Source organism: Tauraco erythrolophus, chromosome Z (assembly GCF_009769465.1).
Source record: "Tauraco erythrolophus isolate bTauEry1 chromosome Z, bTauEry1.pri, whole genome shotgun sequence".
Classification (NCBI taxonomy): Eukaryota; Metazoa; Chordata; class Aves; order Musophagiformes; family Musophagidae; genus Tauraco; species Tauraco erythrolophus.
In genome coordinates this window covers 29317980-29520323 of record NC_141496.1, presented here as the reverse complement: position 1 = coordinate 29520323, position 202344 = coordinate 29317980, and the positions used below count along the sequence as shown (strand labels likewise).

The following is a 202344-nucleotide window of genomic DNA, read 5'->3' as shown; positions in this document are numbered from 1 at the left end:
AAATTAGACTTTCAGATAAGGTGACCATGTAGTAGGATAGACTATTTTTTTTTTAATTTTTCTCTTGTGTTTCTGTGTGAACTTAGCTTGGGTAGTAATATCTATCACTGCATTCTGTGTCAGTCATTGTATTAGTCATATTGAAAGGGTCAGTAAAAGTCCACATAAGAAGATCATTCACTAAATTTAAAGTTCACTGTTTAGTTTACTGATTCTAGAGGTTACATTTTTTGTTTATTAACAAATGCCTGTGCTGCAAATTGTAGCACCAAAATGTTGGCCCAAGATGTGGTTCGTTGCTCTTAATAAATGAGAAAAGTGGCTGAATTAAAAAAGGCATGAGTATGGAAAACCAGTGTGCATTTTTTTGATGTCGATATTTTAAATACGATATAGTAAGAAGCAAAGTTTAGGAAGTGTGTTTATTTTGCAATATAAACAGTCAAGATATTTGAGATGACATATTTTATATTTAAATCTGACCTATATATCTCTCTTTTAAATTTTTAAACTATGTTTAAAAAAAAAAGAAGAGGAAGGATTATTTTTCACCATGTTCCAGGTTAAGAACAAAATGCTGGCCTTAGTTTGCATCTGTGGTTTTTGTCCATTAGTCATAGTCTTAATATTATTTTGAGGCTGTTTTTCCAAAAGAAATATATTTGAGCCCTGCTTCTCCGTGCCATTTGTTAGTAGTATGTGTCCACCTCCTTGTACTTTCTGCACAACTTATTTTGAAATCTGAAGCCTCTGTACATGATTGGAGTAAACATCCACAGCAATGGTAAAATATTACATTGTCTTGCTATGCACTGTCCACTTAAAAGTAGTATATTCTGTCCATCTCTGTACGTAATTCTGAAGAACATCCAGATCCAACACTTCATGCCGCCTGACCAGTGTGGAGAAAATGGGCCCCAGAAAAAAAAAAAGTTCAATTTTTGAGGGCTACAGTTCAAGGCTAACACACTAAAATCTCATTATATGTAAAATTATGCTGATTTCAGTGCTAGTTTTCATCCTAAATCCTGACTACATCATGAGTACATGATTATGCCTAGATGAAGTGGAATATAACAGCAACAGAAATTAATAAAGATGAACAAAATTCCCAATTACATGGACATTGCATGGTATGGGATTAGAGTGAACATTCTAAGGTAGGAAAAGGAAAAAAGAATAATAGTGGCTAAGAAAAGGGAGAAAAAGTATATGGGAGAGATGAACAAAGAAAATAATCCATGAACATTTCCAGTATGTTAACCGAAACCTAAAGGTAGAATCCCCCTGTCTGGTGAGCCAGCTGGCTCAACAGGTATGAACAAGCCAGCATCAAAGCCGTTTGAACCATCAATTGTTCGGGCTTGAGTGCAGTGAAGTTTTGTCACATAAGGACAAAAGAAGTGAATGCAATTTCAAACTAGAAATGCTTGGTTAGATAGGTACAATCCACAGGCTTGAACAGGAATACTTAATCTATGGAGATCTGGACACAAATGTTACTATCTTATAAGCAAAAGTGATTTGGCTGGTCTTCAGTGAATCTGTCTTTTTTTCTCAGCTTCCAAAGCAATCTCTGGTAATAAATATTGGACAGTAGGTGCTGCATTTCCTTCCTGTGTCTATTCACTTACATTTCACACAAAGATTCACTTAGTGGCCTGCTTAGATCCCTGATACACCAGAGAGGACTTAACTTGATAACATTTGTGTATCAGAGCTATCAAACACATATAATCAAACCTGCTTGTTTATCTGTTTTGGTCACTGAACTAACTGACCATTGGTTGGAAACTCCTTCCAGTCTAAATTGAAGTAGGATATAAGGTCTAGTGCTCTTCTGTAAAGCTGAAAGGCTCACCCCAATGACAGCAATAACAAAAAGTACAACGCCCCCTGAAGACTGAGAAGACTGACAGCATTTAGACTGTGATGGTCAACTACAAAATTTGAAAACTGTCTTCAAAAACGACCACATGTTATACTTTTTTTTCAATTAGTTTTTTCTATTAGTTTTACTCCTTGCAGGTTGTTTGATAGTAGAGCTTGACTTCGCAGACTCTTATTTCTTGAAAGCATCTTATTCATTGTGTTTGTACATTTTAACCATATTGGCTATGTTAACGTTAGCACCCCGTCGGCTGGAAGCATGCACTACAACATTTGGTATGCAATATGTTGATTGCTGAGTATGAACTCCCAGCAAGGGAAACCAGACTAGGTGTTCATAGTTTCTGGGGTGCTGACAGAGATTGGTAATGAAGGATATATTGGGAAGCCTTCTTCCTCTATACTTGATATTAGCCAGTGCCCTTCTAGAGGTGTATACTACAAAACTTTGACACAAGTGTAAAAGTATTAGCCCTACTTTCAGATAGCTCCTGTAGTCTACTCTTTGTTCGACAGCTTAGAAAAGTGAGGCTAAGTAAGACTGCTAACTCAAGCTCTGCTCTCTTTCTCTTCATGTCATTTCATCCTTTCCATCCCAAATTGCTTTTCTTATCAGAGGGCCAATCTTAGAGAAAGTCAAAACTCACTGCTCCTGGTCTCACTTGCTTCCAATTTCATAGTAACATTCAGTAAGGTTTGCTACCTATCTTTTGCAATTTGGCCATCCCTTTTTAAACCAAGACGGAAAACAAACCGAAAAGTTCTTCAGACCATCTCACCCTGAAGGCAACCAGACTCCACATTTCCCTACATATCCAGAAAGCTGAACTAATATGAGGAGGGGGCTCCTCTCAGAGTGCCCCTTGTTGGGCTCCTTCTGCTAGGGGTGTAGATAAGAGGGAATCTTCTTATCTGTGCACCTAGCTCAGCTCCATTTGGAGGAAATGTTATTCTCTGTTCTTGTTTTCTTTTTCTAGCACTATGAAGATTTATTTCATGTAACTGCTCTTGAGTCACTATTGCTGATTTGAGTTCTTAGCAGCATAATATAGTCCTCCGCCCCTCATATAGACAGCCTATATGTGCTGGGCTTTAGCTCTCTTCCCCATGGTGTGTTTTAAAATTATTCTCATTAGTCAGAGAAAGATGTTTACATCTAGTTGCACCTCTTTACCTAAACAAGATGATATCATGCTAATACAACCTACCAGCCATGTTTCCTTTTTAATAATCTGGAAATGCAATCAAATTTTCAATCACAACGTTAAAAAATGAATCCTTGCACTCAGGGGGTCAAAGACATAAGAAGTGAAAACAGAAATGCTCCACTTCCTCTGGAGTTTTGAAATAAAACATATGTTCAGTAATCATATTCCAGAAGAAAATACGTCTGAGAGACTGCTTTTCCTCTGCATTTCCTGCCTTCTTGTTCATTAAACTCACTGTAAAATATTAGGTATTTGCCTGAATTAACACTTTCCGATGCTGCTAGTTCAGGAAACGCAGCATCAAAAGACAGACTTTTTCCTGTAGTTTGTACATAGGACATTGATCAGGCAGTGATGTGACATTACCAGAGACATGTTAGCCAGAAAATCTGGAACTTCATTCTGAACCCGAATTAGATAGAAAGCACCAATTTCTAATGGTACTTGCAGATCTCCCTTACCTTCACTTACCCTCATCCAGTCCACAATCAGTCCATATGCTGAAATCAGCCTCATTTGCTTGGTTCTAACATGGATAAATTTCAACCAAGTGATGCAAAATATTTTTTCCATTATTGTTATCTGCATTCTTTATTTTTGTGGCAGTGGTGAATACCCTACTTCTTCCTGCACAGGAAGGATCCTTCAATATCTAGTCCTACTCTAGAGGTGTAAGATTATTATATAGAACTTCTTCCACGTTCAAGACCTTTCTATGATACACTAACTTAGCATGACAGAAACAGGAAAAAGACAAAATGGGCCTGATTGATTTATTTTTCCTTTCTGATAGCAGATTGAATTATCTCCAAAGACGATGGCCTGTAATACATATCCATGCCTTCTAGCCCTTGGAGTATATCCTGTCCAGCTGAAAATGATCAAAGCATTAATTATAGGCAGTCTCCTCACAACATACATGCAAGCTCCATTTACTAGGACCAAAATACTTTGGAAAAAAGCAAGGAAAAATACAGATGTAATTGCTTTCTGGGGCAAATGATCTTCCATGCTTGACAAAGGTCTAGAACATATTGCTCACTTCTGGCCAGTACACAGTCCAATAACCAAAGATTGGTATTTCGATGTGGATAACCTGACACAAATGTATTGTCCTTTTCACCCAGGGTATTCATTACTATACATTTTAATGCCACATAACCGAGAAGTTTTGTAGAGATCTAGCCCCTACTCTGGCCATCAACACTTCTGAACTGTAGCCAGACGCATCAGTCTGCAAGTGAGAGAGAAATTACTGGCAGGCTGGCTTTCATCACTCTCTCCACAGCTAGCCACCCAACCTCATTTCTCTTGGATTCTAAGGATCTGTTTTTTCACTCAGCCTCCTACTTTCTAATTTGGACATCTACCATCTGCCACTCAGTTTTCACCAGTAGTCCTGATGAAGCAAGTTGAAGCTACTTGCTGCCAAGGGACAGTGGTCATAACTCATCACAAGCACAGTACTCTGCAGAAGTCCAATATCTTATGTGTTGTTCCAGTTTCATCTGTTGTCTAGAACTAGAGTTTTCACCTGGCATTTCTCTCTGATAATACTGCACGTTTTCTAACCTATAATGCATATCTTCTATCCTCTTAATGTCTGCCTTGTAAATATATGCCCATCCCTCATTGGCTATGTGATAAAAGTAATTTGTGAATCTCACATAGGCCTGTCTTACCCAGTTAAAAAGTGATCCTTCAAAAGAAGAGGATTGGGGAAAAATAATGAAATGGAATCAAATTAGATGCAAACCACGAAGAGTAAGACTTCAAGGCCTAGATTTCAATTACTTCTATTTTTGTCAGCTGTTTTCCTTAAATCCTAGCCTGCAGCTATATAATTCTGTATATTGTAAAGAAGAAGTACTACACAGTTAGAAATGAATACATATGCAGACACACATGTGGGTAAGTATACACACATATATACACACAGATCTCCCTATAACACAAATGTAAGACTTACAAACCATATTCTCATCTCATTCTCAATGACACTGTTACTTTCTGCTTTATGCATTACACTTTGAACACAAAAAACATTCTGCTCCATTCCTTTTTCAGAACCCTTTACTTACTCATGTGCAAAATAGTTGGGATGCTGAAATTCATCTCATCTGGCCACTAGCTTTCAATCATTGGAAGGGAACTCCTGAAATGGTCTGAGAAACGAGTTCTGATTTAGCTGTAGCCTTCCCCACCGTGCCGCACCGCACCAAACAGCAAAACAGCACATCATACACCGGCACTGGTCATGTTCCAGTGCCAAGGAGACACAGCACTCTCAGTACATACGATCTTAAAAGCTATGGATTTTGTCTTATTTAGCTAGAAGTCCTTCAATATGTTCTGTGTGAATCTCAACATGTTAGCTTCTGTGTAACGTATGAGAAAATGTCTGTGTCTTCCTGTGTTGTATGTTTTTCATTGTTTCTGCGTACAAAGCTGCTGTTGTTCTAGTAAAGTGGCTAAACAATTGTTTGCTGCTGTTCTTACCAGCAATCTTTGACCAGCCTGAAACAGAGCCATTGCCAGGGTGTCTTTCAATTATTGATTAACATCCACGGAGACCTTCTACAGTAATTAGTGCTGTATAAAGTAATTGCAGCTATAATTTGAGCAAATCTAGGGTGAAAATAGCAGCACATGCACACAGAGCAGTGAGGGTGGAGAGAGCTCTTTAAAAAGCTCTGGTATCCACTACATTTCAGCTTCCCTCTTTGTAGGACATCCACTCTTTCCAATGTGCTTTCTCTTGAGTGGGACATGCGCGCATTCTACAGAACTAAGAAATCAGCAGAAGAAAGGGCATATTCCTTCCACAGGACTTAACAATGTGTATTTGCTGTGGAAAGCGAACTCTACAAACAAATCCAAGCACCCTGCAATTCTTTGTTTTCCCTTTTGTTCTATGAGTTGATAAACTGAATACCCGTCTATACCAAACCTTTGAGAGAAGACTATGAAAGGGTAGCAATACTCACACAGTAGTACTTTTGGAAAGTAGTGAGTCTTTCCAAAAGGAAAATATATCCACAGAGTGAGACTGTACCATGTAGTTACTGATTATGATCATTAATAGGCAGTTTAAAGTAGAAAATTGCCATTCAGATTCAAAGTAGCAGTAGGTAATACTATCTTCTATTTGGAAATTTGTAAACATAGGTTAAAACAATAGTTTAGAAGGAAAAAGAGAATATTAAAATTGGGAGAGCAATCCTACAAAACACAACCTCCCATCATCTTTTTTGGACAAACTTTACAGCTCTTTCCTGTTTCTTCCTGTCATAGATCCCTTCTTATACGGTAACTGATTTCACTAGTGCTTCACTAGTGAAAAGAAAGTTTTTACCTGCATTTGCAACAAAACCAAAAACAGACATGAAACTGGAAAGGAAAACTAGCTCATTTATAAAGAGTTAAAAAAAAATGCACCAAGGTGCTAATGGCTGTATTTATTGTCTTCGTAGTCATTTAGGATCCTACAAAGTATTACATGAAACTAGTATTGTTTTGCAGAATTGGGATCTTAACTTTCTCTTTCAAAAATATTAAATACATGATTGTGCATACTGTCCTGCTGGAATTGCTATTCTGAGAGAAATGTGTTCATTTAGCCCTTATTTTTAATATGAATAATTTTGTCCTGTTTTTTTCCTATGAATGTAACATTTCCCAAACAGTAAAAGGATTTTTAATAGCATCCCATGCTGCAAGTCTAATGAATCAATGGACAGCTTATTTTAGCCATTTGCTATAGAATACAGTATTAAAAATCCCAATTAAAACTCTCAAAAAAGCTGCTGTATTATCCTCAGCCACACAACATTGTGACAACAAAATTGTATCTCATACTTGGCCTCAAAATATATGTGACAATGTAGATTTTTTTTAAGTGGGCAGTTTTCTTTGCAATGCAATGACATGTGCAGAAGTCAGACATCAAAGATGAAGTACTGAAAGCAGAGCTTTTTGCCTTCGCTGTAATTTGTTGGCATTGTCAAGTTAATGATTTTCTTAAAAACTTTTTAACATTTTCTAATGCTGAGCAGCAGAAGGAAAGCATGCATTCTTTCTTAGTTTTTCATGAGCTATTTTCTGCTCCCGTTTTCTCCTACTCAGCTTCCACTCAAATTGCCACCTGCTCTGAGCCAACTGTGAGTACAGTTTTTCAAGCCATCTTTAGTGTATAAAAGCGCAGGTGTGTTAGTGTGCATATGTTGTCAAGAAAATCATAACCATTTCTGACAGTCTCCATTTCTTAATGCGAGGAACCATGTACATATTGTATATAAGGTAACAAGCTACTTTGAAGTCAAATTCCCATTTATACATGTTTACTTCCAGATCTGCTAATCTGCAACAAGATCTTGGCAATGGTCCTGACCTCTCTGTTTCTTTCTTTGTTTGTTTTCTTTCCTGCTGTGTGTGATCTCCTGTAAAGCAGGTTACAGTCATCACTATTGTATATATGTGTTTGCATGTGTGTGCCTTGATAAATTCTCTCTTTTGGAGTTCTGAATTTTTCATTTCAAGTCCAGCTGGTACAATTGTGAACTCATCTTTCCGGTATGCTCCTTGTGTCAGATTGCCAACTTCCAAAATGTTTGACCAAGTGTTTTGATTAAGTCCTCTGGGGAAAGCTGTCTGTATACTTGTGAAAGGGCATGCTTTGTGTAGGATGACCGTGTACAGTATAAATCTATAAAACGTGGAAGTGTTTATAAATTTATCTGCCAAATATTTATCATCCATGTAACAAATGCAAAGTTATTTAGTGTACATCAGATTAATAAAGGGGCATTTTTTGCTCCACTATATTCAAATAAAGATTTGTTCTCTGCAATGAATACATATCAAGTGTGATAATAGCCAGAATATCATTCTTCACTACCCACAAAATACTGAAAACAGTTGTTTTACTTTAATCAGTTCTTTTGCAGACGTTTTCTATATAGCCCATCTTTAGTGCCTGTAATAGAGGTTGAACATGTATTAAAAGAAAACATGAAAAAAATTAATAAAGTTAAAGAAATGTAAATTACTATAAACAAAGACAGTGCAAAAGTTGCCATGGTTGCAAGAGACAAAGATCTTTAGTTACCCATCTGGGATTCATATTTTTATGGCACATAAGTGCACAAAATAGACATCTGGCCTTTCACTACGTAACTACACTGCAGAGCTATGTTATCACCCAAAGGGTCTGATCTAACTCCGTCTGAAAAGCATACAGCTGCAAGGTATGATGATCCATGTATCTGAAAGGACAATGGGAATTTATGTAACGAACTATGGTTCCATAAGAACTTGATATTCCCCCCCCAAAAAACCCCAACCAAACCCAAATCCAGAAAACTAAAGCAGTACTGCAACATTAGTTCTTCATTGCATTTGTGCACTGGGCCTCTGAAAAGCTTCAACATATCAAATGTGGTAGCTTTAAAATAACAAAAAACTGCTGAGTTATTTATATTCTGCCATCTCCATGGCTGCATCGGAAATACATTTCCAAATATAGGTTATTCCAAACAGATAATGGACTAAACAAAACACATGAGCCTCTTCAGCTGTGTCACCAACAAAGAAAATTTAAGCTACATGTGCATTGAAACGTTTTTCACCTCATGCAAGAGCACTGTCTGCAAAACACAACAAGCAAGAACACATACAATTTTGTGGCTGTCCTTTGGCAACTAGAAAGGTACAGTACGGAAAAAGAATTCTTCATTTATTAAGTGTAACCAGCAAAAGTACTAACCTATATTTTAAGTCTCCTTACATGTACACCCTCATCTACCTGCATCTGAAGGGGATTGGTAGTATAACTATGCTGCTTTCGTCCTCTGGGGGAGATGAAGCTTTTATGCTTGTGTCTCGTACTCTCATTCTGGGAAGAAATCAACCTCTTTTATACAGAAGATACCAATCCAAAAAGTAGCATGGGAGAATATTTGCACATATTCTTCATGACTACCCTTCAGAAACTTCACCTGACTGCTAGAAAACCTTCAGTAGAAGGGAATCTTGTGTAGCAGCACATTACCCTGCAAAAAGGACACTTTGGCTTGTAGGACTGAGTTTCTCTGAAGAATTTTGCAAGCCTAAGTGTATATACTCCAGGCTGACACAGTTATGCTGACAAAAAGGTGATAATTAATTCAGAGCAGTGTGTGTGTGTGTGTGCTTGTGTCTATACATTGTGTGAGATGAGACAAGTACATAGAGATTGTTGATGCAAATGTAAGAGGAGGCAGCATTTTGTGGTATCTGGCACAATACGATCATATGCATCCTCTAAATGCTTTGTTTTCCACTGGAATGCCAACTAGGCTATGATTATTATTTAATCCATCACAATTGTAAAGTTACACGCATGATGCATTAGGCTGATGTGAGATCAGTATCTAACCTGAACCTCTCCCCGTCCTATTTAGTCATCTCTGGAACTTTTTTATAGCGCTTTACATTGACAGCAGAGAAAAGAAACATTGGCTTAAAGTCCCTCATAGGCTTTCCTAAAAGTATTAAGCTGAACTGAAAATCATACAATTCTGTATGTTTACTGATGGCACCATACGTAAACTTTCACAATATACAGGTGAATCCACTCTTTCTGCAGAAAACGTATAGACGGATTTCACATCATGTTAATTTTGGCTCTCAGAGTGGACCTAACTGGTCTGATTGGGACTGCAATAATGATTTTGTATTACTATAGCAGACCAAAGTTGCATGTCCAAAAGAGTTCGGGAAGACACCAAAAGCCATATTACAGAGAGACTTCCTGGGGCAGGAGGACAGAGCTGGAAGGGCCTGACCACATCAGTTGCTGAATTATGCAAACACAAAGGTCTGTCAGCTGTGATCTGCTTACCACTATTGACTGCACTAGGGCACACTGCTGTCTTCAAAGTGCTGTACGGCTTCTGTCAGAAAGGCAAATGCTGTCCCTATGTTTAGACCTAAAGGCAGAAGCTGCAGCAGCTCCCATCAGTGGTAATGCCTGAACCAACCACATCTGGAAATGCCTACACTAATCAATCTAGGCAATGTTTCCAGCTTTGAAAATTAGAAGATAAACCAGTGTCAGCCTTATCAATCTGAGAGTAATTGGTGTTTTATCCTTCAGAAAAGCCAGACTGCGACACTTACAGTCTCAGAATGGAAAATTGTCGAAGCATTCCTCAAACACAGTGTCCAATGGTGAAAAAAAAGCAGGTACTTAAGAATCGTTACGTACAGGAATGAAGTGTGAAATGCCTACTGTAACCACTTAAAATGTTGGTTGGATATCCAGATGCTTCGGCTGAACTCTGATCAGATACAGTTTAGGCTACAGATTTAATCTCAATTCTCCCATAGGCAAATGGCACTTTAATTAAACAAAGTTTCATGATAATGCATAGAGCTGGATTATTACAGAACAAAGTGGTTTTGTCAGTGGTTACAATAGCTCTGAATTGTGCATTTTACAACAAGTTATATCATAACATATTTAATTGTGCTGCATGCCCATACAGACTGCAAACCTCTTAACCCTGGGACTCTCAGGGGGTTCATGAATTTCAATAAAAACATCCTTTACTTTGCAGTCAGACTGGACTTTAAGGAGACTGGGAATGAGAAATCAGATAAAACTAAGAGTAATCCACCTTCTCCAGCGTCCTGGAAGTGAAGTCATTCATGGACTCTAATATTTGCTACAGTATTTAACTTTGAGTGGCTGTCCTTGCACTCGCTCTCTGAAGGAGTCCCTTGCAAACTCCAGATTTTGCCTACAAACAGTGTTGCAGCATTGGTGGTAGAGCTAGACTATCTGAAAGGTAGTCCTCCTGGTATGCATGACTACATATCAGTTAGGATCTTTTTTCCCAGGTTTATTTCCCATCTAGCAGCTCTAGGCCCTTGGTGAACTCTTCTCTATGAATATGTTCACCCCTCCCTCCCCTTCTGTCCATAAGGAGTTACAGAAATGACTGTTTTGTTACTGTCCAGTAAAGCTATATGTAAAATAAGCTTGGGGTCCTTGAGAACAATCACCCCATTTCTCAATCCTCAGTATGCAGGAGGAGATTGACTAAGTCCTTTCAGTCTTTAGCTAAAACCAGAGCTTTTAAGATTTGAATAAAATGATGGATATGTTCATTAGTAAAGATGTTGGAGCAGGACCAAGGAACAGTAAGATATTGCTATACTTTTGAGCTACACTCAGCGGGTCTTTGGTAGGGCTGTCATATTGTGTTTTGTGAGCTAAAATACAAACAAAATGCATAATTCTAAGGAACCAGAACACATGGGCATACGGAGCTGTTGTGGTTTAACCCCCAGACGACAGCCAAGCCCCACACAGCCGCTCGCTCACTCCCCTGCCAGTGGGACCAGGGAGAGACTCAGAAGAGTAAAAGTGAGAAAACTCGTGGCTTGAGGCAAAGAGAGTTTAACAAGTAAAGCAAAAGCCATGCACACAAGCAAAGCAAAACAAGGAATTCATTCACCACTTCAGGTGTTCAGCTATCTCCAGAAGAGCAGGGCTCCATCATGCTTAACGGTTACTTGAGAATACCAGTGCCATCACTCTGAACATCCCCCCCCTCCTTCCTCTTCCCCCAGCTTTATATGCTAAGCATGACGCCGTACGGTATGGAATATCCCTTTGGTCAGCTGGGATCAGCTGTTCCAGCTGTGTCCCCTCCCATCTTCTTGTGCACCCCCAGTCTCCTCATTGGTGGGGTGGTTTGAGGAGCAGAAAAGGCCTTGACTCTGTGTAAGCACTGCTCAGCAATAACAATAACATCCCTGTGTTATCAACACTGTTTTCAGCACAAATTCAAAACACAGCCCCATACCAGCGGTTGTGAAGAATATTAACTCTACTCCAGCCAAAACCAGCACAGGAGCCCAATTCCCAGGGAGAAACTCTGGACTTCACCTAGAAAAGCATATCAGAACTATTGGCTGATCATAAACCAAAAGAAAAAAAGGTGGATAAGAGCATGCATCTCTTTAAGAACTCACCTGCAATTAAATATGTTACTTCGCATTATTATTGTTACATGAATGTTGAAACCCGGGAAAAATACCTGTCTGCTATGACACAGGACTCTCACTATGTGGAAATATTAATGCTGGCCATGTCAGGGGAGCATATTTTACTGCCAGTAATCTAATCACAGTGAATAAACTGGTCCATGTTGAAGCAGTGCAATTGTCAATCTGACCTACAGATGCAGTAGGAAAAATAACTGATGGAAGGGATCAGGAAAGACCTTTTTGATATAAAGCTTGCCCAGATTTTCAGCTATGATTGCCCTGCATCAGGCTGAGACCCTTCGCTTGCGGGTGAATGCACTGCCCGGGCACCACATGCCTCAGGAGATGGGTGAGCCAAGTGTCCTGAGCCAGGGACTGGCTCACCTCTGTCACACATTTTGATGAGACAAGCCTCAAGGGGAGAGCAGGTCTGGGCCTCTCCACTAGCAGTGATGCCATAACCCAACAAACCAGCATCAGGATCCTGGTGCTCCGCAACCTACACAGGCTTCTGGTTTATTTTTACATGGAATTTCACATAGAGATTTTAATGCTACAGTTGCAACTGATTTGGGATCTGGTTATCTGAAGAATAACCTTTTTCCCTTAGAAAAACAACAAAACTGCTCCCAGGAGCGTAATTCAAACCGAAGCCATTTTGATTTAAATAAGAGGAGGCTGCTGACACTGTGTTCCCTGTGAAGGGTCCTGGATGCTGGAATTAGCTCTCCTCACTGAGCCTCCCGGAGCCTGAATTTGTCAGTCTTTTAGACACGTTCTTCATTTTTTTTACACTAATGTGAATAATGAGGAGCTTTTCAAAAGGCTGGAGCCGTGCCAGTGGAAAAGTGGTGGAAACAAGAAGACCAGAATTAGTCTAGTGGAAATCCATGGGAGTTCAGCGTGTGCTTTATCCGTGGGGCAACTGTTGGCAGGCAAGAAATAGTTGTAGAGTTGCCTTAGCTGTCACTCGGTGTGCTGTAAATGTAAAGCTCCTAGTGCTCTGCCTCGAGAGTAATAAGTAAATAATACATTAATGAGTGAATAATGCATAGACTTTTAGTGGAGTGGAAACATTGCTAAGCACATGCAATCACAAAGCTCACCGATGCTATATTAGAAAACCTAAAAAAACCTCACTCCAAAGCCCCAAAAATCCTCCCAAGACAGAAACACTGCCACAAGTAGACCACTTATCCTCACTTCTGGATAGCATGTGAGGAAACAATCAAGATTTTACTTTTGCTGTATCCAACCCGATAAAGAATGCTTTTTTGCTGAATCTGCGAGCTGCAGACGGACACAGATGTTCCCTGCTTTCAAACAGTGCTGAATTCATTTTTATGTTCATTCATTATGTCTAGACAAGGAGGGTCACTCCACTCCGAAGTACTCTGTTAAATGAATAAATATTTATTCCAACAGACAAATGAAAAAAGCTCTTTTCTGGCAGAGGTCTTGCAGAAAGATTTCCACCTCTGTCTTGCTAAACTCTTGCCACTTTTTCAGGAACCAGGGCATTTGTCCAAGACATTTTGAACAAATACTTCTTTTTTTTTAAACCTGTTCAAGCAGAGAAACTGGTTTCTTAGGCACCTCGGCAGGCAAGATTTAACCAAGTCTTGCCAGGATGGAAAAGAGGAGGGACCGCTCACCTGGTAGGAAAGGAAATATAAAAGTACACCTTAGAAATGCACCTCAGGTAAGGCCAGGATGCATAACATGAAGCAATTAGAGGTAGATGCAGCAAGGTGCACCCCACCACTGCTTCTCACTTTCAGCACAAGACACATCACTCCCCCTTCTTTTATACTTCAGCAGTTCTTTGGGAGCTGAGCTGGCTTCAGAAAAAAAAATCACAACTTTTGGGCAGGGAAGAGGAACATTAAGTCAGCTCTGTCTCATGACTGAAAAAATGGTGCGACCCTACAGATAGTGCAACAGGCACCACAGCATCAGCATGAGCGGTGCTGCTCTGGTTTGTAATGTGCAATTCGGGACCCAGGAATTGTAACAGCAGAATCACAGTATTGCTGTCACCAGGGGATCGGTGCTTGAAATCAAAATCCTTGGATTCACAGCACTAACTTAGAAATCATGAGGTGTTACTGATAAAATGCTGAACGATATATGGCTTTTGATATTTTCAGGTCTGTATTTGCAGATTTTAGCTCAAAATACAAGGTCTAGAAAGGCTCTTTTCCTCAGAACCACTTAAATGCAGATGCTTAAGCACCTTCTTACTTTGGTAGCTGCAACTTTAAGGCAAACAACACAAGATTTTCAAGTGGTAGAAAGATCACAGTGCTCTGACATCAAACGAATTTCTCTAATCACGTTCTTTTACAGGTGTCAGTGCTATACAAAACAGTCTTTTATGCACTTTTTCACACACGTCTTCTGGTTTCTTTCTCTAAATTCTGACTCACATGTTTGTTTTCCCTCCATCCACTAACTACTTATTTTGCTTTTAAGAACTGGGTTTTCAATTTTAAGATCAATAAGAATATAATTACTATTTTTTTATTTAGACTGATGCCCAAGAGAGCTCAGTTAGATGCATTTCCAATTACTTTGGCTCATCCTAGAGCTGCTATAAAAGCTGAGGAGCTTGTTCCTCTAGATATTGAGTTCTGGTATTCAATGCTGCCTCTGACTGTATGCCAGGACAGTTCAGAAGTTAAAACCACTTCCTCAATGGGAAGGAACCGTTGCTGCTGAGAGAGAAAAGCGCTTCAGCACTTCCGTTCTCGGTCTTGGTTTTACGCACCTATTCAGTTTGCCACGGTATTCTGAATTTGTGAAATCTCATGATTCTTTATGATGCTTTGACTGACATTGCTCCGGTCTAGCTTGAGCTTAATGCACTTTTTCAAGTAAGATTTCTGGTGTGACCACAGGCTTTCACTCATTGGAAGGGAGGAGCTGAGAGGAGAATTGGGGAAGGGGAGTGCTGGGCTGCACCATAACCTCTTCCCTCTGGGCGCACAAGGCAGGGAGCAGAGGCAAGCAATATCCCTTTCTTGCTTTTCCAGAGCAGGGGAGTTGCAGCCTCCCTGCTGACGCTAGCTGTGTTTTTTCAGGAATCCCTGCAGCCAATTACGTGATGACATATTTGTTTACTTACCTCCCAACAATAAATAATGCATAACACAAATACCATGCTGAGGGGGAGGCTGTAACTCAGCTCGGTTCCCAGTGCCGATCCCAGCAGATGGTCCCCTTCCTCTTGGAGGCGGCCACTTGCAAGACTCACAGCAGACTGTAGAGGCAGCCGCGCTGGGGGGGTCACTTCCTCATTTTGTGTTTCCTAACGTTGCCTTGAGCGTCTCATTGACCTTTGGATTGGATTCATAAACACAGCAGTCATGTCATTTTCACTGCAATTTATGCAAAATTATTAATCTGGGTTCACCTGGTGTTTTCTTCTGAAATCCTCATCAGCGTATGGGTGGACCAGCTCTACCACCACGGCCCCTGTGAGTCACAATCCCTTTGGCCACTGCTAATGCTCAGAAGTTCTGAGGGGTCCTCCCACCATGCTGAGGTACCCAGAGTCCATCCCATCCGTCACGGAAAGGTCTGCTGGCTGCACAGGGAGCGTAAGGGCGGCCACACGTTTTCGGTTACGACATGGTGCTGTCGGGTCTGCGCAAGTGCCAGTGTGGCAAGTCCAGCTTGAGCTTCTCAGCCTTTAATTAGCTGCATGTAGAAAGCAATCGAAAAGGTTCTTGTGGTAACTGGGAGCTCGCCTGGTGCTAATCTCCTTCCGTATTGTGCTGCACAGATTCAAGCTGACCCATCCAAGGAGCAGATCACTGCTCCTGTGTACCAGGGCGATCTCTCCAGCCCAGGCTTTCTCTCCTGTGAAAACAAAAAAGATACAGTCTTCCTCTGCAATACCTAATAGAAAAAAAAAAACCACCATCTTCTAAATTAGCAAATGTAGTTTTGCTTTCCAGAGGACAAAAGCAGCCAGCCAAGACATACAATTTACCAATCAAATAAAGGTACTGTCACAGAAAAAGTGACATTAAAGCTGCTGTTTCCAACAAAAAGCCTAGTGTCTCTAATTACCTGCATGTACTTGCGTCACTGCTACATAAGCCACCCAAGAATTTCAAATATCAATATCCTTCGCTATATAAAATCCCTTTGTACACAACAGGACTGTTAGGAAACACAAAGTAGCAGAGGCCTCTGCAGTATTTTTGATCCCAGTGCAGGCAACGAGATGTAGGAAGGGCGCATTTTCAACCCTCCCTCTGCTCAGTCTTCCATCAGCTTGTTTCCCTGTTAAATATGAGCAGTCCATAGTTGCCTTTGAAAACACACTCAGTATGCTTAATTACAGCCCGTTCACCCTGAGCTTGCTCCCATGTTCTCTCCCTATGGGGACACATTGCTTCGCGCACAGGCAAGTGCGGAGGCTGGAGCTGGACTGTTAGCAAGAATGCAGCAGGAAACACGTTATTCACAGCATGATGTCCTTGATAATGCGGTGAGGGCATTGATCTTAAGCTCCATTAAAGGACCCAGAGTGCGAACAGGAAATGTTCACACTCAAACATTTACTCTAGATAACTGATTTCTTAAGCGTGTGCTTCTTAGTATCTATAAAAGCAGAGCACCTGAGTACTGACAAGGAAATGTGGTCCATAGCCTTAGGTCTGGTGTGGGGTCACTAGAAGTCTGTGGTTGATTTTACATCATTTACTGCAATCAGGTTCCCATAAGAGGGTGGGAGAACTCACAGGAGAAAGGTCTAATGCAAAAGGTTGTGAGCAGACCCACATGGCTGCTGCTTGTTACTCCAATATTCTTTTACCTGTCTCACCTCCCGCTGGCAGCATTTGGTTCCTGTTGTGCCTGTTGTTCTGCGAGCATTACGGAGGTTACCACTGCCAAAAAAACACTCTCACTTCTCCCTACCCCAGCCTTTCATTTCTGCTCATGGGCTGCCCTCTGCTCTGTGCTGGCACTCGTGTTCGAGAGGTGGCTGAGTGAAAGCGATGGAGGAACTGCTGGCCTAAGAAATAACCCTACCAAAAGAAAAAAGTTAAGTTTTCGTCTGGATCAATAAGCTGAGTCCCCACAAGGTGACAAAAACGCTGGTGCCAGCCCAGGGTAAGGGGAGCCACAGGGCAGAGAAGGGAGAGGCCTTGTCGCGGATACAGAGGCTGAGAGACAAAGGTGAACGTTTTCTCGGCAGCAGTGTCAACGTACGCGCACGTGACGCTGCGGCTGCACACACCCTCGTCTTTCCAACCACAGAGAGTCAGGGAGTAAGAAAACACACCAGAGACTGGCACCGTCCCACAGAGACCCTTCAGGGCTTCACCAGACCTTTTCTCCAGGAGAGAGCCTGCTGCCACTGCATCACACCACGTCTGCGTGCCCCACAGACGAGGCTGAGTACTTTTCAAGAGAGAAGCATTGTCCATTAAAACGTGATGCAGCTCTGCCAAAAATAAGCTTTTCAGGAGCACAAGGCCACTCAATTTTAGTCAGAAAATATATTTTAAAGAACACATCAAAGCGTCTGATTTTGACTAAAGAATAAAAGAAGTGAAGGGAGAAAGTGCTCTTCGGTATTTTCTTGACTTAGGCTAAGTATAAAAGGCAGTAAAAACGGTCAATTAGAGCAAATGTAATGCTTTCAATCAACTCAAATGCACTCTAAACTGTGCAAGCTAATTTCTTCATTTCCATGTTGGGTTTGGTCACTCACTTTATTTCTTTTATAAGGAAAGAAGCAAGTAAATGGGTGATTGTTTGAAATTCAAGAAAGCATGCAGAAAGACAAGTGCTGACTGCAGCTCTGCCAGTGCCTTCATCACACACCTTTACAGCAAGTCATTGTCCCTGGGCTCTAGGGATGGAGGAAAAGGGAGCAGAGAGAATCATAATGACCTGAAGAAAAGAAGAAGTGTTTCCTGTTGGGTGTCACTTTTCTTCCATACGCTTTCAGTCCTTTCCTTCTGAATAATCTATGTATTAATTACTATCCCGAGTGTCTTCCCCACCTCCCAGTATGTTTCCAACCCATGAACCATACGCAGCACAGCCAGAGATGGGGAATGAGCGAAATGAAGGCCTTGCAAACAACCTATAAACATCCTCAAACCTGTGAAAAATTACAGAGAAGACTCTATAGATCCAGCACAATCTTATTTTAGATCGAAATGACCGAAATCTTCCAGACAATCTGCAACACGCATCGAGAGTCACCTGGCACCTTGCTATGCATTAAACCACAAGCATGCACAGGTGCATCGTGTCCCACAGGCTCTGAGAGGCAGGTTGTGGTTGTGCATGGACATTGTTTCACTCTCCACCTTCTAGCAAACTTCATGTCAGGTGCCTAGAGACTGACACCTGGAGACTATAATACACCGACATTCGAGAAACCCTTTCCCCTGCCCATCTCCAGGAGCATTTCAGATGTCACCTGGGAGCCTGTGGCCACAAAACATGAACCTTTGACCCATGGAATTGTTGCTCTGCTGTCCAAACTCAAGCCTTCTCTGAGGATATCAGGGCAGGAAAGCCACGAACGCAGGCACATGCCCCACTTTCTTGCAAAACTATTTGGAAAGGGACACCAACATGGGATAGGCCTGTGCAGGTGCATCCCACTCCAAAGGTGCCTTGCAGATTGCGGCAGCAGCTTCCTAGCCTGGCAAAAATGCTGCCTTGTGCTCATATTCAAAAGAGCAAAATTGCAGGACAGAGTCCTGGGGCTGGTCTCTTACCCCTTTTTGCAGCCCACTCTGCCAAAACACTAGAGGGGAAGCACCTTGACTTTCACATTGTGGGACTGGGGTTTTATACTACTTTTTTTTTTTTTGCCTTTTTTTTTTCTGTTGAGAGAGTTGCTTTTTTTTTTTTTTTTAGATTTTCTTTTTTCTTTTTGCTTTTGGGGCTTTTTGGTTGAGATTTTTTGGGGATTTTTTTGTTGTTTTTTTTTTTTTTTCTCCTTTTTGGTTTTGTTTTGCTTTGGTTTGGGTTTTTTTGTTTGTTTGTTTGTTTGGTTTTTTTTTTCGTTTCCTTTCCTTTTTACTTAGGTTTTCCTTTGCTTACTCAGGGTTTTTTGGTGTTTGTTTGTTTGGGTTTTTTTTTTTTGCTTTTTGATCTGTTTTTTTTGTGTGGGTTTTTTTTTCTTTCTTTCTTTTTGCCTTTCCTTTTTTTCATTTTCCTTCCCTACCCACTCCCCGGCCCCCCCCCCCCCCCCCTCCGCCTTTTCTTTTTCTTTCTTCCTCTCCTCCTTTGTCTTTCGGCCTTTCTTTCCCGTTTTTCCTGCCCTCGCGGCTGCGCCTCGCCTCCCGCACACGCGCCTCCCCCGCCCGGCCGGCGGCGCCCCGCGGCCCCTGGCGGAGCCGCCCCGGGTGGCCTCGGCGCGGCGCGGCGCGGCGGGGCGCGGGGCGGGCGCGGCCGCGGGCGGCAGCAAATCAGCGCGGCCCGGGCCGCGCATAAGAAGGGCGGGCGGCGGCGGGCGCCGTCCCTCCTCGCTCCCGGCGGCGGCGGCAGGATGCATCATGAGGAGCTGGCGTCCCTGCAGCGGCCCCGCTACGGCTGTGAGTGGGGTCGGGGGGAGCGGAGCGGAGCGGGCGGCGCTTCAGCAGCGCCCTTTGCTTTTTGGTTTATTCTTATTATTTCTGTCCCCCTCCCTCGCCGGCTTTCTCGGTTTGATGTTGAAAGAAGGGCTCGAGGGAAAATAAAACCCGCCTGGCGGACTCCGCGGAGTTTTAGGTTAGCTCGCAGCCAGCGCCGGCTGAGTTTTGAACAGGTTTTCATGGGGCTGGGTTTTGTTCTGAAACTTTCCGAACGGAGCGTAGCTGTAATTCCGCGTTGCAGCTTGGGAGTTTTAGGTTGGAGACGGAGCTTTGGGTTTTCACTTGATAACTTGGTGCTACAGGCGTCGCTTTGGGGGTTGTAACTTTATAACTTGGGATTGTGATTCTAGCTTCGGGTTGTAACTTTGTAACCTTCGGATCATCGCGGCAGAATTTCGGATTATAAAATTAAAACTTCGCTTTCTAATTTTATAACTTTGGCTGAGAACTTTGTTAACTTTAAATAACACCTGGGGTGAGGTAAGAAGCAGTGCAGGTATCAGGCGTCTCTTTTCAGAGGAGGTGTATTTACTTCCTAAACCTGTATTTAAGAAAAGCCCTGAAGCACCTTCCCTCCTCTTGCTACACGGGCGCTCTCAGCACTGCTGTGCTGTGCTGGGATCCCGCACCGGGCTGTGCTTTCTCCCGGTTCCTGCGGGCAGAGCAGTGCAAGCCCTTGGCTTTGCCATCCCGGTAAGAAACGACTCCGATATTTCAGGCGTTGCAAAATGTGAACATGCAAATTATTTGCAGAGCTCGCAACAGCCCTGCAGCTTCCCAAGTCTGAGCAGAGCAACTTTGTTTAAAACCGGTTCTGAAACCTCTGTTTTGAAAGAAGTGCAAAAACCATGACCATGTTAGGGGTCACCTTGCTTCTACCCAGGGCATATAGAAAAGCTGGTGCTTGGCAGCGAGACCTTCAGCTTGGAGGATGCTGTGCCCTCCTGAGCATTCTCCTCAGTTTGTACCTGCCTGTAGGTTTCATTTTTCATTTACACTACCTTGTAGGTGGATGAAAGACTTTTGAAGGTGTGTTCTCAGTTGTCAGTACTGATAACAGTTTTTGGAGTGGTTACTATAGACTTAGGCTGTGTGCCCATGCTAGTGTGTTAGCAAAGGTGAATATTTGGCTTGTGAAGCCAACCTTCCAGTCATCTCAGCTTGCTGTGCTATTGCCTGTGTGGTAGGGCAGTGTGCTGTGTGGTGCGCCAGCCCCAGGCAGGTGCTTTGTCCACCTGCCTGATGTGCAGAAACTCCTCAAATGTATGTGGTGTGCTCATCAGACCCTCAGCAACAGCGGCTTTCCTGTGCCAATGGGGTCTGGCTGGTATCAGAACATGTGCGTCTGGACACGTGGCACTTGCTGGTCTGCCACAAAGTCCAATTTGGTCAAAGATGAGGTTTTGACTTAAAGCGAAGAGCTCATCCTTTGTGCCTTGGTTTCTGAATGGGTGCTGAGGATGATTCATCTTATTGCTAGAGCTGTTCTGAGTGTTTAACGTGTCCTGGGCCTTATTTATTGCGGGGAAAGAATGACCATGTTAAGGATGCTGAATACAGTTTTGAAGATACGGTCTGTCCTCTCAACATTTTTGCTTTGCTGTGACAGTTCAGGGCTTTTTGCTATGGTTACCAGGGAGAAGTTGGTGGTTTGAGTTGCAGCCCATCTCCTGGTGTTCGGTCTTCTGTCCCAGGGACAGGAGCAGATGAGAGCATCCTTCCTGGGTTTTCTGGTGCCACCTCCCCTCTGACTGTTGCTGCCTACTTGCTCAGTCTCCAGTGGCTATTCTGTCCTCTGAGAGGCTGTAGCTGCTGTACCATACGGCATCCTCTTTTTTTTTTTAGGATGGATGTTTTTGCTGCAGGAACCTTTGAGATAACATTCCTTTCAAGGAACTGGGCAAAGACTCCTCAAATATGCCAGGCTGATGCCTATGTTTTTGAAAAAAATATACCAAAGAGCTCCATAAAGAGCTCCATGCACCAAAGAGCAAACCGTAGCCTTGTCTGTAGTAATATCACAAGTAGGGGTGTGTGTTGGGTTTTTTAACATGTGTCTAGAAAACCAAGTATGCTTTATCTGTACTGTATTTGCCTGCCATTTTGGGGTAGGGAGAGAAGCAGCATCTTAAACAGCCTGAAAAAGAAAAAGCTCTCTAGCTAGAAAACTTACATCAGCATTATCTGAGCTCTTATGAAGCCCATCATAAGTTGTAGGTTCTCTGTATAAATAAAACTGGACTTTGGATCACTGGCAAACAATTCTCTGTTGAACACAACATCTATGCTGGATTTCCTAGAAGAGTTAATAAGTCGTACAAGTTAGGCTATCCAATTGCTAAGACTCCTTGCTTTAGCGAGCTAGTACTGTTTTAAACATTTAGATTAACTTGGACTTTTGACTTTGGCTTCAGGCTCCTGGCAGAGTTTGTGTGTTGCTCTGAAGAAGGTTAGCGTTCTACGATGGTAATTCTCTGCTAGGAAATATGTGAAGCAGTGTGTGGTTATCAGTAGCGTTTCATTTTGATAACTAGAGAGGAAGACATATACAAATCTTGGCTACATTTCATAACCTCATGGATACCACTGGGGAAAAAAGTGCCCCTGAGCATAAGACCTTGCAGCACAAAGTGAGTAACTTGGGAAGACATACCTTTAACTTAAAAACTCGCTTTGCATTACAAGTTTTGCTGATGTAGTAACTCAGATATGTATCTAGAAAAAAAAAATCTGAGTGCTGATCATTTTCATCTTTAAAGTCAGGAAGTAGCTGAACAAAACCAGACAAGAGGGTCCTTTTCTGGGTGGGTACTAGTTCAGGATGAACATGGTTCATGGGAGAAACAGGAGCTCAGAGCAAAGTCTTTGAGCCTTCTCGTAGCCTGTTAGGGCCAAAGCCTTGCAGCTTCCTGGGCCGCTCATTGAAAGGTGCCTACAACTCTACATGCAGTCAATACCTTAAAGATACAGAAGAGATTTCTGGTGGTCCTCCATTGAGTCTTTCAGATATTCGTATCCACCACCAACTCAAGTGAGATCATACGAGTACAAGGAAGCAGCTAATAACAGCTGAAACCATGTTAACAGGCGCACTGCAACTGAATTTACATAGCTGGTTTCCAGTCTGGGTACAGCTGTTGCCTGGTTTATTTCTCAATCCCAGCACAATCAGATGCAGAGGTTCACAATACTGCAGAGAATCGGGACTTGTAATACAACTCAAAGTACGAGCCATTTTTACAATGCTTGGTGCCACTGACTAAATGTGAAGTTTTGAATGTAGGAAGGTAGTGAATTAGGTAGTGCTGTATCTTCGACAACACCTTTTTCCTAACGCTCTTAGGTCCTTTGTAACTAGTTCTCCCTGAAACCTGTGTGCAGAAACAAATACTTAAGTTTTTAAGAAATGTCTCAATGACTTCACTGCACTTCCAGGAATGTAATAAAGCTGCAGTGAGGGAGGCCATGAGTGTCTGGATTCGAAAGGATTTCAGGCATTTCCATGCTCAGAGTGGCTGAATTAACGTACACCCCAGGTCTCTGTACACTAAGTGGGAGAGAAACTATGGGCTTCAGCATCATCAAACACACTTATTGGAGACAAGCAGCTAAAGAAGTCTTCATCTCTCCTGCTGAAGCCGGAGAGCCAGCTTCACTGGGCTTAGATGGGTAAATACAGAGGAAACTTGGCTTTGGTATCCAATGATGAAGGCGTTGCTTGTACTTCTGGTTCTGGCTCACAGAACGGCTTCTGTTTGGCACTAGGAGTTAGGAGATGAGGAAAATAAGCAGCATGAAGCTTCACGAGGGATAGCTGCCCTGCCCGTGGAGACAGGCAGGGTAAACCTAAACGGAAACATAGCCTACGCCTCTCTGTGAAACTGCGCCTAGCTTCTTTCTTCAGCAGGATATGAAAGCTTGCAAACCAGTGTTTTCTAAAAGCGTTTAACTTCAGAAAGTATAATTTGTCTGAATGTCTATCAAGTGCAGGGAAACAAATGGCTATTTTTCAATTTGAGGGGAAAAAAAAATCTTTTTGTAAAACTTCTATAGGATTTTTCTAAGTGAAAACAGATGGGTATTTTATAGCTAGAAAAAAGAGCTTAACTGCACTCTATGCATGTATGTTCTTTTGGGTGTATACTTTCTTGTAGTACTTGTGGCTTATGAGAACAATTTTTCTTCTCCTTTTTTATTGATGGGTGTAATTTGGCAACCAAACACACTGTTTATCTCTGACTCTTTTGGAGGTTGCTAATAATTAAACTGGTGAATGAGAACTTGAAAAGTTTAACTGCTTTGTTTAACTAAGTGCACGTAATTCATTTGGTAGGAGTGGTTCTCTGTGTGCTTTTTGTAACAAAGTAGGCTCATCTCCCTGAAGTCTCTAGGACTGAGCTATGTTACAGCATGCTTAAAGCTACTTGAATGCTCTTGAAACAGGAAATATTAATATTGCGCTGGAAATGGGATTTATAGCGCACGCGAGTGTGCTAGATCAAGTCCAATACTTGAGGCAAGGAATAGGAAATACGCAGATTTGCCGCTCACCTCTTCTGTTATGTGGTGTTTCAGTTAGCTAGTTGTTCTAGCTCAAGATTTGCTTGATACTGTTGCTGATTCAAGCTGACTATAATTCGGTAGGAATAATCTTACATGCAAGGTGGAAAAAAAAAATGCCTGGCAGTGACAGGCAGGACTAGTGGGTCATATTTCAGTGGGACGATAAAAGAGTGTGCTCTGCTCCTCGCAGGAAATTATTAACCTGCTGTGTTTGCTTCACTTGTTCAGGCTGTTTTGGTGGTTTTTTGGAACAGGTATCCTTGAACTGCCATGTTGTGGAATGAAAGAACAGGTGCTTTTTCAGAGAGAGGAAAAGTGATGCCCACCTTGACCTGGGGAGCATGACCAGGGAGGGCAGGGGCTGGGTACCCCAACCCTGGGGAGGGGAGGCAAGTAGGGAAGAGTGCCTGCTGTGGGCACTTGCTTTGCTGATCATCAAGGAGATGGGCTGGGATACGAGCTGGGCTCTGCATGACTCCTTCATGGGTCAGCACTTCCTGCACCTTCAGAAAACAGAGATGCCCCATACTGCCTTATCTTCACAGCTGGGAGGAGAAGGGGGCTGCTGAGCACCCAGCACAGGGGCAGGCTTGTGCGGGTGACCAACACCTTGTCCCTGGCATGGCTCTAGTTATGTTTTATCAGTTGCTGTGTTACTGGCCAAGGGTACCCTGATCTGTAGTGGTGATGGGCTGGTGGGACAGTGCCTATAGGGTACTCTGTGGTGGCTGAGGGCCTTAGTAGGGTGTCAGGATGCGCCACGTGGCAGGAGAGGGAGGGGATGGGACCGTGGTCCCCACATGGAGGTCTTTGGAGTGAAGCAAAAGGATGCTTTGATTTGGAGGTCAACTTCCCTGCTAAACATCAAGGGAGATGCTGAATCAGGTGGTGGTCATACATACAAATACCTTTTGAAATGTGCAAGCAAATAAACAGCCATTAGGAACCTGAGCTGGTGGCCGATTTCGGTGTTAAATTACTGTTTTGTTCATATGAGTATGCACCAGCAAGAAATACCTACCTGGATGAATTACGTCAGTTTTTTGTTATCGCTTACTGCCCAAGTTGAGTTCAGCCAGGTATAAATTCTTCACAGGTCTTACTCAAGGAGCACCTTAGGGATCTGACTCACAAGTGCTGGAGAACCACTGCCAGCCCCTCGAGGACCTGTCACCTCAAAGTGTGGTGCCCACCAGCCAAGACCTGAAGCTGACAGAAACAACTGTCCTCATCCCAGGTGCATCTCTTGGCTTGGGTGTATCAGGCTAAGCAGTCTGTGGCTTCAGTTAAAGCGGGTGATGAAGGATGTGGTCTCTGCCAGTTCTCCCCTGTGGACTCTGACCTGCTTCTTTCAAAGTGCAGTAAAAGCTCTCATGGCATCTAGCAAGGTACTTAAACCGATTCTTAGCAGGCTCCAAAGTCTGATGGGAAATACATAGTCATGCATGCTAGTGACCCTCTACTGCCTGTTCCTCCTGAAAATTAAGGATATCCTCCTGCATTTGGGTTTGGCTTGTAAAGCCACCCAGTACGCTGGTTGTATTCACAGGATCGGAGTCTCACAGCTTCTAGAAGCACAGCACAGATTAATCCAGTGGCAGTCGGAATGGGAAACACCCAAATTCTGCACAGAAGTGTGCTTCATTAAGGCAACCACTCTTTCGTGGGATTGTAATGCTGAACTGCTGCCCAGGGAGGTGGTTGAGTCCCCATCCCTGTATGTGTTTAAGAATAGGGTGGATGATCTACTTAGGGATATGGTTTAATGGGGATTAGGGACGGTTGGACTTGATGATCTCTAAAGTCTTTTCCAACCTAGAAATCTATGAAACTATAGGCCAGTAAATGTTTTACTTGTATCTTTAAAGGGGTGTTTCAAAGGTGTTTTGGGGAATCACAGGGAAGCAGAAGGGATAACTGTGTCCAATAGTCAAGTTGAAGTGATCAGAAATAAGGTAAAAAGCTTGAAAACTAAACAAGAGCACAGGTTTACTTTGCCAAAAACATGGCCCTGTATCTAGGGTCACCTTTCATGAGAAATGTTGCTGGTTTTTACTGGTGTTAATTACGTTGAGATCCCGGCTCCCACCTCACTACAGACAGCTGCAACCAACCGATGAGGTGTCAGCAGCCCAAACTTGCCAAGGTGCCTTCAGCTGCTCTGTTGGGTCCCTGCGGTCTTCGCCTCTCACCAGCGCTCACGCGATGGCACGGAGACCTAATCTGACAGGAAGCTAATCTCTCCTTGCAGAGCCGATTTACATTGCTGGATTTGCAGTCACCTCCGGCCTCTGCAGGTCTTGGCTGCAGATCCCACAGCTGCGTCTGCCGGGCTGCGGCTGGAGGTCCTGGGGGGACGCACGGACTTTCTGGCCAGGTGGAACTGTGTCAGCCAGAACTTAAATGTGTTTAAATTGCTCTGGAACCGCACCTCGAAGCTGTGGTTTCGCGTATGCTTTCAGTCAGCTCTGTTGATGGAAGAAGCAGCCTCGACTCCTTCTAGGGGATTATTTTTGGCTGGATTAGGTCCCCAGTCTGGCTCATGGTGCAAACCCACAGGCAGGTCTGCCAGCACGACGTAGGAGCTGGAGCAGGGTTGAGCACAAAGCGGCCAGAGGAACGTCAGGTTGAGTTGGTTTAAGCTGTGTCACTGCTGCACACAGAGATGGAGGAAGCATGGGTGCAGTGGGGCAGCACGGCACCAGGCAGCACAGGAGCGTGGATGGGGATGTGCAGGAAGAAGCAGCGTTTGTCACCGTGGTCTGCTGCTAGGCCACTATCACGCTGGTGCCCTGCCTGCCTGGCAGGGCTGGGGCTGCTCTCAGCTCTCCTGCTGCCCAGGGAGGTTTGAATTACAGAAACATTCCCCAAAGGGAACTTCATCTCCAGCTGTAGTTTCATAAATCTGTAAGCATCAGTGAAGGCATGACTGTGTTCACCAGGCAATGCCACAGTGGTACGAAAACTGTAAGAAACTGTCTAAATACTAGACTACTTAAACAAGAAAGAAAAATGAGTGGTTTTTTGCACATAACATAAGATTCAAGGTGCTTTTCCAACCCTTTTCTGCTGGTAAAATTACTCTTGACTTGCAAGGCCTCAAAACTTCAGGGATGACATGTGACTGGCGGTATGTGCTGCTTATTTCTGGGACTGTTAGTTTTTTGAGCCCAACTGATTTACCCAATTAATAGCTGGCTGGCCTCTGTTCAGTGGTAAACAAGCCTTAAATTCCATATGTTCTCAATACAGTACAGCAGAATAAATAATGCATTGAAATATCAGTACGGATATGCAGTAGTGTAACTGAAAAGGAACATGAAGGAGTCCTGGGGAGAGCAAGGATTATATTGAGATGAGTCTGGGATGGAGCTTTTACTGAGGAAAAATGGTCAGCTGTTTTTACAAAGCCAGGCATACAGTAAATGTGATTTCACTGCATCTGAGCTCAGAAGTTGTTTTGAATATACTGCTTTGCAAAGCACAGATTTCTTTGCTGTCAGTTAGTGGATGCTGGGAGATGAACCAACCTTGGTTTGCCATTTGAAGTTGCATGGCAGCTGAAGATGGGTAGACAGCTTACCTGCAAGGACTGGAGGTGACTGCTTGCAGCTTTGAATTTATATCACCCCTGACTACAGTAATGATGTTTAACAAATGGATTGAAATGCTCCAGAAAATACATAGCTTTTACGACATGTAAAGCAATGTTCCTTGCTTGTGTTGCAATTTCTATTTTCATACAGATCACGAGAAGTAAGACCACATGGCTTTGCTGAAGATTTCAATGATATGGGTTATTTTAGAACAAAATGAATCAGATTTCTGCGTATTGTGGGTAGTAACAGGCAAAACAAGGGCTGGTATTTCCTATAACACTGCACCACAGCAATAACACTCAGTAATTTCCCCTTTTTTTTTTGCCATGCTTAAAAAAAAATCAAGTAGCTCCATAAATGTTTATAGAGGCTTCTGATAAAAATAGAGGTGGATTTCTGTAACATTCTTCTGTATTCATTTTCCTAAAACTATGATGGCAAGGTGCTGACTGGTCCAGGCTGCAAATGCTGCTCAAATCGACAGGCCTATCTGGACTTCCCAAAAGGATGGAGAAATTAGCAGTTGAGATTTTTGGGTTGCTATAGCAGTAGCAGAATTGTTCTGCACTAGCTTTGCGGGCACATTTGAGATGCAAGAAAGTCTATACTTTATAACTTGAGGAAATTAAATTGAAATAATGTGATCAGATATAAATTTGCAAGTCGACCATTTTCATGAAAACTGTTATCAGTTAGGTAAAAGTATTTTACTTGTGCTCACTCTTGACAGCCTTTAGTGTGCAGGCCGGGAGAAGCTGAAATACTGCTGATGAACGAGGCTTGTTGTTACACTGGATCTCCACAGAAATAGTTCCCATACAGAACAGGAATGGCAGAGACTCACCTGGGCAAGATACGGCTGATGGAGAAGCTATTTTTTCAGACCGCTCTTCTCCCTGTAGCCTTATAAATAATGAGGCTGACCATAAATTGTGAGCTGGAAACCAGGATAAAGCTTAGAGGAAGAACCATTGCAAGTCCTAGCAAAAGTCCTCATTTTTGAAGTAGAGCTTCAACAAAGGAAACAGACTGCAGCTATGCAAAAGATTAACAAAGTTAGTGCTCAGCCTTTGAGCATGTGAATTTCCTTGTTGGGTAGAGACTTCAAAACTTGCAAACATGTTGCTTAATTTGATGTTGTTTATGCATGCTGCTTGTACTATGGTTGCTGTAACAGTGATCGAAAATGAGTTCAGCTTCCTTGATTTTAGTTGTCTTGGTATTGCTATTGCAAGCAGAATGCTTGTTTTGAGGTGTTTACACAGTGCTTCTGATATGCTCAAGATATTTTATTAGTGATTGATATTTAGCTTTGTCACTGCAGTGTTTCATTAGTGGAAATGGACTCAAGGCAGTGAGGAGGCTGTCCTCTGATCAGTACTTGCTGCATTAATCCAAACTTTACGTTTTGGAGTGGGCTATGGAGTAGACAAAAGCAAGTAATCTGAAATATTAAGTTCCTCCAGATGAGATTTGATAATGCTTTGTGTCGGTTTAGAGGAAATATGAGTTTAGTAGAACTAATACGGTTAGAAACTTGTGAGTACATGATTTGAGTGAAAACTTATCTTGTGAGTGCAGCTGCCAGTGCTTGTTCTGGAAATGGAAGTACTCAGTTTATTGATAAGTCAGGAGGAACATCTGGCTTACTCCATATCTGATATTTTTGCAGTGATATGTACAATAGTAGATGTGTCGTTGTCACTCAGAGCATTTTTGAGTCTCGATATTTAGTTACTGAATGTACTGAGTGAAAGGGTGGGGTTTTGTCTGCTCTTTCCAAACCTTGCTCAAAGGTCTGTGATTTTGTGCTTTTTTTCTCTCCTGTGGTTCTAACTTCTGATGATGAAAGAAAAAATAATTCTTATGAGTGTGGGTACGTATGTAAATGAGAAATACGGCTGGAGTTGTCCAGAAGCAGTGTGAGCAACTGCCTCACAAGCAAGGTCTGCCTGCCTGTGCAGTGTGCTCCCAAAGTGACCTAGCAGGGAGCACTGGGATGAGGTTACCCCGGAGCCAGTGGTGCCAGCTCCAGTAACTCTGCAAGCACTTGCTTGCCTGCTGCGAAGTGGAGGCAGCCAAGCAGGCTTCAAGTGATAAGTGAGGTCATTGCTGACGTAGGGCCGCCTCTGAACTGGTTACCTGCACGCATACACTGAGTTTGCCTCCTTTCTGGAAGTGTGTCATCTTACCCACGAGGCAGGAACAAAGAAGGTGTGTCTCCATCCGCTGTGCCTTTCTGCACCTGTGCGGACTAGCACAGCTGGCGAGGCCAGGAGGTTTTGGAGTGCGATCCCAGCTTGTGAGCCTGATGCCTGCAGCCCCTGCTTGTTCCGAGCCATCTCAGCTGCAGAAACAGCCAGAGTGCATAGCAGTTCTGGGAGTTGTTTCACAGGCAGCTCAGCTGCCTTCCCAGGTGGAGCTGGGAATGTTAGAGGTAGGGCAGGAACCATGATGGCTCTGTTCAGTCACTGCCTCTGGGTGCACAGGGGTCCTGTTTATCACCTAAACTTACCATACCTATATGTTGCTGTATGATGCAGAACATAATTTCTTTACATTCTTGTGAATTTAAAGCCATTTTTCATGTCAAAATTATTCAATCTCATTCTATGGTCCGTAGGTGCAAACTAAATTTTCAGATGAGTGTGCCTAATGCTTAAGGTTTTTTCTCCCCACTAAGATTAAAAAAGCCATTGTGCCTGTAAATCCAAGAATTTGAATTACAAACTTTAAAGATATTGGGACTGTAATAATTATTTCTGAACAAAAAGCAAGGCAGTCAGAGGGGAATGTGTTCTCCAAGTTTAAGGCTGCATACCTCACGGAATGCATACTTTCCTTTTTTATTCACATTTATGTCTGTACCTTGAAGGGAAAATGTGTTGCAACATCTCAGGTGTTTTCTGGAACTCCTTTCAGAGTATAGAGAGAGTGAAGCAGTTGATTGGTTCAGACCTTGGTAGAAGAAGGACCCTGTAATAGACTGGGGAAGAAGCAAGAGATGGTGAATTGTCAAAGGAAGTATTAAGACCAAGTCAGGGCCGAGGGTTTCTACACTGTAGTCTTTTTCTCATTGTGATTTCAAATTTACTCAGTGCTTAATTGATGGTCTTGCTTATGTCTTTTCTTAGACAGGTGTTTCAGTCCTCCTGAATCTTACGGTTCAGACCCTGAGGCTCATGTAGCTCTTGTCTGAGTTACTCAGTGACACTCAGACACAGCTTTCTCATTATGTTCTCTTTGTCTTTCACTCCAGTGTTCCTGCTTGTCATCCTCCTTTTCTGTTCTTTAAGCTACACCTTTCTGCATTTCTTCCAGATGGTTACTGTACTGTGAGTTTGGTAGGAAGCTTTTGATGTCAGCCTCCCAAAAATCTGAATATTGAATCCATTTGGTAACTCTCCCCTCCCAGGCAGAATACTGTGCTGGACTTCTTTCTGGAGGTGTGAGCAGCTTTTCCTTTCCCTTCCCTCCTCTCTGTCCTCCTGTCCCTGGTGTTCTTGTCTTCTGCCTTTCTCACAGTCAAGAGTAACCCCTCCCTAACCTGCCTCCAGATAGTAGCAGTTTACTGCAAGTAAGAGACTGTTCTGGTCTCAGACTGCAATGCAGATGAGCTTTTGTCACTTTCAAGATTGGAAAAGAAATTGGACAAGGTTCTGACTTCGCCAAAAATCCTATGCAGCATTTGCAGGGGTTACGGTTTTAATGGCCATCAGTCGTTTGAATTTCTACCAAAGAGTAATGACAGTGATCAAAAACCTTAGTGCCATGCTTTTCCTTGTGGACTTCAACTAGTTTGCCTTTTGTTGAAGCACCAGTAGCTCTTGTCAGACATGCTTACCTTCTTCAGTCCCTAGGGTCCCCCTTTGCCACAGTAAGCCTTGTACTTTATTCTGGTTCTGTGTGTTGGCAAAGATGTCTCAAACAACTTAATTAGGGTGATCTTAGCTGCTGTTTGCATAGCAGAGCATCTAAACTGGTGGTAGTAAGAGTGCAATAGAGCCATGGGTTGACATTAACACATGTGTAAATAGATAAGGGGAGGGCAAACCTGAATTTGAGTTTCGTGCTGCCACTGTAGTGGGTTCAGTGTGCGTCCTGCCCTTCCTTCCAATGATCTCCAGCCCCTCTTTCCTGTTCTGCCACTCTGCTTCTGCAGTGGCTTTCTGCCCCATACTTGTTTCACAAATGTTTATGGGTGGGGCCGTGGCCACAGGCAATGGTGGTGTGACTACATACAACGAAAGTTGCATTTGGGGTTCAGCAGAAGGGTGCAGGCCTGTCTCCTTTTGCTGTTAACAGGTTGTGTTTCTGCTTCCAGCTCCTTGCATAGGGATGAATGACTCTCAGATGAGCTTTTCACCCTTTTTGGGTAATCTTCAAAGTATTTTACCCTCCACAAGTCACTCCTCCTTTTATGTAGGTGTGCGTATGCATTCGACTTATTGATATACCTGCAGTTCTTTCCAGAGAAAAATGAAATACTAACTTTTTGATGCTAGAAACAAATTTGATGGCATTCATAGGCGAGAGACTTAGCATTTTTCTTCTGACTAAACCCAATTACAGGGTTGATACTGAGGCTTGCTGTAGACACTAACATTTTTCTATGTGTCTCATAGTTGAGTAGTGTATTTCACAAGCCTGGCAATATTAAACTGTCCTTTTCATTACTTCATTTACGTCCTGCTTGTGTTAAGTTGAACTGAGGTCACAGTAGGTAAAATGTAAGGAAATGGAACCCATATGGTAAAATTTTAGTTCTTTTATTGAAGATTGTTAATGTATATTGCTAATAAAAAGCAAACACGTTAAAGTAATTGCAGTGAAATGAACGGAGCAAATGGTAAATGTGTCAAAATACATGGAATTCAAATCAAAAGTTCTTTATTTAAGAAGGCAGTGAATGTATAAAGCTGACAGAGAAACCTTTCACGCTTTACTATTTGTTTCCTCGTGAATTAAACTCCGGAGAAGGAAAGCCTGCTGGAAATTCCTGCTGGAATATGAAATATTATTTTGAATGCCTTGAGCCTCTGATGCGCTAATCTGACCAACCAGCCTTTTCAAAAAATTGATTTTTTTTTTAAAGCCATATGAAAAATGTCATTCTTGCCCTAAGAATGTGGAAACTATGCAAACCTTCCAACCAGACCGACTGCTTAGCAGTGTAGCCTTTTCCAAGCTGCCTTCAAGCTTGACTGAGTTAATGGCTTTTGGACTGAGCAAATGGAGATAGGACAGCCTGGAAGAAAAAGAAATAACTTGTAATTGGTGTTCACTGCCTCTTCAGGACAGTGAAGCCTGAGTCTTCGGCCTGAGTGCTTCCTCAGGCTTGCAACTTTTTCAGGAACATAGACTGAATGTTCATTAGCAAAGAGTTTTAAGGTCAACTGAGTAACTCGTGGAAAGGGGCTAGAATTTAAGATGTTCTTTGAGCACCTGAATCTTGGGGAAACCTGTTGTGTCTTGAGGTTACCAGCTAGCAAAGTATGCAAAGACATACAGTTACAATTTTATTAAGGAGTTATGTGAAGTATTGCTTCAGTGAGACTGATAGTTAAATGCAGGTGGAAGTGGTTGAGCAACAGGCTGACAAGTTGCATTTCATGTTTGTAATTGTAGATGGCAACAATCGAGACTAACTGAAATTGTTTGGAGATGGATTTTCATATACTTCCTTCAACTCCATTACTCTGTCTCCTTGTTATTCCAAACATACAGAACAATTATACTGAAGTTAAGATAAAATGAACCATGTTATTTCTCTGTACAAGGTTAAAGGACTCTGCTAGAAAAGAGATGGCCATACTCTGATATCATTATACAAAAAGATAATGTTGGAACTACTTAATGTTTTTTAATCTATTGTCTCTACTTAAGTGTCACTTGATGGTATTGTAGAAAGCCTGAGATTTAAAAGTGAAGGATATGTATACCTGTAAGCAAAGAAATGAACTTTAAACATTCTGGAAGCACCTGTTGTTACTTGCTGAATGTCAGAGCTATCTTGTATCTGTAAAGTTTAGTAAGACATTTTCTATACTTTGTGGGAATTCAAGTATCTTGAGACACATCTGAGGAGTCCTATAGCCTTCTGCCAGCATCGGCACTTGACAAAATTTGAAAACAAGCAGTTTTGGCACTTGGCTTCAGGAGCACGGGCTGTGGTAGTTGTTGCATCTTCATCCCCTTGGTATGATAGTCCTAAGGTCCATGTATTGTAATAGTGCTCAGTGTCTGTAAATGGTTGTCGCTGGACTTGTGTTAAACACATAAGATTGAAATAACACCTTTTTCAAGGAAATGGGGAGAGGACTCAGGAGAGGGAATGCACTGGAATGAGGTTCTATGAGAAAGCTCAAGGGAAAGGCTGATTTGACAAAGATTTTCAATTTTACATCAGGATGTCTTTTCACTGGACTTCTGTTGTCAACACTCCCATGCTAATGGTGTTCGTTTGTTTTCCCTGTTTGCGCAGCATCTGGCAGTGAAATCTGTTACAGAATAGTGACCTTGTAGATCCCGTGTGATCCTCAGGAGAGTGGATAATGTCTGTCTGCTGGCCAAAAGGTGTGTGTGTATTTCTGTATGAAAATCTGAGCTTGCATGCTTCAGACAATGTAATTCATAGATTCATAGATTTCTAGGTTGGAAAAGACCTTAGAGATCATCGAGTCCAACCATCCCTAATCCCCATTATTCTTAAACACATCCAGGGATGGGGACTCAACCACCTCCCTGGGCAGCCTATTCCAGTGGCTGACAACCCTTTCAGAGAAGAAATACTTCCTAACATCCAACCTGAATCTCCCCTGACTAAGCTTATGCCCGTTTCCCCTTGTTCTATCACCCATCACTAATGTAAAGAGCCCCTCCCCCACCTCCCCACCATCTTTTCTCAAGTATTTGTAGGCCGTAATCAGGTCTCCCCTCAGCCTCCTCTTCTCCAGGCTAAACAGCCCCAACTCCCTCAGCCGCTCCTCATAAGTTTTATTTTCCAGCCCCTTGACCAGTTTAGTCGCCCTTCTTTGGGCTCGCTCCAGGAGCTCAATATCTCTCTTAAAGCGAGGGGCCCAAAACTGGACACAATATTCCAGGTGCGGCCTCACCAGTGCCGAGTACAGGGGCAGGATCACTTCCCTGTTCCTGCTGGTCACACTATTCTTGATACACGCCAGTATCCCATTGGCCTTTTTGGCCACCTGGGCACACTGCTGGCTCATATCAAGCCGGTAGTCAACCACGACCCCCGGGTCCTTCTCCGCCAGGCAGCTCTCCAGCCACTCTTCCCCGAGCCTATAGCAATGCTTGGGGTTTTTACACCCCAAGTGAAGGACTCTGCACTTGGCCTTATTAAAGCTCATGCCATTGGCCTCAGCCCAACGATCCAGTCTGTTCAAATCCCTCTGAAGGGCCTCCCTACCCTCGAGCAGATCGACACAGCCTCCCAGCTTGGTGTCGTCTGCAAATTTACTGAGGGTACATTCAATCCCCTCATCCAGGTCATTGATAAAGATGTTAAACAGAACTGGACCCAGCACTGAGCCCTGGGGAACCCCACTGGTGACCGGCCTCCAGCTGGATTTAGCCCCATTTACCACCACTCTTTGGGCCTGGCCATCCAGCCAGTTTTTAACCCAAAGGAGGGTGTGCCTATCTAGTTATCCTAATAACTAGATTAGGAGAGACATAACCTGCTTTAAGCGAGGGGAAAGTAGTTCAATGTTGGAAAGATTTGAGAAATGCCATACTGAAGAGCCTTACAATTTATTAGAGTGTATGAGTCTACTATATCAAGTGAATCTGCCCTCCAAGTTCACAGCTGCAGTAGGTTTTTGAGTGCTTGCAGTGTTTGCCTTTGTCCAGAGCCCTTTCTTGAAGCAAATGTTCATGGAATGGACTGAATTCCCTTCACTGGAGCCATAGAAAAAGGCTCAGGCCATCTGGGTTGATTGTTGTGGGACACGTACTAGCTGCTTGTGACTGCTTTTTGACAGAATTCTGTTTTGATTTGAGCCTTAAATTCTTCATACAAAGATGAATGTCTTCCAGCATAACAATAGACCTGTAGGTACTAAATACCTTTACAGAACACCTGTAATATGTGCTTGGTGCTGTAAAGCCATGTTTTCATCGTAGCCTATTGAAGGACCTCTGTTCACACAGCTAAAGTTGGCATATTCTCTTCTGCATATTTAATGACCTGTTGCATCAGACATCTGCAAATTGATATTGGGAGTAGAGGCTTGGGAAGGAACTCCTTCTGCCTCTGTAGCTTTGAACAGTGTTTTTCTGATATCTGTACATGTAATCTTCTCCATGTATTTTCCAGCTGCCTGACAGTGCCGTGAGCTCCTGCCCCAGTGAGGGCAGCTCAGGTAGCAGGGAGCCTGGCCCTGAGCATCACCGGTTCAGACCTGCTCCAGTTACGGTGCTTGGCTGGTGCTGCATTGGTGAAGTTGCAGCAACTGAATTGTCAACCTGGGAGTGACTGCAGATCTGAACTGCTCTGAGCAGGCACTCCTGGGGTGCTGGGTACCCGAAAATATAAATTCTACTAGGAATAAAAGATGCCACTGAATTGATTGGCCTCTTTCACATTTCTTATCTAAATGAAGATTTTAAGTCACCTTGAACATCTTAAAATGCAACTAGCCTTTTTGTGAACCTACAGCACTGAAGTGTGATGAATGTTTGCAGCTCATCCTCATTGTACAGGCAGATATAAATGGGATGTCGCCCAGAGCCTGTTGTACCGGGCTCAGCTTTCACTGGGACTGGCTATGGCCAGCAAAGTGTCAGTCAGGAGTTTTTCTGCAAGAGGGGGCTCAGCTTTTGTTTTTGTGATTTCAGCTGTTACAGCACTGCTCTGTTAAATGCTTTTCAATGTGCTAATACTGGGGAAGCGGGGATGGGCTCAGATGGAGGGGGAAGGAAGGTGTGAGGTGGGGGTGATGTGCAGAATTTGCTTAATTTCTCACCAGTGGACTGGAGCATTGCCTTGCCTTGCCTACTGCGTGGCCAGGACGGCACACAGCTGGCATGGCCAAATGCAGTTTAGCTAATGTTTAATTCAAATACTCTGGTGAAAAGCTTTTATTCCAGCATTTTACAGTATTCGCTCATGTATCTCTTTTGTTCTCCCTCAATCCTGACTTTACAAATTCTTTTCTGTCACCATAAGAGGATTTTGTTTTCTCCATCCTCTGTTATGCCCTGTGTATTGAGCTTCCCTGTTGTGGTGCCAAACGAGCCGCCCTCCTCCTTGCTCACGTCTCACTTTCCATGGGAAAAAGTCTCTGGTGGCAGGAAATTGAGGAGGATTGGCCCTGGGAAATAAAAGCCTCTGTTCCTTTCTTTGCCTTCCTCAGTATAAGAAGTCTTTTTGGTATGTCTGTGGCAAAGGCCTTATTAAAGGGTCTGCCTGCTAGAAGCAGCCATGTGCTGTTCTGGAGTTATTGCAGATAGTCATATGTCTGAGAGGGCAAATGAATGACCAAGAGGCCTTAAATGCTGCTGTACATTTTGCAGCATTGTTTTCCAGCCTCAATTTTTTTTAAATAACAAAAACTCTTTTGGGCATTGTTATCCCTGAATAACTGCCTTGTAAAGTGTTCCATAAATTTGCATTTGGAAATTGAAACAAAAGTTACTTTTCCTTGCATGCTATTTGGTTATGTATTGTAGAAGTTCCAAGTTTAGTTCCATTTAAAAATATAATCCATGGATCCGTGGGCTCATTTGAAAATTATTGCTAATTAGACCTGTAAAACACCTCTTCTTTAATGTCATCTCAAGTATAAACATACTAATGGGAGACATCCAGTAAGCTCAGTGTTGATGTGGATTGTCTCTGTGACCCTGAGACCTCCAAAATCCTTGCCATGGTTGTGATAAGAGGGTTAACTCTGAACTTGGGCAACATTTACACAGCCAGCACTTGTTCTTAAAATTCTTGTGTAAACTGAGCATATCTTCTGTGAACCTGAAGTTTCGAATCTCTTTCCAGACACTGCTTGTGAGGTCATGGCTCCAGTGGTTCTTGCACACCTGGGCTGATTACTAGTTTCAGTAATTATACTGCAGCTTCAGAAGTCATGGCCTTATTTCTGAAAACTTACTCAAATCCAGAAGGCTGAAATGTTTTTGTCATCTACTAATGCTGAGTCAGACTCAGTAAATGCTGCTTGTGCCATGTTGACTGTAGGCATATGGAGCATCTTGGGTTGTGCTGGAAACCCTGTGGTCAGCTGCTGATGAAGCTCCAACTGTTTGCCAACAACTGGAGTAGCTATCTTGGATCAGGGCACACCAAAAATTTTTGCAATCCGTAACCAAACCCAGGACATAGTCCTAGCTACTGCCTCGCCTGTTCTGCTTCTTCCATGATGGTGGAACACAGAAAAAATATGGATGGAAAATGCTGAAGTTTCTCAATTTATGAATGCTCTCAGACTTATTTTTGTGAGAAATATGTGGAATGAGAATATGTAGGAAGTTGCTAGTAGAATGCGACTTTATTTCCATTGAATCAATTGTGGGAAGAATTTACTTAAACGATTGTTGCATCATACTGAGTGCCAGAATAAGTCTGTTCTTGTGTTTGTTTGAAATTAGGTGTGTCAACTTAAGCTTTAGTACTGCTCTCTGCTCCACACAGTGTTTAATACACACTCTTCCTTTAGTGTTTTTCCATGAAGGAATACCTGTAATGCGGGAACTTGATGTCTTGGCACACATGCTTTGCATGTACCGATTGTTGGCTAACAGGGTGGCAACATATAAAATGAGTTAAAATGGAGAGCTTTCAAGCTAGCTATACTGGCATTTTTATTAAGTCTTGTCAGTAGTCCAGACATACTCTAACTTTCTCTTTGAGGGAATATTTGATATTTTTCCTCTTAACTCCAGATCAAAAGTAAAAAAAAATTGAGTCATAGGGTGTTATTTTAGAAGGCTTTTTAAAATTTATTTGTTTGGTTGTTTTTTTCCTGCATAGCTTCTATGTAGTGTGCTTGCGCCTTGTTCTGTGGTATTTGGATCTTTTCAGGGACTGCATTTTGTGGCTGCTGGGACCCTGTTTGGCCTTTCCAGTGGGGTGGAGGTCTTCAGGTGCAGCCCAGCCATGCTTACCCTGCCCTGTAATGTCCTTTATCGCAGCACTCTCTTCCCTTGTGAGTTGAGCACTATCAAGGAGTTACTGATACAGCAGAAATGTGTTTATTCTTTCATCAATCTTCCCCGTCTTCTGACTAATACTTGCCCTGTTAGGCACAAAGACTGAGCTTTCTGTCTTCAAACCAAGCTCGTTTATGTGTTGAACTTGGTGTGGCTGGATTGATGGATGTACTCATAGGGTGTTTGTCTGAAGTTTTGGAAAGCTACATGCAGGTCTCTAGTTAAAGACTGAAGCCTTTGCCAAAATGTATTATAGTAGAGTAGAGTTTAATGACCCATCTTCAAAGTAGTTTCTTCTGCAGCTCGGTCCTGGGGCTACCTCTATTCTGCAGGTTGTCATTGCTGTCTCTAGAAGAGTCTGTAACTGCTTATTTGATGTGATAGCGTTGTTGCTTTGAAGCCAGTATGTACTGGAGGGAGAAAGTGTGTCATCAGTCTTATCAGAAGTCAGTGTTGCAAGAGACTCCTCCCAGCACAAGCAGGGTAGGTGTTAGCACTTCCTGTGCTCTGCCTTTTCGGTGCTCAGATATTCAGCCCAGAAACAGCCTCTTTGGCCTTGGCGGGAAAGCAGCCTGGTTTCCTACCTGTGAGCTGCTGATATGATATCTCTTCTACAAAGGACACTTTTCAGTGTCTAAAAGCCTCTCGTTCTTGCCCTTTCCCCTTGTTATTGAAGGGTTTCTTAGGCAGAACACCTATTATGATCCCACGATATTTGACAGTGCCTTCATCCACCCTCTGAATCAATCTTTGCAAATGATTTTAATGAGGAATTTGAGGCTTGCCAGGGCTGCTTAATCTGGGATGGCCTTGTTGAGGATGGGAGGGACCTGTGGATGTACAGATGGATGTATAGATTACACTAGATTACAGTCTAGTACAGACTAGATTGTAAAGCATTAGCATTATTCAAGTAAATTCCTAGAGATACATTTATCAAATGGGTTATGTGGTTCTCTTACTCCTACTTTCAGACAAGCTGACTATTTTGCTACTTTGTTTATGGCTCTGATAAGCTGTGTTTGGAGATCAGGACTAAATGGCTGTTTAATGAGCTAGGAGGAGCAGGGCGTGGGAGCTGTATCGTGGGGGACGAAGGCTTGGTCCAGTGTCAGCTGTCCCATTGTGCCTGACAGGGCCATAGCCCACTCAGATCATCAGCTGTGCTCCTCTGATGGCACTTGTCTTCATCTGTGGGGCTCTAGTAGCTGAGGGAGAGCTATGATGTTGGAAAAGTGGCCCTAGAGCTCAATGTTACAAGTAATAAAGTCATACATTGAATTTCAGCATGGTGGCTCATTCAGACTTCTCCCTTGCTCTGGGGAGCCAGGACCCTTGACAGCAGAGGAGCTATGTCAGGGAGCGGGATCAGCCTGTCCTGGATGTGTTGATGGTCGTGTGGGCAAGAGCTGCCTCCATGGCCAGTTTGCCAGGCTGAGTGTTTTACCACCTGCATCCCATGTTTGTCTCCAAACTAATATCTTCGTTCATAGCAAGTGATGACCTGATTATGGTATCTGAGAGCCCATTTTAGAGTGAGTCATGCTTATTGGAGCTACTAGACTTTAAAGGGACTCAGAGCAAGACACGTATTTGTTTTACCAGTGTATGAAACTTCTGGGTAATTAGGAAGGGCGATCTTAAAAGCAAAGGAAGATGAGAGATATCAAAGCTTGTGGTGATCAAAACTGAAACTACAAAGCTTAAAGCAACTATATGATACGTTAATAAATGTGTGGGAGCATCCGTCCAAAATGTGGGTGTGTAGTGTCACTTCTTTTGTGTCCTCAGTAAACACATGTGAGATCGTTTCTGTGTTGCTTTCTTTTGAGGTACAGCCTTCAATGTACACCTGTACTTGTAAAGCCCAGCTTCTTGCTTTATTGTAGTGCCTTTTACTTGAGTTGCCTCTATCAGCTACTGGAAAGCGTTCACCCACTACTTGAGGCAGCTGCATCAGGGAAACGCTGGTAACTCGCTTGTGGCATGTGCAATCTGTGTGGCAGTGGAACTAAAAGCATCTCACAGCACGTTTGAGGAAGGGCCCATGTTTTTTTACCAAGAATGCATCTTGATGTTCTCAGCTCACTGACTCGTGGACTGCCACAGAAAGCAGCTGGCCCAGCCCTGCATTTCCGTCCCCTCCCTTGTGCCTGCACCAGAGTGCCCGCAGATGCACGGCAGCTCGGATTGGGGACCTGATCTTCCTAGAAGCGAATGTCTTCGTAGCTGTCGCTCTTCAGCCAGGGCTGTCGCTTGTTCTGGCTCACTGACACAGCCACAGGATTGCTGGCTCTGGCATGAGAGGTGACAGGAGTACGTGGCTGAGAAACATGAGGGAGGGCAGGACCAGCTCTTTTGGCAGCCACTAGCACAAATAGGGTGTAATTTTGGTAACTGGTTTATTCTGAAGGCTGTTCCCAAAAGCCTCGCATGCTGTGATTGAAATTCAGCCAGAAATCAGCACTACTGTATGGTCCTTCAGATTCATTGCTAGAAACATTTGGAGGAATTGTGGTTTTGTGCACGGAGGCCCTCTCTACCCAGTAAAGAGAGGGAGACCAGTCTTGGGGTAGTAGTTGTTAATAATCAGGGTCATTTGCAGCTGGAGATGTGTGCAGAGCCATCCTTAACAGACTGTGAGAGTGCCTTTATGGGAGGTGATGTGGTTGCAACAGTGAGTAGGGGTGTGAATACCACAGCTTGTTCGTTTGGTTATAGCCCTCATCACCCTCATCAGTAGGAGGCAGCTCAGTCTGTCTCAGTCTCACAGGATCTGTGAGACTGTAAAGCTGCAGCTGGTTCTCAAGTTGCCCTTGAGATATGTTTGCAGTGCGTTGTCTACATCTCTACTGCTAAGGCTCTGCTTAGCAAGGGGCTGCTCTCTCAGCTGCTTGCTTTGAGCTTCCACATGGGAGTCCTCAAACTCCTCTGAGGATGTGTAAGCTGAAACTCTGCTGGCTCCCAGCCTCAGCCCCACAGGTTTTAGTGCTCCATTGTGCCCTCAAACCAGGCAATGAACAAAGATCAATAGATGCTTGGGTTTGAACAAATGAAACTTGAATTCACTGTATAGAGAACAGCATCTTCTTGGTGATCTATATATCCATGTGCACCATGTTATAAAAGGCCTCTTGAGGAAGAGAGATGACTATTTTAATTTCTCCTCTGCAGTAATTTGCCTAGGTTCTCAGTAAAATTGCTCTAAGAATCACCCCTGACTCGTGTGTAACTTGATATGGGTTTCTGTTTGCAGCTATTGTGGATGATGAAAGGCTTTCAGCGGAGGAAATGGATGAGAGGAGGCGTCAGAACATTGCTTACGAGTATCTGTGCCACTTAGAAGAAGCAAAAAGGTAAGCAAATGAAAGCACACTTATACCTGCCCTTTAAATACAGAAGTTCGGGCCCATTGTGTTTCTTGAGCATTGTAACTTTTAATTCATCTTCTTGAATTACTTGGATTAGATTAATATTGGAATTTCATAGCATTCAGTACGAGAAACTAACACCCAATGTGAAAAGTTAATTCAAAGAAGGATTTAGAAATAATCAAGGCAATCTCCTCAGAGTTACTGTTGTGATCATCTTCAGAAAAAGTAGGGGCTGTGTACCAAAACCTACGGCTGTGCTTTTGTGAGAGTCTGAGTCAGGCTTATGCAACTAACTGGGGAAAGTTTTTTGTTTCCTGCTGTGTGATCTTGCTCCTTTCTTAGCGCTAGTGCCTGTGGAGTGACTCAGGTTGCTAAAATGGCAGAAAATCACCTGGGTTCTTACTGGGTTAATGATCAACATAATCTTAGTATTTCAATAGTAAGTGCAGGCAGGGCAATAAGATAACCTGGACTCTGCTCTTCCCTTAGTTCCTCTAACCCATTGGTCAGGAGTACTCATCTACTGAAGCAACAGCCTGTGATGAGGCACTGATCTGCAAGTGCACAGGGACCTTTTTCATCTTTATGAATATATACTGTTATGTACACTTCATTCTCAAAACAAATATTCAATATTTTCATAATTACTGAGCAAGGAAACAGGGTGCAATATCTTTGTGCTTTCAGAGTACCTTGAAGTGCTCCTGTTGTTGTGTGTAAAAGCACATTTTACATTCAGTCTGGTCAGAATCGTTCAAAGATTCCTGTTGCACTCAATTTATTGCTCTAGGCACCACCGGTAAGTGTCTTGCTTCCTCTCTGCATTTGTTGATGAAGATGTTTTTAGCCCTAAACTTCAGTTGGATGACTTTCTTAGGGATTTCACAGAGAAATGGAAACTTGAACTCTGGTGATCAGTAGTACAAGCTGAGAAACTTCAGTCCGATGACAAACCATCGGATTTTTAGACTGGAGTAACCCAACATAACTTCAGTCAGGAATCAACCGCGGGGCAGTGCCCTGGCCTTTGTTTCCGCACCGTTCCCCTTGCCGTCACTGTGTAGCACTGACAGTCACCCATTCAGCAGTGGTGGGGCAGCTAGCTGCCAGCGATCTTGTCCTAGGGTCGGTGTTGGAAAAATCAACCGTTCTTACTTCCTGTTCGCTACCATATCTCCTTTGCTGCAGCAGGCGTTGCCTCCTGTGCGCTTTCTTCCTTTTTCCACTGCAGAGTGGTTCCCTGTTCACATATTTAAGATGGCAAGTGTCACAGCTGCTGCCAGAGAGGCCTGTCCTGCTCTGCACACTTCTGTTGCCTCGACTGTGCAATTGCAAGAGTTTGCCCTTGGCCAGCTGAGTCAGCTCGCTGTGCTGGCAGGAAATTTGTAGTTCTCTTGCTGAGTTAGTTTTCTAGTGGTTTAGTGAGCGGACTGGTCTGACCAAGGGGTCAGAGGAGAATCGGTGTGGGCAAGAGGAAGGGGATGGGGTGCAGCTGCACGCTGGAGAGACGGAAGGGAGCAGATCTCCGTCTTGCTTGCTGAGAGTTTAGGTCAGCTCCACCATCCTGGGAAACCTCAGTGAGTCAAGCTTTGATTTTACTCAAGGTTCCTCCTTAGTTTATTGCAACTTGCCTACCTGCTGGCTTCTGGCAAGGTAGGAATAACAATTAGTCTCCAAATCTAATCTTTTCTCTTCTATTACCATTATTACTAATTTATCTTCCTGGCATTTTTCACACTCCTCCCTTCCCAGGTCTACTTGTCACTTTGAACTCAAGTCCTCTAGTTCATTTGAAACACCTCCTTGATATTTCGCCAGGAAACATGAAGTTATTTTTACAATTAGTGACTTAAATCAGCATCTGCTATGAGTAACCCCCTCCTCTTCCTTGTGTTTATTTTCATATGGGTTCATGCCACTAGCAGTTTTCTAGAAGAAACACTCCTTTAGCTCTGACAACAGGTGATGGGACTTCGCAGCCAGAGCAGTCACTCCCAGGGCTGTCTGACACCTGGAAACATTTCTGGATCTCTATTTGGAAAATTGGAATTTACTGGTAATGTTCATGGCCAATGCTTCCTACAGTATAAGTGGGGATGAGTGCTGTGGTGTAAGGAGCCTTGTGCTTCCCCTGCCAAGGGGCTCGCTTGCCATAGGGCGCTGGCTGGCTGGACAGCACACCAGAGGTGCTGGCTGATGGATCAGCTTTTGCTGCTGAACAGAGGGGTCCCAGGTGGACACTCGCCCCTGCTCCCTGGTGCTGGAGCAGTCTAGGTGGGATGCACAGGTCTCCTCCCAGCTGTGTGCTTGTGGCAGAGGGGCTGGTTAGGAGGAGGCAGGATGGTGCCTTTGGCCCCAGGTGCAGCAGGCAGTTGTGAAAGTGCCTGGAGCTATGGCTGCTGCCTGCTGTACCCCCAGCAGTGCCCTGCTGGGAGAAACCCGGGAGTGGGAACACCTCTCTGGCATATTTGATTTCTGTTTACAGTGGCAAGGTTTTTTTGCTTCTGCAAAACCTGAATGTACAGAAGGGTTTTTTTAGTATTTGGGACACTATGGATAGCAATGACAATAATAGACTGAAATGGGGTAAAGCAGGTAAGGTGAGTTTTTTCCATTCAATTTGCAGTTGCTGAAATGACAGCAAATACTGTTTCAGCTGATCAGTAGTGTGCAAACACAATGAAGAGTATTCTCATATTGAAGAGTAGTAAGTACTAAAATAGCAAAAGATTGGAGCAGAGCATGACTGGGACGGTACTATGGCAGGAGTTATGTTTCTTTCTCACCATATTTGTAATCAAAATATTATTTTATATCAGCTCTGCATTTTGAAACACCAGAGTTAATTAAACAGGTGAAGAATGTGTACTTTCAGCTGCTTTTCAGACCACTGTTTGCACACTTACTTCCTGTAGCCCAGCTTTAATAAAAACTTTCCAAGTTTAACATGGAAGAAGAACCGTGTGACTGGTAGCTGATGCTTCTGCAAATACCTTCTGTGCTAGGCACAGTATCTGATACTTGTTACACATGTCGGCATAGGAAGCTTTTTTAAACACAATGAGCAGGGCTGTAGTATCTCCAGAGGTCACTAACGTTTGAATAGGGTGTTATATTTGATATTAGAGAAAAAAACATTTTGTTAGATTGCTTGCCTGTTTCTCCCCAAAAATCACATCTGATAAATCAAGTTTTTGGTTGCTTATATATGTTGTTTGATTTATTATTTTTGTCTTTAAGGAAGGTTTATTGCATATTAAAAAAGTTGAGAAAAATGAATAATATCCAGTATCATTGAACCCCTGAGAAGAATAAAATCAAGAATAAGCAATTAAGAGTAGGGATTTTCTCACTTCCAGCAATGTAGCCATGGGTGCCTCTAACAGAAATCCTCCAGACATTACACCAATTGATTTCCAATATTGCTTGGGAAATTCTTTTTCTTAAACACAAAGGCTTAAGGTGGACATGAACGCCTGTGTCACAAGCCTTAATGTCTTGTTGGTTTAGGTTAATTTTAATAGATAAAATGTATCACAACATCCTCCTTTCCAGAGATTATTTTTGTAATACCCAGATCATCAGATTGTGCCTTGAGTTTGGCTTTTGCTGTTCCTTGTCTCTTTGCAGACGTGCAATTACTGTGCCGTAAACAATAATAGAGATTTCAGGGACTTTAAACTGTGATTGAAGCTTTGGCATATAATGCAAATCAAGTTTACAGTAAATCTGTTGTGGCTAGCTAGGGTTATAATCATCCATAATTAAGCAGACGCTATTTCTCTTGGCTTCTTGGAAATTATATCTTCTTGTGCTAAGCTTGAATTTGAACCACAGGAGGCCTCATTTTTCTAACCTTGTCTCTCTGCATGAAATGGGATACCCTTTGTTTTACAAAGTGTATGTTGCAATTTCATAACCAGAACTGCCAGCATTTGCCTTACCTCTTTTTACTCTTGTTACTCAGCCATTCAATAGAACAGGAAATTGTGTGAAACACTGAAGCTTCAGCTTCAGTGTTATGGTGATGAAGACACAGTGAAGGAAAACTATCCAGGAGATTTCCTTTGAGAAGCAGAGTTTTTTATTTTGAAAATATAAATCCTCATTCTTTTCCAGTTTCTTTACAATAGAAAATGACATCTTCCATTTAGGTTCCAAAACCTGCCTCCTTCATTGTATTGATTTTTATTAAATTGATTTGCAATGGCTAGTAGTGGTATTGGTCACTGACGAGATCACAGTTGGAAGCTGCTGTGTAAAAATGTACCTGCAGCTTAATATACTTAAAAGGTCAAATCCTGAAGTGCTTAATTGGCTTCAGTTAAAGCTAACAGTTTTTGCAGTACCATAGCACCATAGAAAGCTCAAGTTGCTCCAGTTGTCAGGACCGTGGGACCATGGAGCGTTGCTTTGGAGCCCATCCTATGGTTGAGGGGAATGTCAGGGTCCTATGAAGGCTTGGTACTATAAGTAGATTCCACCAGGTTTCGTCCTGCTGTTTCTCAATGAGCAAAGTTGTGGCAACTGTGCAGCCCTGGCAGCTGAGGAGCAAATTAATGCTACTCAAATACTCTATTTTAAGTCCCTTGCTTTCAGACTACAGGAAATCTTTAAAGCTTTGTGCTTAGAGGTAAAGACATAAAATTGTAATATAGCTGTGCAACTAGCTGAATATAAGCAGAAAATGTTAAGCTACTTCATGGTAACCAGTTTTGAATGGGTTTGTCCAAAAATCATTCTTCTGGGAGTGGTAGTCTACTGACGTGTTTCAAATAATGAATTTAGCTCATCTCCCCTCTCTGCCTGCCTTAAGCCTAATGAAGTGAATGAACATGGCTGGCAGCAGCTCTGTGAAGGCAAAATGTCTGAAATTAGGGTGCTTCATGAGATGAAATTCTTGTAAGAATCCTACTTAGCCGTGGTATACCTGTCACTGAAGTAACTCAGTCTGCACAGATGTATTGTTCAGCAAGTATTCTGCTGTTTCATGTCTTGATCCTCAAGGGTAGTAACCCAGCAGACAGGCTGCCAGCTTTTGAGTTGAACAGTTTTTTGTTCCAGTTAGTTATACAATTGTGCAGATATGCCAGAGTTTTCATATGCAAGTGTCAGTGATATCAATCAATCCAATAATTGCTTGGATAATGATATTTGCATATGAAAAGTCTTAATCGTAAGATCTGAAGGAGAGGGAAACCTTTGTGCTAGTTTCTGTACAGGATGCATTGACCTGCTCACTGGGATGTTGAAGTAATTTGTGCACGTTATGGGTCACTGCTTAGTGTGTATAGTTGCAGAATAATGCTGCTGAGTAGTGATGGATGTGACCTTTTTTTTGGAGACTAAACCATATGGCTCTTATCCCAAAGCATGCACTGAAGCTAACAGTACAGTCACTTCAGAGCTGGTTCCCTTTCCCGAAGTGTTCCACCTTTCTTTTAGGCACCACCCTCTTGTAAAAGGAATTGTGATTATTTTTACTTTGTTTTTAGTAGAAGAGTGACAAATTTGAAGTTCATGCTCTGCTGCCTTCACATTGGTGTAGTTTGTAGGATCACCTTCACCAAGACATCACATGACATTTTCACTTCTTCACTTTCCCCTTTGCAACTTGGATTATCTGTGATGCAGCTTGAAAGCCTGTTTGACTTAATACTCCACCCATAAAACTAGCTGCTTGTCAGATCAAACTGATAGCTTCATTCTGCACCCAGAGTAGCTCCTAGTTAATATTAAGTGTAACCTGAGGTGGCCTCACTAAGGTATCAGTAGCAGCTGAGTCATTACGGTACTGTATGGAGCACACCAAGGAGTAAGGAAGCAGGCTAACCAGGGGAGGCTGGCAGGGATTCCTACACATCACCAACGAAAACTTCCACATCTGGAAGGGTGGCAAAGGAAAGCTTGAGGCTGAGTTGTGCAGAGAGGAACACAGCTGTGAGTAGTAGAGGTAGCAGAGGGACTTGAGGTTTGTACCTTGCCTGAGGGATTCCTATGAAGCTGCTATTGAGAAGAACCGGTGACAGTTAACTGAAGTAGAAGGACACTGTTTTGTTCTTTGCTTAGTGTTGAAGGGCTTAAGTGCTGCTCTTAACTTTTGGGTAAGTCCTTCTTTCTGCGCTATTCGGACTCTGCTCAGTAAGTCAGGATGTAGTTTCTATTCACCTGAGAACAGCCAAGGCCTTGACTTCCCGGTGTGATAACGATGGAATAAATCACAACATGTGTGCCTGGGCACACGTGCTGTGCGTCCGTGCCACTGGCGCTGGACGGTGGGCTGTCAGGGTTGCATGCCGCGCTGCTGGTGTAGCTGACCACCAAACAATGCCTTCTGGCTGGCATGTATCCCATTGTGCTATAACATTAGCATAGCGTTCAAAAAGCTTTGTTATGTGGTCGTGTGTCTCTTTGCTTTGGACTGGAGGGGGAAATTACCTGGGTTGATGGAATCTGCTTTTGAACAGCTCCCTTGCAGGAGTGTACTTTTCACATGCTGAGATCCTCCTTTCCCAACTGCCATGTCCTGGAGAGCTGTTGATCTTTGGAAGAAGTGTTTATTCAGGCTCTTACAGAAACTGCTGTGGGGAGATGTGAATGGCTCTTCACAGATCAGAAGAGGTGAGGCAGTAACTTTACTTAGTGACCTTATAGCACTACTTTGTATAGATCACTGCTGCTGGTGAGGAGCCCACAGATACATGCTGGTGGGATCTCACTGTATAGGAAACAAGAAATGGAGTGTTCACAGGGAACATGCTCCTAGACCAGGAGGCTTTTGCTATAGCTTTGTAGATGCGAGAAATCCAGTTCTCTATGACTTGCTTAGCTGCTGCTTTGGGACTGGAGATCCTGAAATTGGTCCAGTGATTGTTGAGATCTGCAAAAGAACCAGTGTGTCCCTATACCTCCAGTTCCATATTAGACAAACAACCCAGGGAGTGGAGGGGTCAGTGCTCACTGTATGAGTGTGACCTTGCATCTGGCTTTTGCCTTCTAGCTACAGCAAGCAAGCACTTTATGGGATGAGACAGCTGCTGAGGGATATAAATTTGAGTTCCCTTAAAAATCACTTTTAGTGCAAATATTTCAACAATTCACTGACTGGAGAAGGAGCACTGTGACAGTTTGTACGTTCTATCTTTAGTTACGGAGTAATGCCAGAAAGTGCTTTGGCTGCTGGTGTGGCTCACTGCGGACCATGTGAATCCTGTGTCAGTAGATAACGCTATTGCAAAACCCGGGTGTTCCCCACCACGAGAGAGGAGTGGCAGTCGTCTGTGAGGGACTCGGTTGCTGACAATTAAGATTTGGGAAGATGCTGTTTAAAACAACATGTGATGAGACTTATAACCAAGCAGGTGAAGTAGCGAGGTTGTGTGGCTCCGTGTGTGTGCACTGTATGGTGCTTTTGATTGCTGTTGGTCTCAGTGTTTCACATACTTTAAGAAAGATGATTTTCTACTTGCCTGCATTTAAATTCAAGGATTTATTAAAAGGTGGGGTATAGCAGTGCCCCAGAGTTGCTACGAGCATGCACACACCTTGCAGGATCTTGACTATTTGTGAGACTACCCTCATCTTGACGTTCTGGAGCCACTGTCATTTGAAGCTGATAGTGTACAGCCTCCTGTAATTGCTTTGCTGTTTTTGTTGATAGATGTAGAGACAGTCATGCGCAGGTCTCTGTGAGGCCAAGTAAACCCCTCAAATTCTCTTTACCTCACTCAAGGTAGGAAGGGCTGCGAAAATGGTGCTCGATGCTTCACGGTCTGCTTGTTTTCCAGCTGCTTGTGTTTCTTCCAATTACTCATGCACTTTCTGTAGTGCATAGGAAGAGAGATTTTAGGGTAATCTCTTGAATCCCAGATTCAATGCTGACAGGGGAAAAGGTTCTTTAAGCTAAGCCATTCTTTAAAAAAATTTAAGTGATGTGTTTGTTTCTTGACTGAGTTTAGGAGCTGGCATGCATTCTTGAATTAGTACAACCTCAACTAATTCAGTTGCATGTGCCAAGGAATGTTTTCTATAAAACCCAAACAAAAAAATATTCCTTGTCATGATTGCTTTGGCAATTCTGAATCACATGAGGTGGTCAGAGGACCTGTTCGATACCAGTGTATGTGTAGATGAGAAAGCAATCCATGAAGTTACCTGTTTCTCGTTTGTAAGAAAGAGAAATGCTAGCCCAAAATAATACCCTTGCTGTAATTGTCCTTGTGTGTGTGTGTTCAGAATTAGCCTTGTTAGCCACAAAATAGAGGTGAGATAGTCATTGTCTGTTTCTGTGGTGGCAGCAGGATACGGCCTTGAATACTTATTGTATTCCACTGTTTTTGCTGCACACTAGCATCATTCTTGACAAGTAAGGCCTGAAATTGGTTTCAGCAGTAGAGATTGAGAGCTGCGAATGGGTTTTTGAGCCTGACAAATTTCGGTCTCGGGGAAAGGCTGTGAATGAATCCTCTCAAGTAAATGAATAGAGCTGCTCTTGAGCTTCAAGAGCTAGGAAGGATTTCACACAGCTTCCAGTGACTATAAATGCTAGACAGGTTCTGACTTGGAAGCAGAGACCTCCGCTAGTTGCAAGTGTAATGGCTCTACAAGCTTGAAGGGGAGAGAATCTTGCAGGTTTTCGTTTCTATTCAACTTGAACTGAGAAGTGTTGACAAGTGAGTTGTTATGGTAGCATTGAGTACAGATTTATTCTGGCAAGATGATTAAGCACATGCATAATTTTCCAGCTACCCAGAGGACAAACAGCTAGCCTGCCCTGAGATGAGAGTGTGCTACAAATGCCTGTGGTGCAGGAGTACTCTGCTCACTTTGACAGGCAGCAGAGATGAGAGCCCGATTCTAATCCTGGCTCTTACTTTTCTCACCTGGGTTGTTAAAGCTTTTTATGTTGGTGGTGCATTTGCCCTGCAAAGGAAGTGATAAAGCTCGTCTGACAACACAAGCTCTTCTGTTGTCTATAGCACGTTAACTACTTCTAAAACTTGGTTACCATCAAAGTGGATGGCAACATTATAGAATTTGGTGCAGTAAGTAAAAGTTTGAGGAACTCTCCTAAGCAAATAAATTGCCTTTAAACTGAAGCTTTCATTACCCTAATTGTTCTGCTCCCTAACAGTCTGTCTGTTATAGGGCCAAAGGCAGAATTTGCACACGAAGACAATCAAAGCCGCAGGGGTTCCTGCAGCTGAGCATCCCTCGATGTGCAGGAACTGCCCTGCTATGGCACAGTTATGCTCAGGGCATCGGTGTGTTTGTTTCTTAGATGGGAATAGGGAGAAGCAGCGGGAGTAAGGAGAGAAAAGGGAGTGGTTCACCTAAGTTGTGCAAAAAGTATCCCAGACTGGAGGCTTAGAAGCGGGAGGAATTTGTAGAGGGCCATTGAACCCAGGGCACGGACTCTGGCTGCAGTGCCTCAGCTGCGAGGCTGGGTGGGTACATGGAGGATGCTGCTGTGTGCCAGCCACGCTTGCTCACAGGGTACCTTGTCACTGGTCTTACAGAAAGCGTCTGAGCTTCAAATGCATCATAAGTCATGTTCTGTGGCAAGAATGTCTTTAAAGCCTGGCTGTCAAACAGGCTGCTCCAAGATGGATAAATAGCACGATTTACATCAAACACATGTCTACATGTGGTGTCAAACCTCTTTTTCCCTGTTAAAGAATCAAAGCAGTGAAAGAATGTGGCATCAGTGGACATTAAAAGCTGAAACATCTCTGTTTCCTGACAGCTTCCAAGCTGCAGATTGCATCACCTCCCTTGTCATGGCCCACAGAAAGCACAGCACGCTTTACTCCAGCGCATCTGCGTTTACGTGATGTACAGACTTGGTCATGTGGGATTTGCTTTGCAGTATGTTTGAGGAAGTGCCAGCCCCTGATCTCAGCTGCGCTCTCTTTGCTGGAACAGAGTTCAGCGGGATTCGTGACTGAAGTCAGGTTTCAGGTCTTCCCATTTTTCTGATGAACAGCTACAGAATAAGAAGAGTCAATTGATACACCTAGTAACTCTTGAGGTGCACTTTCTTTGGCTGCTTTCAAAAACAGAAATCAAAACTCTCTACTTTATTTGAGAGGGGAAAAAGTGTGGATTTTTTTAATAAAGTCTTGATGGCACTGAAAGAGCTGTGTCTGCGCGTTTTGGGATTTTTAATAGCATGCTTTTACAGTATTTTCACATCTCCTGTTCGTGTCCTCTTTCCCTTGTATTCTGGCCCAAGAGCTTTGATTTAACCTTGTGATTAGCTAAATACTTAATATTGGGATGGCTACTATCTTGTTTTGAGACAGCTTATGCTCTAGTTGAAGTCATGGTAAATGCAAGAGTGAATGATATTGGCATGTCTCTGTGTTCAGTTTTATAAAGCTGGCAGATACTTTTTTTAGTATTCCTGCTGCTTTCTCTCCCCACAGAGAGAGACCTTGATCTGTTGCTGTTAAATAAATATACTTCTGTTGTGATTCCAATTTCAACATTTTCTCTACTTTCTCAAGGTCAAAGTGGTATCACATGATGGTTAGTAGCACATATTGTTTTCCTTAGAGAGAAGTAATAGGAGAGAACATACTTCAAAACAGGAATTTATTCCAGAAGATGGAATAAATTACTTGTAATAATTACTTAATTATTACTTGTATAATTTACTTGTGGGTTTATGCACTCTTAACTATGTTAAGGAGAAACTAGGAATACAGGGAGCCTCATTGATAGTTTTCTAGCATCGTGCACTCCTTTTAAAGACTGTTTATTGCCAAAGAAGACTGTAAGAAGGATAGATGGTGTCTGCTTGAGGTTTTCAGTGCCTGAAACTGGCAGGGACTAACCCATTTGCTCTACTGGTTACTGGCTGGGATTGCAAAGGTATTTTCAATGTTGACAGTAGTTATTTTGCTTCTTAGGAAAGCATCTTAAACAGCATATTCAGACCTTCATAAAGATGTCTAACAAAACAGTGAACTTGTCCATTGCAGTGCAAAAAAAAAAAAAACAAAACCAACCACCAGGAGAGCAGGGGTGAGGATTTAACAAGATTGACTTTCAATAACCTGAGATGCCAAGAAAGAGGCAATAGACTGCATCTACTGAATTGAGACCTCCTCTGGAATCTGTAAAGGGCTCCTGATGTACTGAGCATTCACTGGGGTCAGCAAAGCTGTTTGTATTTGTTCTGCTTTCTGAAAGTGAGGCCAAAATCCATATGTTGGCAGAAGATTGTATTTGCAGTTTTTGTTTAGATTCTGCTTTACTGCAGAAAGATTGGATCTGTCCACCTCTAAGGACTTATTCTTTCATGTGGCTTGTCATTAGATTTCAAAACATAGGGTTGAATTCTGCTGTTGCTTCCCAGGCTTCCTAAAAACATTGATATCTACACTGCAGTACAGAATTTTCATCAATCCTTTATCTTCCAGCAAGTTCAAAGATGAAATGTGCATGCAGTGCTTCTGACTTTTACTGATGCCAAGATCCATGTGTTGCAAGAGAAGCCACTTTCTAAGGGCAGAGTTCGCAGGGCTTGCTGGTTATTCTGTTTCTGTGCTGTCTGTGAACTGGGTGTCACTGGAGGAATTGTATTTTCTATAAAGATTCCTGCATAGTTTGTACTTTGATAACATGATTAGATTACTAATTAATGCTGAGTATGCTGTGTGGCTTTTCATGTAACCAAGGACGTGAATAAGCAGTCAACTGTTATTAAAAATTGTCTCTGCCTGCAGCATACCAAAGACTTATGGTTCATCAGCAACGAAAAAAGCATAACAATAAATTTGTAGAATGTTTTGTTTTTATCTGAGTCTTTAACATTCTCTTGCTTACAAAACTGGCAGAGTGTAGTATGGTATCCTGTTGTTACCCAGCTGGCATGAATTGAAACTAATGAACTAATTAACTAAGGTATAGACCCTGCCTACAAAAGGTGGGCCATTTCCTCCTGGCTGTGGAAGATGCAATGGAATCCTTGGAGCTGCAGCCCAGGCTGGTGAGCAACATCTGGTGACCCCGACGTGATATGTCTGAGAGACCCTGAGGACCGCGACTCCCTCGCTGGAGCCAGAGTAGCCCTCGCTGGAGCCAGAGTAGCCCGAGCCGGAGACAGGGCTCGAGCGAGAGTCCTTCGGTGAAGAAGGTAAAGCCGCAAGCCCCAACGTGGTATTCACGGGAGGGAAGTGTGCTGGAGTCGGAACGAATGGGCTGGGTCTCTGCCCACCATAAAGCCTTCACTTTACTCTAAAACCAGAAATTGTAAAACAAAAAGGGGGAATTATGGTATCCTGTTATTACCCAGCTGGCATGAATTGAAACTAATGAACTAATTAACTATGGTATAGACCCTGCCTACAAAAGGCAGGCCATTTCCTCCTGGCTGTGGAAGATGTAATGGCATCCTTGGAGCCGCGGACCAGGCTGGTGAGCAACAGCATAGGGCTGAGAGAAAGTGTGAAGACCACTTGAGAACTTTCAAGGAAGAGCAAATACCTTTTGGCACTTCTGGTTTTTTTTCCCCTGGCTGCTCTACAATTGATTAAAATAAAACTGGTATGAAAATGGTTTTCTGGTGTTCCAGAAGGCTTTAAGAACAGTGCACCAAAATAACACGCTTTTTTTCTTAATGAAGAGAGTGACAGAATAAGATGAAACAATTTCTGTAAACTAGAAGTTATGAGAGGTTCTTGTGCTTTTGGCAGGCATGGTAAGCAGTCTAGTTCTTTGAAGAAACAAATTTTGGGCTCTTGGCGGATGGCTGTGCTGAGAAGGCACCAAAGGAATGACTTCTTATTGGCTTTGGGCTTCAAGCTTCTCACTTTCCTTTTAAGATATGTGAACTGACCTTTCTCTGCTGGTCACTTTCTCTTTTTTTTAGCCATTTGTTTCAGGCCAGAGAATTGTGCTGGAACATGCAGCGGTATCACAGTGCAGGCACCTTGCTAGTGTAGCATGGGTTTCCTTGAGCATTTGTAGCAGAGTAGCGGAAGTAGATACAGCAGAAGCAGCTGCAGCTGGGGTTTTCCTCCCCCTGCTACAAAAGAGGAGCATCTGCTCTTCTCAAGACTGGCCAAACAAGGATTTGGGAAAAGATGTCCAAATATTTAACATAAGACATTGAGCTTTTTCAGTGCCTCTATTAAAATAAACGTGTCTAGTGTAAAATGGCTATCACCTCGAAGCAATGAATCCTTTCACATGGCTGCCTACTAGTAAAATTTCTGTCTGGGGAGCATTAGAGCATGCAACTAAAATAAGAAAACTGCTTTGTTTAGAAGTACAGCTTTGGTAATGTCTGATAAAGCACTTTCTAAAATAACAGTTGTTAGAGCTTTTGCACAATAACCGCTTTCATCCACTTCTGACATTTAAACATTGAAATACTATTGAGTCAGTGTTGCAGAATGTTTTCATGATGACCGTATTACTCCGAGGAGTCTGATCAAGGAGATAAAAAACTGAATAACCTCAGGCATTTTTTCTCCTGCTGCATCATCTATTGGAGAGTTTCTCTCAAGGCGTGCATTCAGAAACTGTGATAAACTACCCTGACACAGTATGTCCTAGAAAGTGGCTTAATGAGTTTAAAGTGCAATCCTGACTTGAATAGAGGTCATGTTTTAAAGGTCAGAAGTGCTTGAGCTGGTGATAAAAATGAGTCTTTGTTGTAATTCACTTGTTAGCTACGCTGGCTTATGGTGCTACAAGTGAACTGTATTGGGTTTTCCTAGAGGTACAACTTCTAAATGCAATATATTGATATAAAATTGTCAAGACAGATTAAACACTTATTACTTGATCTGCAGAAGTGTTTTTTTAACAGCTGCAAATAATAGGTGAAATAGCTTGAGTCTCACACTGGATTTTCAAGGTTGGAGACTGGAAGAGGTGTTTTGAATTATAAACCAGACATATCTGTGCAGGAGTTGAAGATGAACTCCTGCCACTTTCCTGAGTGAAACTGTGCGAGAAACACTCAGTAAATGCCTTGTAGTGAACCCAATTTGTTCTTCCTCTCACTCTGGGAAAGTGCTGGGATACGTGAGAGGGGATCGATAGCTTTGTTCCATTTGACTTGTTCGTGTATTCAGTGGGTTTGACAGTTTTCCATGATCTGAATGGTAAAGAAATGTGCACCCAAGTTGCTAAGGAGCCCATTAATACCTTTTTTAAAACTTAAAAAATGCAATCTCTTAGGCTTAACTGTTTATGTGTTCATCTCTGTGCCTGCCCTGTTCAAGTCAGCAGCAGCTCTGTTCTTCTGGTGTAGAAGAATTACAGCTGGCAAGTCTTTACCCCAATCATATATGTTGGAAGGACGAAAATATGTTTAATACAGACCTGATGCTAGCTGCTAAAATATTTCACAATCTCTTTCTGCCACTTCTTTCCTTCGGCTTCCTTTAGGTCTCATATTAGAAAAACACTTCACTAACACAGTATTACAACTGAAGATATAAATCTACAGATCAGGAGAACTAAAGGTTCAGACTGACATAGTTATTGCATGGATTAAATCTGCTTTTTTATAGGTAGTCATATTGATTGAGGTCTGTCTGTCATGTTTTTTCAGAGTACTGTGTTCCAGATACCCTTTCTGGCCATGGTGTGTGCACCATTGAACTTTGAGTGACCTATTTGAATAGATTAGGGATGAATACAGTGAATATCCTGTCTCAATATCTATAAAAGACATTGCACAGTAAGTATAACACTGTTGCAATACACATGGCTTTCTGCTAGGCAGGCAGAGAATGAAAACTTCTGAATGCAGTGCAGATGGTTTACTGCTGTCATTGTGTGTGTCGAAGCATGAGATTTGGAGAAGGAAATAGCAATACTTAGACTGGATGTACATTGGTAAAAGAAACAGGTGAAAGATGTTCAGATGTTCCCTCTGATGATATTGCAACCAAATGGTTTCATCAACAGTGAAGGAGGGAAGAGAAGGATGAAGAGCTGTTCCGGGTGTGAGGCTTGATCAGGTCCTTCTGTCTCACCAGCTAAGTCTGAGGGTTGGAGACAGTCAGGAGTTGCACTTCCCTAGCCACTGCTGATAAAGCCTGTTTCTGAAGTTGAAGAAAGTTTGTCTTGTTGTTCATCTGCTTTAGCCTCAGAATATGTCCTGGGAAAATCAGCTAGCAAAGCCGTGAATGGTCTTTATGGCAGAAATTGGGCCAAGATGATGTCAGACAAACTGAAGTGTGAACTTGAAGGAGACAAAACAGGTGAAGAGCAGAGGCAAACAGGTGAGCTGATGGCATGTGAGGATAGGGATGGCCTACACAGGGAGCAGAGGAATAGCTCCGGCAAGCTCTGCAAGCCTCACCCGACAGCCTGTCCCAACAGGATCACAGTCACGCAGTCCAAGAAGCTGGACAAGCCATAAAGGAGGAGACTGGGATCTGAGGATGACTTTTTAGATGAGGAGGGAAGCTTCCCCAAAGGATGAAAACAGTCTGTTCATTCCTTACCCTAAAAAGGCAGGTGGGAGGTGGATAGACAGGAGTACAAGGCTGTGCTGTTGAGGAGTGGACAGAAAGGGTTGGTGTTTAGTGTGATGAGACTTGTCATCTTTCTCTACCTGATCTGTGAAAGGGATGGATAAAGACTCAGGAGGTAACATGGTGTGCACGGAGATGGCAGCCTGGGGGACAGTCAGGTCAAGCAGGCTTGTCCCGCAGTGGACTTCTAGTGGCTGCCAGAACATAATTTTATTGGAGCTCTCTCTCAGTTTACCAGCTGGAATATTTTATGTAATGCTGTGAACAGCGATATTAGTCTTGATTACTTTTTTTAACTTCTTTGCAATTTTGGAAATTCTGAATTGGTACAGTTCAGACATTGCTTCTCCCTCAGAATAAGTGCTAATGAGTGCTCACTTCTGTAGGGATAAGAAGAGCTTTGTTCCGCTCCATCCAAATGTTGAGTTGTAAACTTCCTCTACTCATGCTATAAAAATGCTTTGCATCTAATAATGGATTGCTAAAATATGCTGTGTTCCTTGCTCTTTTACAGTAGAATCATAGAATCATAAAATCATAGAATGGTTAGGGCTGGAAGGGACCTTCAAAGGTCATCTAGTCCAACCCCCCTGCAAGGAACAGGGATATCTCCAACTAGATCAGGTTGCTCAGGGCCTCATCCAACCTGGCCTTGAACGTCTCCAGGGATGGAGCATCCACCACCCCTCTGGGCAACCTGTTCCAGTGTTCTACAACTCTCATGGTAAAAAACTTTTTCCTAATATCCAACCTGAATCTACCTCCCTCTATTTTAAAACCATTACCCCTTGTCCTATCACAACAGGCCCTCCTGAACAGCCTCTCCCCATCTTTCCTGTAGGCCCCCTTGAGGTACTGGAAGACCGCTATAAGGTCACCCTGGAGCCTCCTCTTCTTTAGGCTGAACAGCCCCAACTCTCTCAGCCTGTCCTCATAGGAAAGGTGCTCCAGCCCTCTTATCTTCGTGGCCCTCCTCTGGACCCTCTCCAACTGGTCCATGTCCTTCTTATGTTGGGGGCTCCAGAACTGGACGCAGTACTCCAGGTGAGGTCTCACGAGGGCAGAGTAGAGGGGAAGAATCACCTCTCTCGACCTGCTGGCCACGCTCCTCTTGATGCAGCCCAGGATGCGGTTGGCCTTCTGGGCCGCAAGAGCACATTGCCGGCTCATATTGAGCTTCTCGTCCACCAGTACTCCCAAGTCCTTCTCCTCAGGGCTGCTCTCGATCCATTCTCCGCCCAGTCTGTATTTGTGCCTGGGATTGCCACGACCCAGATGTAGGACCTTGCATTTGGCCTGGTTGAACTTCATGAGGTTGACACGGGCCCACCTCTCCAGCCTGTCGAGGTCCCTCTGGATGGCATCCCTCCCTTCCAGCGTGTCGACAGCACCACACAGCTTGGTGTCATCGGCGAACTTGCTGAGGGTGCACTCCATGCCACTGTCCACGTCACCAACAAAGATGTTGAAGAGGGCCGGGCCCAACACGGACCCCTGAGGGACACCACTCGTGACCGGAGTAACTTAGGTGTGCTTAACTATCAACACATTTATGCTAGCTATGTGGTTGTTAGTGGGTAATAGCTATGTACCTGTTAGGGCACTTAACTGCAGAGAGGAGAACAAAGTCTGCCTATCCTTGGCGGAGGGTCTCTAGCTTCCATTTCTTAGGATGCGTAAGACCTGATAGTCACTGATCCCTAGGTTAAACAACTTCTGAACACATCAGATTGAACAGTTTCTATAACCAAGATACCTGACAATCAAATGGTAATTTGCCATAGTAATTTTGACAATTAATACATGGTGTTAATACACTTGATATAAATGTGTGTTCTGGCAGTGTGGTTTTTTGTCTCGAAGATGTGCATTATAGTCAAGGGTTGAATAGCCAAGACACTCGAAGGGAACAAAACAAGACATTTACCAAAATAGCACTTGAAAGATGGAGACTTGTGCTGTTTATAGAAGCACTGCTAAAAAGCCATCAAACCAATGAAGTAGTCTGGGAATGGGGAGAGATGACAAAACATAAGGAGTCATCAAAATTTGGGATGAGGATCATTCTTGGGATGAATGGAGACTGCTTGGCCGGTATTTTGAACTGTCCTGATAAAATCTGTGACCTGTGAATTGTGAAAAAGGAAACTCGGCTAGAAAAAGCCTCATGTGATATAATGCCTGGGTCAGCTGTTCAGGATCAGTCATTGCCTCCTGCTTAACTTTGAATCTACTTCTGACTTGGTGTTTGTTATCTCTGAGAAGTGAATGTGAAACTTCTGTTCCAATTCTTGTCCTGTGGTTTTTATCTTCTCTTATTTTGACTTTGCATGAGACGAAAAATTAAAGTATTCGGCTTACTGCAGATGTGTCTTGCGCAAACTTGAGCAATGTTTCCTGATTAAAACATAGGATTATATCAGCTATTCTGATTATATCAATTGTTCTTAACACTGAGAAGCAGACATATGATCTGTGCAAGAATATTGAGCATTTCTTTATGCTTTTGTATTTTTCTATGCTTTCATTTTTTAAGAAATCCTAAAATTCAAGAGCTTTGTTTCTCACTTACCATTTACTAACTGATGCAGTTTTACTCCCTTCTAAGCACATTGCCTGCTGTATCTGACTTCAAAGGCTTTCCGTTGCTGCTTTCTTTTCCATCTGCCTCAAATTGGTATGCCTGATCTAAAGCAAGCTGAAAATCCTTGACTAGTTGGTAGTCTGAGCAGTAGTTAAAAAAAAAAACACTTACAAGCCAGTGCCAAGCATAAAAATTACAGTACACTCAGGTAAGCATCTTTTTAAGAAGCATGCCTCATCATTGGGAAGGAAGGTGGCTGTGGGGGCGAGATCTTGTATTTTTCAACAGGTTTTGTTCCCAACCCTAGATGAAGTCTAGCTAGTGTCTTTCTGGGTTTTGGATGGAGGGAGGGGGGGACAAACAAACAACCAAACCAACCCCACAACAAAAAAACAACTGAACACCACAACCAAAAACCAGCACACAAAAACCTAGCACAAAACCAACCAACACCCCCAAACCTCCTGAAGTTTTTTAACTCCTGATCTGCCTCCTCACTTTGGTTTAAGAGGAGTTTTTCATCTGACTCCCTTCCTTCTCTTTTACAGCCAAACACAGTTCTTCCCTCTGTTGCATCTTCCTTAGCCTTTACTTTTGGGAAGGTTAAGAGACTTGCTGCCTCTTTATAACCAACAATTAGCTTTCCACCCTTTACTGGTGTTCTCTGCTTTGCTTCAGACAGTTATGGGTCTTTTTTTATTCTGAATGTCAGTAGCAAAAGTACACAGAATCAGTAGCATCTCCCTAGTTTTGTAAAGATAGTAAATGATGACTAAAGCACCGTAGAAGTCTGCATGCTCAGAAACTTGGTGATATTTTAAGTTGCGTTGCCTTTACAGTTTAAGCTTTTTGCTGTAATGAGAAACAGTAACCATATATTTTAATGAGCTCTTAAATTCTAGGCAAGTTCATTCCCCCAGGTCAAACTTCTTGTTTGCAAGAGATGGACGTTTGCCAATATGCTGTGCTTGAAAGGAATCATTGTGCAATATTTGTCCTTTTAAGCCATTCTACCCCATAATTGCATGCTATCAACTCGAGAATGCCACTTTTTACATGAGAACAAGCATAATGACATGGATAGCAGATCTGCATCTGTTGATTGTCACTTGCTGTTCAAACTGAGGCTGAATAGGTTCAAAATTTGCCAAAATAAGTCATCTAGACATTCGGTTTATTTATTGATAAGCATGTGTCTACACCTTGGTGTAATCTGTTTGCATGAGGTTTCTTTTTCATGCAAATCATGCTTGCTACAACCTAAGCCTCCCTGGCCTGATTAGCTTTCCTCCTCTTTCAGAGTCTAACCCCAGCAACTGTGATGCAACTTGGGAGAGGTGTTCTCTCCAGCCACTGGGTCCTGGGGAAGGAAGCAGCTGTCGTGGCACAGCTATGGCTCCCGTGCCATGCTCCTTGCTGTCTGACACTCTTTGTCCCTGGAAAAGAGAATGAATTTGGCTTAAGTACAGCCATTCGTTATTTTGTGCGGGGCAGATGCTATTGCTGTGGTGGTAACAATATGTTCTGGCTTGGGAAACACTTGCTGAAGTGAAGATGTAAGCCATGTGTAGTCCACCTTACAATAGCGATGCATTCTAGGTTCACTTCTGCTTGCACAATTCCTGTTTCCCTCATTCCTGCTGTGGGCAGCCTTGTCAAGGAGGGATAAAAGATCTGTTGCTGGTTACCTGAAATTTATTTTTAGCTAGGAACTCAGCCTGAAATGGAAATTCAGAGTCAAATTACACTTGCTTTTTGCCTTTTGTTACTCCAATGATTCTTTATATCTGTCTTGTGGATTATTAATGCCTGCAACATCTTTTAACTCTACTGTGGAGACCAGAAGGGAAGTTTTATTGATGATTGATTTTGCCAGTTGCTGTGCTTGAAGGTAGAAATTCCAGATATTTTTTGTTCAGTTAATGCTCTCCTCTGATCCTTAAAGCATGATTTGATGGTAGCCAGATGTTAGTCATTGTTAATTTTCATCCCACAAGTTCCAGGCATTAAAACAATGATTGCCTTTTATCATTGAATTTAGAAGCTATTGCAATTCACTTGGCATTTCAGTTTAGCATTTGATGTAGGAATGGTGAGTGGTGTGATACAGTTAACGTGCTGGGCAGTGAAGAACAATAGTGCTGGCTAGGGCTTTCGTTGCATCTAGAAATCAAACCAGCATACAATATGTCAAGGTTGTGGTCCATCTGATTCTCGCCATGAGTGCACATATGCTTAAGTCCACATACCCAGCACAGACTTATAAGATAAGACATTATCACAATTAAGTACGAAGTGTGTAAATAGATTCCAGTATTCACGGCCTGACTATTCTTACTCATAAGTGTTATCTCAAATAATGAAAGATGATGTTCGGCCTCCCTTTTGCTGGGAAACTCTCTGGTACAGTGGAGATTGGTACTAGAAATGACAGTAGTGAGTCAAAGGCTGGTTATAATATGTGGAAAAGCAATAATGAACTTTATGAAAATAGCTTTCTGCTGGACGCCAAGGTTGGTCCCTAGGTACTAATCACTTGTTTGAGGTAATTGCCGCTTCCAACAGCGTACTTGTGGAGGCCTGGAGGAATCTCAGCAGTTGCAGTTCTGGATCCAAATGGGTTAGGCTTAGTTGCTTTAGTTTGGTTCAGTAACCACACTTTATTAGAGACAGTTGCCAAGCTCCTTTCTGTCCAAGATTAATTTCCTTTGCTGAAAAGGATATATTAGAGAAGACCTCTGTGCAAGCACTATAAAGCAGATGAAAATATATCATGAGAGGATTATGTCACGGCTTTGAAAGGAAACAAAAGCCCACCCATATTCTCCTTTTCAATCTTTGGGTTCTTAGGAAAATAATTCTTGTTTTTAAAATTATTCTCATCCAGGATGTAATTAAATACCACTTAGTTACAAAAAAAAAAGGTTTAAATACAGGTTAAGCATAAAAAGAGCAATATATCTAGTGTGTCTAGTGATGGTGCTGAGACGTTTTACTGGAAAGCAGCCTTTGCAGGTCAGTGTGCTTGTCACTTGAAGGGGTAGTGACAGGGACACACAACCTTTCTGTACTTGTTCTTACTGCTGAAGTTGGATGGGTTGGTTGATTACACAGCTGTAGCATATAACTTGCTGTGTCCAGGTGGTCAACTTCAGATGCTGTGTATGTGGTGTGACTTTTTTTGTTAATAACAGATACAGCCCATCAATCTCATGCTAAGAATTCAAGTAAAAACATGAACTTACCTTGAGCTGTACACCAGCTTAGCTGAATTTGGACATTTGTGCCTTGAAAGCAGAGTAAAGCACTGTCAGAAGATTATCAGTAGCACTGTCCTCAGATTCATGGCAATGCCTGGGTTTTTAGAGGAGATACTAATAGCAAGCAGACATAGAACAAGTATTCAAATCAGGTAAAAAAGCTGACTTGTGAGTATATCTTCTAACGAAACACACTGACCTCTTCAAGGAAGAGCAGACATGTAAATCTTTAAGATGCTGGGGTAATGACCTATAATTTGGTGGCAGTCTTTGTTCTCCAAGGAGCTAGGGAGTTCTCATCTGTTGCACTAGCCAAAAAAATTGAGCAGCAGCTCAACTCTCCTAAGGATAATTAGACTAGTCCCTCTTAGTCATTCGTACATTCCATGTAAATGCACAGAAAAATGTCTAGACATATTTATTAAAAAAAAAGTATTGACTGTATTTCAGCCTGACATGGTTAAGTACTGTGTTTTGAGACCTTTGGAAGCAACTGAGTAACTTTGAGCCTTCAGACCTTGGGAATGCTGCTTTTCTTGTACACCATCTGCGCACACCTGTGCGTTCTCAGAGTGAAACTGCTGGAATAAATGACTGTGCGCTCTAACAGCTGTTTGAATAGTGTCCAATACTATTTGTGCACAAAGAAGTCTGCACAGTGTACCTTAAATTTAGGTCTAATGGTATTTGGAACTGAAGCTAGTTACAAACCTGCATTTTTTCAAGCTTTGGTTATGCCTGCATCCACTAGTTGTCCCTGGGTCTTTTGAGTTGATCTCTGAAGTAGGTAGTTCAGAGAAATGACATGTTTTTTTAAAAAAAATTACTTCGAATTCTGAGAAATCGCGACTCAAACTGTTTTGAGACTATGGGTAAACATATTTGAGCATCTGTGAACGTACTGGGGAGCAAAGTATAGAGCTATGGGATCTGTTGTCCAGCCTGTGTATCTGTCACTTCAATTTCTCTGGCATGCTTCCAATGTTCAGACTGGTTTTTATAATGAAGTTTGAAATTAACACAAACATATCTCATTCAGAAGGCAACCTTTTAGGTACAGGACTGGAATTGTCTTAAACTATTTGAGTCTTCTGACAGTGTATGTGTCTTGTCCTGATGGCAGGGAAAACTCCATTGCCATTAGACTTGCTCAGTAAAGCGTGCAATTAACTTTCACCTTTGAATACCAAGAGTCTAGTACATTTAATCACGATGACAAATACTTCTCTGAGAGTGGCTGAGAGGAATATGAAATTAAGATACTTGCTTACACAAGTAGATGAGAACCTGGTCTTAAAACTAACAATTTCAGATGTAGTCAGACAAAGAGTGCTTTCGTAAGTATCAGGAGAGGATTTAACAAAGCAGGCAAACAACCTGGCTAGTCCAGTGGTTTGACTTGTGTACTGGCTTTTGAGTGTAAGGATAAACAGTACATAAAAAACTGTGCAACATTTTATTCTGGTTGACAAAACTCAAAATTGTATGCTGACTACCTTTTCTAGATCTCCAGTTTTTCCATCAGAAATACAGTGATTTTGCTCTTGTGGTTTGTAGGTAGGCATAATATATAGGTGTGATAGATTCAAGTGATTAGACTTGACTCACCTAGAGGGGGCATTGATTACTGTTCCTTCTCCAGCTAACAAGCAACCTGTGGGGAAATTGCTCTTTAATCAAAGACCTGATCTGCCTAGTAAGAGCAGGAGTGATTGCTGCACCTAGATTCAGTGAGTGCAGGAATTAGACAAAGCCTTTCCTCCACTCCTTTGAAAACTGTGCTCTCCTCTCCTCTCATCTTCTACCACCTTCACAGGTATAGAGAAGACCCATTTTTCCACCTTTTTTAAGAAGTTAAGGTCTATCTGACTGCTTTTACCTAACCTTGCAATTTCAGTGCGTTGGGGTGTAGCCACAAGCAGTGGTCTTTCATTTTAGAAAAGAAGATAGAAAACAAACACTGAATTTATCTGTCTTGAAGCATTTTGCTTTGAATCATTTGATACAAAATACAGGAACCAATAGGGTTTCCTGACAAAACGATTAATGTTCAGAAATCCTCACTTACAGTTTACAGGTAAACTGTATATTGGTAAGCCTGTTTCACTCTCACATAAAAACACACTGTCATGGTTTGATGGAATGAATTTTGCCTAACATCCAAAACCAGAGCTTTAAAAGCATCTAAATGTAGCACAGCTTAGCTTGGGGAGCCTTTCTTGTAACTACTTTTTTAAAAGAAATGTACTGCCAATGTAGCATTCCACAACAGTAGCAAAAACCAAGAGGTGGAACTGAGGGGTTTTTTTGGTAGTTGAAATGATACAGAAACCAAAACATGATGGAGGCCACTGTGCTTTCAGTGACTAAATGTGAAGTGGTGTTAGTAGCTGGTGGGGAATGTTGGGCTACTGGTCCTATTGGAACCTGGCAGCTTTGCACTTCTGCAGAGTGGTGCTGTGGTTGATGTGACAGCTTAGCACATGAGAGTTTTCACTTGTATATGGGTCTAAAGGCACAGATAACAAAGCCCCTCTGCTGCTCTTCTGCTGTTGGAAGCACAGCTGCAGCAGAGGGGAGAGCATGAGACCGTCTTGATAATGTCTCAGCCACTGGCATGGACTGACGCCGGGTAGGGTGGAGATGGGACATGGCAGAGCTGACTGAGCACCAGCTTTGCTCTGTAACCTTCTGCTGAGGACTTCTTGGCCCATGGATGGGATCTGGCACATATGTCTGAATACTGGTTGAGTGCTGTCTGTCTGGGAGAAATCAGTGTACTCCTTGACAGAGCCCAAAATATTTCAGGATGGTGTGTGCTCTGCTGGAGTTGAAAGAATATAGCATAGCTTTAGCCCCTTCTGGACTAGAGGTCAGAAAGGTGAAGTAACAGATGACTTAAAAGAAAGAAGAATGCAATATACCATACTGTAACATGGGGTGGCTTTTTTTTAATGGTCATTGTGTTGGTTTGTTAACATTGTGAGGAGCAGAATCACATGCAAAGTAGGTAAGTTAGATACAAATCGTCAAAATTGTGGTTCTTTTAAAACAATTGTTATTACTTTAGTGACCAGAGGTAGCAACTTTGTGGAAAAAGTCTGAGGTTTTGGTGTTATGTGAAGATGATGTGACTGAATTTGCTGCATGTGTACAGGTATCCTCATTATTTGGGAGGGAACAAATGGTGGTTTGAGTCTGAAGTGGGAAGACATCAGCACAGCAAACTTGTACCTTGCTTCTGTATGCACCACTGCCTTCAATGAGCAGTGCTCGTTCTTTCTTGGAGTAACTGTCTTTTAAACTTCCCAAACTTGAGCAATTAATAAATCCATCATTTGCAGAGCTGGACATTTAAAGTGACTGTTTCAGCATGAAGTTAGGCTTCCTGGTTAGTAAATACTTCAAATGAGACTGCAGTTGTGCAAGATCAGATGTTTTCAATACACCTCAAAAAGAGTTAGTGTCCGATCTTACTTAAGCTACAAAATAAAAGCAAAAGGAAAATAACGTATGTTAACATGCTCCATCCTTTTATGTATGGACAATGTTTCTAGTGTCTTTGTCAGCTGCGGAGAGGCGTTTTAATCTCCTGCCTCCGTAGTACTCTGGTTCTCAAACTGTGTCAGACTTTGAAACAAAGACTGGCTTTACAAACAAGATCCAATTAGTGACTAAAGAGGAAACATTCTTCTCGAGGTGGATAAGTGTCTGGATTCTGTGAAGAACTGGGAACACTTCTGTGATAATTAGCATTATTCCTCAAGACAGTCTGTAATGAGAAATTGTTTCCCTAGCCTTCTGGGTCTTTTTCCATCTCTTTCTCAGATTTGATTAATTGAAGGGTCGGACAGGGTTGAGTAGAGAAGGCTTGTAGTCCCGTGGCCCTGCCTTGTGCACAGGGTTAGTGAAACTGCTGCTTACAGCTGTGGAAACTCTCGGCTGGCAAATGTATATGAAAAACTTGCAGCTCAATGTGTGCTTGCATACCTGCTATGCATCAACCATTAATAAACCAATACATGCAAGCATGTGATCATGTAGCTCCAGCTTTTGGGACTGTACAACTGTACCTGCCTTGTTAGCTTTTCTAATGTGCTCCTTTTCATTTGAGCCAATAGTGAGATTTTTAGCTGCTCTTCTGTACTGAGCAGCAACTGAACTTGTGCAGACCCCACGGTCCACTAGAACAATAGAAACCCTTGAATCGTGCGTTCTTCCCTAGCGTGGCTCTCCCCTCGTTTTGGAAAGTGACTCACAGGCTAGGCCCGCCATAGTTGCCAGAAAATGATGTCATTTGGATAATGCAATATTCCATGTACAAACCAAAGGCTATTTAGAAATTGGGGTGACAAGAACAAAAAGGAAATAGCTGCGTATCAGATGCATATTTCAGTTTTTAAATCAGTATAATTGTGCATGTATGTATTAAATACAGAGGTAATGCAAAAGGCATAAAGAAAAGCTGCAGCGTTCCTTGAACTGTGTTTTCAGATGATTGCAGGATGGGTAATCTTATTCTTCTGCTCTTTGCCTTGTGCCAGCAGTAGTTCATGCAGCCAAACCGTGTCAGACCAGGGAATTGATCCGGTCAAGCGCTAACATATGTATCTTGTGGTGTTGCATTAGTTCTTGGCAAGATCAGTTCCCTGGTCCCACTCTCTCCACCGTCCCTGGGGCACTGGTGTGGCCAAAAAGTGTAGGGAAAATGCACACAAGCATGAGCAGTGGAGAACGGGAAGGGAAGGGGGGAAGCATGTTAACTTGTCCAGTGGCCATCTAGCTGTACCTTAAAGCAACTCTGAAATGATGGCTTTAGCCGTACTAGAATGGCTTGACATAATTTCAGATGCAAATGTCTAATGTATTGACATGAGACGTTTCGTTGTGTCTCCTGCCTCACCCTGCCACATGGTCCTAAAAGCTGATGTTTCATGGTCCTTGTGCTGTTGGTGCTACCTGGGAAGTAACTTGGCATCCCCAGGACCACTTTGCTGCAGTGGCTCAGGGTGCTTGTGCTGGGGTTGCGGCGGGGTTTTAGTAGCAGGGGAAGGGGCTGCATAGATAGCTCCTGTAAGGAGCTGCGAGAAGCTTCCAAAACATGTCAGACCCACCTCTATCCAGGGCTGAGGCCATCAGCACCTCTGCAACTGACATACTTTAAGAAGAGGACTAAGGAACCAGAGACAGGTGGGACTTGCAGCTGAGGGAGGGGGGAGCTGACCTCCTCCCATCCTCAGCCTCCCGAGCGGGCAGCTGCCCGTGCCGGGCTGCCACATGACTGAGGTTAGCCACAGTGGCACAGCTCAGAGCGCTCCGAATCGTCCTGATCCCGGGGCACTCGCTGGGTGGAATTTGTCCTGCTGTGACTGCCAAGGTTCATCGGGCTGGTCAGGTCCAGTGCAGCTGCAGCAGAGAGAGGACTGAGATCTGAGAGAAATGGCTATGCAGACACCAGGTCAGAGAAGATGGAGCGGGAGGAGGTGCTGGAGCTGAGATTCCCCTTCGGCCTGTGCTGAGATGGCAGCGGCCCCCCTGCTGCTCATGGAGATTAACAGTGGAGCAGAGATCCACCCACAGCCTGTGGGAGAGGACCCTATGCTGGATCAGAGATGCCTTTGCCTATATGAGTTTGTGGAGGACTCTCTTCCATGGGAAAGGACCCCTGTGCTGCTGGAGATTGACTGTGGAGCAGAGATGCATCTGCAGTGCGTGACAAGGGACTCCATGCTAGAGAGGGTGGCTGCAACATAAAAAGCTGTGACTCTGGGAGAAGTCCACGCTGGAGCAATCTGGTGGGTAAGGATTGCATCCTGCAGGAAGGACTCACAATGGGAGAAGTTCATGGAGAGTTGTCTCCTGTGGGAAGGGACCCCCGTTGGAGCTGGGGAAGAGTGTGACGAGTCTTCCCCCTTGAGGATGTAGTGGCAGAAACAATGTGTGACGAATCGACCAGCAACCCCCCATTACCTGTCCCCCTGTGCTGCTGGGGGAGGAGGTAGAGTCAGAAAGAAGGGAGAGGGGGAGGAAGGCATTTTTTAAGATCTGGCTTTGTTTCTCATTATCATCTCTGAATGAACTGGTAACAAATTAAATTGATTTGTCCCCAAGCTGAGTTCATTTTGCTGGGGCCATGGTTGGTGGGTGAGCCCTCCCTGTTCTCACCTGGACCCTCTAGCCTTTTGTTACATTTTTCTCCTCTCCACCCCACCGGGTGTGCAGGGAGGAGTGAATGGGCTGGACTAAACCACGACAGTGGTCTAGCCCTGACACACGGCAGCTGGGCTCCTGGCCAGTGCCCAGCATGGCACTGGTGAAATGCTGAGAATTGCATCCAACAAGACTGAGGCCAAAGTCTTTTCCCATATAAAATGGCAAAGGCAGAGAGGCCAACATGTAAGATTTGGTGGGAAAAGAAACAGTCTTATAAGCTGCATTTTTTCCTTCTCTTTTTGTTCCTCTCTTGTCCCTGGCAGATATATCAACTTGCATTCTGCTGCCTTAGAAATGTACATGAAATTTCATTTGCTACTAACTGTCACACTTCCAGATGTCTGACCCTGGCCTGGAAATATACTAAAAAGTGTTATCCCCAAGATAAAACAACTGAGCAGCATGTTTCTTATTGCTTTATCTCTGTCCCTGTCTTCTGTATTAAAAGCTAAACAGTGGGTAAAGACTGGCATCTAAACTGACCCACCTGTGTTAAGCACAACACAGAGCAAGATAAGTCTACGTGTTCAGCCTGTGCACTTCATTTCCGTGTGGGATATAGCGCTGGCTCTGTCTCTTAGAGCAGCGTGCTTTGGTGCTCTTGCTGCTCCTGATTATTGCAACCAGAATACAAACAGATGTTCCTGTTGAGACTGTTAAATATAATGTTGAGCTCAAATTCATCATAATTTAAAACTCTTCTGAAAGAGATCTTTGCCCTTTGACAGTCCCTAACCCAGATCATGTCTTGGACCTGTAACTTAAAAGGAGTTAGAAGGAGTTGTTATTTGCCTGCCTTCACTACCTGATGTGACAGGTACGATCAGAAAAGATTACACTTCCACCAGCCTGTAACTAAAGACCATTGAACATCACATACTGTTCATCCTGATGAAGATAATTGCTCTCCAGAGGTCAGAAATGCATTGCCTAAGAGATGTCCACCGTACATGGTTTTGTTTAGATTTTTTACAGCCATTTAAACACACAAATCAAATGTGTTAGGTGTTAGGAGAGCAAAGTACTGAACTACTTGATACAACTTCTGTGAAACTAAAATGGGTTACAATGCATTCCTCTTCAGTTACTTATTTCGAGCCCTGACCCTGCATTGCATCCACATTACTTCAATATTTCTAGACACTTTTGAGCGTCAATAAACACCCTGCTTTCCCTTGACATGTATAGTCTCCTCTCTGAAAACTCTGGCAATGCAAACGCACATGTGTTGAACAGAGCTGAAATTATTACAACACTTAAACTGGAGCTTCATTGTGACAAGATTTGCAGATCCAAAACTAGTCAACTGCAGGGCTGTTGGGCAGCCTTATGCATGTGCTGGTAAGCGTGTGCATACCACTAATGGAAGTTACTACAATAATATAAATTTAGTTTTAATCTTGGTGAAATAGCAATAAGCTGAGTCAAAAATTCTGTAAAAGAAAAAAAAAAGCTTTTTCTGAGAAGATGTCAGATGAAGGCAGTGGCAATTGCTGAGAACTAAGAAAACAAACAGAATTAAGATTCGTTGTACAGATATAGTCATAGAAAATGAAGCTACTTTGACAGAAGACCAAGGAGAGACTGACAAAGACTTCCTTAAACCAAAGAACTACAATTGTTTACAGGTAGTTTTTGTTGTTACATAGTGTTGCTGTTTCATCACAAATAATGATACAAAGGCAGTGTCTGAGTTCTGGCCACTGTTGAAAGGCGGCAGTTGGCAGCATAAAGACAGTGTTTCAGTTGTGTTCGCCATCATTTTCTAATAAAAGTCCTCAAAGTAAAGGCAGATGTGTGGTTACTGCTATATAGCAATTACTCTAATGTATAGTGCTGCCCCTTAAGTAAGCAAATATCTTCATTTTAATAAAAAAAAGTTATCCGTGTAAAGTTTGTATTTAATTAGGAGCCCCATAGAAATACTGCAAAACTTTGCATATAGGAAGGTCTAATTAACCGTAACACTCAATATGAGAGAGATTGGGAGTTGATCATTTGCCAGTAAGCACTGCCAGTAATAGAATACATAGCTACTGGAATTAGTTTAAAAATGCAATCCATGGGAAAAAAAAAAAGAAAAATTCTCTGAAAAATCTGAGTTTAGTTTCCCGTAAATCTAGAGTTTCCTTACTCTGTTTCTTGCTCCACAAGGTTGGTGTTTCTCTGTCCAGTTATTGTAAATACTTCAGCCTGAGATGTGGTGTGCTTGTGGTACAGTGCTATGGTGAGAGGAGAGTACTTTTTTTTCAAAGCCAACCAGAATGGAGCAGAGAGGCAGTGTTTATGTAAAGCTAGCTGTGTGAAAGAAGTCTGCTATAATTCAAGAATAATGTATATATTTATAAATGTAGAATTAAGTTAGTCAGGATTTTTCTAGCAAGCTGTTAGTATCTTGAGACTGCATCTGCCACCAGTGTGGTATTGAAAAGGACAGCTTATCTTTCATCTACTATATTTGTAAAAGAATCAATTGGCAAAGAAAAAACCTTGTTTCTGAAGGATAAATGCTTACGTGCTTTCCCTGACCAGCCATACCAAACATAAAGCACTTTTGTGCAGATATCGAGAAAAGAATAATTTCCGGCTCTGCCTGAGTGAGGGAGATATCTTTGAGTTAGGACATTATGCTGGGAACATTCTGCTATTTCTCAGTAAAGCTGAGAAGTAAAGACCATGTACTTGCAGCAATCAGTTGATGGACACAAGAATTAGTCTGGGATTTCTCTCAAAGCCAGATTCACTCTCTGTTACTGTGCATAAACATAACTCACTTGTTGAATAACAACAGAAGTGGTAAGAGTATTAGTGGAAAAACAGTTGCTGTTAAATACTTGGTTTACAGTAGCTATCAAGTGAGTTCATCAAACTTGCTGCTCATAGAGAAGCCACAGGTGTCTCGTCCAGGCTCCTTACTTCCCATCCCCATTTCTCTTCTTAGGTTGGAAATATGTTTTCTTTTACTTTCACATGCTTTCCCTGCCCTCCACCTTAAACTGTCACATTGATGTGTTTGAAAACTACCTGCTCCTCACAGAAGTGCCCAGCAGAGGTATAGTATGAGTGACAGACATTGGTCAGATGTTGAGTGACTTAGATGGGCAACACTTGGTTTGCTCAGCTGTTTCTGCTGCTCCTTCTTCTTACACTCTTCTCCTGCTCCAGCATGGAGACCATTCCCACAGGAGACAACTCTCCATGAACTTCTCCAACATGAGTCCTTCCTGCAGGATAAAATCTTTACCCAGCATTGGCTTTCCCAGTCGTCTTAGGTTGCAGACACCCTCTCTAGCATGGAGTCCCTTCTCACGGACTGCAGATGTATCTTTGCTCTACTGTCAATCTCCAGCAGCATTGAGGTTCTTTCCCATGGGAGAGAGTCCTCTACAAACTCTTTTAGCCGCAAGCATCTCTGCTCCAGCATGAGGTCCTCTCCCATGGGCTGTGAGTGGATCTCTGCTCCACTGTTAATCTCCATGGGCAGCAGGGTGGCTGCCTGCTGTCTCACCATAAGCTGCAGGGCAAACTCAGCTCTGACATACCTCCTCCTGCTCCATCTTCACTGACCTTGGTGTCTGCGTAGCTGTTTCTCTCAAGTCTTACTCTTCCCTCTGCTGCAGCTGCATTGGGCCTGACCAGCCTGATGAACCTCAGCAGTCCTGGTGGGATGAACTATGCCCAGCAGGTGCTCTGGGAGTGGGGTGATTTGGAGCACTCCAAGCTGTACTGCTGTGGCCATCTTCAGTCATGTGACAGTGGCCCAGCGTAGGCAGATGCTTGCCTGGGAGTCTGATGGGGTGGATAGCAGCCCCCCTGTCTCCCCCCTCTCTTCACTGCAGGTCCTGCATGGCTCATGTTCCTTCGTCCCTTCTTATATAGGGCATTCACAGGTGCCAATTGGCTTGGCCTTGGCCAGAGACCTATCCTGTTTTGGATCAGGGAAGCTTCTTGCAGCTCCTTACATGGGCTACCTCTACAGTCCCTCCCCTGCTACCAAAGCCCACCACATAAATCCAGCACAGAATGCTTGTTAGTTCCCTTCATGAGAAGCCTATTTCTGATGGATCTGTAACAGCTGAAATCTAGTTTTGATTTATTTTTTTAAATGAAGCTTTCAACATGCTACTGCGTAGTCTCGGAAGAGCTTAATCTATGTGCAGTGTTGAGACAGGAGTGTACTCTTATAGCAAATATGTTGAAAGTAGCTGAAATGCTTAATTATAAGTTTGGATTCTGTTGCAAAGGTTTGGTTTGTTTGAGAACTTGATGCCATGAGAGATGGAGTTACTTTGCCTTTGGGTGAGAGATGACTTGGCAACCAGATGGAGTCCTGCTCTTCCACTGTGGAGAAACTTCTCTTAATATCATCTGGTGAGGAAAACACACCACCAGTCTAGGCAACGTGGAAATGGCTGTCTCCAGAAATATCTCCTGCTTGTGAACTTGTACTAGAAGCAATTGAAATTTTAGTGGCTGATTGTTCTGATGGAGCAATAATGGCAAGAGGACTATGCTCATTCCCTTCTTTCTACTTGAAGTAGAAGAAAGTTGTTGAGAGAGTTTTTGGATGTTTTTGCAGCTCAGTAGTAAAAACTCGCATCTCTGCAGGGAAAAAATCTGCATATGTGGACATGGGACTTCAGCTGGGCTTTTAATTTCGTTGCAAGAACATTTGCACTCCTGAAATGCAGTCTTGAAGTGTAACACTCATGTTCGGAAACAAGAGCAACTGGGTTGTTAAGTTTGTTTGAATATACATATTAGTTTTCCTCAGGAGGAAGAGTATAGAGGCTTTTTGATTATGTTGCATCTTCATATGGAAAGCTGAAGTAAAATATGCTGTTCAAGGATTTGGCTGGGTATCAAAGGAAGTGTGCAGAAGTTCTGCAAGACATACTTTTTAAATCTTAGATGAAGGCAAATGCCGAAGGATGAAGGCACTCTGTGTCAGAGTTAGAACTGCTGATTCCTTAGTTTCAAGTTGTATCTGTTAGTGTAATTGTGCATATACTCCAATGTTTTCTTTTGGACTGTTCCCTCTATTTTCTTAAGAATTTCTTGAGCAATTTTAGATTCAGTATTTCCGCAAAAGCTACTGCAACCACTCCCTTCCCTTGGTCAAACACCTTTTGCAGTGCTCATGTCCCAGTTTATGATATCAGATGAGTTGATCTGACTGTATGGATCATGTGTATTCGTTATAGTTGGACGAATCTTCATTTTGCTAGGATACTGCTGCATCTTGTTCTTGACCTGGGGTGAGGGACTCCACCATTCCACATCCCCTTTCAGACCTCTGTCAACCGTGCTTTCTCTTCCCCACTGTAAATCTTGCTCTCCTGACATTCGTCCTGCTGATCCCCCTTATCTAGCTGATGCTGTGGTCAGCTCTTCCTGCCCATTTCTCTTGTTGACAGGAACCGTGAGGCACAGTGACGGTTGCACTCCTCTTCCTCTCCCCTATGGCAGTTGCTTTCCCAGCATTGGTGGATGACTAGCATTCCATGCTCTCCATCGCCACCTTGCCTGTCACCATGCAGGCTGGTGGATTCTTTATTTGTATTTTTTTTTTAATATTCTTAGCTAAGATTTTAGCATGCTGCAGGAGAGATTGCCATGAAAGCTAGTAGCATCTCTGTGGCTCTCTTTTACAGGAGGACTTGTATTGCCCACGACGGTCAGGCTCTGCAGGCTGCAACTACCAGTAGCTCAAAGTATGCAAGCCCTCCTAAAACCATACAAAAACATGTCCTGCAAATAAGGGGAAGTGGGGATCCAGTTTTAGGGTTGTGTGGCTTCTGACTGTAACTGCAGCAGCATCTTCCCAGCCTCCATGACCAGCACTGTGCAGGTGCTGTACTTGCTCAGGATAAAGCGCAAAGAAATAGCAAGAGAAGGAGGAGCAAATTCTCAGGTCAAAATAGCAACCTAAGTCACTTACGTCTTGTTGTAGGGCTGAGAGTTAACAGGCTGTGATGGTTTGCTGATTAACTTGATCAAAGTATCTAGGTCATTAATAGGCTTGGCAGTGAGGTAAATTGACTTAAAATATATTTTGTTTCAAGTTCATGGGTGTAGAGCATTTTTTTTGCTGCGTTTACATCATAAATAGGACAAGTGGCAATGGCTTTAAACTGAAAAAGGGGAGATTTCAATTAGACATAAGGAAGAAATTTTTTACATTAAGGGTGGTGAGGCACTGGAACAGGTTGCCCAGAGAAGTTGTGGATGCCCCATCCCTGGAAGTGATCAAGGCCAGGTTGGATGAGGCTTTGGGCAACCTGGTGTAGTGGAGGATTTCTCTGCCCATGGTAGGGGTGTTGGAACTAGATGATCCTTAAGGTCCCTTCCAACCCTAACCATTCTATGATCCTATAAGCTGACTGTGGATCAGAGACCTTGAGCTAATTGCTATTTATTAAGAAAATCAAGAGAGGGCTCCTGTAAAGCATTTTAATGTTTGTTCTCTCTTGTCCTATTAATTTTCACTTCAGTAAACACGGTTGTATTAAGTATTGTCGTGGGTTAGGCCGCTCCAGCAACCGAACCCACACAGCCGGTCACTCACCCTCCCCCACCCCCAGGAATGAGGGAGAGAATTAAAGGAGAAATGGGAAACCCATGGATTGAGATAAGAATAATTTAATACAGATGAGTAATACACAGTGTAGATGCTCACCACCCCCTCGTATGTGAAGCCCGTCTTGTCCCGAAGCTGCAATCCCGGACGAATGTGAGGCCCTGAAATAGAGAGGGGCAGAGAGAGATAGTACTCAGAGTGGGAGTACTGGGAGAGAGGGGGGGAAAAAAGGCAATAGAGCAGAAGCGCAAAAGAGCAGAAGTGGCAAAAGAGCCAAAGCGCAAAAGCCCTTCTGTCCGGCTGACCCTCACTGTTATACTGGGCATGACGCTGCATGATATGGAATAGGGCCAGTTTGGCCCTCAATCTTAAGTTCCACCAGAAATTACAAGAGGAATCATGCCCCCCTTGTCCCAGCTGTGCTTTCCCCTTATCCCGCCGTGCTTCTGCACTCCAGCACACTGAAAAGTCCTTGGAGTCTCACGTCCAACCACAAACATCAGCTTGCTATCAGCATTCTTCTCAGAGTGAGCCTCTGAGTAAAACCAAAACATGGAGCTCTTGTAGCTGATAAAAAGAAGAGCTAACACTGTCCCAGCTAAAACCAGGACAAGTATCTTTAGAGGATTCTCAGTATAATAGTAATGTGTCATCTTTTTAATGTGAAATTGCATGGTAGCCCCTTATGCCTTCTTGAGATGGAGGAATCTTTTTGTGGCAAGAGTAAAGTGAGCTTTACCAGCCTAAAAACTAGTTTCCTAATGAAAAGAGGCTGTTCAGGATGCTTGGATGCCTGTCCTGTGTGACACTACTTCCATCTTCTAAGACAGAGGGGTTTATGTTAATTCCTATGCCTGAAAGTACCTGGAGATCTTGAGGGAGTTGTTTCTATTAAGCTTCTCTGTAGTTTGTTTTCCAGAGAAAAAGCTTCTATAGAAATCAATGAGCAAACCATTCTCCAGGGTTTGTGCGCGTAAAGGTTTACTAGAGGGTTAAAGCAAGGTGAAATCTCTCTGGAAACAGTTTTTGTAGTACATAAGCTCCATAACTAGTTAGAAATAGTCTCTAGAAGTTGTCAAGTTTTTCCTTCTGATTTTAAATTTCTTCCATTTCTCTTTCCTTTCCATGCATGAACAAGGAAACAAAAGAGCACTTTGATTTATGTTTGCCACTTCATGTGAACGACTGAGGTTTCCCATAAGTAGTCTTGAACATCTAAAAGTGTATTTAATAAGACTTTTCTTGCATATGACATCTCATGTTTAAATGAGGTGACCAGTAATGTCTATAGCATTCTGGCTGTGATCGTGCAGCCACTGTGAGCAACACTGTCGGCTTGTGGTACCACTGGTAAGGAGTCACTTGCCTTTTTGCTGTTTTGCTGGTGGTTAACATAATGACACTGTTGCATGCTTGCAGTGGGAATAGTGTTAGAGGGCAGCAGAGCCTGGGTCAGCCTTGAATAAGCACTGGTTGTGATACAGGGTGAGCTAGCCAGGGCATGTGGGCTGGCTTGGGGGAGTCAGTCAATGACATAGATGTTGATAATTGGTTTGTCCATTCAAATTATTGAAAAACACTTTTTTTTTTCTTTTGGCAGGATAAAAGAAAATATTTTTATGCACTGGTACTTAAAGTCATGTGGTGGGCGGGTTCTTGGTTGGTGCCAGGTGCCATAAACCAGAATTGATATACTATTGACCTATTTCTTGCCTTTAAATCAAGCGGTGTCCTAGTAACTCACTTTTGTCAGTGCCTAATATCTTGTCTGGTGACTGTCAGGCTCTTAGCTCATTAAGTATTTCTTCAATGTCTCTTACTTCTTGAGTAACCTGAATACTGGGGCATAGATGGTAGATTTTTATCACTTGGTGGTGACTCAGATTGATAGGGATATTTCAGTGGTTGTTCTTGGAGATGAGATTGTCTTGTCTGCTTAGATGTTGGGAATGGTGATCTCAGAACTCTTAAACTGAAGTGCTGTCATGTCACCAGACACTGAGTATTAGTTGCTGAGATACTATTAATTACACTGTTAAATTTTTACCATACTGATGGCAATCAGTTTTTTTCTGCCTAGCCTTCAAACTACAGCATCTCTTTCACTCTGTCCTACTGCTACCTAAGTGCTGTTCCAAGGGAAGATTTTAGAGTTTTGCAGCTAAATCAGCTTGTTCTAACACTTAGTTGTTCAGGTCTGATTTCTTAAAGGAATGGTTTTATTCCTGACTCTTCAATACTGTCTAGAAAGCTGTGTTTGAGATGCCTGTGACTATTTTATGAAGATTTTACTCACATGTCCTCAATAAAAATTCCAACTTGCACTGACAAATTGTAGCGAGGTCTTCCCCAAGAGCTCCTATCTACATATCATAAAGAAATTTGGGATATTGCCCCTTGTGTAAATCAGTGTTAACTGGCTGTCTCAGCTCTCTATAGAAAACACTGTGTAGTTTTGAAACTGGGATAATGACGTGGTTCTGGAGGATCCAAAGCTTTATTCAACAATTCTTACTTTAAGTTCGGATGATAAAGGTCAAGCTGCAGAGCACACTTGTGAATTTTTTTGCTGTTTTCTGTTATAGAAAGGCTGCTTATCTTCACCAGCATAAAGAAATACCATTAATTTCTTGGGGTTTCCTTTCTTTGTCAATTGTTAAATGCTGTTATAGTGCTGCTTACATTTTTCTTATCTGCTGCAGGCCTGATTTGTATGCATATGCTTCTCAAAATGTTATAGATTGTTATGGAGTAAGCAGGGGGAGTATTGTCTTTCCAGCCACTGAAAGTGCAAATGATGGGGAACTTTGCTTGCATAACCATGGGAAGCAGAAAATAGAAAAAAGTAGCTGTAGATGCTGTGCATGGAGTTTCCCACCTTAAGTGCCTTGAGTTTAACTTTGTTCCTCTGTCTTGTGTTTCTTTTTTGACATGAGACAAAGTCTAAACTTTGCAAACTCCTTCTTGCTGTTTTGCAGTGTTTACATAACACTAAATGCTTTTAACAACAGTTCAGTCTTTTACAAGCTGGCTCTTTCAGTCTTTTCACTTCTTTAACATCTTGTTCTCTCATCCATGTCTTTTAATTCTTGCTTGGCTGCTGTCCTGCACCTTTTTTTAAGAGTCCCAGCTGCTTGTCTAGTAGATGTACCTCTTGAGTTCTTTTTGTGGTTTCTGTACCTGCATACTTGCTGCTAGTTGCTTTCACAAAAGTAACTTTTGTCAGATGTTAGACAGTAAAATATAAATACTTGAATCTGATCCAGTGGACTTGTACTGGTCAAGGAGTCAGAACAGCACTTTGCATCCTGCTGTGCTTGAGTTAAGTCTCTTGCTCAGCCATAGGTCTCCTGTGTGGCCTTGACATGCTCTTTAGTCTGCAAATTCTCAGGGGGTTTCTGCTGACCCAGCTGCATCAGTTGCCAAGTAAATACACAGGTCTGCAGGTAGAGCTGTGTCTTTCTGTTGCTGGTCTTGAGTCATGGCCTTGGCTTTAACACTCACACAACTTGTAAGCTTTTATGCTGAATCTACACTGAAGGTACGTCCTTGGGTCACTTTTCTAGGGTAGAAAAGTGTCGATTATAGACATGGTGATGTTTGTGTCTGTCATCTTACCTACAAAGAAAGGTCGTAGCATACCGCTCTGTACAGCTGAGGACTAATACTTGCATGGAAAGCACTGTGCAATGGTAACAGGCAGACACATAAACCACCAGATCTTGATGTAAAAATTACTGTGTTGTTTTGATGTTTCTTAAGTTGTCCTTCCATGTGTGGCTAGCTTGACAGCTGCTAGAAACAGCACATCTGGTGATGCACTGGAGATGGGGGGAGGGTGAACACAACGTGTGTATTCCCTGATGGACATATTTGGTTTAGTTTTAGTAGTAGCTTCATCAAAGTCACTGCTGGATAGATTACTTTGTAGAGACTATGGCTCTATTTTCTATTAATTTCCACAGTAATTGCTGCCATGGCAGGGTGTAGACTTTGGGTAAAAACTTACTGTAACTGTGACTTAAAATTAGTAGGCTATTGCGTGACAAAAGAGTGAAGGTTATCTGAAGAACACATTATTGATTATTTTACTGTAACATTTCTGTGGCTTGCCAAGGGCACGTGTGTCTGCCACGCTTCCACTCAAGTGAGTTGCTTGGAGGACTATTAGATTATGTCAGGCTATAGAACCCTTTGAATCGGTAAATCTGAAATGCCATACGCTAGGTTTTTCGAGGGTACCTTAAACTGTATTACCATACGTTTTAAAATAGAGGGAGGTAGATTCAGATTGGATATTAGGAAAAAAATTTTTACCATGAGAGTTGTAGAACACTGGAACAGGTTGCCCAGAGAGGTGGTGGATGCTCCATCCCTGGAGACGTTCAAGGCCAGGTTGGACGAGGCCCTGAGCAACCTGATCTAGTTGGAGATATCCCTGTTCCTTGCAGAGGGGTTGGACTAGATGACCTTTGAAGGTCCTTTCCAGCCCTAACCATTCTATGATTCTACTGCAGCTGTAGAAGACATAATGGAGCAAAGCAAACTGTAGTAGCATGTAGCAAGACAGTGTAATGTGCAAATCTAAACTATGGTCTTGGAGTCTGCAATCATAGTGTTTTTCTAAAGGAAACATCATTATTTGGGGAAATAACTTGTTTTGCAATATTTCCATACCAACAAATGCTGTATTGTATAAAAATGCTATTATTGCGGTGTCTGCTTCTGGTTATCCAATCAGTGTGTATACAGACTGGCGAAATACTAAGTTTAGATAAATTCACATGCCAAATTTGGCTTCCCTCCTTTTCAGATAAAAGCATTATTTGATATATAGGGTTGGAGGGACACCCTTTGTATTTTCTTGTGGGACTTACTATGGAGCTCCTGTCTATACTGCCTGAAATTTCAATAGTGGTTTGAGTCTGTCATTTGTCTGAAATGGTTTTCCAGTGGCCACTGAGCCACCACTGCCAGACAAACACAGGAAAGACTTGTGTTTCTGCCCCTGTGGTCTCTGCTGCCTGTGGGAGAGAGGGCTGTGAAAATAGGTCAAGGCTCTGCAGCTGGGTGATGCATGTCCATCTTGAGTTGTGTTAATTTAGTTGCACAGAGTTTGCAAGTTTGCATCCTTTTCCCCCCTTTCATCCAAGTGAAAAAATGATTCCTCCTGTAAAAAGGGATACTTCCGACCACACTTTTCCCAGATACATTTTTACTCCTGAGACATTCGAATACCGACTTCATATTTCCATGTCATTTGCTCAGATAACCTGTTGGGAATGGTTCTTTTTGCTGAGCAGAATTAGGTGAGGTTTCTTAGGGCGAAACACTCGCTGTGGCCATTCAGCCTCCACCAGTGTGTCAATCTCCCTTCCCGGTACCATTTTCTCTCCTACCTCTTCGAAGTTTGTCCCCAGCCCCTGGCAGCTTGGAGTCAGGCCAAGAGCAGAGGAATGAGGCATCCCTGTGACCATCATCCTGGGCTCCATTAGCATTGGTCCTTGCTCAGCAGTTGTCATCAAGTTTGTGGTTGACACCCAGTGCTAAATCTTGAAGTCTCTGCAAACAGAGGAGACAGCAAAACAAAGCCTCTCTGATTGCAAAGGCTGGGGGCTGTAGCGAGATGCAGGTGTGTGCGCTGCTGTTGCCTGTTGGAGAGTCTCTAACTATTTTTTTTATTTCCCCCCATTATAGAAGTGCTGAGTAGACAGGACTTGGCCGCTGCTGGGTTCCCGTCAGCCTGTCATGGCTGTGGGGCCATGCCAGGCCTCCAGAGCAGGTTTCCTGAGCAGCACCTTGCCTTGGGGACTCTAATCACTGATTAACCCACATAAGGGATGGCTGGAATGAAGGAGATTATAACAACAAATGGTATCTGTGCTGCCATCTTGTGAACTAGAATTTTATAACACCTTTAAGGTTATTTTGTAAATATGGCAGTGTTGCCTTGGCAACAGAAACCTGGTGTGGAAAAATGTTGCTGAAATGATTTATTGCTGGTTTAGTGTGCTGTACAGGGCGGGCAAGCCATCACTGCTGCTTGCCTTCTACTCATCTAAACTGAACATGAAGCACATCAGATGGGCTTTGATCAGGGCAATGAATGTTGCAACAAACTTGATGTAGGTGTGCACAACTCAACAAAATGCAGTAATGCTCAGTGGGATCTGTATTGTAATACTTATGCACAAAGAATCCATACATATATGTTTCATAGTTTTCAGTGTAGCTCTTACTGAAAGTTGGTATCCTCCCTGGTGAAATCATAATCATAGAAATAGTTTGAGATGCTGCTAAATCTCATGCTAGCTGGAGACTGAGATATGCAACCCTGAATTTGAACTGACTTATGGATGGGTAAAAACTTAGAGCACTACAAGTTAATCTAAAGTGTTTTACTAGAGGATTTGATGCTCGTTTTATGTGCTGAAGTTTTGAGATCTTCTTTAGCCATGTGATTCAGTGTCCTGCACAACGCTATCTTCATGTTACTTCTTGTATGCAACGTAAGAGAAGTGGTGACTGGAATGACCTGCATCATGCCTTCCCTCCCTGCACTGCTCTGGTGACTCAGTCAGAAAACGTTGACTTCTTTCAGACAAAGCATGTTTTTAGGATGGATAAAACTTGAGATTCTATAGAGATTGTTACTGAAGTATGAATATAGATCCTCAAATTTAGAAGACAATGTTTGCGGAGTGTCTGGCTCCAGGAGTAAGTTGGCAGCAGAGGGCTGTAGCTCTGACTTGAGCCAAGGCTCACAACTGTAAGGAAGATTTGAGGCTGAATGCACCTGAGTGTGAGGAGGGGAAAAAGTTCATAAGAAAGTGTTTTTCCTCAACTGCCTGCTCTCTGCAGCCTCTAAGTGGAACCTCCAAGCTTGTGTGGTGGTTTTTTTTTATACAACTCATACACTTTGCTGTGATAGTATTCAAATCATCTGTCATCTATTTTCATGGAATGGCTGGAAGCTTTGCATGCGTTTGCTCTGGAAATAGCCTGTAGCTGTTGGTGAAACAACCTTTTCCTAAGGTTTCTGGTTTAGGAGATGTATCATGCTAAAACTTGCAGTCTAATGAGAACAAATTCCAAAGTTAACACAAAGTATTTCCTTATAAACAAATCAATGCCACCACCACCACTCCTGCTCAGCCAAGTAACACACCTAAATTGCTTTGCTGCTCTTATCCTCCTTTTTAAAGCAATACGCATGGGACTGCCAGTGGGGGGAAAAAAATATCTTTTTTGCATTAAAAACCAAAACCAAACTAAGAATTAAGAGCAGAGATTTCTTGATGAATCAAACTAGATTGAATTCAAACTAGATATGAATTCAGAAACTAGAGACTTAAAAATGTGGAACTTTAAATGGTGAGTTCTTATGCTTCAGACTATGGTATATTCCTAAGTAGCTTCAAATAAAAGTTTAGACTTAAAAATAATCCCACAACTTCACAGACATTTCAAGTTAGAATCCAACATTTTGCTTTGAGACTGATTGTTGTTACTCTTATTTTCTAGCAACAAGATCTTTTCACTCATTGTTTGGTGTGAGATGGCTGTGTTTTGATCTCTAGGTCAACAGTCTGTGTTTCACTTCCCCACAGCATGCGTGTGCTGAACCAGACCGAAAGGCTGTGGTTGTGAGCCAGGGAGGTAGTAAATGGGTGGGAACTTATCGTTACCTTGTCTTCATGTTATACCTTTTTCACAGAGGCACCCAATGTTCTGAGCTTTGGCTCTGGAGTCCTGCCTTTGCTTCTCCAAAGGCCTGCTTCCCAGGAGGTGAAAACCTGGTGCCCTTGGATCCACATCTTGCAGCATAAACCCAAAAGAGTGGGGTAGTGCAAGTAAAAATTTTGCTGCAATATCCAGCGTGGGCCAAATGTGATGGGCTTTAGGCGGGTTATACTATGTATTCTCTCTTCTTTGCCGAGCACTGGCTCCAGCATTTCCAGTCCCTTAGGCAGCCGTGTGTGCTTTGCTGACCACACAAACAGTCAATGACAACTTCATAACTGGCTAAGTTCATAGTGTAGTGCTGGTGCTTCCAGTTCCCTTGACCCTTGCCCTGAATGAAGATTCAGGGTGGGTTTTTTTGTTTTTAAAGTGCAAGCCTGAGCTCATTATGTTGCTGCTGGTTTTGTGTGGTTAAACGTGGAAACTGGAATCTCTTGGTGAGCAGCATGCTGTTTACTGCTTGTGGGTCTGGCACAGAAGTCATCATTGTTATCTCGCCAGAAATTTGCTGCTCAACTGCTCTGCCTCAGATTGCCAAGAGTCAAAACAGAATTGAGCAAAGCAAAAGGAAATTGTACCTCAATACTTGCTCCTGGCAGGCTTTCCAGTACTATGTATTGGAATCGAAGTTTTGGAGATATATTTCCATTGATCAGGTCTGGGTTTGTGTTTTTGTCTAATGCAAATCCTTTGTTTCTGTGCTGGCGTGTACTGGAGTATTATGAAAATAAAAGCAAGCTGTACTTATGCATGCTGGTGTATAATCCCAAGTATCTTTATTCAGGAAAACATCTGTTTACATATGTTTGAACCCAAATGATAAGACTAAAACTGGTGTGGGTAGCTCTGCAAGGCTGTTCTAATGATAATTATTTTTCGATTGTGTGACCCAGGACTTCAGGGACATTGCGTGTTTTGGTCTGTTTCCTGATATCGACTTTCAACCCTCCACCTTGGAGTGGGGTTTGGGTTAAGCTGTAATGAGTGACCAAGTCAGCCATCACGTTCACCACTGTGATAGTTTTTCATGGCATATATCTGTATGTATGTAGCATTGTAAGTTAATGCTGTTAAAAAACACAGCATGAGTTAGGAGATTGCATTCTAGAAAAAGAAATGACAGAAATGTATGTGCATATTCAATAGCTTTAATAGTCTTATTCTATGAGCTTCATACTGAAGAAAAACATACTGTCTAACATGAAGTTATAGGCCCTTTCCTCTTGTATAGCCATGGTATTGGCTAGTTTTTATGGGGAACAGTTTCTGCAACAGACTTAAATCCGATGCTGATGCTGCAGTACTGTGCTCAGAAAAACAGTGGGTGAGCCAAAGACAATGCTGCTTTTTTAGCCCTAAAGAAAAACAAATTGCTCCAAAGGTACCTATAAATCCTTATTGTCCAGTGGATATTTTCTATTTCACTTACAGAAACAGAAGTAGAAGGATTTCTGTTTTTTCAGTCCAGTCTACTTCTGCTGTCAGCACCATGTCATATAATAACTTTCATAAACTCACCAAACTGTGTCTTAAAAAGCAGAACCTCACAACCTGAAAGTAATGCTTCTTTCTGTTTAAAACCACAATTCCTTTTTAACTGAATCAGTGTAAAGGGAACAAAACTACTGTAATTGCAAGCATTGGGGAGAAAAGTGCTACAGACGTCTCAATAAATACTAGGAGAGAGAGTAACAGATTTAGGCAGCTGTTTGTGTAACTAAAACTTAGAAGGCTGTTTGTATATTTGCAGGATTTAATGCAAATCCTGAGACTTTTCCTTCCTCTGATTAAACATGTGCAAAATGGAGTAAATCCTTTTGTTGTAGGTCTTGTAGCTAAGTTCTACAACTTCCAGGCATTAATAAAACCTGTCTTGTATGTAATACAGCTGCAGCTGTGTTCTCAGTCTAGGAGACTAATTCCTAAAAGCTAAGTTACCTTTGGCCTGTTGCAGACCTGTGAGTTTTTCTGGAATGGATATCACTTACAGATTTTTATCTATAAGTGGAAAGAAGCTCTTTGCATCTTTCAGATCTGCTCCACTTACTTCTCTCTGCTTTTTTTTTTTCTTTTTTTCGACTGAATTACTAACATTCTCCTTTAAAAAGGAGATTTCTTTGCTTGTACATTTATCTGGACTCATTGGATTGACAACTATATTTTTTTCATTACCCTTTTTTTTTACTGGTTTCTTTGCTTCTTCATACTGTTTCCTGTTTGATCCTCAGTGTATTGCATTTACCCCCTAGATAGGGTAGCCTCCCTATCCAGAACAGGATGGTTCCAGATTAATCTTAAAGGTTCATCACCATGCTGGAAACAAGTCCAAAACAGTTTTGCTGCTGCTGTATAACAGGAGGTTTGAAAAACTGAGTAGCTATCACCTTGGATCAGCATCTCATTTAGAGCTTGGAGAATGACTCAATTTTATACGGACCCTTTAGTAAAACCAGACCCAACTGACACAAATGCATCTTTTCCTCTGCCTCCCAAAACCAGCAGCAGATTATGAATACCAAGCTCTTCATGTAGCATGAACGTGAATTTGGAGGGCTATAAATTATAACCTAGAGCTGCTCTGAGGTCTACTGTTCTCCCCTAGTGTTGTGCCCAGATTGCTATCAGCCCTACCTTCTTAGCACTAAGTGATGCCTTGCTAATGGATATCCCTGTTCAACTATAAGGCTGTTAAATGTAATACCTGGGCCAGTGCTGACACATGGAGCTCTTTCTGCTGGTGAACCTCAGCTGCATGGTGAAGGAAAGCTGGAGGAAGAGCTGCTTGTGATGAAAGGGCAAATAGCAGGGCTTGGCTGCCTTTTGGGGGAGCTCCTGCACCAGTTGATTTTAGGCCAGGGGAAAGTTGTCTCCAAGTAGCAAATTTTTGTACTAGAAGGGAGAAAAGCAGTTTAGAGGGGCATATGTGCCCTGGACTGAAGATGTCAGAACATTTTCATAAGAAAACTAGAGAATTAGAAATGGAAAGGATCCAGTGCAAGGACCAAATGCTCCTCTTGGGGCATACAGTTCCTCTCACTGGAGATGGTCCATTGGACAACAGGGTCAGCTTCAGCTCATGGTGAATACCTCCTGTGACTCAGCAAGTTCCTCTTGCTATCCGTACAACTCTTTTTCTAGAAGACACATTTTATGATATAAATTCTGTAGAAAATCTAACTGGCACAGGTGAAACCTGAGAGTAGACATTCTTTGTTTATTCCTCCTTGTCCTCTGTTTTGGAGAAGACAAGTGTGTGACATTTTGCCTTAGAGTGTATATCTATTTAGTCTATAAAATGTCATTAATAAGGATTGTTTTTGGGACCCTTGGCATGGACCCATAGCACACGATCATGCAACACAAGATGGAGCAGGGAAAATTGTCAGGGATACAATTATCCTCACTGAAGCAGTTTTTATGCTGCAAACTCCAGTTCTCCTAATGACACTTGCTTCATGCAGTTTTGTGTGATATTGTCTCAGATTTATGGCTGGTGGTTTCCTGAAGAGCTCTTTGGGTAGTCTGTGCTTCAGTGAAACAACTTTCATGTGTCCTGTAACAAATCCAAAAGTGTAATGGATTAGGTCATTTGTCTTGAGTTTTAATGTGTAACAAAATGATGTAGTGAGCTTTTTTTCTTCTCCATGGTGAGAGAAAAACTGGCTCATTTTCAACTTGGATCCCAGCTTTCTGGTTTCTGAAGTCACTCCTGTGGAGGTGATGTTAGATTTGTAGTGCTGTCTCACGCAGCATAAAGCAATGCCTCTTTAGTGACAGTAAGTAAAGGGAACTAATGCCTTCAGCTTTGTTCTGGTTCATTTATAATGGTATTAATGTCCTTCTAACAACAGCAGAAATTGCCTGAGCAAAAAAAAAAAAAGTATGTTGTGAAAGAACTAACCAGATTTACCACTCTTATAATGTGATTTAGCTACTAGAAATAAGAATAATATCAGAAGGCCAAAACACTTAGACCACCAATGTAAGGAACTCTTCTGGTCCAGTGATTAGGTCACTAACCTTTTTCAGGAGTGCATTGGTAGCAGTTTCTGCTGATTACTCAGTATAAACATACTGGATAATACAGTTTTAAGTCTGTTACTGGCCTTATGAACTAGTCATATATTCAATAATTACTGTTTCCTATCTAGTGCCATATCTATCGCATCTAAGTTGCAAAAACATAACTAGTTTACCATCTTGAAGGATTTAGTCATTATTTGACAGGAAGATAGCCCACCTGGTGGGCAGAGGAGATGTTTCAGCCAACTCGCTGCCAGGCAGACTGCAAATTTGCAGACTGCAAATACATACAACACCTTTGGTTGTTTCAACCAAAATCCTCACTCCTTCCTCCAGCACCGGCACCATGTGTTTCATGGGTGAATGTGGAGAGCTGCCATGTGTTGTGGGGGAAGGATGAGTGGGAGGAGTGCTCTGTACTGAGATGAGCATTGCTGTGAGCTTGGGTTGCAGATCACATCTGCTGCAGGAACCAGCCTCACCCAGCACATTGCTGGCCTTGATGCTCTTGAGGTTCAGCCCTGGCATAGCTATCACAGTTTTTTTAAACACAAACATCAATAATACACAGCACTCTGTGATTTTTTTTCTGGTTTCAGCTTAAATTACTGTTTATTTGAAGGCCTAGTGCTGTTCAAAAGACCTGAGTTAGATGCCTTAGGAGATGTCTACTTCAAAGCATGTTGTTTGGTTATTGATGGGTCATGATCACACGGTGCAGCTACAGTTCTCTAGTCATTTCGGTCTGCCATGTGAATGAATACAGGAATTTTCTGCTTAGCCTGCACCCTTTTTCTCTATGATAATGTTGTAGTAGTGACATTAAAAACACGATGGTTGTGGGTGAAAGGTGTCACTGCTATTCAAATCGCAAACAATGCTTCTCAAATGATGTCTCTGTAGGTGGATGGAGGTCTGCTTGGAAGAAGAGCTGCCACCGACTACGGAGCTGGAGGAAGGCTTAAGAAATGGTGTTTACCTTGCCAAGCTCGCAAAATTCTTTGCCCCTAACGTGGTGTCAGACAAAAAGATCTATGATGTGGAGCAGGCACGCTATAAGGTAATAACTTTTTCAGTTCTCTCACCAGCAAGACAAAAAATCGTAATGTCTGTCTTCCAACTCCTTAAGATATCCAGGCATGGTAAGTTAACTTTCTGCGTCTCTTTTGTAAGACTGTTGGGACTAGATGGAAGACACACTCCACTAAGAAGCCAGTATGATAATTTAGAAATGTTTTACCCTTAGAAAAAACTATGTTAGTGTCACTTGATGCTTTTAAAGCTCAACAAATTACACTTCTGGCTCCAGAGAGAACATGAACTTTACCATTTATACAATTATTTCTAACTAGGAATAGGAGCCAAAAGCAATTCAGTAGTTAAACTTGATAACTATTCCAAATTTTCCTCATCTTGAATGGGTGACATTCACTTCATTAGATCTGTGTGTTTATTTTACCAAATTTAACACTGAGAAACAAAAAAACAAGCTACCAGTAATTAACCTTATCTTGCTACCCATGCAAGCTGTTCGTTAACTCCAAGATCCTTGATAATACAAAATTATATACATGTATATGCAGTAGTCCCACTCTGGAATGCATTATCTCAACATGTAGAGGGGGCAGACAAAATTTGAAATGGACATTTTTAAGGTGTAATCGCGGGCTCTTGTTTGAGAGCTGAGAAATTTAGCTGTTCTAGGTCCTATATAATTTACAGAACCATTGTTAAGAATCCTGGTTACATTTAAATGCTTCTCTTGAGAATCTTCAAAATGTGTTCAGGCTTCTTTTACCCCTTTAACCTGACTCTTTAAAAATTAAAAAAAAAACACACAACAAAAAACCAAACAAACCAAACAAACCAAACCCAAAACTTTCCCACTTTGCTCTTTTAACTGGTGCTTGTGTAGGCTATGGGAAAGGTCCAATATGGGCAACCTGGTGTAGTGGAGGGTTTCCCTGCCCATGGCAGGGGGGTTGGAACTAGATGATCTTTGAGGTCCCTTCCAATCCTAACCATTCTGTGATTCTCTTCTATGATTCTGTGATATTCAGGTAGATCTGAAGAGTGACCAAGAGTTCCTTATCAGTTCTCCTTCATAGTACTGCTAAGCGGTGTTACCACTTCTGTAACTTCTGTGTTTTGGAGGTAGTGGTTCCTGGGTTTTGACAGCCAGCTTTTGCTGTCAGAGACTACTGACAAGCTGTATAAATGGCTGCTTCAGTATAAATGGCTGCTTCAGTCACAGTCCACCCAGATGGGTACAAATCTGGCTTATGTTACACGAAGGAATGAGCTGGATAGAGTGAGGCTGTTGATGTGCCAGGATGCTTCATTAGCAGCATTGTGACTGTGACGCTTTGGTGTCCAGGATCAAACAAGGGAAAATTCCCTGAACTTGACTTCAGGGTATAAAATTGGGAAGCAACAGGAGGATCAATAACTAGAAAATTGGCTTAATGTGATTTTTATCATCTTTTCCTTCTGTGTTTCCAACAGAGATCTGGCCTTCATTTCCGGCACACTGACAACACTGTGCAGTGGTTAAGAGCAATGGAGTCCATTGGTCTGCCTAAGGTAAGCCTTTAAATTTTAGCAAAGAAACTGCCTCAAGGCAGTGACTCACTGAGATCCCCTTTCATCTGCTTGAGCATGAACCGATTGCTTACAATACGTCTGCGGGGAATGGGTAATTCAGGAAAGAAATCTGAACAGCAGGTAATGCTGAAAGCGGTGGGATCATCAGTTATGTGCTACTGCTGCCGGTGTGCATGGGCAGAGGCTGCTGCGGATGAGTGCTGTGGGTGGGAATACTAAGGATGCTTCTCCTGTGGGAAGACAAGTGGGGACACTAGCAGTGTTTTAGCTATATCTTATTACTAGTACAGTCTCTGTATGGGGCTGAAAGGAATAAAGGTTTAAAACAGAAAACTGAAATATTCACTTCCTTTTGGTTACTACTACTACTTTAAGTTACTACCTCTCATTGTGTCTTTTGCTGCCTCTTTCTCTTAAGGTACATCCCAGTTTATCTGCCTCTACCCTGTTTCCAGACTGTCCTTGCATACTCCAGCGCATCTGTGTGGCTATGCTGCTGCTCCTCTTCCACCAGCTGCTTTTTTGGGTCACCTCTCATATTTATCTTCCTCTTTGTGGGTCTTTGTCATCTCCCCCCTCTGCTGCTGTTTCTGGGTACTAGTGAGCCTTTTTCAGACAAAAATCCTTTAAGAAAGGGCTGTGTGAAAACACCTACTCTGCTTGTTTGGACGTTTTGGCATCCACACACAGCCTAGAACAAGTCCTCCCTCACCCAGGCTGCGCAGCAGCTGCCCTGGGATGCCTGGATGGGGGCAGCCCCAGTGCTGTCCCATGCGCTGTGGTCAGGCACAGCGAGGATGCTCAGATGGCTGCCTGAAGTGTTGGTCCAGTGGCCAGTCACTGCAGGCAAACTCACTGCAGGTGCCTGTAAGCAGAAAAGGGCACCTACGACTGCCGTCAGAAATGCCATAGAGACAAGGAAGGTCCTGCCTTTCCTGTGTCTGGCTTTTTTTTGTCTAATTTGAGTCCTCTGTTCAGCTGGATGATTTCCACCCTGCCATCCCTCCTCTGAAAGATTTCTCTTCTGTTGTGGAGGATGGTCATGGCCAAAAGTTTTCTCAAGTCTCCCTCCCTCCCAAAGCTGTTGTGAGCAAATGATGAAGAGGGCACTGTGCTCCTGACTTAGTCGTGTCCTATTAACTGTGGGATGGCGCAGCCTCGAGTGCCCAGCCTGGGCTAGAAGCATGCTGCCAATTCTCACGGTTAGCTAAGTCTTTTATTTTATTTTTGTGGGGAAACAGTGTTTAGTGACTGGGACCAAGGCCAAGAACAAATTAGTGGTAGAACTAGAATTGGAACTTATGATGTGGCTTTTTGGCTAAATTGCTTAATATTCCTCTCTCTAAATACCTTTCTCCATAAATGATGTATTCACGAAGTTAGGGGTGCTGGCAATTAGAATTTTGCATTTATAAACTGTACTTGATAGGTTTGGTTTCCAATGAGGCATTAGAAATTGTAACTGTATCCCAGTTTTTGGATGTCTGGAGGAGGACAAGCCCTACTAGCTGAGCTTGTGCCAAAGGACCTTTTCTAAAAATCTTGCTATCTGTTTATCGTCTGTTTTCCCCTCTTATTAAGTAGCTTTTATGCTTTATTAAATTCTTCCTTATGAAAACTACTGATAAAGTTTAAATAATATCAGAAGAGAGTTGATTCATAACTGCATAGAAGTAACAGTTGAAATTCTATGAGTTTGAGGTATGGTTCTGCAGAGAGCACATTTTAGCTACTTTTCTGCTCAGTAATATGTCATCTTTAACTGTGTGCTCTTTGTTTTTCAGATCTTTTATCCAGAGACTACAGATGTCTACGATAGGAAAAACATCCCTAGGATGATATATTGCATTCATGCTCTAAGGTAAGTGGTGATGGGAGTAAAAATTGAAGTAACTGCCAAATCTAGCAGTGTAAGTCTTGAAATGGCTTTAGGGTAACTAGTATATCAAAATCTGCCAGAATTTACAAGTTCATTGAAGTTGGAGACAAAAGTCTGACTTCTTCAGGACTCTTGGTCAAATTATTTTCAAAATAGAATTGCAGGACTACTGAATTTAGCACAGATATCCATTTCTCTGTGAGTACACCCCCCTCACAAAGTGAACATACTATTTCAAAACACGTATTGCAATAAAAATAAAGAAGTTAACATATCTTTCTGTCCCAAAAGAGGAGCAATTAATTACTATATTTTGAGGTCATTCATGTAAAAAATTAAATTTTTCAAAGATTTTAAAGTTCTGAGCAACTTGATTTTTTGAATGTAAAGTCAGGATGACTTTGACGACACCACTGAAGACAAATCTTAAGTTCTTTTTTATGTCCTGCCTTAAGGATATTCTTTGTTTAGCATGAAAAGTAATTAATATCTGCCTGGTGCTATCCCAGGTGTGAGGGACAGTAGTGTCGGCAGTCAAGTCCTCCCTCTCGTGGCTCTCCTAGCTCATTTCCTGCATATGGAGTCCTTTTCCTTTCATTACTTTCTTGCAACTAAGCTTGCAAAGAACATAATTAACATGCCCCAAACTCTTTTCTACATTCCTAACAGTGTTCAAAGGCACATCAGCTGCTCCAGGTCTATAGGTCAGAAACTATACAATACATGCTGTAACTGATTTTTTTTTTTTAAGGTCTAATTCTTGAAACAGTGTGCCCACTCTTGCATTCCTCTGTGTGCACTCACTGCCAATAAACAGGGCATACTACCAAAGTTCATCGTATTTCTTTCAAATGCTAGGTGTTTGGAGTTGACAGTCCTGGTGTCTTTTTGTCACCTTTGACAAGTGCTGCCACTTGACGTTAGTATATCTGATGTAATATTAACTGGACAGTATCACCAGGACTGTTGGAGGGTAGCTCTCATCTAAAACTTGGGAGTGCGGTCTGTTCTGTCAGTGACTGTCTTGTGTAAGCTTGAAGTGATTTCCTGAAAAGGATAGAATCATAGAATGGTTAGAGTTGGAAGGGACCTCAAAGATCATCTAGTTCCAACTCCCCTGTCATGGGCAGGGAAACCCTCCACTACACCAGGTTGCCCAAAGCCTCATCCAATCTGGCCTCCACTTGGACATTGAACCGTTGACCACAACTCTTTGAGTGCAACCATCCAGCCAATTCCTTATCCACCGAGTGGTCCATCCATCAAATCCATGTGTCGCCAGTTTAGAGACAAGGATGTCGTGTGGGACAGTATCAAATGCTTTGGATAAGTCCAGATAGATGTCAGTTGCTCTTCCCCTATCCATCAATGCTGTAACCTCATCATAGAAGGCCACCAAATTAGTCAGGCAGGATTTGCCCTTAGTGAAGCCATGTTGGCTGTCACCAATCACCTCCTTATTTTCCATGTGCCTTAGCAGAGTCGCCAGGAGGATCTGCTCCATGATCTTGCTAGGCACAGAGGTAAGACTGACTGGCCTGTAGTTCCCTGGTCTTCTTTTTTCCCCTTTTTAAAGATGGGGGCTATGTTTCCCCTTTTCCAGTCATTGGGAACTTCACCAGATTGCCACAACTTCTGAAATATGATGGATAGTGGCTTAGCAACTTCATCTGCCAGTTCCCTCAGGACCCGCGGATGCACCTCATCAGGTCCCATGGACTTGTCCACCTTCAGGTTCTTTAGATGGTCTCGAACCTGATCTTCTCCTACAGTGGGTGGTTCTACATTCTCACAGTCCCTGCCTTTGTCTTCTGTGACTTGGGCTGTGCAGCTGGAGCTCTTGCCAGTGAAGACCGAGGCAAAGAAGTCATTGAGAACCTCAGCCTTCTCCATATCCCGGGTGGCCAGGTCCCCCGTTTCCTTCTGGAGAGGGCCTACATTTTCCCTAGATCTTTTTTTATTACTGCCATATCTATAGAAGTTTTTCTTGTTGCCCTTGATGTCCCTGGCCAGATTAAACTCTATCAGGGCTTTAGCTTTCCTAACCTGATCTCCAGTTGCTCGAACAATCGCTCTGTATTCCTCGCAGGCTACTTGTCCCTGCTTCCACCCTCTGTAGGCCTTCTTTTTGTGTCCGAGTTGGGCCAGGAGCTCCTTGTTCATCCATGCAGGCCTGCTGGTGTTCCTACCCGACTTTCTCTTTGTTGGGATGCACTGCTCCTGAGCTTGGAGGAGGTGATCCTTGAATATTAACCAGCTTTCTTGTGCCCCTCTTCCCTTCAGGGCTTCATCTCATTGTACTCTAGCAAGGAGATCCCTGAAGAGGCCAAAGTCTGCTCTCCTGAAATCCAGGGTAGTGAGCCTGCTGTGCACCCTCCTTGCTTCTCTAAGTATCTTGAATTCCACTATTTCATGATCACTGCAGCCAAGGCTGTCCTTGAGCGTCATGTTCCCCACCGGCCCTTCTTTGTTGGTAAGAACAAGGTCCAGCAAAGCATCTCTCCTTGTTGGTTCCTCTACCACTTGGAGAAGGAAGTTATCATCCATGCATTCCAGGAACCTCCTGGATTGCCTATGCCCTGCTGTGTTGTCCTTCCAACAGATAGCAGGGTGGTTGAAGTCCCCCATGAGGACGAGGGCTCGTGAACGTGAGGCAGCTCCTATCTATCTGTAGAAGGCCTCATCCACCTGGTCCTCCTGGTCAGGTGGTCTGTAGCAGACCCCTACTACTACGTCCCCTGTCCCTGCTCTCCCTTTAATCCTAACCCATAAGCTCTCAGTTGGGACCTCATCTGTCCCCAGGTGCAGCTCCATGCACTCTAGCTGGTCCTTGACATAGAGGGCAACCCCTCCTCCTCTTCTCCCCTGCCTATCCTTCCTAAAGAGCCTGTACCCTTCTATTCTGACACTCCAGTCATAGGATTCATCCCACCACGTCTCCGTGATGCCAGTAAGGTCATATCCCAACAGGTGCGCACACAATTCTAACTCCTCTTGCTTATTCCCCATGCTGCGCGCATTGGCATGAAGATATTTAAGTGCATGGGGGTCTAATGTTAACCAGCTCAGGCTGACACGATGGGCTGTGTGCCCCTCCGGCCGTGTTATGGGCTGGCTCAGATGCTTTGCAGACGGTGGAAGAACACAATGAGTTTTTTCCGATATTTCCTTCCTCATGTATGAAGGAGGACTTTATCAACTTTGGATTTTAATGAACAAAGTTCATACATGAACAACAAGCCCATCAGTTAGATACCTTCTTAAGATCTGCCTAATAGTTAACAATGGCAGTAACTCTTTTCATCCTGAACTGAATTTTGCAATGGGTTGACCTTTGGTAGAAGTTTTTCTTTCTCCATCTTGACGTGCCCCAGGATTTGTGCCAGTATCAGAATTAGTCCGTGCTGTCTCAGCTTTCACTTCTGAGTTGGTCTTGTTTAAATTATTGTTCCTTGGTGCATGTCAACACAAAACTATAACTCTGCAGTTACAGTCTATTGTTTTAGAAATGGACTTTGATCAAATACGTCATGCCACACTGAAAGGGATTAGGCATGCAATGCTTTCACTTACTGTGCTTTCCCATGAAAGTGTAGGGCCTTGTGCCTGCATCCCATGCAGACTGTAAGAATTGAAGAAACAGTTGCTGAGCTTCATTTATTTCCATGCCTTTTTCTAAATGGCATATCATAAGTCCTTCATGGGAGTCTTTCAAATTAAACTCCAGTGTCAGTATTGAATGGCACACAGCCTACTTTGAAGGCAGCCTGGGAAACAACAGAAAGAAGAACAGGGTACTTGCTGGGCCGGCAGTGTTCTCTGTCAGGTTGGCGTCAGAACAACACTGAGCTGCAGGTGTCCAGTTCTGTTCCCCCTCTGCTGTTGTAACTACTGACCTGCTGGCATCTGTCCCCCCTGACTCCATGCTGTGCACCCTACCTGCTCTACTCTCTGGTTTTGTCAGAGCATCGTCTCCAGGGAATCAGTACAGAGTTCACTGACCCTGGAAAAGTCCATGTTCCTGTCATTCTCAGGGTCCAGCACCACAGCATCTAGAAACAGCAATTGCAAGGAAGCTTTTCACCTTTGCAGCTGTAGCATATGCACGTGACTACTATGTGAAGAATCACCATTGGGTTTAAATGTTAAATTCTAATGCGTCTTGGAGCACATCATCAAATTTCAAAGGCTTATAACTCGGGAAAATTGAGCACTTTCTCAGAGAGGTGAGGAGTTGACCTACTTCTCATTCTTTTTTATTTGTTATCATGTCATTAGTCTGGAGCAAAATGATTCTTGGGGTTGCCAAAAAACTATGTAAATCTAACACAGATAAGAACAAGAAAATATCCTATTCTTGGAAATCTGTAAGCGATCTTTGGTGAGGTTTTTCCTATGTTAATTCATTTATGCATAGTCAATGTGCATAATTTAAGTGCTTAAAATTGATAAAATTATTTTTAATTCCCCCTTTAAGAAGCATGAAATAGCCTTAACTATAGGTAATAGGAGCAAAAAACTTTGTCCATCCAAAGGGTCTATTTGATATCTGAAATGTCAATATTTCACAGGGAAAGTCTTTGGTTATTTGGGGTTTTGCTGATCTTTGGTCTGATACGGGGCCTGAAGATAGAGAATTACTCTAAGCAAAATGATTTAAATATCTTTTTAGGATATATTCAGGTTCAAGTCTGAAATTAAGACCATTGCACTTAGAATATGTGGAACAACTTGCACTGTCAAATGCAGCACTGATACTGCTCTGACCAGGAAGAAGTAACTTAGCAAACAATTTATAGACTCCTGTTGAATATAATTACCCTCTTGCTTTTCTCCTGTTGAAACATCAATACTTAAAGCCCAACTTGAAAAATACAAAGCCATAGGTCTCATTTCTTGCTCCATTTTTCTTGTGAAAGCCGATTTGAATTTGTTTCTGGACTAAATGAGGTTAAGAGCTGCCTCATTTAAATTAAGATGTTAACAATGATTCTTGTTCATAAATAGCAGTGCTTATGAGATTATTTTTTTCCCTGAAAAATTTAGTTTTCAAAGGGTCTTTACAAGCAGATCACTGCTACGTCCTAGACAAACTAACCCTCTAAAGCTGGACAGCTTCAAAACATCGTTTTCCTAGGAAGTAGTAGAATAGCAAGCATGTGTCTTGAAAAAAAGAACATTATTTTCAGATTTGCTTCTTTTATGGCATGTTGTACATGAGCTAAGCATAAAACAAGACCCAGGGACCTCTGTCTGACATGAACTACAGTTCTGTGTGGGCGATGCGAAGGGAACTTCACCTGGGAACTGCCCTTTCCCCTTTTTCTCCTCTGCTCCTGATGCCTCATACCCAGCTTTTTTAACCTCAAAACCCCCTGATTTTGATTTTACGTGGGTTCCTTGAGGTTCATGTTACGCTATAAAAGCATTAAGCAAGCTGTTTCGAGTGGAAGTATACCTTATAGAGAGTAGAAGTGTCTTTGTGTTCCTTCCAAGACTTGAAGCACATTTTCATTCAGCACCACCTGGTGGTTAATAAGTTTATCCAAAAACACGAGTGTAGGAAGTAATGCATATGGCTCAGTATCCTCTTGAAAGTGCTGAACAGCAAAAATATGAGTCTCTAATGTTCGTGCTACTTTTTTTTTTCTGCTGTCTATTGTGGTGACCTCCAAGAAAGCCAGCATAGTCCTGGGATGCTGCTGATCTCCATAACTGTTTGTATGACATCCAGACCTTCAGCCAGGACTGTGTCCCTGTCTCAAACTTAAGAGTAAAATCTCTTTAAAAGCCCACAAGGAAAGATTGACAGGCAGATCAGGGTAATGAAGGAACCTGGTTCATTACTGTGATCATGTGGATTTTTTCCTGCCATAGTAACTTGCATTTAAGACTGCTTTGAAAACAGAGAATGGCAGCAGCAATGATTTTGAGGAGCTGTGGCAGTGAAAAGAGTGTTGACCTCCATGAGATGTGCTCATGTGTCCATCAGGTCATGACAGGGCAAAGGAGTAGCTGTGGTAGCAGGGAAGATGAAATGCTGATTCTGTGTGCTCTGAAATAAATGACAGCTACAAATGTTTGCTTTGAAATCTCATCCTACAGTTTGCTAATTGAAAAAAAAAAACCCATGACAAAACACAAAAGGGAAATGTGCCCCTCTAGGAACAAAAACCCCAAGCCACAATGCACGTTTACAATGTATGAAGTTGGGGTGAAGTCATTTTAAAAAGAGGTGAAAAATAATTCTTTTGGAGGAATATGTTATTTAAGTCTTGTTTTTAAAATCTACTTTTTTGATCTCTGCTTGCAAAACTCACTTGTTTATTGAATTTCAGTGATAAATTATAGAAACACCAGTATTTTGTAGATTAATACATGCCTTGTGTTTGGAAAATGAATACTGAGAAAATGAATGTACTCAGCTGTTTTTTTCAGATAGCACCCCAGAGCTCAAGGAATAATGAGTAGATATTTTTCACGCTATATTGAAACAAAAGTATTGGGTCCTGGACAACATTTTAAATTGAGCTTTCTTTGTTTTCCAAACGCTAAATAGCTAATGATAGAAATATATTTTGAGATGGGCTTGGGTGAATTTGTTCCTTTACACTTAAGAAAGATGTCAGTGACTTGTGTGTCTTCAGCTATTAATTACAGGATCTAATAACACAAGTCAAAACAGGACATAGATCTGAAACTATAAGATGTACCAAAGTGCGTTCACATCTTGATTTTTTTTTCCTCAATACTAGCTTTTGAATTTCTTTAATGTCTTCCTCTAAGGTTTCCTACTTGTTTACACATCCCCTGGGATCTGAGATACAGATAGCGCCTCTATTAGACATGCTTCTTTGAAACATCCAAGTCAAAAAAGACTTTCTGTAAGACTTAAAAATACAGCAACTATAGAGTTAACTTATTCCATATTGGCCCATGAAAGTTGAGGGTTAAAGGACAAGCTTCATAAAAGTGCTTTTCTTGTACAGAAAGCGAAAACCTCAACCACACAACAAGACTTTAAATTCTAATTTTCTTCTTTGCAGTTTATATCTGTTCAAACTAGGATTAGCACCACAGATCCAGGACCTACTGGGAAAAGTAGACTTCACAGGTAATAAACTGCTTATCTAATCATATGTTGGATGATTTCTTCACTCAGTAAATCTGCTAACATTGTACATATTTTCTATTATAGTCTTTCTCCTCCTGCAAGGTTGTTCTGAACACATCCTAATTAAATAGGTGGGAGGCTGCTCTTTTAATGAATGTCAGTCTCCAAAGGACAGGAGGGAGTGAATTTGCATGGAATATTTGTCGTATCTTAGATTCCTTCAAAATGAGGAGGAAAAACTGCTAAGAAGCCCTGTCCCCAAGTGCTTTCAAAAACATTGCACCCTTTTTTGTAGATACGGCGATTCACAATGAAATACTTATGCTTTTGTTATAATATTTCTTTTTTTTTTCCATGAACAGAGGAAGAAATCAGCAACATGCGAAAGGAGCTAGAGAAGTACGGTATACAGATGCCATCTTTTAGTAAAATTGGTGGGATTCTGGCCAGTGAATTATCAGTGGATGAAGCTGCATGTAAGTGTGGCTCTTGTACTGTTTTGTATTGGATAATTTGGCAGAAAGCTACTGAAATATTTTCTGTGTTTTATTTCACCTAGTTTACCACCTCTTAATAAATAACAAGAAAAGCAAACAAGTTTTCACTGACTATCACACTGCATTGTTTTTACAACACGTCTTCCAATTTTTCTGTGTTTTTGAGTATCTCTATTGAATCATAGGAGGTGCTACCAAAAAAAAAATATTTCTTACCTTTCGCATGGGTTTAATGTTTTGGTAGCTAGTGATTGTCTAGATGACAAATTGAGCTCTGCACATGCCTCTGCACCATAGAGGGTACAGCCTTGGGAACAAGGTGTCTTCTCTGTGCCTCCTTCCTGTGTTGGGCTCTTGCAGTTTTCCTCAAACATCTGATCAGGTTGCTGTGAGGACAAGGCACTGTTCCAAATAGACAACTCTCTCACGTATGGTCGTGCATACACGGAGGAACCACTTGCGTCTATGGGCAGCTTTTGATCTGTGTGCTGAAATTTCCAGACCGTAACTTAAAATGCACTTCCTCATGTTGATTCGTATTGTCTATGTTGTATATCTTGGAGCCTGCTATAGCTTAATACGTGCATGTTTTTGCAATGCTAGCTCTTAAAATACTGCCTTTGTAAGTGGGAGTAGTTTGTCTCCTTTTTTAGCAAATTTTCAGAGATTTACTACCAAGCACTTTTCCAGAGAGCTTCGTTCCCTGAAGATGAAAGAACTGCAACTTCCTTCTCTGAAAGCTTATTATAGTGTGTGTAGAGTTTATTTTAACCTCTGAAGTGTTTTCAGTCTTCCATAGAAAAGCAGGGTTTCCTGGTGCTGGTTCTGTCCCTTTGGGCAAGGAGTGTGCTGTAGATAACATGCCCTGCCCCAGAACAGGAAACATCTGCTGTGGCAACCCTCATGCACTAGTGAGGCTGGACGTGAAGATCCTAACAGAGGAAAAGGAGGAAAAGGTCTACCACCCTTCTTACGAAATGGTGTAAGCAAAAGGAGATATGAAGTGAAACAACTGCTGATGACTCCACTGTGCTGTCAGCAATAGTAGAAATCAGTGTTCAGAGAGTAAGCTGAATGCTTTCAAAGCAAACTTATTCTGCAAGTAACTCGCTTACTCCCATGCCTCCAGACTGCTCTTTCCAGTTCAGTTAGGCTTCTTAATGCTTCTCACTGCTTCTCTTGGTAGATGGATTCACAGCATCCACCAATACATGTTCATGTTTCTCCTAACCTTGAACCTATCTTATGACTACTTTTTGCTAGCTCCACTTATGTCACTGGAGTCTTACACAACTGTGGAAAAGATTACATCTTTCCTATATGTTTCGTTAAAGGAGGATACAAGGGTTATATATGTGTCTAAGAACAGCAGTCTTCCCTTAGCCCCTTGAAGACGATCTGGGTGTTCATAGAATCATATAATAGCTCAAGTTGGAATGGACCCATAAGGATCATCGAGTCCAACTCTCTGCTCCTTGCAAGACAGCCTAAAACTAAACCATATGACTAAAAGCATCATCCAGAAATTCCTTGAACTCTGATAAGCTTGGTGCAGTGACCACTTCCCCGGGGAGCCTGTTCCAGTGACTGACCACCCTCCCACTGAAGAACCTTTTCCTAATATCTAATCTGAACTTCCTCTGTTCATAAAGTTCAATGTCAAAGGAACTAGTGTGTCTCTCCATTTCCTTCTTCTCCGTCATGCTAGCTGCTTCTGTTTCCTATCTAGTGCTGTGCATGTGAGTGAAACCATTTTAGGACAACTTTTTAGCATGAAATAAATGCTAAGCGATGGACTATCCACCAACAGTTAGGCAAGTTGTTCCAGTAACTGCCCTCCCTGAGAATGTATAACTTCACTTCATACTTCATTGCTATTTCCTATATGTCTTTGTTTTTCTAAAAACATAAATTTCCTAATCTTTGACAAGCATCTTTCATTTTTTATATACTGAAAGAATCTGAAGGCTCTAAATTCAGATATATAGACCCTCAGTTAAACTTAATCCAAAAATGTGTGTTTTACTGAATGCTTTTATCCATTTAGCAAAACCATGCAAGGCCACATAGCAAGTAAATACTGGTAGAATAAGGAAAGATGGTATTTGTGTTTTCCCTCGCATGTCTCATTGGTGGTGTGAAAGTAAATCAGACCCAGTCAGCACGGGTTTGTGAAAGGCAGGTACTACTTGACTAATCTGATCTCCTTCTATATGGCAAGGTCACCCGCTTAGCAGATGAGGGAAAGGCTGTGGATGTTGTCAACCTAGACTTTAGTAAACTCTTTTATGCCATTTCCCACAGCATTCTGCTGGAGAAGCTGACTGCTCCTGGCTTGGACGGGCATGTGCTTTGGGTAAAAAACCTGGCTGGATGGCCAGGCTCAAAGAGTTGTGGTGAATGGAGTTAAATTCAGTTGGCAGCTGGTCACAGGTTCCCCAGGGCTCAGTATTAAGGCCAGTTCTGTTTAATACCTTTATCAATGACCTGGATGAGGGGATTGAGTGCACTCTCAGTAAATCTGCAGATGACACCAAGTTGGGCCAGGAGTGTTGACCTGATGACAGGTAGGAATGTTCTATGGAGGGATGTGGACAGGCTGGATGGATGGGCTGAGGCCAGTTGTATGAGGTTCAACAAGGCTGAATTCCAGGTCCTACACTTGGGCCACAACAACCCCATGCAACACTACAGGCTTGGAGAAAAGTTGCTGGAAAACTGCCTGGTGGAGAAGGATCTGGGAGTATTGGTCAACAGACAGTTGAATACGAGCCAGCAGTGTGCCCAGGTGGCCAAGAAGGCCAATAGCATCCTGGCTTGTATCAGAAATAGTGTGGCCAGCGAAACTAGAGAAGTGATCATCCCCCTGTACTTGGTACTGGTGAGGCTGCACCTCGAATACGATGCTCAGTTTTGGGCCCCACAGCTACAGCAAAGACATTGAGGTGCTGGAGCATGTCCAAAGAAGGGCTATGAAGCTGATGAAGGGTCTAGAGCACAAGCCTTATGAGGAGCTGCTGAGGGAGCTGGGGTTGTTTAGTCTGGAAAAAAGGAGGCTGTGGGGAAACCTTATTGCTCTTTACAACTGCCTGAAAGGAGGTCGTAGGGAGGCAGATGTCAATCTCTTCTCCCAATTAACAAGTGATAGGACAAGAGGAAATGGACTCAAGTTGCGCCAGGGCAGGTTTAGATTGGATATTAGGAAAAGTTCCTTCACCAAAAGGGTTGTCAAGCATTGGAACAGACTGTGCAGGGAAGTGGTGGAGTTGTCATCCCTGGAGGTATTTAAAAGCCATGTAGTTGTGGCCCTTAGGGACAAGGTTTAGTGGTGGACTTGGCACTCTTAGGTTAATGGTTGAACTTAATCATCTTCAAAGTCTCTTCCAACTGGAAAGATCTTATGATTTTAAATCCTAGAAAAGCTGCTGTGGTGATAAACGTGGAGCTGCTGTGATCCTCCTTTGGGGTCAGATCTAGATAAACATTTTCCAGAAGTTACATTTTATAATAGTAATGTCTGTAAAATCTTTGACAGGAATGTACCACCAGACAATTGTTCGGGCGTCTTTGTGGTGTGAAGGTCCAGATAAATTGCAGTTCTAGTGAAAGTCATTCATCTAGACTGTTCATAAGGCCAAATGTCTGCATGGAATACCTACCTGGAAGGGGTGTGCTAGCCATTACTCTACACCTAATTCAGCTGGAAGCAGTTTTGATTTTGTACTTTCATGCAAATTTGCTGTGTGGAAAAACAAGAGCATTTCTGACTCAAAATCTTGGAGTCAAGCTGTTGAAGTCAAGAAGTTGAAGTTCTCCTGTTTTCTCAAAGGAAAGGTTTAACACTTAAGCTAGTCCATGACTGTAGAGAGACCTATGGCACTTTTCCCCCTTTTCCTGTGTAATAACATTTGGGAACCCTGCAAAGTAGCCTTTTGGGTGTTCTTTCTCTGCTTGAAGTATGCCATCCTGTGGCTTTGCAGGTGATGGAAGTAGAGACCATTATGTCACTATCTCTCTGGTTCCCCAGCTGCTCGTGGAGATCCTCAGTTACAGAAGGAGCCAGTTCAACCCAGGCAGGCTTAGATGTGGAATGCAGGGCTGCACTCTGCCTGGGTAGTCTTAACTGTGTTTTCTGGAGAACAAGATTTATGGAGTTTGAATTTCCTTATTTTTGTGCAGTATCTTTCAGATATAGTTAGTTTAGACAATATTTTTGTATGTCTCGTATCTTTATGGACACAAAAGCAGCTTTAAGAGAAAAACTACCAAAAATGCTTTCAATTCCTGCATATAATTGTCTTCTAAATGACATAGGACTTGAATAATAAAATGTAACTCATGTTTTATTTTCTGTCAGTAAAATAGTAACCTTGAATTGGGAGAAGGGTGAACATGGAACACAACAATGGGCTACCTTTGAGCAAACGTTGAGTGCTTTTGTTGCAGCAGTCTAGGGGAAACATTAGAAGTGGGATGTTTGAAGGGGAATATGTAAATTGCTGTACATATATTAAAAACTCATTTCAAGTAAATCAAAAGAAACACTGACAGTTTTGAATGTTTTGCTTCCTGAAATTTAGTATTGTGCTTTTAATTTTAGTGCATGCAGCAGTAATAGCAATTAATGAAGCTGTTGAGAAGGGAATAGCTGAGCAAACCATTGCGACTCTGAGGAACCCAAATGCAATGCTGCTAAACGTGGATGAGGAACTTGCACAGGACTATCAGAATGAACTCTTTGAAGCTAAAAGAAGAAAAGGATCAAATGCAAGACTTAAGGTAATGATATTTTATTAGCATTCCTAGTATACGTGTTCCTTCATGCTGCTTCTCATGCTGTAGTATCACCATTTTTAAAAATAATTTTAAAAATTAGTGCAATTAGGGAAAAAAACCCACCTTTAAGCTAAATAAGATGAATAATAGTAATGCAACAAGCTGACAGTCAATTTTCTAAGAATATGATTACTATGAGTATGATGTACTTTAACTTTGACTGAAGTCTAGAAGACTAGAAACAAAAAAAAATACTGGTTTTCTTGAATCAACTGCTTTAAAAAAATCTGTTTAAAAAAGTTGCAAAAAATATCTTCACAAAAAGAGCATAAAGTATAACCTCTGCCACAGACCTTTAATGTGAGATTATTTTCTTTGTGTTTTGCATGAGAGCTAATGATTTCTGTAGTTGAAAAATGCTACAACACTTACATGGCTATTTTACAGGAAGAAAATGCTTTAAATATTGCTCAGTCAGTTACTGCGAAGTACTGATTTCTTTAGTTCATGTGGTCAACGGATTCCTCTGCAAATACATCCAGCAAATGTTTCAGCTGATGCAGTTTTAATGACTCCCGCTAACAGCTTTTCTCTCCGCAAAGATTTTGTGTGTACTAGCAACAATTTTGTTTTCTTAGAACGGCACAATCTCTGAAGAAGAGAGAGATGTCTACGAGGAGTTGCTGACACAAGCTGAGATTCAAGGCAATATCAATAAGATAAACAGTAAGCCATTCTGAATCCTTGTGGACGTGTGCATATAACACGTGATCTCCCAGATTCCAGCTGAACATGACTTGAATCCACATGAACAAACAAAATATTTCAGTGGAAACTTATAAAATATGCTGAAGTAGCTAATGTCTGTCTACAACAGTTTTTTTTTCTTGCTGCTCCTTCTCTACTAATCTACTGGGGGGCCTAATGTCTGTGTGTGTAGTTGTTGCTGTAAGGATTCCTCAGTTCAGAATCAAATCATTTATTGCCTGCTCTGTTTCTTTATGTTTCAGTTTCTTTTGTGTGCAGAATACTGTAAATTTTGACCCCCTCTTCTATATAGAGCTGAAATTCATTCATAAGCTTCCAGTTAGCTGTGGTTGAACACAAAATCATAAAATTATTAGGGTTGGAAGGGACCTCAAAGATCATCTAGTTCCAACCCTCCCGCCATGGGCAGGGAAACCCTCCACTACATCAGGTGGGCTCATACAGAGCCAGAGATTCCCTTTGTAGGGTTGGTCTTGAAATATATAATCCTCTGCTGGATAGATTGCCACCCTAGCTCATCTTAAAAAAATGAGATGCAGACAGCAATGGACTTTTTTTTTTTTTTCACAAAAGTGTATTTGCTGTTTGTAAGCATTGTTTTCATTTCAGTTCACATAGCTTTAGTCCAAGTGAATGAGGCTATTGACCAGCAAGATGAAGTGGCACTGATGGCAGGTTTGAACCGTCCTGCTCTGAGCCTGCTTGAAGTTCTGCCACAAAATTCCTCATGGTACCTATTGCAATTGTGCAGTTCTAAAGAACAGAAAATGCAGGTAATTGAATGAAACAGGTACTATCCATCAGTATGCCTTTTTTTAGATTATTTTAATCCAGAGAGAAATTGCCTTTACTCTGCCTTCAGCATCACATATGAAACAGTTTTATAAAGGTTTTAGAATAATTGATGTTCTAATTGACACCAAAGTTAGCTGCATTTGTTCAAAAGAGCGTGATGCCCTTGTAAGTATTTACTAAGATATAAGAAGAAAATTTGAGATATAGCATGCAGCCCCTAATACTGTGTTTGCTTTGAAAATGAGTTATAACTTGAGTACAGCAAAAGGTAGCACTGAATTATTCTAAGGATAAAATCCATCGTTTTGACTAAGATGAAGATCACAGGAAAAGATTAATGCTGTGTTTACCGTGGCATTGCATTTGATGCACAAGGGACGGCACAATCAAATCCTAGTGTCTCATCAGGGGATTTTATCCCTTATCTCCCATCAAACTCCAAAGCATAATTAAATCTTTTTTTCTGATCTGTTAGATAGCAGGGGTTCCAAATATGCTCGACAAAAGTGAAATACAGAAAGAAGTTAGTGTTGCCAATGCGGAAGCTGAGGCTCACAAGCTTAGTGAGTAACTGTTTTAATACTCATTTTTTACCATCGTCGTTTAATTATGTTAAGCTAATGAAATGAATCCACCATTTCTCAAACTGAAACCGTATGCATTGCATTTTATTTTTGTAACTGTTCCTCTATGTCACAATTGCCAAGTCACCAATCTGTGCTGCATTGGATATACTCTTATCTGAGGTAGCTAACACCCTTTTCTTTTAATAACTTGAGCCACTGTTCAACACGTTGGCTAAAACTGAAGACAATGCATGGCTTGATGGCTTGAACAAATATTTATCAGTGCCGTATTAATCCTCACTTGGGAGGAAAGACCATCCTTGTAGAACTAAAATAGAATGATCACGTGGAAGAATATTTTGCAATCACATTGCAGAGGAAAATTATTCTTGCTTTTAAACACATGTATCTAAATCTAACCTATTCTTAGCCTGCTAAGAGTGTTACAAGACACAAGTTGTCGTTTGTAAAAAATATAGTTAAGGGGATCTAAATTTGCAGTGCTTTTGATTGCTGCTTTTGACTGGAAACTTCTTTGCTAGGAAGTTCAGCTTTGGTTAAATTGCTGTCATTTCATGCTGCATCTGAGCATGGCTTAGTGGCTGTCTTGTCTCTGGTATTATTTCCAATGCTTTGAATACAGGCTGATTGCTTTTGTAATGTGACTTAAAGGCTCTGCCATGAGGTCAACTTAAACCAGAAGATAAGTTTGACTTGCTACCTCAAACATTGGCCTGTTTTAGATTGGTTAGACATGGTGAGCAGTACTTTCTTTAAAAGAGTTGCTCCTTGGTAAAGGAAATGAGGAGGAGAAATGTCATGTATGAAAAGCAGTAACAGTGATCTGGAAAGAAAATTATTTCTTACGTTTGGCTTGAAAAACAAAGAATAGTGGGTTTTGTTATTGGAATGTGAACAATTAAAGTGTGTCTTACAAGTTGCATGCTCCGTTCCTGAATTTGAAATCAGTAGCTTGGTTATTGCCTGCAGAGTTAGTCTAGTCTGTTTGTGAACACTGACTCTTTTCCTCTTTGCTCTTTTCTCTAAAAAAAAGCATGCATGTTCTAGCTTTGAGAGCCTTTCCTTTTTCTAACCTCAGGAATGGCCAATAGAGAGACCCTGCAAGAACGACATGGCCTCATATGACAACACTTCAGAGCAATTGAAATGAGAGATGAGGGTCTTGTTTAGGTGGGCCTGATTACTTAGAAAGGTTTTCAAAGTCTTTGTATTGTATAAGATCACCTGAGTGTCTCTGCACACATGAACTGTGGATGTTGTCTGCTGTAGAAGCAGTCTTGTACAGATGTGAGCAGTCAGTGGGGACTAGAAACATTCCCTGGATAATAGTATACAGAAAAGCCATGAGATAAGGTGGAGGAGATGGGGGTTATTTTGCTGATGGAAAGGGCATTTACATAATTGTCCTTCTTTGCCCCATGCGCTTTAACCTTCAAGGTTGTTTCCCTTTGCGCAAGATTAGCGTGGTCCCTTGTACAACGTGTTCCTGGGTGCGTCCTGGCCTGGGTTTCTTCAGAGTTGGCTCCTCCAGGTGTGCAATTACAGTGGCTGTGACTAAGAGAAGGGGTGTTGTAAGGTTTCTGCAGCTGCCCAAGTGGGAAGTGTGTTTCAGCATTTTTCTGCTGGGATTAAAACCTCTGCTGAAGTCAGTTTGGAAAAAGCAAAGCAGGCGAGTTGTTCAGGTGCTGGAAAGGGTTATGCTCATACTATGGTGGTGTGTTTAATTTGAAATTCGAGCTGTAGAGAAGGGGATAATTTCTAGATGGCAGTGCTTGTGAAGACTGATCTTCCACGCTGTTAGAACAGGTGACAGCATGCAGAGGAAGTCCTAGAAGCTGTAGCATGTGGTTTCCCATCAGCTCAGCAACTGAAAATCCCAACCCCGCAACGTATTTGGCTGATTTCTACCAGACCTCCTGAAATGGACAATGAAAATATCCTTGGTTTTGTAGGACAGGCTTGTTCTAGCTAACTGAGTTATGCCTTTCTGAAAGGAGGAGGTGAGGGAGGAAACACAGCACAGAAGGAAAGGAGTGTTTTAGGGGGAAGCAATATTGGGTTGCTGGAGCTGGCATACCCAGCAGTATCTGCTGCAGGAAAACCCGGGAGGGATGTCAGGTCTTTCTCTGTGCTAGGACGGGGTCATCTCCTTGTTTTTGGTTAAAGGTACAATAAGCAGTCTCTAATATCTGAAAGTCCAGAAACTCTGGAGTCCTCCAGTCAATTATTTACAGCATGCCTTTGAATAGACACTGTTTTTGCAACATTCAGCAGTTGTGTCTTGAAGTGTCTGACACAAATATGTTTTTTCTCTAAAGACAGTGAATGATGTTCTTTGGAATGACTCAGTTATCATCTACAGTGCATAAACAGCAAAGAGCATATGAAAATTAATAGGCTTTTCTTTCCCTGCTGTTCTCTAGAACTTATAGCAGTTGACAATATCAATACTGCAATTCGTAACTGTGATCCTAGTAAAACACTGGTTGCACTGATGAAACCGGAGGCGCAGCTGCCTGTTGTTCACTCATTTGCTGCTGCTGTCTATCAGACTGAGCTGTTCAACCTCCAACAACAGAATGCTGTGGTAAGAGTGAAAAGCTTATGACTTGTTCACTGATGTTACGTACTCAAACCATGAAAAAGCATGAACATAGCATGTTATTGTGTAAAATAAGACTTGATTCTCTTGCCATGGTGTTACATATTGCATGAATTGTTTTGGATGAATAGGCAATATTAAACCACAGAATTTGTTTCATGACACACTTTGCTCTGGCTGAGCTCTTGTGTTGCAACGAATTGACTGACATTTTTCAATTGTTGCATGCCCTCAATGAGGACTAACTCTGTTTTATATATTGTGTAGAAAAGTAACCTCCTGCTGTGAGGGTAAGACCAGAATAGATGGGATTGTGGGCAAAAGAAGGAAAGGCTGAAGGGATGTGTAGCAAACCTTAGTAAGCTCTACCACCAGTGTTATGTTAATCTGACATTCCTGTGACTACCAAATTTGCCAGGCTTTTTAAATTAAATCCATCTCCTGGATGGTATCTAGACTGTGTAACTCAAGTTTGTTACACTGCTTATTTAGCTTCCTGACTGTGGTACGTTATTGTCCTACAGAACTACCTGGCACATGATGAATTGTCTATTGCAGTAGAAATGTTGTCAGCTGTTGTGTTGCTAAACCAGGCCTTGGAAAATAAGGACATCCTAATGATAAAGAATCATCTCAGAAACCCATGCATTGGCTTCAATAATCTGGAAGAGGAAAGCTTTCAACGGTAAAGGTTCATTTTGTCTTGTCTGGATGAGCCTTGGCAACTTCTGCAAAAGGCTAAGTAGGCATTTGACTAGGTGGGCTGTTCTGTGTTGTGGCTGTGAAGTTGAAAGAGCTGCAAGATAAACATCTGTGTTATAAGTTAATATGGGATAATGTGACAATTGCTGAACTAGTAAGTATAAGCAACCACACAATCTCAGATGTTTGAGGTCAGAGGATGTGTGAGGTGCAGGGAAAATATCCTCGGAAAGCAAACATTAGGAACTGACAAGAATCTTTGCAGACACTAAAACATGAACCAACTGCAGCTGGAGACTGTTAATCAGTAACATCTCTGCAATACTGAAAGATGATCTTTGGAATCAGGTAGAGTTTAATGGGTTAAGGTCCAGAAAGTCCCATAGACCACAGCTGACCCCTTTTTTGCTTGAGAATTGCAAACTTCTGAAAAACGTAGCACAGTCCTGCTTGCTAAAAAGCTGAGCATAACGCTGTGGCACAAGTGCATGTTCAACATTAAATGATAGCCTTTGCTCAGCTGCCAGCTGCTTGCACTGCCACGTGCCTGACTTGTCACAGCCATGTACTGCTACCTCTGTGCTCTTTTGTGTATCTACTAAAAATATCAGGCAATATGATTTTTGTGAGACCTGAGCCCCCAGCATTTTCGGGAGAGCATGGGGCCATGGGCTGGTTCTTGCCTCTTGGTCACGAGTGTTGGAAACCTCCACATGTTGCTGGAAGACATTACTAGGCAAAAGGGACAGTAGTGGCTGAAGATCTTCACCAGGCTGCCAGGAGACATGAATCTGAGAGCGGCCCTTGCTAGGTGTCGCAAAGCTGGAAGGAGGGCAGTCAGGATAGGAATAAGAGACTCGTGTTTTGGTTAGAAGGAGCAGATGCTATAAGGTGGAGCAAAGTTAATCTTCCGCTTGCCTGCTGCCAATGTAGGGTAGTGCTACTGTGAGGCAATACAGAAACAGGCTGCAAAAAGTTCAAGTGCAGCATTTTTGACTGGTGTTACTGTGACCTGATCTTTAAATTAAGCTGCCATTCAATACAAATAAAACATTAGGAATTAGCTGGAGTAGAATATAAAATAAAATTTTATTATGCCATTATGTAAATCTGTGCTGCCAACCACATGTTGAATACTGCAGGAGACTTTGATTGCACAATGTCAGGAAGAATACAGTAGAGCTAGAAAAAGTTCAGTGAGGGAGACGGTGTTCAGTGGCTTTCTACCAGAAGAGATGAACTTGTTAGGAATGTGTTTCCTAGATAGGAGAATTTAGGGAAACTACGACATAGGTCTGCAAAAGTGTGCGTGTTGTTGGGAAGGTTAATAAAAGTTGCCAGCTTCTATTATGACTTTAGTTTTTATTTTCTTAAGAGAATTGGAGCAAGAAAAGATTTGATACTATCAAACTAGATACTAACAAATATTGAATTTAAAATTTACATAAGGAACTGCCATCTCACAAAATACTTAAATGGTGGGACTCATTCCCCAAGAATTTGTAAGATTTCAAATTAGAGTAAACAAATTCATGGAACACAGCATAGTTTGCAGCTATCGAAGTGATACACAGCTTCCAGCTTGGGCAGCCCTTAAATGCAGGCTGCTGAATGCTCAAAGGGCAAATCAGAACAGCAAATGATGATTCTGTCCTGTATATTTTCTGGCAACAATTCATTTCTCAGGCTTCTGCTGGAAATAGAAGACAGGTATTTGATCTGGCATGTTATGGCAGTTGTATGCTTAATTCAGGAATATGAAAATCATTTAGCTTATCATTTAGACCTGAGTTTATACTACTGTGAAAGTTTCCAGCTCTTCTTGATCTGTGATGCTTCTAAGAAGAGTAGAGACAGGCTACAGAGCCTCTGCTTGGAGGACGTTGAGTTATGAGGAGATAAGCATCATCTTTTATTCCCTCCTTCTGCCTGTGGCCCATCATCCTCCATATGGAGAGAGTATGGAGGTAGCAAGAAGATACTGCTGCCCTAACATCAGGTAGAAATTCTGGTCTTTGATTTAGAGTAGCAAGAGGCTAACCAGTTTCTCCCAAATTTACCTGTAGCACTGTACTGCAAAGCAAATATTCAGTGTATGTATTACCATTATCCCACTTTGCCAAGAAAAGCACTCTGAATTAGTGTACAGGGCCTTTTCAGATCCTGAAATGCATGCATAGAAGCAGCAAGGCAGCTTGCCTGTCTATATAACTTCTGGCAAGAGATGAGTTTGTCTGAAATGCGTTTATTGAAAAAAATACTAGACACTAAATGATGGATGATACATCTGACTAAGTCTTTATGCCAGTTTACCTTGTAGATGAAATACACTTATGTATTTTATATCTTCTTATAGTTATGCTGATACACTATTGTCTATTAAGTCAGAGGCTTCATCTCAAGGCCAAGATTATTTAAGCTGGAATGATATCCAGAACTGCATTGACATGGTTAATATGCAAATTCAAGAAGAAAATGAAAGTAAGTAATTCTTCCCCCCCCATCGCCTGTGGAGATGATAGCCTGGTCCTTGGTACATAAATTTCTGTACTGAATGGCCTTGTACAGACACTCTTCAAGAAAGAACATTCAATTATTTTGGAATGCCCATTGGTCTTTAAATGTCCCTAAAGTATTCCTGATTATGTTTTGGTAGCTGAAAGTTATCATAGGGTACCTGTCTTCTGCAGTGTTTCAAATGCCACGGTTCTGCCCACTTAGCAGTGTCTTTCAGTGTTTGCACTGGATGGTCTCACTTTGGTGATTTTCCCGAAACTGTGAGCAAAGAGCATATTGGAGGTTAGGGGAAGAAATTACAGGCAGTGTCCTGTGGAAAAGAGGTTTTTTTAATGTTAAATGATTTCCAAGCGCTTGTTTTTCCCAAGGGAGTTGGTAAGAAGTTTTGTGGTGTATTTTTCTCTCCTGCTCTCCTTTTATGTAACTTGATTTCCTGTCTGAGAGTAGCTTCTTGTGCCCACTTTTTTTAAATATAAATGGCTTTAGAGTTTATTTTTGAAGCTGAATGCAACTGCATTGCCCTAAAAGAGTGATGTTATATTAAGTGTGATAGGATTTATATTAAGTGTCATTTGGGCTTCAGAAAGCTGAAGGACCAAGTTTCTCCACTGGATATAGAAGTATGAATTTAATTTTTTTCTACACTAAAATTTGAGGCTATGAAGTTATGCCCAATTTACTGGAGCAAGGAAAGGAGAGGGCAGCTTTCAGACCACTTGCTATTTGGGAAGCAGTCTGGAGTAGTTTGAGAACCTTTGAAAGGTGCAAGCTATTTCCAGAGCAGCACTGATGCGTGGTACTGTGCCCTTCCTGCACCGCATGCTACTGTTTCGCACTGGTAGGAGAAGCTTTATATTACAGAAATACTGAAACTGGCTGTTGCTTCCTAAATCTAGTCAAGTGGTTGCCGTCAACCCTTGTAGCTTGCTCTCAATGTGTGCCCTCCAGCAGGATGGGTGGCTGAGCATTTCATTCGACTGACATACTCATTGTCTTTGTCTGAACCTCTGCAGTCACTAGGAGTTTGAAACAGGTCTTAAGAAAGGTGGTCTTACGTTAGAAAAGTCAGTCTTTAGGACTAAAATAGTTCCACTTGGTTTCAGTGACATTGGCCTCTGCCCAGGGTTGGTTATCTGGGGCAGAGAGGGGACGAAGAAGGGTGGTCTCTGTTTTGGTAAGCAAGCCCGCATGTCTACATGGTCCCTCTTTGGTAGCACTCCAGAAAAATTACTCATTCCCAAAATGTTATGAGAGCATGGGTCTGTGATCCCACCAGCTGGGCTGTAGTGGGTCTGGGAGAGACTTGGTGAGAGATGATCCGCTGCCAGCAAGGATGCCATCCCTCACAGGTGATGAGGAAGCCCTTGACTGCTTCCCTTCTGGGGTGGCTTTAGGGAGGAAGTACCCTGACCAGTGTGTTTCAGCTCTGTTTGAGGGTGGGAGGATGTTCATTTTAAAATGTTGAGATCAGTCTGAAGAAAATGAGTTGGTGGGTTTTTTAAATACACTGGGCCATGTTACTTGCTGACCGAAGTCCTGAGTGCCACTGGTCTGAACATCTGAATGATCAAGTGATTTCTTAATGAGGTCAACATTATCAGATTAATTATTTAAGGTGAAATTTAAAGAAATTTGTTTGAGTTGCTATATAATACTGTAGCTGGGAGGTCAGTATTTGTATTTGTCAAATCAGAGTTTCAGGTAATCTGGTCCAAAATCACTTGAAACAAGTCTTTCAGCCCTGTGAGCGAATATGTAGGTGAACATATTTAGATGCGATGCCCATCCTTTCCTTAAGCTTTATGTAGATACTCCTGCCCTGAAAGCAGGGAAATATGTTTTCCTCTTTTTCAGCAAGGATAAATTTGATTTTTATGAAGAGAGAGATTCCGATCAATTAATAAATGTGGCAGAAAGGAAAACTATACAACTTAGTAACTTCATATGAATATGTGAGCAAAAATAACTTTAAATCAGCTGCTGCTGCCGCTTCTGCTTCTTGTTACTTGATTTTTCTGTTCTTCATGTTACTGCTTTGTTTGTATCTGATATCTGATAAGTTGCATCTTTCTTTGATATCTTTAATAACTTTTCCATTTCATAGGAATTATTGCGATTGGCCACATTAATGAAGCAATTGACCAAGGAGATCCTGAGAAAACTCTAGAAACCCTACTGTTACCCACAGCCAAGATGCAAGATGTGAGACCAGTAAATGCAAGGCATTATCAGGATGTTCTGCACCATGCCAAAGCACAGAAATGCAAGGTTAGAGCTTTGACTCTTGCTGTTTGTCAGAACTGAATGCCAATTCTTTTCACTTGCAGATGTGTCCTTGTCCTATTCCCCCAATATTCAGATTAGCTGTGTTGATGGGGTTGTAAACAAGCCAATGACAAAAACTGGCACTAAGCAATTTTCCACTACAACTTATTCTGACTGACAAAAGGGATTAATTCTCGATGTATTAATATTAAGACATATTCTGCATGTGTGTCGCTATCAACTTGATATATTGACTTGCTTGTTTTCTTGTTGCTGCAGCTATTACAAAACGTGGGCAGCAACACCCTGACATCATTAACAAATTTGTGCAAGGACCTAGTTAGTAAACTACGTGTCAGGCAGGTAGTTATTGTATGAATGGGAATTGAGGGCTTTGCCAGAAACTAGTCATAGTCATACTGAAAGAGTCATGATTTTCCTTAACAAACCTCTAGGACGTACTTTGGGGAGTCTCAGTTACTTAAATCTGGTGTTCTATAATAACGGCTTTATCATGAAACAACAAACTGGCCGTCTTGTATGTGCTTTCAGTTTAAACCTATCTTAGCAGGATATTGCTATCTGTGTCCCCAAAAGCAGTGCCCTGGTTAGCATCACAGCTCAAGGAAGTATAAACAAAGATCAGCCTAACAGCTTGCAGGATCTGACTGAACACAAGATTAGCTAAAGCTATTAGCGTAGCACTTAAAATGTCCAGCATTTGGAAAAGACTCTTAAAATTCACATAAGGCGTTCCTAAAGTAGTATGGACAGCTAGAGAAAGCCTCTGAACTTTGGCTTGTAGAAATACCTTCCAGCTATCTTGCCATCTCACCTGTGGTAGCTGCTATGAAACAGTGTGTTTCTGCAATCCACTGTCAGAGCTTTCAAAAGGTGTTTGCACATCTCAAATTCTTTCTTGGGTTCCCAGGTAAGGGCAGGTTTCACTGTGCCCTGGATCCTGAAAAGCCTCTTCCCACGCTGTGTGTGCTGGGGAGGGTACGGTACATGCTGACTGCTTTACCTGTCCTGGAAGGGCCAGGGCTGGTATTGGCATGCAGACAGTCTCCGCGCAGGTGGCAGCTGCACAGCGCTGGCCTGGGATGTGCCAAATCCTTTGTGCACCAGAATTGTGAACCAGGACATCCCCGAGGAAGAGACCTCTGGCAGCCCTGTGGCCGTGCTCCCAAGGGACAAACCTGGTGCCTGCCCCTGTGTGAACGTGCTGATAGGAAACACATGGGTGTCTCCAAGTTTTGGACCAAAAGTTGTGCAATCTTTCTGAAATCTTCTTATTCAAAAATTTGTCATGTTGTTAGAGACTTCCGCTGATCTTTCTCTTCTGCGGTATTTTGGTTTTGCAGTCCTTTGACAACCACTTAGAACATCTCCTCTGTAAATAGGAGCATTGCTCCTGTTTAGGAAGAAAGCTAGGCACTGTTCTATATGTACTCCCAAAAGAAATACTCAGGTGCATTAATCTGACTTACTCTCTGTGCTATTCAATCCCACAGACATCACCATTCTTTAGGAAAAGATATTATTTAGATTGAACTGTCCTTTAAAAAAAAAAAATAATTAAAAAGGTAGTGCAATGTCTAAAGTCTGTCTATTCCTCACTTTTTATGAGCCCTGTTTATAAAGCAGATCTACCTTTCATTGTATTTAGCTGTTTTAAGAGTAAGCTGTGGTAAAAGGAAGTATTTGATTTACAAGGATCGGATAGATCTGCCTGTGAACTTCCTGTGTTCCCCAGCATCTGGAAAAACAGTGGGTCAAACCTGCTTGCTTATTCTAACCAGCCTGCTGTCATGTCCCTAGAGCTGTGGTGGGTTTGGGGAAGCAGAGCCTGCACGCAAATCTTGCAGTACCCGTTACAGATCTTAATCTCAGATCACGCTTACTTGGTCCTTGCTTGAAATTTAAAATGCAAACCTGAAATGCATTTATTCCTCTAATCTTAAACCACAGCTTCTAGCAGTTTTCAGGGCCGTTTCAAACCCAGCGTATTCAGGTCCCAGTGAAGAGAAACCCTGTGTTTAGGGAGTGTATTATGGATATCTGAAAAGTTAAACACATGTGCCAAACTCAGAAACGGTTCCTGTATTATTTTTTGAGTGATAGACACAGATTTTATGGTTAGGTTCACTTTTTTTATATTTACAATATTTGTGTAGCATCTGGATTATTTTAAAGTTATCTTTAAAATCTGTTCTTGTGCATGTTGAGAGAACGACATGCTTAAAACGAACTTAAATTAGGAACCAGAAGAAATTGAGAAGAGGGAGTCTTACCAGACTGCAAATTCCTTGAAGATATTTTCCAGTGCAAATTATTTTATTTAAGTAAAATTTTTTACAATACTATTATCAAACTGATGTAAAACATTTTTTTATCCCCTTCTTACATGCTGCAGTTAAAAATACAAACACCAACTACTGAGCTCATTTTACAGGAACTTTATACTCACTATATCTGTAGTTTTTAAGTTTCTGTAAACTTAAAAGCTGACCCTTTGCTTTATTAACGTGAACAATCAATCATAGCTAGCTTCAGTATTTGTAACACTGTAGGTATTTCCTGTGAGGATGTGGAAATAGAGAATACTACAAAATAGCTTCCCTGTTTTGCTTACCAAGCAAGAATAATAGATGTCTGGGTTCATGCTGATAAGAGTTAGCTCCCAGCAATCCTCATGGGCTAGAGGAGTGTAGACACTCACGAAGTGGAAGAACAAGTCTCCAGTGCAAAGCTGGTTAAGCAGCCTCATGGGAGATGCTGCCTTAGAAGTGTCAGGCTCTGTCTACAGCTGTAGATTTACTGCTCCTTGAACCTACCAGGGACTCTGGCGCTTTTTCCAGCATCCAGGGCAGTATTTGCTCTTGGCTATGTGACAAAACTTCTGCAAAGCTTGACAGCTGCTGGGTACGTAGAAAGTGCTTTTACTTGCTCTCATTTCCACTGGGACAAAAACTTGTTGCCGTATCACTGTTCCTGCAGTGATTGTGGGATGAGAGCTAATTTGAAGTATTTGGAAATCATGAAAGTGCTATTTGGATATTGAGTCCTCTTCTGGTATTCAGAGGCTGTGGTGAATCATATTCTGGTGTCTTCTCCGTGGCCATGAAAGTGGTGATCTCAGAAGACGGAGGTACAGAGCCACTTCCCTGAATCTAGGCACACCAGAAGTTGCGATGTGTGATAAAATTATAGAGCCAGAGAAGTGTATTTCTGAAGACGTTCCTTGTGTTGTGTGTGGAAGGAAGTACATTTTACTGAGATAGTGGTTTTTGTCAATATTTAAGCCTAATTTTTGCACCTGAGGTTTGCTGCTGCATGGGTTAATACTATACAAAAATCGTAATTCCGATAATATAAATATAGAACTAAATTCATTTCTCTCTGGATATTTTGACCATTGTAAGGTAAATATTGGATTGACTTCTGATTTTGGACATGAGAAAATAAAGGAAAGGATCAAGACAACTGTTTAAGCTGCTAAGGCACAAAGCAATTAGATAAAAAGAATAAAATCCATCTGTGTTGTAATAGTAATAGTTAATGTGATGGATAATAAGGATAATATTGCTTGGCACAAAGCAAATAGCAAAGATAGTAAGGATCAAAAGACTGACTTTGACGTACCAGAACCATTCATGAGTCTTGAGTGTTCGTATAATTGAGACATAGCAGAAAATGATAGTTGCAAGAGGTATTAAAAACCCAAAGATAGCTAAAGAAACGTAGTAGTAGAACTGGAAGGAAGATACCATTTCACAGGCGTTGTGCACATCATGGCAAGTAAAAATGTCCAGTTGTTTCACGTAATAGCTTTGCTGCATTATGCAAAGCGGAAGCATGTACAAAAAAACGACGGTCCACACGGTAGCGCAAACCGCGATGGCATAGGCACGTTTTGGCAGGCTCTTGTAGGTGAAGGGATGAACAATGGCCACATAGCGGCTGACGCTGATGCACGTCAGCAGCAGAATGGAGCAGTACATGTTGCCGTAAAACACCGCAGTGGTAGTTCGACACATGATTTCCCCAAAAATCCAGTTGTTCCCATTGATGTGGTACACTATTTTGAAGGGCAGCATGATGCAGAAGAGCAGATCTGAAACTGCCAAGTTTGTGTAGAGGATGGCGGTACACACAGACCGGATCTTGAAGAGCAGCATCCACAAAATGATGGCATTAGATGGTATACCCAATAAAACAGCACTGAGGTAGACGGCGGGTATTAGCTTGGTGCTCAGAGAACTGCTCAGGTACTCCAGTGTGGTGTTGTTCACTTCTGTTAAAGTGGAGTCATTTGATTGTTTTGAAGTGCATTTGTGTTCCCTGATGTGGATGGTCTTTGTCTCTCCTTCTATAGCATAAGGGGGGATGTAATCATAGTCCCTTGCTGAAATTCCACGGAAAGTCTTGATGAGAGACACGGTTTTAATTTCAGAGCCATTCAGTGAAAATTCTGAAGCTTAAAAAAGAGTAAAAATTGGTGAAAAAGGAAAACTACTGGATTAGCAATATAACTCACCTTCAGATACAGAGAAGGGTATTCTTCTCCATGTGAAAAGTGATATATATGTTTAAAAGATTTGGTGGTATTCTTTGCTTTGAACATTCAGACCAAACGTGCTCAAGCACAATATTCACTTCCTTTGCCATCTCACACACAACCTCGAAAACTTAGCCTGAGTTTAGAGTTAAGCTGATCTTTCTGCATTTTAGATGTTTTCGTTAATCTCTGGTGAAAAACAGCCGACACTTGTGTAACGTTTATTGCTGGCAAAGGGTTTTGGCCAGTAGTAGCAATGTTGTTAATTCATCATATAAGCAGCAGCCTTGATTTAGGCTTGATCAGAATTTCCAAAGCAAACAGCGATACTATCCTTGTCACTTACGTATGAAACGCGTGACTACAAAAGATTTTAAAAGTGCTGTCTTGCCTAACACCAGTTGAAACTTTCAAATTAGAAAACTGAAATAACCCTCAATTTTTTGGCCTCACATATCAAATTAATGTCAGTGTTCTGTATTCTTCAGCTTCTGATGAAAGCAAACCCGGTCTTTTCAGCTTTTTATATGTGAGGAAGGGCAGTTAGACTTGAGAACTGAATACAAATGTTTGGACTGATATTAGATCAAATTTATTGGTAAGTGAACAGAACTTACATGCAGCAGGGAAATTTTCAGTGAGTAAATATCATTAGTGTGTGAGCAAATCCAATGGTGACATTTCTGTTACTGCCTGTTACTCAGTCTTTAGTGGAGAACTTAGCGAAGAGACTGACATTTCCAGATGAAGCACAAATGTGTTCAAATCTGATTTTAGAAAGTATTTTGCAAAATAGATTTTGCAGAATAAACAGCTGTTTAATTAATTTTGTCACCTAAAGATTTTCTTAGCTGCATTTAATGTGAAAAGACTCAGTTCAAAGCTTAAAGCATGCATCTTGAAACTGGAATTCAAGAGTGAACTAAAATCTGGATTAAAATCTGTGGGTTTGTCTTTCACCCTTCCATGTTGGAATAAAATATGGGAAACAGTTTTATCTATGTTCACTGGCAGATTTATCGTAGAATGTTTTGAAATTATCATTAGTAGACTGCATCATTTTAGTGATTTTCTGGATGGTTAATCCAGAAAATGAATTTTGGTCACTCTTGAAGAGATATATATGCATGCATGTCCATGTGTATTGTAAATACAAAACGGCTTTTAAAAATGAGCTTGGTTTGAAAACAGCTTTAATTCTAGTGGGGAAAAAAAATGAGCTTGTTGACCATTTCCTGTGGTTATTTTTGTCACAATAGTTACCTGAGAATTTCCTTCTAATAGCACCATCTGTGAAGTCGTAATTCTGTCGAACATTTTAAAACAGAAAGAGCAAGACTCTACAGGTTTAAGATTATCATATCACTACAGAATTATTAGAGAGAAGGTGCATCTTCAGCAAGGGCAGAAAGATCCTTTAAATAAAATTCCTTATAGAAAGCAACTGGGTGAAGGGGGGGAGGTAAGGTGTCACTGAAATGGAAGAATAATCAATCTGCTGTGAGACTTCCTAGAGCATAGTAATCTGTAATGATGCATGTACAACACATTTAAGCTGGCAAAGAGCCAACATCATCAAAAAGCCCATGTTACTGACTAAAATACAGAATAGATGCAGAAAGGAGGACTCACCTGTTGTGAAAAGAGTGGAGGTAAGAGAGAGCAGTCCAGTGAAAACCAGTATCTTCATCATAGTATGTGAAATCCAGCTAGCCAGACAGCGAGGCTGTTCTAGTTCATCTCAAGAGGCGTTTTGTGGGGCACCTTTTTTTCCCCTCTGTAAGGTACTAAAGAGTGATTGATCTTTCCTGCAGAAGCATCCTGTAGGCACGAGGTTTATGGTAAGGAGCTAGTTTGTTCTTTGTCTACTACAGCAAGAGGGTGTGACGTATCCAAATATGCACACATGACTCAGTTTCAGCCTCTGCCCAACAGAGAGATAAAATTGCTTTACAGCAGCAATTTAACTCCTAATTTACCATGAGCCTGAAGCCAATGTGGGGGGTTCTATTGGAATTTGTACATGCAGATATTTGAGGGAAAAGAAGGTGTTTTCTGGAAAAACTCAAAGGGTATATTTAGTAAATCCTCGAGAGTCTCATCCACAGACCGAAATGTCACGTTGCTGAACTCTGTACCCTTCTGGAGGAAGAAGCCAGACTTGGGGAAGAGTGTAGTGACCTCGGTTTAGCAAATGCAAAGGTGAAAGCGAGCCACGCATACAAGCATGCCTTAAGAAAACTGTGCTTTTCTTTGCCTTCTACCTACCCACCCACTGTTGGCTGTCTGTGCTCCTTCAATCTGGCTGCCTGCTCTGCTCAGGCAGTTCCCACCCCTTCACAGCCTACAGCCTCTAAAACCTTTCCCCTGTTTTCATATGCTGTTTTTCTGATCCCTTCCTTTTTCTCTGCCTGGCTTTTTCCCCCCCCCCCCCCCCCCCTCCTTGAATGCCAAACAACGACGGCTTGCTTCCAGCAGACAAAATTAGCCGAAGTTTTGGTCTGGCTTCTACGCTAGCGGCAAGGCTTGGCATAAACTGTACTTGGCTCCAGAGCAGTATTTGTGTCTGTTCTTGTATTTAGTGTGTAGAAGCTGGATGCCAGATAAGGAATTCTTTTCAGTTTCTCAATCCTTTTCACAAAATTGTCAGCTGTAGTTTGGGAATTTAGTATGCACTCTCTTAAGTGCTAACTCTAACGTTCTACTATTTTTGCAGTGGGTGTCCACAGTCACACAATTGCCTGATACTACTTGATTTTATTTAGATATTCTGCTACTTTATTTACATATATGATGCAAACTGAAGAGTTTCTCTTTCTGGTTTGGTTTTTTTTTTTTCTCTTTAATTTCTGTGGATAACAAATTTATTGGATTTTTGGCCTGGAGTTGGATGCAAAAACAGGGATATCCATTGTGAGGCTAGTTCTTTATCCACACTGTTTTAGCTTGAGGGAGTTTTTGGCTTTTATTTCCTGAAATGTCTGTGTGTGTATATACTCCTAGATCTTTATCAAATCTGTACTTTCCTGTTTCTCTCATCATTAGTCTGTTACAGACCTGGCACTCCTATTTCCTCTTTAGAATTAAAATTTCCCCCCCCACCTACTGGATTAGATTTTAAATGCCACTTTAACTTTGACACTTCGTATTCTTAGCCGAAGTGCCAGCTGACCTGTGAACAGTCAGGCATACAGTCGGTTAGTGGAGGTGCTGATCCTTTCCTGCACCTTCTATTTTAACTTGGGTTTAGTTCCACACACTGTTAGCCTGTAGGAAGGGGTGAGTCCTGCTCTGCTGTTTAATTCCTGAAACATTCACCACCTGTCCTAGGTAATCATTACTTAATCTGAGTTGTCGTTCTATGTCAGTTTTTGCTGGTACTTTCTAATGTAACGTGTACTCAGGTGTACACACGGATCCTTTCCAAATAAGGAATTCTGAAAGAAAGCCAAGTTCCCGCAATCTTCTGCTTTGTGCTCTTTATGATACTATCACCTTGATGCCTGGTAATGTGTGGTTTTATTTTGTACCGAGGTTACTTTGCCTACGTATTACGGAATTGAAAACGTTTCTTGCTTCACTCAAAATTTTTGTTTATCTTTAGCAGGATGGTGTCTTCTAGTCATGAAAACTTTAAGAGCTTTGTATTTGATCAGGAGTTTATTCAAGTCAGTAAACAGAATATGAGCATGTTTTACTGCTGATTTTAAGTGGTCAAATTATTTTTAGTGTTCGAGGGCTTTGCAAGGGGAATTTGTATATCAGAGCTCTATCAGTATGTTCAGACAACTTTTGTTATAATTCAGTTTTTTCAAGGTTTTTCTCTATCCTTTTTCCAGGAATCTCAAGATGAATCAGCACTTCTGTGGCTGGATGAAATACAAAAAGGAATCAATGACGCCAATAACAATATAAAAGAAACAGCAATCTGTAAGCGTTAACTTGCATCTGTACTGCTCTTGCCATTCTTGGTCTTGAAAAATTAAATTGGTAATGTATTTTTTCCACTTCAAGGAAGTGTGGCAGCCCTTTAAATACATCAAAACAAATGAATGCAGATTCTTTGTCAGGGTGACTTAAATCTCCAGAGGTGATGTTGGTTTTATCTAAAGTGGTAATCCTTAAAGCTTGGCTAATAATTTAGTGGATTTGATTATAAAAGTTAACAATATGACCAAGATTTCTAGTGTCAGTGTATTTTCACATAGCTGTAGGAATGGGAAGAGATATACTGTTGAGAGCTTATTTTACTTATACAAGACTAAAATCTTGATACATGTTGTAAAAGCAAATTCTTAAACGTTTACAACTTTGCTTATTCTTATTTCATTATAATGCCTTTTATTAAGTGCTAACAAATAAAAATTAAGAACATATTAACTTTAAAAGTAATATAAAAAGAACACTTGGACTTTTTGGAGAAGTGCATGCTCTTCCAATCTGTAAAGAGGAGGAAACTTGTAGAAAAATGCTGAGGCATATCCTGTCAGAGCACTGCGTACTGGATGTCCTCAACACCTTCTGTCAAAGTTTGGATTGGATTGAATATAGTATTTTTAGCAAAATGTCCATAATGTGTAGTAAACTTCGAGTGGCAAGTAACATAGAAACAAGGGTAGCAGGGCGTATGGGGCATGCTGGAGATGGCGTCCCTATGTGTTTTAGCCTGAGGCCATCACAGATCAGCAGAAGCTGTTAGCTTAGCATTCCATATTGATTCACCTTCTGCTTGAGTTGGCTTCTGGTGAGTCAATGTCGCCTTCTTTTGCACCCTAAGAGCTTGTGAATACAACTGCTGAACTCTGTGCATTCCTGCAGAGCTGCATTCAGCCTTCATTAGCGCAGTGCCGCAGCCTGTTTACTTACAGGCAGGCTATGTTGGTAGTTAGTGCTGTGGAAGTTGTGGGTGGAGAAAAACAAACACAGCTAGCTATTACAAAGTCTTCCATCCCTGCTACAGAAACATTGAATTTAGCATTACTGTTACTTTAGAATTGATGTAATCAATTAATGCAGTTTTAATGTAGCCAATCAGGTACGCCAAAGACACTTGAAATATTTTCGTAGGTCACGTATCCGTTGTGAAGAGCACCCAGCTTGCATGCTTCCTGAGACATGGTCAGATGCACATACCTTGTCCCAGCTGAGCTCTTGTGCTCAGGAGTGCTGATACCTTCTTTTGTGGACAAAAATGGCTTCCCATCAATGCCACCCAGAGGCATGAGGAAACATTTGAGCACAGAGAAAGGAAGGAAACGCATATCTTATAAATGGATGTAGGTTAAAGCTAAAGGGTGACTTGCAAACATCCTCATTAGTGTCCACTGGTGTAAAAGCATTAAGAATATATCTCATAAATGGCTTGCAGAAATTAGCACAGCATTACTCACATACCAGTACCATACGATGTTGCTAAAGATAAGCCACTGCTCCATCTACTAGTTAGTTGTTGTAGTAAAATCTTTTCATTTAGTGTGTGGCACCATGTTTGTAGTAAATGCACAGCTTTTCATAATCGAGTGCGATCAGTATGTTTTAACAAGTTACTTGTGGAAATAACTGCTAATCTCCTGTACTCTGACCTCTGGATTGAAAGGAAGCAGTGTTAGCACAGCACATTCTTCAGAAGTGCTCTAAGATTTTGCAGCTGAAAACTCAGATTTAAAATTTCCCCATGGTACAGAACCTGATGCTTTCTATAACAAACACATCCTGTCTCAGGAAGTTAGCATGTTGTGTTCACGTAGTCTAAACTCAGTTCAGCTTGATCACAACTTGGAAATGAACTTTTGTTTTGATCTATCTCAGAGATGCTATTTTTGAAAGGCAAACAACTCCCCACTTCCCACTCCAAAATTTTTGCAACACAGTCAAAGATTTATTTTTGTTTCAGTCAGAACAAACTGTATTTTTGAGATTGCTGCAGTAATGGCAGTAAAATGAGCAGTAAAATAAGAGAAGGTACTGACAGCTGTACTGAAACTGCCTTGATCCCTTCCAAAGTAATTTTTACTCCTTATATAAATATTAAATACTACAGTACCAAAATTTTAAAAGGCTTTTACAAACTATCTTCCCTGTCAATAAAGGGTTCTATATTTTTTATCTTCGTTTAGGAAGACGTGTTCAGCAAACACTGGTGTGCTTCCTAACTCTTTGTGGTGTTTGCTGTGCAGTTTGCGTCATCTTACTTCACTTCTTGAATCATTTCAACCATTGTACTCCTTATCCAAATGGAAGACAAAAAGATATTGGCCATATATCGGCTGTATAGCCTTCAGGAATAGACACCAATACCGACCTTCAGTCTTACACAGGAAGAGTCCATCTGTCAAAGCAGGATCTGTCATGAGAGAGACCATGTTATAGGAAAAATCTGATCTTTGGCCCTGTTGAGAGTTCAGGCTTATCACACCAGACAGCTGCATCTTTGTATATCTTAGCTGTTTGAAGGGAGGGTGTGTGTGGAAAAGAACCCCTCACAGTGCTGACCTGTAACTGACATCCCAACTGCTGCAGGAGCAGACTGGAGCCCATGGTTCTGCAGCTGGGAATGGCTGCTTTAGCTCCCTTTAGATTATAATTTTACAAGGGCCACGTGACCCTTCTTTAGAGCAACAGCCATGGTATTAATTGTTAGCACTTCAATGTAAAGGAGTAATTTCTATTGAATTGTTGGTTTTCCTTACTAAATATTTTTCTTACCTTTTCCTTCTAAAACAGAGGAATAATTAGTTAAAAGATAAGAAAAAGCCAGGAATAAGGTAGCTACATGAACAACTGTTAGCTAGGTTGCGTGCTCTTTTTTTCTTCAGAAAAATAGCTTCCAGCACCTGTAACCGTAGGATGAAAATGAGGAAGAAAAAAACATTCAAATGCTGGTGACCAAACTGATGAGGCACATGGGACTGTGTATTGAGCCATGAGGGCCAGCAGCAGCAAGCTGGTAACGTGTGGCTTCCCAGTTTTTCTTGCTGCTTCACTGATGAGGCTGGATGCCTGGGAACCGTGATACCACAGCTGCGGTACAGAGTCATCTCCAGTCTTGTGAAGAAGCGTGTTTGTGCTTGGCACTGGTCTGTTTGTTTCAAAGCATAGAAGAATTGCAGGATGCTATCTGGTAGAAATCCAGACAGTGGTGGTGTGCTGTTGTGCTTTCACTTTGTTTCTCAGTTGGTTGCCAATATATTTGGAGATTGATCTGTTGCTGTCTAGCCAAAGGTACCCATTCCACCTCTGTCAAACTAACCACAATGAAAAGCTTGTTTCTCTTGCTGAATTGCCCTCCTGCCAGCTCAGTCTCACGCAGTGCCTCCTGTATTTAAGCTCCTGATACTGAGCACCTTCTGGGTCAGCTCTGGCTGGAAAAACTGTACAGGCAGCAAACTGAGCATCAGGAGGAACCTTTTTTGTATTGATCTGGATGTACACAAGAAAAGAAAAAGTGTCTGGTGTTGCAGTGTGAAGGACAGCTGTGGGATGTGAAGGTAGCCAGTCACTTAAGCCAGTATATAATGTGTATGTTCTAGCCATATACATCTATTCACTTGTTCCTCTGTGCATGGATCTTGAATTTAGATGAGAAGGAACACCATTAAAGACCAGAGCAGCGGTTTCTAAAGCAGCATATGCCTCCAGCACGTAAGGCACTTCGAAGTGCCATGTGCTGCGACATCCTGTCAGATGTGGTGGTATCAGCCCCTCCAGTGATGGTGGGACCTGCACAAAGCAAAGGACACTTAGAAAGCCCTGAATCAGAGTATGGGTAACGTCGTATAACCTCAAAGCTTGAACATACTTTACAGTATCACTCATGCCCTCGAAGCAAAAGCTGCATCTCTGGCATACTCAAGCACATGAACTTGCTGCATCAGCTCTAGAAGAGCTCCCAGGGGATAGGGACAAGGAGGGTCACTTCAGGATTGCAATTAGGACACTGTTAATGTTGCGAGACTTTGCTCAAGGCAATCAGTTTTTATTCTCATTTTGCAGAGTAAAACCGAAGGTTAAGGTTTACAGCTTGTAACCTGTTGACTTCATGCATCTCTAGAAGGCTCTCAAGTGATCTGCTTGATGGCCCATCTGTTAAGTCAGGCTGAGTGGGGGGTACCTACCCTCCTCAATCCCCACCCTGGTGTCATCTGGTGTGGCACTTGATGGGGTAGCAGCTGTGCTCTCAGACCACTCTCAGTTGTGTGGTGGCTGCATCCCAGCCTGGGCGAAGCGCATGCCTTCTGTCTAACAAGCTTGCTGTTCTCTGAAATACTTGTCCTTACAAGCACGAACAAGGCTGCAAATAAGTAAAGCACTGAATTGCTGAGTACATCATACTGTGACTTAGAAGTCCGTTATCATCAAGTTGTTGGAGGCTCAAGTTGCGGGCACATAGAGTATAAACCGCTTAATTTTATATGTCATTATTTTACTCTAGTGGCTGTTGGAACATCCATGATTAACAAGAGCTTGGAGAAAGGTGATTCACAGCCAATCCTGATGATACTGCAGTCCAAATTTGGATTACGAGTTGTTCCAGAGTGTGCTGAAACTTACTTCAGGAACCTCTCAGAAGCCAAGAAGCTGAAAACTAGAGAAGGTAAAACCCTTCTTGAATAGGACAGTTCTCCATATCATTGATGCAACTGGAAAATAGCACAGAAGCAGCTTACCTAATATCGCTGTAAACTGAAGAACAGTGTTGCTATTTTTTGAAAACTTTTGAGAAATATTTTATACTTGCCCAAGTGCTTTTTCTATGGTGCTGAACTTTGCACACATAATCTAGACCACAGTCCATGCTGGGAAACAAATCTAGCTATTTCCAGAGTCTGGCTAAGACTTTATAGAGTCTCAAACTAGCCTCTGGATGAATTTAGGGTAGCTTCTCTGTGACTGTCAACAAACTAGTCCATCCTCTCAGAAATTGACATTACTCCTAATTTTCTTTTTCCCTGTTAGCAGAGGCAGACAAGGGTTAGACTGCACACTTCAGCCTCAAGTTACTGTCAAAAGTCAGGCCGGGCTTTGCCAGAGTGTCCATGGCCTGTTTATGGTCCCTGTGAGTTGCCAGAGCAGCAAGCATCAGCAAAAGCTGAGGCTAGAGTCTATCCATAGCAAGACGATAAGATGTTATGTCATGTCAGAGCTGCGAGCTGGTCACAACTAATGCAGCCAGACTTAGCTAACAATTAAAAAAGAGAGTTACCGTCAGCGCAGTATACTTTCTTACAGTAGATGGGCATGTTTCATCCTGCAACATGAGTTTTGAGAGGGCATTTTGCACAACTGACCTTATCAACCTTACTTTGGGGCCTTTTGTCTATGAGGAAATGAGGCTATTCTTGCCTGTCAGGATACAGCTTTGTTTACCAAAGCACTAAAGAAGGCAATGATGTGGATGTAGGAAATGTCCGGTGTGAGCTAAGTGTCAATAAAGGCCAGCATTTGGCCAGAAAAGAGAAACATTTTTTTTATAAACACAGTTTCAGTTCCACTTATCTGAGTGATGATGGAAGACACAGCATACGTTGTTTCAGGGACAAGCACCAGCTTGTCATGTTGGGGTTTGGAGAAAGCAGCAGTGGATCCATGCTGATCTCATAGCTGTTTTATTCGGGAAGAATGATGTTGATCTACGTAACAAGGAAGTTTGCAAAATATCCTGTTATAAACTACTGCACTGTATATAGGGATTTTGCATGTCAAATGACCCTGTAGCGAATGTAGAGATGGGAAATGGGTAGGCAGAGCTGTAATTTATCAGTGTAACAGGGCACAAATGTGTACTAATGGTATGTATTGCCTTTAGATTCTAATGAAAGTCCATGGATTAAAATCATAATGAAAAACATGTATGATTACTATTACAATGTGGAAACGGAGGAAGGTACCTGTGTTGCCCCTGAAGGAGTTATACCAAAAACTTCATGGTTAAGTGGTGAAGAAATCCAGGTAGGTGGCTTAAACTTTTGCTTTTATTGGAAATTCAGAGCAAATATTTGAGATTGAGAGAGGTAGCAGGACAGGCAATATCAAGGCAAGAGACTGTGCTGGTTGAGACTGAAGATGATTTTAGTTCAGTACCTGCTTCTGACTATAGCAGTAACTGAAGTCTAAGCAGACAGTGATAGCACAGCCTCCTGTCTGATGTCTGACTATGATTCGGGGACTTTCTAACCAGAGGTTACAGCATTCCTTTTTATGGCCAACAGCAGACACCAACGGTAGGAAAGTCTGATTTCTTTCATATCCTTTCATATTTTTTGGACTTTGCATTGGCCTATGACAAGGAATTTCGTTATGTATTTGGGGGCAGCTGGAGGCACTGTTTTGTTTCAATTTAGTCGTTTGATAGCATTCTTGTATCTTCAAGTTCAGTAAGATGAGGATGATACCTAAACCCTCTAACTGTAGAAGCTTTGCTCTATTATGAACTATAACTTAAAACAAAGTAAAAAAATTGCACAGAAGCTTGTGTGATCTATTCTGATGCAGCCTATCTAGGTTATGGGTTTACTCTGCTGCACAAACAGCTGAAGCCACAGTGTAGGTCCTTCTGAAATTCTGACCGTAGCAATACTTGAATGTGCTTCTCTACAGAGACCTCTCTGATTCAGTGAGTGTTCAGAGATGTCTGCCTTCTACAAAAAAAAAGTGATTATTAGGAAAACGGAACTCTTCCTAAAGTATAAAAAAAACCTCTCTCAAAATAGCATATCTGTCCAGCTGATTAACTGAGGCTTGAAAGGAGTTCAGTTACCCTTCATATAAAATTCAGTGGTAGCAAAGTATCTCTTCCTTTATACCGATTAAAATCTAGGGGTAAATCAGAGAAGCTTGGATAGGATGAACATAAGCTGTACAGATGATGCAGAAAATACAGACCAAATTCCAAGATGGTTTTGGTTTGAGGCTTTTTGCTTTTAAACGACCTTTCTCCATGATCTCTTAACAGAGCATTGTTGGGCAAGTTACAGCAGATTACAATCGAGAGCAGCTGTGGCTCGCTAATGAAAATCTGATTGTTCAGCTGCAAGCCCGAGCAAAAGGATTCTTAGTCAGAAAAAATTATCAAGAGAGAAAAGCATACCTCCGAAACCAGGAACCGTCTGCCATCAAAATACAGGTATTGTACTAGAACAAGAAGGTAGCCTGGCTTGGGCAGCTTTCTGTATGTGACAAGTGATGTGGCTGATTCCTGTTGCTGATAAAATTCTTAAATAGGTCTGTCTCCCTGTCTTCATTGGCAGCAGTTCAAACTTCCACATCCACAAATATGTTATTGTCCTCACTGGAGTAATTGTTCTTTTAAATAGCAAATCTGTATCTTTAAAATAATGGATCATATCCACCTGCAGTCTGTTACTTCAGTGGAAGAAGCTCAGAATTACGTAGCCCTTTATTCTGAGGTGCTGAGGTTTTGCATGGTACACTGAACTATACACAGTACAAGACTGAAAGATATTTGTTGATTGTTGAAGCAAATATTCCTTGGTAAAGCATGACTTAAGAAACACATTCCTTTCTAGACTATCTCTACTTGGAAGTGGTTTGCCTCTGCTCCATGAAGTCATAGCTGGGTAGGGAGTGGCAGCTGCCCTGGTATTCTCAGGCTCTGACAGTGTTTCTTGGATGTCTTCAGTTTGCTGAACTCCGAAAGGAGTATAAAGGAAAATTTCTGCTGAGGGTGTGAACACTGACAAATGCATGCACACTGGTTTTAAATTGCGAAACATCATCCTCCTGTTAGAAGCAATTATTCCAGTCTTGAAAAAAAATCAACATCCCCCAAAATTATAGAAAATATATAACTGATTTTTTAATCTATAGTAACTTAATTCAACAATTATTGATGATAAATAACTTTATCACTAGTGGTTGTCATTTGGATTGGCTTTTTGCTTCTGGCATGATGCCTGAACGCAGTACAGGACTGTACTGTTCTTTGAGGAATACAAGGTCTATGAACAGATTCAAAAAATATGGAGAAATGTGGGTAAATAAATTTCTTCTCTGATGGTTTTCTATGGACATTAGAATAGAACTGGCTTGTGAAAAGACAACAAGTAGAGGACAAGGCTGATGTCACTGGTTGGATACAGATGAAAGGCAAAACATGGTAAAGGCAGTGAGAGTAGCTGTGTTATCCCATCACTGAGTTCCTTGCCAAGAGTTTGCTTCTGAGCTAGCAAAGGGACAGCCAAGTGAGGGAATTGGGAGGTTATTATCTGTGGTACAAGATGATCCTGAAAGACTCTGGAAGATCAGAGACTTGTGAAGGAGGCCAGGCCAAGAACAATGAGGGTCCTGCTAGATATGGGACAGCTCTTGGATATAATGGGCAAGAGCTAGACTTCCCTGTGTGGGATGAAGCCAGTGACTGGGATGCTGAAGGATGTGGGTATACTGGTGATAAGAGTAAGGATGGCTTCAGGGAAGGGAATGAAATGGCCTTGGACAACAAAGTGCTTGTGCTGAGATTGGCCAAAATTGACACGAAATGTATCAGGGCATCTTAAAAATATATCTTAATTATCCTTTTACCACAGTGGCAGTTATTCTCTACAAGATAAACACTGTTAATGATTTTAGTAAATATATGTAGATTTCAGTAAATATTAGTCTCTCATTAGTAATAATGGTCTCCTGCCTTTTGTAAAATAGGCTTTCTGGAAAGGATTCAAACAACGGAAAAGCTATGTTGACAGATTAAAGGTACTTCAAGGCAATGTTACTGCTATTGTTAAGGTAAGATCCTTCTAGGTTTTGGGGCCTGAGTATGCTTTATCCCTTGGCTTGGTGGTCCACCACCTGGGAATCGGAGACTAGGAACACAAACTGGAGGGACTTGTGCTCCAGAAATTTGCGTGGTGTTGAAAGTTCTTTAATTGACAGCTTAAGTAAATCACTTCTTGAAAGCTCCATGTTTGACTTCTGTCAGTCTTTGCTGAATGTGAGTGGCTCAAAATAGAGATTTCCTTACACTTCTCTTTCCATAATACTAAATTAGAAAATATTTGAGCTGACAATGTGTTTTCATTTCTTTAAAAGCTGTCAAATCTATCCGTCTGAAAAGTGTTCGCTTTTCTGAGATGCTAATGGGATACTAGGTCATAAGTAGATTGTAGATGAGATATTGATCTGCCTCTGAAGCAGACTGGTTTACAATTGAGAGCTGAGACTTGAAGGTAGAAATTACTTCCAAAGATAATGTTGCACATGGGTGGTAGAGCCTTGAACTCAAATTGCTCTTTTAGTCATGGTCACTGGAGCCCAGTAGTACAGTCATCCATGGTCCCAAGCATGTGAGAACTGCATGCCTGCAGAAGAGGATTGTCAGAAGCAAGCTTAAAACGCACACACACAAAATAGTTTGGGCAGTATCTATTAAGTTTTAATTTAATTTTATTTAATTTTCAGATTCAGTCATGGGTCAAAATGTGGCTAGCAAGGAGAGCTTACAGGAAACGGCTGCAATACTTCAAGGATCACGTAAGTCCTTTTTCTCCATTTTGAACATGAAGCATTAAAATAGGGTAATATGACTACAGGCAGTTTTTGGAATCTCAGGAAAGAGAGCACGTGTTCTGCAGTGTGTTTCTGAGCAGAAATGTGTCATAACTAGTTTCTTCTGCCTAATCTTGATTCCTTCCAGAATGATGAAATTGTGAAGATACAAGCATTTCTCAGAGCAAACAAAGCCAAGGAGGACTACAGAACACTAAGTAAGTGTTATGTTGTATATCTGGGGAGATGTATGTTACTGTATTCAGTCATTTTTTTAAAAAGCTTTCACCCAGGATTTCTCAGTCTCCTGCTCCCCTTCAAAAGCAGGTGCAAGTGTTTGTAAACCAATTGTTTTACAGCTGAAACTATTTTGGATAGCTCTGCTTACACAGTATGACATAAATATCACTCTAACTGGCCTAAACTTCTCTCTGGAGTTCCAAAATTTTCTGCACAGTGATCAGTTTTCTGAACTTTTAGGGAGTGTTCAGTATTATGTCAACTAACAAGCCTATTTACTTCAACTATAGTTGGTGCTGAAAATCCACCCTTGACTGTCCTGCGCAAATTTGCCTACCTCTTGGACCAAAGTGACTTAGACTTTCAAGAAGAACTAGAAGTAACAAGGCTAAGGGAAGAAGTGGTTACAAAAATTCGATCCAATCAACAGCTGGAGAAGGACTTGAACTTAATGGATATAAAGATTGGACTGCTGGTGAAAAACAGAATCACTCTTCAGGTCAGCAAGACTACCTTGGTAGCATGCACTGAGCCCTTCTGTGTGTTGAAGGAGCTCAGGATTGCACAATCACAGGGACCTCTGGAGGTCACCTGGTCCAACCCCTCTGCTCAAGCAGGGCCATCCAGAGCAGGTTGCCCAGGACCATGTCCAGGTGGCTTTTGAGTATCTCCAAGGGTGGAGACTCCACAACCTCTTGGAGAAACCTATGCCAGTGCTTGGTCACCCTCAATTGGTTAAAATACTTCTAGTAAATTAAACACAGTCTTTGTGAGTCTCAAGTAATCTTGTATTACCTTGTGGTAGAGCTTCTTCTGTTTTCCTGAGTGTTATGTCAGTTTGCTACTGACTGTCACTCATTTTGCTGCTGGTAGACCATAGTAATTGCTTGGCAGATTTTAAGCATCTTTCTGTGGTAGAATGGAAGTAGACTTCTGATTATATTTGAGAGCTTGGTCATTGTTAACTAAATGATGAATGAGTCTCTACATGAGATCAGGTTTCCCAGATGGTCATTGTTGGCAAGCCATACTGGTGATAAGATAAAGATGTTCAGAAGACTGGTTAGTGAATAGAGCAAGAAAATACACAAAGTCACTAACAAAGGCTCTTGGAGGAATATCATGTTTAACATGGTCAGGAGAATGTTAATTTTTCCAATTTGCCTTTTTTGTGAATATATAATCTAGATTTTTGGTCATCTGTCTGCAGGATGTGGTACTGCACAGTAAGAAACTTAACAAAAAGAGCAAAAGTCAGCTGGAAGAGATGATTATGATTGACAAACAAGGTATCAAAGGTTTGAGTAAAGAAAGAAGAAAAAAACTGGAAGCTTACCAACATTTATTCTACCTTTTACAAGTAAGTCTTAATGGAAAAATTAACATGGCAGAAAATTGATAAAGAAAAATTAGAAATGTGTTGCTTGCCTTTAGTGATTGAAAAAAGGCTATGAAAATATTTCCATAGTATGTAGACTGCAGCAAATATTATGATAAACTCCTTATATTTCCTGTAATTGAGAAAATCCTTGCAGTCTTTAAACTGTGCAAGAAATATCACTGATTTTTTTTTCAGAGAATAACTTCAACCTATATTGAAGCCAAAAAGGAATGTTTTCCTCCATATGTCTTTCAGTCCATGTAAATCACCGTCACTATTACTGTGCATTGTATGTGGTGGAAGGGAAGTTGTCTGCTATGCAGCTGACAGCATATAATGAATCTGTTCTTGTGCTCTTTTTATCTCATCTCATCTCACTGAAGTTTTTATGGAAGAATTTTACATCTTCCCAGGGCAGATGCCTTTTAACACTTAAATGGACTTGTAATATGCAGTGTCTTCTTCGTAGATAGCCATTGCCATTTGGTAGATTGTCATTGTCATCGGATACGTAGACCTAAAGCACAGAGGTACTGTTCAAAGACTGCAGATAAAATTCCCACTGGTGCTACTCACAGATACTTAATTGTGTAGTATTCAGTGTTTCTTATACATTAGGATTTGAAAAAAAAGTAAAACCAATGTTGAAAAGTGACATGGGAATCAACATAAACACTTTTGGTGTTAATGGAAATGTAGAGAACTGCCCGCAAGTGGGGGTAGCTTGTCCTGGACAATAGTATTTGTCGTTTGTTTTGTAGACTAATCCTACATATCTGGCGAAGCTGATTTTCCAGATGCCACAAAACAAATCAACCAAGTTTATGGATACAGTTATCTTCACTCTATACAACTATGCCTCCAACCAACGAGAAGAATATCTGCTTCTCAAACTCTTCAAAACTGCTCTAGAAGAGGAGATAAAGTATGTGCACTCACAAGAAGACTTTAGTTAATTTGTGCAGACAGTTCAATGAATACTTCATACCTAAAAGAATTTGATGGCTGATTTTTAAACTGCTGTAAAATTGCATACATATTTTTGTTACTAGAAAAATTTGTTTTCAGGGTAACGTACTTGTTAACTCAAGCTATTTCAGAAAAAATTCTTTCTATGGTGGACAGTAATTTTATATTAAAAAATTGCTTCAAAAAGATAAGACACTAGGCTTTCTTGCTTTTGTGTTTGAGTATTTAAGAGTGGAGAAATTCTTTTCTTTCTGTGTGTAAATGTATGTTCTGTAAGTGGAGAGTGGTGGCTTATCCTGAAACAATAAAATATTATTTTATGACCTTAATGGATATTTGCTGAACAGGTATTTGGGCCTGAATCAGGTGTGTGTATATATATATGTGTGTGTGTATATATATATATATACACACATATACAAGGACATGTAGTGATAGAACAAGGGGAAATGACTTCAAATTGAAAGAGGGCAGATTTCAATTAGATAGAAGGAAGAAATTTTTCACTCATAGGGTGGTGAGGTACTGAAACAGGTTGCTCAGAGAAGTTGTAGATGCCCCATCCCTGGAAGTGTTCAAGTCCAGGTTGGATGAGGCTTTGGGCAACCTGGTGTAGTGGAGGGTGTCCCTGCCATGGCAGGGGGTTTGGAACTAGATGATCTTTGAGGTCCCTTCCAAGCTAAACCTTTCTATGATTCTATATGTTAGCTGCCACTAAATATGCTATGTTCTAGGGACATTGTAATAACACAAGTCAAATTCAGGTAGCAGTTTCTATAATCTTGTTTTATATGAAAGCTTAAGGAATAGGCTGTATGAATATGTTTCTGCATAGCAATAGGTTAATTGTAAAAATGTGGGGTTTGAAAACATGGATAACTGCATATATGCCAGATCTGAGAACTCCTCTATTCTTGATACAGCTCTAAGGTAGATCAGATACAAGATATCGTTACTGGAAACCCAACTGTCATTAAGATGGTCGTCAGCTTCAATCGAGGTGCTCGTGGACAGAACACTTTGCGCCAGCTTCTGGCCCCAGTGGTGAAGGAGATCATGGAGGACAAGTCCCTCATAATCAACACTAGTCCTGTGGATGTGTACAAGTCGTGGGTAAACCAGTTAGAAATGCAGACCGGTGAGGCCAGGTGAGTGAGGCAGATGGACATGTTGTACCATTTAAATACTTGAGAGACCCCTCAGTTCTGGTCTCCCTTTCCTTCTCTGACAAAACACACTTGTGCCCATGCATCCCTTCCCCATCTTCCTGTAGCACAATGAGAGGAGATGTGCTTGAAAAACAGGTACTTTAACCTGTTCTGAACAACAAAAGGGATCACTTTCCTGGTCATGAACTTCAAAAATCTAGTACTTAATCTTTACAAGTGTAGTAGACTATGCTATGGAAGAATTTATAGCATTTTCCCAGGTTTTATAACAGCATGTTGGTAGTGTCCCAGGCTTTTGAGGAGCTATGCTGGGACTGTGATGCGGAGATGCATGTCTTAAATTAGGATTCCCTTTTTGTAATTAGGGGAAGGTATATGATGGCATGTACCACCTTTACTCTCCACCTAAACAAACTTCTCTCCAAGAAAGGGAACCTAATGCATTTGAGACTTGTTATTTAGCCAACTTCAACTGTATTTGCCTGCATTTTTTTCTGTTCACTGGTGGCCCTTATATAGCAAAAGAAAATGTATTTTGTTCTCAGATACATTTAGCCTGGTTTAATATCTGTTCACTTTGCAGCAAATTGCCATACGATGTAACCACAGAACAAGCATTAACGCACACAGAAGTTGTCAATAAACTGGAATCATCGATTCAGAGTTTGCGAACAGTAACTGACAAAGTTCTCACGTCCATATTCTCTTCTCTCAATATGATGCCGTAAGTGTTGAGTTAGGACTCTCCAAGCTGCAGTTCATGTGCACAGTGAAGCTTCGCTTGAAACTCAGCGATGGAGATCCTTTCAAATTACATGGCTTGTGATACGTTCCGCTCGAATTACTTCCCCAGTAGAGGGAGTGGTTTCTCCACTTGTCCTACTCTGCTTTAGCAGCCTCCTGTACTAGCAGACTCCTGTCTTTCTGTACTTGAAACTTTTTGTATTTTCCATCATCACCTTGTTTTTTGTTTTAAGTGGCCAGGGCAAAAGCCAGTAACTTGGCTGACTAGAATGATTGTTTCGTTTTTCATCTAAGTCTTTGCAATATTTTTTCCTTTTCATCTGTTCTACATGTAGTTATGGAATGAGATACATAGCCAAAGTTCTGAAGAGCTCGCTCCATGAGAAATTCCCGGATGCAACAGAAGATGAACTATTAAAGGTAGACTTCTGAGGGTAAACTGCCAGCAGCTTGTTCTTTTAATGCCAAAGGGGATTTTTATTGACACTAAACATTCTAAGGAACTGAGAACACCAGCATTTACTGAAGAGTTTTGCACTTGTTGGTTGCAAAGGAGTGATGGAAAGGGAGGAGAAGGGAACTCTGCTGCCACAACCTAGCTATCTTAATCTGAGAGCTCAGCAATTCTTATGGAACACAGTGCTCAACCTGTTTTGGATAGTAACTGTTCTTAGATGGTTGGAGTTTATCTGAATCATTCGGAGTTTTAGTTTAGTGCTATGGTCCTTACCACCAGCAGCTCTTTCATGGAGAACACTGTGGTGGTCTTTTCCCCGCACCTGAAGTTGTTAACAAATTAAAAAATAATGTATTTTTAAAATTGCGTTATTATAATTTAAATACAGTGAGGAAGGGCTCTAAAAATGAATTACAAGTAGATTATTATACTACACTTATTTAAGATGCTCATAAAAGTTGTAGTAATGACATTTGTGCAGACTGAAGAGAAAAGTGTGAGTGATAAGCATGGTACTGGCACACTGGCCATTGCTAACCTACTACAGCCATGACGTCACTTCAGAGGACTTAGGGAAATCTTTCCATGAGCCTTTCAGCCAGCTGAGAGACGGAGAACTCTCTCAAATTAGAACTATATGCACTTCAATAAAGGTGCTTTCATTACAGCTTGATGAAATGGTTCTAAAATTACAAGATATTAATTTCAGTAGGACTTCCTTATTATTCTTCAATGAAAAAATATATATCCTGGTGCCTAGAGGACTTCAAGCTCTTCAGCTGAAAAACTAGTTCTGCTATTATGTGTTTTAATAATGCATTGGAAATCCTTGAAAACAGAATTTATGGGGTACTTCTGTCCATTACTCCAGCAATACAGATTAAGGCATTGCTCAACTTATGGAAAAAAAAAAATAAGCAGCAAATGGAGCATAAGACACAGGACTGAAAGCCTTTAAATGTTTAATTTGGAAGTTCTGCAGATGACTACACATAAGCTGAGGCAAATTGCAGAAAGAAAAGTCCTGCCTGTTTCTGAGATCCGGAATGATTTGAAGCCACTATTTGGACAATATGAGTTACTATAATGTTATAGAAATTACAGTTTGGAAAATCTGTTCTCTAGTCTTTTAGGGCTGCATGTAGTCCTCATGAGGAACAACGGGTCCTTTGTCAATGAATGCATCAAATGCTGGCAGAAATCTGTAGCGCTTCAGAGAATGAGCCTCTGGAGCTGAACCTTGCAAAATCTAGAAGAAAGAAGAGTTGTATTTGTCTTTGTGTTCAATTCAATGCCTTGCAATAGCTGACCAAAAGCCAGCACCAAAATGAAATGTAATTGTAGAAGTCTGTAACTGATGTTCACAGAGGTGTTGTAAGAGGCACATCTTATACAAGGCCGCAGGCTCTTTCAGTTAGCTACATAGGTAACACGTATATCTTAACCGTTCTTCTAGCATTGGTTCCTGTGGTCTAATTCAGAAGTAGAAATGATTGTTCATATTTTGTAAAATGTAATTACGGTATGCAAAGGGAAGATCTCTTAATTTTTTCTTTTAGATTGTCGGCAACCTCCTGTACTACCGCTACATGAACCCTGCCATTGTTGCTCCTGATGGTTTTGATATAATTGATATGACAGCTGGGGGCCAGATACACCCCGACCAGAGGAGGAATCTAGGCTGTGTGGCAAAAGTCCTTCAGCATGCTGCTTCTAACAAACTCTTTGAAGGAGAGAGTGAACACCTATCATCTATGAACACTTACCTCTCTCAGACATACCAGAAGTTCAGGTATGCAAAGCCCTCACAAATACTTACACAATAAGAGTTCTCCTCTAGGATAAGCAAGGCAGGTGGACTCCTGGTTTATAGGAATTCCCTGCTCAGAGTTAAAAATGTTGAGTGATCTGCCATAGAGAAATTCTCACTGCTGAGGAAGTTGAAGCAGGAGTAATAGGTTATATTTCTGCTTGAGCATTACTTTGAGAACTGATCATCTCTGCTGGCTTGGTTGCAATAAGTTTTCCTTACTGCAAAAAACAGATTGTGAAAGTGGTGTGGAGTGATTTATTATCCAGCAGAAATAATGTGTTCTTTGGGTTGGGAGGACAACTGAATGTTTTGTCTGAGGAAAAAATTATTGGTAAGGATAAATTTGCATATTTTTTTTATTATTTCATCTTTGCCGAGAGATTCCACACAGATCTTATTCTTTCATCTTGCACAGTCATGGGAAATTGCATGTTTTGTTATGCTCTGGGACACAAGTTTTTTGAGATTATTTCCCATCTATTTGGGTGATTGCTATTATTAGCTTGAAGCGTCGTTGAGTCTTGTGACAAACTCACTTCCAGAATGTCTATCTTTAATGTCTGCCCTTCATGAAAGCAAATGCAGTGTTCATAAAATGGGTTTCCTTGAGAGATCGGCCATGAACACAAAGACACTTTGTCATTCTGTTTATTGAAGTATTTAAGGGCATGATGTAAGCATGAAGAAACAATAGGGTAGAAAGTGTTATAGCAAGAGTAACAAATGCTAATGAAAGAGAGAGCCTACTCTAGTTGGCCTTTTGATCACTACAAAAGGAAGAATCCCTCTTCTAATTAAGTTAACTTTATACGAAACTGAGTCTCTGGATGACTGCACGCTGTATTTTAGCTAAACCCTCCTTAGCAACGAATGGTGGCTGCTCTCAGCTGCCTGTTCCCCTTGTACTCACTCAGCAACTGCAATTGCAACACTAGTTATACTAAAAGCTAACAGTCCTGCTTAGATCTTTTATTGTACATTTATTGTTCAAGCCCTTCTTAAACCTTTGAGATAATAATCTTCCACAACCTTCCCTGTAGAAATGCTCAGAAGTTTGCTATCTAATCAGTTAAAATAGAGCTTCCTTTCATTTATTTGAAATTAGTATTTTCCTGCTAGTTTCATTGCATACTCCCTTGTGCCATTACTGTGAGATTTGGTAAATGAATCCTGCACCCATTTTCTGCAACACCACTGTAATTTTATATAACTTGATTGCATCCTTCAGCTTTTTGTCTCCAAACCAAGGAATCTCAGTCTTTTTTTTTTTTCCCCACCACCTTTCTAATACCAGCTTTAAAGGTCCTCTAAGCCTGAAACGTGCATCCTCCTCCTCCAGCCTGTGCAGGGCTTGCACAGCAAAGGCAGGACAGCTCCTGCAGCATCCCTGTAGGCCTCATCTAAAACCCTATCTCTACCAGCTGCTCCAGTTCACATCCTCTCACTGTTGGAAGAAAAAGTGGTCCTCTAAGAGGAGGACTTTGCTGTTTCTTGCTTGTCTGTTCTCATCTCTGAAGCTGTCAGTAGCTTGGAAAGACACCCATTGTCTTGGGAAGCAGGTCTCAGCTCTCCATGTACGTGCTAGTCATGTCAAAGTAACACTTCAACCATACTTTGCATTTTTTCCTCTTGAAATTCTTGCATTTATAAACAATACCACATTTTCTGTCATGTCAAGCAGCTCAGTTTCTGAGTAACAGCAATTTAAATGTTTGTAGGCTAAGTGGTAGTCCTGTGCACCTATTTCAAATAATTTCTTCTCAGAAGTGCCTTCATAAAATTGGAGAGTCTTTCTGCGGAAATGCTTTTGTAATTCTAGAGTGTTAAACACAGACTTCTCTGTGTTTAAAATTTACCAAGTTATCAATCTTTGTTGAATAAGGAGAAAAATATTTACCTTTAAAATGATCTTCCACCAGCTGTCCAGGAAAGGTGGAATGCTTCATCATTTGTATTGATGTGTAAGTGTCTTGCCTCCAAAAGGCAAACACTAAGTGTAGATTGCAGATTATAAAAGAAATAATGTATGTCAAAGACTTGGTTGTAGCTTTTTTGTACAGGCTAACTTAAGCGAGTTTATAGGGGACAGTTACTGAGGTCTGTCTTGTTTTCTCTTAGGAATTTTTTTCAAGCAGCATGTGATGTTCCTGAACCAGAGGAGAAGTTCAATATCGATGAGTACTCTGACATGGTGACCCTTAGCAAACCTGTCATATATATCTCCATTGAAGAAATTATCAACACTCATTCGGTAAGTCTATGAAGTACTAGTCAAGAGAATAGATTATGAAATACTTGCAACAAACTACTCTGGGGAAGGCTTACTATTCATTCTTCCTTTTGAAATAATTTCTTCAGTTCATCTCTGAAATGGTCTGAACTTGAGTATTTGTGGTGGGTTAGGCCGCTCCGGCAACTATACCCTACACAGTCCCCTCTCACCCTCCCCCACCCCACGGATGAGGGAGAGAATCAAAGAGGAAAAAGAGAAGAGACCCGAGGGTTGAGATAAAAACAATTTACTACTACCGCTACCAATATATGTATATACAGATATGTACAAGGATAAACATATGCAAAACGAGTGATGTACCGTGTAATTGCTCACCACCCCTTGACCAAGGCCCGTCTCGTTACGAAACTGCAATCCCGAAATAGATAAAACTCGACACCGCGATCCCAAATGAACGGGAGGCCCCGAGACAGAGAGCGAGAGAGAGAAAACACTCTGAGAGCTCGAAAGTGAGAGTCCCGGAAGGGCAAAAGCCCTTCTTTCCGGCTGACCCTCACTCTTACACTGGGCATGACGCTGCATGATATGGAATACTAATTGGCCAGTTTGGCCCTCAATCTTAAGTTCAGGTACAAATCGTAAGGAGAGTCGTGGACTCCCTGTCCCGGCCATGCTCCCCCCTTATCCTGTTGTGCTCCTGCACACTGGCAAGAACACGGCAGCTGAAAAGTCCTTGAGACCTCAGTGCCAACTATAAACATCAGTGCGTTGTCAGCATTCTTCTCAGAGCCAGCCTCTGAGTAAAACCAAAACACGGAGCTCTTCCAGCTGCTAAAAAGAAGAGCTAACCCGGTCCCAGCTAAAACCAGGACAGTATTAGATTTCATTTTTCATAGAAGACTGCTTCCTTGTAAAAGCATTGTCTTGAATGACTATTAGAATGTAACGTTTTCTTATGGGAGGGAAGAACATTTTTTTTCTCATCTAGTGTGACATTTCTACTTATTTATACTTACAAATACCTTCCTGTCTTGGCTAAGAAAGTGACACCAATTTGAAGGAGCTACTCTGACTCTGAGAATAGAGGAAAATTCAGTGTATTTTGTGACTGTAGCACTCTGTCATGTGTTTTGTTGGAAGCAAATGCAAATATCTGATTTAGAAGGACTGAAGCCATGGCATCCTGCCAGTTATTTATCATGGGTAAAGAACAGATTAACTGCAGTCTGCAGAATAAGTCATTAGGGTGTCAGTTAAATGTCTACCACATGGTCCTCCTAAAGCTGGGATATTACTATCTGTTTCCTGACTTGCAAACTGTCCCCTGCCCTCTCCCCACACACACACAAAAAGCCCCTGAAAACCCAGCACCACACCAAAAAGCACACAAACCCCACAAAGAACCTCCCAAAAATATTGTCAGATACACTACGGAAAAGGTAGAATATCCAACTTCCAGTACACCACATCACAAGTTAGCTTCATCCAAGTGAAATCTAATAGCCTAGTCTGCTAAAAACATATCTACTGGATCATGTTTGTGCTTATTCTTTCTTTTATTTTTTTTAAGGCATAGACTTATGCCTGCATGTTTCTGATCAGTGGTTATATCTTAGCCAAATGTTCCCTTCAGTGGGCCTGTTGTATGTCCAATACGTTATTAGATTCTAATGTGACGAAGTATTACTACACAATTTTGTTAGCTGATAAAATACTCTACAAAATATGAAGTAATTTAATGAAAGTAATTGTCAAACAAAGGAGGTCAAGGAGGTGGTGTCTTTTGATAACATGACTATATGCACTTGTCCACCTAGAGGAAGTGAGCAATTGGGTCTGAAGACTGTACATTATCCGTGTGCAGTATGTTACCAGGTGATTGTCCTTGTCCCGTGCCACCTCTTCCACCAAACCTCCTCTGAGAGCCTGAGCCTTCATCCGAGTTGTCTTCTCCCACCCTGCAAGCATAAATTAAACTTTCCATTCTGGTCATACAACTCAAAAAATTTAGTTTGAATAACAGGAGATGCATAAACATTTTTTTCTGTTGACGTCTCTCCAGCTCAGCTTCAGAAAAAATTCTCAAAGCTGCCCTCTGTCATCATCTCCCATGGCACTTGCCTAAGCTCAATTTTCATTACACACCTCTGTAGGATGTAGCTGGAACAAGGGATCTGTTGGATTCAGCAGCTTTGTTTTTTGGTGCTTCCCCATGTACCTCTTGCCTTCGCCCCAAAGAATTTGTCCCGTGAATATCTTTTTCATTCCATGCTTGTATAGCATCAAGCATGGTGGAGCTTTTATCAGTACACACAGTGTTTCTCAACAGTTCTCACAATATCGCAGTCAACATTACGTAGAGTGTGGGATAGCTGCTGCTCTTAAGAGAAACTTGTTTTAAACAATTTAATGCTTATGGGCTTATAACACACACTTCTGCCTTGTAAGTACAACTGAAAAGCCTTTCTTTTCTGGTCATAGGCTTTTTAGTTGTCAGTAAGTTTCTAGTAATCAGTAACTTTTGGCTAACTATAACTTGCAGTGTTTAAAATACTTAGAATCACAGAATGCTTTGACTATTGTGCATGCTTTGCTGTAGCTAAATTTCAGTGAAGCTTGGTGGCACCATGTGTTTCCACCAGTTCTCTAAGTAAGGTATATTGCTTCTGTGGGGAATGAAGTGTTGAATGTAGCAGTCACTAATGCTGCTGGCTTTATCTAACTCAGCATGAGACTACTTTTCCCACAGATAGCGAGAGCCTGTCTTCAAGAAGATTTTACTGCCCTGTTCATGCTTTTCTTTAACCTGGCTTACCAGTATTTTTGTGGCTTAAGAGTTTTGGGAACTTGCCTAGGTGCAATGGAAGTTACTGTGAATGTGCCCAGATATCTCCTGCGACTTCTAAGTCTGTTGGAAATTGTGCAGCATAGCTGGTTTCTCACTTATCTTTCAGGAATAACTATACTTTTTATCACCAATGCTATTGTAACCTACTGGACTGGATGTACAGAAAATAGGTATCTTTCTATGGACCATCAACCCTGTCTTCATTCCTTTGTGTGCTTAGTTCAGGATGCAGCACTAAAATGCTCTGCTTGGGATTATCACCTTTTACTCTGTAATACTTTGTTAGTCCTAAAGGCAAACTTTAAACTTTGGCTCAGCTGTGATGTTCACTCCAGAGACTGTTGTCGGTGCAGCGCAGCAAGCTGTCTTAAAGCAAGAGCAATTCTAAATGTGCAGTCCAGAACTGATCATGCTCTCCTCTCTTGGGTCCTCCATAGTCCTGATCACTTTAGGTCTGTGGTTTTCAACATTTAATCTCCAGATTTATTTACAAGTATAAAGACACTAGGAATGTGTTTGGGTTTTTGTTTGAGGTGGTTTTTTTTCAGGTGATGACTTCATTTACATTTGTTTATAGCTACTGTTAGAACACCAGGATGCCATTGCCACTGAGCCGAATGACCTGCTGAATGAATTGCTGGAAGGGCTGGGACCTGTTCCTGATGTAGAGTCTTTCCTTGGTACGCTGTTCTGCGTCTTTATGGTTAACTTCACTCTAGGGGCAGAATTAAACAGGTGCTTGATTTAAATACTCTTGTGTCTCTCATAGTGACAGCTTCATCATTTACTATAGAAGAAGATTCAACTATAAGGAGAGATGTTACAAAAAGTGTTCAGAAAAGAATTCTAACTGCAATGTTCACTGTAAAGATTAATGATGTGATTCAAAATCCAAACATTAATAATGTTTTGAGCAGAATGATCTAGTTGTGCTCAAATTGCACAGAAAACAAGTGATTTTTAATATCTTCATCTTAAGATTCGCTAGTGTTAGCTAGAAACTTACAAAAAGTGCACAGAGAATTCTTAAAACAGCCATTTTTTGTTTTGGCACTTAATTATCCAAATAAAAACAAAGTTACAATTATGCAAATTTATTAGAAAGTTATAGGAAGTAAATGCGACCAATTTGCTTTAATTGTAGTATGATGTGAACTGTTTAGAAAGAGCTATGATGTCATGGACAATACCAGCTTCCAGGTGAATGGCCTGTTGACATAGCTACTACTCCGTTTTTCACTATCACTGCACGTTAAGACAAAGGATGTTAAATTGTTTGTATTCTTCTTTATAAAGAAGACATGTAAGTCTCTTGCACATCAGTAGCTTGAAAAGCAAGAATTGGTGGCATTGCCAAAATATTCTAACTGGGCTTATAAATAGCTGGCTTATGGTTTTGATTGTTCAATGTCCAAAAAAAGACTGCTTCTAAATGGTAGGAGTGGGTGTGCTATTTAATAAACTCAGTATTTCTGATAATTTACAGTGATTTATCTAGGGTCTTGTTCATTTCATGTATTGCATCATGGGAAACTTGGCAAACTTGAAGTAAAAGATATTTCCTTACAGGGGAAGGAGCTGTTGATCCCAATGACCCCAACAGGGAAAGCACACTGAATCAGCTTGCAAAAACAGAGATTTCACTGTCTTTAACAAGCAAATATGAGTTACGAGAAGGTGAAGATCAGGATCTCAAAAGCCTGATGATAAAGTAAGTTTTGCTCGTAAACCTACATTCTGGCAATGTTTTGTTTTTTAAAAAAAAGTTGCTTCCAACCTGCTGTCCTGCATAAGTGTATTTTTGAGATGCTGAGTGCACTCTGGTTTCAAAAGCAAGTTTGTGTTCAGTTCTACCCAAACATTTGCAAATGTCAGAGCAGCTTTCAGTTCTTCCAGAAAGTTTACGGAAAGATAAAGGTACTGCCACTTGTGTTTTGGACCATGGCAGGATCATTATCTAACCTAGTAAGTGCTTTTCCATGAAGCTGTAAAAGCATTCTGCTTTAAAACACTACAGCCTTGGGAAAGCAGAGATGAAAAGCTGTCCAACTCTGTAAGGGACAGAGTATCACACTGTCCTCTCCTCCCCCTCAAAGGAAAACACTTCTCTGACATACTGCCATCAGGAATTTGAACAGGATGCAACTGTCACTTTAGCAGGAGTAGTTCATGCTTTTATCCAGGGAAAGAAAATTATATTTATTCTATTTGGTGAGCAAATTAAGAAATGTCTACTGGGCTACTTTATAGTAGAAAACATTTTTATAACAGCATTTAGTATCAGATTATTGGCAGCCCTCTTTTGAAGTTATTTCGAGCTGTCCAGAATAAGGATTGGTTTATGTAAGATCCTGGTGCTTACTGAACAAGGGGGGAAATGGGATGCTGCTCTCCTCTATTACTATACTTTTTACCCTGCAAGTGTGAAAGTTAGAAGTTCACTTTAAGGGGAAATACAGCATAAGGACTTTACACCTTTGCAAGCACTGAGAGTGTAGATACAGGATGTAGTTCAACTCAAATCTGTTAGTGGTGAGGTGTTTTTCCAAAACAAAAATCAGTAAACTCAATTTATTAGATAATATGTGAAGTTTTACTTCTGAAGAAAGTTCTTAGTTATAAAAGCCATAAACGACTGTTCACAGAAAAAAAAAAAATCCAATTTTGAGTGCAAAAACTATTTATCCTAAAAGGAAGAGGAGTTTTTCCACTGTAATTGTGCATGTTTGATCTGAATCTTAAACCAGAAAACACTGAGTTTTTTATGTAACTTATTATCAAATATAACTTGAGATCTAAAGTAAAGGGACTGCAATGACAATGCAAATCAAAACTTTGTTAGTTACTTGTTACTCCAGAGACTAAGGCTCTAGAGCTGTTCCCAGGCTGGTTTTGTAATAAGAATATGGCTGTTGCTGTCGCTTTAAAGAAAAAAAAAATTGTGCTTCCTGTCCTTTTTTCATCTGTATAGGAGTAAAATTCTACCCCTTAATGGAATTCATAAAAATATGCAAAATCAAGGCCAAAAGGAATGTCTTTAATGTTCTGCGCTGTGTGGAAACATGTTGAAACCATAATATAAAAATTAACGAAAGAATTTAAGTTCTCTATTGCATAAGTGTTTTCAAGTAATATTTCTCAGATTTTAGGAAATTTAGTAAATAATCTGAGAAGAAAAATTAGCAGCCTGGGTTAAATTGCAGCAGTATTGAAAGTTAAAACTCTTACAGCTACCTTTTACGTAAGAGATGTGTGATGCTTAGCTTCCCTACCTTAGCTGCAGGGAAGCCTTTTACTGCCTCTATGAATCGTGTAGGCAGCTGGCTAAAATTCAAGTCACAGCGGATTCACTGAACGTTCCTTGTTTCTCTGCCAGCAGCATGCCTCTTCTGTAGCAATATCAATACATTTGCTTTATAGATGGTTTTGTTCAGGCTTCTCTGAAGAACTCTAAGATTTGCTGGTAGCCCTGTCCAGAGGACTCTATGGAAGGTGCCTGGTCTGTGTGCACAGGTGCCAAGTGGCAGGTGACGGGGGAGGCATCCAGATCCCAGTGGGGCGTTCACAAAAACCAGAGCTGAGCAGGTCTGGTACACGGGGAGAAGTGGAAATAAGCCTTGTGTCTTATCAGCCATATCACCTGCTTCTAAGGCAGTGCACCAAATGATAATGCCGTCGCACGTATGTTAATGTAGACTGTGGTGGTGGCCACCAAAGACTGATGAAGATCGTGTCAGGCAGAAAAAGCCAGCAATGTGTTGATGTAGACCAAGTGAATCAACTTTAGGAAACCTTTCTGGGGTTTTTTTGGCTTGTTTGTTGGGGGCTTTTTTCCTGGCAAAATGGAGGGGATTCCAAGAGAGTTTGTGAAGGAAAAATACATTTAAAATACATTTAACATGAGTCCTTCAGAAGGTGTTGAATCACAGGATCACAGAATGTGCTAGAACAGCTCAGTGCAGTTAACAGCAGCTCTGGATGAGCAAAAGAGTTTCCAGGAGGTTTAGCAGGTTGCTTTCTAAAATGGAAGGAGCAGTGTTTCAGGTCTGCCTGTGCTGTCAGTCATTCCTACCTTGCTGCCTCTTCCATGGAAGTTTGAATCATACCCCAATATCCATTGGTTTTGGATAATATTGCTTGTATATGAGTAAAACTTTTGTCCTATTTCATTGGATTTTTATGAGAACTTCTAGTCTTGAAAACACCACCAACAAAAAAAAAATAGTTAGGTAAACTATTGTTTTAAATCAAGTCACAAGGTTTTGTTACGGAAGCCTCGATTGTATTTAGGCATTTTCCTGGGAGTCTTAAGCTGCATCTTCAAGTTTCTCTTAATTTTTAAGAATTATGAGCTCTATCTCACTTGTAACCGTGTCATCTAAATTAACAGAATTCTGTAGCAGGACTTTCTTGGAAGTATTACGGATAAAGAGGCAGCAGGAGATAAATTCTTACCAAAAAAAGAACTGGTTTACATATCAGGGTGTAGCAGCTTCCCTTCTTGAGCAAGGAAATGCTCCTTGTCCACTGCTGCTAGAGAAATATCTGCCCTTAAGTGATGTGCATAGATGCACTGCATCAGATGTAAAATTCCTTCAGAAGTTCAGCAGTTTTGAGTGCATTTCCACTATATTGAGTAAATATGACTCTTAATGGAACCATGCATAGCTCAGGCTTTGCAAAGATTACATTCCTATCATAATCAAAATCCACGTGTGAGTTGTTGCTTGGATTTTAATTCTATTAACAGCAACTGGTTTACTGTGCTAGTTGGTTAAGTGTTTTCTAAAATAAAAGGGGGAAAAGTATGCATGTATTTCTCTACTCAGACCTGTGTAAAAGCCGGATGTTCAATATTATTAATGGAAGCTCTGAGACATAAAAAGTCAGGAAACATAAACATTACCAAGCCCATTACCCCATAATAAGGGGGCACTTGCTAGTTTTACTGCTGAAGAAATTAAATGCACAAGTGATCTAGTGACAACGGCTTTGTAATATCCATGTATTCTTTTAAAAAGGACCAAACGACTTATTGTGGATGTGATAAGAACACAACCAGGGGATACGCTCTTAGAAATAGTGGAAACACCAGCCACTGCACAACAGGTAAGTGCCGTACTGTGCCTGAATAGGGAAGAAAGTGCATATTTTATTATAGCTTTTTGAAAGCCTTGACAGATCTCTGACAACTTTCTCAATCACTTTATAATGAAATAATTGCTGTTGGTTTTAGACTATTCACCTCTAGAGCCTTCAAAATGTGAGACTTGCAAATTTTCTTTTAGTATAATTGGTAACAGCTTCAAAGGAAATGAAAAATTAAGTCTTGCTGTCAACTAGCACAACTAGAACACTTTTTTCTTGTAAGCAGGTTTTCTTCTTTCCTGTGTTACAATACAGTCAATTAGCATGAGGTGAATCCTTCCACTAGATTTTTTTTTTTTTTTCCTCATGAACTTCAGTGTCTTAACTCAAGCTCCCCGACACCTAGTTTATTTGCTTAAGCAACACAAGCAGACTTCTGCCTGGGAACCGCTGCTATCTTTGGTATGGGAATTGAGTGGGAAGAGCTCCCAGTTGAAGACTTCCCTGTATATACTGACACACAAAGCTACATTTCAATGATGTGCACATTGTAGCTTATCTCAGTGTGTGCCTATGTAGGGGACACCTGAGAGTCTGGACAGTCTTTCCACAACTAAATGAAGTCATTGAGTTGTCTTGCTGATTTTAAACATGATTTGATTAATTGAAATATGTGTCTAGATGTTGTGATTAGTGACTTAAGGTATGTCAAAAGGCATAGTAAATGGAGCACTTTCAGACAGTGTTGTAGAAAGGATATAAAGTAAAGCTGCACCTTGATTCTTGATAATCTTCTTTGAGAATTCAATGTACTTGAATACTTAACTGTTACTATGAGCTGGAAAATAAGTCTTCTGGACTTTTTTTTTGATCCAGGAGTCTGAGCACTTGAAACTTGTAGAAAAACGGGCCATCTTAGATTCCAAAGCTCCAGAGAAAATGAAGCACAGTCAGTCTATATTTGAAGATGGGCAGCTACCAATAGAACAAAAGAAAAGGAAAATTCAGAGAAATCTACGGACACTGGAACAAGCAGGATTAGTGTCTTCAGCAACTAAGTACCAAGAAATTATAAATGAGATCGCTAAGGTAAATGGAACATGCTTCCCTGTGTATCAATGAGTTTTAAGCAACTAGCCTAAATCCATTCCAGCTAAAACTGTACAATATACATTTTCCAGAAAATGCTACACTGAATCGCTGAAGTATCCACATAGGAAACAAATCATCTTTGTTTGCTCATAAAATAAGTGAAAGATAGTACTCTTATGCGTAATGACCTGAACTGAATAACATACAACTCTAGGCTTTGTTATCCAGGTTTGATATTGATGCTGTTTTAATTTCTCCAGTACAATGCGTTTCAATATAGCTTCTTACATTTTAAAAGGAATCAGAATTACCTATCAGCATTCAATTAATAATTAGCGTAGCTTTAGTAAGACTTAAAAAGACTTTGAAAACCCCAGAACACTCTCTGATTGGAATTAACATTGATCTGCCATGGCTGGGCAGAACACAAGAAGAATAACGGGCCAATGCAGTGCCCATCCTGGCGTTGATAAAGCACCAGGCCTGTTGGGTGCGAATCGGCAGATCCTGTTCCAAAGCCACACCCAATACTGGCTGTAAGAAGCTTAAAGCATTGGATTATCTTTAATCACTCATGAGTAATATTGAATTATCTTTAATTACTCATGAGTAAATTTCTCATAGCTCACGAGCGATTTACGTATTATGAATAGATATTTTTTAAAACTCGCAAATATATTTGATATATATAAATGAGTTAATTACTCACGTGAGCTAAGTCTATAATATAATTAAGTATGTGTCTTGTTGCACCTACTCTGAAGTGCAATTTTAAAGCCCTGCTCATTTCAGTTGTCTGCATTGGCTTCTACTTGAGCCAAAACTATTCTACATAAATATTCAGTACCCTCTTTTTCTTTTTCTAATCTATAAGCCCAGAAGCTTTGTTTTGAGCATTTAAAACAATCTGAAGATTGGGATGGAGCTTTAGGACTGGAAGTTGCTTTTATTTTACTTTCAACTACCTCAACTCAACACAAGTTCTAGTTTAGCAGTAGCGAGCTCTTACCTAGTAGAATCCCAAGGTCTCTTTTCCTAGGCATCTCACCACAAGCTAGCTCTGAAAGCTTCTATTTATATGATGAAGACAATGTCTTCCCTATGACTTCTGTGTCTGTCATGCCTGATTGAGCAACTTGATCTAGTGGAAGGTGTCCCTGCCCATGACAGGAGTGTTGGAACTAGGTGATCTTTAAGATTCCTTCCAACCCAAACCGTTCTATGATTCTGCGCCTTGGAGACCACAGCAGAGTTCAAGATACCACCACTTGTATACATGAGTAGCAATGTGATTGTTGTCTTCCATACAGTCATGTAAACTGTAGTACTCACTACTGGTATCGTGCCTGTGAGAACTAACATAACAGTTCATGCCTTCTCCCAGTGATTAAGTTAGGTTGTGTAATTACATGTTTGAATGGTAATAAGTGGAGACTTTTAAAAATATTAAATTAATAAATCAATTACATTAATAAATTTATTTAGGATATCCGGAATCAAAGAAGATACAGACATCATCGAAAAGCTGAATTGGTGAAACTCCAGCAGACTTTGAATGCACTTAACTCCAAGACAGCATTTTATGAAGAACAAATTGATTATTACAACACCTATATTAAAACTTGTTTAGACAACTTAACAAGAAAGTGAGTTGAGTCTTCTTGTCTTTTAATATTTCAGTGTGTTTTATCAGGAGGGGAGAGCAGGTGGTAATCTGTAGTTGAAAGTTTTGATTTCAATGGATTGACAATCCACAGATGAAAATGTCCATGGGAGTTGTCACTGTGACCTGAGTCAAAACCTCGGAAGTAAAGCCTTACATTTAGTTAAAGCTGCATTACAGAAAGAGGCCTGAGATGTATGCGCATTTTCAATATATTTAATTGGTGCTACTTTGCAGATACATTAGCATGCTTCGAAGTCATGCAGCTTTGGGAAGTAATTCATGATTTTCTTCCTTCACTGGAAGGGACTGGATTTTCCCTTTAGAATGGAAAAGGGGGAAATAAATGACTGCAGAATTTTACTTTTCAGGTATGATGCAGTTACTTGAGAGCAAGCCTTCCTGCCAATGCCACAGAAGTGTCAAAATGAAACCATTTAACTGACATGAACAGGAGCTTTCCTGGTGCATACCTCATTGATTTGAAAATGAACTCTAACGAGTAACATTATTTAACATGTATGTCAATGTATGCTTACAAATCACTATTTTAAAATGACAACTGTGGCCTCTTTTGGATCAGGGTTACTCTTCGCAATAGAGTTTAAACAAGCGCTAAAACATCATTGTCAAAATGTTTAGACTATTCACTGCGTGCTAAAAATCCCTCTAATTCTTAGATTTGTTTTGAATGCTAGTTCTGTTCAAGAATTAATAGCAGTTCAAGAAGGCAAAGAGTGAAGGAAAGCTAAATATGGCTAGAAGAGCAGCTGAAGTATAAAAGACCTGGTAAATAAACCAAACATCATTTTTCTTGTTCTCTTTCCAGAAATTCACGAAGGTCAATTAAACTAGATGGAAAAGAAGAGGTGAAGGGAAGCAAAAAAATGAAGCAGGCCTCATTAAAGTACACAGCTGCAAGACTGCATGAAAAAGGTGTCATCCTAGAAATTGAAGATCTTCAAACCAACCAGTAAGTGTGGTATAAAACAATTCAGAGCACTTTCTAATCAACAGCTTCTTAAGGGGCCTGGCTTTTGTTAAAAGAAATCTTCACAATTTCCTGTGCCACACCTGAAATTACCTCAGACTTTTACATTCAGAAGAATGATAAAGCCTAATTGCCATAATTGATTTTTTCCCTTGTTCCTTGCTATATGACTACCTTAGGAAAATATTTGAACAAGCCTATTTTGGCACTAGCTTAGATGGAAACAGTACAAATCCAGCAGCCCACTCACTGCTTGTGACTGACTTGTTAAGCAGTTGTAGCAGTTAATTTTTTCATTTACTGACCAATCACTTTCATATAACTAAGCAAAAAACCTGGTTTTCTGCACTTCCTCACTACGGCAAAGTGAATGGATGTGGTGTTTTAACATCCCCTTTGTACCCATCCATTTTGAGGTCACTGTAGTGAAAATCTTCCATCCTCTGCACCCTTCCATCTGTCTTCTGCATGGAAAAAAGTTCTCCAGGTTGTGATTTTTTTCCAGATGGGTTCACCAGGCAGGGGAGGCCACATGAGGCATACTGAAACCAGGGAAGAGTGTGTATGCACCTGCAAGGAGACTTTCAGGTGTGGCAGAAGGAAAATACAGCTACTCTGTTTCGATGTTGTGAATGCTTGATTATCTTTATTCCCTGAACTTCCCACAGCCCATTTTTTTTCCAATATAAAAGACTTGAGAGCTCTATATTCCATACTATATGTACACCAGAAAGTCTCCAAGAAGACATTGCAGTAGGGATGGAGTAGTTCATTCGACAGCATTTACACTGCTTACAGTCAAAAGTTTCTGTGTTCTGCAGGTGTTCTCCCAAAAACTCTCTCTGGACTATATAAAACCGTGCAGCATATATAATCAATTACCATTCTTTTTGTTTCGAGGTTTAAGAACGTAATGTTTGATATCACACCTGGAGAAGAAGTGGGTGACTTTGAAATCAAAGCAAAATTTTTGGGGGTTGAGATGGAAAAAGTGCAGCTCCATTTCCAGGTAGAGTTCTAATTTTGTTACTTTGCTATATAGTCACAGTTGCATTTCCTTTAAACATACACTATTTCAGACTTTTCAATATGTATTCATGAACTACTCAATCAGCACAGAACAGCAGATCATGTTGGGAATAACTATATAACTTCTGTAGGATGCTGGGCACAGAGTTATGTTAATGTTTATATTAGGGCAACTGCATGAAACCAAAAGCCATGTTAGTTCAGTGGCAGGCAGCAAATACCAAGAGAAAATGAAAATACACAGTAAACAGTATCTCTTCTGGTTTGCTGTTACTGACAGTCTACAGTTTTGGATCTAGAGAACATGTAATGTTTTCTACATTTATCCAATATAGTTGCTTGTAATTATTTAAATTGTGAAGGACCTGGAGTTTGAGATGGCTATCACATGATGAAAATGACCCCATCTTTTTGCTGTAAGGTATGGATTCAGAGACTAATGATTTTATTTCTGATTACTTCAGGATTTGCTTCAGATGCAGTATGAAGGTGTGGCAGTAATGAAAATGTTCGATAAAGCTAAAGTGAATGTGAATTTGCTCATATTCTTGTTGAATAAGAAGTTCTATGGAAAATGAGTGTCTTCAGATATCATGGACTGCGTCCGTCAGTGGGAAGTCTATTCAGTATTTTTTCGCTTTTAAACATTTGTTTGAACTTTGTCGTTTGACGCTTTTTGACTTTAAAGAAAATAACTGAAACACCAAATGTTCAGAGGAATGTACACTGTGCCTTTTCAGCATTGATAATGAGCAGAAAAATACGAAATAGGTTAATTTAAACAGTTCCAGATTTCATTGGTGTTGGTACTTTCAAATCAAAATATTGTTTAGGACACTCAGCTATTGTGGTTGTGTGGATTTTAAGGTAGGCAGAAATTGAATTTAGTTGAATATATAAACCTCTTCCTATTAAAACATTTTTAAATGACCTCAGATATATAATATAGTTCTTATTAGACTTTAAGTATTTACCAAAAGAAATCCTCATTTGTTTCTAAGGGATAGTTCGGGCAAATATTTAGTTACATACTAAGCCTATTTTCTGGCAGTTGTCAATTGTAAAGCAAACTTATTGTGCAATTCAAAAAATTTTATAGGTAATTATAAAGTGACAATAACGTCTTACTGTACAAAAATATATTTTGTGATTCATTCCTACTAAATGCACTACTGCCTCGTGTAAAACGACATTTTCTACTTTCACAGCCTTCGGAGTGGTATTGGGGAAATCTGAACAGTGAAGAGTTATTGTTCAGTTCGAAGTATTTGAATACATAAATTGTGCCTGTCTGTCTTTTTTGTAAGAAAATAAATGCAATAAAATCAGTATTTAGATTTTTTTTTAATATTCTTTGGAGATTGTTCTATGTAAAATAAACATTACCTAATTAAACTGACTGGGTTCTTAAATTTCATTTAAAGGAGTCATTAAAGCAGCAAACCAGATGGTAGTGAAAGAACTTCTTTCAGTGCTTTTACAAAACTGAATCTAATTAAGCTTGGCTGTCCTCACAGTACAGTTTGGGAAAGTCGCTCAGCAGCAAAGACTTCATGGCCTTTATGTCATTGAATGTGATGATGATTTTGCTGATGAACTACCAATTATATCTACAGAGCAAAAGCATGTACAGTAGGTAATGCGATAAATACAAAAACCATGAGAAAATATTTCCTACTCACTTTCCTTGTGACAAACACTTTAAAAGATGGACAGTGAGGCATTCTGGAATGCATTGTAAAAGCTAATATTTAACAAATATTAATTCTGAAGGTGGAATAAAACACTGTAAAATCAGTGACAGATATATAGACTATGAGTTTAGTTGGTGTACTGACCTGCGGTATTATACAAGCTGAAAAAATTATTACACTTACTAGAGATACTCATTTATTCATGGCGTTAATTTTGAACACTTGACTACTTTAAAACAGCTAATATCCCTAATAAAAAGATAAACAGCTCCTACACACATCCATTTTTCTTCTAGCTAATTATGTATAAGCCATTTTAGCATGACATAAATGCTGCAGCATTAATATCCTGGTTCACTTAAAATAGCTGGATGGAAAGATGAAAGCAGCACACACTTTTCACTTTTAATTCCAAAGGGGATTTATACTTGAATATGAATTAAACTCATAATCTTTTGTTTCACCTTTTTATTTGTAACAGACTTGACTAAACCCTACATATTTTTGACAAATTCTAGCTGAGCAGTTAAGTCTGCACAAGGTGGGACGTTGATCCTAAGACCAGACCTTTAAGGTAATGTGTCAAAAGCCTGGAGTTCTGCTGGTGAAACATACTAGAGCCCCACACCCTTTGTGGGAGTAAGTCACTCCTGAATATGCTGTTTTGCATAACATGCTTGACACATCTATTGACTGCTTAGTTCTAATGTGAACAATATCTTCCTCAGTTATTTCCTGATCTACACAGGCTTAGGAAAGCTTGTTTGGTTCCCAGGTAATGACACATATGAAAGGTGTTGTCTGTGTGCTAGCACTCACCTTTTCCAACTATTTCTTGGGCTTCCTGCTCTTCTAGTGCACATCAAAGAGTAATTTCCATTTAATTTCTCTATACTCCTTTAGAAGTTTTTTTCTTAATTCAGTTTAGGGCCTTGTCACTGAACAAATAATGAATGCTGCTAAACAGGACTGGCCACAATGATTCGTACCTAAACACAGGATTGACAGTAGTACCAAGTACCGTGCAAACAAGCAAAGCAATTCTGTGCCTGCCCACTGTTGTCCTATGCTGCTGACAGCTACTAAATACAACAAAAGAGAGGGGCTTTTTGGAGGCTTCTGTAAGCTGCAATTTAGGGTCTTCAGAACCAGAATAGGTCTTGATGAAACCAGTTTCATTCATTCATGAAATGGTCTTGTGGAAAGATTTGCATTGCTGATGCAAAACCTGAGGAAAAAGCCAGCGCAGCTGAACAGAGCCCAGACATCAGTTGCAACTATAGGAGAAAACGCATCTTTCCTTGAACGACTTGCCTGTCTCTCAACTTTGTCTTCCTTAACCAGCCAGCGGTAGTGAAAAGAAATTCTACTAGTCAACAGTCTTAAGACTGCTAGCCCTGCAGTCTGCATTTTTCTACTGCATGTCTTCAGAGTTGTCTAAGAGTGCTTGGCAGCTAACTTTTGGAACTTACCCGTTCTGATGGGACTTTCTTCTTTGGCCAAGCAGAAACAACATCACAAGCAATAGCTTTGTTCTGTTTCACTTTGGGTTTATCTGCAAACCACCTTCTTTACTATCTTTTTTTAAAAGAATAGAGGAGCAACACAACAAACTTCCTTCTAACAGCAAATTCAAAGAGTGATGGTCACATCTGATTTCAAAATGCTGGTAACTAGATAGACAACCCTCTTTCTGGAGGACTGATTTTGCCCGAAATGCTTCTAACCTTACCCTCTTTGAGCAGTAACTGCCGACTTCAGGCACGCACCAAGTTAATCTGTGTATTACAGCAGAAAGAAAGCTTCTGCCCCAAACGGTAATGATGTATCAACCTCACTAGATAGTTGTAGCCTTTTTGGTAGACCCTAGAGAGTTCAACAGGAATGAAGTTTTGTCCTGTGACATGCTTCTGCCAAAAAAACAAAGCTCAGAAAAAGGTGCAAGAAGTGGAATTAAAAAGTGGCAACTGGTAAAAGCTTTAGAAGTCATGAACTGTTCATTTCCATTACAATCAGTTTGTTTAGAGATAAAGCAGCAAGCTGACTTGTATAACCACAGAATACAAAAATTAACTTAAATTTGATTCCTATATGCAGATAGAAAATTTAACAAACATGGGGGGAGGGGGAGTTCTTCACTTGCTATATTTACTTGCTATATTTATAGTAATCTATAATCTAATTTACAAAGAGGAAAGGATGTAGCCCTATGACTTCCTTATATCTATAACTAAGGAACTCCGTGCAAGTACAATCTGAGATTCCCTACATATCTTTCACAAAATCTGTACACTGGTTTGTCCCTCAAACACTGACCCACTGGTTAAGTCTTCTGGAAATTTAAGAAAAACAGATATTGAAAATGTATACTTCTCTGAGGTCTGGTATAACATTTACAAATACACATTTATTTTAAGAAAGACTAATATTTATTTTATTTCTATTTTAGGTTTGGAAATTCTTAAGCATTACCTTTGGGTATGTTTACAGAGCTGTGAGACCACAGGAATGACCAAGAATAGCTTCACTTTCTCTCTCAAATAGATGAAAAGAAATTATCTCTCATTAAGATATTTTCTAAACAGATGAAGAAGAATAGTTCATTATTAAGTATAAGGTGTTTTGTGTGGGTTCTCTAGTGTGTTTGGGATGGTAGAACTGTAGAAAGGCTGGACAGCTGTGAAACTTGTATTTATTACTTACCCTTGCTCTACAAGAATTGGAGTCAGCTGTACCAGGTAGCAAGTGATTGGATCGCTGAAAGAACATAGTAAAGATGTAGAACTTACTGGGAACCAGTACTTGTGATCAGGAGTATTTATTTTGCATGGGTTTTACCCTCAGTTAAGAGGAAAGGTCAGTGCTTCTGCAGTAATACATACACATCCATGAAGAAACACTTCATACCTATGAACAAGTTCCAAATGGAGCTTCTCCACCCCCCCTTTTTTTTTGTCTATATTGCTGTAAACAGGATAGACAGTTGAGGATGGGTCAGTACACTCTAGCAAACCAAAGAGCATCCACTGGTAAAGCTTTTGACTGTGTTATAGGCCTTAAAAATACAAAGGTCACAAACCACCAGTGGAGTAAGTATTTTCAAAGAAACGTGCCTAAATAACAGCTGCAAAGTTACCAAAATATTTTCCTCTGCAGCTTTCATACAGGTTTCACTTCAACCAGCTTGATTCACAAACAGCTCCGAGGGACAGATCCAGCTCTTCTGTCCAAGACAGATGGGACTCGAGTTCAGGAATGGCATCACTTCCTCAAGGGTCTTGCAAGAACAGACGCTAGGACTGCAAAGCTGGGTAATGAACCACTTTTAGGTTGTCCTGCATTTGTAGAGCTGCCAGCTTACAGGACTCATGCAACACAAGCAAGCTTTGGTGTCGTCTACTTTATATAAAGCAGATCTACATGTGAAGGAGCTTTTCTGAATGAACATGATCTTTCAATTATAAGTAATGCAGATATTTCAGCCGGCCCTGTAACTGTGCTCCTGTGGGCCATCAGCAATTTGGATTGCACAAACAAAATTTGGCAAACCTAGCTTAGAACAATCCCTCGAGAATAACCCTTTGTTCTGTACCTCCTGCCCGAGCCCACCGCCCCCCCGTCCCATTTCTCAGCTGGCTGCCACCTCCTTCCGCCGACGTTTCTGCCGCGCTGGGGCTCCTGGCCGGGCTGCTGTGCGGCGGGGGCGGCAGGCTCTGCCCTCCCTTCCCCTCCCGGTGCCGCCGAGGCCCGGCTCGCCTCCCCGCCCCCGCGGCGGGCGGTGAGCGGCCGGCGCGCAGCAGCCCCCCCCCCCCCCCGCTCCGCCGGGCCGGCGCGGCAGGAAAGCGCTCCCGCCTTCCTTGCCGCCGGAGGAAGCCTCGGCGGCCGCGGGGCGGCCCTTGCCCAGCCCCAGCCCCAGCCTCCCAGCGGTTGCCATCCGCCGCGCCTCTGCTGCACTCGCGTCCCCGTGAGCTGGACGGAGGGAGCGGAGGGAGCTTCCCGCGGCCCGGCCCGCCGCCGGCGCCGTGGCCATGGGGCCGCGGGCACTGCCCGCGCTGCTCTGCGCCCTGGCGGTCCTCGGCTGCGCCCGCCCGCCGCCCGCCGCCGCCGCGACCCGCGCCGGTGAGTCGCCGCCCCCGCCCCTCGCGGGGGAGCTGCCGGGGGACCGGAGGGGAGGGGCGGGGCGGGGAGGGGCGCCCCCAGCCCTGCCGGGCCCGAGCGCTCCCCTCCCGGGTAGGGTCCCCGGGGAGGCGGCGGCGGCGCGGTCCGGGGGTCGCCCGGCGAGGAGCTCGGCCGCCCGGCGAGTTGGCGGGCGGCGGCAGCGCCGTTTGCGTTGGCAGCGAGGCCAGAGCCGGGCGCCGCGGCAGAGGGAAGTGAACAAAGTGCGCGTTAGCCCACAGCATCCTTCTCCCGCTCGTAGACACGTCAAGGGTCTCCCGCTTTGGAGTTTTGTTCGGAGCTTTGGAGCGAGTTTTTGGCCTTGTGAAAGGCTGCTCTAGGTTCGTTCTCGTAGCAGCGGCACGAGAACACGCTAAAACGTGAAGTCAGCCCGGGTAAAGCAGCGTCAGACACGCTTTTTGAAAACTGTTTTTTTTTTAATAAGGGTAGAGGTCACAGATCTGAAGCACATAGATCTGAGAAAGACACAATGTCACAGGTAAGGTTATTGATGGTGAAGAGTGGTTTATGGTTGTCCCATCGCTAAGGAGGCAGCTGGGCAATAGCAGGTTATGATGGAAAGAAGTGACCGGGCTGGTGAGACATGCTGGTGAACTTCCTTAAAAAACTGGCATTGCCTTTCGTTAACAACTTCAGAAGACAGAGCGCCAGCTGAGTTTGTAGGTAGCGCAAAGTTTTGAAGATCTGCCACGACAAAATACTTCAGAATATCTGCCCCAAGTAAATGACCTTCATAGTTTTTCGATTAGAAATAGCACTAATAGCAACTGTGACTGGTGAGACCATGGATGCATCTAGCTCACAGCTTGTCTGCCAGTGCAGAAGCTGAGGGGAAGAAGGTAAGAGAAGACATGCATGCATGTAATCTCTTGGTTACTGGTAGAGGTGCAACAGTACACTGGGCAAGATCACACATTTAGAGACTAGCAATGTTTTTTTCTGTAAAATTTAGTTTAATGTTTATTTCAATCGCATAGTGATCATAGTGATGCTGTACAAATAACTTAGCCCTATGAGATGCCTGCTGGGAAGACTCAGTTCAAGCTCTACATACAGAAAAGTGCCGATTAGATGAACAGCTAAGGGGAAATTTCAGAGCATGGCATATTTTGTCTATTAAAATTAAGACTGAAAGGGGACAGAGCTACTGTTTGTAATTTTGCTGCGAGGGAAGTATCAGAGATGGGCAAATAATTTTAGCTAAACAACTTTTTGACTCAAGGACAAGTGAGAATGAAGAGATCGGACACGTTGCGGGAGCAGGGATTGTTCAGCCTTGAAAAGAGAAGACTTCGGGGGGACCTAATAGCTGCCTTCCAATACCTGAAGGGAACCTACAGGAAGGCTGGGGAGGGACTTTTGTTTACAAGAGTGTCCACTGATAGGACAAGGGGAAATGGGTTTAAGTTGGTGGAGAACAGATTTATATTAGATTTTAGGAAGAAATTCTTCAGTACGAGGGTGGCAAGACTTTGGAATAAATTGCCCAGAGAAGTTGTGGATGCCCCCTCCCTGGAGGTGTTCAAGGCCAAGTTGGACAGAGCCTTGAATAGCCTGATCTAGTTGAGAGGTGTCCCTGCCCATGACAGGGAGGTTGGATTAGATGATCTCTAAGGTCCCTTCCAACCTATGCCATTCTATGATTCTATGATTCTATGTTCATGTTGGAATTCTAAGGAAAATGTCCTTATTAAGAAAAAAAAAGGGGGGGGGGGGATGTAAAAGGCAAAATATACATGTTAATGATAGAAAAAAAGATTCTATGGTTGGGTGCTATTCTTCCAGTTTATGAAAACATTCAAACTTGTTTTCCTGCCTTTTGCAATTATAGCCTTCATTAAAGAGCACCTCAAACTACACTATTTGCTGCTTCCTTAGGAAGTAGTGTTTGAAATAGTTACTGTATTACATCACTAGGAAAAGAAAAATTCAAAACAAGTTACTTCATGCGCAGTACAACTAACAAAGCCTGGCCATCTGAACGTGTCTTCTGCTCTCCTTGTGCTCGCTCCCACTGTAATGACATCATTTTGGCACCGTCCCAGATAGCCTTCCTTGTTTCCACCACAATGTACATAATTCCCATCGCCCGCGCACTGCTGTATCCCCAGGGCTACTCTGCCCTTGCACCTGCAGCTTCTCCCCTGCTCTTCCCTTGGTCCTTCAATGCCCACAGCTCCCACGTTACTGACCTGTGCTGGTCCTGAGGGTGGGTGAAAAGCAATGGCTTGGCAGCAGGTTGGTGCTGGCAGATTAGCTGACCTGGTGCTGCCGAGGTGGCTGGCGGAGGTCTGAACCTGCCCGGACTTCCCTGCGCTGGGACACTGATAGCTGGATAGAGAGATGTTATCATTGCTTGAAGCCAGCACCTGTGGTGAAAGAGGCTGAGAAAGGAAAGAAAAAAGGAGCAGATGTCTGGTTGCAAGAAAACAATACTTGAGGAAAATGTGTTCACATTGTCACTACATCACTCGTGTAATACAGTAACAAATTCTGTAAAAATGGAGATATGGGCTAAAGAAGATTTTTTAAAGACAATGCATTGTTTATTTTTACAAAAGCAAGTAATTTTCATCTGTCCTACAAGACTGTGTCTTACCTTGTTTATAAACTTGTCTGGCATGCGCTTCACAGTCTGCCTGTGAGTACTTAATACATGGGCCACTGAGTAATTTAGATTCTAGATGCTTACCACTGTAGATTATGCAAAGGGGAGATAAGAGAAACCGACTTTTTGTTATAAGCCAGCGATAACGGGTGCAGCTGTCACCAGTAATGCCCAGAAATTGGTATTAGTTGTTGTCCAGCAGCACAGAGGGAACATATTTAATTGGCTTAAGTAGGAGCCTGTTCTTTAGTCTTCCACCTCACAAAAATGTCCCTTGGCACAGGAATATTGCCAGCTTGTAACATCCTGTCCAGATTTACGGGTCTACAAAACTACTTTGAAATTTTCTTCCGGAGCTCAAGAGTGCTTTTTAAGATTGGTTGAAGCTGTTAGTTTTTTTGCTTTCTACTTCTCCTTTCACAGAACAGTATGTGCAGTAGCTTCTTGCATATGAAAGCAGAAATAAAAGGACATTATAAAATAGTGTCTTTCAAAGTAAGCAGAATATACATATGCTTATCATGAGACCAACAATATGTAGTACTTGATGGAAACAAGCGCAGTACAGATTGTTAAAATCAAACAATCTCAAACTTACTGAGCTTTCTATATAATTTCAGACAATCAGTGCAAGGACCAAAGGTGGTAAAAGAAAACTTCAAGCAATTTGAGTATTGTACTGATTCTATGTAATTTTTGCCTTTCAAAGTCCTTATTGGTGTTCAGTGTCCTGACTGCACACCACAAGGATAAAACTTCAGTGTTTTATCCTGCTCTTTCTTTGTTCTTAGTTTCTTACTCCTGTTCTTTCACACCTATTTATATTTTACAGGTACTTTGATACAGCTGATAACTCTGTAGTATCAGCAATGAGAATAGTATTAGTCATTAAAATAGTAATCCACCAGGTTCAACCTCTTCCAAAAGACTCAGATGACAGCCTAGTGAAAACAGGATGACTAAACATTTAAGATCATTATACAAACTTCATCTCTGTTTTCCTAACAGATTATTTGTATTATCAAAAGTTGTTTAAGCTGCAGTGAAATATGTTTTAGACAAGTGATATCTACAGCTTTAAAACAGCTAGAGAGGAACGTCTGACGGATTTTGGCATAGCTGTAGCTATGTAAGAGTAGTTTTAAATAAAGCTGTATTGGCTGTCTTGTACTTTCCCAGCTCATAGGTAATGGCTGTTTCCCGTTACTGACCCTTATGTTTATTGTCAAGGTCCATTAAGATCTTTTGAAATAATATGACATCATATCATCCTCTTCCCTTCTGTGTATGTATCTCTGATCATTGGCTTTTGCAAATAAACACTGACACAAAAGGAATCCAGAACCTCAGGCCAGTAACTACCTTTCTTTCTCTTTCAGACAGCATTACATGCACTATTGTTTTTTATACACAGATGCTGTGTCATACAAACATAAAGCAGCTTTGCAGAGGAAAAGAACTGATACATGGCTATCACTCTTTAATTTAAAATCAAATTGAATTTCATCATGAAAGTTTAAATTCCCGCCCTCTATATTGTCAAGTGGCAAAGAAATAGCAAGTTTGAGATCTCATTGCATTTTCCGATAGAGCTGGCTTTCAAGTAGTACCTCATGTCACCCAAGTTCAAGGTGGAGACATAGACTGAGCACAGGACACAGCACGAAGGGCTTGTTAACAGCATCAAGGTTGAGTTCAACTCTGAACTTAGAAAGTCTTTGCTTATACAAGGACACATAGTTTTCACCAAGCTAAAGTATTATTCTGGAGAATTTTAACTAAATAAAAATTATTTATGAAATTTTTTTCTCCTGAATAATTGTAATAGGATTCTACTTTTAGAAAAGTCTGATAATGGAGTAATGCAGACTCTAAATCCCTTATCTAAGAAATCTGTAAATAAGTTAGCTCCAAGAATTCAGCATATAATTAAAATTATTAGCAATGTTCAAGTAAGTATAAGCAATAGCTAAGACAAAGGTCAGTAGTCAATAAAAGGTAACTGGCCCCATCAGTGTGTTTTTCCTTTAGCATATTTTCATACTGTTCTAAGTTAGGAGTCACTGACGAGAAATGAGTCAGGTTACCACCAAGGACTTCCACATTAAGTGACTTAACCTCAGTCATTAAGGGTCAGTGGCTCTGACTGGTTTGCTCACTAGTCCTCAAAGTGAGGCAGTGCAGCAGTGCTAGCTCAGGTGAGGTGATGCAAGCAAAGCCTTTCAAAGTTCAGGGATACTGGGATGAGAGGTGCTTGCTGGAAGCCCTTCAGTTACCACATCTCATTGAGGTCCCTTTGGCAGTACAGTTCCTGACTCCAGACACGGGTTTCCCCTCCCTTTCATCAAGTCCATTTATATCTGTGTTCCCCAAAACTAGGCCTTCCTCACATGGAAACATGTGACCTCTTCACTTGGTTCTCCACACTGTTCTTCAGTGGTGGAGAAACCAAGAAGGGCATATAGACCTTTGGATACTAGGATCATAATTGTCTTCTGTTTCAGAAATTTTCTGGTTTAGAAATGTCAGTGGAAAAAATACATATTCACAAAGTCTTGAATTCATAAAACTTGTAGGTACTAGAGATACCAGAGGTACTGTTCAAGACATTTTGTCGCTCTTAGTGATGTCTTTACCATGGAGACAAGCCTCTGGGCATGAGGAATTAGGGTTTTTTTTATTCAAGTGTAACTGCAATCCTCCCAAAAGAGATGAATATCGATGGTGCCAGTTGTGACAGATTTCTATTGCAATGGTCGTCAATTACTGGAAATCACCAAACTATGTGATGTCAGCCACGGGCTGAAGTTAGAGGTGTTAAATGTAACTTGCACTGCACCTGAACTGCTGAACTAGGGGCTGAGTCCTTGAGCCATCCAACTGCTTGGACTAAACTTTTAAAGTAAGATAAAAGATTAAAGATCTATAGTTTTGCCTTTTGTTAGTGTTCCCTTTTAGACGGCAGAATAGGTCCTTGTATAAATTGGTTTAGTGCCTTTCTGTGCAAACACTGAATCTCACATACTTCTGCGCATTTGTGTTTCAGTAAAAGTACTAGATTGTTCCTACTGCAGTCTATGTAACAAGCTCCCAGGCTGAAATCCTCATCTAGCGTCTTTTTTCTGGCCTGCAGATGTTACAAGCTAGTCATTCTGTGTATGAAAACCCTTGTCTCAGACACTTCCCCTCTTTTGTCCCTTCTGCCCCCAGACTGCTGCTGTGACCAGCACGATACGTGCAGCACAGCAGCTTTAAAAAATCCTCAAATTTCCCTACCACTCTTCTGATCTTCCCCCACCCTCCGCAATTCAAGTCTGAATTTCACCAAAATTCAAGCCGGGCAGGGCCTTTCTCTAGCAGCCTGTGCACAAAGGGAGGTAACTCCCTGCTTAAAGCTGCAGCCACTCCTCTCTGCCATCTGCCTCCTTCAGAGGCTTTTGTTCTCATCTGCATTAAAAAAAAAAAAAAGAGGTTGAATTACTGTAGAACAAATAATTGCCTCTAACAAGTAGCATCTTAGGTGAATCATACCTATGTACTTTCAGCTCACTGATTTAAGCTAACACACCGTTTTAATTTTAGTTGTCTAGGATTCAACGAAGGATCAGTTGCACAGTTAAGTAGATGAATGATTACTTAAGCAGCAGTAACTCTTGTCACTTCTGTCTGCCCATAACGTGTTTGATTTATCCTGTGCCTAACTAGATTAAGCTGAAGCTGAAAAGGACAAGTCTTCCAAAATAAGTCTCCATACAAACAACTTTTCTGAAATAATGTCTGAAGTAGCTCAGTTGTTTGTTTGAGAGTTTGGTTTTTTTTACATAAATAAACTCATACCACGCATTCAACAGTTTGTAATGCTAAATTCCTAACTGATTACAGCTACATTCAAAAAGCAGAGATGATATCCTGTCCTGACACTTTCCTTCTCAGTCACAGCCACCAAACCATGCTGCAGAAGACCCTGCTGTAGAGGGAACACTAGTGGCAGGTTCTAGAAGTGTCCCAAGGGCACGCTGGACACATGCTGTCCTCGGTGATGCACACTGTGGGGCAGGATAAGTAAAACTGGGGCAGTGTTTCAGTGCAATCCATGGCTACCTGTCTGGTGCAAAAGATTGATCCACGTCCGCTTTGAAACTGCATGCAGCCTTCTGCCATCTGGCCTGATGGGGGCTGTCAAGTTGCATAAGAAGTCTCTGGAGCACGCAGAAGTATTTCAGTAACTTGATGTTTTAGTTGCACTTTAAGTTTTTGTTATTTTGATGACAAGTACTTCTAACAGGAAGTTTGTGTGTGAATACCAGCACTTCATTTCTTACAAACTGTAAGAAGGTTCTGGCAAAGCAAGTTCAATGATGGCAAGGTTACTGTTGTATTTGTGTTAAAGTGACACAAAAATAACATAGATGAGATTGGGTCTTTAAGCACGGATAGAGTCCCTACCATAAAAACCTTCCAAGCTAAGCGATAGGAGACAAAGGGGACATCTTACCCAAACTTGTAACAGGAACTAAAATAAAAAGGCCTGGACTAACATCTGTGGACAGTCTGTGCTTTGAATCAGTAATTAACCTTATTCTTTTGTGTTGCTAATATGATCTGAGCTTTCCTTCTCCATAGTATGTAAATATTTGCTTATTAATCTTTATACTTCCTTATTTTTCAGCCTCTCCATATAACAGCAGCACACCACGAGGCAGAAGTTTTGTGCTCTCTTTCCTAAGTCACGAGGATGACCCTATACCTACTGAAGATGATACTGAAAATGACTCAGAAGTCGGATCAGGAGCCACCAATCAGACTGGATCGTTCCTACGTGAACAACGAACAGTGTCATTGCAAACAGCAAGATACCTCACTAGTCCATGGCTGACGCGGTTTGTTCCTTCGGTTTACACCTTAGTGCTTGTGCTGAGTCTCCCTCTGAACATTACAGCAATACTTGTGTTTCTGAAAAGGATGAAAATTGAAAAGCCAGCTGTAGTATACATGCTGAATTTGGCCCTTGCAGACGTCCTGTTTGTAAGCGTGCTTCCTTTTAAGATTGCTTATCACTTTTCTGGAAACAACTGGGGATTTGGACCTGAAATGTGCCGTTTCATCACCGCTGCATTCTACTGTAACATGTACTGTTCAATAATGCTTATGACCAGCATAAGCTTCGATCGCTTCTTAGCAGTGGTGTATCCCATGCAGGCTCTTGGGTGGCGTACATTAACGCGTGCCTCGCTGGTTTGTTTTGTCATATGGCTTGCAGCAATAACTGGGGTTATACCTTTCCTCATCAGAGAGCAAACAATGGAAATACCCAAGTTAAATATAACCACCTGCCACGATGTGCTAATAGAATCTGAACTTCACAGCTATTACCTCCACTTCTTCTCCATCTTCTCTTCTGTGTTTTTTGTAGTGCCATTTATAATTTCCACTGTCTGTTATGTGTGTATCATCCGATGTCTTAGTTCTTCTACCATTGTTGCAAAACAGAATAAGAAGACGCGTGCCTTGCTCTTGTGTGTGGCTGTTTTTTCTGTTTTTGTTATTTGCTTTGGACCAACAAACGTCCTCCTATTAATTCATTATATCCATTTTTCCTACGACAACAGCTTAGAGTATCTCTACTTCGCCTATCTACTCTGTGTTTGTATCAGCAGCGTTAGCTGTTGCATTGACCCCTTGATTTACTACTATGCTTCTTCTCAGTATCAGAGACAACTTTTCAGTCTCTTCAATTGTAAAGAGACTTTGGACCCTAACAGTAGTAACGGCAGCGGCCAATCAATGTCTACCACTAGTAGAAGGGCTACATGCTCTACTAACGTGAATAACAGTGTCTACAGGAAATTGCTAGCAATGAATTGAAATAACATGTCTTAACATGCTTAATTTTTAGACAATTTCAGACAAAAAAAAGGACTGTATTATATCTAAGAAATGCAAAACCTTAAACCAAGTTGTTGTATACTACATAGTTCTATGGATTCATTATAGTAATGCACAATTCAAATTACAACTCTGTATATGTATATATAGTACATGTAAATAAGTTAATGTAGAGTGTGTGAAACTACGGCGGGTCCGTGGATCCTGGGACAGAAGATGAAGAAACTGACCTTGGAGACATTGCTGTGTACCCCTGCAGATCTGAAAACTCCCTGAACAGAAGAAATGGAAAACAACTTGCAGGTGCTGGGAGAGCCAGGGAATTGTAAAATAAGGAGGAACTGTAAAATAAGAAACTGGACTGTGTTTTTGCACTAATTGCCTGATGTAATGAATTTGGCTTGGATTATATAGAGCGCGTGATCACCAATCATGCATTAGGCTAAGGCGCGTGAACAGCTGTAGTTAACCAATCACCTGATTGCTTATGACACGTGCACTGTTAGAATTAGTATAGAAGTGTGCTGGAACCTACAAGAGTTAGATGGAATTAATTATATAATAAATGAATACTACTTGAACCCATGTCCGTCTCAACAGCGACATACAGCAACGGTAGAGGGGAAAAGTAATTTCTTAATAACAGTTGTTGAGTGTTTTTCAAATAAACTCCTTTTTTTCTGACAAATTCTTTGCATTATTAGTTCAGTTTATTGCAGTTGATTTGTGGAATCTCATTTTAGGATTTTGAACTGTATCAGGTTGATTAAATTCTTACTTATGGAACCACTCCATCTACCCAGTACCTCCTGAAGAAAGTGAAGTATCTTTTCAAGCTTTTTTTTTTTCCCTTATTTGTCATTATTTCCAGAATTATCTGTAAACATTTTCTTAGCATTATTTTGCATCGTGAACACAGAAACTGTTTATGTTTTTATATATTCCACTTCAAAACAGTCTGTAGTTTTAGGAATATGAGCAACTGAAAACCAGCTATTGATTGGTGTAATACGTCAGGGAAGATAATTCTCAGGAGCTAGAACTAGTTTTTCTTTTGGTGTTCCTAAAACTAGTGTATGCTCGGCATCTTGGTTAGAAATGTGGTCTTTTTCACAATTAATTTCACAAAAAATCATGACATTTTATTTCACAATAAATCAATGTTGAATGGCTCTCCGGAAGATATACTGAAAAAGCCATATTTGTTATCTTCTTACACAATTTGCAAACGCCTGCTTTCGTGCACGTAATTAATCATCATGCACATGTTTAGGACTTGGAAATGTTCTTTCTCTCTGCCAAGTCTGGATGTTTTTTATATTTTATGTTGTGTCCATATCCACTAAAATTGCTGTGGCGTAAAGCCAATAGCAAACGTCATTCTGTGTTGCATTCTTATACTAACATGGGACGCTAAAGCGTAAAAACAGGAATTCAGTTTTAGAAACGACTGCGTAGGTAATAGGACGGTAGGCAAAAATGGAAAACAAATTAAATAGGAACTTGGTTAATGCAGGATTTGCCATAAGAATCTGCCAACAGGTACAGCAATGGGTAAAAGCTGTCTTCAGTCTAGCACAAGGGATAAGAAACCTAATCTTTCTGCGTACAGTGTGACAGTGAGAAACTTCTAACCGTGATCTCGTCAGTTTGTGTCTGTTCCTTAACACACTTAGGCATAATTAAGTATTGCATTACCAGAGTCTGCCTAGATTTTTGTTCTCAAGTATTTGCCACTTTCTAAGTACACGAGTGCTAAGAATACATGTGTATGTAGTTTGTAAAGCTAAAACCCCAAGAATGTTTACGAGACATATTCAGTTACATTCTCATTTTGTTTATATCATATTAGGGGTGGTTTTGGCTTTCAGCAAAATCCAAATGCATCTGAAAAATATGAACATCCGCTTCTTACTGGCAGAAAAAATTAACCTCTGTGTTTCCTGTAGTTACAGGCTGGAGGACTGCTTTTTAGATCTTTTACATAATTGGGATTTGTTTCAATGTTGTGATACTTTCTTTTGCTATAATGTTGGGGTTTTTTTAGGTAACATAAAGAGACCATGTAGTCTGCTTTGCAAGGCCAGCTTTACATGAGAGGAGGGAAGGAAATGTACGTGGAAGACAGCTTGGTGGCAATCATAGTGATTATTTATTTCGTTTTGCTCTGCGGTTGGGTGGTTTCACTTATAACCTCTGTGCGCTCAAGAACATTTCCAAATGAGCAACTTCTTCGTACCTTATACGGTGAAAATATGAGAGAGGTGAATGCAACTGTTTATCCTCATGGCTAAGAGCATCAACAAAGATCCTAAATAAGCAGGACTAAAAAAGATTTTGTGCATGTTTGTAAACCAGTATCCCAGCTCTCCCACGCACGTTACTGAAGTTGGGTTTGCTTATGATTCTGGCTTGCATGCAAATAAAAAAACAAAACAAACAAAAACAAACAAACAAACAAACACATGAGAGGCAGTTACAACGCAAACCCTTAAATAAAAAGAACTCACACACCTAGGCTTCTTGACTTCTTGGTAACTAGCTAAAGTGCTGACATTGCCTTTGAAAAGTATTTTTATTTTGCCTAAGCATGTTTGAAAACACAACACTTGACGGCCTCAAGGAGTGGGCTCACGCAAACCTCATGAAGTTCAACAAGGCCAAGTGCAGGGTCCTACACATGGGTCGAGACAATCACCGGTATCAATACAGTCTGGGGGAAGAAGGATTGAGAGCAGGCCTGTGGAGAAGGACTTGGGGGAACTGGTGGACAAAAAGCTGGACATGAGCCAGCAATGTGCACTTGCAGCCCAGAAAGCCAACCGTATCCTCATCTGCATCCAAAGAAGCGTGGCCAGCAGGTTGAGGGAGGCGATTCTGCCCCTCTGCTCTGCTCTCGTGAGACCCCACCTGTAGTATTGCCTCCAGCTCTGGGGTCCCCACCAGAAAGAGGACATGGAGCTCTTGGAGCGGGTCCAGAGGAGGGACACAAAGATGATCTGAGGGCTGGAGCACCTCTCTTACGAGGAAAGGCTGAGAAAGTGGGCTTATTTAGCCTGGAGAAGAGAAGGCTCAGAGGAGACCTTACTATGGCCTTTTTATACGCAATGGGAGCTTACACAAAAACTGAGGGAGACTTTTTACCAGAGTCTGCAGTGACAGGACAAGGGGTAATGATTTTGAACTGAAAGAAGGTAGATTCAGACTAGATATAAGGAAAAATTTTTTTATGATGAGGATGGTGAAACACTGGAAAAGGTTGCCCAGCAAGGTGGTAGATGCCCCATTCCTGGAAACATTCAAGGTCAGGTTGGATGGGGCTCTGAGCAACCTGATCTAGTTGAAGATGTCCCTCCTCATTGCAGGGGGGGGTTGGACTAGATGACCTTTAGCGGTCGCTTTGAACCCAAACCATTCAACTGTACATGTGTAGGCATCCTACTCATATTGATGTTCTGCAAGTGCTTCTAGCAAGTTTCTTGCTAGCCTGCAAATGTGTATTTCTGTTACATACAGAGAGGTGATTAACAAGTCAATCGCCACACAGCATAATACAGCAAATATTACCTTTTCGTAGCCAATGAAGCATTAGCAGCTACTGCTTCTTCTAAGCTCCCATATCTAGTGTCACACCCTTGCTTTCTCTTTGTATTTTGTTGAGGCTTCAGCCTGGCCAGACTGCAAAAATACGCAAACTGCTAGATGACTGGAGGAGTCTCATACCAAGGCAAGAGCAGTTAAACTCTTAGTGAATTTGGTGTTTCTGTGCAACTGGTTAGTTGGAACGTGCTGCAGTTAGAATCATAGAATCATAGAATCGTTAGGGCTGGAAGGGACCTTCAAAGGTCATCTAGTCCAACCCCCCTGCAAGGAACAGGGATATCTCCAACTAGATCAGGTTGCTCAGGGCCTCATCCAACCGGGCCTTGAATGTCTCCAGGGATGGAGCATCCACCACCTCTCTGGGCAACCTGTTCCAGTGTTCTACAACTCTCATGGTAAAAAATTTTTTCCTAATATCCAACCTGAATCTACCTCCCTCTATTTTAAAACCATTACCCCTTGTCCTATCACAACTGGCCCTCCTGAACAGCCTCTCCCCATCTTTCTTGTAGGCTCCCTTGAGGTACTGGAAGACCGCTATAAGGTCACCCCGGAGCCTCCTCTTCTCCAGGCTGAACAGCCCCAACTCTTTCAGCCTGTCCTCATAGGAAAGGTGCTCCAGCCCTCTTATCATCTTCGTGGCCCTCCTCTGGACCCTCTCCAACTGGTCCATGTCCTTCTTATGTTGGGGACTCCAGAACTGGACGCAATACTCCAAGTGAGGTCTCACAAGGGCAGAGTAGAGGGGGAGAATCACCTCCCAGTTCTGTGTGTCTGCTTTTGCTGCTGTATTTGATGGCAAGAAGAAAGGCAGGACCTGCTCAAGCAGCAGCAGTTTATGGAGCCAACCTCAGGCACAACCAGCATCTGTAAAACTGCTGAGCACAGCCATGCAGCAAAGCACCGTGTAGTGGCCTTTTGAGGAAACCGAGCCAGAAAAGTACCGCAATTTAGACTGACACACTTAAGCTAACAAGAAAAGCTAAACGTCTCTTCATGCTTGATGTACTCTTGCACTGCTAGCTGGGAGAGAAAATGAAAGACTTGTTTCAGGGGGAAGGGGACGGAATGGAGATCTGATCAAAAGCAATTAAACCCATCGATGTTATATTCTGTTTCACTGTTATCTTCTCCTCCTCATTTTTTCTTTTTTTTTCATAATTGCCAGGTGCAATATTTAAGTAAATTCTTGGGTAAGGCCATTTTTATTGATCATTTTCATCTTTTTTGGTCTGATCACAGTTTGATCTTGCAAGATGCTGAGCAAATTAAAAAATTAATGAAACTTCTCACATGTTTAAAATTAATGACCCACGTAAGTGATTTTTGTGGCATTTGGCATTTTGCAAGTGCTATAGAAATAGTTTAGTGACAGCTAATACAGCTGGAGAAGCTGAACAAATAACATGCTATAATCCAAGTCAACACTAGAGAGCATTAAAATAACTAGGTATGGCTGTTGTAATGTGGCTTGTTGGGGAGGAAACCATTAGGAACCAGATCTGAACATCACACTGAACTGCGAAATACTGATTAGCCCTTTAAACAAACATGGATTTGGAAAGGTGAAAAAGTACTGGAATTGTGTTGGATAAGTGGGTGACTTTATTTTAAACAGAACCTGTAAGAAGGTTCAGCAAAGTTTTGGCGAATAATTTTTCTTACCTTTGTGCTACCAGCCTTATAATAGTGGTGCCTGGAGCACCACAGACAAACCTCTCTCCCCAAAAGCAAGGTCTGAGGGACTGAGCTCTGATGCATTGCACATAGCGACGTAACTCCATCAAGGCCAGAACTGATAAAGTCAACCTACAATGAAAATCTGGCTTGGTGTTACCTCACCAAAATAAAAATGAATGACATTGAGTATTCATCTTCATTCCTTAGTAAGCCTAGGAATATCACCATCCTTGCCTTTGCTTGATCAGTTCTCGGTTTAGTGTTAGGAATTTGGGATCTTCAGGGGTTTTTTGTGCCACACTGTTACACACTAGAGGCAGGAATCCTTGGGAAGTTCTCACATATGTTTTCCCATCCTCGTGGACGGGGCAGCTTGTGCCCAGGCGGGGACGAAGGTGGTGCCAGAGGGCCTGGGCACAGGGCTCCTGCAGCTCATCCTTCCCCGGGACTCACAGCCTGCTCCCACTGCCTGGCCACGCTTCTCCCTTTGACTCAGCTAAAGACGGCAGCCAGGACACTGCCGCTCCCCTCAGAAGCCTGAGCACAAAAAAGGAAAATAATTGGATAGACTTTCAGAGCCAGATTATCTATAAATATTTCATCACAATTGGCTCCTTATGGTGTTCTTTTTTTTTTTTTTTTCAGATACATGTTTCAATGATTCAATTTTTGGGCTTGTAAATGGGAAAGAGCAATTGCCATCAGCAATACAGGAAGCAGGTTAAAGTCCTAAGACCAAACCCTTCAAATCTCTGTTTCTGCCAGACACCGAAGTCCATCTGCCCAGTTTACACTCCAGTGAGTGTGCAGCCTCCCTTGGACCCTGAGTACCTACTAAAAGGGGATACGGTGGTACAGTAGTCAGTGGTATCACTGTTGGGAAATGATGCTGTCGAACACATGCTGTGGGAGTCTGCTTCCCTTTCTGCAGAAGGGCACTTAATTAAAAACAGGCATCCAGCTCCTGACGGTGCGTTTTGTCCCTGCCACCTACTACAACGTCCTGTTTACTGAAACCTCCCTAAACGCTGTTTCTTGTCCAAGACAATATCCCATACAGTCCTCCTCACCATTTACACAGCAACGGGCCTTGGAGATCTACTTTCAAATCACACAGGTTTTACTGTCAACTAGTTAGTTTTCACTCATTACAACTTAACACACTGATTTAAATGTTTCTGACATGATCAATCCTGTAATTATCTCTTTTCAATGAAAAATTTTACTGCGTATTCCTATCTTTCCTTGCTCATCAATATTGTTGTGAAGCCAAATGGAAGAATCATAGAAACATAGAATCGTAGAATGGTTAGAGTTGGAAGGGACCTCAAAGATCATCTAGTTCCAATGTGTTCTTGCCTGCAGCAAACTTGTGGATTTGTAAAGTGATACCACGCACATATGACAAGTTTTTCAGGAACCATAAAATGCAAGAAATTTGTTAAGTTCAAAAATCCGGTCAGCTAGCATAACTGGAATAGTTTCATAGCATGTGTGCGGATAAAGATTTACAGCTGACTTAATCACATAGTACTGAGAACTCAGTCCCAGATGGGGAAGAACAGAGAGAGGGAAGGAGAAAACTTTGCTACCCAAACTTTTACATTGTTTTATCTACTTGTTCAAGTGCTAATAAATCTCTCTTCTTCAGAATAATTCCAAGAATATTTTCTTGCATGTTTTTTTTCCTATAGGTCTCATAAGTAATAAACCTCTATATCAGTGCCACTTGTAGAATTTCCTTCTATTTATTTTGACACTTTTTTTGTCTCCATCTTTGCTGACACGAAGAGGTACTTGCAATTCTACTTAGCACAAAATATAATACTGACGGTTTTTTATCACAGCTTTAATGTTCAAGCAAATGAAAAATACGCTGAAGATTTCTCCTATCACTGAAGCACAAGCTAGGAGCGACCAAGAAAGTAGTACTCCTACCACTGAAAATTGTATTTACAGAAGCTCTGAAATTCAACTTAGATCTCTTACTTTGCTTTGACATTTTTTTTCCTATTTTTATTTGCATTTTATCTTTAGTAAAAATTTTTGAAAGGAGAGACTTATTGCATTTCACTCACTAGACGAAACATGTTTGTAAATTTGCTGTGAGCTGTATGGACATTTTTCATTGACCAGTTCAATTATAATATTTCTAAGCCTTTTATGTCACTGCACCGGAGATACTGAGTTTTATTACTGAAAATTATTTCAAAATTACTTTTAAAATTTTAAGACTGTTTCAGAGGCAGGCTTGTCTAAAGGTATATTATCTTTTGTTAGCCCAACTGATACATTGTAGTGGGGAAAAAAAAGAAAGACAGACAATGTTTTGGGTACTTTAAACCATTCTGGGTAGCCTTCCAGGTTTGTGTTTTCTTATCTTAGTTTCTAAACTAAGATCACTAGTACAGCAGATGCTGTACAACTACCGACATGATCTGTTAAAGCAGTGAAAATATTTCCTAATTTAAAAATCAATCATCAAGAGCTATTGCTATTTTGAGCAACATATTTTATCTTTGCTTGATCACAGTGTCTCCTGTTTGTACTCTAATGAAATACATTGGGTTTTTTTTTCTTTCCTCACCCCCTCGTTCCGGTCTAGCAAGTGAAAACCAAACTGAGCAAAGAGCAGCATCAAGGAGAAGCCACTTCCCCATTCAGTGCTATTTTTTGACACTGGGGGTAAACTGAAGTCTGTAGAAGCATTGCCCAGAAATGAGGGTTACAGTTCTCTTATGAATATATGGGAAACTCTACAGACATATTAACGGTGTCTTTTTTTAAACTTTTGTGTGCTTAGCCAGGTGCTCAAGGGAGAGAGGTACCTGTAGTGGTTGGGCAGAGACACTAGAATCTAAATGGGATTTTAAATTTTGATCACCATAATTTTCAAAACCATTAAAGAAAGGCCAATCTATTCTTGCAAAACTAGTGAGATGCTTCTCAGTAGAGTAGGCAGACAATTTTCAGGTAAGCTGAAAGCTTCGTGTACCCAGCCCAGCATCACCTCCCCAGGCTAAGGCTGGGGACAAGCAGCCCCCAGGTCCCCGGGGACAGCTGAGGTGGCAGCAAATGCCTCAGCAGCTGGGGCTCGGCTGTCCTGGCCCTCCCGGCCCTTCTATCGCTCACGTACCCAACTTTGACTAGCACAGCCACACCCCCAGACTGAGGAGGAGGCGTAGGCAGGATGATGGCAGCCTCCACCTCTCCATCTCTGTGCTGAAGCTCTCTGCTACAGCCTGGGCTCTCGCATGCAGCAGCGTGCAAGCTCCGGAGTGCGCAGCAATCAAGCCTGGGGCTCACGTTTTTCTGGGGCTCAGGAGCTTGCTCAGCCTCTGGCCCCAAGCACAGGGACAGCCATGCTGGAGAGTGCTTGGGCCAGGCATAGGCGGGGCTCCCTCTAGGATATGCAGGGCAAGGATTTGTGCTGTTCCTGTTAATAGGCAGATACCAGCCTTGTCTGTGCCACAGACCAGGCACAGCTCTTCAGTTTTACAAGACTTCATAAAGATTTAGCCACCTCTGGTGAGAGGAAATGGGATTTAGCCTAACAAGAGAGTGAACGAGCTCCTGCCTTAAATCGTGCCGTTTTGTCCATGTGAGTGACCTTGGATAGGCTAATTTAGGACTTTCCTTTGACTGAGGAATAACCTCTCTTGGTCACGGTGCCAAAGAAAGCCTAGCTGAAAGCAAGCAAGCCTGCCAAAAGCAAAAAGCCTAGCTGCCTCCAGCATCTCATCTTCCTGCGTGAGCAATGTGCAAACAGCCCAGATTTACCCCTCTCCTAACAGGAACAGCCTGCACCAGACCTTACAATGGAGGAGGAGAAGGAAGGAGGGTGGGACCACGGAGCTAGAGATGCCATTGCGCTTGGGTTAGTGAACTGGAACAGCCTCTCCGCTGGCCTGGGACCTGCGGGCACATGGGCTTACAGAACAACCTTGCCAAATGCTGCCAATACACAAGGTGCAGCCACTCTGGAGCATATACAAGATGGGAACCCACCCTGACAAACCCATGCCCAGCAAATATAAGTGTATAAGTACCTGTACGTATTAGTCACTTACTAGAGTTTTATTTTAATCCATTGCTGTAACTGTGACAGCAGCACTATCAAGCAGGCATTTCCTGTATTTGCTTCTCAAATACAGAAATCAGATGTTTCATGACCCATGACCCGAATCGATCACTTTTCATTATGACACTGATAAAGACATTCAGCCCCACAGACTAAAACCAGGGCTTCTCTAGCAAACCACAAGATACATTCTGCAGCAATGAGACTGCCCGCAACAGAAGGAAGAAATTTTTAAGGATTATCTTCCAATACAGTTCACTGAGAGCAACTATGACACAGAAAAACATCTGGAGCTCACTTTTATAAACAATGTTGAAATACCACATGTGAGGGTCCTTGCGGGTGGTGATAGCTCCTTAAACTTCTCAAACAAATGCTTTGAAACAAAAGTAGGGACAGACAGCATTGCTGTCCCTTGTATGAGAGTTTGCTTAGAGAGTTTTTTACTCTTGAAAACCTACTATAATTATAAGACGTTTTGAGTGGAGCATAGAAAGGACAGATTGATTTGTACAGGGCAGCTTATTTTCACAGCTCTGGTTTTATAACCAGCTTTCAACATATTGTACATTTGTTGCTTATTCTAAGACCCTACTGAGTGTTGTGAGCAGTTCATCTGGAAGGGTGCAAATGATGAAGTTGGATGTTTACCACGGCAACTCTGTTCTGTGCACTAAAAATTTTAATTGCACAAAGATCAAAGCTATTAGCTAGAGAATAGCTGCACTCTCTTTCTCTGCTCACAGATCCTGTTGATGTGTAGTCAGCATTCAATCCAGAAAGGATTTCTAGGCTTTGTTGCTGAGGTTTGTGTTGGAGTCACCAGCAATGCATTTTGCACATATCTTGGCTTTGGTATCACAGGCTTGTGTGTAGGGTGTAGCAGCCAATTCTATCAAGTATAACTGTTTCTTTAACTAAAGGCAAGTTGTCACACCCTGCGATTTCAGTGAGATTCAGCGTAAGGCAGACCAGCATTGCCAAGTGTGTCAGAAATGCTCACTTTGTAATAGCTACTGTAAAATTCACTGCCAGGTAGAAAGCATGACTTCATAACCGTCTAAATACTAAGCTGTTTTGCATATTCACTTCCTTCCACATATTATTCTTGCTGTGCTTCTTGTCACTGTATTATGACTCCACAAATAAGCAGGCCTGGGAAAAATTTATAGTAGAGAAACACTCTCTATCAGTTCGTAAAATATATCTGTCTTTTTATCTAAATGGAAGATATGGTAATCATTAATAACCATGAGACTGCCACCCTTTCACTAGCTTCTACTACTGCATTCAAGGGATTTTCCCATCTTTTCCCCAGTCTTGGGCAGGACTGCAGAGCCTTTTACCTGCTGAAGGTGTCTGCTCTTAGCTATGTACTAAAGTGCAGCTCTTGCAGGTTTCTCAAATGGTACCACTAATGAACTCTCGTCCTACTTAAATGCACAGACCTTGGAATGCCTCTTCCCATGTCAAAGCCCTGCTTAGTGCTCTGCCCACATATCAAAGCTCCTTCACAGTCAGGGAGAAAGGAAAAAAAGCAAGCGTGCCTCTGCTGATGGGAGAGGTTTAATTTTTCAGCCCATCCCCACTGAAGATTCTGGAAGCAACTAAGATGCCTAAACTGAAAAGGCAGCCATTAGGGTTCCTGTCCAAAAGAGATGCTTCTCTTCACATGAGGACGCCTGTTATCTTCCTCTCTTTCACCACGCACTCAGGAGGCATACAGGAGTGTGAAATTTCCTAAGCAGCCCACCTGCCTTCAAATGCTGTAGGAGCAAGTTCACATTCACAATTCTGTCCTTATTTTCTCATCTAGCCAAATATCGATGAACTCGTCTGTTCTAATAGTGCTGTTACCCAGAACACCTACAACATAAGTGGCTTACTCAGACTATTGTGTAATGCAGTTGTCCCAGTGAGTCAGAAAAGCCATCACTCACATGAATGGTAACACAACAAAGTTAATAGCCATGAAAACCTTTCCCCCTCATAAAGGCTTAGTCACCCCAGTTCTATCTGTGTTGATTCCCGGTTCTCGAGCCCAGCTGTTTCAGAAATGTCCAAGTGCCTACGAGACAATAAATGGATCCATAGCTAGAGAAGTGTTTTGAGTAGGGTAAGGAGTTATTCAGTCCTGCAATAGCCAAGGAATAAGTTCAGTTATTTCATTTCTGTAGTCTGTATGGCAACAAGAAGCACGGAGGAACAAAATTAGGAGACACAGAGCTCACAAAGACTATCCTGGTATTTCATGGCAATATGCCCATTTCAGCAATTACAGAGTGTAGAGGAACAATAATGTTCACGTGGTAGCGTCACTAAAAACAGGATAGAAGGGAGGCTCTTCAGGAAAGCATTTGTCTATTGGCTTGCCACAAGATAGGATCAGCTGTCCCTGCAATACTCCTCACTGATGCTTATTTAAGCTATTTCCAGAAACCTTCAGTGATGGACACTACACAACCGCCCTCAGCATCTCATGCTGGACTATGCATTTTTCCACCCCCCAACTATCTTTTGTGTATTTAAGGATTTCTACCAGCCTTCTCATTTCTACATTAAACAGTTCCTATCCTTTCAAACTATTTTAACAGATTGTTCTCTAGACCTTGCATTCTCTTTCACTGGCCTCTCTGTTCTGTCCATATGTTTCTTGACACATTGTGCTGGCATCACACTCCAGCTGAGGCTTTGTTGACGCTGAATACATTGATGTGGTTCTTTTTTCAGTTTGTGCTCTTCTTGCCATACCCACTACGATGCTTGTCTTTTTTTTTTTTTTTTTTTTCCAACAGATATAGCTGACTGATGATCAGCTTTTGTTCCTCTGCATTCCACTCTGGAGATGATGCTAATTGGTACTTGGAAACACAGTGGGGGAAGAACTGGTCCAATATAGTCAGCCCTTTTGATAAGCAGCTCTGTAGCCCAACAAAGTTTCTTATGTACAAGTGTCGGTGTGGGAGATCCAGCTGTAGGAGGATCCAGACCCAAATTACCCATCAGTTCCACAGATTTTCTTAATTCATCTGCCTAAAAGAAACCAGATACACAGTACTATGTAATGGCGTTCGTGTGTGCTGTCAGTGATTGAACCGAGCAACCAAACTGTGCTGATCTTTCTTGGCACTTGTCTGCCAGCAAAACTAGTTATTTAAGGTCTTTAAGGTTATCTTGTCATTCTACTTGTTGTAACAGCGGTGAATAGTATTATTGAGACTAAGATATCTTTAACCCTGTAACTGTATTGTAGCTGTATGTACAATACAGCTACTTCCAGAGGCCACTACACTAATCAGACCGAACACACCACAGGCTTACAAAATAGTGGTGGGAAAAAAACGGTGGGAAAACTTGTAGTGTATCTTAACCATCTAATTGAAATATCTTAATCTCTATGTTTGGATTTAACATATCAGAAGCCTTAAATCAACTACATTAAAAAAACATATGCTGAAAGACAAGAGATTTGCCCCTTTGAACTTCCAAGAGGACAACAGACTGTTCAGAGTCTGGATGCACAAACTGGAGCTACCGTTCATGCATTTCCTTTTTTTTGTCCTGCATCATATTCAGGCTTATGTTTCACAGTCCAATTCAAAATTCTGTCCTTTTTAAAAAAAAAACCAAACAAACAGTTCTAGTCATAACTGGTCATGTTAGTAAAGCCCATGATGAAATGAGATCCATTTAATCCCTCAAAATAATTCCTCGTAATTTTTATCATAGCGTATATCAGAATTTAGTAACGGAAGGTTTTCCTGATTTATCTTAAAGTTAGTATTTTTATTTTGTAAAGCACTTTGAGATAATTGTCTCCCAATATCCTTTTCAAGCCCTTTGTAAGCAATTAATAGCTACAATGTGTGCCCCTTAATCCACAAGCCTCAGTTCCTTAGAGGTCAACTCCAGTAAAGGATCAAGCATGATATTTTCATCCCTCAAAAGTTAGAGGAAAAGCTCCCATTAGCCAGGTTCTCAATCCCTGTTTCAAATATAGTTATGATGAATTGAGAATACATGGACCACAGGAAATGCAGATGATGGAAACTATCCATTATCATCTATTGGAGCCTTACATTCGTTGTGATAAAAATAGTGAGATAATAAACCATTCTGAAGAATAACACCAGCTACAAAGATTAATTGCTCTCTTAAATCTAAGAATTAACAAACATAAATAAAAGAACTGCCTGTCATATATCGTTTAGTTGTATTTGACTGCTGAAAATCATCAGAAGATGCAGATGGTGCACTCACGCACAAGATTATCGGGTGAACTGAGAGACCTCAAGTCCTTTCCTTTAGCACTGTCCTGTGGGGAAGAGTTCCTGTATCCTGTGGAAGATACGGCATAGTTTCATCTGACTCATTTTACTGTAACGGGCGTTCTTACACATGGGTGGGGAATAGAAAAGAGAAAGGTATACACAGCAATGCGTATCCCAGTTGCCTTCCGTGCACGGTGAGCTCTTCTGCCAGCAGCTCAGTGTTGGCATCAGCACACACTGGCATTGCTCCAGGCTACCTTCTCATTTCTTCACTTTGGGCTGGGTGTTTCATTATTAGTGAGCTGAATGTGTATTCTGATAGCACCTAGAAAACTAAAGCAACAACAACAACTGAGTAAGCCACTATGCAATCCTTGCCCTGAAGAGCTGATAATTACCATCCAAGAGGATTTATTATAAGCTTTATAATTACTGCTTTTTTCTTTAAGTTTTAACCCTTAACTTAGTTACATGAGAATTCATCTTTTCTTTAAAGTAAATAGTCCAGACTTCCCCAGAGGAAACAAAAATCTTTTAAAAATGCAGCTCGTGTACATTCTAATGGATTGAGCTACAGACAAGAAACGAAAAGCTCATGCTTATTACTTGCAAAATAATACAAGCCTAGGTGGAGACTATCCACACATTCTTTTTAACTCTTGCCTACAGACATGCTGTTACCACTGTCTAGTTTTACATGGGTGTGGGTTTTTTTTCCAGATGCCTGGTATGTAGTAGTGTTTGGGGAATTAAAGTGTGAGGCTTTAAAAAAGTGAAAATACTCACTAGTTAAAAAGCCAGAAACTATCAAGCTCAAAAGAAAGGCAGGCATTATTTTACAGCTCCGCAACCAAGCACTCTCAAGAAAGGCTGGCCCTGCATGGGGATGTCCTTTTTTTCACTATGTTAGGAAGTCAGATGAAATAGGGGAATTTATTGCTCTTGGGGATGAAACTGAAAATGTTGTGAAGATTTGCTGAACATTAAGTGTTCACATCATTGTCATAGGCACTGAGAATGTAGAAAATGCAGAGATTGTTCCTTTGTGGTTTTACTTCCCATTTTTAAAGATTTTGTGCTGTAGGTCACATCCTGCCGTGTCACAGTTACTGAATAAGATGCGGGATGCCAGTGTGCCACTGCACACCTTAGTACTTTAAGCAAAGTGGAATAATTTCCCTAGGAGAAAGTGAAAATGTCCAAGCACTACAGTATCTTTTAATTTGGAGGTATCTCTGTCTTACAATAAGGAGATACGTGAGCTGAAATCCCCTTTATGCATTGATCCTATATCTTCACAGTTCTTAAGGTAATGGGTAAAAAACATGTGCTGCTCCTCTTCTTTCTTTCTCTGTAGGTTTTGTTTTGGGGAGAAGAATGTTGAGAGCAAGGAAGGACTTTGTTTTGCCACATCTAGTGCTGCAAAACAGAAACAGGATTTTCTGGTGAGACACCTGATGTCTCTTAGGCAAGGGGCAGGCTGCAACCCTCCCCTCAGCAGTTTCCACCAGCAGTTGCCACCTTAGGCACCGAGGGCCCCAGCCCAGTGCCTGCAGGAATCCCACTCCAAAGCACAGGTGTTTTTTCTATTGGGTTTTTTGGCAGTCGGGGCACGTACTCAGGTGTGGGGCTTTTACAGAGCCGAGACAGGAGGATGCGTTGTCCCCTAGCTTCACACATACAACTTGTCTTGATGTCTCTCCTTCCACAAGAGGACATGGGTAACTCCCACGAAGGCTGAAGGAAGCTGGTCTTCTCCAGCAGAGACACCCCATGCCTGCAGCTCACCACGAGGTTACCAGCACCCACATCCAGGCTGAACCACCTAATTACTTTTCTTAAATCCTTCACATCTTAATACAGTACTTCACTGTAGTCTCCTGTGACCTGTACTGAGTATTTAATTACGTATTTTAAATGTAATTTAGCTCTGTAAGGAGAGGTAATTTAACCATATTTCAATTACTTTTGTGTGTAGGCCTTGATGTACATGCTATAAGAAAAAAAAGAGATCTTTCACCAGGTCAGGAAAGGTAATACAGTCATGACTGCATACTAGAAAAACCAGATCAACCAGCTTTCCTGCCAAACCATAAGCAAACCTAAACACAGTGGGGAGAATAAAACCCAACATTTTCTTTGTTTCGAATCCCTGGTAACACAGCAGGCAAAAATAGGTAGAAGAGAATTGTGCTTATTTTTGTAGAAATTGCACAGCAATAGGGCTAGTGTTGAAGCTGTCATCATCAAGTGACATGTTGAATTAAACATGGGAAATTAACCTTTGCAACCCTAGGAATAGAGCTTTCACTGAGCAAACATTTGTGGAACATTTAGACTTTCCTAATTCTCACACCCACACTCCTAGCTAACTTGCCATCAACCCCACCAATCATAGCTAATACAAAAGTACCTGTAATAACCATGCAGAATTTTTTATGGAATTTAAATGCAAGAGCTGCTGCTCTTGCACCTCAGCCTTTTACATTGTTTTGCAAAAAGACATTCATCGGCTGCTAGAAGACTATAGAAAGGTAAGATTACATTGTTTAAATGTAAAATTATTAACTGTAGCATAAAAGGATTTACTTGGATTGGCAAAAAGGAAGCTGGTGGGTGTGAGTTTGTCATGGTTTGATGTGGAGGGGGGGGTGGTTCTGGTGGCAGGAGAGGGATTTTGCTCCCTGCGACCTCCCCGGTTTTGGATCCGGGTTAGGCTTAGTTCTGGCCACCGGATCAGACTGCCATCCCCCTCGGGGTTGAGCCAATAGGGCGCCTCTGCGAATTGCCCTATTTAAGTCAGGACAAGGGAACCGGAAAAGGTGCTTCGCCCAGGATCGACCCGAGAAGGGAGGAGGGCACTGCCCCCGCTCCCTGGCTCCCGGCCGGGCAGCTGCCTGCGTCGGGCCGGCGCCGCCCATGGAGAATGGCGGCGGCGGAGCCAGCTGGGGAACTCGGGGGCACCCCACTCCCAGGGTGCCCACTGGGCTGAGTTCACCTGGAGAGGACTGAGATCTGAGAGAAACAGCTGCATCGACAGCAGGTCAGTGAGGATGGAGCGGGAGGAGGTGTGCCGGAGCCGAGTTTCCCCTGCGGCTGATGGTGAGATAGCAGGCTGCCCCCCTGCAACCAGGACGGCCTCGGTGGAGCAGCGACCCACTCGCAGCCCGTGGGGAGAAGATGCCTGAGCCCGAGGATGGTCGTGTTGGGGGCACGGCAAGGCAGAAAGGCATCTGGAGTCTTCGTGACGACCCACGCCGGAGCGAGTGGCTACAGCTCCCTAAGTACCCGAGACTGTGGTATAGCCCACACCGGAGCAATCTGTGGGGAAGGATTGTTTCCAGTGGGCTGGACTCACGTTGGAGAAATTTGTGGATTTTTCCTCGTGGGTAGGGGATCCATTGGAGCAGGGGAAAAGGGTGTAAGGACTCCTTCTCCTTTAAGAAAGAAGCAGCAGTAACAGCACGGAATGAACTGACCTGCACTCCCCCAGTCCCTGCCCCCTGTGCTGCTGGGGGGAGGCGGTAGAGCCGGGAGGAAAAGGAAGGTGGGGGGGGGAAGGTGTCGGTTTTAAGATCTGGTTTTGTTTCTTTCTGTCCTCTCAAGTAATCGGTTTTTTATTTCCCTTTGTCCTTCTAAGTAATCATTAATAAACTGTTTTGCTTTGAGAAAAGCGCTGCCTGTTTTGCCCAGGACCATGGTTGGTGGGTGCTCCCTCTGTTCTTGCCTCAACCCTCAGTCCTTTTGTTTTTTTTTTCTCTCCTCTCTACTTTATTGGAGAAGGAGAGACTGTGTGGGTTTTAGTTGCTGGATCAGCCTAAAACCACGACAGAGTTCATGACCAAGCCTGAGGGAGCCTCCCCCAGCTCTGAGGGAACCTGGTGGGAGATGTTCGTCCTCACCCTGCCTAAGCAATGCTCAGCTGGGAGGGAGAGAGACAAAGGGGAAAACAGCTCCTTACTCAGCAAAAGCCAGAATCAGGACCTTAATTGCAGCAGAAAGAAGGACCCAGGAGGAGCTGTGCCCATAGAAGCCAAGCCTGGGCTTACAGCGGACACTGAGCCAGGACCTCGGTAAGAGCAGGGACCTGGAGCCTCCATAAGCGGTCCTGGTGCTGCCAATACATCACTGCCTGGGAATGGGGAAAAACTGACCAGCACAAAAAGAGGATTTTCCCTCACCAGAAGCAGGTGAAGGACTGGCTCCTACTGAGCAGCTTGGGGTGAAGCATCTCACTGCGAGGAGCAATCACCTGGTCACCAAAGGGTCAGAAATTGCCCGGGACTGGTACAATCCTGCGTAACTGAAATATGCACAACTGTCAGAAGAAAATATTTCACCCCTGCTGAAGGAATTAACTGCTTGCTTCTCACATCAGGGGTGGATTAACAATGCAAATCCTGCCTCTACCTTCTGCATCCCCAAAGACACTGACAGTTGTAGGCAGAAATAGGGGAAAAGGAGAAGTTTCCTGATTCTGTGGCTTCCAGCAATATCCCCCCACTTGCGTGGGCTCCTGTACTGCTGTGCTGTGCTCAGGAGATCAGGGAAGGGCTATCAGGGTACAGTATTGTGCGGAATCACTTTCCCCTGCCATCCCCAAAGGAAGCCCAGGCAGAAGCAGAGACAATGGGGCATCTGCAGGTTGCAGCAAAGCTCCTACAAAACCCCGCAGCAAGGCAGAGGGAAGCACCTTTTTCTGTCCTTCTCATCTTCTGATGGTCTTTCACCTCATTAACAGTGGAAGGGGCTACTGTGCACATGCAGCAAGTAACTTGCAAATCCTAACAGCTGTCTTCCTTTCTAAATGTGCATAGACTAAGCATTTTCATAGCCAGCATCTAGATCATACAAGATTGTTATGTGTCTGGAGTTTAAATGTTTGGCAAGTTTCAGCTAAGTAGAAGGAAAAAATATTTTTCTAAATATGGATAATAATTATGGCTATGCTGTTCATTAAACTTAAAAAGAAATTAAACAATCCAATCTCAAATTAAATAATTAAATCACAAATAGTTACTCTGCAAAAATAGAACTCCCTCCTCAAAATGTAATGAGGGAATAATAAAATTATTTTTGGTCTTAACTCTAGGTTTTTCTGATATCATGGTAGTCCTCGATTTTGGGCCAAATAACAGCACTGGATCTGATAAAGCATTTGTGGTTTTCCTCTGATCATGCAGACAGTGGGAGGTGGGCTGACACACTGGAAGGAGAAGAGGCTGAATCTTGTCACAGTGAATAAACACTGCGAGAACAGTCGGGATGGCTGTGTGGAGACCATGTGACTCAGCACAGATGCGTGGGTCTCCTCCTCACCTCCTTTTTTAGCATGGGGAGTTTCTAAGTAATTTTCTGGAGTCCTGGCCAACCAGCCAGGTTGAATTTCATTGAATTTCTCATTGAATTCATTTCTTGGCGGACACTGTGTTCTGCTTCTAGTAGAACACAATCCTGCTGATAAAATTATTAAACAAATTGTTCCAATCTCTTTGCTTTTTAACAAATCATCCCTCAGTAGGACCAAAGCAGTCCCCTTTCAGCCTAACAACAATGATGGCAGGAATTCCCAAAAAAGCAGTATGTGAGCCACTTGAACTATGATAAAACAGCATTTATTAGAGCAAGAGAGAGGGGTGACATTGAAACCATGAAAAGACCACATATGCCCAAAACCAGACAGACACATCCCTTCCATGTTAAGAGCATTGGAAGATGCCCAGTTTCTAGCACAGGTACCTTTTCTCCTTCAGCTTTTCTAATTCTCCCGTCCCCAAGCCACAACTAACAGTATCTGTTCTTGAACGAGCAGTAAGGTATGTCACAAGGCAGCATGGACATCCTTCCTCGGATAACTTAGGATGGTGGGAGCTCTGCAAGGGCAGGTGAAAAAATGCCAGCACCTCCCACAAACTGTGAGCTCTACTGCAGTCCACTGCTGCAGGATTCAGCTGTGCTTGCCCAACTGAACCTGCAGGTCCTACCAACTCATGACACAGTTGTTCTCCGTGAAGAGCACGGAGCTGCTCCCAGAGTCCTTTCCATCAGCAAGCTGCACCTCTGGAAGCTTGCAGGAGGAAACACAGAAAAGCATTGGAGGACATCAGCATGGAACCTAAATGACATTCATAATGCCACATGGCCATGCTAGCAGCTGACAAACTGGCTAACTTGATTTTAACCTACATCTCAGAAAAGCCTGAGAACCAGGGCAGATGACTGCACTATTCAAAGGAAGGTCCACTGGCCTGGATACCAGCCACAACAGTGACCATAAGCAAATGCGCATTAAAGAAAAAGAGGAGGAAAAACATAAACGGTATTTCCTGGATTACTGTCGCACTCTTACACTACATTCTCCTCAGGGAAATTCCCAGGTTGATTATGGTTTATCTCTTTAGTAATTCTCAATGGATCTCTCTTGCAAGTATTGCCCAGTTTTCCTGGGAACTTATGGAAACCTCTTGTAACCCCAGCATCTTTTGGCAAGTAGCTCCACAGGTCTCCTACCAGTTTGGTGTCCTTTGTGCAATGTTTTTTTATGTTTGAACCTGGCTCCTGGTATTTGCGTGGATGGCCCCAGTCCCCAGTTGTGTAGTAGAGGACATGAACAGACAGATTGATATGTTCTGAAAAACTGAAGTTATTCAATACTTTCTATCATGTGCCATAAATATTGTTGGACTCCATCAGAACTTAAATTGTTGATGTGACTGGATGACCATATTGTCTATTATTTCCAGCTGTAGAAGTTAACTTAAACCCTGTTCAGTCTAGCTTTAAGAGGTATTTGTGCGTCTGCTGCTTAACTTCCTTCATTTTAATTTATCAGCATAAAACTGTAACAGACAAGATACTAGTCCCTGCCAAACTAGGCAATAGCAAAACAATAATTCCTTCTACTTGACATTCTCCCCCTTGAACTCTAATGCTATGTATTATTTACAAGTCACAAGCTAGGACTGCTGCCAATGAACTGCTCAGTGCCCTTGGACTTTTGTGTATGTCTCTGAAACACTCTCTCTTTTATATCGACACAGGTATGCCATCGACTAGACTGCAGAACTGATCCTGTTAAAATTCTGCCTCTTTTTGGATGAGTATCCCGTGATCCCTTTCTGGTTGTGCCAACACACAAGAGTGTAGGGGGACAGTGCAGATTCACACACATGCTGAGAGGAAAAAGCAAAAATTCTAAAAGCTATGGCCTTAGAATAATTTATCTTTTTCCCCCTTACTCCTACAAGATGGTTGTTGCAATATTTCACGATCATGATGACTAGAAAAGTTATAATTTTTCACATCTCATTTAGATCACTGATAAATTAAGAACATATGGATATAACACGAGTGAGACTCAAGAATACATCACAGATATCAACAGATCAGCTAAAGAGCCAGGTCAAATGCTCGAAATGGAATTCATGGTCAGAAGTTAGTAAATGCATGATTCTGTAAAAATGCCACAATTGCTCAGGAAATGTGGTCAAAATGCCATATTTCGTACATGCAAGTTACAGAGCAATTCAGACTAGCAGCGTATCATAAACTTCCAAAGAGTACAGAACAAAAAATGAGAGATGCATTGATACTACTGACACTTAGATTTAGGAAAATGATATTGTGATTCAACAAATCATATTTTCTTATCTATTAAAGCAGTTATTAATTTTATTGGTTATTACAAGAATCAATTTTCAAGGAAGAGTAAGAGACAAGTCCTAAAGCAGAGATTTGATTAGGCGATTATAAAATCACAAGGACAAATACTTGGAGGGTTTGCAGATCTAGAAATTTTGTTCTCAAGTCCTCCTTTACTTTACAATGCTGGAGTTGTTCATATAATTTTTATGTCAGTCAGCACTGTTATGAATTAATGTCACATGTCCATTTCTTCAGCTGAAACGAAAGCTTGCCACAGAAATCTCCTGTGAAGCTCTCAGAATTTATTTTCATTTTGTTTTTTGCAAATATCAATCGGAATCTAAAAAGACACTCTTCTTAGACAAATCCCGGCATTAGCAAGTGCTTACTGGTGCAGAGAGGATCTCATTGTTGCCATTAAATAACTTCTTGGATGCTGACTCTCGGCATCCACTCACAACTGAGAATGGCATTACTGCTTGGGCAAATCACAAGTTCCTCGGGAGCCATCAACAACTCTCAGCCAGAGTTCACTCATCCCTACAGCTGTCCCAGACTTTATCTATACCAAGATGTTTACATAATGTCAATAAAACTGAGGTAATTGAAACCAACACCTTCTGAAACTGAGATGTGCAGAACGCACAAATCACGGCTCAAATTCTATTGCCCGTTCGCTTCAGCAGCTCAGCATAGGTGAAACCACCACCCGCCTTTTATTGACTATAGTTAGGTCAGAGCAAGCCTACAACTGTAACTCGGTGTATATTTCATAAGGTGTCCCGAGGAAGACTGCTCTTCCTCTCACACAACTCTTCCTCCACCCATCCCTACATCTCCACATACATTTGCCGTGGATTTACTTAAATGTTGCACAGTATGTCGTAATTCTGGCAAGACCTCAATAGATGAAAAGATCTTGAGAGGGGAAAAAAAAAAGTATTTCCTGGTCACCATTCATAAATCATTACCTTTTTTCCTTGATTTGTGTATTCCTTTTCCATAGGCATCCCCTAGAGGTGAGCTAGAAGATGAAGGGAAAAAATCCTCTTCTGAGACCATTCTGGGAACTGTGGTGTGAGGAGTAGTAACTGTGTCATAGCAGAGCAACACTAGAAAAATGTGCACGCTTCTACTAAACACGGAAACATGGAAGAGCCAGTGAAAGCAGATGCATGAGATAGGCATTGCCATTCTGCAGGCTGGCAGGAGCAGGAGAAATAACATAAATGAACAAAGGCAGTAGAGAAGCCAATAGTCAGGCTAGTAACCACATTAGCATATAGAATCATCGAAACAGAATCATAGAATGGTTTGGACTGGAAGGGACCTTAAAGATGATCTAGTTCCAACCCCCTGCCATCGCAGGGACACCCTCCATCTGTAGGTTATTTCTACTGTGGCTTACTATTTGTTGCGGTTTAGCCTGGCTGGCAACAAAACACCACATAGCCACTCACTCACCCTCCCCCACCTCCAGGAAACAAGGAAGAGAACTAAAGGGGAAAAGGCAAGGAGACTCGTGGATTGAGCTAAGAACAATTTAATAATAACAATTTAATAATAACAATAATATATGAATGTATATAGACATGTATAATAATATCTAAAAACAAGTAATCCGCAGTATAATTGCACATCACCTGGTGACCAACATCTGTCCTGTCCCAGCAAACAATTCCAAAACAGGTAAGTCCCGACACCACAATCTTGGATGAGTGAGATGCCAAAAAAAGAACAAGAGTGAGACAGCACTCTGAGAGTCCAAGAGTGAGAGCCCCTAGAAGAGTAAATGTCCTTCTTTCCAATCAGCCCTCATCTCTATACTGGGCATGATGTTGCATGATAGGAGTACTTCATTGGCCAGTTTGGCCCTCAATCCTAAATCTAAGTTCAAATCATAAGGGGAGTTGTTGGCCTTTTGCCCTGACCGTGCTCCCCTCTATCCTATTGTGCTCCTGCGCACTAGCAAAACATGGCAGCTGAAAAGTCCTTGAGGTCTCAGCATCAACTATAAAGAGAGCAGCCCTGAGGAAATGAACTTGGGAGTGCTGGTGGGTGAGAAGCTCAACATGAGCTGGCCATGTGCACTGGCAGAAAGCCAACTGTATCCTGGGCTGCATCAAAAGAAGCGTGGCCAGCAGGTCAAGGGAGGTGATTCCACCCCTCTACTCTGCTCTCGTGAGACTCCACCTAGAATACTGCATTCAGCTCTGGAGTCCCCAACATAAGAAGGACATGGAGCTGCTGGAGCAGGTCCAGAGGAGGGCCACGAAGATGATCCGAGGGCTGGAGCACCTCTGCTATGAAGACAGGCTGAGAGAGTCGTGGCTGTTCAGCCTGGAGAAGAGAAGGCTCCGGGATGATCTTATAGCAGCCTTCCAGTACTTAAAGAGGGCCTACAGAAAAGCTGGAGAGGGATATTTTACAAGGGCATGTAGTGATAGGTCAAGGGGTAATGGATTTAAACTGAAAGAGGGGAGATTTAGATTAGATATAAGGAGGAAATTTTTTTCATTAAGGGTGGTGAGAGTGGAACAGGTTGCCCAGAGAAGTTGTGGATGCCCCATCCCTGTAAGTGTTCAAGGCCAGGTTGGATGAGGCTTTGAGCAACATGGTGTAGTGGAGGGTTTCCCTGCTGTCATGGTTTAGGCCGGTCCAGCAACTAAACTCCACACAGCCAGTCTCTCACTCCTTCCCCAGTGAAGTGGAGAGGAGAAAAAAATATAATAAAAGGACTGAGGGTCGAGACAAGAACAGAGGGGGGAGCACCCACCAACCATGGTCCTGGGCAAAACAGACTCAGCTTGGGAATAAAGCAATTCATTTTATTAACAGTTATTTAAAAGGATAAGGAGAAACAAAACCAGTTACTTGAGAGGATAAAAAGAAACAAAGCCAGATCTTAAAAACAACACCTCTCCCCCTTCCATCTTTCCTTTTCTTCCTGGCTCTACCTCCTCCCCTAGCAGCACAGGGGGAAAGGGAATGGGGGAGTTCAGGTCAGTTCATCCCATGTTGCTGTTGCCGCTCATTTTCTTAAAGGAGGAGGAATCTTACACCCTTTTTCCCTTGCTCCAGTGGATCCCCTACTCACAAGGGAAAATCCACAAACTTCTCCAGAGTGAGTCCTACCTACAGGATGCAATCCTTCCCCATCAGATTGCTCCAGTGCAGACTTTACCACAGTCTCAGATTCTTAGGTAGCTGTTGCCACTCACTCCGGCGTGGGTCATCCCACGGACTCTAGATGCCTCTCTACCTTGTCGTGCATCCCATGCTCCACGACCATTCCTCAGGCTTAGGCATCTCTTCTCCAAGGTGGGCTTCTCATGGGCTGTGAGTGGGTCTCTGCCCCACCGAGTCCGTCCTGGCTGCAGGGGGGCCACCTGCCGTCTCGCCACCAGTTGCAGGGGAAACTCAGCTCCGGCACACCTCGTCCCGTTCCGTCTTCACTGACCCAGTGTCTGTGTGGCTGTTTCTCTCAGATCTTAGTCCTCTCCGGGTGAACTCGGCCCAGCCGGCACCCCAAGAGAGGGGTGCTCCCCGAGTTCCCCCGGCAGCTCTGCCACCACCATCCTCAGCACATGGCGCGGGCCCGGCATGGACAGCCTCCCGGCCGGGAGCAGAAGAGTGGGGGCAGTGCCCTCCTCCCTTCTGTCCTAATCCCCGGGCAAAGCACCTTTTCTGGTTCATTTGTTCCAACCTAAATAGGGCAATTCGCAGAGGTGCCGATTGGCTCAATCCCGAGGGGAATGGAAGTCCAATCTGGTGGCCAGAACCGGGTCTGACCCACTTCCAAAACCAGGGAAGTCACAGGGAGCAAATACCCTCTCCTGCCACCAGAACCCCTTTACATCAACTCATCACACCTGCCCATGGCAGAGGGGTTGGAACTAGATGATCTTTGAGGTCCCTTCTAACCCTAACCATTCTATGATTCTATGAAACACCAGTGCGCTATCAGCATTCTTCTCATAACGAATCCCAGACTAAAACCAAAACACAGAGCTCTTCTAGCTGCTAAACAGAAAAACTAGCTTTGTCCTGGCCAAAACCAGGACACTCTTACTAGAGATTGCTAATAATCTGAGACATATGCCCACAAGGCAGAGAAGGGATCAGTTCAAAAGGTAATGATTAAACCAGGAAACTGTGTCATACTCCAGTTTTCTTGTACTGTGTTCTCCCAACTTGGCGTAGCTCAACACAGGCAGAAAGACCAATCCTTAGAGATTGTTTTGGATTTGTATTGCTTAACCAAAGAATTATTTATGCAATTAATATTACTGCCCAGAAAGAGAGGGGAGAGGTTACAGTATCCCTTAAGTGCCCTAATAACCACTGTCTTTTTTAGACATTTTTGTCTTTTAAACGCAGAGGGAGTGAAATAAACAAACACTACTTAAAAAAAAAAAAAGTTAAAAAGCTACACTATACTGCCTATCCCTCTGGGGAAAAACAAATCACACATGACTATAATCGCACCTTTTTTGTACACAGAATTACTTTCCTATAAAGCTCTTTCTTTTCAGAGGACTACTGAACTGTCTGGCAGCACTGACCGCCCATGGGCCCCTACCCAGATCTTGCTTTGTGTCTCCCCACTTTCCAAAATCTGGCTACAATTTAGTCAGCTCCCAAGTCTCTGAGACTATATCTTGATGCTGCTCTTTGAAGGTGACCAGGTGTGTGGTTCAGTGTCACTCTCTTCATGCTCTGTCTCAAGATTCATAAAGCATAGTTCTCCCCAGGGTCCACCAAATGTTGTGGTTCATGATGGGCATTTTTCCACACCTGCTGTCTAGCTCTTCAAAATAGGTACAAATCTCATGAGGTTTCCCAGAGGTCTTCTTCCACCCTAAAAGCTAGCTGGTGTTGTTCTCCCTCAGCACTTCACTTGGATGCTTCTCCTTCTGGGCTCCTGGTCCCCTTATGGTGGAGGAGCAATAATGCAGATGGGCTTGAACGAGCTCCTCTTCCCAGACACAAAAACATGATGGATCTCAGCAGAAAACCTTGCTGTTGCCTGAGTCATGATTGCTCAGAAATTATGAGCATGACCTGACAGGATGCACCCAGACGGTGGTGGTAAATAGCTTCTTTTCAAACTGGCAGCCTGTCACAAGTGGGGACCCCCAGGGTTTGATACTGGGCCCAACGCTGTTTGATATCTTCATAAGTGATCTGGACGATGAGATCAAGTGTACCCTGATGAAGTCTGATGATGATACCAAACCAAGTGGAGAAGTGGACACTTTGGAAGGGAGAGCCACCCTGCAGGAAGACCTGAAAAGGCTGGAAGAGTGGGCTAACAAGAGCCTTATGAAGTTCAACAAGGACAAGTGTAAGGTCTTGCACGTGGGAAAACATAATTCAGAGTGCAGCACAGGCTGGGATTTACCTGGCTGGGAAGCAGCTCTGTGGAAAGGGACCTGGGGTCCTGACAGATGACTAGCTTAATATGAGTGAACAGTGTACTGCTGCCATGGCAAAGAAAGCCAACAGGATGCTGGGTTGCATCAACAAGGGCATCACCAGCAGAAACAAAGAAGTCATTATCCCACTGCACTTAGTGATTGTCAGGCCACACCTGAAATACTGTGTTCAGTTTTGGTCCCCACTATACAAAAACATGGACAGGCTGGAGAGGGTCCAGAGAAGGGCCACAGGGATGACCAAAGGACTGGGAAGCCTGCCATGTGAGGAAAGGCTGAGAGAACTGTGTTTGTTCAGCCTCGATAAAAGAAGGCTTAGGGGAGGCTTTATCATCATGTACCCATGTATTTAAAGGGTGGCTACAAAGAAGGTGGAGACTCCCTTTTTTTAAAAAAAAAAAAAAAGACAAGGGGTAATGGGTACAAGTTACTCCTGGGGAAATTCTGATTGGACACTAGAGGAAAATCTTTCACAATAATAACAATTGGAATAATCTCCCCAGGTATGTGGTGGATTCCCCAACATTGAATGCTTAACATTTAGCTGGACAGGAAGGATGCTGGTCCATCTTGTCTAGACTTTTGTGCTTTTGACAAGAAAGTTTGGACCAGATGATCCTTGAGGTTCCTTCCAACCTGGTATTCTGTGATTCTATGATCTGAACTCTTCCAGAACTAGAATCAGACAAGACAGGTCCTAGATAGCATTTCAGTAGCATTTGGTTTTGAATAGAGGACTGTAAAACCACTCAGGTGGACTCACAAGGTGGAACACCATGTCTAATCTTACTGTATTCTGATCCCAAACAAGAGTAAGACCACACCACCAAGGTCAGTGTAGAAAAGGCCTGGGGTTTTGTTCTGCTGGGAACATTGTTGTAGAGTCACTAACAGCTGGGCTAGAGAAGTTACTCAAGGCATGACCTACTTCTTTTGCCAGGATACATACCTACATCATTTCTGTTTGTCTAAACCACTTTAAAACTGCCAGTGGTGGAGGTCCCACAGATTCCTAGAAAGTGAGAGTTCAGTAAAACTAGCGCCAATTGTTAGAACCTTTTTCCTAATATCTAACTTTCTTAACATTTCAGCCTGCTGCAGCCTTGGACATACTTTAAGTATGTCATCACGTCTGTCCACGGTCTTTTTTAGACCAAACAAAATTCATTGCTCCAAACGTTCTCCAGATTGTTCCAGTTGTTAAAAGTATCCTCCAACAAATAACTTACTGGTGCTGAATGAAGGAAGGATGTCTTCACACACGTTACAGACAACAATCCTTTTTGCTGCTGCAAGACAATACTGTTGACTCCCATTGCACTTGTGATTCACTGTAATGATTCAGATTACCTGAAGAGGAATTCCTATTTTATAAACTCCACCCTACATTCCTTTCAGTGCAGATGTAGAAACATTAGTCAAGAATTGAAAGAGATCCATACTGAAAATAAATTTCGAACCCCTTCAAAACAGCTCTACAAACCAGTACATACAAAGAGTAGCTCAACTGAAATAGGGAAAAAAGGAAAAAGAAATCCCTCCTCAGTTTGGTCAATGCATCCCAATATTCATTTATTTTATCTCCAGAAAGAAAACCTGTTTACCTCTTCTCACTGGCTAGGATTAATGTTTCCCTATACTCCCCAGACTTGAAACTCTGGCATCAGAAAAGTTTTGTTGTAAAATTTAAGTTAAATCATTCCTTGGAACTGGTCTGGTTTAATTATATTAGTAAAAGGAATACAGAGAGTAGAAATTATCTGAGAAATATTATGGGGTTTAAGATGTTTCAGAATGCTTTCAATATTTTCGGTTGCCACTTTAAATGGTTACCTAATAAATATCCTTTCCTAAAAGTAATTCAGTGTTCAGCTAGTCCCATAGTGTCAATACAAACAGAGCTACCTCCACGATAAGCCATCAATAAACTTCCTTTTGAGCTGGACCAACAGGATGCTGAAAGAGAAAGACGTGGAAAAATCCTTATGCAGTTATCACAACTAATACTGTAATTAATTTTCCACCACAACGTTCCCCACTCTATTTCTACTGCAAATAAGCTGAATAATCTTGTTTCCACTGTTGTAATCCTGACCTTATTTTAAACTCCATACGTTGATGCAAGCTCCCATTTATCATTGTCTGCTTGCAGGTGGTTTGCTGGAGACTAGTTGGCCATTACAAAGGACACAGTAACACCCGCTCTAACAAACATGCCAACTTAAAACAAGTTTTCATTTTGTTGAGCCATTACATAATTTTCTCCTAGTTTGACAATGATCTGTTGTTTCATTTCCTCAGCACAGGTAACAGAATGGCACTACATACCTCACACAGATGCAAACTCAGCCTCAACTAGTGGTTGCACTGATGAGTTGCAAGCAATCTGCACATCCCTTTCTCTGCATTCCTATCTATGCGGAGAGAGTATTTCCCTGGTTTACAACAGGAGCAGGATAAGAAGTCAGTACTAGCTAAATGGTGGTATCTTGAGTGTATCTATACATGTAAGTATAGGTGTAAGTACTCGAGATTATCTGTTTATTCATAAGCCCACTCCATTCATGCACCACAGAAAGACTGGATATGATGTTATAACTAAACTCCTTTCAAAACGTAGGTGCACAAGCACGCTGAATTAAGATTGCACAAGAAGCCCAAATTCAAAATGAATATCCACAAGCACAATGAACTAAGATTGCACAAGAAGCCCAAATTACGGCATTTCCTAATTTTCAATTGCCTGATTTTGGCACTTTAACATGCTTTTTTTAATGTAGCTGTAGGCACACTTGGAGACAGATGTACCACAGGTTAAGCAAATGTCAACACAAGTGGAGAAGCACTGCTTTATATTCTGCTTAGACCAAACTGTTCTGTTAAGTTTGCGTGTTCTCTGTTATGGCAAGGTCATGGTGAACAGGAGTCACAACTGTACTTGCATGTCATTGTGAATTCAGGTTTGGGCCACCCATGTTTCTATCCCACAGGCACTGGGCATTTTGTTCTAGACCTTTTGCTACTTCTCTTTGTCAGGCCTCCAGCCCAAGCCCTAGATCCCCTTGCTTTCGACAAAAGTGAAAGTATGGGAAGAGTTAAAGGCTAAACATCAAGAACGAACACAGGACACTGCTGACAGAAGGTCAGAAAAATCAGGATGACATCCACCTTAAACAACTCATACTACGTATCCCCTTTCCCAACACAGTGATCCCAAAATGCCATAAATTAATATGCCACCCACACAGGCACTCCAAGTAGTAACAACACAATGGCATATGAGTATGACATACTCATAAAGCACATATTTGCCATGGCCAGAATTTCCAAAACCTGCAAGAATCTCAGGGTAGAAGGGGTAAGAGAGGGAATGGAAGTGGCTTCCTAAATACAGAGTGAAATAAAATGGATCTTTGCTACTGGAGAAACCGAACAATATACAGCTTCTGCCTGTAACCCCTCTTGTTTCCTAGGGTCTTTGCTGGACACACATAGAGCATCAAGGACACCAGTGGTAACCATTATGCAGGACCTAACAAGCCTGCCAGCAAGGCCAACAAGAACTGAGGGGGAAATACAGAGACCTGTTCAAAGGCTCAGGAAAACAAGCAAGAGAGACTGCTTAAGACAGCACAGGGGCTTTTATCAATCAGAAACACAAGGAGCAAGTAGAGAGGGCTTGATTGTGTTGAAGTCAGTTGTCAAAAAGGATTATTATACCCAGAGGCTTGGTCTTCCACTGCAAAAGCAGAGCTTTGCACTAATGTACTACCCAGGAACTCTCCTAGTTTTCGAGATGCCAGGTGGCTGCACTGAGGACAGGCTAAGGCGCCAAGATGATGCATTAGCTTCTTCTGAATCAAAAACTAAACTAGTTTTTAAAATGAAGTTATTCATATTGTTTCATTTGAACCAAACTTCACTCTCTCTCTTTGAACATTGGCACTAACTGCATTGTTTGAAGGATATTTTAAGTGCTTGCCTCATCCCTACGTGATATGTCGATTTTTAAAGTTAGGAGATTTTTATTTCCTCTCCCTTCCAAAACCAAGCTCTTCTCACACCTTAAAAAAAAATAATCTATGTATTTGTGTAAGACATATGGCACAGCCATGCCTTACCTTCCCTCTCAACCGACACGTGGCAGGATTACAATAAGCTAAACACTGAAAACACATTTGCTATCTGAATTCGGAAATCCCCAGCGAGACACCAGGCACACAAAACAAGCTCTATATGTTGAAAATGCCCCCACCCATTTATCCTAGCGCAAACTGCACAAGTACTGACAAGTGCCTTGCAATGAAACCACATCCATTTCTCATTTAATAAGGGGATACCAAGTATCTTTGACAGTCCCACATCTTCATGATTACGTCAGATCATTATGCTGTTAAAATGAATCAAGACTTAAAGGACACACTCTGGAAGGTCCCCTTTGGAGCTGCTGTGCTAAACTGTGTTAATACCACCATGCCCACCAGCTACTCAAAGTGCAAGGGAGAGCCCATTTCCAATGATGCCCCTTGCCCAAAGGGGCAGCACAAGACCTTCCTGATAATGTGTCCCAGACAAACATTGCTAGAGCAGGGAATAATGAGCTGATGCTCACTTATCTTTTTGTCAGTTTTGGGTATGCTTGGATAATCAATAACCAATAACCATGGCAGGGGGGTTGGAACTAGATGATCTTTAAGGTCCCTTCCAACCCTAACCATTCTATGATTCTATGACGTGCAAGTCCAAAGCTCCCTTCAAGTCACTGTATAAAGTCATTAGATGACTCTTCCTAACTCATTATAATATAGCAGAGTATATATATATGCACGCACACATGCATATATATGTATTTGTAGTAGAAAAAAATTGCATAGCAGAAAAACCAAGAAACTACCAACTTGTAATGGAGAATTGAGCACTTATAAGCATATTAATAAGCATATATTAATAAGCATTTATAGTCACGTACTTATTCTTCCTGTGGCAGTTGTATTTATTGCAATTATTTACAATGATAAATAAGTGTGAATAAGGACCTAATTGTTTTGTGTTTATTTACAAATTGTTAAATATTCTTTCCAAACCACTTGATAAATGGCACAATAGAACTGTAAATACATTTGACAATCAGTTATCTCCAATAAAGGCAACTAAAAATCATGAAGGTTTGACATTGCTCTGCACAGACATTCCAGTGATTTTAACGAAGGCAATACCATTTCTAGTTTCTATTAAATATTTTTTAAGTCATGAGGTAGAACTAATTTGTAGACTATAAATGATGAATCCTCCTAACAAATGTTATGCCTGCTGAAGATGTTAGCTAGGAACACCAACTTCTAGACAAAAGTAAACAGAGCAAATCTAGAATGCAAGCCTTATTAGCAAGGCACAGATGGAGCACTAGGACTACTTCTACAAGTGCCAAAGACCACTAGTTTGTTATAGAATCATAGAATGCTTTGTGTTGGAAGGGGCATTTAAAGATCAAGTCCAACCCCATTCCATGGGCAGGGACACCTTTTACTAGGTCAAGTTGGTCAAAGCCCCGTCCAGTCTCACCTTGAGCACTTCCAGAATGGGGCATCCACAACTTCCCAGGGCAACCTGTTCCAGTACCTCACCACCCTCAAAGCTAAGAATTTCTTCCCTGTATCTTATCTAAATCTACCCTCTCTTAATTTAAAAATGTTACCCCTTGTCTTACCACTACAGGCCCTGGTAAAAATTCTCTTCCCATCTTTTTAATAAGCGATCTTTAAGTACTGAAAGGCTGCAATAAGGTCTCTCTTAGAAGGCAGGTTGGTAAGAGTTCTCTGGTATTAAAGTTGCCTGACAGTCCCTCTTACAAGCTCCATTTTTAATTGCTTGGGAATCTAATGAATCATCTTTTAAGTTCTTGAAGGGAGATGACCTTCATATCAATTACACGTTTCTGACATCTCTACGAAAACCTAGCCAAATTATAAACCCCTGCTAACATGGTTTCCTCACACTCAA

General features: G+C 41.8%; 3 protein-coding genes across 7 annotated transcripts; 2 read left to right on the top strand and 1 right to left on the bottom strand.

Moving 5' to 3' along the window:
- The first annotated feature begins 42416 nt into the window (after positions 1-42416).
- IQGAP2 (IQ motif containing GTPase activating protein 2) lies at positions 42417-156091 on the top strand. 3 transcript variants are annotated; one of them, XM_086630062.1, is made up of 37 exons: positions 42417-42452; positions 89280-89436; positions 90882-90959; positions 92765-92841; positions 99906-99973; positions 100336-100449; positions 105071-105249; positions 105885-105972; positions 106624-106787; positions 107285-107372; positions 109820-109983; positions 110523-110683; positions 113057-113181; positions 115322-115485; positions 123883-123973; positions 128475-128636; positions 129849-129991; positions 130995-131165; positions 132704-132787; positions 133460-133531; positions 133695-133764; positions 134077-134285; positions 134997-135146; positions 135929-136092; positions 137060-137284; positions 137889-138029; positions 138385-138469; positions 140066-140298; positions 142438-142570; positions 145978-146080; positions 146970-147111; positions 150422-150509; positions 151365-151577; positions 153066-153226; positions 154085-154216; positions 155135-155243; positions 155728-156091. In XM_086630062.1, exons 2-37 carry the CDS (start codon positions 89284-89286, stop codon positions 155839-155841), a joined length of 4818 nt encoding a protein of 1605 aa, XP_086486188.1. In that variant the 5' UTR covers positions 42417-42452; positions 89280-89283; the 3' UTR covers positions 155842-156091. The 3 variants fall into 3 exon arrangements, with proteins under 3 accessions (XP_086486188.1, XP_086486187.1, XP_086486189.1); XM_086630061.1 differs by having other exon boundaries at positions 154073-154216; XM_086630063.1 differs by having other exon boundaries at positions 105071-105255; positions 105888-105972.
- F2RL2 (coagulation factor II thrombin receptor like 2) lies at positions 118875-121733 on the bottom strand. 2 transcript variants are annotated; one of them, XM_086630064.1, is made up of 2 exons: positions 121676-121733; positions 118875-119962 (listed from the first exon to the last, which is right to left on the bottom strand). In XM_086630064.1, exons 1-2 carry the CDS (start codon positions 121731-121733, stop codon positions 118875-118877), a joined length of 1146 nt encoding a protein of 381 aa, XP_086486190.1. The 2 variants fall into 2 exon arrangements, with proteins under 2 accessions (XP_086486190.1, XP_009985021.2); XM_009986719.2 differs by having other exon boundaries at positions 118875-119956.
- A 4894-nt stretch (positions 156092-160985) lies between the features above and the next one.
- Positions 160986-170247, top strand: F2R (coagulation factor II thrombin receptor). Of its 2 annotated transcripts, none has more exons than XM_086629439.1 (2): positions 160986-161070; positions 168411-170247. In XM_086629439.1, the coding sequence occupies exons 1-2, from the start codon at positions 160986-160988 to the stop codon at positions 169604-169606; spliced, it is 1281 nt and encodes a 426-aa protein (XP_086485565.1). In that variant the 3' UTR covers positions 169607-170247. The 2 variants fall into 2 exon arrangements, with proteins under 2 accessions (XP_086485565.1, XP_086485564.1); XM_086629438.1 differs by having other exon boundaries at positions 160986-161076.
- Positions 170248-202344: the final 32097 nt, after the last annotated feature.

Bases quoted from the DNA above. Each gene is read 5' to 3' on its own strand.
- IQGAP2 (XM_086630061.1), top strand. From the start codon at position 89,284: ATGGAGGTCTGCTTGGAAGAAGAGCTGCCACCGACTACGGAGCTGGAG. The intron at 100,450-105,070 runs GTAAGTGTGGCT...TTTTAATTTTAG, and splicing joins ATCAGTGGATGAAGCTGCAT to TGCATGCAGCAGTAATAGCA. The intron at 128,637-129,848 runs GTAAAACCCTTC...TATTGCCTTTAG, and splicing joins GAAGCTGAAAACTAGAGAAG to ATTCTAATGAAAGTCCATGG.
- F2RL2 (XM_086630064.1), bottom strand. From the start codon at position 121,733: ATGAAGATACTGGTTTTCACTGGACTGCTCTCTCTTACCTCCACTCTT. The intron at 119,963-121,675 runs GTGAGTCCTCCT...CTCTTTTTTAAG, and splicing joins CTCCACTCTTTTCACAACAG to CTTCAGAATTTTCACTGAAT.
- F2R (XM_086629438.1), top strand. From the start codon at position 160,986: ATGGGGCCGCGGGCACTGCCCGCGCTGCTCTGCGCCCTGGCGGTCCTC. The intron at 161,077-168,410 runs GTGAGTCGCCGC...CTTATTTTTCAG, and splicing joins CGCCGCCGCGACCCGCGCCG to CCTCTCCATATAACAGCAGC.